Below are 239,486 nucleotides of genomic sequence, written 5' to 3'. Positions count from 1 at the left end.
GACACTGCTTGTAGTTGAATAAGAATCGACACAGGAGTGTGCTTGGGGGGGATGAGTGTGATGTTGTAATGGGAACTTATAAAAAAAACTAAAGACTTTATTGAAGTTGTGTGGTTCCATTGACCCTGCTTAGCGTGTAAGCTCATTTAGAATGGTTTGCGAGTTAGGAACTACCATTTGGGCCAGTTTTTAACTCTTAAATGGTCCTGGTTGAAACTTACCTTCTGCTCCTCTGCTGACAGACTCACTGCCACCATCTTTTTCAGTGCACAAACTCCACCTTGGGAACCTATAGGAACGTATAGGAACGCTCCATCACTGCCAACGCAGAAGTGAGCAGAGATAAGCATGTAGTTTCTGCCAGGGTTTACACACTGTTGAGTAAGCACATGAGTGTAGGCAGCTGGCTTAGTATACGCTATACCAAAGTATAGTTTCAGCAGTTCCTGAACCTCCTAATTTATAAAGGCCTGTTCGTACAGGGGAAAACAAAGTTACGGGGGCAGGGGGGATGTTGCTGGCACATAGTATCGTGAAACTCCAATTTGTAGCCTTGGACAGTCTCTGGAACACATGCATCCTGCAATATTTGTTGTCAATTGGGTACGAAATGTTGAACCCTGCCCCCCAAAACCACTTCTCTTAGAGGCTCACCTGTTCCTGAGGATGCTCCACAATAGCCTCCTAAGGCATCGTACCACCCCCTGCAACCTTGTGGTGGGTATATCCTGTTTGATATCCTTGGAAGGAACCACAGCCATACAATGGACCCCTGAATCTCCCAGCCCTGACAAATTTGCCTAGGTCCTTTACAAATGGCAGACCAAACAGACCTCCAGTAGTTGCCCCAACATCTGAACTTGCTAGTGCGCTTAACTTGGGGTCTATCAAGATTGATCTATGCCTTTCTGTTAAGATCACAGTTGGCGTTCCCCAAGTGGCAAATTGCTGTGTACCCCAGCCTGCTAGGATGTCTGAGTCTATAGGTTTTGAGGTATCTTTGGTCTTATAGGTCATTTCTAGGATCTTTGTGAGTGGCTCTACCAAATCCAGCACCTTATCTTTGCAATTGTACCAAACTCGATCCAGCTCTTCCTTCGGGTCCCGGCATATTTCTTCATAAAGGTGAGGATACTAGGGTCCTCTTCCGGGGTCTAGGTCACCATGCCTAGGAGGTTCGGTCTTGGGCTGCAAATGGATCCGACCCTTCTCAAATTTTCTAGTATGTGTTTGGACATAGTTTGTCACCTCAGGTGTGGAAAACCTAGCAGAAGATCTGATTGACTGTCATGTGCAGCAGAGCTAGGAAACCTTCCAAGTGTTGATGCTCTAAGGGGAATTCTCCTTGGTCTTGTGTTTCTTCATGCTTGGCTCTCGTTTGTCCACCCTGGAGGATGGAATCTGACTATGAAGATTGGTCAGTGTCGGGGTCGTCACCTTTTGGTTATTTAGTGCTGTGTCCGTCTGGTATCCTAGGTAACCTATAGGCAAGAGCACTGGCAAGTTTCGTTAACGCCTCCCTGTGTGGCCATGTTTTAGTTTTATTTTTAGGTCGAGCCTAAACGTGCAAGCAATGCGAAGCATTGCTTGCTGTTTGCTCGACAACTATTGTTGCCGGTTTCTGGGAATTTAGACCCGAGTCGGACACGCGCTTTTCCAGTGTCAGTTTTGTCCGCGGGAGCGCGCTGCTGGCTGCTTGCTGTGTGTGCGGTGTCAGTTTCGCTTTCGCTGTGGAGCCTGAGCTTTCGCTGTCGAGCTTGAGGCATGCTCTTGTAAAGGCGTGCTCTTGCAAAGTTGGTAGGATTGCAAACATAATACAACATAATAAATATGCCATGTGTAATAGGCTTTATACATTCACGTACACCTTAAAAATAAAGTCGGCATTTTATGAAGCTTGAGCGCATTTGTGGCTTTCAATTAACACGGCTGACTATGCTCAGCTACAATCATTATTTCGAGGGCTGCCTTTGAATTAACACGCTCACTTTTAATTATTTTACAAACTACGTTTAAAATAAAAGTCGACAACACACGCAAATGAAGTCGGCATTTTATGAAGCTAGAATGCGTTTGTTGTTTTCAATTACCACGCCCTACTATGCCTAGCTGTCCTTGTACATTTGCCATCTGTAATAGATTTTGGGCATTCACGTACAACTTCATAAAAAATAAAGTCGGCATTTTATGGAGCTTGAGCGCGTTTGTGGCTTTCAATTAACACGACTATGCTCCGCTACAATCATTATTTTGAGGGTTGCCTTTCAATTAACACGCTCACTTATTTGCTGACATGCCCTTACTGCCCGCACGCTTAGTTATCTGTTAACATGCCCCGACTGTGCCTATCAAGAGTAATTATTTTAAGAAGTAAGTTTGCATTAAACATCAACAACAGCCGCAAACAACGTCTTCTCGTTGATTAATAAAAAAGCCGTTCCTTGAACTATACGATCACTAATAATTTCATGCACGATAAATACCATACTAACTTCATTTATAGTGCAAGTAGTTAAGATCCAAATTGAAACGAGTTTCTTTGATGACTGCCTTTCAATTAACACGCTTACGTTTGTTCGAGGGCTGCTTTTCAATTGCCCTGACTGCGTGTATCAAAAACAATCATTTTTAGAAATATGTTTCAATTCTTATTTTTCTAATGTTACTACATTTGTGTTAAGAGTAAGCAACATTACAAAACAAACGTGTTTCTATTTTTTGCTAAAATGCTGCTTTTTCGTACTTTTACTGTTAAATCCATGCGCCAACATTCATGCACAACTTAACTTAAAGCCGCCATTTTAGGTAAGCTTCGTACAATCTGCAAACACAAAACAAACACACATTCAAACATTCGCACTGCTGTTCGCTGCGTTTTCGTGTTTAGAAATTCTTTAAAACGTCAGTATGCGCTTCACACATACAGCATTCCACGCGCTTCACACAAACAGCATGCCACGCGCTTCACACAAACAGCATGCCATGCGCTTCACACATACAGCATGTCACACGCTTCACACATACAGCATAACAAGTGCTTTACACATACAGCATAGCACGCGCTCCATACATACAGCATACCCCACTTAACCAGTCAGAGTAGACTTCTGTAGAAAGCATCTGCAAGTTCTGCTCCTTCACACAGGTTGCAACACGCGAAGCTCCGTCAGCTCACAAGAACTTGGACACTGCCACGCGCTCTATCCCCCGCCCATGTCCCAGGCAAAGTTGACAGCACGCATGCTCAGTGCGCAAGCGTGTGTGCACGAGCAGCTTGCAGTTTCGCTCTCAGCTTGCTTGTTATTTTTTTGCCATACATATATAATCGCAATGTTAACGTTACCAATTAAGCTTAAGTAAAGAATGTAACTTGCTAGAAATCAGAATGCAAAAACGTCCCAAAAAAACGTATAAACAACAGTTTCCTTTATGCTACCAAGCGACATCACGTACGCAGCTTCTTCACAGTTTTTGAGTTTTAGAGCTGCGTTACCTTTTGAAAGCAATTATTTGGTGCATGTTTCTTTTGCTTTGTCATATTTTTAATCTCCTATGAAGAGATTGTTTTAGTGCTCTCTGCCACCTCTTCTTGCCTACGTTTATTATTGTAGCTTGTAGAGCGCTTCGCTACATTCAAGCAGAAGTGTATGCCGCTAGTAGCATAAGTCAGAGTAAAGCAGATCATCTAGCCTTTTGAAAGCAATTATTTGGTGCATGTTTCTTTTGCTTTGTCATATTTTTAATCTCCTATGAAGAGATTGCTTTAGTGCTCTCTGCCACCTCTTCTTGCCTACGTTTATTATTGTAGCTTGTAGAGCGCTTCGCTACTTTCAAGCAGAAGTGTATGCCGCTAGTAGCATAAGTCAGAGTAAGGCAGATTATCTAGCCTTTTGAAAGCAATTATTTGGTGCATGTTTCTTTTGCTTTGTCATATTTTTAATCTCCTATGAAGAGATTGCTTTAGTGCTCTCTGCCACCTCTTCTTGCCTACGTTTATTATTGTAGCTTGTAGAGCGCTTCGCTACTTTCAAGCAGAAGTGTATGCTGCTAGTAGCATAAGTCAGAGTAAGGCAGATTATCTAGTCTTTTGAAAGCAATTATTTGGTGCATGTTTCTTTTGCTTGGTCATATTTTTAATCTCCTATGAAGGGATTGCTTTAGTGCTCTCTGCCACCTCTTACCTACGTTTATTATTGTAGCTTGTAGAGCGCTTCGTTACTTTCAAGCAGAAGTGTATGCCGCTAGTAGCATAAATCAGAGTAAGGCAGATGATCTAGCGCTAGAGAAGGCTGACAAGCTAGATACACTAAAATGTCTGTAAGCAATTCCTTTTTGTATCTGCCACAGCAGAGAAGAGTTTCTTAGGGCCACATTCAAATAGCAAGTGTCACTTTTAAAGCACCCACTAGAGCATTCAACCTTCCACATATTACAATGACACAGCATGTACAAGTGTTTAGCGCTTGCATACAAACTCTTACTCCACATTAATCAGTTGCTTAATTCATATTCAACTATCTATATATTTTATTTCAGAGGTGTACAAGTCACTTTTAGTTACAGTTATTATTTACTATTAGAGATGATTAACATTTTAACTACTTTGCATCTTTCTTGCAAAGGCCCATACCTCTAGCTTCTCTAACTCCCTCTGTTCAGTTTTTAATCTTGGCTGCAGTCTGTGCTTACAGCAATAGAACACCTTTATTGTAAGTGTGTGTGTGTGTACACCGTTAACTATCAATACTTCCTATGTGTAGAACTAATGCGCTCCACTGCCTGCTGAGCTCTGCATGATCCTTTAATAGCTCTCTTGGTGCCAGTAAGCAAAATGATTTTGCACCTTACATTTCAACAATTGTTTTGCATCGAACAGAATGCATGTTTGCAAATAACAAATGAAAACGTGCCTTACTTTACTAGTAAATACGAAGTGTCAGTTTTAAAGCGTTCACACACAGTTTTATACCATTAATAAGTTGCCTATTTCATATTCAGCTGTCCATATATTTTTATTAAAGAGATGCACAAGTCGCTTTTACTTTAAAATACGTTTTTTCTTCAAAAAATATATACAATTTAACTGCTTTATAGCAAAGGCCCATAGTTTGGCTTCTATAACGCTACTCTGCATAATCTTTTAATAGCTGTCTCAGTGCTAGTACGCAAACCCCTCGTAGCACTTTCATGTATTACACTACAATGTTTTTGCACTCGGCACCAACACATTATCACTCACACCACCACAGCACCACTCAATACCGCTACATTATCACACAGCCTTACTACATTATCACTCAGCCCCAACTCAGCACCACAACAGCATTACTAAGCAGCACCACTGAACACCAGTCAGCACCACTACATTACCAATCAGTAACACTACATTATCACTCAGTACCACCACAGCAACACTCTGCACCACAACAGCATCATTCAGTACAACAACAGCACCACACAGCACTACCACAGCAACACTCAGTACCACCACAGCAACACCACAACACCACCACACTATCTGTCAACACCACCACTGCACCAACACACCACCATTCTGCGCCACCACTGCACCAACTCAGCACCATCACAGTACTACCACAATACCAACACAGCACCACCACAACACGACTCAGCATCACTACAACACCACCCAGCACCACCACAGCACCACTCAGCACAACTACATCACTCAGCACCACAAAATCACTAGTTCAAATATATTGCTTCAATGGTACAAAAAGCTACATTACAAATGCTATAAGTGTAACATTTGCCAAAATTATAACTATTGCAGTTGTAAATGACGAAGCTATTAACTTACCTATTTATGAACAACAAAAACATAGATAGAAATATTGTTAATTACAAGACCAATAGCTTAAAACTTCCTAATGCGAGACCTATTGCATTGCAAATGCTGGTTGCCTTTTGAGGGTTAGGAGGTACTTACAAGGGGATCTATAAGTTCTTCATGGACGCAGGGCATTGGGCATATTATTGGAGACGTTTTGTAAAGGATTGTAATGGAATTGCCAGTGCTTTGTTCGCAGACTGCTGAACACTAGTCCTTACCCCGCGTGCCCCAAGGCAGGACCAATGATGGTTAAAGTGTGAAGGGAACTTTCTGACTTGTGCTCCTAAGGCGGCGCTTGAAAGTTTGAATTCCCCTGCTGCCGGTGGGGGGAGGGGGGGGTGAGGGGGGGGGGGGGCGGGCGCATCACTGGGAAGCACAGCCTACCATATAGGTTTTGCCAGAAATGACCACGGCTGTCTGTTAGCCGCTTGAGAGCCTGATATTCATACTGCTGGGGGCTACGTAATTACTCCACGTTTGAGTTTTGCTGCGGAGAACTGGCGCACATGCACAACTCTTATAGTTGACATAAAAATCAAACTGCGTCTGTTGGAACTGACGCAGCTCGGCTCCACACTACTGGGCTACAAGCTCTGTACGCAGAAAACTAAGAGGAGCTCACGGAACATCCGCTGCAACATCTATAAAAAAAAAAAAAGGTGTTATGGATAAGAAAATACACCATTTGATCAAGAGATAAAAATGTGTTCGAAACAATTGCAATGATGGGGACTGCAGGTCCTGATACGGGCAATGCGAATGTAGTAGTCTCTTATATACACAATTAAAAAAAAAGGAAAACCTTTGTCATTTTATAAACTCATGACAATAAACAATGAAGCAGCAACTCAGACTGAAGTACAGAAACATCAGAGCCACACAAGGCCCACATCAATTGCCAAATTACATCATTAAGATAGTGTAGGGGGATACAATGGCGTAGCTGTCCACCATAGTAAACATCACAATTCTAATACAATCCAGATCAAATACCCCAACATAGTTTACCCAAGCGTTACCTTGATTCTCCACTGCCCTCGACATCGTTCCCCCTCCTCGCCTCCCTACAGATCCAAGAACTTTTGGCAAAGCAACCCCCAGGCTTCCAAGTCTAGTAGAAGTTTGGCATGACTTCTATTGAGACGCATTTGTGTTTCCTCTGTCACCGCCTGTTCTGAAATATCTCTAACCCAAAGCTCCTCCAAAGGAGCCCTCATCCCTAACCAAGTAATGGCTATACACCTCCCTGACAGCGCTAGTGGGCGCTGCATGAATCCGTACGTCATTTTACTTTTCTTTGGAGGGATCAACAGCCCCAGCAAACAAAGCTGAGATTCTAGATCACAAACGAGGGCGGTGGCATGATTCAATCTTACCACTGTCTCCCAGAAGGCCCCATGCTAGATGCAGAAATACATTTATATTCATGGGAAGCATAGTTTTTGAATAATGTGTTTTCACTGGCTGCTGCTGTTGCTGTCATTTTGCAGTTAAGATCGCGACGCATAATTTGAGCCTTGAGTCTTGACATGGAATTCAAACCATCTGCCTTAATTAGGTGTGGGGAGGGATTTCAGTTAAGTTATTTAGTTTTCACTTTTAGTTAATACACAGACACTAAAACAACCTTGGAGGGGCCACTGTGGAACTTTTGTCCAAGTAGTAACTTGGAAATGTGTGGGGCGTTGGAGGAGTGTTTAGGCAGTAGTGCTTTACACAACCTGATGCCCCACAGTCACGGCGCTTATCTCTGTGTTGGATCTAACCACTACCACGCTTTACCCATTCTTGTAGCTAATGTAACATGATTCATTCACATTGGAAATCTTTCCATGTTAGACTATCTCCAAATGTATTTTCTGCAGCTACTTTTCAGGTTTTGGGCCTGCTGGGCTGCGCTCTTATCTCCCACGACTTTCAGCTGAGGCTTCTCTGCCGTTTGTGGTCCACTAAGATTCCCATCCACCTATCGGGCCACTCCGCAATCTGTTTTAGATCCGTGGTCCGTGACTTGGCCACATATTGATGCAGCTCCACCGAAAAATACTCTAAAGTTATGTCACAAAAAGAAGATTAAATATCTCAAAGGTGTTAAATTTCTTCCGTTCCACAAACCCACGCAAACATTAATGAATGCCATGCGTAATCGTTTTTTACTTCTTTTTATATAAATATTTAGACCAAGAACTTTGGGTACAAGTTAAATACTTTTCGCAATACAAGAAAAACACAGTAAATGCAATATCTACAGTTGTGCCTTATTGCGCACAATACATTTCCTATGCTACTGCTCGAAAAGCCAGGTCTTGAGTTGCTTTCTGAAGGAGAGATGGTCCTGGGTGAGTCGTAGGTAGGTGGGGAGGGTGTTCCAGGTCTTGGCCGCCAGGTAGGTGAAGGATCTTCCTCCGGTGGTGGTTCTGCGGATCCGTGGGACGGTGGCGAGGGCGAGGCTGGCGGAGCGGAGCTGGCGGGTTGGCGTGTAGAACGTGAGGCGGTTGTTGAGGTGTTCGGGGCCCAAGTCGTGGAGAGCCTTGTGTGCGTGGGTGAGGAGTCTGAACGTGATCCTTTTGCTGACGGGGAGCCAGTGCAGGTTCCTTAGGTGGGCGGAGATGTGGCTGTGTCGGGGGATATCCAAGACGAGTCGTGCTGAGGCGTTCTGGATGCGCTGGAGTCTTTTCTGTAGTTTGGCGGTGGTCCCAGCGTAGAGGGCATTCCCGTAGTCCAGACGGCTGGTGACGAGGGCCTGGGTGACCGCTTTCCTGGTTTCAGTGGGGATCCAGCGGAAGATCTTACGGAGCATGCGGAGTGTGTTGAAGCAGGAGGAGGTAACGGCGTTAACTTGCCTGGCCATCGTGAGGGAGGAGTCAAGGATGAAGCCCAGGTTGCGTCCGTGGGCTTGGGTGGGGGGCCCAGAGCAGGGGGCCACCAGGAGTCGTCCCAGGCGGAGATGGATGGGCAGAGGATGAGGACTTCCATCTTGGCTGAGTTCAGTTTCAGGCGGCTGAGCTTCATCCAGTCTACGATGTCTTTCATTCCGTCCTGGAAGCTGGCTCTGGCGGAGGTGGGGTCGTTGGTGAGGGAGAGGATCAGTTGGGTATCGGCGTAGGAGATGATGTTGAGGTTGTGCTTGCGTGCGATGGCTGCGAGGGGGCTCATGTAGATGTTGCAGAGGGTGGGGCTGAGCGAGGAGCCTTGAGGTACGCCGCAGATGATCTTGGTAGCTTCTGCGAGGAAGGGCGGGAGACGGACTCTTTGGGTTCTGTCAGAGAGGAAGGAGGTGATCCATTCCAGGGCCTTTTCTTGGATCCTGGCGTGGCGTAGGCGGGTTGTCAGGGTGCGGTGGCAGACCGTGTCGAACGCAGCCGAAAGGTCGAGCAGGATGAGGGCGGCGTTTTCTCCGTTGTCCAGCAGGGTCCGGATGTCGTCGGTGGCCGCGATGAGGGCGGTCTCGTGCTGTGGCTCGCACGGAATCCGGACTGCGATGGGTCGAGGGAGCCGTTTGTGTCCAGGAAGGCTGTCAGCTGTTTGTTGATGGTTTTCTCAATGACTTTTGCAGGGAAGGGGAGGAGCGAGATGGGGGGGAAGTTCTTGAGGTCTGAGGGGTCTGCGGTGGGTTTCTTCAGGAGGGCGCTGATCTCTGCGTGCTTCAAGCTCACCGGGAAGGTGGCGGATATGAAGGAGTTGTTGATGATGTCCCGAAGTATGGGTGCGATGATGGAGTCAGCTTTGTTGTAGATGTGGTGTGGGCAGGGATCGGCTGGGGAGCCCGAATGGATGGTGGTCATCGTGTGGGTGGTATCTTCCGTGCTGACCTGAGTCCAGGCGCACATGGTGGTGGTGGGGGGGTGTAGGTTTGGTGGTGGGGTACGTGTTCTGAGCACCGAAGCTGTCGTGTATGTCGACGATCTTACGGTGAAAAAAGGTGGCCAGAGAGTTGCAGAGGTCTTGAGAAGGCGTGATGTCGTTGTCGCTGGTGTTGGGGTTGGAGAGCTCTTTCACGACGTTGAAGAGTTCTTTGCTGTTGTGGGTGTTGTTGTCGTCCAGTCGTTCTCTGAAGGATGACCTTTTGGTGGTACGGATCAGCTGGTGGTGTTTGCGGGTGGCGTTCTTGAGGGCTGTGTCATGTTATCCGTTGACTGGTTGTGGCGCCAGGCTTTCTCGAGGTCACAGCAGGATTTCTTGGAGTCTTTGAGAGCGTTGGTGAACCACGCTGCTTTCTTGCTGTTGAGGTTGCTGGGAGGGTTTTTCAGTGGAGCAAGGGTGTCGGCGCAGTCGGTGATCCACTGTGTGAGGTTGCGGGCTCCTTCGTTGGGGTCCGTGGTGTTGGTGGGAGGGTTTAGGCGCAAGGAGGTGGTGAGTTGGTCGGTGGTGATCTTGCTCCAGCATTTTCGGGTGTTTGTTGAGGGCGGTAGTGGGTCGTTGTTTTCCTGAAGTTGAAGTGTACGCAGCTGTGGTCGGTCCAGTGGAGCTCGTTGGTGTGGCTGAAGGAGATGTGGTTGCTGGAGGAGAAGACTGGGTCGAGCGTGTGGCCGGCGTAATTGGTGGGGGTGTTGACTAGTTGCTTGAATCCGAGGTTGGCGAGGTTGTCTAGTAGGGCGGTGGTGTTGTTGTCCTGGTCGTTCTCCAGGTGGAAGTTGAGGTCTCCTAGGAGGATGTAGTCGGGGGAGGCGAGGGCGAGCGGGCTGATGAGGATGTAGTCGGGGGAGGCGAGGGCGAGCGGGCTGATGAAGTCTGCGATTGCCTCGCTGAAGTGTGAGTGTGGTCCCTGGGGTTTGTAGATGAGGGTTCCTCTGAGGGTGTTTTGGGGTTGGTGTGAATCTGTAAGTGCAGGTGCTCTGCGGTGGCGAGGGTGTCGTCGGTGTTGGTCGTGATGCGGATAGTGTTTCTGTGGGCGATGCCTCCTCCGGTCTGGTTGACGCGGTCCCTCCGGATGATCTTGTAGCCGTCCAGGATGGCAATGGTGATGTTGGGGGGCTGAGGAGGCGTTCATCCAGGTTTCTTTGAAGAAGGCGACGTCTGGTGCCGTTTTGTCCTGGAGGTCCCATAGTTCGACGGCGTGCCTGTGGATGGAGCGGGTGTTGAGCAGGATGCACTTGAGATGGTTGTTGTTGGCGGCTGTTTTGGCTTGCACTGTGCAGGACCGAGTGCAGGTGAAGTAGCAGGCGTGGCAGGTGAAGGCTCCATGGGTGTGTTTCGGGGTGGCTTGGTAGCAGGCTGGATGTCGGCCAGTGTTGAGTGCGTGGAGGGTGGCGGTCTCGTAGCTCAGTCGGGTGAGCTGGCTCTGGCAGGGTCCAGGGGTTCTGGCGCTGAGCGCGGTCCAGGCGTGGACGGGCTTGCCTTTGGCACGCAATCGGCGCGCCCGCTGCGTGTACGCGCGGTTCCTGCCATTTATGGCGAAGTGGGAGGGAGGAGCAGCTGGGAGGCGGGAGCGGGAGCGGGGTGGCGAATGGGGAGCGGAAGACAGGAGAGGGGGGCGGGCCGAAGGAGAGCAGCGGCGGGGAGCAGAGGGGGGGAAATAGCGGGAACGCAGAGCCGGGGAGAGCGAGGGCAAGCCTGGAGATCGGGGCAAGCCTGGAGAGCGAGGGCAAGCCTGGAGAGCAGGGGCCCTAAGGCCGCAGCAAGAGGCCCAAGCAGACAGCGGCAGCAGAATCCGGGCACACTGGGCTGTGCGGTAGTGGAGTGACCGGGTCAAGAGTCACGTCGATGCTGGCTTGCTGTAAAGTTGGAGTCTGCCTGGACTTGGCTTTGTAGGTTTTTGCAGCAAGGACTCTGGTACCACAGGTATTGGTGCCTTTTGCCTCTGGTGGGTTCTAAGGCCTCATGACTTGAAGTAGAGGTTGAACTGACCCTCCAGAGCAGGGATACCTTTTGCTGGTACTCTGCGGCATCGGTCAGACCGTGGAGCTGGACGACGCTGGACTGGGGTTTGCTGTTTTGGGTGCCTGTGGCTGCAGGGAGATACTACCTCTATCTCGAGGGATTTCTTTGTCAATTTGCAGAGTGTTGTTGACCCTCTGGGGTCTGTGGAGGCCACACAGCGGTGAGACGAGCTGGAGGATTGCGATTGTTGAGTTCTTGTAGCAGCAGGCAGGAGTTTGAGCCAAAGGTCCACCATGAGGTCCGCAGTTCTCGGTTCCACAGCATTTCTTCATTTGGCGTCTTGTGTACATGAAATCCAAGTTCAGGGTCTGGGTATGGCACCTAAATACTAAATTTAGGGGGTTTTACATGGGAGTGACAGGTTGTGGCCAATGGGCCCCTTATCAGGGATGCCTACACCTTCTAGTATGCCCGCCTCCAGTGGGAGGGGGCCATAGCCCTAGCCCTAGCCCTGATTGGAGAAGTAAATATGCTTTACCTTGCCTACAGCACCTGAGGGGTGGAATTGGCAGAAGGGGGGGGGGGGCACACCTCCTATTCTTTGTATGTTTTCCCGCCTGTCTTCCCACCAAAAGAGGTGAGGATACGAGGGGGAGGTTAGCTGCTCCTTCTATCTAGTGAGGCTGGGGTTTTGTTTCAAAGGTGGCAAGGCCTTTGAAGCTTCCCATCATGATGGTTCCTCCTGACTGGGGAAAGGTGTGAACACCTCCGCCCAGGACAAGCTATGTTCTCAACCTCTGAGCATGATGGCACTCACCCCATGAGGTCAGAACATTGTCTGGTGGTAGCAGGCTGGCTTAGGCCAGTCGGTGACCACACTAAGGGTTGGTAGGTTTAAGGGGACCCCTCTGAGGGGGCCTCAGTGAGCTATATTTTTTTTATCTGAAACCGCTCAGCTTAATAAACCTGCACTGACGCAGAGATCTAGTGCACCCTGCCTTAGGCCTATATAAAGCCGGCGAGAGGGGTGTCTTACCTATATGCAATGCAATATCTGTGGGCATAGTACACAGGGATGTGTACCATGTCAACTCTTCGGTTTTGTCTGCACCAAGGCACGCAACATGCAATGGCAGTGCGCATGGCCCTGGTGAGGGGCCCCTAGGGTGGCATAATTTGTGCTGCTACCCTTGGGGTCCCTCACTGCCAATGCCGTAGGTACCATTTACTAGAGACGTACAAGGGGTATAGAAGTTGTGCCTATTGGGAAACAAAAGGTACAGTTTAGGAAAAGAGCTTCTGGCACAAGGGACCCTGTGTATTTTCCGTTGAAATTACATTATTTTCCATCTTGGTGGAGATGCTGTAGTGAAGGCAGGGCCCTGCTTGCGCACATTGCTATGTTAGCATAGGCTTATTAGACGTTTAAACGCCATTTTGCTTTGCTAATCCTGACGTGATTCACTTCTGCTGATCTTGGAGGTATGGGGTTCCCCATTCAAGCCTAAGAGTCCTTCTATTATTATAAAACCTACTTCCTAGCAAGGGAGGGTGGTTCACAAGGCACTATAGGACCTGTTTCCACTATCATTATAATATGATTTCTCCCTTTGTATTTTATGGAATTGTAACAATGCTGGTCCTATTATTTTTAATCATATGCCTGCTTATGTTAGCAAAAATACTTCATCTTAGAGCACGTCGTAAAAAATAAACATTTTAAACTTTTCTGTGTCTCTAATTACTCATGTTATGGACTGGTTTGAGAATAAAACAAGAGTGTTCTTGATTCCCACCATTCCTGAGAGTATCCTAAGTTGCATGCTCTGGGTTGTCTAATCATTGGTAACTTTGCTATAGGACGGAGAGCTAATGAGACACTGATGCTAGTCGGTTAGGGGTTCTAGGTACTGAGGTGAGTTTTTTGGTACACCACAATTCACTGAGGTCCTGGGTCTCTGTGCACAGTTCTGTGTATGTTATGTTTTGTTAACTGTTTTTGTACCGCGCACAGCTGCCCCAGCAAAGGGGCGTCCTGGCGCCAAAAGAAGGTATACACAACACCGCAATAAAGACGCTGAATCAGAGAATTTTATTAAAAAGAAAGGTTTTAATGGCACGTCTGAACTGGAGTAAGTCGTCCAGTGCCCGAATTTCAGCAGAAAGAGAGTTCCACAGTTTTGCGGCCACTACTCGAAAGGAGCGGCCGCCAGTCCTACTCAACAAGAAACGTGGGACAACAGACAGGTTCTGACCCATTGATCTCAGGGATCGAGAGGGGACATAAGGGGTCAGTAAGTTCATCAGTATAGGGGGGACCTTGCCTTTTAAAATTTTAAAAGCAGAGCACCTTAAACTCGATCCTCCGAGCAACAGGCAGCCAGTGGAGCGCTTGCAGTGTTCTTGAAACCGAACAACGCCTAGGCAGTCCTACCACCGCTCTGGCTGCGGCGTTCTGCACTCGCTGCAGCCGCGTGAGTTCAGCCTGGTTTGTTCCTGCTAGCAGCGCACTGGCATAGTCTATCCTAGATAGTACTGAGGCTTGGACCACAAGCTGTCTGGTGGGGGCATCGAAGAATTTAAGTACAGGTCTGATGCCCCTGATGATGCCAAAACAAGAGGCTGCCACCCTCTTAGTATGGCAGGTGAAACTAAGGGTAGGATCCAGCCAGACCCCAAGATTTTTTATCTCCATTACAGGAGAAGGGGTCATTCCTAATTCGGGAGGCCGCCAGTTATCATTCCACCATCCTGCCTGCTTTCCGTATGAGCAGAATCCCCGCAACAATACCTCAGGTGGTCTCTGGGGCTAAAGAGGGGAGTGTCCATGGATAGAGCACCCTGATGACCCACAAGGAAAACTGGCTTACTAGCAGTTCACTTGAGCTGAATCCAGCTGTTGGGCCTCTGCCTAGTAGTGGTGCAAAGGGCAACATGGAGATTTTGCAGGAATGACTGCACAATGCAAGGCGCCTTGGGGAGCCTCAGCAAAGGCATCAACACTTTGTTGTGGGCTAGGCTCCTTGGGCAGAGCAAGCCCCCACAGCGAGACTGAAACTGCTGCATCTTCGGGGTTCTGAAATGTGTTTGCACGGGTTCTGAATGCTCCTTCCAACCTCAAGCAATGGCGGTAGCAGGGTTGTTTCAGCTTCATCAAATCCCTCAAATTTGTTTCCACTTTCTCCCCCTTACAGCTAGGAAAACCGTAGTTTTGCCATCTTTACATCTCGATTTTACTACTGCAACAGCCTATATGCGGGCTGTTCCAAGCAGCGAATCCATAGGCTTCAGATGGTCAAACACGCGGTAGCCAAGGTGGCGCTACAGCTTCCTAAGCAGAGCTCTGCATCGGCTGCACTAAAAAGACTCCATTGGCTGCCAGTCCACAAAAGAATCTTATTCAAGACCCTGTTGCTAGTCTTTGAGCATCCGAGGCCACCGGCCCTAAATACCTCACGTCCAGATTCAATCCTTATAAGATCCAGAGAACACTGAGATCCTTAAATGAAAATCTTCTGAAGCCTTTCTCGTTAAACTAAAAACTCGGGAAGGAAAGTCCTTTACGGTGTCGTGCACCGAAGCCTGGAACCAAGTGCCAGCTTACTTCCGCTTCAAGGAAACTGAAGACTCATTCGAAAAAGCCTCAAAGGCCTGGCTTTTCTAACTCCCGGATGCACTCTGCCACGTCCTTATTTAATTCAATCTTTCCTGTCTGTGTTAGGGTTTCACAGTGTTCCATAACGTAGAGCCAGGATGCTCAATCACAAGTGATAGTGCGCTTTAGAAATGTAATATTCATTCATTATTCATTCTTATCTACCAATCCTCTTCCCCTTAGGCCATAGCAGGAGTCATCTTGAGCCTGTTACTAACTCTTACAGGGGGCGGCCAAAGGAAGAGGTACCCTGGTCCAGTCCTGTCTGTGGTTCACAGAGCATTGATGAAGTCAAAAGGTGAACTTTGATAACCGGATGCTAAATTGCAAGAGAGAAGTCAACTGGAATGAGAGAAAGTGGAGCTCCACTGTTCCTGTGAAGTGTCTGCAGTAAAGCTTCAAACAGAGCTCTAGGCACATTAAAATGGGTTTTCCATGGGTGGATACAGAGGGCTTGCGTGTAGGCTGCAGCATGTGGGCGCTTCCTTTTTCTGGTGCTTGGAGGCATTGCTCCAGTGCAGTCACATGGACAGGTGTTGGAGGTGGGAGTACTGGACTGCACTGGTGTGACTGTTGTGTTTTCAGAAGTTCTGTCTGTGCATAGTGAGGGCTTTCATGGCATCTGATGTTTGTGGAGCACCCAGAGTGTGTCTTACTGTGTGCAGACTCAGGTGCGTTCTTCCGTCTCGCACTTGGTCGCATTGCTTTGGCCAGCTGGTGGGACTGGGTGTTTGGTGTGGTGAGGTGCTGGGCTTGCATGGCTGGATGTGTCTGAGGCGGATGCCTTTGGGCTTGTGTATGTTGTTTGGGGAAGATTCGAAGTGAGAGTTTGTCATCTTGTTCCTGAATGATTGTTGCATCTGTTGGACATACTTTCTATATTTATGGACAGGGGGTGGTGCAGTGATGAGGCGTGACTGGGTTATCCTCCTGTAAATAAAGGGGAAGCTGTTGTGATGTGCCTTTAATGCATGGGCTGAGTAGGCATGCTGTAGAATGTATAGTGTGAAGCTGTGAGGATGGATGTGATGATGTGTGCAGTGTCTGTGTGCCAGGTGAAGCCTTGCAGTTTGTGAATTTAAGGATCTAGCATGATAAAAAGAAATGACTTCTGACCTGAGTGGGTCCAGACTCTTGTGTGAACATCCTTCCCTTCAAGTACAACATTTCAGCGTAGTGTAAAGAGCCAGCGTTGAGAGGCAGCCGGACTCTGGTGGCAGGTCTTTTATTCCAAAGAAGAGATGGCCAGCAGGGAGTTGGAGCAAACCTCTCTGACCAGGAAGAAGTTGTCTCTGGTCGTCCACCCTCAAATCCACTGGCGAGTGGTGTTGGCGCTAGCTGCTGGGTGGAGGAACTCCACGAGAAAGGTGAGAAAAACCAAGCCGTCAGCTGGACAGAGAAAAGTCAGAGCTGCAAAGATCTCTGAGAACATTTAGAAGAGGAAGGTAACTACCAGTGAATATGGACCTGTAGGTCTGAGGGACTGTGAGTTGTGTTGATGTCTGGAGGAGTGCGTTTGCTGTATTCTCCATTCGTTGTTGAGTCAGGCTTGGCCACGCATTGTGAGGTTGGGCATTTCTAATGGTTTTCACTGTGCGGATTAATAAACCAGCATGGATGCGGCTATGAACAGTGTGAATTTGATGGATGCAAGCCCTGCAGTGACTGTAGATATAGACACAAACTACGAAAGCTCCATAATTTGTCGTATTGAATTCTGTTTGATCTTTAGTCTCATGATAAGGGATCGATACTGATTGAGCAAACTCACAATCTCGGCTCTCGCGATAAACTCAGCAAAACTTTGCTGAATTTATGAGAGCCAAGATCATCCCTGCGCTCAATCTTTATTGACACTTGTTCGTGAAATTATCACGTTTTCCACAAACAAAGCGTATTATTCTTTTCAATGCCCATATCTTGGGGATGAATATTCTATTGAATTTAACTAGAGAAGATATCTAGATATTTCTACTAACAACATTCTGTACTACTTTAGATGACTGACGTCTTTGTATCATTTGTTGCATGAGTAGGACAATTGATTCATGAGCCCTGAAGAAGTGACTGCTGTGGTGAAATACGTGCTAGCTGTTAGTTTGGCACAAATTGTCTTTATGAAATTAGGAAAAACAAACTTTATGGCTATTCATGAATAAAAGACTTTTATAGAAAAAGATAACAAATTATGATTGTGTTGTTTCCATCTCGATAAGAACAAATGACGGGCTGGTTTATTTATATCTGCTATGTCCACACTCTGCTTGCATTTCTTTATTCCTGTAATTCCCAACCTGTCTCATCATTTCTCCTCATCAGAGGAGGCCCCTCTGGTCCTTTCCACCTTCAGGATGTTAGGAAGACCCCTCAACCCAAACATTGACAGCTGAGGCAGCCAAGTCACAAAGGGGCATATGTACAAGCCCCTATCGCCAAAACACAACCTCACCTTTAGTGATGTTGTGGCGGGCTTTGCCTTATTTACAAAGCAGTGTTAAGCCATTTAATGTGGCTTAAAGCTGCATTGTAAATAAGGCACAATTTCACATGCATTTAGTGTGAAAGGTGTGGGCAGTGGGTGTGGTGTAGGAATTCCACAGCAATACCCATTGATTTAGACGCTGCCCCCTATTTACAAGTGTAGCATAAACAGGAGGCATAGCGTGAACATAAGGCTAAGCCCCTATCGCCACCACAACGTTAGAAAAAGTGACGTGGTGGCGATAGGGGCTTGTACATATGCCCCTCAGTGTCACTCAAAATGTCACACATGAGACTGGAAACTTGGCAGCAGTGTACCTTTGACATGTTTCACCAGAGCAGCTGCAACTCCCGAGTCCCGGCCATGTTAATTACAGCTTATAGCAGTTGCACCCCCTGAGCCCCGGCCATATAATGTCAGCTCGTAGCAGCTGCACCCCCCTGAGCCACGGTTGTGAGAAGTTGGCCTGATATGTGATGCTCACTAATTCTAGTGATCACCTTGTATCATGCCAAGCAACCCTTATGATGATCGGTTGTAAGTCAACCTTATAGACCAGTTATCCTAGTGGTAACGTGGACAAAGCAGTCTTAGGCTAAACTCTGAAAGGCATGTGAAGCCAGCTGTATTACCATACACAACCCCCTTGAATACCAAATGAAAGGACACCACACAGATGTATATTGAAAATATATATATATTTATTAACTACAAATATCCCCAGAACTCTTTATGAGCACAGAAGCACAAGCGTTAAACAAAACACAGTTTAAAATACACAAAAGTTGCACAATATGGATGAGCCCTAGGGGCCACCTAAACCATATACTAAGAAAGTGGTATAAGAGATACCAATCTAAAAGGAAACAGGCCTAGGGCCTTGGGAATCGCTGGAGCTGTTCGGGACTAGCAGTGACTAAGTCGGGAAAGGCCCTCAGGACTCCGGTGCAGTGTTTAAAGTGCACGCACTCACCAATGCAAAGTCTATGGTGCGTGAAAGTTAGAAAGTTAGGAACCTTCCGAGTGACCTAGAAAGCTGAAACTTGAGACACAGGCCCTAGAGGTGTGTACCAGTGTGGGAACACCGGCGTTGCTGAGTTACCTCACCCACAGGTAGCGGGTGTATTGGGTCGAAGTAGTGTTGGGTTTCGTCACGCTGGTCGATGGTGCTTGGAGCTGAAGATGCTGCAGGCGGCTCGATGTGAAGAGTTCCGGTGGATCCAAGGGTGGATCTGAAGTTGTGAAGACCTGAAAGCAGAGGGGACAATGTTCAAAGTCACTAGCCAGTGACTACTGTGGAACCAGATTGGAACCAGGCGATGTCGGGTGCAAACAGGCGTTGAGGTGTAGCTTCTCTCTTCAGCCACGTGGACACCGGGGGTCGAGGACGTCCAGGAGTCGGTCACGAGCTGTCCCACGCAGGCTTCTCGCTGTTGGCCGTGTCGGCAACTTGATTGGAGCGAACAGGCCTTGGCTAATGCAAGCCACGCAGCAGTCGAAAAAGGCTTATCACTCGGACCAGCAAGGTCAGAGCGGGTGCTCCTTTTTACAGGAGCTAGGGCAAGTCTGGAGCAACCAGACCCGCAGTGTAGTTCGTCGGTTTCGTCGCCAAGATGGCCGCTGACCACGTGGCTAGTGGCCAGGATGGCGCGTCGAGTGGCACAATGCAAAAGGGCCCCACGCAGATCGTGGAGATGCTGGGGGGCTGATCTTCGGTGCAAGGGCTGCTCGTTGGTGGGGGTTCTCAGTCCCCAAAGCACAACGTCGAGGGTGCCTCTGATGCTGCGCAGTCAGCTTTTCGAGTGTCTTCCAAGAGGTCCGGTCCCACGTCTCTCGGTGCCTCCACGGGTCCCTTCTTTGCAGGGACTGTGGATCGGGCTGTGAGAAGTCTGGGAGTCTGTGTCTTGTCAGGCTCTGGGCTCAGGCTCCGGCAGGAAGCGGCGGCAAAGCAGACGTCGATTCGCTGGTTTGTACCTGTGTTTACAGGGTGGCCACTCCTAGGCCACAAGGGAGATGCTCTTCAGTCTTCTGTGCAGCAGAATGTCGAAGTCCAGTCGTCTTCTTAGTTTCAAGTTGATTCAGGATGATCTGAGGTGCTCTGGCAATGCTCCCACTCTTATTCCCAATCTGAGGGGTGGATCACCTGCTAGGTCCCTCCTCTGGGTGGGACCAAGAAGGGGGGCGGTTACACCCCCTTTCCTTTGTCCAGCTCCTCGCCAGGCCTGGGTCTGGAAAGTCCCAGGACCGGTTTGGACTGGCTTATGCACGGGGACACCTTGTGTGCCCCGGGCATGTCTCAATCTATTCAGCCCTGTCCTACCCAATACACAAAATCCTGTATGGGGTGGTGCTCGCACCTCCCAAGGCAGGAAACCCTTTGTCCAAGCCTCCCTCACTGGAAGGACTCCCAGCAGCAGGAGGTCAGACTTGTGTCTGTGGTGGCAGTGTCCATTTTATGATGCTGAGGCTCTGGTTAACTTTAACCGGGGTTAAGGCTAGGTACATGTCGTGTCCCTCTAGAAGGGTGGAATGCTATCCCCGTCGACAGAACTGTCGAGGGGATAGTATTCCAAATCGTATGACACCTTACTCGACATATTTTGATAAAGACAAACCAAAGTTAGCATAAAACCGCGAGGATTATAATGCACTTAAGAGTATATGGTATGGCAATATCCCGGAACAGCTAAGGGAGTTGTTCCCGACAGCTGCAGACAGGCTCAGCTCATGCTAGAGCACCAGCTCACATATTTCCAAGCACTCTGCCTCCAGGATTGATGAGGCATTCCATAGGAGTGGCTGATAGGAACATATGTGTCCAGTTAAGGTTAGATATAGGGATGCTATATCTAAGCAAGAGGTGATTACACCAACTTACCCCAGCTGAGTGATCAGCCAGTTGTGTCAAATATGGAGGCCAGGCCAGGGGTGGCACAATTCATGCAGCAGCCCCTGGTAGGCCTTGGAAACACCTATGCCCGGGGTACCTAGGGTACACTGTTACAGGGGCCAATAAGGTGAACCAGTTCCAATTGTGTATGCACCTAAGGTACATGGAGTCCATTTTAAGGAGAGAGCAATCAGCCTGGGGCCCTGAACAGCAGGATCCCAGGCCAACTATGTCAAAAACCAGCTAAACACCAGGCAAAAAGTTTGGGGGTAACCATAGTCAGATATCCACCTTCCTAAAACGGTCATATAATGTCAGCTCATTGCAGCTGCACCCCTGAGCCACGGTCATATAATGTCAGCTCATAGCAGCTGCACCCCCTGAGCCACGGTCATATAATGTCAGCTCATAGCAGCTGCACCCCCTGAGCCACGGTCATATAATGTCAGCTCATAGCAGCTGCACCCCCTGAGCCACGGTCATATAATGTCAGCTCATAGCAGCTGCACCCCCTGAGCCACGGTCATATAATGTCAGCTCATAGCAGCTGCACCCCCTGAGCCACGGTCATATAATGTCAGCTCATAGCAGCTGCACCCCCTGAGCCACTGTCATATAATGTCAGCTCATAGCAGCTGCACCCCCTGAGCCACAGTCATATAATGTCAGCTCATAGCAGCTGCACCCCCTGAGCCACAGTCATATAATGTCAGCTCATAGCAGCTGCACCTCCTGAGCCCTGGCCATATAATGGAGGCTCATAGCAGCTGCACCCCCTGAGCCCCGGCCATATAATGTCAGCTCATAGCAGCTGCACCTCCTGAGCCCTGGCCATATAATGGAGGCTCATAGCAGCTGCACCCCCTGAGCCCCGGCCATATAATGACAGCTCATAGCAGCTCCTCACTGGCTCGCACCTACCCCGAGCAGCAGCTGGAGGCCTGTCCAGTGCCCCCTTCTTTCTTTCCTGCAGCGGGGGGGGGGGGTCAAAGCACTGAGAGGCCTCACATTAAGGCGCTCAAGTTTAAGGCCTCGGAGGGACAGTGAGCGCTGGAAGAACCGCATGGGCTTGGAGGGTACTGTGCTTAATTGGGTTGCTTCCTTCCTCTCTGATAGATCCCACATGATCAAAATAGCGAACAGTCTTTCATCTCCTTTGGCAGTAGGTCAAGGTGTTCCTCAAGGCTCTATACTTGCACCTATACTATTCAATCTCTATTTAGAACCACTGGGAGATCTCTTATGTAAATCTGGGATCCTCTATCATCTCTATGCGGACGACACTCAAATCTACCTCAAGGTTACCTCCACTCACGATCTGTCCATCCTAAGCTCTATCCACGACTCCATTCAAAACTGGATGTCAACTCATCAACTGATTCTGAATCTCTGTCAGAACCAGCTGTTCTCCACTGCCGGCAATCGACACAGGAGCAGAACAACGGAGGCTCCCAATTCCGCCACAGGACCCCCCAGCCACGCACAATGTAAAATGAGTAGCCAGTAGAGCCCCACTGGGGGAAGGGGAATTGGACAGAGAAGAGACTGCACACCTATGTGGACTTCTTCTTTCTTCTTGTTGTAGTTTCTGTATCTTCTTTTCTTCTGGCTAGCGTTGCTGTAAAAAAAATATTACATTAATGCTCAACCTGTCCTCTTCTTCTCTCTCTATATATATATCTCCTATACCCTGGACCTACCCATATGCTGGTGTGCTTTTGCTCCTCTTCTTTCACTACTCTATTCTTCTTTTTTCTTATCTCTTCTTGGCTGTAAAATATTTAATCTTATTATTGTGTCTATTCCGTGTTCAATTCTTTCTTTCGTAACTCTTATTATTTCTTTCTACAGGATCCTCATCTATCGTATCCAAGAACTGCTTCTTGATGTATACTAAGTATTCTTCTGCTTCACCCAAAACTTAAGTCTATATTCTATTGTGCTCCACAGTTAATTCACTGCGAAGTCACTTAACGCTGGAAAACTATCTTTGTCACTTTGCTCGTACAATTTACTTAATGCGTGTCTTGTGGAAGTTCTCTTTCTATTTATTATTATTGTACCAGCCTAGTTTCCTTCTTGACTACTTCTGACCCGTAGTCGCGCTGGAACTCAGCTTCGTTAATTTAACCCAAAAACTATTCACTCATCGTGAACTGCAAACGCCAACGACTAGTGCTGGCTCTAGAAACTCCTCTTCGACTTTTGGATTTCAACTAGAAACTGCCCATGCACTAAAAGGAGACAGAGCTCCTCACGAGCGTGCGCAGTAATAAAACAACAGATTTTCTGACCTGAAAACTTGGAACAGTATTACTTGTGACTCAATCAGCTAATATTCTTCGACAAGGACTCTTCAAAAACGGACTCGCGACGCGTTTAATCCCTAAGCTACTCGCCGCGACAGGAACACGTCCTACTGCTCCAGAAGTTCAGGGGAAGTGCGCAGTTCCAAGCACGTCTCACCTGCATCAGCCCGATTATCCTGCGATGCTAGAGCGCCGACCAAATTCCTTCGAGGGAACAAATGGCCGCCATGTTGCAATCTGCCCTGAGTCCAGTGTAGCTTATGTAACCTTGTTAAAGCTGCAATCATAACTCCATTGTTGTTTACTCTGCGAGTTACTGACTTGGTGAGTCTGTTGCTTGGGGACCTGACAATCCCTCGAAAACTGAATTCCTCCTCCTCACTTTCTCCTCCCCCGGTTCAGTCATGGATGGATCAGATGAATCTACTGAACAATAAACCCATCATTGTCGACAGCGCAAAATCCCTTGGTGTCATACTCGACAAAAAACTCAATCTATTCTCCCACATCAACTCCATTGCAAAGTCTGCTCGATACCAACTGCACCTCCTTTGGGGGATTTGTCGCTTCTTTCCGGAGCAAGACCTTAAAACCCTGGTCCATTCGCTGGTTCTCTCCAGACTGGATTACTGCAACTCTCTTCTCACTGGTCTCCGCAAATCCTACCTGTCCCCCCTTAAATCTGTTCTCCATTCTGCAGCTTGTTTTATATATGAGGCCAAAAGAAGCGACCACATCACACCGATGTTATCCACCCCCCACTGGCTTCCCATCGAGGCAAGATCTATCTACAAGACTGCCTGTATCACCCACAAAGCCTTGCACACTTCCCCCCCCTCGATACCTGGCAAATAAACCGAAGCTCTCTGGAAGCTGTAGACCATCACGCAATGTGGAAAATGTACTACTTGAAGCTCCCACTTTCAAGAAGGAGAGATCGATGGCTCACCCCTTTCCCTTTGTCCAGTTTCGCGCCAGAGCTGGGGCTGGAGTGCCCCAACACCGGTTTGAACCGGACTATGCATGGGACACCTTGTGTGCCCCAGGCAGTGTCTCATTTCATTCAGCCCTCCCTGTCCCAATACACTATAGCCTGTCTGGGGAGGTGCTAGTACCTCCAAGACAGGAAACGTATTGTCCGAGCCTCCCTCGCTGGAAGGACTCCCAGCAGCAGGAGGTCAGACTTGTGTCTGTGGCAGCACCATCCATTTTGTGATGCTGAGGCTCTGGTTAACTTTTACCGGGATTAGTAGGAACAACATGTCTTCTCCCTCTAGAAGGGTGGAATGCTACACCTGTCGCCAGAACTGGTGAGGGGATAGTATTCCAAAGCGTATGACACCTTACACGGCATGTTTTGATAAAGCCAAACCAAAGTTAGCATTCAACCGTGAGGATTATAATGCACTTAAGAGTATATGGTATGGCAATATCATAGAACTGCTATAAGGACATGGTTCCGAAAGCTGCAGACAGGCTCAGCTCATGCTAGAGCACCATCTCACATAAAACCAAGCACTCTGCCTTCAGGATTGTTAATGGTACACTATACAGGGGCTCACAAGAGTGACCCATTTCCCGATTGGAGATGTACCTAAAGTACATGGAGTCCATTTTACAGTGAGAGCAGATAGCCTGGGGCCCTGATTAGCAGGATCCCAGGCCAAATAAGTCGAAAACCAGCTAAACACTTGGCAAAAAATCTGTGGTAACCATAGTCAGGTATCCATTTTCCTACAATGCCCTCTATTCCCTCAAGGAAGACCTCCCATTACTGAAAATGCTATTCTCCATGACTATGGAAGTGCCTTCCCAGTGTGTTCTTGTGGTTGGAGTGTTTGCCATTTATTGCAGTATTATCCTTGTATCTGTGTTTGGTTCTCTTTTGTAACCTGCACACGTCACTTTTCTCTTGTAACACTCTGTTTGCTCCTCTTACATTTTGTTTGCTTTAGACACTTGCACAAGTGCCACCATTGCCTCCGTAACGTCAGTTCTTGTGCCCGAGTGTCCTCCATGTATTGCAGTATTATACCTCTAATTGTACTTTGTATGCTTTTGTAACCTGCACATTCGTCACTTGTTCCTCATGTATTTTTTTGCTCACAATTGTTACTTTTACCTCATGTAACTTATCGTCTGCATTTGTAATTTGTTCATTTGTAATTTTCGGTTCCTTTTCTGAAGTTTCTGACGCCTTCGGGTAAAGTCTGCGCGAGATAAAAACGCATCAAATAAATAAATGCTCCATGGGGACGAGGGGCAGAGATGGGGGGAGAAGCAGCTCCCCCCTCCATGCCGGACCCCAGAGGGCGCTCCTGGAGAGGAAGGAGGGGCGGGGGGAGTCTTTCAGTCCTTCCTCCCCTCCCCTCTCCTTGACGATGTCCCTCCTCCTGGCCCCGCCCTCAGCGGCCCTCCCCGCCGGAAGCGGCCGCCCCCCCTCCCTGCCCCCGGTCCGCAGCTCGCGCCGCCGTCGCAGGAGGAGCCGGGGCAGAGTCAGCCATGGAGCCCGCGGCCGAGGCCGGGCTCAGCTTGTATCCAGCACCGAGGAGAGGGGGCAGCATGGAGGCAGGTCTGCTGGGGATGGAAGTGCACGAGGGCAGGTTCATGAGGGGTGGACGGTGGTGGGGGCACCTTTGCATTAAGATTGCGTGGGTGGGTCTGTGTGGCCTGTGGATAGAGTGCGGAAGTAACACATTGTACCCACGAGGTCTCGGGCATCTGCAATCCATAATTCAGGGCTGACCCATCATGTCATCCTTCAGAAGTCCACCTTGGATGGCGTCGACCATCGATTCCCAGCGCGTGCTCTGTATCGAGTTTGACTGGGGGGGTCACGGGGGCGGAGACAAGTGGTGGGGGCACGGGGGGGGGGGGGCGGAAGAACACCCGAGGTTGGGAGAGGGGTGCATGGTGAGGACCACCTACAACACCACCTGAACCCACAGCCCCGCAGTTCTGCAAACTTATCACCCACACCACTGCAGAGCCGGTGCAGGCCTCAAACCAGCCACCAGGCGCGCCACGCACCTCCAGGCAGCCATTGAAATCTTGGGGTGCCTGGGGCTGTTTAACCAGGGTGGGTGGGTGGAGTCTGCAGCAGGACGCTGAGGGGTGTCAGACCTCACCAGTCTCCGAAGGCCGTACGACTGAAGCCATACTGTAAGGACCTATCCCCCGAGGCTAGGAGGACTCGGGTCCCTTGAGGCTAGGATGGATGCCGTCTACGACACTCAGGCGCCTGAACCAACCAGGCTGTCCCTTGAGGCTAGACGGGCTGCTGTCTGCGACAGTCAGGCGCCTGAACCAACCAGGCTGTCCCTTGGGGCTAGATGGGCTGCTGTCTGCAACAGTCAGGCGCCTGAACCAACCAGGCTATCCCTTGAGGCTAGGATGGATGCTGTCTACGACACTCAGGCGCCTGAACCAACCAGGCTGTCCGCGACAGTCAGGCGCCTGAACCAACCAGGCTGTCCCTTGAGGCTAGGAGGCGGTAGGAGGATGCAGAGTCTGTGCTCTGCTGGGCCGCCCAGTAGCAGAAAACTCTTGGGAATTATTCTGTAGACACGAAGGGGCAGATTTACAACAAAGTGATGCATCTGTAGAGATGCCTTACTTCTGCACTACCCTGAAAAACCCTTGCGCCACCATAGAGGCACCATAGTGATGTTGCAAGCACAACGCAATCCAGCAATGCATGGGAGGCCTATCCTCACTGGGCTGCGTCACTCCTTACACCTGATTGAAGCAGGCGTAAGGTTTTGACTCCGTAGCGTCCTAGAAGTGTAACAGTGAAATCTTGTACATTTCACTGCGTCACTTTTACAAGGCTTTCCTGCATGGGAACACCCACCCTGCATACATTATACCTGACTATAGGTGGCGCAAAAATGACACAAGGGGCTTGTAAATCAGCCCCCAAATACTTAACCAACATGGAGATTGTAACATGGGAGGGGCCTGTACACTGGGTTGGGGGCTGCACTGTGTGTGAGGTGGCTGTGGAGCACAGGGTGTACCCGTGTGGGACTGTATGTGAGTGGGATCAATGCTTTTACTCTTCGGTTGTGCCTCTGAGGTGAGTGTGGCCACCCCCGTCTGCCTTCAGCACTGATGTCGCACGGAGTGGCGGCTGTGTCTCTGGGGGGTGAGTCTTGGCACACCCAGGGCCTGGTGGGACTCCTTGAAAAGCCAGGTCTTCAGCTCCTTGCGGAGTTCAAGAAGTCAGGAGGAGGCTCTTAGGGGGGGGGCATTCCCCACTTGTAATAATAATGTGTATAATATATAGAGGGTTCGCCCCAGACCACGTTTTCAATATATGTGGGATATGTGCAAGTAGGAGTCAAGGCAAGCGAAGGTGTCTGGAAGGTTTGTGCAAGCAGACGCGATTGAGGTATGCCAGGTTAGTGTTATGTAGCGCCTTGAAACAGTGGGTGTGGAGTCTGATTTATGCTCGTTTGTGTATGGGGAGCCAGTGGAGCTCCGTCAGGTGTGGTGTGATGTGCGTACGGCATTGGAGGTTGAAAGTGATTCTGGGTTGAGAGCAGTACTTAATTTGTAAAGCAATAAGGGGCATATTTACGAGGAAGTGGAGGAGCGTGGCGTTGTGGTGGCGATAGGGGCTTGTAAATATTCCCCTAAGTGTCAGCGCCCTAGTCAAGAGACCACAGCATCTTGCGCCACCCATTGTGCTACTAATGACAATTCAGGCTTTTTATACATTAAAATGACTAATAGGAGACAGCCAGGCTATTTTTGTAACATTGGGTGGCAGGTATTAGTCATTTGTAATGTATATAGAACTATTAAACAACTGTTGTATTTATCACAATATAGGACAAACTGCGCCACCATGTGGCTGTCTGTCATAAGTCCCAGTGTTGAAGATTAAGTGCGGGTGCTGAGCACTAGAAACCACTGGTTCAAATTAAGCACTGGCTGAGAGTGATTTGGCCGCTGAGTTCTGAATGGTTTGCAGCCTTCTGCTGAGTTTCGTTTGTTGATCCCAACACAGGGGGTGCTCCGATAGTCCACTTGCCGGTGACAAGGGCGTGTATGATGGTTTTCTGGGTGCTGATTTGAAAACTTTCTTCAGGTCATGGACGCCCAAGGCAGTGGCCGCATTGACTTGGGCGGTCATGTCGAGTTTGCTGTCAATGATGATCCTGGGGTTCTTGACGTGGGTGGCGGTCAGTCCTAGCTCTGATGTCCACCCGTGGAGTCCCATGGTGAAGTGCTCTTCCCGAAGATCGTGTTTTCAGTCTTTTTAAGTGTTCATCTTTAGGCAGTTTTTTTTCATCCAGTGGGTCATTTCAGTCATGCAGGGAATGAACTTGATCCGGGTACTGGCAAGCTTGTCTGTGGGGCAGAGAATGAGTTGCATGTGTCAGCGTAGGAGAGGACGTTGATATCGTGAGAGTGGATGATGCTGGTGAGATCATGTGTGCGTTGAAGGGGGTCCGGCTCAGGGGTGATCCTTGTGGACCTTTGCGGAGGAGGTCGTGGGTGTCCGAGGTGTGCTTTGCCCGGCTGACTGACTGAGTCCTTCCAGTCAGGAAGGAGCAGACCCATTACAGTGTGTGTCTTTAGATTTCAATGTCATGTAGGTGTTAGGTGAGGATGATGTGGGAGACGGTGTCAAAAGCTGCGGAAAGGTCCAGGAGGATGAGGACCGCTATGTCTCTCCCCTCAGCCCCTCCCCCCAACCATTCCAGTCATGCAGATGTTAGTAGCAGCGATAAGGGGAGTTTCTTTGCTGTGGTTGAGTCTGAAACCAGACTGAGAGGTGTCGAGGAGTGGGCAGTCATTGAGGTATATTTGGTGAGGCATTGTATCTCTGAGGTGCGTGTGACCATCCACTGTCGGCATTGAGCCCGATCTGTGAAGCAAGGGGTGTCCCTCCGTGGGGTTGTGCTTGGATGCCTTCGGTTAGTTGTATCAGATCATTGTGTCTCTCTGAGGTGAGTGTGACCAACCGCTGTCTGCACCTAGCACTGGGTCTGTGTGTCTGGAGTGCAGGGGGTACTTCAATGGGGTGGTTGTTCTCGATTGGTACTGGCTGCTTGTACCGTAGCATCTTATCTCTAAGGTGAGTGTGTGTAAACACCATCAGTCCGTATTGGGCGTTTCTATCATGAGTCCTTTGGGCATCTGTTTGAGGTGACTGTTCAGGCCTTTGTCTGTCTTCGGTGAATGCATCTGTTAGGTGACTGTTCAGGCCTCTAAAAATCATAAAAATGTTGCAAGATCTGTAGGTCTAATGACTTTAATAGTCTACTCGACCTATCTGTAATATACTTGTCCAGAAAACTGGTCTCAAATTGTGTGATGTAGGCAAATCTCTTATTTTACAGAGCTGCCTTTTTCTTCGTTGTCACATATGAGAGCACCTTCAAATATGCAAGTTCAGCATTTCTACTGTACAAAAAACTCTTTGTTTGATTTAATAAATTAAACGTTTGCTTTATGAATAATTAGAATCTGGCCCACATGGGGTACACATGACCCCTAACTTGCCTCTTGGTTCACAAATAACATTGTCATCAGGGCAGGTGTTTCTCAGTTCATGTTTAAAAAGTTACTTTTAATAAATATATCACTGAAGCATAATGTGGTAGTGCACTGTCTTTTACAAACAACACATTTTCCGTTGAAATGGCCACAACTAGTTACACTAACATGCTGGTTTACTGATACTATATAGCTTATAAAAAAAAGTGTGGAAATTGGATTTCAGCAAAAATATTTATAATTTGCACATCAGCAAGTAAATGTTTCAATTTGTTTTCATTCCTATTAAAAACTTAGTTTCACTCATTTACAAAAAATGTGCTTTCGTAATTGAAATATATTTTAAAACGTTTGTACAGTATTTTACATGCTGTTTAAATGTTGTGCGTTCAGTTTTCAAAATCCTCTAACTTTGCAGTCATAGAAGAAAAGTAAACGTCAACCTCCAGGATAAAATAAGCAGCAAATTATTAGATCTAAGCTGACATTTGATCGGCCTCTGAACACTGAGTGAATGCAACAAGCTAAAACCAAGATTTAAAGTTATCTTTATTATTCATTCACCTTCTGGGGGAACAGAACACCTGCTCTTTGTCAGCACCCCAGAACAGGCTAGTAGGCCCTAAAATAGCTCGCCCTGATAATATATGACTCGCCATAACTTGTAGATGAGTAGATTTCTCGAGGCCTCCTGTTCCTCAGCCCCGTTTGTTGTCTTGCGGCGTTGGTCTGCATGGTGTCTTGATCTTTTAGAATTGTTCTCGTTTCCGGGGAGGGCGGTGCCTTAGTAGTGGTGCGGTATGTTGGATGCGGGTCGCATGTCTGGTGTGATCTGAGAGTCATGGAGGTGGTGATGTTGAGGCCTGTGCTGGCTGTGGGTGATCCTGTGCCTCTGTATGTGGGTGCTTTGTGGATCCGTGTTATCTTCTGGGTTCGGTGTCTCTATGGCGTTGAGTGTGAGGTCCTGCTTCTCTTATAAACACCCTCTGTGGACACTCGCCCACCCTGTCAGGACCAGTAGAGAACAAGGAGCGCCTTCCAGGCCCCACTGGTGGTTCTTCCCAGGGCATTGACCAAAGGGGTGACCACCAAGGAATGACCCAACCTTCCAACCCCTGAAAGAGGCTTCTGCTCACCCCAGAGACAGCCCAGCTCAGACGTGTCTCCTCCAACATCACATGCCCCCAGGCTTCAAAGAGCAGCCCTGGTGGTCTGTAAAGGCCCTGGGAGGGGAGGCGGGCAGTGCTGAGGGCGGTTTGATTGAGGTGAGGCGTGCTGTATCAGTCCTTGGGGGTGAGCTACGCCTGACTGTAAGGGTGGTATGTGATCATATTTAGGCACATTATTCAGAGTCCCTTGTTAGTGCTCTGCTGTGCCTGGCTGTGGGGTCGGAAGGCGGTCTGTGGTAAGGTTTAAGCCCAGTGCTCCGCGTCCCTTGTTAGTGCTGTGCATGGCTGTGGGGTCAGTGAGGCAGTCTGTGGTAAGGTTTAAGCCCCGTGCTCCGCGTCCCTTGTTAGTGCTGTGCCTGGCTGTGGGGTCGGTAAGGCGGTCTGTGGTAAGGTTTAAGCCCAGTGCTCCGCGTCCCTTGTTTGTGCTCTGCTGTGTCTGGCTGTGGGGTCGGTGAGTCGGTCTGCGGTAAGGTTTAAGCCCAGTGCTCCGCGTCCCTTGTTTGTGCTCTGCTGTGCCTGGCTGTGGGGTCGGTAAGGCGGTCTGTGGTAAGGTTTAAGCCCAGTGCTCCGCGTCCCTTGTTAGTGCTGTGCCTGGGTGTGGGGCCGGTGAGTCGGTCTGTGGTAAGGTTTAAGCCCAGTGCTTGGAGCCCCTTGTTAGTGCTCTGCTGTGCCTGGCTGTGGGGTCGGTAAGGCGGTCTGTGGTAAGGTTTAAGCTCAGTGCTCCGCGTCCCTTGTTAGTGCTCTGCATGGCTGTGGGGTCGGTAAGGCGGTCTGTGGTAAGGGTTAAGCTCAGTGCTCTGCGTCCCTTGTTTGTGCTCTGATGAGCCTGGCTGCATGTATAGGAGCCGAGAAGGACACTTTACTGGGCCGGGGGATCCTAGGTCGACCCTTAGGATGGGAGGTAGTGTGACTCTACGCTAGAGGGTGTAACACCGCCAGTAGTGTGTGTGTGTGGGGGGGTTCTTCGGGGTGTGTGGGGGGGTTCTTCGGGGTGTGTGGGGGGTTCTTCGGGGTGTGTGGGGGGTTCTTCGGGGTGTGTGGGGGGTTCTTCGGGGTGTGTGGGGGGTTCTTCGGGGTGTGTGGGGGGTTCTTCGGGGTGTGTGGGGGGTTCTCCGGGGTGTGTGGGAGAGTCTTCGGGTGTGTGGGAGAGTCTTCGGGTGTGTGGGAGAGTCTTTGGGGTGTGTGGGAGAGTCTTTGGGGTGTGTGGGAGAGTCTTTGGGGTGTGTGGGAGAGTCTTCGGGGTGTGTGGGAGAGTCTTCGGGGTGTGTGGGAGAGTCTTCGGGGTGTGTGGGAGAGTCTTCGGGGTGTGTGGGAGAGTCTTCGGGGTGTGTGGGAGAGTCTTTGGGGTGTGTGGGAGAGTCTTTGGGGTGTGTGGGAGAGTCTTTGGGGTGTGTGGGAGAGTCTTTGGGGTGTGTGGGAGAGTCTTTGGGGTGTGTGGGAGAGTCTTTGGGGTGTGTGGGAGAGTCTTTGGGGTGTGTGGGAGAGTCTTTGGGGTGTGTGGGAGAGTCTTTGGGGTGTGTGGGAGAGTCTTTGGGGTGTGTGGGAGAGTCTTTGGGGTGTGTGGGAGAGTCTTTGGGGTGTGTGGGAGAGTCTTTGGGGTGTGTGGGAGAGTCTTTGGGGTGTGTGGGAGAGTCTTTGGGGTGTGTGGGAGAGTCTTTGGGGTGTGTGGGAGAGTCTTCGGGCTGTGTGGGGGGTTCTTCGGGGTGTGTGGGGGATTCTTCGGGGTGTCTGCTTTGGACCTTGACCCTATGCTCAGCCAGCTGGACGTTCCTTTTCCATCCCACCTGGAGGCGCAGATCGCACACAACAGTCTCGCCCCCGACAGGGAGCCACGGAAAGGTGGCATCAGCAAGACGCTGCTGGTGACCGACAACATCCTACGCGTGTGAGTATTTCCACTCTTTCCAACACTTGAACCTCAGTACTGTGAACCCTCCTTCCCAAATTATTTGTCTTGCATGCAAGGCGCTCACAGGCTGACCCCGCTATCTCATGATCTGAAAATTCTGACAAATAAACAATTTCTGTGATTCTCTGCACAGGTGCTTGGGGCATCTGTGCTCTGTACCCTTGCCCACAGCGCCTAGGGCCTCTATGCGTCAGGCTTTGCCAGGTGCCTTGAGCACATCTCCACTATGCCCTTCCCTCTCTGCCCTGGGCCTCTAGCTGCAGTGTCCATGCCCTCTTCCCACTATGCCCGAGGCCTTGGCATGCTATGGCAGGGTCCTCTCTGTGCTGTCCCTCTACGGGAGGTCTCTGCACACTGCCCGCGCCATCTTCCCACTGTGCCCAGGGCCTTTTTACACCGTCCCTGTGCCCAGGGCCTTGGTGAACTATAGTGTTCCCTCCAGCCTGGGATTCTTACCACAATGTGCAGCCCCACTTCACACAGTGCCCAAGCCCTTTTCCCATTGTTCCTGGAGCCTATGTACCCTATCCCAGTGCCTGGGGCCTTGACGCCCTCTGCCAGGGGCACTGCACACAGTCCCTGTGTCTTGTGCACTTTGACCTTCCCCTCTTCTCACTGCGATTCTTTGCACAGTGACTGTCTCTCCCTCTCACAGTGCCTTAGCTCTCATTAAATGTTGTCTCTGGCCTCCATGCACTGCCCACTGCCTGGGGCCCTTGTTCCTTGGACGCCTCTGCACCATGCCCATCACCTCTCCACTCTAAGATTTTTTGCGGAGTCTGTGCTTCCTTCACACAGTGCCCAAGTCTTCTTGGTGCTGTCTGGGGCCGCTTGACATTGCCCATGCCTGGGACCTTGGCACACTGAGCCAGGGGACTCTGTACACTGTTCATGACGTTGGCACCCGGGCCCTCTGCCTTGGGACTGTTCGCTCAGTGCCCTGCCACCATCACACGTTGCTGGGGCGTTAGTGCGCTTTGCCTGGCGTCGCGTGACATTGGCACCACGTCTCTGCCCCTTTTGCTCTGTCTGTGCTCAGTTTGCTTGTGTCCTCTCTGCATGAATTTGGGGCCTTCTCGTCAAAACAAGATGGTAATGGAAGGAATATTTGAATTAACCTCTGCTAAGAGCTCACTCCACGTTCCAGACCATCATTTGTCCTACTCTAGACAGAGACCCCCCATATGCAAATCAGTCTTGGTCCTGCACCAATAGGAACAGTCCTGCCTGGCCAAGTCTACTCCAGATGGGAACACAAGCCACCCGCACCGGTAAGCCCAGATGTGGGTGCTGTGCTCACTGTTGCTGGGACTGAGATACACATGACTGAGAACCCCAACAGGGGATTAACCGGGCGTGGGTGGCTTGGATTCTGATTCAGAGAGGTCCGGCTTTGGCAGTTTGGGCTGGACGGTTCTTACTGGGGCAGGGTCATGACTGATTTGCATATAGCTGGGTCCAAACGGAAGTGGCATGGCGTGAAATAAACGGTGGACTAGAATGCAGCCCAAGTAGGTACCAGTGGCTGAGATTAATTCAAGCATTCATCCATCACTTTTTTCTATTCTCTTTCAAGCCCTCCATGTAGTCTTCAGAAGTACCCGAAGCCTTTACACAGTCGGCCCTGGGACTTTCACATGCTACCCCTTGCCTGCACTTGTGGCCTGCTCACCATTCCTATATCTGTGCCTCCTTTGCCCTATGTCTGTGCTCTCAGCAGTGAATGTGTGCCCTCTCTGCACTGTGCCCGCAGCCCTGCTGCATTCTCTTCATGCCTGGGCCTTTCACACACTTCCTCTTCCTCGCCTGTACTTGTGGCCTGCCTGCTGTATCTGGTCCTGTCCCAGATGTCTTACTTGCTTTTCCTCATTGATACTTTGCAGGCAGTGGAAAGCTGCTGAGGCCAGGATCCTGCGTGTTTCTATTAACTCCTTCCTGGACAACCTCTCCCTCGTCCTTCAAACCATTGACCGCTTCGGACCCGTGTTGGAGAGACCGTGACACTGACTGGAGCGCTCTGGGGCCAGTGACCGCAGCCACTGCTGGAGGACTAACTACAAGAGGGACTTGTGAAGCTAGCCCGAGGATGGTCCAGCGACAACAACCGAGCACAAGGCGCAGCTGGAACTTTGAACTGTTTGAAGCTCAAAACGCTACTCTGGCTGTCAATGCCTTGGCTGCAAACACGAATGGGTCCCAGAATCTGAGCTTTCGGGCAACATCTGATGGGACTGGGACACAAGGGAGGGGGCAAGCACCTGACTAGGCAGGGGCACAAGGGTGAGGGGGCAAGCATCTGACTGGACAGGGGAACAAGGGAGGGAGCTAGCATCTGACTGGACAGGGGAACAAGGGAGGGAGCTAGCATCTGACTGGGCAGGGGAACAAGGGAGGGAGCTAGCATCTGACTGGACAGGGACACAAGGGAGGGTGCCAGCATCTGATTGGGCAGGAGAACAAGGGAGGGAGCTAGCATCTGACTGGACAGGGGAACAAAGGAAGGGAGCTAGCATCTGACTGGACAGGGGAACAAGGGAGGGAGCTAGCATCTGACTGGACAGGGGAACAAGGGAGGGAGCTAGCATCTGACTGGGCAGGGGCAGAAGGGAGGGAGCTAGCATCTGACTGGGAAGGGGTACAAGGGAGGGAGCTAGCATTTGACTGGACAGGGGAACAAAGGAAGGGAGCTAGCATCTGACTGGACAGGGGAACAAGGGAGGGAGCTAGCATCTGACTGGGCAGGGGCACAAGGGAGGGAGCTAGCATCTGACTGGACAGGGGAACAAAGGAAGGGAGCTAGCATCTGACTGGACAGGGGAACAAGGGAGGGAGCTAGCATCCGACTGGACAGGGGAACACATGAGGGAGCTAGCATCTGACTGGGCAGGGGAACGAGGGAGCTAGCATCTGACGGGACAGGGACACAAGGGAGGGCGCTAGCATGGCTGGGCAGGGGCACAGGGAGACCTAGAAAGTCCTCTGGACACACAATGAGAGGGCTACCCAAAGGGATTCAAGTGGTTCTGGACACACAATGAGAGGGCTACCCAAAGGGATTCAAGTGGTTCTGGACACACAATGAGAGGGCTACCCAAAGGGATTCAAGTGGTCCTTCTCTCATGATGAATGGTGGATTGAGCAATGTCCACTTTGGTGTCGTTATCCCTGCATCTGATTGAGGATGTACAGGGGTCTCACCCAAATTTCCTAGAATATTGTAAAATACCGGCCTGGTAGAGCATATACATTCCCTCACAGTTACAGGCACTGCAGCCCAAGCCCGTTCCCTAGCTCGTCAGTCTGTCGCCTATTCTGAATCCTCCACCCCAAATGTGCCCGCCTAAGGTAACCATTACATCAATTCTGTATTTCAGGTTTCACTTTTCAGCTGCTTCTGTTTCCTGTTTTATTGTTTATTTGAACTGTTCAGATAATTTTGCAGCAACTGCCTGTTTGTGATCCGCAAGGTGTGCTGGTGGGGCAAAGCTGGTTCCAGCTCCCACCGCGAAGTTGGAGAAACCTTGAGCAGCCTCTGTAGGCCACAAAATAAAGAAATCTGCACAAAGAGTGACGTCTGTCGGATGATCATTCGCTTCCTGGTAGGCCGAGTGAAATGTACCATTTGGATGTTCAATATAATGACCCCATTTCAGCCCCATCGACAGATGCTCTGTCTTCGAACGATGCTGGCAAAACGCGCAAAATGTCACTTTCACATCTACAGAAAGGACCTCCTCCTGTTCTTGTATGGATAATGTTTACTTTCATGGCTGGCACAGTTGTGAGGGACAATGTTTTAATAGCAACGTTTAGTTGAATGTTAAATCATCACTGTAGTTGTTAAGGCACGGAAAATATGTCACTTTTAATGTAAAACCACTGAGAGCAAAAGCTGCATATTTTCCAGATTTACATTTATCAACTCAGTTTTTATGAAATAGCGCAAGGTATGGACAGTGGTGACAAAGAATTTCGACATTTCCCTGCAGTGTTGAGGTTTGGGTAAGACCAGTTCCACTCCCCCACCCTCCAAAGGAGTGGACTGATCAGCTTCTGTGGTCTTCTCTGTATTGGTGATTCAATTTGGTCTACAAACATTTTCACAATAGAAAACATTTTAACCACATTTTAATTATTCTGCACAAACCACTGCCCATGTTGGCTGGCCGTTTGCCAAGGCATCAGCGGTTTCCACATGAGTTACATGGGGTGTCTCTAAACCTCAGGATGTCACCAGCACTGGGATTTTGTAAGTGTTCTTCAGAAGGATTATTAAACGTATTACAGTTATAGACAAACGAAAAAACCTTCAGGTTATATCCAACTGTATGTGTGCAGGAATCTCGAAGATGACTATAAATAAACAACAACGCTACAAGGATTAAACTTTCAGGCGTGTCACTACCCTCTACCTCATGACACCACCTGCAAAATCAACTTGAAACGAAGGACTTTATCTGTTCAGTGTGACCATTGATAAATAGTTCTGGTTCACACTGAGCAGTGCGCTTGAAAGCAAATCCTCGGCTTCACCAAACAAGCTCAATGTTTGATTTAGCGATAAAGAGCAGAATTATTTCTACCAGAAATTACAATGAAGAGATCAGTAGACGCATTTAGAAGAGAATGGGTTGTTAGTATCGCAGCAAAAAAGAAAATGGTGTTAATTGACGTGCGCAACATTCCCTTTAAAGAATGTATGAATCAGTCCAGGTCTGTTGAACCAGCTGAATTTGTGATTATATTAGAGTAGGTTCTGTGCCCGGAGGTCTCCCCTTTACTTTTAGGGCAGGTTAGAAAAGAGGCGGAAAGTACTCGAACAAAGCCCATCAGCAAGACCTTTCCAGCGCAAGGGGACCAGAAGGCTCACAATGAGAATCTGGATGTAGTGTGAGGTGGTCTGGGAATGGTTAATAGGTTACGGTGTAAGCAGCAGGACTGCTTACAAATGAGGTATGCCGGGACAGTAATGTTTCAGTGGCTTGGAAACATCATGACCGAGTGGTTTTTATTTTCTGATCTGTCCTGTTTTTCGTCTGATGACCGTGAGAGTCTGTGGAGTAATCTGAAGGTGTACCATGGTTTTACTGTACTGTTCAACAGCAGAGAATAGTTCTGATGATGGGGTGATCCAATGCAAATGACCAGCAGTAATGGCATCTTTTGCCTTCTTATTCTGTTGCGTAAACTAAGATTCTGGCTCAGCTTTACGTGGTTTCTTTTCTCACACACGGGTGACACGAGTCAACTTAGTTCAATGCACCAACAACTGAATGTGAAAGACAGGTTATTGTTGCTCCACAGGGCCCCGCCCAATATATAGTTGAAGTGGCATCTAATACCTTGGGTTACTAACAGTCCCTAAACAGGGATCCAAGGACGCCGTGGGGATTTGAAAAACCAATTTCATTCCTTACAATATCACACAAACACTAAGAAAAAGACACTTTAAATAAAAAGCGTTTATCCCATAGTCTAATCTCTTTGCTTAGCACATCTAAAATAACCACACAGAATGTTAAAACGGCACACATACATGTATATCGAGAATAAAATTAATAGTCCTACTGTAGTTAAAGTGTCATCTAACCCCCTAAAACCTACTTCACTAGGAAAGCATGGAGTAGCAAAACTTGCATCTAGAGTTTTCTAGGCGGAATCAAGCCACTGTATACCTGTTTACAGCAAAGTGTTATAGAGTTACATATATAGTCATGAGATATTGTGGATGCAGTGTCCCTGGCAAAGGAAACACTTGTCGTATCAGCTCCTCTGCTCCAGCACTTGGCTGTATATCGTTTGCCAGCATAAAGCGCAATGCGGCAGCATCTCTGTAAGCTGGCAGTCAAGACTTTCTTTGATAGTATTTTGCAAGATAATCTGGCGCAAAGGACCTCTCCCCCAGTAACCAAGTGGGAGCCCTTTTACACTGTTTCTTATCTGAGATGGAAATTTCTGACAATATGAATGTCTGACATAACTTATGTGCATCAAGATGAAATGAAAAATACATTTTTAGTGAGCTCTACTACCCCTGGGTGTCCAGGCGCTATAGCTCTTTGAAACAGATTCTAGTCTTAGACGCATTCTTAAAAACAAGATAAAACATGTCAATTCAGACTTCCCGGTTTATGTTATCGTTAATGCCTGATGTTGGGATAGAGATAACAAGGCACTTGTACCAGACAGATGTCACATCAGGTGTTCTCATCGATGTCATTGTCTGATGACTTGACACTTTCACAGGTTTTTGTAAAGATCTGCACAGACGACATCTAGATCATAGGCAGACATGTCAATGATTCTGCAAACATTTAGAAAATGGAGTCTCGGGCTGCTTAAGGACTTTATTTCAATTCTAGGTTTCAAATTGTGTTGCCGCTGCGGAGAGTCTGCCCACTTGTTCTACCTGTAAAATATGGATGTCTATTTGTGAGTGCTGTTTCACAAGGTATGAGTGAACGGCGCTGTGTGTTTGGGACAGTCTGTATGCATGCACATACTGGTGGTCTCTGTAGGCTGTCCTTTGTCTGTGGTGGACAAGAAAGTCTGCCTCTCCATGTGTTCTAGACCTCTTCCTAAATCCAGTCTTGACTGTTAGGTAGTAGAGGGTTCCCATAGTGCACAGTTCGCCTGCACTGGCGTCACTAGGAACTGACCCTCTAGTGGGTTGCAGTTTTCCTTACAGGCATGGTGGCAGAGAAGCCTTGCTACATTGACCCGTGGTGAGAGGAGGAGCTGCATTGACTCGTGGTGAGAGGAGGAGATGCATTGACCCATGGCGAGAGGAAGAGCTGCATTGGCCCGTGGCGAGAGTAAGAGCTGCGTTGACCTGTGGCGAGAGGAGGAGCTGCATTGACCTGTGGCGAGAGGAGGAGCGGCATGGACCTGTGGCGAGAGTAAGAGCTGCATTGACCTGTGGCGAGAGGAGGAGCTGCATTGACCTGTGGCGAGAGGAGGAGCTGCATTGACCTGTGGCGAGAGGAGGAGCTGCATTGACCTGTGGTGTAAGGAGAAGCTGCAAGGACCTGTGGTGTAAGGAGAAGCTGCAAGGACCTGTGGTGTAAGGAGAAGCTGCAATGACCTGTGGTGTAAGGAGAAGCTGCAATGACCTGTGGTGTAAGGAGAAGCTGCAATGACCTGTGGTAAGAGGAGAAGCTGCAAGGACCTGTGGTGTAAGGAGAAGCTGCAAGGACCTGTGGTGTAAGGAGAAGCTGCAATGACCTGTGGTGTAAGGAGAAGTTGCATTGACCTGTGGTGTAAGGAGAAGCTGCAATGACCTGTGGTGTAAGGAGAAGCTGCAATGACCTGTGGTGTAAGGAGAAGTTGCAATGACCTGTGGTAAGAGGAGAAGCTGCATTGACCTGTGGTGTAAGGAGAAGCTGCAATGACCTGTGGTGTAAGGAAAAGCTGCATTGACCTGTGGTGTAAGGTGAAGCTGCAATGACCTGTGGTGTAAGGTGAAGCTGCAATGACCTGTGGTGTAAGGTGAAGCTGCAATGACCTGTGGTGTAAGGAGAAGCTGCAATGACCTGTGGTGTAAGGAGAAGCTGCATTGACCTGTGGTGTAAGGTGAAGCTGCAATGACCTGTGGTGTAAGGAGAAGCTGCATTGACCCGTGGTGTAAGGAGAAGCTGCATTGACCCGTGGTGTAAGAAGAAGCTGCATTGAGCCGTGGTGTAAGGTGAAGCTGCAATGACCTGTGGTGTAAGGTGAAGCTGCAATGACCTGTGGTGTAAGGTGAAGCTGCAATGACCTGTGGTGTGAGGTGTAGCTGCATTGACCCGTGGTGAGCGGAGTAGCTGCATGGACCTGTGGCGAGAGGAGGAGCTGCATGGACCTGTGGCGAGAGGAGGAGCTGCATGGACCTGTGGCGAGAGGAGGAGCTGCATTGACCTGTGGCGAGAGGAGGAGCTGCATTGACCTGTGGCGAGAGGAGGAGCTGCATTGACCTGTGGTGTAAGGAGAAGCTGCAATGACCTGTGGTGTAAGGAGAAGCTGCAATGACCTGTGGTGTAAGGAGAAGCTGCATTGACCTGTGGTGTAAGAAGAAGCTGCAATGACCTGTGGTGTAAGAAGAAGCTGCAATGACCTGTGGTGTAAGAAGAGGCTGCAATGACCTGTGGTGTAAGGAGAAGCTGCAATGACCTGTGGTGTAAGGAGAAGCTGCAATGACCTGTGGTGTAAGGAGAAGCTGCAATGACCTGTGGTGTAAGGAGAAGCTGCAATGACCTGTGGTGTAAGGAGAAGCTGCAATGACCTGTGGTGTAAGAAGAAGTTGCAATGACCTGTGGTGTAAGAAGAGGCTGCAATGACCTGTGGTGTAAGGTGAAGCTGCAATGACCTGTGGTGAGAGGAGGAGCTGAATTGACCTGTGGTGTAAGGAGAAGCTGCAATGACCTGTGGTGTAAGGAGAAGCTGCATTGACCTGTGGTGTAAGGTGAAGCTGCAATGACCTGTGGTGTAAGGAGAAGCTGCAATGACCTGTGGTGTAAGGAGAAGCTGCAATGACCTGTGGTGTAAGAAGAAGCTGCAATGACCTGTGGTGTAAGAAGAGGCTGCAATGACCTGTGGTGTAAGGTGAAGCTGCAATGACCTGTGGTGAGAGGAGGAGCTGAATTGACCTGTGGTGTAAGGAGAAGCTGCAATGACCTGTGGTGTAAGGTGAAGCTGCAATGACCTGTGGTGTAAGGAGAAGCTGCAATGACCTGTGGTGTAAGGAGAAGCTGCAATGACCTGTGGTGTAAGGAGAAGCTGCATTGACACGTGGTGTAAGGAGAAGCTGCATTGACCTGTGGTGTAAGGAGAAGCTGCAATGACCTGTGGTGTAAGAAGAGGCTGCAATGACCTGTGGTGTAAGGAGAAGCTGCAATGACCTGTGGTGAGAGGAGGAGCTGCAATGACCTTTGGTGTAAGGAGAAGCTGCAATTACCTGTGGTGTAAGGAGAAGCTGCATTGACCTGTGGTGTAAGGTGAAGCTGCAATGACCTGTGGTGTAAGGAGAAGCTGCAATGACCTGTGGTGTAAGGAGAAGCTGCAATGACCTGTTATGTGTGAGGAGAAGCTGCAATGACCTGTGGTGAGAGGAGGAGCTGCAATGACCTGTGGTGTAAGGAGAAGCTTCAATGACCCGTGGTGTAAGGAGAAGCTGCATTGACCCGTGGTGTAAGGAGAAGCTGCATTGACCCGTGGTGTAAGGAGAAGCTGCATTGACCCGTGGTGTAAGGAGAAGCTGCATTGACCCGTGGAGTAAGGAGAAGCTGCAATGACCCGTGGTGTAAGGTGAAGCTGTAATGACCCGTGGTGAGAGGAGTAGCTGCATTGACCCGTGGTGTAAGGTGAAGCTGTAATGACCCGTGGTGAGAGGAGTAGCTGCATTGACCTGTGGCGAGAGGAGAAGCTGCATTGACCTGTGGCGAGAGGAGCAGCTGCATGGACCTGTGGCGAGAGTAGGAGCTGCATTGACCTGTGGTGTAAGGAGAAGCTGCACTGACCTGTGGTGTAAGGAGATGCTGCAATGACCCGTGATGAGAGGAGCTGCATTGACCCATGGTGAGAGGAGCTGAATTGTCCAATGGCGAGAGGAGGAGCTGCATTGACCCATGGCGAGAGGAGGAGCTGCATTGACCCATGGCGAGAGGAGGAGCTGCAGTGCCTTGTGATAGGAGGAGCTGCACTGACCTGTGGTGTAAGGAGAAGCTGCATTGACCAATTGCGAGAGGAAAAGCTGCATTGACCTGTGGCGAGAGTTGGAGCTGCAGTGACTTGTGAGAGGAGGAGCTGCAATGACCTGTGGTGAGAGTAGAAGCTGCAATGCCCCTAAAGTCTTCCTAGGAGCCACATGACTCCTGCATAGTCTCCCTCCTGTGTGGGATCTTGGCCTGTTGCCTAACACTAGTTTTGACATCAAAACTGGTTTGTCCCACACAGTGTAGAGTGGTCCTTTGTAGGCGCTGTAGATTGCTAACTCTGATGTCCAGCGGCAGCTGGTGAAGTGGTGGGTTTCAAGGAGTGCGTCCATCAACAGAAATATTTTACCTTGACCTATAATTTCAAGATAACAATAGGTTTCCATGGGTGACAACAGTGGATGCGGCCCCTGTTTAACCCCTTGCGTGCGGGGCGTATTCCCCGCCTGTGCTGACTCCGCCTTGCGCGGGCGGAGTCATGAAGGAACGGTTCCGTCATCAGCACAACTCAACCGATGCTGATGACGGAACCGTTCTGTCATCAGCAAGCAAGGGGTTAAAAACTAAAAGCCAATTAGGGTCTTATGTGTTTCTTTTACACTGTGAACTCTGAGCAGTATCAGGCCATCCAGTCACTACTGACTGGCCTGGCTCACTCGTCACAGAGGCGCTCGAGCATCACCTCAACTGCACCATTGATTTCACTGCACAAGGTCCTTGTTAGGATGGCCAGTCTTTAGGTCCAGGAGTTTTGGGAACCCTGCAGTCCAGGTTAAAGTGCACTAAGGTGTCCAGTCTTGAACCCAGAACCATTGAAACAGGGGAACAGATAAATTGTAGTATGGTTGCTACATTGTATCATTGGTGTCAAGCACTTCTGTCCTTTTGACCAGAACTTCAAAGACTGAAAATAATATAATGAAGACCCAACGAGCCCTGAAGTTCCACAGGTACACCACTGTATCGTCCCATAGGATAACATTAGCAAAAGAACCAGTTAGAGAAAATGTAGATCCTGCCACCGAAGAATGTTTTTTTTTATTTTAAATCTGTTTAAAAAAAATTCTGCTGATTTTACCTACCAGTGAGTTGGACTCCTTGCCCTATTCATCAGATGTAGCACTGGTGGGATGTTGAAGTAATTGAGTGCTACTTACTGTCTTGCTTTTCTAAGCTCTACCTCTTTCATGGCGAGGGGTCAACTCCAGTAATGGAATAGCTGCTGTTGCATTGAGAGGCTGTGAGCGAGGATGAAGATGCGTTCTCCATGATCATTATCCAGTAACAGCAAATGGCTTTGTCAGAAGGGTCACTCAATTATTAATCTTTTCATAGATTGGGAATAACAAACAGCAGTGGTCACGAAAGCTGAAAAGCCCATTCACTCATAGACTTTTCTTTTTTTACCAAACCACTAATGTCAGAAGAATACCTGGAATAGTCTTCAAAAGTATGAGAGTCCAAAAAACATTGAAAGGCATATTTACAAGCCTCTATCGCCATAGGAACATCACTTGTTCTGACGTTCATGTGGCGATAGGAGCTTCGTCTTATTTACAAGGCGGCGTTAAGCCACTTAATATGGCTTAACGCTGCCTTGTGGACAATAGGTGTTGTGGTGGGCATTCCACCGCAACACCCACACTGCAAATTGCCATGAATGATTGTTTATATGCAGGAAGATGTCCTTTCCTGCACATAACCAAACATTAAAAAATAAATAAATAACGATTGCAACTTTTGTGTGCTGCACTATGACGACGAGGTTTATGCAGCTGTATTCAAACAAAGCGCTGCACTCCTCTTGTCTAAACAAGAAACTGTAAGTCTGGAACAAATAGGGGTTCCTGAAATGCCCAATCCCTGGGCCTGAACCCCCATCACCCCTCCTCAGCTTCAGTCATGAACAGCACATGAGCCAGTCATTCTCTGGTTGTGCCACAAAAATCTGGAACTCTCTGCCTCCCTCTGCTTAACAGCCTGCCTAGTCACCGCCAAAAAGCAGCTCAAGCTCGCCAGTTGACAGACACCTTGGGTGATCACCCTCAACCAGATTCAAGTATTCCCTCCACCAGGATCCGAAGTATCGGGGTTATGTGACCGCTCCGCCCCCCACCCCTCCCCTTTCATCAGTGCGTTAACTGTGCACGACCTTTGACCAACTTCTGTAACTGGCTCATGAGGTCACTCCTGCACACATCTGGTGACGCAAAAGTCAGAGTATAAATACTGGAACCAGTTGTAACCCAGGTATCCTACTACTGTTGTAACGCACTCGGATGCGTTCAGGCCATGTCTGTGCTATAAGTTGCAAAAATAAAATAACAATAAGGGGCCTTTGCAGCGCCAGGGGCATGCATTGAGATGAAAGCAGGCCTCCATGTGTTACGCTGTTTGGTGAGGGGCCCTCTCCCCACCCAGAAGCACGGGACCGAGACCGGGTCCATGACGCCACCCGAGCCGAGCCGGCGCACACAGGGGCGCACGCACGCGCCGTCGACGGGACGCGGCGCGCGCAGAGACGCATGCGCACTCCGCGGCCAATCACCGCTCCAGAGGTCTGCCTGGTGCGCTACGACTGGCCGAGGTTCTCCCCATGATCCAATCCTAGGACATTTTACACGTTATCAGTACCGCCCACTTCTAGAGCGCGCCTGGAATGTCTCCAGTAATGGGATTGGCTGTGTGACCCGGAAGTGGATGACAACAGTGAAAGGTAAACAAGCGGCCTGTAGCGGGAGCCGCGGCGGTGAGACCGGTGACCGCCCCGTGATCCCTCGTGGACCTTCCTCCCTTCGGGCCGAGCCCCCGGCCCCGCAGCCATGGCGCAGCCGCGGGGGGTGAACAGTCTGCGCTTCAACCAGGACCAGAGTGAGTGTCCCGGCGCGGCCAGCGCCTCGGGCGACACATCGCCCTGGGCGGAGGACCCGCGTCGCCCCCGCTGCTGCTGGGGTATGTGTCGGCTGGGGGTGTGTGCTAGGAGGGTGAATGACTGTGCCTCCTTATAATGCATTGAATGATAAGAAATCAGCACCCATCCAATTGGTATTTTCTTTGTAGTTTCAAATGTCCATAATACATATGAAAGTGCACGATCTTGGTAGATTTTCTCAAAAACAGCAGTTGCTGTCCTACCGTTGATGTGGAACTTCTGCTGGTTACCATACCTTTCTTAGATTATCAAGACTAAGCACGACCAGAACAGTGTTAAAAATACAACCACCTTATAGACAGGGGTTCCTGATTTTGTACGAGTTCTATCTGTTTGAGCACGTCTCGTCAGGATAAAGAGAAATTACAATAACACGCTGTTTTTGAGAAAATCTACCAAGATGTACTGATTTGTGATTATCAATTAACGTTCAAGACCTGAAGAAGTCTCAGTGTCTGAGACGAAACGCGTTAGCTGGCTAAGAAGGGAATCCATTTGTGTTTTTGGATTTTTCCTATGTTGAATTACTACAATAAAGAACTTGAATAAGAAAATCTTGCAAGAATCCGGACTTTTTTTTTTTTTTACAAGATCGTGCACTTTCATATGTATTATGGACATTTGAAACTACAAAGAAAATACCTTTTGGATGGGTGCTGATTTCTTATCGTTCATTGTAATTTTTGGGCTTTGCCCTTGAAGGAACAAACAGGGTTGTGTTCCTTGGAATCACAAGCACCATCACTATTATTTACAAGCTACAGGTGTAAGCAGGTGCATTCTTTCTGCCTCAACCCTTGCTTTTTATGTAACCTCCTTATAATGCATGCCGTCACCCCGCATGCAATTACAACGCGGTTGTTACAATTTTGTAGCAACGCATACCATTACCCCGCAAATCGTAACAATGACTATTTCAACTCCAGTCTGTGCAGACAGTAGGGAAGGTGTTGGATTTTAAATTCAACACCTTCTCCCCCCTCCGCAAGTCGTTGTTACGCCTTGCAGGGTAATGGTATGCTTTGTTATAACGCGGTTGTTGTAACAACCACATTGTAATTGCACGTGGGTGGACGGATTCGTAGTAAGGGCTGTTTACCAGCAGGCACAGTCCCCGCACACTGCTCCTGCGAATCATATGGAGCGCACATGACTCCTCCACATGCAATGGATCTCAACAACCTCTGCTCCTGCGCTTCAGCGCCAACACAAATGACTCCTTCTCCTGCAGCAAATCTCACCAACCTCTACTTTTGTGCATCAGCATCCGTGCACATGACTCTTCCTCATGCACTAGATCTCAACAATCTCTGCTCTGGCGTGTCAGCACCAGCACACATGACGACTGCTCATGCACTAGAGCCCAACAATATCTGCTCCCGAACGTCCGCACCTGCGCACATGACTCGTCATTCCAGGGCACGAGTCGTGGGTACACTAAGGTGCAGGGCGTCCACCCACTTTTTTCACATGGTTGACGCCGTCCACCACCAAGAAGATGGGCTCCACTAAATAATATGCCGAACTCGTCCTGGTGTAATTTCCAAACACCAGGACACTTTCAGCAGTGCCTGCACATTGTTATCTGCTTTCGATCTGCAGCAACGTGCAGGCGGGAACAGGATGGGGCTTTTTTTATTTCTCACTCCTGCTGGGCCCATAACAAAGGCCGAATCTGAGGGGGTCATCAGGCCTCCTTTGTTGTAGTCTCCTGGTTGGCAGTAGTCAGGAGCCGCACACCTAGAAGCAAATGCAGCAGAGGGGAAACAAAGGCTCACATCTTGCTACCACTTCACACATACTTGAGAGGCAGCTTTTCACTTTGTTCATGCTCTGTTGATGAGATATGCATGCACTGTCAAACGTCAATATGTTGATCTTTCCCAGTATTTGCACAAAATAAAAAGCATTTATATAGCGCCTTATAACCCTGAGGAGGCCTTTTTAGTAATTTAGATATCACTATTTTTTCTTTTAAAGAACTGGGTAGAGGAAGCTTTATGTTGACAAAAGGCAGCATTGGTTTATGTGAAGCTTACAAAAGCGTGAATCTTCTACCTAAATCAGGAGGGTTTCCAAGTAAACTCAAAATGTGCTCAAATGTACTCATGATAGACTTGTTAAACATATATGTGAGGGCTTAAGATCTGATGTCACTTCTTGTGATGTCACATGCTGTGATGTGACACACTGTGATGCCACTTGAATACTGACTTATTAGGTTAGCCTCCCCACTTCTTTTTTAGGACTTGTACCCTGCCTCATTCAATAGATCTCAACAACCTCCACTCGTGTGCATCAGCACCAACACAAATGACTCCTCCTCCTGCAGTAAATCTCACCAACCTCTACTTTTGTGCATAAGCATCAATACACATGACTCTTTCTCATGCACTAGTTCTCAACAACCTCGGCTCCTGCGAGTCAGCACCAGCACACAGGACTCCTCCTCATGCGCTAGATCTCCACAATCTCTGCTCCAGCCTGTCAGCACCAGCACACATGACTCCTCATTCAATAGATCTCAACAACCTCTACTCCTGTGCACCAGCACTAACGGCTCCTTCTCATGCAGTAAATCTCAACGACCACCGCTCCTGCGCATCTGCCCCAGCACACATGACTCCTCATTCAATAGATCTCAACAACCTCTGCTCTTGCTCGTCAGCACTAGTACATGACTCCTCCTCACGTACTAGATCTCAACACACGCTCAGCCTCCCTGAGCGCCAGTCCAGCCACAGACTGCTGCTAATCAAACTTCTAGTGCATTAGTACCACTCGCACAACTACCATCCTGTCTTTATCTCTCTGCTGCAGGTTGCTTCTGTTGTGCCATGGAGACTGGAGTCCGGATCTACAATGTGGAGCCTCTGATGGAGAAAGGACACCTTGGTGAGATGGCAACGGAGAACTTTGGGAAGAGTGCAAGAGGAGGGTACCAGTAGAAAATAGTGTGAGAGAGAGAACCATAGGAAGAGAGCAAACAGAGAAGGACCAGAGGAGTGAACAAGCATTTGCAATGCAATAGGTCTCGCATTAGGAAAGTTTGGTCTTGTAAATGACAATTTTTTTATTTATTTGTTGGTTTTGAAAATAGCTAAATTAATAGCTTTGTCATTTACAATGCCAATAGTTATAACTTTCGCAAATGTGACACCTATAGCATTTGTAATGCAACATGTTTTGTATTTACGTGACTTAGATGTATTGATATTACAAATTACAATGGCTTTTAATTTTTTAAAATAATTAATACTTAAATAAAAGTTATTGTAATTTATAATGGCAATAGCTTAAACTTTTGTAAATAACTTTTGTGAAGATTATCTTCAGTGTATTTTATTGTGACGAAAATCCAAGAACAGAAGTGAAATATTAACATATTTTTGTGACATTTGTAATAAAGCTTGAAACATTGAGAGAACATATTTGAACCAGTTGTTGTTGAATGGTTGCACAGATTGATGCTGTGGTGGTGCCGAGTGGTGCTGTGGTGGTGCTGAGTGATGCTGGGTGCTGTGGCGGTGCTGAGTGATGCTGTGGCGGTGCTGAGTGATGCTGTGGCGGTGCTGAGTAATGCTGTGGCGGTGCTGAGTGATGGCGCGGCGGTGCTGAGTGATGGCGCGGCGGTGCTGAGTGATGGCGCGGCGGTGCTGAGTGATGGCGCGGCGGTGCTGAGTGATGCCGCGGCGGTGCTGAGTGGTGCCGCGGCGGTGCTGAGTGGTGCCGTGGCGGTGCTGAGTGGTGCCGTGGCGGTGCTGAGTGGTGCCGTGGCGGTGCTGAGTGGTGCCGTGGCGGTGCTGAGTGGTGCCGTGGCGGTGCTGAGTGGTGCCGTGGCGGCGCTGAGTGGTGCCGTGGCGGCGCTGAGTGGTTATGTGTGATAATGTGGTAGTGTTGAGTGATGCCGTGGTAGTGTTGAGTGATGCTGTGGTGGTGCTGTGGTGGTGCTGAGTGGTGCTGTGGTGGTGCTGAGTGGTGCTGTGGTGGTGCTGTGGTGGTGCTGTGGTGGTGCTGAGTGGTGCTGTAGTGGTGCTGAGTGATAATGTGGTGGTGCTGAGTGATAATGTGGTGGTGCTGAGTGATAATGTGGTGGTGCTGAGTGATAATGTGGTGGTGCTGAGTGATAATGTGGTGGTGCTGAGTGATAATGTGGTGGTGCTGAGTGATGCTGGGGTAGCGCTGAGTGATGATGTGGTGATGCAGAGGGCAGGAAGCCATAAAAAACGAGTCTAACAGAGGGCAGAAATGCACAAAAATCGAGTCTAACAGAGGGCAGAACTGCACAGAGTGCTTAAGACAACAGAAACAATTCAATAAACAGGAGGTATGAAAGCACAACGTTTGGAAGAATATGACACCAAAGATGTCGGGTCTAATAATTAGTAGAGCATTTTAGTTACAAATGTCCATAAAGTGTCAAAGTACAAACCTTAAAAAAGAGCTTAGAAACAAGAACTGCTGCACTTGAATAAAAAAGTGGCCCAATAATTGTGAGTACCTAAATCCTGAATTTGGTATAAAGAATAACATTTAGCAAATAAGATCCACAAGATAGGTACTGTCATAAGCTGTCCGAGAAGCAGCTTTCCCACATTTTGGACAGATTAAGGCATTTACAGGGGAACCGGTACTTGCAGTCTATTCTTGAATGTATTTCTTTGTCAGTCAATATGGAATCCATACACGGAAACGGTAAAAAAAACAAAAGATGCTTATAATAAAACGGCGAACTAGGTATATTTGACTCTCCTTCCGCTAACCCTTCAAATATGTGCTAATCCTTCAAATATGCTTTCAACACGTGGTTCTAATGAATTTATTTTCCTTTTGGTAGCCACAGGGAGATTTTTGATTTTGCCCAGAATCACAGGGGACACTTGGAGAACCGGTACTTGCAGTCTATTCTTGAATGTCAATATGGAATCCATACATGGAAACGGGAAAAACAAGTGATACTCATAACAAGCATTGTTGAAGGCAAACGATCTGACTTTAATAGAGTACTATTCTTGAAGAAGAAAAAAAGAGGAAAGAAATACCACCAGGGATTGAATAGATAGCTATACAATTCCTGCACACTGGGTCATGCAGTGTGATTTGGGAATGCGTGCTTGCTTGAGACACGAAATGGAAAGTGTGTCAACCAAAGTGCAGTTTTAAATACTTTGCCAAGGACGCCCTGCTGCCCCCAAGTCTTGCTGAAAGGCCTTTGGTGGTGGTTATCAGTCCCAAGAAAAGAAACTGTTTATCTGGGGCTTACAGGCACGCCTCTTTCTTAAATTATTTCAGCCAGAGATTCAATCAGGTCCCCTTGTTATCATGCTCAGTAAACATACAGTCTGCGCTTTACACCCCTTGATGCTGAGCACTCTAAGAGCGGCTGACAGAAGACAAAAGTGATATTTGTACATATCAAACCCTTTCACCAAACACCAGGGGGGAGTGATGCTGTCAAACCTCACACACCATTGGAGTATTTTGTAATTTAATTGTTTATTAAGGAGTTTTGACCGGACTGCATTTACCCTGCAAGAGATGTTCATACCGTAACAGAAGCAACAGGGGAAGATGGCGGCTGACTGAAGAGCTCAGTCGTGAGCTCCTTGCCTGAGGGAATGGTATTGCAGACAAACGCTCACCGGGACAGACTATGAACGGAGCACCGGGTAGTGACGGCCATGTTATCGTAATACACCGCTATTTTTGACAAGCATAGTGGTATAACAACAAGACTTAACAAGATTCCACAAACATTCTCAGCCAACCTGGGCTCACTTACCTGTTTTCTCCACTCCTGTGGTCTGGATCTTCGCGGCAAACACTGAGGAACATCCGCATCCACATCCTTATCTGCTGGTGCACTAGTGGGTGCCATCAGTGAGTTGCCGGTGGGTTGCCTTACGTTCTGTACGCTCTGTGCTCCTGTGGTCTGGATCTTCACAGCTAACACTAAGGAACATCCATATCCCTATCGTATCGGTGAGTGCCACTGAAAGAGTGCTTTACGTTTTGCATGCTCAGTGCGAGGCTTCGCTGCGGAGGGTCGTATCGGGTCCGTGCCGTGTTGGGTCTGTGCCCGAAGCAGCTTTCTTCTTTTTGAGCTATCCCTTGCCTGCCGATCAAGAGAGGCGGCAAGTTGCGGCGGGCGGCAGCAGTAAACCGCAGCAGACCGGGGGAGCGGGGGCCAAGTGATCGGCGCTCTCTGCTTTGGGCTCCGCAGTGGTGACTGCGGCAGAACGCCAGTATCTTCACACAGTGACAGTACCGGGACAGGTTTGAAGTTAGTACAGGTAGTCTGAACCGGCAATGCTTGTACCCTGCCTGTACCATACACGAATCCTACCGATCGGATCCAGTGAAGCAAGCTGCGAAGGAGCAGCGCCAGGCAGTGGCAGCAGCAGCTGTGGATCGACCTGGCCCGGGGCGGAAAAAGAGACCCCTGTGCTCTCCCCGACACTACGTGACACAGAACAGGGACGCATCAGCTCAGGCCCTTGCAGGCCCAAGCGGGCTCAGGCGAGCAGACGCATTATGAAACTGTAAAACAGTAAGAAAGAAAACCGTAAGAAAGAAAGTGAAGTGAAGCCGGGCAAGAGGCAACAAGTCGGGTGGGGGGCGCAGGAGTGAGCGAAAACAACATCGCCGAAAGAAAAAATAAAAAGAAGCATACAACCCGAAACATCTTACGAAAATGAAAGAAATACATGGAAGGTCCGATTCTTAAATCATTACGGACTGTACACACTGCAATTACAAACCACCTGCTTTTAATAGACAATTTATAGGAACAGACCAGCAGTTCTGCTGTTTAGTGAACATGTAGCAACAAGTTTAATACATAGGAGGGAGGAGAAGAAATGTGAGACACGGCCTGGCGGCCGTGAAAGTGAAAATACCGCCAGCCGTGGGCAGTGAATAATTAGGGGAGGAGAAATGCCTGAGGCCGAGCGCACGCTAGGGGAAGCAACAGATGGCTGGCTAAGGCTTTGATGTGGTGACGCGAGGCAGGCCGGAAGGCGGATAGAAGCGTGTGCACGGGACACATGCACTTCTAGAAATCCGCATTTTTTGAGAGTCTAGTTTAGCTCTTAGTTTAGCCCCAATAGGTTTCGAGTTATAAATAACTCGACCTAAAAAGGAGTTGGTGACCTATGGGAGTAGAACAATGGGATGAGAAAAAGGCAAGCGGGAAAGAACATTAGGAAGAGAGCAAGGAGGAAGAATCCAGGTAAGCGAGGGCAAGCATGGGAAAAGATAATGAGGGAGAAGACAGAAGCATGAAAAAATGCAAGAATCACAGGAGATTGTGCGTGAAGGAATCAAACAAGGAGATTGAGAAAGAGAGAACCCTGGGAGAAGAGTAGGAAAGGGAACTAAATAATCATTGGAGAGTGAAAGGCAGAGAAATAGAAGATGAAAGAGGTGAAAAACGAAATATTTTTGGAGTTTCCTAAAGCTCTAGACATGCTGTTTTGTGCTGACTACAGAACGATGAACTGACGCAGTCTAATTTTGTCCATGTAGTGGTATGGAGGTAGATTCTAACCAAATTAAAAGTGAGCCCTTTATTCTTACTCAGACACTGCTTCTGTCAAAGAAAAAAAGAAGAGGGATCCTGGGAAATGAATATGGGCAGGGGGTCCGGAAAAACAGTAATCCAAAAAATAACTAAAGGGGAATAAGTCATATGCCCAGAATATAAGGCAGCGGAAATATCTCACTATAAATAGAAAATGAATTTCAAAATGGATCAAGTTTTTTTTAAATCTATGTATCTAAGCAGTACTTGTTTTCATTTTATTAAAATGTATTGATAAGCACACAATCAATCAATTGGGGTTTATAGAGCGCGCTACTCACCAGTGAAGGTCTCAAGGGGGGGGCAGCTCCTACTCAGGTGAAGAGCAGGGTTTTGAGGTCCTTCCTGAAGGCGTGCTGGTTAGGGGGGGCGTCTGGTGCTGATTGGGGGCTCGTTCCAGGTCTTCGCTGCAATGTAGGAGAATGCCTTTTCCCCTGCTCTGCTTCTGCGGATGCAGGGGATCTCTGCTAGGGGGAGGTTGGCGGACCGGAGATTCCTTTTGGTTGCGTGGAAGCAGACTTTTTCATTTAGATATTTGAGTCAGATGTTGTGGAGGGATTTGTAGGTGGGTGTGAGAGGCTTGAAGGCTATTCTCTTCTCGATGGCGAGCCAGTGTAAGTCGCAAAGGTGTTGTGTCATATGTTCGTGCTAAAAAGTCCAGAGTACGAGTTTGGCCGCGGCGTTCTGGATGGTTTGGAGCTTGTGTAGGAGGGTCTTGTTGATGCCGGCGTAGAGGGTGTTTCCGTAGTCCAGTCTGCAGGTAATGAGTACGTTGGTGACCGTTTTTCTGTGCTCGGGGGGATCCACTTGAAGGTGTTTCCGAGGATGCGGAGGCAGTTGTAGCTGGTGGAGGTGACGGCGTTGATCTGGCGGGTCATGAAGAGGGAGGAGTCCAGGATGATGCTGAGGTTCCTCGCGTGGTCCGTCGGGGTGGGGGTGTTCTCGAGGGCGGGCGGCCACCATGTGTTGTCCCAGGCAGAGGTCGAGGGTCCAGGATTAGGAACTCTGTTGCCACAAAATATAATATAAATATAAATACACAACATAGATATATATTTAAACTAGATAAAAACAAACACAGTTATACGCATACATTGAATAACAACATTACAAATCTATAAGTCCCTCTTCTCCAACCCTCATTTCATTCATACAAATCCAGTCACGCCAATGCAAATCTTACCCACTTGCAACAATCATTCACATCCCACTAACACCTTTCAATATCATACAAGTCAAGCTAAGAAATGCAGACCGGAAAACACAACCTAGCAATCGACCTTGTAGTGCTAGATAGGTCTGTCAATGGAAGATTTCTTGTGTCTTGTTTTAACAGAATTCGTCAATGGGTAATAACTTTAATCAGAATTTGCACATAGTCCATTGATTGCACATGGACTTTGTTATCCTGATTCTTAAAAAAAAAAGTTTAGTATTCCTGTCGAGCCTAGAGGCAGTGCGCATGCGCTTCTCGCTCTGTGAGGCATGCTGTAGTAGGGTATGCTGTGGAAAACTTGTCTACTCTCCGCCCATATTTGTCATTTGCTTTGTGTCATTGTCCTTCGAAAATGCTGGCTTTTGGTTGATTATGAGGTTTGTTAGTCCCTCCTTGGTACCGCCTTGCCTCCATTTGTTAAGTCTATAAGGACTGGACCTTTTACTTAACTGTGGGCTTTATGTGGTGGGTGAGCACTATTTTGATATTGGAAACTGATGGGGACAATGGCGGCTGCAGCACTATGCACTCTAAATTATATGCTTTTTTACTTTAAAGAGCATGGTGCCTGCTTTAGGGACACCGCACTCACTTTATTTATTTATATTTAACATTCATGTTGAGTGCGGCGTCCACTACTGGGACATCACACTGTGTTCAATTTTTTACATTTTTTTTTACTTCCATAATAAGCGCGGTGCTTGCGTTCTGTTTGTTTGTTTTTTTTTTTACTAGAAAACTGAGTGCAGCAGGGGCGCCGCTTTAAGGACAACACGCTCGTTTTTTTTGTATTTGTTTTGCTTAGCACAGTCATGTTTCTGGAGCTCAAGGTAGAGTTTGACTGCATGATTTTGCAATTTTTGCGTGTTGTTGGTGAGGTTTTTTTTGAGTGCCCTGAATAAGTGATATTACAGTAGTCACCTAACCCATTACTGGGGCTCTTGTTAGTTCTGCCTCAGTGTTTGCAAGCCGTGGAGCGAAGTGGCAATCACTGAAGTTAAAAGTGGATTGCCTTTATAAGGAGAAGAGCAGGAAATTAATCCCCCAAAAACTGTAGAGGGGTCGAGAACAAGCAAGGGATGTGAACAGCAAAAAGTGAAAGTCAAAATGGGCGACAGGAGGAGAGTCCACATTGGTAATAGCATGGGACTAGAATGACCGTCCAAGTATCAGCAGAAAGAGGAAGACTCACCCACCTTGCTACCCTAGCACTGCTGTCATTGGCTGAAAGTTCACCCATCGGTTTACCTTTTACAAGTGTTCCTCTTTGGCAGAAGGGACTCTAAACCATTATTGATCAATTTAGCAGGGCATTTGTGGCATTCAATAATTTATTATGAAGATCTCGCACTCTGTCTGAAACTAGATCTCGTAGTTGGCCTGGGCACTGGGTGCACTGTATAGGGAGAATCGGCTGACTTGGAATATGAAGTGTCAATTGATCGGCATAGGAGGCTTACAGAGGGCTGACATCATGATTTGAAATTCAGAGAATGTCAACTAGGCTTTGTATTCTGATCTGTCATTTTAGTGTGGTAACACCCTCATGTCCTCAATGCTTTTTGAAGATTTGTAATGCCAGTAAAAACCTGGTGTCAAATTTAGGAGCCATGAACTGAAAACGTTTGATGTTTGATTGCATGGTTTTTGAGCTAACGTGCCGCCTCAGAAGTATTCTGGAACCCCCAGATAGCTGTTTTTCCTCTGTCATATCTTCCTGTACCTTTTGGTCCTCTGTGTTGCACGTCAGCTTAGCTTCTCTGTGCTCTGGGTTATTAGTTCCCTTTGAACAAATAAACCAGTCACATTTAGCCTCTTTGATGGGGAATGAAAAATATACTGTTTAAACTTTCAGAAATGAACTGGTTTTCATATCGGAGGCTTAGAATTATATGACGTGCTCTTCCAGAAATATAAATGAAGTTTACGTTTACGCTTAGCTCTCTGTTCGGTCCAAGGGTTCTTTGCATTCTTAGCATGTCATTTTCCCTGAGGAGCTAACCTTGTCTTTTCATTTACACATAAATGACTTCAGGGTCCTCAGTTTTAACAACAATTGGAAAAAGCCAATGATTTGATGCTCGAGCTCAGACAAAAACAATAAAAAGGCCTTCTGCAGTTAATAAAACTGTAAAAAGGATTGTCTTGCGTAAACGGTGCATGAATGACCTAAAGAAATAAATGTGTGATGCCAGTGTAATTGTCAGATGTAAAATAGTTGTCCAGCATTTCAATGGAGGTGAAACGATAGAACCAACAGAAAGAAGATGAAACTAACACTCCTGTGGGTTGATCCAGGATGTGATTGATAACACTCAAGGAAATGACTGAATGTTCTAGAGGCAAAGAAGCCAGTGGCTTACGAGGGCTGAACCAAAGTCCCGTAACAAGTAAATATATTTGCCAAGAATGGCACAAGCACCGTAGCACTTCAAACCTAAAAATGTGAGCTGGTGGCAGTTCTTTTCGGGACTCACAGAAGATCAAATAAACTCCACCAGAAAGACTCTGCGAGATCAATAACTCTCCCAACAATACCTCTTCAGGGCTTCCAGAGTCAGTGCAGTATCCGGGGATCAAGGACCAGTTGCATCCTACCATTTACACAAGCTGTTGACATTTGTGTCAAAGATTCACTTTTTTGTGTGAAATCTGATCCAAGCTTGGCATTGCTGTGCAAAGTACCAAGTGTAGAGCAGCTGGAATAAAGAAGTTTGAAAGTCTGGTCTGCCCAGTGCCAGGATGCAGGGGACCAGGGGCTGACACTTTTTTCACATCTCTAAGTAGTTGTGCATGGTAGCTCAGTACAGTTCTCGGATTGGGAGACTCATCAAGAGAGCTCTGTAAAAGAACTGCCAAAAGTTTAGGTCATGCTTAAAGGTTTGCTACATCCTTAAACTAGGATTTCTTTCAATAGCGTGGTAAGGGAGTTTTTCATGTGAACGGAGTAAAGGTTAACTTACCAGAGAGAGATTGGTGTTATCCTCAGCACTGCCCTTTGATTACAAGAAGAAAGAATGCATATGGAATGGCTATCAGACGGCCACCTTTCTATGCTTATACCTGTGACTATAACAGCGGAGCAGCGCGAGGGGTAAGACGGTGATCATAGCGTCCTGTTTGTATTGCAAATCAAGCAACACCCCTGACGTTCCTTTATGCTCATGAAGCCAACAAGCAAGCTTCACAAGTCATTGTACTTGTAGCAGACCGCTGTAGGCACACTTAGCCTAAATACTTCACTTTTCTGTAAATACACAACTTTTTAATTAAAAATACGTGAGTAAGGTGGGGAGGTCTTGCCCCCGTCCTGAAGGAGCTTGACTCCGAAACATGTCGACAACGCACACCAGAGGTCCTGTTCTTTAATATAACAGATTCGACCTCACACTGCACTTCTTTTAACAGTACCAGCCAGAGTTCAGAATAAAAAATTTTTCTTTTATACTCATGTGCCAGGTACTTTTTAATTTTTCACCACATCCCACTACTCACTTATAAATACACCCCACACACCTTACACCACACATAGTCATTACTACAAGTGCTCCCGCGTAGTAGTAGGTCGCAGCACCCGGCATCCCGTTAGAGGGGTGCGAAGACCCCGATGATGAAGCATGACACCAAGGGGCCTTTTGGTGTGTGAGGGGTATTTTACAAAACACTGAGTGCTTCAACATTTGTCGATCACTCCTTCCCCCTCCCGTCCTCTGTGTTGGATTCTCTTTGTTTACTTAAATATACCTGTGACTTGCCACCAGAAAGCCACCTTTCTTTGCTTATGCCTGTGACTTGCCACTAGACGGCAACCTTTCCAGCTACGTGACTTACTACCACACTGCCACCTTTCTATTCTTATGTCTGTGATTTGCCACCCGACGGGCCACCTTTCTATGCTTATGCCTGTGACTTCCCACCAGACGGCCACCATTCTATGCTTATGCTTTGATTTGCCACCAGACGGCCACCTTTCTGTGCTTATCCCTGTGACTTGCCACCAGACGGACACCTTTCTATGCTTATGCCTTGCCACCAGAAGACCACTTTTGTATGCTTATGCTGTGATTTGCCACCAGACGGCCTCCTTTCTATGCTTATTCCTGTGACATGCCACCATACGGCCACCTTTCTATGCTCATCCCTGTGACTTGCCACCATGCTGCCACCTTTCTGTTCTTGTCAATGTGACTTGCCACCATGATGCTACCTTTCTATGCTTATGCCTGTGACTTGCCACCAGACGGCCACCTTTCTATGCTTATGCCAGTGAGTTGCTACCAGACGGCCACCTTTCTATGCTTATACCTTTGACTTGCCACCTGACGGCCACCTTTCTATGCTTATGCCTGTGACTTGCCACCAGACGGGCCACCTTTCTATACTTATGCCTTGCCACCAGACGGTCCACCTCTGTATGCTTATGCCTGTGACTCGCCACCAGACGGCCACCTTTCTATGCGTATCCCTGTGACTTGCCACCATGCTGCCACCTTTCTATGCTTATGCCTGTGACTTGCCACCAGACGGCCACCTTTCTATGCTTATACCAGTGAGTTGCATGCAGAACCCACCATTGCTGTGGGATTTCTAGTCTGGACTGCCACAAGGAACTTCTGGTTTTAACGAAGACTAATCCATTTACTATGGTAGATAAGCTTGAAGTCCTGTGGAAAGGAGTCAGTGGGTATGACCAAAGCGGCTGACCCATCAATGACACCCCTTGACCCCAGGTCTCCTACAGGCTAGAAATCAGAACATAAACACTCCTAGGCCACAAGGAGTAATGCAGCACTTGTACTCTGCATATTTATGTTTAGGCAATATCATCTCCAACTCGTACATCCGTTTCAAATCCTATAATTACTGTTCATTATTTATTTATTGTGAACACCTACCTGTGTCTGTCTCCCAGAAAAATCAATACACTAATTTGAGAAAGTGTAGCATCTTAAGATTTGTTAATTTTACATATTAATATATGTGTGACATTCATCTAGTCTTCACCAATTCCTAACGGTACTTACACCAAAATCAATGATAGAATGTCTGTATTGTTGTAGCTGATTGTCACTTGACCTTGGAGCCAGGAGAACATTTAGTTCTATAAACATGTAAAGAATAAAGTTTCATATTTGTTTGTACCATGGTCTTTAGAGCCACTCGACCATGTTTGAGCTGTCTTGCTTAATGTCTCTAAAAGGTCTTATATTTTTAGTGGCTAACGATCATTCACTCATGGTGGCCAGTGGAGAAATCCTCCATAGTTTAGAAGCACTGCTGTTTTTTGAGGCTGAGGCTGAGGGATATATACTTTCTCCAAAATCAACGTTGTGTTGCTATTTTAGCACGTCATTACAAAGTGGGTTTGATCTTTTACAAATTCACTTGGTTTGTGGGTAGCAGGGAGCGTAGCCGGGATGTAACTGTGTCCATTACTGTGAGAAATGTTTACAATCCACATCCTCCAGGGGTGAGGAGATACTTTCCCACCTTCTTATGTCCCCAGTGTTAATTTTCTAATATATGGAGCCCGCAAACGTTTCTAGTTAGTTCACATTGCATAAACGTGGCCCAACCAGATGTCTGTATCACACATGCTCTCATGCACACAGTCTAACCCATACTCTCACACACAGTGCCTGGGTTACATGCTAACTCTAGGTTAAAACTTGAAAATTAGACCAAATCTGGAAATCCAAGTGCTGCTAATGTTGAGTGGAAACCTTGTTCTGTGAAGTAGACATTATCTTCTCTAATCCACCCCTTTATCTTGCAGATCACGAGCAGGTGGGTAGCATCTGGCTGGTGGAAATGCTTCATAGATCAAATCTCCTTGCCATCGTGGGTGGTGGCGGCAGTCCCAAGTTCTCTGAGATCTCAGGTAATTCCAATATCACCTGAACTCCAAGAACCATCTTTCTACTCTGCTGTGCCTCTCTACTCTGTTCTTGCGGCCTCTCCTCTTGCTGCTCACTCATTCTTCACTTCTTCTGTCCTTGCCTCTTTCTGCTCTTTTCTTTCAGCCTCTCCTTTTGCTGCTCTCTGTCTTCTCATGCCTCTGCTTCTCGCTGCTCTCTGCTTGCAGCCTCTTCGCTGCTCTCTTATTCTTAGCTTTTCCTGTCTCTGCTTCTCGCTTCTCTGTGCTTGCAGCTTCTCATTTTGCTGCTCTCTCATTCTTCGGTTCTCCTGTCTCTGCTTCTCCCTGCTCCATGCTTGCAGCCTCTCCTTTTGCTGGTTTCTCATTCTTCGCTTCTCCTCTCTGTTTCTCGCTTCTCTGTGCTTACAGCTCTCTCTTTGCTGGTTTCTCATTCTTTGCTTCTCCTGTCTGTTTCTCGCTTCTCTGTGCTTGCAGCCTCTCCATTTGCTGGTTTCTCATTCTTCGCTTCTCCTGTCTGTGTCTCGCTGCTCTGTACTTGCAGACTCTCCTTTTGCTGCTCTCTGTTTGTTTTTGTTTCTCCTGTTTGTTTGCTTCTCCTGTCTTTGCTTCTCCCTGCTCTGTGCTTGCAGCCTCTACTTTTGCTGCTCTGTTTGTTTTTGTTTCTCCTGTTTGTTTGCTTCTCCTGTCTTTGCTTCTCCCTGCTCTGTGCTTGCAGCCTCTAATTTTGCGGCTCTGTTTGTTTTTGTTTCTTCTGTTTGTTTGCTTCTCCTGTCTTTGCTTCTCCCTGCTCTGCGCTTGCAACCTCTCTGCATTCTGTGCGTCTCTTGTCTCATCTTCTCAGTGCGCTGCCACTCAGCGCTCTACCTCTCCCTGAATCCCCCCTCCCTGCCTTTTCCACCTCTATTTCTTCTTGTACAGCTTGTCTCTGCTCTGCCTCTCACTGACCTTCCTCTCACTGCTTTGCCTCTACTGCCTCTGTTTTCCTTGCTACTCAAAGAATTCTTTCCCTGCTCTTTCCTCTTGGCTTGCCTTCCATTGCTGCGCTCCCTCTCTCTCCACTCTTTATCATTGTACTGCCTCCATTCTTTAATTCTCTTCCCACTGCACTTGTCTCTCAATACTCTTCACACTTGCTACAGTGTGTCCTTTTACACGGTCTGTCTCTTCAGTGCTACTTGCTGCTATTCACTGTCCAGTCCTGGCACTCTAATTGCAGTGCCTGTCTCTGTTCAATGCACTTTCCCCTCACTGCATCGCCTCTCACTGTCAGTCTGAGAGTTTACCACCTTACTTACTGCACTGTTTCACTCTGCTCTGGTTCTCCGCGTGTTGCCTCTGGCCTCACTGCCGGTCACTGCCCCTCTTTCACCGAGCTGCACTCAGTCTGTAGTCTCACTGCCCCTCTTTCACCGAGCTGCACTCTGTCTGCACTCTCACTGCCGGTCACTGCCCCTCTTCCACCGAGCTGCACTCTGTCTGTAGTCTCACTGCCAGTCACTGCCCCTCTTTCGCCGAGCTGCGCTCTGTCTGTAGTCTCGCTGCCCCTCTTTCACCGAGCTGCACTCTGTCTGCAGTCTTGCTGCCGGTCACTGCCCCTCTTTCGCCGAGCTGCGCACTGTCTGTAGTCTCTCTGCCCCTCTTTCGCTGAGCTGCACTCTATCTGTAGTATCCCTGCCCCTCTTTCACCGAGCTGCACTCTGTCTGTAGTCTCTCTGCCCCTCTTTCGCCGAGCTGCACTCTGTCTGTAGTCTCTCTGCCCCTCTTTCGCCGAGCTGCACTCTGTCTGTAGTCTCTCTGCCCCTCTTTCGCCGAGCTGCACTCTGTCTGTAGTCTCTCTGCCCCTCTTTCGCCGAGCTGCACTCTGTCTGTAGTCTCTCTGCCCCTCTTTCGCCGAGCTGCACTCTGTCTGTAGTCTCCCTGCCCCTCTTTCACCGAGCTGCACTCTGTCTGTAGTCTCTCTGCCCCTCTTTCGCTGAGCTGCAATCTGTCGCCGTTGTGACTGAGTAACCCGTCAGCCAAGATCTGAAAAGGCCCTGTCTGTAGTGGAGGGCTGATGTGTGGTTGTTCACCCCTCTGCATGTTAGCAGGCCCACCTGTGTGCATTGGAAGGCCCCTCAGTAGCCAGTGAAGGGGTGTTTGTGCTTAGGGGGTGCTCCGGTGTGTGCACTGGAAGGCCCCTCAGTAGCCAGTGAAGGGTGTTTGCGCTTAGGGAGAGGGAGGGCTCCAGTGTGTGCACTGAAAGACCCTCAGTGGCCAGTGAAGGGTGTTTGTGCTTAGGGTGTGCTCCGGTGTGTGCACTGGAAGGCTACTCAGTGGCTAGTGAAGGGTGTTGGTGCTTAGGGAGAGGGAGGGCTCCAGTGTGTGCACTGAAAGACCCTCAGTGGCCAGTGAAGGGTGTTTGTGCTTAGGGAGTGCTCCGGTGTGTGCACTGGAAGGTCCCTCGGTGGCCAGTGAAGGGGCATTTGTGCTTGTGGAGAGGGAGGGCTCCAGTGTGTGCACAGAAAGCCCCTCCGTGGCCAGTGAAGGGGGCGTGTGCTTAGGGAGAGGGTTCCAGTGAGTGCAGAGGAAGCCCCTCAGTGGCCAGTGAAGGGGGCTTGTGCTTAGGGAGAGGGCTCCAGTGAGTGCAGAGGAAGGCTGACGATGGGTGTTTGCGCTTAGGGAAAGGGCTTGTGTGTACAGTTGCAGAGCTTGCATGTGTGCCATGGCAGAGCCTCTGCTTGTGTCTGGGCTTGGCTGGCCTCTTGCTTGGTTACAGACCTCCTGTGATGTGTGCAGCAGCAGGACCCCACATGTGCAGTGGCAAGAACGTGTAGGTGCTGTGGCAGGTGTCCTGTGATAGGGTATTTCTGTGTGTAGTAGCAAGAGCCACTGTGGGGTGGTAGGTTTGCAGTGGCTGCACGTGTGCAGTGAAGGGCTCCTCTTTGTACAATACCAGGGCCTTCTTGCATTCTGTGACTGGACCCAATGTGTGTATTTCCAGGGCCCTGGTGTATGCGGCTCCAGCGCCCCTGTATATATTAAGCAGCATGTGCAGCGCCTGGCCTCTCACTGTGCAGCGCATGGCCTCTCACTGTGCAGTGCCTGGCCTCTCAGTGTGCAGCGCCTGGCCTCTCAGTGTGCAGCGCCTGGCCTCTCAGTGTGCAGCGCCTGGCCTCTCAGTGTGCAGCGCCTGGCCTCTCAGTGTGCAGCGCCTGGCCTCTCAGTGTGCAGCGCCTGGCCTCTCACTGTGCAGCGCCTGGCCTCTCACTGTGCAGCGCCTGGCCTCTCGGTGTGCAGCGCCTGGCCTCTCGGTGTGCAGCGCCTGGCCTCTCGGTGTGCAGCGCCTGGCCTCTCGGTGTGCAGCGCCTGGCCTTTCGGTGTGCAGCGCCTGGCATTTCGGTGTGCAGCGCCTGGCCTCTGTGTGCTGCGCCTGGCCTCTGTGTGCAGTGCCTGGCCTCTCACTGTGCAGTGTCAGGGCCGTGTTTGTGTAGTGGAAGGACCTCTGTATGCACACTCGCCGGGCTCTTTTTTTGTACAGTCTGAGCCTCGCTGTGGGCTGTGGCAGATCCCTCTGTGTGTGACGTGATGGCCCTTCTGTGATTGCTTACAACACTTCCTTTCTCTACAGTTCTCATCTGGGATGATGCCCGTGAGGGGAAAGAGGGGAAGGATAAACTGGTGTTGGAATTCACCTTCACCAAACCAGTGCTGGCCGTCCGGGTGAGACACGACAAGTGAGTATAACGATGGCAACACATTGGGGAGGAGGGTGCAGAGACACCAGGATTCAACTTGTTTGTGCTTGTGCTTAGATTCTGGATCTATATCACAAACGCACACAGCAGTTTAGCCCCTTCTACTATCGTGGTCACAAGCAGGCACCGCACAGGAGATTATCCCCTTGTACAAATGTGGTGGTGACACACATCATCACTGGACTTTATGCAAACCCTCCACCCCTCCACAATACACATCAGTGCGCATGCAAAGCCGCACCGCCCTTCTACCAATGTACCCATCTATATCTGATGCCCCCATCTCCTGCCTAAAGTCTTCTGTGTAGGGAGGATGCTGTCAACATTCTCCCCCACACTCATACAACCCTCAAATATAAAGAGAAACCACACAACCAAAAAGTATTAGAATACAGATGGACATGTACCTCGGGCAGAGACACGTGTGTGCACAACATGTTTTAGGCAGCTCATTGTTGTGTCTGTCATATCTGGCCCTGATTGTAGTCACTGTCTAGAGGCTGATACGAGAGACTGAATCACTTCACAGGATCTTAATTGAGACCCAAACAAAACGTTATGGTCTTATCTGTCTTGGGAACCAGCACAATAGACTTGCTCATCTGCTGCACTTTGTGATGACTGCAATCTCGTGAACCTCCCTCCATTCAGCCTTTGAGGCTGCTGGGAGTGCCAGGTAACGTTGTGGTAAAGAGTAGTATTTTGCTAGGCTAGAGGCGTGGGAGCCACTGAAAAGCTCAGACCAGAAGCTTGACTCTGCTCTGAGTCCTCTTGTAATCTCAAACTAAAAACGAGCTGAACCTTTGTGGTTCCTGATCCCCATCTGTTCCCTCAATCACCTTTTTGGCTAGGACGTCTTCTTTTAACTTGATTTAACCTATAATACTTGCATGTATTTAACACAGCACATGGCTGTAGTTCCTCAAAGACGTAGCGGCACATCATTACCTTTTGTTTAAAAATTGGATCAAGATGGAGACATCCATCTAGCGGCTGAATTGAACAACCATGAAACCTGGGGCCAGCCTCTGCTTCCCTGCCCGAGCACAGTCTGTGATCCTAGGCAATGACCTTAGGTTCCAACGCCTCCTAACATTTGAAGCGGTCCTAACATTTGAAAGCACCTTGAAATATATCAGTTCAGACTATAGGCGGTATCAGAAACACTCTTGTATATGTTTAAATCGACTTTAATGGTGCTCCATCCATAATAACAGCGTAGGCCGCATACATTGTATAGACGACCTTGTGTCTCTCTAATGACATTGACATCAGTGCGATGGAAAGAGGAAGTGACTTTCTCTAAGTTTATGTTTAGAAACTATCACTTCTAATACATGCCACTCAGTACAGTGATGCAGACCAAGTCTGTAAAGTGAAACCCTTCAGTGTGAAACAATGCACCTTTTGAGCTTTGAAAGGACTTGATCTTATTTTCACATGCAGTTTATTTCTCACTTTACAGGCCAAAGATGATGTTGATCAGTTCAAGTTAGGACTCTTAGAATCAGGACAGATCCTGCTCTGGCTTGTCTCTGGCTCAGCTCTGCCTGTGAAGTTTCTGGCTTGCCCACCTTCATGCGAGGTTGGCTACATAAGGTTTTTTTGAACGCGTGTGGAAAGTTCTCAAATTCGGTACTTCTCACACTTATTCCTACGTCTATCCAAAATCAGTTGTATGAAATTCTGGTTTACGCACCTTAAACAGGTGAAAACGAGCACAATTCTTTGGGTTGTGTTTTGTCCATTCTGAGGTCTCAAACTCTGAAGGATGCACAGATTGTCAAACATGTAAATACTGAATGCACCGCTAATGGTGTTTATAGGGTGTGCAGCGTATGAGCAGACTCAAAGCCAATCAGGACTGTGGGCATCTGTGCACAGTGCTTCTCAGGGAAACCAGAGCCCTTCTTGCAGTTGGCCGAGAAGTGAAAGATGGGATCCCATTTCCTCTCTCTGCTCCTCCTGTGGATATGAATCCTGCTTTCAATTGCAGCTACATAGTTTGTTCCATTGATTGTCCCAACCACCTTGTGACTTCCCATCACTGCAGCATCTTTCAGATTCTACATCCAGGGTCATAGCTACAGAGCAGTATTTGGGGTGTTGCACCCCCCTAATAAATGTATTTTCTGATAAATAGTTGGGTACAGATGCTTTTAGTCAAGTATGTGGTGGTGTCTGGTGGATTTCACCGGAACTTTTTAGATACACACATATAACGCTGTTTTGAAAGTTCTCTGAAATGTTGGTTATTTTACAAAATATTGTCTTTTCTCCCACTTAATACTGCTATCAAACCAGATTTGTTTCCCTTTCTACTGCCGGTTAGGCCCCTCTCATTCACCAAGCTTGTATAATTTGTTTTAACATTATTTGTCAGCGTGACTATTGAAAATTCTGAAGATCTCCCCCTTCCAATCTTACTGACCAAGCTACTCCTCTGTTTGCGTCACTACGATCAGTTGTAGGACCCCCCAGCAATATCTCATAGTATCTGGCCTGGTCTTCGATGTGCCTCTGCTAAGCATCGCTTTGACTCTCTTCTCACAGTGTCTATGTTGGCTTATTGATCCATGTTTTTATTTTCCTCAGGATAATAATTGTTCTACGAAACCGGATCTATGTCTATTCCTATCCAGACAATCCGATCAAGCTTTTTGAGTTTGATACACGGGATAATCCGAAAGGTAAGTACACTTATCTCAGCCGTCTAGCAGCAGATGCTGCTTTCGGGGTCTCAGTCTGACCCATGAGGTCTTGTCACTTTGTCTTTGGGGCCTCCTGATGTGCTTGTTGTTAAGTCTGAGGGGTTTTGTTGGTATGTCTTTGGGTTCCTGATCTGTCTCTGATCTGATCTGATTTTCTCTGTCTCTTCAGTCGCTTCAGGCTTGTCTCTGTGTTCCCATTGTTCTGATGCTGGTGTTTGGGTTATTTTCTGTTCTGATTGGCCTGGCATCCATTTAATTTCTCTTTTTGGTTGTAGGGGGCCGTTCACCTATTTGTCTATGAGCATCTTATTAGTTTTCCCTAATGGTCACACCAGTCGGTCTCTGTGGTGGTGTTTATCTGTTCTGGGTTATTCACCCCTGACTCTGTTACTTACCGAGCCTGTTCCTGTTCTCTGTGTGGTCTGCTCACCCCAGGTACTCTTTTTATCCCATCAGCCAAGCTCTGCAGTCCACCAGTCACATACAGTGGACTCGTGTCTGATCAGTGCAAACCTTCAACCCCCTCATTGAGAGAGAAATTGCATCCTCTAAACAATTGTCTGCTCAGTGTCAGCTAGTCTGCAGACTGGGGGCTTAGTGGGATATATTAAGGCCAAGCTCCCATCAGCGGGGTCACAGGTGCTCACCTCCCATCAGCAGATCCACCTGTGCTCAGCTGCGTATCCTTCTCCCTCCTGCCCGATATAAGAAAGGCCGCACCTGCTTCCCCCTCTGCCCCTATATAAGCTGGGCTGCGCACACTCCCCTCCTCCCCCTTGCCTATATAAGCTGGGCCGTACGTTCTTCCTGCTCCACCCCTATATAAGCTGAGCTGCACCCGCCACCACCTCGACCCCTATATAAGCTGGACTTCACCCTCTTCCCTCTCTGCCCCTATATAAGCAGGGCTTCCCACACTCTCACCCCCTCCCTTATAGAAGACGGGCCATGGGTGCTTACCCCTCTGCCCCTATATAAGCCAGGCCAAGCGCTGTTCCCCCTCGGCCCCTATATAAGCCGGGCTGTGCACCCCCCCACCCCCTTGCCTATATAAGCATGGCCGTACGTTCTTCCCCCTCCACCCCTTTATAAGCTGAGCCGCACCCGCCACCCCTATATAAGCTGGACTTCACCCTCTCTGCCCCTATATAAGATTGGCTGCGCACACTCTCACCTCCTCCCCTCTATCAGCCAGGCCTAACGCAGTTTCCCCTCTGTATCCATATAAGCCGAACCACTAGTACTCACCTGCTCCACAACACCAAGCTCCTGTATGCTTCAAGGTACAGAAATAGAGCGTTTTCTCATGAAAAGGAGGCTGACTGGACATAGAAAGACGGCTGGGTACACACTACCAGAGTTAAGGTTGTTTAGAAAACCCCAAATCGATGCAAAGAGGCTTTTGTAGATCCATGGTCTGCACACTCTCAGACTTGCTTTGCTAGCCATTACACATGCCACACGCATTAAGAGCACCCCATCCAGTCTGTGCCATGATCCCTGGACCAGAAAACCATCAATCGTTCTCAGCACACTCTCAGATATATGTGTGCACCCCCTGCTCATGTATGATTCACAGATAAGAAGCAGAGAATACTCTTATATTGGGGTTTGGCGAAGGACGGAAGATGCTTCCGGATGGGAGGAAACTGGAGACACACTAAAGGTCTTGGAAGAGAGACCGAGAGATGGAAGATTCTTTGAACTGTGCAGGGAGTGTCTGTGGGGAGTTCACTAGGATAAAAAAAAACTTGGCATCTTCTGCTTGGTTGCTATGACCCTTGTCACAGGCAGCAGGCATTAACAGGCACTGAAATGATCTAAAGAGCACTGCAATGATTGAGCCGCAGTTCAAAGCCACAGAAGCTGAGACCTGAGCCCACATTGTCTTCCTTGCCCGCTAATCATAATTGGGAAGTGAACGGAGTCAGTACTGCAGTGACGCAACTTGGGACATGGTCGGTTATTAAAGGGCCCAGAGCTCCAGTAAAATGTGTAATACTTCTACATCGCATCTCGTTCATATTCTCAACTAGTGACTGCCAGACATCTCTGGGAGGCCTGCAAATACTTCTGTCACTCTTAAAAAGGAGCTTTGATTAACTTGGTGCCCCATATGCAATTCTTGGGTATATCCTATATCCCTGTGTTTATGTGCATTCTCTCCATTTTCCTTTTCTGTCATGTGTGGATGAGAATCTGCTTTTTTAAAGTTCACTCACTCCTTATATGTGCCTCCAATTTTTCCAATCCTATTCCTGTTCTTTTTCTTCCCCCATCCTCTTCCTTTAATATTGGGAAAAGGAGTCAAGAGATGAATTCATGCCATCTCCCCTTGTGAGCTGTGCTACCCTCGTACCTTCCATGCAAAGGTCACCCTCCGAAAACCCATGACCACTTGTTTCCAATTCACCCCGCTGTCAAAGTTCAGGGACAGAGCACCCATCTACCTTGAGCTCAGGGCCCCTTGGCGATCAGGCCATCTCCAGCTAATCGATTGCACAGTTGAGCGTCATATCACATCTAGGCATGGAGGTCTAATCTGCAGGATTGGACACTCTCTTGCAGACCCCGTATGTCTGACTTGTTGCACTAAGAGGTTGAGCAAAGCATTAGCTGGGCGTGATTTAAGGGGGGGGGGGTCAGTGTTCGGTTCACTGTGATTTTCACAGGAAAGTAGAACCTGTGGTCAGCCTCTGTTTGACTGTGCTAAAACTCCTCCTCCTCTGTGGTTGATCTGGACTTCTGCCCACTGCAGCGATCTGTTGCGACGGGGCCATCAGGAAACAAGCAGCATATCTAATAGCAAGACAGAGTAATGGAGGTCTAATTCACCCAGTATTTGGTCCCATGTGAAACAGTGGATGCAGGATGAACCACACTCACCAGAGGGCAGGCTTCTGATGAGTCCACTACCAGCAGAAGTCTTGTTAAACGTTTGCTTTGTCCTTGGACATGCTCCAGACCCAGGAGTATGTGGCACAGCAGAATTCCCTGCCAATCCATATCTTTGAGGGGCAGGGTTTGCTCTGGAGTTTGCTGTACAGTCTCAGGATCCCTGTGGATTTCAGCAGCTACCAGAGATCCCACTCTTCTACAGTCCCTCTCTAGAAGATTCCCCCAGGCTGTCCTTAAATTGGTTCCCAAGGCAGACAGATCAGGCACATCCAACAAACTGGATAAAGAAAAAATAGAGCTTGAGCAGCATTAGCCATCCCAGATCTAAGCATTGATCTTCTCTCCAGGTTGTATTTCATTCTTTGCTTGTGGATACTCTGAGGGCAAATTTTATGTATGGGAAACTGCTCCAGTCCTTTCTGTTTGTCCACTGTGCAATTCCTGGTGTCACTGGTACCTCTCCAGCCCTGGAGAGCCAGCCCCAGACACAACCCTCTGCTACTTCTAGCACTGTCCGTTTTACTGCCACTTCACACCCTCTTCCAGATGTTCAGCTGTGCAAAGGCGGTAGGGTGAGGTCCTTCTGTGTCGATATGTCACCATCTTCCTTGAGGCATTCAATCAAACCGTGCTACTTGATGCTTAACAAGGTCTTGTCGGTTCTGTCCATTAAGACTTCGGCTCCTTCTGTGAAACAGTGCCAGCCCCTGTGCTGAGGTGGTGTCTTCAACTCCTGCACTGAAGCGAACTCTAGTTCTTGAGCCCCAGGTCCTTTAATGTGAGACTCACGAGATATGAAAGAAATCAATCACTGAGCCAGCTATCTCGGAGTCCTTGGGCAAGAAATATGTAGCTCCCAAGACAAGCAACTGTTTGCTTCCAGAAGCCCCCAGTTCATGATAGTGACGATTGCTGCTCCCCTTTGCCCTTTTTAGAGTAACACTACCATACCAAAGACCAGTAAATGTCTCCTTGATTAATTTGTTCCACAGAAATGCTAAGCGTCTTAAACACAGTAATGACAATAGTATAAGTTGGGCAGAAAATGCAGAGGGATCATTCTAAGCAGGATCTATCTGTACAGAAGGTTAAACATAAACATAGGCTCTTGTTAAGGAAGTCAGCGGACAAAGAGGGAGTAAAGCTACCATCTTCCGTCTATGAGACCGCTCTCTCTTGCGTCATCATAACACCTTCCACACAAATAAGAGCATTGCAGCTCTACCCACACACTGTTGTCAGCTTGGCATGTCTTAGATCATTGTGCTAGTCAGGGCGCGGCTTCACAGGGAATCAGTTGCTTCAGGGCCTCTGTCCATCTTCCCTCTGTCTTACTACTCTATTTCTTTCACAGTCTCGCTTGTCTATAGTGTGTGTGCACATCTCTCTTTCTACATGTTGTCCGTGCAGCTGTAAGCTGCAAGTGGGATCTGACCCAGTGCCTTTCTCTTATCTTGTTCTCAGGACTCTGTGACCTTTGCCCCAGCATGGAGAAGCAGCTACTCGTGTTTCCTGGTCACAAATGTGGCAGTCTGCAGCTGGTGGTGAGTGTTGCAGTCGGAAATCATTATTCAATAAGAAGGGAATCTGCCATGATGGTATCTTTGTCTGTCTTACTCCCCTCTTTTTCATTATACTCCAGCCAGTATTGTATTGCTTCTAAAAAATATGTTTTCTCATTTCAGCATGACCCGACTAGGAGTCCCTCTTTTCTCTTTATTATACAGCTTGTTTAGGGTAGTTCTGGCTTCTTCTTTCCTGCTTGGTTACTTTAGAATCGGATGTCCTATTCCTTTGCTGTGTATACCACACAGGGTGGCTTGTTCATAAGCCAGTGAATAAGCATACCTGGAGACTCTGATACCGCTGACAGATGGGTTTGGGGGAAGGTGGCGTGAAGCAACATCCAAAACTGGTCCAGCCATCATCTATTGAGCAGTCCCGACGAAAGGCCCAGAGTCATTCCAGTGTCCTTCCTTCTTCACACAATGAAAAATCCAGGAGCTTCTCTCGCTGTCATCTTTTTATTCATTGTTTGAAGTGTTGATGCTTGGGCCTGTGAGATGGAGAACCTCCAACAATCCCCAGCTTGTCTCTTTTTATATTCCTTTTTCCACTGTAACAAGATGACCTCTGTATCCTACTGTCTGCAGTTAGCTAAACGATTCAGTTTTATGTGCCCTCATAAAACAAATCTGTGGGTTTCAGCATATAATCTACTTTTCTTATCCCACAATAACAGTTTTTTGGTAGTGATGTAGAGGTAACTGTTACAATGTCTGCCAGAACCATCAGAAGCAATGAGACAATTCCTTTTTTTTTTTTTTTTTGAAAATGTTTTTATTGCAGAATTAGTGACAAAATATCGGGATAAATTGACCATCATATCCACCTCATTATGAGGCACTATGCATACTCAAATTTGTACACAGCCCTTCAGCCCACATCCCGGAGGCCGGGCGGCGCAACAACAAGTTTCAGCATTAGGTCGCCATGCGTGCTACAGAGGGGTCTCTGGTCAACATCACAATTAAGTATCTGCTTTTATCCCCATCAACTCCCCCCCCCCCCTTCCCCCCTCCCCCCCCCCCCCCCCCCCCCCTCCCCAGTCCCCACCTGGTGGGATCGTTCCCTCCGTTCGGGCAACGCTAGGACCTACGGGATCCATGGAGCAGGTCTCTGCTAGTGCACTCCTATGTCGACCATTTGCTAGCACCTACCAACCTATGCCCCCCAGGAGCCCATGCGTAGTACCCTGCGCCCCCTTCCTGTGGTCACCAGCTATGAGTCCTGTCGCCGGCATCCCTCCTATTCCTACCAGGGTGACCTAATAACTCCCTTTCTCCCCTCCCTCCCCCCAACTGCTGCTGATGTGGGCGTGACTGTGGGTTCCGGACAGAATGGCTCGCTATCAATAGAAATTATGCCTTTAATACCCCTGGCCTCATAGAACCTCATTCTCTGGAAGTCCCTCTTCCTCATCTCCTATCAAATAGTCACACAAAGCCTGCACAATCATCTCCCAAGCCCTAGCCATCTCCAGGCTCTTCTCATTACCCGTTCTGGTGGCCTGCCGCATTCTTATCACACTCTCACACCTAGACCATTTCAACAACTCATTCGTCCATCTTCTGACAGAGGGGCCCTCCTTGGATTTCCAGCGCCACGTAATCTCTCTCTGGGCCAGCATGAGCCCCAGATCGATAAATTTGCTCGTGATTTTCGTTTTCGCTGTGTGGGGGAACCAAAGTAGCAGGCATGCCGCCGTATCAAACTCCACCTCTCTGTCCGTAATCGCGTTCAGAAGCTCGCCCACCTCTGGCCAGTATGTACCTAACCTTGGGCAACCCCACAACATATGATCTAGCTCAGCCTCGAATGCCGAGCACCTCGGGCATACCGCATCCTGTACCTGAAAGTGCCGTCGGAGTTTCCCTGGGGTCAGATAAGCTCTGTGCAGTATGAAAAAATGCACCTGCTGGAATCGGGCGTTCCTACTACCCTTCCACGTCCGTTTCAAAATGTGGCCCGAAACCGTATCTGGAATAGGCTTGCCTATACTTTCCTCCCATTTGCCCTTCAGCGCAGTGAGCGGTTCTAGCCCTTCATTCAACATCCTCAATTGGAGACAAGTGACCGCCTTGACCATGCCCGCAGCCATCACCACATATTGGCATGCCATAGTCGTGTCCGGCTCCGTCAATCCTACCTTCCAATATTTTTGCATTGCTGCAGAGACCGCCGCATGCAGGAGGTAACCCCCGTCTGGGAGACCAAATTGGTCTTGCAGCACCCCAAATGGAGCCAACAACCCTTCCACATACAGATCCCCTACCACTTGTAGACCCAGCTCCTCCCATTCCAACAACGGAGACCAGTCGCCTCCGTGCGGCAGCGCCGTCAGCATCCCGAGAGGGATCTCCAGGGCATAAGGTTGCGTGGCCCGTGCTCTCTTCAGACTCCTGTGCCAGCACAACCGGAGGGTTTTCTCTTCAAGTGTGAGCTCACTCAAGTCCAGTCTCTGTTGCATAACCATGTAGGACAGGACGTGCCTCTGGATACCCTTCCCACGTACCTGGTCTGGGCCTCTAAATTCTCTTGCGACGTTCTGTGTCAAAACCTGGAGCTGGGCCGCCAGGTAATACAATTCAAAATCAGGAACCGCCATCCCTCCCTCGAGTTTGGGTCTGGTCATATTGTGCAACGCCACCCTGCGTCTGCCATGTCCCCAAAGGAAACCAATAATCATTGATCTCAGGTCTTTGAAGATCCCCTGAGGGATCCAGATTGGCAAGGTTCGGAAGTAATATAGCAGTCGTGGTAGAGCTACCATTTTTAACAGTGCTACTCGACCCTGCACCGATAGAGGAAGGGAGGCCCAGAAGGACATGCACCCCCGCAGCCCCCTGATACAGCGACCTATATTACCTTCTAGTAGACTCGCAACGTCATGGTAAATTCGGACTCCTAGATATGTGAAGCACTTGTCTTCCCAGACCACATCTACTGCAAGAGGAGGATATTGCATGTCCGTCCGCAGTGGGAAAACACAAGTTTTAGCCCAATTCACCTTGAGTCCTGATAATCCGCCAAAGGATGATAGCATCTCCATGGCCCCCCTAAGAGCCGCCTCCGTGTCCTCCAAATACAGCAACAGATCATCTGCATACAGCGAGATATAGTGAGTATCCCCACTGCATCCAACTCCATTATACGATTCTCCCGTTCTGGCCCGCGCCGCCAGTGGTTCCATCGCGAGAGCGAACAGAAGGGGAGATAGCGAGCATCCCTGCCTCGTTCCTCTGCGTACCGGGTAGGCGGGTGCTATGACAGACCCCAATCGCACCCTGGCAGTGGCAGAGGAATAGAGAACCCTTGTCCATCGTCCAAAGCCTCCGCCGAGGCCGAACTTCTCTAGCACTTCATCTAGATAAAACCATTCAAGGCTGTCAAAAGCCTTCTCAATATCCACCGATAGTACTGCTGATGTTTGGTCTGAGCTTAAGGCGCCGTGTAGTATGCGGATCAGCCGGCGGTTGTTAATGGACGTGTTCCTGGTAGGAATGAACCCTGCTTGGTCCTCGTGTACCAGTGTGGTCATGTGTGGCAGTAGTCTAGTGGCCAGAATACGGCTCAAGATCTTGTAGTCCATCGTCAGCATAGAGAGAGGTCTATACGACGTCACATCCAATGCTTCCCTACCAGGCTTCAACAGCGGCACCACTAGCGCCTCCCTCATTGAGCTGGAGGGCGCCCCAGGGTCATGGCTTCTGAGTACACCGTTAATAGCTTGGGTGCCAAAACATCAATGTACTTCACATAGAATTCAATTGGCAGGCCATCCACCCCCGGTGTCTTGTTTCTAGCCATCTGCTTAATAGCCACCCGAATCTCCATTAACGTTATGGGGCCGCCCAAAGCCTTCGCCGTTTCCTCATCGAGCACCGGGAGCCGGACCGTGCGTAAATAGTCGCCTATTGCAGAGGGTTCCTCTTCCAACTGAGTCCCATAAAGGCTCGTATAATACGTCTGAAAGCGCGTCAATACCGCAGTTTGTGAGTAGACCACCTCCCCCGATTCAGTTCTGATTCTCATGACCGGACAACCCCTAGGCTCCGGGTTAGCAAGTTTCGCAAGCAGTGTGCCCACCTTGTCTCTTTCCGCATGCACCTTAGTGAGGTACAGCTTGTAAACATAGCATCGCAATCTCTCTGTTTCTTTCGCCACCAATTCTTTCGCCTCCAGTAGCTGACCCTGCAGGTCCGATCTTTCAGGCCTACGCCGCTCAAGCTCTCTCAGCACACTTTCCGCCTTCTCCAAATCAGCCAAGACAGTCGTTCTTGCATTCGAAAAGCTGCCCATACAGATACCTCTCACCACCACCTTCATCGCATCCCATTCAATCGATCTCGTGGCGGCCGAACCCTCGTTCTCATCAAAGTAATGCTCTATACCCTGTTGGACCCTGTCGCTAAACACCAAGTCCTCTAATGTATCAGGCCTAAGCTTCCATGTCGGGACCGCAGATCTCGTCCTTTGCCATTGCACTGCTATCAATAAGGGATTGTGGTCCGAGATGGTCCTGGCAAGGTATTCTGTGTCCGTTACCATGGCAGCTAAGGGGCCGCTACACAGGATGGAATCTATTCTGACATGTAGTGCATGTAGCGCTGAGAAGAAGGAGTGGTCCCTAACATTAGGATGCTGTTCCCTCCACACGTCCATCAGGCTCCACCTCTCTTGCCAATCCTTCCTGTGTGCTGCTAGTCTACGCACCGGGGAGTCGGCCAATGGCGGGTGCGATCTATCCAATGTCACGTCAATAATTGAATTAAAGTCCCCACCCAGTATAATAGGGCCCGCCAGGAAGTGGGCTAGCGAGCCCGTGAGATTATCAAAATATCGGGCCTGGTCAACATTGGGGGCGTAAACGCTACACAGGACCACCTCACGGCCATATAGCCTCCCCTCCACCGCCACAAACCGACCCCCAGGGTCCACCAATTGATTCGTGACTTGGAACGGGACCCCCGCTCTGACCCATATCAGCACCCCCTTGCAAACGCCGAGTAAGAGGTGCCAAACACTTGGCCACGCCATTTCTTCTGCAGTGCAGTACACTCTGGCTTGGTTAAATGAGTTTCCTGCAACAGTGCGATTTGGACGCCTCTTCTCACCAAATAGGCGTGCTCCTTGTATCTCTTTGACATAGTTCTGAGTCCACGGACATTCCATGTGAGGCATTTCAAATCCGGTAACGTCCCCATTGCAGCCATCACCCCCCCCACTTCAACAGTGTCAAACGACCCCCCACATCATTGCAGCAGTTCCCCCCTCCAAAACACCCCAACAAACTATCCTAACCCCACTCCCCAGGACAGGACCTAATAACACAACTTCAGCCCCCATCCAAACCTGTAACCTCACACACAGTCCTCTACTCTGTGGTCGTCACCACAGAGAGCCTTAAGGGCAGTAAGGGGGTGCCTCAGAGTCGACCCGGGGCAGGCCCAGCCCTCACCCCAAGCCCTTGATCCCATATGATAGTTACAACAGAGTACCTGCTAGTTTGCCAAGCATCAGGAATAGTCTGCTCCAACAGAGAGCCACCATCATGTCCCCTATTCCCAATACTATTCGTTAAACAGTCCATCCGCTGTCTGTGGTGTGACCGTCGGCCCCGCCGAGCTACCAGCTTCCGATAGTTCCTCTCCAGATTTTCTCTCCCCGTCCTCCGAGTCTGAATCCTCTGACAACTTCTCCTGCTGTGACCCCGTGATGATCGCCGTTGCAGCCAGCGCTCCCTTCCTGCCCGCCGCCATCAGGTCCGCTCTCATTGCCCTTTTAAGTTTGTTACGTTTGCGGATTCGCTGAGATTTTCGGATCTGGACTGGCCTTTGTTTCTCCTTTCCCCCTTTGTTCTGGCGGTCCGTACCCGCTCGGTATAACTCAAGCCACGACCATGCCTCATCAGGGGTCTGGAAAATTTGGGTTGTGCCATCTAGGACCACTCGTAGTCTAGCTGGAAAGAGTAGTGAGTATTGTATCCCCTCCTCTCTTAGTTCCTTTTTCACTGCCAGGAAAGATGCCCTGTTCCTCTGGACTTCTTGCGTGTAATCCGGGAAGACCGTGACCGAGCTATTGTCCACCTGGAAGGGTCCCGTGGAGCGCGCCCTTTGTATCAATAGGTCACGATCTTTGAAATGCAGGAGTCTGGCCACCATTGGTCTGGAAGGTCGACCCTGCATGGGTGGGCGGGCCGGGACCCTATGTGCCCTCTCTATCGAGAAGAATGGAGATAAGCCCTCCGGAGCAACGACCGTTTTGAACCAGTGTTCCATATAAGCCACTGCATCGTCTCCCTCGACTTTTTCCGGCAGGCCCACTACCCTTACGTTGTTCCTTCGGTTGCGGCTTTCGGAATCTTCTGCGCGTTTCTCCAACGTCGCCAGTCGGGTGAGTATATCGGACAGTTAATGCTCTGCGGTGACCACCGCCGGTTTCAACTCTTGGAGCAGCTGCTCGTTTTCCTTCACCTTATCGGAAAGTTTGGCATGGTCCGCCCTCAAGAGGCCCAGTCCTGTAGCCACCTGTGCTATATCCTGGTGCAGAGACTCCTTGGTCGCAGTGATCGCCTCCAGAATGTTATCTAGTCGTGCATTCAATCTGCGTTCTTGTGCCGATGTATCCGGGCCCTCTTGGGGTTCGCCATCCGTGTCCGGCCTAGTCGTCTGGCCATGCCCCTGCCCTGCGTTCGCTGCGCCACCGATAGCGGCCATCTTGGGCACCACGTGCGTTGTCCGATTAGTGCCTCCAGGTGGACGGCTCGGCTCCAGTCCTCAATCGCCAGACAGGGATACCTCTCGTGCCCCCACACCCCTCACTGCGGGTTACCCGGGCAGTGGCCCTCACCTCCTGGGTACAAGTCGTCTGCCTCGCAGGGGTTCCACTCCAGTGCACAAAATGGCCGACCTCCGTGTGGTCCCTCTGGGGGTTGCCCACCTAGCTCCACACGTTCCCGGGCCCCCCCCCGTAGTCCTGCGCCGGTCATTCCCGGGCCCAATCTCACCGTTTCCCTGTGCCAGACGCAGGGTTTTCACAGATCAGTTGTAGGCCCAGTGTCGGAGAGAGGAGCGTGGGGGGAAAACTGAGCGCGTGGTCCCTCTGCAGGCGGGAGGATCCCAGCCCGGACCGGACCCCCAATCTGTGCAGGGGCCCCTCAGCTGTCAAGCACGGCGGTCGCCGGTGCCACCCGGTCTTGTCCGCTCCCTCAGTCCGTCGCAATATCAGTCCTGCCCTGGCGGTAGCCGTCGATCTCTGTCTGCCCGATGGGCCGACAACTCTCAGCCGGATGCGTTCCACACCGCCGCAGCCATTCCCCTCTAGGCACGGGGCGTCCCCTGGGGCCTCCGCGCCGGTCAGCAGGGCAATCCCGGTTTCGGGCACCGGCTCCTCCAATCCGAAGAACCCCTCCACCAAGAACCTCCGCCTCCTCACCGCCTGCCGGTGTCACGGCACCGCCTTTGTCCGTTCCGCCACCGAAGATCCGCGTAGAGCTGCGGGGCAACACCGCTCCCAGAAAGCCGCCGAGGCCAGCGGTGGGGGGATGGGCATCCCGATCGTGAGAGTCCGGTGTGGCAGATAGCTCACCGTCCCTCGTCCGCTGCCGTCTATCTCCGTGTAGTCAGGCCCCCGCTCCACAGTGTCCGCTGTTTCGCAGCAGCAGATCGCCTTGACCTGCCGATCAGTCTCCGCCGGTCGGGGAAGTCGCCATTTTAAGTCCTCGCTTACGGCTCCTCGAGATCTCAGCGCCGGGTCCCAGCGTATCCGCGGACCACCAGCTGGCCCTCAAGAGTGTTCCTCGGCCAGTCCGATGTCGTAGGTGGAACTCCCGCTTTCTTGCCGGCTCAAAAGCGAGGGATTGCAGGATAAATGCGGGATCTGGCACGGAGCTGCAGGCTCCAAACCACGCCCCCCCAATGAGACAATTCCTTCCAGTTTCTACAGCTTGTCTTTTGGAAGGTGAAAGTATGCACTCTTTATGTGAGAAAGAACTGATGTCTGTATCAATCCTTGAGGCAGGTGACTGCACAGCTAGTAAGGGTTTCAAAGTGAAGAATCCCGGGGGTAGGTAGAAACAGATGGGAGGGCAAAAGCGAAATCTGTAAATCAATGTTCCTTAGAGTAGGACGTGGAAATCAAAGAAGCCCCAAAAATAATCATATTCGGAGGGCACATAATCACATGGTGGAGCTCTGAAATCGGTAAAAATTCATCTGCAAAACACACAATATCCTTGAGAATAGTGCTGCGTTGCAACACGCTTTTGTGACAGGACCGTGTGTTTGGGTGGAGAATACCCACCTGTGTGTTTACCTAAGAATCTGTTTGGTGCACATTGCTTGTCTTTGTTGTTGCTGGCCATCGCACCGGAGTGTCCGAGTTGGTTTTTGGGACTGGAAAGGGCCACCCTTGAGATGATTATGGATTATCTTGGTTATATTGATATATGAAATAATCAAGAAATATCAGGTATATGTGATCATTGGTTACTGGACATCGAACGATTGCTCTCATTTTTACAGTTATATTAAAAAAGAAAATACTATTGCCCTGAAGAAGTCCTAGTAGATCAGGACAAAACGTGTTGGCTGATGGCTTTTGATTGAAGATAAATGAAATTATTAATCATCTGTTGGGAAAATTGACATCTCTTGCACTAATTGGTTTGATTGGACCTATATGGACTATTAAGACTTCTTGCATATATGTCAAGAAAGGTGCTGCAGTTCTGATTTATTGTTGTTTCATCTCCAAAACACCCCAATATCTGAAAGCAAACGTCATACAAACAAACTGTTAACATGGATACAGTCTACCATGATTGGCAAGTACTTGGAGAATATTATGACCGGGCAAGGGGAATGTCGGCACGCTATGCATATAGAGTAGACGCTGAGAATGCTTCGACTGCCTGGTACATTTCATAGACTAGTTTCTTAAGACCTACCTGGCGGTGAATACATTCAGATGGCTGTCACACAACACTCGCATAGCTCTTGGTGGTATCCCTTGCATTCAGATCTATTCAGTTTTATGCTCCCTTGTCTCTTCTTGCTGATCTTGTGCAGCAAATAAGAATGTTTACCAGTGCAGTCACTGCGAAGGCTTTGTTCCAAGGCTTGAAAATAATACCCAGTCTCTCCCAGTGACGGTATCTATCTTAGAGGTCTGCTTGATCAGGCTCATTGCACTGTCAGTCCTCGGTTCCTGTGTCATCGCTTGTATGCCCTGATGAGCACAGCAGAAGCATGGAGAGCAGAGGAGGAAAATCTGCCTCACAAGCTTGTTTACCCCAAGGAGTATAGGTTGGCTGTTGCGATTGTGAAACTGGAGAAAGTCCTGGGGGTAAAGAAGGAGCTTGAGCAGTAAGATGTCTTTGTCCTCTTGAAAAAGGAAACTTCAGCTGTGAATCACTCCGTATAGATCAGATCTGAAAACTGATGTCATGTTGGGCTCTAGAATCAGACATGAGGCTTAATGAACCCTCACAATAGACAGTGCGAGTTGTTAATAAGTGAATTGAGACTTCTAATGTTTCAAAGCAGAGATGTGCCCCCAGCTGTGGAGAGTGTTCACCAAATGAACATGGTGCTTAGTAAAGCCAAAAATGACCTCTGTAACTGGTTAGGACTGCTGTGTCTGAAGTCTGAGCTTCCAGACAATCTTAGCTAACTGAAGTGAGAGCTAAGAAGATAAGAAGAGGTCTCAACACATAAGAATGTAGGAACCTCAAGTGTGTGAAGACTCTCGGATCCAACAACGGCCTCTGCACCTGGTTAGTAATGCTTTGTCTAGGATTAGAGAGAACAAACTACCTTGGCTAACCAAACAGATATGGCAGAAATAGGCTCTTAAAGAACCACCCACAACCCCTCGCCCAATCTCTGTCTTTGCCTACTCTCCAATCTCCGTGCTTGTAGTTGCAGGAGGTCATGTTTTTTATTGCAACAGTGTGAGAATATTACCAATGATGAATGGGGTACAAATTATGCTTAAGCGATCCGACTGCTTACAATTCAGTAAGATGCCATCAAAAGCTACAGTAGAAAAGAGAAACCATTCCTGAAAGTAAGGCAGGGAGATAGTTTATTCCTTGTACATGGATCTCCCTCAAACTGTAGCGGTTTTCCAGGAACTTAATTCCCTTTAGTGGATTGCCCCTCAGATAGCACCTGTTGTCATGTTGAAGCTCCCAAAGACAATACTTATGTTTGAAAAAGTCCACTTCTCACTCGGTCTGGAATTATCATGTTTGGACACTACATCTACAAAGCCATTTTTAGGTCTCGGGCCTAGCCTACACACTGCGTAAGCAGTGTGGGCGGAGCCCAGAGTCCTGTTCCTGGGATTCTGAAAATGGACTTTGCATTCCACAATTGTGGAATTCAAAGTCCAATTTCATTGGCCTTCGGGTGCGGGCTGTTTTGAAACAGAACACGCAATAGGCCATAGGCGGTCGTGTAGCTCCGCCTATGGCCTATTTGGTGTCTGTTACGCGCACCAGGGGCCATACGTTTTGAATTATCGCGGCTTGACAGCCGTGATAATTCAAAACATATGCTCGCAGTGGCGCGCGCACCACTAACGGCCATTTTTTTTTACAAAACGGTCGCTTTCGCGATCGGTTGAAGTGCCGCTTGTTTTGTACTGCGTTCTTTCCTGTGCAATGGTTCCCCAGACACGGATCGCGCCTTCATTGTCTTGAAGTGAGAAGCAGTCCCTACTTATGTTGAGTGCGCTAAATTAATTGAGACCCCTGTTCTGACTGTTTACACCAACAAAGTAAACCGAGTCTCGCTATACATAGGCCCCGTTTTCATTGTCGGCTGATTCTTTACCCATGGTCAGTACTTTGACTTGCTACTGATGGATTTAGTGCTTATGGCAGGAGATATCAGAAGACACTCATTCCAGAATATCGGAAGTGCGTATAACTTCATTTCAAGCACTGTGTGCAGTGAGTACCTGCACGTTTATTTCCTTTACACACTGTGACTACTGTCAGTGCTGTAGCATTGACTGTGTTGCTGATGTCTTTTCTATGCTATAACTAGATTGTACTAAACTCCATCTGCCCCCAATGATGTCACCGTACGCGCTGCACCTTTCCCCTTCGCGTGCCCGGGTGACGTAAACCAGCCGGCTGTGGGTGACGTTGCAGAACCTGTGGCTTCCTAGGTGCAATGCCGCGGCACCGCCAGGGTGTGGCGCCCTCTCCTGCGCGGCGCTGCACCTTTGCTCGACATCTAAGGGCCGGGGCCGGCTGTGAAACGAAACACCCACGGAAAAGTCAGCGGGTGAAAGAAAATGAAAGCTGCGCGTTGCGCCGCTGACAGCAGAGTGCAGGCTCAGATCTCTTGGGCAGGTAAGGAGTCGGCATGGGCAGCTCTTTCTAACCCGGCTCTTTACCATTCTCCCTAGTTTTCCAAGGACAGGTACATCATGGATGGAGGGATCCCGGAGAAGCTGAGGAAGGAGCTGCTCCGCTACCCCCTTCACCCAGGGTGTGCCCTCTCTCCCTGACACTTCTTTCAGTCTGGCATACAACATTATGGAAGCTGGTGTCATTCATAGGCAATATTTGTTTAGCACAAAACCTGCCTCTCCTCTCTGCCCCTGCGTTGTCCTGCCTCTCCTCTCTGCCCCTGCGTTGTGTCCTGCCTCTACTCTCTGCCCCTGCGTTGTGCCCTGCCTCTCCTCTCTGCCCCTGCGTTGTGTCCAACCTCTCCTCTACGCCCCTGCGTTGTCACCTGCCTCTCCTCTCTGCCCCTGTGTTGTCACCTGCCTCTACCCTCTGCCCCTCCGTTGTCACATGCCTCTCCTCTCTGCCCCTGTGTTGTGTCCTGCCTCTCCTCTCTGCCCCTGTGATGTCCTGCCTCTCCCCTCTTCTCTGCCCCTGCTTTGTGTCCTGCCTCGCCTCTCCGCCCCTGCGTTGTGTCCTGCCTCTCCTCTCTGCCCCTGCGGTGTGTCCTGCCTCTCCTCTCTCGCCCTTGCAGTGTGTCCTGCCTCTCCTCTCCGCCCCTGCACTGTGTCCTGCCTCTCCTCTCTGCCCCTGCGTTGTCCTGCCTCTCCTCTCTGCCCCTGCGTTGTGTCCTGCCTCTCCTCTTTGCCCCTGCGTTGTTTACTGCCTCTCCTCTCCGCCCCTGTGTTGTGTCCTGCCTCTCCTCTCTGCCCCAGCGTTGTTCTGCCACTCCCCTCTTCTCTGCCCCTGGCGTGTGTCCTGCCTCTCCTCTCTGCCCCTGCATTGTGTCCTGCCTCTCTTCTCTGCCCCTGCGTTATATTGTCTCTCCTCTCCTGCCTTGTGTCCTGCCTCTCCTCACTCCCCCTTTTTTAGCATTTCCTCAAAAAGATTAATTGCCGGGGGGCAAGATGGCCGCTGATGAGTTGAGCTGAATAGTCGCATCACTTTCCTCTCCTGATTAAGGTGGATTTAGCAGACTAGGATGCTGTGCTTTCCCTGATGGCCTTTGAGTTTTTGGGTCGAGCAGGATTGAAAAAGTACTGCCGGATCGAGAAACAGAAACGGTCTCGAGTGAACAGTGCGACCTGGAACTGGATAAGGTCGAGTATCTGCAGGCTTCTGAGAGCGATTAGAGGCGAAGTGCACCTGGCGATTGAGATGCCTCCTCGACCGCCACCACGACAGGACAAGCCAAGAGAGGGTGCGGACCCTGTGACGAAAGGAGCGGTGAATGGGGAGGCAGCTGCAGGGAAAATGCCCGGAGCAATCCGCAAGGTTCCTGCTCTATCGGCAAAGAGAAAGGTAGAGACTCGCGGTAAAACTCCGTTGCCTCCCAAGAATACGCCGGACAGCCGGGCAACACCAAGGAACGCCAACACGGCGGAACCAACAGCAAGGGGAGATGCAAGCAAGGGCAAGGATAGCGGGTTGCGGCAGCCTACCTTGAAGGAGGTTTTCTCCACGATTGCCCCCGGACAGCCTGTGGAAGCACCGAAGACGCAGGAGCCAGGAAAGAGCGTCCGCGTGTACACTGCAGGAGCAGCCGACGCCGCAGAGAAGCCGGTTGCTAGACAGCCAAGTCAGAACACAGAGGCGGTAGAGATGGCAGACGCAACGCCAGAGGCTACCGCAGCAGCGATGGAAGGAGCAGCTTGCGCACCGCTGCAAGTGAACCAGAGCCCTGAAGCAGCAGAGTCGGCAGAGAATCGAGTAGTGGAGTCAGAAGGTACAGCGCCTATGTCGGTGAAAATGATGATAGAGGGAGATAAGGAGAAGCACTCGTTTGTTTCCCTGGGGAACGCTGATATGCTGGGGGCTCTGATGATGGTGGAGGCGGAAATGAATGAAGGGAAAAATAATCAAAACAATACTTCAAGCCAAATAGTAAATACCTGGGGCAGTATGGAAAGCCTGGCAGACAAGAATATGCAGGAGGGGAGTAACAAGTACAGGCACCTCACAGAAAAGCTAGAGGGGGGCTCAATAGAAGGAGAGTGCTTCTTCTCAGTGAATGAGGACTCAGAGTCAATTATATCATCTGAAGGTAGCCTGGAAGAGGATCTAGATGAGGAGGTGACAGATTCTGGGTCCAGCACTTCCGGCAAAGACTCTACGCAAAGGAAAAACCCTTCAAAACTAAGGAGGCGCACCTCAGGGTCTCTCCCCGACCACAATAGACGATTACTATGGGACTATTCAGCCACATCCCAGGTCTATCAGGATAATGGCAGCAATAGTGGTCCTACTCCTGACGCTCTACCCCAGCAAAACTCTTTTGAAGTACTATTTGGCACCCTGAAGGAGATGCAAGCAGAGGCAAGAACAGAAAGTCGAAGACCAAGGCAGGCCTCAAAAAAGATACAGGGCTCATTGAGGAAAATAAATAAGCTGTATAAGGAAGTGGAGGTGAGAGTCACAGAAGTAGAAGAGCGCACAGGCAAACTCGAGGACGACGTGGGAGATTGGCAGGCATTCAAGACAGAGCAACAGAAACTGGCAGAAGATATGAGCTGGAAGATGGAGGATTTTGAAAATAGGCAGAGACGGAACAATGTCAGGCTTTTGGGTGTGGCAGAAGGGGCTGAAGGGCAAGATGCTAGACAATTTGTCGTTAATTTGTTAAAAGGAGCCTTTCCGGAGTCCCAGTGGCAGTGGGAAAGGGAAGTACAGAGGGCACATAGATTCCACTTTACAGTGAGGAAGACTCGAGGTACGGGAACTGCAGGAAGCGAGGGCCAGGGGAACCTGCCCAGGGCAATCTTGGTTAATATTGGAAACTTCCTACTAAGAGAGGAGATAATTGGTAAGGCAAGGCCCGATAGCAGGAGGACATTCGAAGGTATTACTTTTTTCGCCAGGCCCGATTTCTGTTACGTCACTGTAGAGAGTAGATGGAAGCTTAGACAGATGATTGCTCCCTTTCAGGCTTTAGGCTTGGAAGCATACCTCCTCTTCCCTGCTAGGCTCAAAGTAGTGGTAAGGGGAAAGGCCTGGATGTTTTCTTCAGAGGTCAAAGCCTAGCAATTCTTGGAAGAAATGAGGAAACAGAAAGGAGGGTAAGAGGGAAGGGCCTAGGTGTTTGTACATAATGTATTCCACATAGTTTACGGGTGTAGGTATAAGTGGAAAGGGTAGTACAGCACATCAATTAGAGAAGCAGGAGAGGGATGCGATTCGCTCAATTCAAGGCGGGCACTCATAGGTCAACTGACCTATTTGCCTGTAAAGGGGGGGGGAGGGTGCAGGGGGCAGGGTATGGAGCAGGGGGGGGGAGTCACGGGGAGGAAGGGGGTGAAAAAGGGGCACAAAGTTTTGTTTCTTTTTTGGCAAATCACACTTATGAAAAAATTGTACCAGAGTGCATACAATATGGAAACTGTAATGTATTTGAATTTGACTGAATACAGTATGGGAATGGGACTGCATGGAATCAGCAGACGCAGATTTTTTTTAAACAGTTAGTAGTCTCACTGGTAGGACAAGGGGTATATCTGTATGGCGTGTAGGATTGCATCGTTAAATGTATGTGGGCTTAATGAAGTAAACAAAAGACTTAGAGTAGCTGCGTTTCTTAAAACATTGCGCCTTGATCTGGTATGTCTGCAGGAGACCCACATAGAGAGTGTTAAAGGCTATCTTTTGGAGCAACTGGGTTTCTCACTATTAGCGAACTCCAAGCAAGGGACCAAGACCAGAGGGGTGGCAGTATTAGGGAGGAGCGGAGATGCATTAGTGCAAAGGAAGAAGGAAGATCAGTGGGGGAGGTGGGTACTATTGGAGCTGGTTTTTAGGGGAGATATGTTCACGCTGGTTACAATTTATGGGTCAACAGAGGATGACCCAGATGTTTTTCAATATCTGGATGTGGAGCTAGCTCAGTGGCCCGAACCAATTGTCTGCTGCGGAGACCTCAATTTGCATGATCTTAGTAGCTCATTTGTTCAACCTGGGGGACATTACATAGGCAGAAAAAAGAAGGTGTATAGAGCACTCTCAGACATGGTATTTCATAATTCCCTGGAAGATCCCTGGACGAAGTGGCATCCCAACTTAGACGGTAGTACATTTTATTCAGCCCCCCACAAGGTGTTGGTTCGTTTGGATTACTTTTTAATTTCGAACAACTTGATTGCTGGCTCAAAAATTGAAAGACATCCACGTCTGGTTTCAGACCACAGCCCACTAGTAGTGACACTTAAGTTGGGTCAGATTAAAAAGAGGGAGTCTTCTTGGACGTTTGAACGTGCACTATTACAAGACCAGGTATATCGGGATTATATGATTGGTTGGATAAAGGAATTTTGGGATATAAATAGAGGGACAGCATTGCCGGGGGTTGTATGGGATTCTTTTAAGGCGGGGGTTAGGGGGGAGACATTAAGTTTTGTATTATTTAATCAAAAGAAGGAGAAACTAAGGTCTGAAGAAATTCAACAAAATCTCTTAAAACCAGAGGCAGACTTAGCAGCAGCCATTGCCCAGAATGCCCCGCTCGACCAGCTACTTCTTAGGATAACTATAACTAGAGTAGAAGCCCTAGAAGGGATGGCCAAAAAAATAGTGGAGAAGTATTTGACTCAAAGGGAGAAGACATATGAATTCAGCGAGAGGGTAGGCCATATTTTAGCGGTTCGGAGCAGACAGAGGGCAGCAAATTCTGACATTAAGGAGATTGTGGATGCACAGGGCAACTCTTTTACAGAGGCTGATCAGGTGAGGAAAGTTTTCAGACAGTTCTATGTAGATCTTTATTCATCTGATAATGTAGGGGGTTTGGTAGAGATAGAGGGGTATCTGAGGGATGTCCTCCCTCCTGAAATTGAGTTGGACGATAAGGAGGAGCTAGAAGCCGCATTTCAATTGGAAGAATTTCTTATGGCTCTTAGTAGCCTACCCTCAGGGAAGGCAGCGGGCCCAGATCAGATCCCGATGGAATTTTTTTAAGTGTTTCAAACAGTATTAGCAGCAGATATGTTTAACATTATGTCACTAGCTCAGAAGGGGGAATCAATACCGGATTCATGGGGGGCTGCCGACATTATAGTGATAGCTAAAAAGGGTAAACCACCAACGGCCCCAGGATCGTATCGACCCATCACTTTAATGAACGCCGATGTGAAAGTGTACTCAAAAATGTTGGCTAAAAGACTATCTAGGATAATTGAGAGATTGGTTAGTCCCTCTCAGCATGGGTTTATCCCAGGTAAGGGCACAACGCAACACGTCAGGCAAGTAATTACAATGCTCGATGCTGCAGATACTCTGGGAGACCCTATGGCAGCACTCTTTTTAGATGCAGAAAAAGCATTCGATAGGGTCTCCTGGGGTTATCTTTGGGCTGTCATGAGTTGGTGTGGGATAGGGGAGGGATTTATTAAGGCCACTCAAACATTATATAAGGACCCAAAAGCTAAGATCAGGGTTAACAGGGGGCACTCTGATTGGGTTAAAATCAGTAGAGGGACTAGGCAGGGCTGTCCCTCCTCTCCCCTGTTATTTGCGCTTTACTTAGATCCTTTTCTCCGCCGATTAGAACAAAATCTGAAGATTACAGCAATGCTGATGAATGGCTGCTCGATAAAAACTTTGGCGTACGCGGACGATGTGGCCATTCTGACCCCTAATCCGATAGGAGCTATTAGGGAGGTGGAACTGGAAGCCCAAAAGTTTGGTGTAGTATCGGGATATAGTTTGAATAACTCGAAAACGCAGATCGTAGAGAACAGATATGTAGATTGTAACGATGGTAGGGTGGTTGAATCAGCAGTATATCTGGGAATCGCAATTTCAGCAAACTTAGAGGGCTTAGTAGGAAATAATATGGCTCCTTTAATGACACGAGTAAAAGCAGACCTGGACAGACTGAATAATCTACACTTATCATTAGTGGGCTGCACTAATGTAATTAAGATGTTGATCCTCCCTAAGTTTCTCTTTCTTTTCAGATCTATTCCATTATTATTTGAAACAAAGTGGTTTAATGCATTAGAAGGGATTGTGAATAGATTTATATGGGCGCAGGGAAAGACAAGGAGGGCCTATAGGTTTATCTCCCTCCCCAGAGAGAAAGGTGGGTGGGGAGCACCGGATTTTAGATTGTACTATATGGCCGCTGCTTTACAATATATGCAGGGATTAATCGGTGGGGCAAACCTTGATAGAAGAGTTGACAGCTTCTCTACGGAGGTATATGCAACAGTCCTCGGGGTAGAAGCAGGAAATTGCTTGTTAAATAGTATCGACTTCGCATATTTCAAAAGAACAAGGTTTAAAACAATAGCTGCCGCGGTAAATATTTGGAGTGCTTTCTTGAAAAAATCTAAATTAGGGAGATTCAACAGATACGTTAGGATGTACAAAAATAAGTCATTTCCTCCAGCGATATTTTCAGACACAACAATGGCAGACTGGGTCGCAAGGGGGATCACATAAATAGGCGATATTGTTAATTCTGATGGGATGATGCAGTTCAGTGACATGAGGAATAAGTTCGGTCTGGACAACAGATGTTTCTTTAAGTATCTTCAGATTAGGAGCTTTTTAGGTAATTAGCAGGGTGGGGCTGCCGGATTCAGTAGGAATGACGTTCTTGAGAAAATAAGGCTGGCTGGAGATTGTACAATACGATCCTTTTATGCAAGCCTGCTAAAAGGGAAAAAAGATGACTTGAAAAAACATAGTATTAAGTGGGCTGAAAAGCTGGGCGGTGAGCAGGTTTGGTTCCAAGAATCCCTAGAATTAGGTCGAACAGTTCTGTGTTCATCCCCTTTGCAATCCCAACACTATAAAACTCTTTTCTCACTGTATTTTACGCCAGCCAGGATTGCAAAGTGGGGTGGTAATATGGGTATTTCCTGTCCCAGATGCAATTCCCTAGAAGCAGACAGTATCCACATTTTTGCCACCTGTCCTCAATTGCACACACTATTGAGGGACATTGAGATATTTCTGCACAGGTCACTAGGAATACAAATTGTGCTCACCTCTTCTTGGATTCTCTTAGGGGTCGGTGCAGATGAGGAAGTGTTATCACAGGAGTTCGTGTTTGTAGCCATGGCAGTCTACAGATTAACCATAGTCAGGGCATGGCTTGATAAAAATCCCCCGGGAATGCAATCCTGGTTGGCCAACCTATTATCTGTATACAATTTGGAAAAGAATATCTATGCTCGGAAAGGTAGGAGGAAGAGGAACTTGGGGTTAAGAATTTGGGATCCAGTAATGAAGTGGAAAGAAAAAATTGGGTAATCACTGAACATTTGGTAAAATATCTGCGTGTTATTTATTTGTTATTTCTTAAGACTGATAAAAGTTGAATATATTTTGATTTTTGTACTGTATACAGTTAAAAGATTTGATGTGTTAAAATAATTTGTGAAATATTCGTGTAGGAGTATATAAAAGTAAAAGTGTGTATAAGATAACTTGGAAAATAAAAATATTTTCTAACCAATCTCCTGGTCCGTCTAACCAATGTTAGACGGACCGGGAGGGTCGGCCGAGGACAATGGGAGAGGTCTCCAGGGAGAACCCCTCCAGCGATCGTACAGACAAGTAACTTCCCCCCCACAGACGTACACCACACAGAGATAAGGTTTAACGTTCTTTATAAGTGATCTTTAAGTACGGTAGAATGGTACAAGGAGGTCTGGACTCAGGGGTCCCCTCGATTCTAGTCTCTTGGATGGGAAGGGGGTAGCGGGACAGTCTTATTACCACTCTGGTAGATGCGATGATATGATGAATAGCTCACAATCCTTGAGCTCGGCGTTCTAGATGGACGGGCCGCGGCAGCGCCGGTGGGTCCCGGGAGGATCGTAGGTAGCGACGGTCCGCGGCGGCGCCAGCAGGTCCCGATGAAGGTGGTAGTTACAACGGTCCGCGGCCGTGCCAGCAGGTCCCGACGAAGATGAAGGATGCAGAGGATTGCGGCAGCGCCAGCAGGCAGGACGATAGTTTGCAAGGCAGGACTACGGCAGCGCCAGTAGTCCGTCAAGGATGAGTTCTTCACGGTGTCTCTTGACTCCAGGATACAACTGCCTTCCTGCTCTGGGGCTGCCCCAGTTATAGGTCTGGCGCCCTTTGATGTCCGGACCCTCGCACTTGGAGGTCGGGAGGTCGGGGATGAGGGAGTCCAGACACCCAGCAGGGGGGTGGAGCCAGCGCCCGGGGGAGCTGGGGGGGCGATCGGCACCTGGCGGGGGAGAGCCATCGACACTTTTTTCTCCCATTGACCTGCCAAGTGGTCCGTTCACCTCCTGGGGGGATGGTGGTGCCGGGATGTCGGGGCCTGGCCAGGCCCAGGGTTAGGGTCGACATGAGGCCACGAGGCCTCGTGGTGCAGTGTCCAAGATGGCGGCCGGGCCGGGCGAGGGCCGGTAGTGGTTCGGCCCCATGATACAGAGATGTCCGGGGGCAGGAGTCCCGTATGAGACGGGGTGCGGGGTACTTCTGAGGGTAACACCTGGAGGGCCGGGGCTCGGGCCCTGTCATGCGGGGAGGGAGCAAGCCCTTCCTGTGGCCTGTCCAACATGCGTCCCCCCCCAGCTGAAGGCGGGGAGAGTCACCCATCCTCTTGGGGACTCTCCTCGTCGAGGCGGAAAAAGCGTGACAGGCCATCTGCGTTGGCGTGGTCTTGGCCAGGTCGATGTTCCACAGTGAAGTCCATCCCCTGCAGGGAGATGGACCAACGCAATAGTTTGGGGTTTTCCCCCCGCATCTGCATTAGCCACTGCAGGGGCCGATGATCTGTCTGCACCCGGAAGTGGGTACCGAAGAGATAGGGCCGGAGCTTTTTGAGAGCCCACACCACTGCAAAGGCCTCCCTCTCGATGGTGCTCCAGCGCTGTTCTCAGGCCAGGAGACGTCTGCTGATGAAGGCCACTGGTTGGTCAAGTCCTTCGGGGTTCAACTGGGAGAGGACCGCCCCAATGCCATGGTCGGAGGCATCCGTTTGTACGATGAATTCCCGACTGTAGTCGGGGGCCTGGAGCACAGGGGCAGTGCACATGGCGGCCTTCAGCTTCTCAAAGGCTGCTTGACAGTCTGGGGTCCAGTTGACCTCCTTCGGGTGGTTCTTGGATGTGAGTTCCGTGAGGGGCCCCACAATGCTGCCATAATCCTTCACGAATCGCCGGTAGTAGCCGGTGAGCCCCAAGAAGGCTCGGACCTCGGTCTTGAGCATCTTTGACACCTCCTCTTGGAGGCAGGCCCGTACCCGATCTGGTACGCGGTACGCCCGATGTCTGACAGGGGGACTGTCCCCAGTGTCCACGTCATGCAAGCACCAGGGAGTGACCCCTGGGGTGAGGGAAAACAGGGTCGCGAATTGCAGCAGGAGGTCTCGGCAGCCTTGGCGCTGTTCCGGGGTAAGGGCATCTGAGAGTCGGACCCCGTCCACGGAACCATCTTTTTCCCCGGTCCTTAGGAGATCGGGGAGAGGCTCGGAGTCTTCTTCCGCTCCGCTGTCTGTAGCCATCAGGAGACTGAGCTCTGAGCGCACAAAGTGGGGTTTGAGTCTATTGGCGTGGAGGACCCGGAGGGGGTTCCGTGGAGATTCCATATCGATGAGATAGGTGACGGGGCTCTTGCGCTTCGACCACTTTGAAGGGCCCCGTCCACTTGTCCTGCAAGGCACATGGTTCGGTGGGGGACATCACCCACACTTGTTGGCCAGGTTCGAATTCGATGGAGGAGGCATTTTGATCGTACCATTTTTTCATGTCCTCCTGACTGGCCTCCAGGTTCGCTTTCGCCATTTCTCTGAATCGCCTGGTTTGAATGCGTAGGGTCAGGAGGTACTTGAAGACATCTGGGGTGGTCTTTAGGGGGGCCATCTCCCAACCTTCTTTGACTAGGCTGAGGGGCCCTCGCACCGGGTGTCCATACAAGAGTTCGAACGGGCTGAAGCCGAGGGACTTCTGGGGGACTTCTCGATATGCGAAGAGGAGGCACGGCAGTAGCACATCCCACTGGCGACGGAGGGGCTCTTCCAACCCCCCAATCATTCCTTTGAGTGTGCGGTTGAACCGCTCGACGAGTCCGTTTCCTTGCGGGTGATAGGGGGTCGTGAATCGGTAGGTGACACCGCACTGTTGCCAGAGGGACTTCATATATTTTGAAATAAAGTTTGTGCCTCTGTCGCTGACGACTTCTCGGGGAAAGCCCACCCGGGAGAAGATCCCCATTAAGGCCCGGCCGACCACCGGGGCTGTTACAGTTCGCAGGGGAACAGCCTCGGGGTAGCGGGTGGCGTGGTCCACCAGTACCAGGATGAACCGATGTCCTTGTGCTGTACGGGGGTCCAGGGGCCCCACAATGTCTATGCCCACCCTCTCGAACGGGGTGGTGACAACTGGGAAGGGTTGCAGAGGTGCTTTAAGTTTGCGGCCGCTTTTCCCGCTGGCCTGGCACGTGGGGCAGGACCGGCAGTGGTTGAGGACGTCGTTTCTCATCTTGGGCCAGAAGAAGTGGGTCACCAGGCGACTGTAGGTTTTGTCTTGACCCAGGTGTCCAGCCAGGGGGACATCGTGGGCCAACTTTAACAAGAAGTCTCTAAAACGGAGGGGCACCACCAGCACTCGACTGGCCCCTAACTCCGCGATTCTCTGTTCACTGTATAACAAGTCGTTGTCCCAATAGATCCAATGGGCTCCGGTGGTGTCCCCTGCGCTCTGGGCGAGGGCTTGCTGGCGGAGTCCCTCTAGGGTGGGACAGGTCTTCTGTTCTTGACGGAACTGTTCTTGGGTGGGCCCCCCCCTCTTGACACCACTGAGCCAGGCTAGGAAGGTCCTGTGGTTGAGCGAGCCCTTCGGGAGTTTGTTCCGGGGGGTCGGTGTCCTCTACTGGAGCGATCAGAGGAGGGGGTGCTGGCCATTCGGGTTCTTATGGTCGGGGGATGGTACGGGCGGCCATGGACCGGCTGGTTACACCCGCCCAGTCCGGGAGGCCCAACATCCCCAGGTGTTCTCTTCTTTCTACGGCGGCCCATGGGGAACTCTCAAGATCATTTCCCAGGAGACAGACCACGGGGGCGTCATCTCGGACCGTCACCTTCAACATGCCGGATACTCCTTCCCATTCGAAGGGGACGCAGGCCATCCGACATAGACTCTCCGAATTGTCGGCTGAACGGACGGGGCAGAGAATGTTCGGCAGGATCTGCTCTGGGGTCACCAGGTGACAGCGGACGGCCGTCACACTGGCCCCTGTGTCACGTAGGGCTTCGGCCCTACGCCCATTAATGTTCACCCACTGACCATATTTTCTGGTGTTGGCGGGTAGGGGAGCCCGCGGGACCATGTCTCTTCCCCCTAGGCACGCTAGAACCATGGCGGCCGGTTCCCACTCTTGTTGTTCTTGTTCGCACTCCTCCTGTTCCGCGGAGATTTGCTCTCCCCCCAGGGCGGCGGCAGCTACCTGGCGGGGTCTCGGAGTCTGGTTCTGTGGACAGTTCGGGTCATTGGCGTAGTGGCCGACTCGCTGGCATCGGTGACATGTGACATTGGCTCGGAACCCCGGGCGCACCGGGGGGTTGCCCCGGTTGGCCGGGGGCGGGGTGCTTGCAGCGGGAGCGGCCGGGACGGTGTCTCTTCCTCGTCCCTGGCCTCCTCCTCCTCGGGGACGGTGCTGACCTTGGTTGTTCCGGTTCTGTTCGTGTGGCCCACTCCGGCCTACTCGAGTGCTCTCCCACCGGTCAGCCTCGGCGGCGAGCTGCCGTGGGTCAGTCAATTTACTGTCGAGGAGGTGCTGCCTGAGCTCGACGAAGCAGTTGTTAGAGAGGTGCTCCCACACCATGAGATTAAAAAGTTGCTCGTAGGTTGTTACATGGCTTCCCTTGATCCAACCCTCGAAGGCTCGGCTGAAATAGTTTACATATTCCACCCAAGTTGTACCCGGGATCCGGGTGCAGTCTCGGAACCTCTGGCGGTACATTTCGGGTGTGAGCCCATATCGGGTGAGGAGGGCCGCCTTCATGTGGTCATAGGAGGTCATCAGATGGTCTGGGAGCTGTAGCAGGGCATCGCGGCCTTCATTGACGAACCTCCCCCATAGACCGGCTCCCCAGTCACTTCGATCAATCCGGTGGGAGGTCATGGCGATCTCGTAGGCCTTGAACCACTGTTGTATGTCGTCATCTCGGAAATATTCTCGAACGACATCCTTGGGAATGTGTACTTTCTTTTCTGTCGTTCCTGGGGTGCGCAGTTGCTCGGGCACCCCCAGTTCTTTGTTCTGTTTCCGTAGGTTTATTTCTGCTAGATTGCGCTCGTGTTCGTACGCTAATCTTTTTTCTTCAAGCTCTCTCTGCCTCTGTTTTTCTTCCCGTTCTTCTCGGAGCCGCAAATGTTCTAGGTTCAGTTTCTGTTCGGCTAATTTGAGCTCACTGTCCATTTTGAGTCGGGCCATTTCTAACTCATGCAGTCTGCTTTTTTCTCTCTCTTGGATCTCTTCCTGCGAGAGACCCGTTCTTCGCTCCTCGGGAGCCGTGGTGTTCCTCTCTGATGCTGCAACGTTTTGGTCTGGGGGTCTGACGGCCCCGGTTTCTGCCCATGACTCAATGGCGTGCTTGAAATCGTCTTTAGTACTCAGACCGGTGGTAGCAATGCCTAGTTCAATGCAGAATTGTTTTAATTCACGATGGCTGTATTCTTCCAATTTCTCCATCTGGAATTTCTCGGTGGATCCGCTCTCTTTGGTTGTCATTGTGTTTTCGTCGTGGGGTGAGCTACTCTCTGTACGATTACACGTTGATTCGGATCCCACCGCTGCCACCAATGTTAGACGGACCGGGAGGGTCGGCCGAGGACAATGGGAGAGGTCTCCAGGGAGAACCCCTCCAGCGATCGTACAGACAAGTAACTCCCCCCCCACAGACGTACACCACACAGAGATAAGGTTTAACGTTCTTTATAAGTGATCTTTAAGTACGGTAGAATGGTACAAGGAGGTCTGGACTCAGGGGTCCCCTCGATTCTAGTCTCTTGGATGGGAAGGGGGTGGCGGGACAGTCTTTTTTAATTTTTTTTAATTTTTGAAAACCTTTATTGTGCATCAAAGAAGAACAAATACGGGCCCACAACCATCTGGCCGGCCACAAAACATATGGAGCACCAGTGCAAGCAATACGGCGACACAGTAATACCCCATCATCCTAGACAAGCATTGAAGAGTTACACAATAATTGCTGTAATCCCGTGTCCCAGAATCAGTGAAGGTTAATTTTAAGGTTTTTTATGCGACTATTAGATTCAAATCGTACTTGTTCTGAATCATAAAAGAAGAAGAAACAAAGAAGAAGAATCCAGGAGGAGCATGACGTCAGCTGCAATTCACCACGCAGGAAATCAACCCAACCATCAAGTCCCACCCAGGCAGCATGGCAGCAAGTTGTATACCAGCAAAATAACAATCCTAACTTCCCACCCATTTTCCGCCGCCACCTATCCCCTAGTAACCTAGACATGGACCCAGACAAAAAGGAGAAAATCAACAATAAGAATAAAATAAGGCACCATAGAAACTATAGCTAATAACTAACTTCTAACCCCCCACCCTACACGCATGCAGAGGCTACGGCCTGCCCCCCCCCCCCAGCAGTGTGTCTGTCGCCCAATAAACCCGAAATATAGCGAGAAAGAAAAGAAAGGAAGAAGAAAAAGAAAAAGGTATAACATCCAGATATAGAGAGGGAGAAAAGGACACCCTAATCATCGACTCTCAAAAACAAACAAGACAGGAGGAGGATCAATTCTAGGCAATCCCGGTCCCTTCCAGCCACAAATACATCTTCCACCCCAACCTCAAATTAACCAGCAAGCAATGATGCAGATACAGGAGTGAAATGTCCATTTGCAGCGTTTGAGTAAACTGGACGCAAAAAACAGTCCCAAACCCGGCTCAACCAGCCAAGAAGCCGATAGTAAAGGAAGCAGCCTAGCCCTGGCCCGATCGTGGATACATCCCCAAATACGCTCCCCGAGAGAGGCCCGCCCACCGCAAAACAAAGAGACAATATGGCCACAGAGAAAATGAGAGTGACTGGAGGGGGTGTGGCGGCCATTATTAATAAAAAACATAACTTCATTAGTCGCCCGTCCCTGCTGCTACCTGGTACTGAAAATCTAGTCATAAAAACTGATACTGAGAAAGGCGCCATAGTCCTGGTTTTACTTTATCGTCCCCCACAATCTATGACCGCCTTTCCCTCAGGACTCGCCGAACAATTAGCATCCATCACCATGAAATACCCTCATACCATCCTTATTGGAGACTTTAATCTGTGGTTTGACAACTTGGACACTGACACCCAAGCTAGAGAATTGTTTGATTTACTCACCGACATCAATATGACCCAATTCACACAGTCTTCCACTCATGAGAAAGGCCATCATCTTGACCAACTATGGTCGCATAATCTCCCACTAACGTCTATCTTGATTCAGCCCTGTATCTGGTCTGATCACCATTTTGTTTACTTTTCCCTTCAAGTAACGAGACAACATCAGACTTCTCCACAGCCTGGAGGGGAAACTCGCAAATGGGGGGCGATAGATCTTCCTGCTTTTCTGGACACTTTGGCCTCTACTTTGCCACCACTCGACAACATGGGAGACGTAGATGAAATCTATGAAGCGCTCTTCCTGTGGATCCAAAGTGCTGCCAATATTCATGCCCCTAGTGTAAAATCTTCCCGCTCACGCGACAAAGAGGCTCATAAATGGTTCTCTGCGGACCTCAAACAACTTAAATTAGAGGTCAGGCAAAAAGAGAGAATTTGGCGCAGAAATTATCTTCCACAAGATAAAGAGGCCTATTGCCTAAGCCGACGTCTGTACCAAAAAACCATTCTTAAGAGGAAGACCGACTGTTTTTCAGGCATAATTTTGAAATCTCAGAATCAAACTAAAGACATCTTTAGAATAGTGAACGACCTCTGTAACGATGAGCGTACGTCACTACCTATCGCACATTCTCAAGCTTTATGTGATGATTTGAATAACTATTTCATTAATAAAATCATTACAATCAAACAAAGTATACCACTACACCCTGCCAGCAACACCACTGAGGACGCATACATGAATCCAGAGATCTTAGACCACATCCCCCCGATTGACCCCAAACAATTGTCGGAACTCCTTCAACGGATCAAATCAGGGTCACCTAATGATATTTGCCCCCCTTCCGACTTTAGAGAATTAGGCCTATCTCTCCCACATGCACTCCTGCCTATTCTCAATGAATCCCTCAGACAAGGCAGAGTCCCCACAGATTTTAAAAAAGCCCTCCTTATACCTTTGGTAAAAAAACAAGGGAAGGATCCCTCGGATCTTACAAATTATCGACCTATCTCCCTGCTGCCCTACCTCTCAAAGGTGTTGGAGGCTCATGTCTCTAAGAGTGTCTCTAATTTCATCGAGACCACCAACTACTTGGAGCCTAATCAAGCGGGGTTCCGCCCAGGTCACTCAACAGAGGCGGTGATCCTGGCGCTTCAAGACAACCTTAGAGCCAATGCGGATGTCGATACACACCAAGCCCTGGTGCTGCTTGACCTCTCGGCTGCGTTCGACACGGTTGACTATGACATCTTGCTCAACCGTGTCGAACAGGCTGGCCTGAGAGGACCAGCGTTGAGCTGGATCACTTCCTTTATCGAGGGCCGGACTCAGTCAATTCAACTAGGCAGCTTTATAGGCACTAGGCATACATCCACCTGTGGAGTCCCGCAGGGGTCGTCATTATCCCCCTGTTGGAACTGGGGTCACCAGTCCCCTAGGGTAGCATGGCACGAGCGGGTAGGCATCAGAAAGCATATGTGTTAAGCAACCATGCAGCACACGCAACCACTGAATCAGAAATATGAGCACGCAATTAGTGACACCACTCCAGTGAGCTTGTGTAAAAACTCAAGTTAACTTTATTAAGATAGATAATCAAGTAGATGGAGCAGGATCAGGGTATTAGGAATTCATCATAAAATTAGCTTATCCGCTTTCCACTAAAATACATGTGTGAGAACACTTGGCAATAAATACTGGATGAATAAATAATAAATATTAGATGTTCCATAAATATTAAATATTGATTAAATACATTTTTAGAATAACACAGGCCTGACCTACGCCTTGCTCCTGGTCAGCACCTGCATCAAATACATTAAGGAGTTATAACAGAAAGCATTTCAATAAATAACAGTAGGTTTCCACTGTCCTTAAATATGAAACATCACATCAGTGGAAACCTTAGCTGTGCATAACTCTTCTCCCATATTAGGAGTAAAACATCTCATAAATAAATAAATGAGGTATCATAACTGACTATTGGTCAAAGGTATCATTCTCCTTACGCAGGGGAAAGACTTCCTGAAGAAGTCAATGTAAAACATTTCATTTAACCAGCATTACCCATTTCATCAGGGAAGACTAAACCTTTCTTTTAACTAGGTTAAACTATTACAACACCTGAGGCTGGAATAGCATTCAGATAACACTGCCCTAGGCAGTAATATACATATCCTACGTTTGGGGACAGAACATCTTAGTACCTAGCTGTAGGAGTTTCAGGAAACCTGGCACTAGGCTAGATTCAACATGTCATCTAATAGGCATAAACTGGTCATTTACTTGAATAGACATTTCCACTCTAATCAGGGTAGCCTTTCTCTGAGCAGAAATAAACATTTAATAATAGGTCAACCATTTCATGACTCAGACCTGCACATTTAGTTGGGCCTATGCAGAGCATTCCCCTAAATAAGGCAGTAATAACTAGGCCTATTGTAATATGTGCATTTCATTAGTAGTACAACACTGCATTTCTCAGCAATAACATTTCCTAAAACATAGGAATAAACAGTGCCTCAAATGAGGGTAAACCATTTAATTGGTAGGAGCGACCCCTTCCTTAACCAGGAATGACATTTCAGCGGATAAGGGTAACATTTCCTTACTCAGTGCCCAACAGTTCAATAATCCCAAAATAAGTCAGGCTTCAAGCATTAGTGAACATTACCTGGGATAAAATAACCAGTACCTCAATTAGGAATCAATTTCTCATTAGAGGATTACTCCCATTCCAGTACTCAGCAGGCAAGGAGACCCATACATTGGCAGAAAACTCTGCATTACATTAAATGTATGCACTTGGCCTGTGCACTTCACACCTCTCCGGGGGCTACTGAGTATATGATCTCTCCCCCCATGGCCTTTCTAATATAAGGGTCTCAATAGGCAATACAGCAGGGCTAAAAATACACTCCTGGCACAGTTTAAAGGCCCAGCAGGCCTGTAGGCACTTAAATTCCCCTCTCTTCCACCAAAGGGGGGTTGTACACATTAAATGGGGCCCACGGCCCATGTAACAGAGTTTTCCCGGGGAGGGGCGATCTTAGGACCCTCTGCCCTCCTCCCCGGGGTTTACCTGTCTCTTCGGGCCTTCTCCGGGCCCCTTTCGGTGGTCTCAGGGGAAGGGGAGAGCTCCTCCTACAATCTGGAGCTCTCCGGTTGTAGTTCCTCTTGTCCCCGGGCCTTGCTCTGCCTCCGGGGCCCGGGATTCATTCAGGGTCAGCCTCGAGGGATCTGTAGCACATCGGAGGGGGCTCTCGCTCCTCCGGCCCCCTCCGTGAGGATTCCCGGCTTGCCCGAGCCTCCTTGCAGCCGGGGGACAATCGCAGGCTTCACTGGGGAAGTGTGGTGCCGGCCGCCAATCACAGTGCGGCCGGCAAGGGGATGCGGCCGGGTAAGCCAATAACGCGAGGCGGGGGCGCGGCCGAAGATGCGGGCGCCCCCGTCACGTGAGCTGGTAGGGGTAGGCTTCTTGGGCCTAACGCGGCCCTCCTGGAGATCACGCTGACAGGAATTTACGAGGCCTACTGCGGCCCAGCTGACATCCGCGGCAGATCGTCGGGGCCCAGCACGGCCCTCCTCAGATTCCGGCGGCCCTCTCTTCACGCCGGGGGCCGCCGCGGGGGTTTCTACAGTGCTTCGGGCGCTCCAGTGGACTGGGCTGCGGCGGTGACCAGGCCGGCTCAGAGGTAGGTCGAGCGGCGCTTTCCGGGCACAGCGCTCGGCAGATGTAGCGCTTCTGGAATCTCACATAGCGCATCAGTAGGCAGTGCTCTCAGATGCCCACACGGCACTGGGAAGATGTAGCGCTTGGGCATTCAGCAGGTTCAAGCTGGTCAGTGGGCTAACGCTTCCCAGAACCCCACAGATGGGCAGAGCAGCTCCACAGAGCACAGCGTCTCAAGTAGAGATAGCGCCCATAAACTTTGCGGCACTTCAGGGCAAGGCAGCAGTTCTGTTAACAGCGCTGACAACACAGCACCACAGAGGCACATCGATCTACAGAGCCCCAGCAGGACAGCCTTAGCAGAGTTAGCGCTTGGAGCCACATGTACAGTTCTCCTACAGTAACAGTCTTCAGGCAGTCCAGCGCCTGGGGGACCTGTATAGCGCTTCTCAAGAGCAACAGTTCACAGCGCTTTACAAGCAGCTTGACAGGACAGGCAGTCTCTGATTCAGCGCTTCATCCATTGTGGATTTAAAGTAAAGGCAGCTCACAGGACAAGCCACACAGCAGTGGCAGGTTAGCGCAGGAACCCCAGGTGGCGTCAGGAGGGGCACAGGGAGTGACACAGCGCCAATACCTGGGAAGTTCCTCAACAGTCCTGTGGGGATTTAGTTCTCTTCTTGGCGTGATGTTTCTTGCGCCCTTAGTTCAGTTACTTGGTTTCTGGTTCCTTGATTTCTTCTTGGCGCAGCTGTTTCTGGCGCCCTTGTAAATAGCAGTTGGGTTCTTGTTTCCTTGAAGGGGGTTAAGTTGGTGGCTGGTGTTGGATCTCCTCAGCCAATCCCCTCAAGTGGTTCCTGGGGGTTCCCTTCCGCCGGGCTAGGTCAGGGGGGATTTACAGGTGTGCTCAATACTTGAAAGGCAGCACTCAAAGTACTGTCACTTCCAGTATCATAGTCCCTGACTAGGCCCCTCTGCCTAAACTCCTGCGTAGGTTCCTCCCCCAGGTCCTCCCCTCAGCTTCTCTCCTTCTTCTCCTCAGGAAAGTTCCCTCCCTTTCCTTTTATAGAGCCAGTTGACAGTTGATAGTGTCAGTTGGTGTCAGTTGGTGTCACCTCACCTCTTCCAGAAGGTTCCAGAGGCTTCCGGAGGTTCCACCATTCTACCTGTGGACAGGCTGGCAGGCTAAGATGGATACATTGCCTGAGGGTTCCAGCCTGCCCCTGGCTACTAGAATGCGCCCTCTAAACCACGCTGCTGCAGCAGAGGTCTGTGGCGGCCATGTTAGGTGTAGAAGGTACCTGCATTTTAACACTAGTTTTAAACTAAACAGGGCATTCTCCACCACCCAAAGCCTATACAGTGTTGTTTCAATAGGGGCATTCTAAATTAACAGGGGATAAAAAGCGAAAAATTTCTGGGGAAAGGGCCAAGTCTCACACATCTCCCCCCCAGCCAAAAGCCAGGGTAGACTGGTCATTCCCTTGACGGGCTTCCCTGCTTGGGGCGGAAAAAGGTGGACGCAGGCCCAATACCACCATGACATCCTCGCTAATCCAACCACCCCACTGGTGTTCCTAGTGGGATGCGGCCAGGACAGACCTCCAATCCAGATGTCTCTGGCCCTTACTCTCTCTCAGAGTGGGGGCAGTCGCCCCAGGCCCGTGGTACCTTTTTCCACTCTCCTCCTCAACCTAGGGTCTAAACCCCTAAGTTGACCTGGTGACAGGGGCGAGACCTCCCTCTCCCTGCACCCCCCTCCCAGGGTTCCGCACCCTCCCACCTGGAGTAGTACCCCTGAGAGTCACAACCGGAGGAACTCTGAATACAGAGATTCCTCCCGCCAGGTCAGGCAACCCCTGAACCTAGCCACCCAACCCAGGATCTTACCCCCGTGGCTGGACCGGTGCCAGAGGAGAGTCCTTCCTCCCTCTGCACCCCCTCCCAGGGTTCCGCACCCTCCTCCCCGGATAGGTACCCCTGGAAGTTACAACCGGAGGAACTCTGAATACAGAGATTCCTCCCGCCAGGTCAGGCAACCCCTGAACCTGGCCACCCAACCCAGGATCTTAACCCCGTGGCTGGACCGGTGCCAGAGGTGAGTCCTTCCTCCCTCTGCACCCCCTTCCAGGGTTCCGCACCCTCCTCCCCGGATAGGTACCCCTGGAAGTCACACTGGTAGGGTCCTTAGTTACTGGTACCCCACCCTCCAGGTCAGGCAGTCCCTGCACCTGAAACCCCAGTCCAGGTTCTACACCCTGTGACTGGTCCAAACCCCGAACCTCGGGTACGCTGCCACCATGGAAGTACCTGGCACACATGATTTCAAGGTCTTCAGCTCTGTCTCTGTTAGCTGAAGCCTGTGCACCAGCTTCCCTTCCTTCATTGCAAGGCTCTCACTCTCCCTCTCATGCTCTAACCTCTCTGACGACACACACCCCCTTCCAAGGTTCCCTGGTGTGCCCGCCTTCCTGGGTGTGACCTGCCCCTCCTGTCCCAATCCCCTCTCCCCTCTGGGTGGGCTCCTACCCGTGCCCCAAAAGTGGTACGGAGTTCCTTCTTCCCTCCGCCCAACAGGCACCCCCATCCCCTGACAACACTCCAGTACGCCAGGTGGGGACTCAGATAATTCAGGAAAAAGGTTCTAGGATGTGGCGACAGAATGAGGTCCAACAGGCCCTGATACACTCACAGGCTAGACAGTGGAGGGGTCAATTACTTTGGCTTACACACAATAATTGTGCAGCCCAATTGCTGTGCACCCTGTCCCAATGGAGGGTGCTGCATGGTCACAAGTCCTGGATCCCACCGCTCGACACCAATATGTTGGAACTGGGGTCACCAGTCCCCTAGGGTAGCATGGCACGAGCGGGTAGGCATCAGAAAGCATATGTGTTAAGCAACCATGCAGCACACGCAACCACTGAATCAGAAATATGAGCACGCAATTAGTGACACCACTCCAGTGAGCTTGTGTAAAAACTCAAGTTAACTTTATTAAGATAGATAATCAAGTAGATGGAGCAGGATCAGGGTATTAGGAATTCATCATAAAATTAGCTTATCCGCTTTCCACTAAAATACATGTGTGAGAACACTTGGCAATAAATACTGGATGAATAAATAATAAATATTAGATGTTCCATAAATATTAAATATTGATTAAATACATTTTTAGAATAACACAGGCCTGACCTACGCCTTGCTCCTGGTCAGCACCTGCATCAAATACATTAAGGAGTTATAACAGAAAGCATTTCAATAAATAACAGTAGGTTTCCACTGTCCTTAAATATGAAACATCACATCAGTGGAAACCTTAGCTGTGCATAACTCTTCTCCCATATTAGGAGTAAAACATCTCATAAATAAATAAATGAGGTATCATAACTGACTATTGGTCAAAGGTATCATTCTCCTTACGCAGGGGAAAGACTTCCTGAAGAAGTCAATGTAAAACATTTCATTTAACCAGCATTACCCATTTCATCAGGGAAGAATAAACCTTTCTTTTAACTAGGTTAAACTATTACAACACCTGAGGCTGGAATAGCATTCAGATAACACTGCCCTAGGCAGTAATATACATATCCTACGTTTGGGGACAGAACATCTTAGTACCTAGCTGTAGGAGTTTCAGGAAACCTGGCACTAGGCTAGATTCAACATGTCATCTAATAGGCATAAACTGGTCATTTACTTGAATAGACATTTCCACTCTAATCAGGGTAGCCTTTCTCTGAGCAGAAATAAACATTTAATAATAGGTCAACCATTTCATGACTCAGACCTGCACATTTAGTTGGGCCTATGCAGAGCATTCCCCTAAATAAGGCAGTAATAACTAGGCCTATTGTAATATGTGCATTTCATTAGTAGTACAACACTGCATTTCTCAGCAATAACATTTCCTAAAACGTAGGAATAAACAGTGCCTCAAATGAGGGTAAACCATTTAATTGGCAGGAGCGACCCCTTCCTTAACCAGGAATGACATTTCAGCGGATAAGGGTAACATTTCCTTACTCAGTGCCCAACAGTTCAATAATCCCAAAATAAGTCAGGCTTCAAGCATTAGTGAACATTACCTGGGATAAAATAACCAGTACCTCAATTAGGAATCAATTTCTCATTAGAGGATTACTCCCATTCCAGTACTCAGCAGGCAAGGAGACCCATACATTGGCAGAAAACTCTGCATTACATTAAATGTATGCACTTGGCCTGTGCACTTCACACCTCTCCGGGGGCTACTGAGTATATGATCTCTCCCCCCATGGCCTTTCTAATATAAGGGTCTCAATAGGCAATACAGCAGGGCTAAAAATACACTCCTGGCACAGTTTAAAGGCCCAGCAGGCCTGTAGGCACTTAAATTCCCCTCTCTTCCACCAAAGGGGGGTTGTACACATTAAATGGGGCCCACGGCCCATGTAACAGAGTTTTCCCGGGGAGGGGCGATCTTAGGACCCTCTGCCCTCCTCCCCGGGGTTTACCTGTCTCTTCGGGCCTTCTCCGGGCCCCTTTCGGTGGTCTCAGGGGAAGGGGAGAGCTCCTCCTACAATCTGGAGCTCTCCGGTTGTAGTTCCTCTTGTCCCCGGGCCTTGCTCTGCCTCCGGGGCCCGGGATTCATTCAGGGTCAGCCTCGAGGGATCTGTAGCACATCGGAGGGGGCTCTCGCTCCTCCGGCCCCCTCCGTGAGGATTCCCGGCTTGCCCGAGCCTCCTTGCAGCCGGGGGACAATCGCAGGCTTCACTGGGGAAGTGTGGTGCCGGCCGCCAATCACAGTGCGGCCGGCAAGGGGATGCGGCCGGGTAAGCCAATAACGCGAGGCGGGGGCGCGGCCGAAGATGCGGGCGCCCCCGTCACGTGAGCTGGTAGGGGTAGGCTTCTTGGGCCTAACGCGGCCCTCCTGGAGATCACGCTGACAGGAATTTACGAGGCCTACTGCGGCCCAGCTGACATCCGCGGCAGATCGTCGGGGCCCGGCACGGCCCTCCTCAGATTCCGGCGGCCCTCTCTTCACGCCGGGGGCCGCCGCGGGGGTTTCTACAGTGCTTCGGGCGCTCCAGTGGACTGGGCTGCGGCGGTGACCAGGCCGGCTCAGAGGTAGGTCGAGCGGCGCTTTCCGGGCACAGCGCTCGGCAGATGTAGCGCTTCTGGAATCTCACATAGCGCATCAGTAGGCAGTGCTCTCAGATGCCCACACGGCACTGGGAAGATGTAGCGCTTGGGCATTCAGCAGGTTCAAGCTGGTCAGTGGGCTAACGCTTCCCAGAACCCCACAGATGGGCAGAGCAGCTCCACAGAGCACAGCGTCTCAAGTAGAGATAGCGCCCATAAACTTTGCGGCACTTCAGGGCAAGGCAGCAGTTCTGTTAACAGCGCTGACAACACAGCACCACAGAGGCACATCGATCTACAGAGCCCCAGCAGGACAGCCTTAGCAGAGTTAGCGCTTGGAGCCACATGTACAGTTCTCCTACAGTAACAGTCTTCAGGCAGTCCAGCGCCTGGGGGACCTGTATAGCGCTTCTCAAGAGCAACAGTTCACAGCGCTTTACAAGCAGCTTGACCGGACAGGCAGTCTCTGATTCAGCGCTTCATCCATTGTGGATTTAAAGTAAAGGCAGCTCACAGGACAAGCCACACAGCAGTGGCAGGTTAGCGCAGGAACCCCAGGTGGCGTCAGGAGGGGCACAGGGAGTGACACAGCGCCAATACCTGGGAAGTTCCTCAACAGTCCTGTGGGGATTTAGTTCTCTTCTTGGCGTGATGTTTCTTGCGCCCTTAGTTCAGTTACTTGGTTTCTGGTTCCTTGATTTCTTCTTGGCGCAGCTGTTTCTGGCGCCCTTGTAAATAGCAGTTGGGTTCTTGTTTCCTTGAAGGGGGTTAAGTTGGTGGCTGGTGTTGGATCTCCTCAGCCAATCCCCTCAAGTGGTTCCTGGGGGTTCCCTTCCGCCGGGCTAGGTCAGGGGGGATTTACAGGTGTGCTCAATACTTGAAAGGCAGCACTCAAAGTACTGTCACTTCCAGTATCATAGTCCCTGACTAGGCCCCTCTGCCTAAACTCCTGCGTAGGTTCCTCCCCCAGGTCCTCCCCTCAGCTTCTCTCCTTCTTCTCCTCAGGAAAGTTCCCTCCCTTTCCTTTTATAGAGCCAGTTGACAGTTGATAGTGTCAGTTGGTGTCAGTTGGTGTCACCTCACCTCTTCCAGAAGGTTCCAGAGGCTTCCGGAGGTTCCACCATTCTACCTGTGGACAGGCTGGCAGGCTAAGATGGATACATTGCCTGAGGGTTCCAGCCTGCCCCTGGCTACTAGAATGCGCCCTCTAAACCACGCTGCTGCAGCAGAGGTCTGTGGCGGCCATGTTAGGTGTAGAAGGTACCTGCATTTTAACACTAGTTTTAAACTAAACAGGGCATTCTCCACCACCCAAAGCCTATACAGTGTTGTTTCAATAGGGGCATTCTAAATTAACAGGGGATAAAAAGCGAAAAATTTCTGGGGAAAGGGCCAAGTCTCACACCCCCTTATTATTTAATCTTTATCTCCGCCCTCTTCTTCATTCCCTTAAGAAATTTAAAGTCACAGTGTTCAATTATGCGGACGATTTACAGCTATTATTCCAACTGAACATCCCTGATGCTGTGTCCGAATTTCAGAACACCATGAGACACATCCAATGCTGGATGAACGAAAACCATCTAAAACTTAACCCGGGCAAAACAGAACTACTATTGCCCGGGAACAGTTTATCCAGCTGGAGTGTCAACTACTGGCCAGCAGACCTGGGCATTCCCCCTGTAAGGTCCACTGCTGTAAAGAGCCTAGGTATCATGCTCCATACGGACCTGTCCTTAAAAACCCAGGTGGGTGCCGTGGTCTCCGCAAGCTTTTTCCAAATGAGGAAAATAAAAAAAATTGCTCACTTACTCACCCAGTCTGCCTTAATCCAGGTCACTATTGCCTTGGTCATGTCCCGCCTGGACTATTCCAACAGCGTCTACCTGGGACTTCCAGTGGGCCTGTCTAAGAGACTTCAACTAGTCCAGAATCAGGCGGCTAGACTCATTTTACAACAGCCAAAATGGTCTTCTATTAAACCAGGACTAGAAAAGCTACACTGGCTTCCGATTTCCCAGCGCATAGCCTTTAAAGCTGGCTGTATCACCTTCAAGGCCACACAAGATAAAGGCCCTGCCTTTATTCGCAGTCTGGTTTCTAAATATACCCCCTCTAGAAGCCTGCGCTCTGCTCAAAAATCCCTATTGGAGGTGCCTCGCTTTAAAAGGAAGCGACAGGGTGGCTGCTGCTTTCGCCATCTAGCAGCCTCACGTTGGAACTCCATCCCCTTACCGATTAGGCAGAGTAAGGATTTGCTCACCTTTCGTAAGGGATTAAAAACCTGGTTGTTCTCTCAAGCCTACCATTAGCCATTGTTAGCTTAGTGTTAAGTTGTACGGATTCTTCACACTTCCTATAGCGCCATGAAGCCCACGGGCGTACGAGCGCTTTATAAATTGATTTTAACATAACATAACATAACATAACTTAGGAACACAAAATGGCCGTCGAGAGTCACCATAAAAACCATCGACCGTAGTAGGGAGTTCCTCAGGGACACTCGGGGAGTACGAGTTCTTCGATGACAAAGTCTGAGGACACAACACAGGAGCCGTCAGCAGGGCCAGTAATGTCATGGACAGGTCCCAAGGCACTCGCGATGATAATTCCAACAATGTAGCACTCTCCGGTGAAAGGGGAAACAAAGTATCCCAGGCGGGGTTGTCAGGCGGCCGGTCTCGGGCGCCAATAGAATTGGAAGCGGGCACATCTGTCCAGCGGGCAGAAGGAAGCACTGTATCCCCATGAAACGCAGGTGGAGGCGAATGAGGGCTTTGTTGGGTCAAAACGTTGCATCCCTGCCGCAGCGCAGACGCCATGTCGTCCAGTTTTCCTCCCAGTACGTGGTAGCCATGGTGCATATCAGCTCGGAAGTCGCACAGGGCAATCAGGATAGTTCCGAGAGAAAGTGGTGGCTGTAGCCCCTGCCTCTCACTTCCCAGGGAAGGTGCTTGAGAATCGGACCCCAACACAGGCGGGGCAGCACAAACCACTGGCAGGGACGGGCGCTCTCCCCCACAACACGAAGCACCAAACAAAGCCATAACGGCGAAATTCCGGGGCAATCACCAGGACGAGTGTGGCACAAGCGAGCGTCCAGCCAAGGCTTCAATAGCACCAAATACAGTGCCAAAAAGGCACACGTCGCGGAGAGTTGCCCTGCAGCAGACCAGTGTAGTGAGACATGGAGTCAGGCAGCCTTCGCCGAGCAAACATGGCCGAGCGACCCTCTTCGCATATCGTCAGCCCCAAACAAAGGATCCGTTCCGGAAGGGCGCCGCAGCGCAGCAAGCGTTCACATCTCACCGCCTGCTAGGAGTCTTTATAGGCAGCGCAGCACGGATAGTGCCTCACGAGATCTGTACCGGTGCTCGGGTCTTCAGCGCCGAACGAGTAGTCTGGCCGCCAGTAGTCCTCCGGGGCACGGCAGAGAGCGACTGTGCAGGCGGGGTCCGGGGCTGCAAACAGTTCCGCAGCTATCTCCGGCCGCCGGGCAGGTCGAGAGTCCGGGAAAGCACCGCTGAAATCAGCGCCGCGCCACACACAATCCGCTGCCAAAGTTTAACAGGAGATAAGCCAGGATGTCGGTGCGGCGGAGAAAGGCTGGTGGAGCCGGGAGCCTACAGGTCTGCTCCGGTCGCCATCTTGGCTCCTCCCCCCATTAAAGAGAGGGACAGTCTTATTACCACTCTGGTAGATGTGATGATATGATGAATAGCTCACAATCCTTGAGCTCGGCGTTCTAGATGGACGGGCCGCGGCAGCGCCGGTGGGTCCCGGGAGGATCGTAGGTAGCGACGGTCCGCAGCGGCGCCAGCAGGTCCCGATGAAGGTGGTAGTTACAACGGTCCGCGGCCGTGCCAGCAGGTCCCGACGAAGATGAAGGATGCAGAGGATTGCGGCAGCGCCAGCAGGCAGGACGATAGTTCGCAAGGCAGGACTACGGCAGCGCCAGTAGTCCGTCAAGGATGAGTTCTTCACGGTGTCTCTTGACTCCAGGATACAACTGCCTTCCTGCTCTGGGGCTGCCCCAGTTATAGGTCTGGCGCCCTTTGATGTCCGGACCCTCGCACTTGGAGGTCGGGAGGTCCGGGATGAGGGAGTCCAGACACCCAGCAGGGGGGTGGAGCCAGCGCCCGGGGGAGCTGGGGGGCGATCGGCACCTGGCGGGGGAGAGCCATCGACACTTCTTTCTCCCATTGACCTGCCAAGTGGTCCGTTCACCTCCTGGGGGATGGTGGTGCCGGGATGTCGGGGCCTGGCCAGGCCCAGGGTTAGGGTCGACCTGAGGCCACGCGGCCTCGTGGTGCAGTGTCCAAGATGGCGGCCGGGCCGGGCGAGGGCCGGTAGTGGTTCGGCCCCATGATACAGAGATGTCCGGGGGCAGGAGTCCCGTATGAGACGGGGTGCGGGGTACTTCTGAGGGTAACACCTGGAGGGCCGGGGCTCGGGCCCTGTCATGCGGGGAGGGAGCAAGCCCTTCCTGTGGCCTGTCCAACAGAGTATATAAAAGTAAAAGTGTGTATAAGATAACTTGGAAAATAAAAATATATTTAAAATGAGCACAAAACCTGCCTCTCCTCTCTGCCCCTGCGTTGTCCTGCCTCTCCTCTCTGCCCCTGCGTTGTGTCCTGCCTCTACTCTCTGCCCCTGCAATGTGTCCTGTCTCTCCTCTCTGCCCCTGCGTTGTGTCCTACCTCTCCTCTACGCCCCTGCGTTGTCACCTGCCTCTCCTCTCTGCCCCTGTGTTGTCACCTGCCTCTACCCTCTGCCCCTCCGTTGTCACATGCCTCTCCTCTCTGCCCCTGTGGTGTGTCCTGCCTCTCCTCTCTGCCCCTGTGTTGTCCTGCCTCTCCCCTCTTCTCTGCCCCTGCTTTGTGTCCTGCCTCGCCTCTCCGCCCCTGCTTTGTGTCCTGCCTCTCCTCTCTGCCCCTGCGGTGTGTCCTGCCTCTCCTCTCTGCCCTTGCAGTGTGTCCTGCCTCTCCTCTCCGCCCCTGCACTGTGTCCTGCCTCTCCTCTCTGCCCCTGCGTTGTCCTGCCTCCCCTCTCTGCCCCTGCGTTGTGTCCTGCCTCTCCTCTTTGCCCCTGCGTTGTTTCCTGCCTCTCCTCTCCGCCCCTGTGTTGTGTCCTGCCTCTCCTCTCTGCCCCTGCGTTGTTCTGCCACTCCCCTCTTCTCTGCCCCTGGCTTGTGTCCTGCCTCTCCTCTCTGCCCCTGCATTGTGTCCTGCCTCTCCTCTCTGCCCCTGCGTTATATTGTCTCTCCTCTCCGCCCCTGCCTTGTGTCCGGCCTCTCCTCTCTCCCCCTGCATTGTCACCTGCCTCTCCTCTCTGCCCCTGCTTTGTGTCCTGCCTCTCCTCTCTGCCCCTGCTTTGTGTCCTGCCTCTCCTCTCTGCCCCTGCGTTGTCCTGCCTCTTCTCTCTGCCCCTGCGTTGTCTTGCCTCCCCTCTCTGCCCCTGCGTTGTGTCCTGCCTCTCTTCTCTGCCCCTGCGTTGTCCTGCCTCTCCTCTCTTCTCTGCCCCTGCGTTGCCCTGCCTCTCCTCTCCACCCCTGCGTTGTGTCCTGCCTCTCCTCTCTTCTCTGCCCCTGCGTTGTCCTGCCTCTCCCCTCTTCTCTGCCCCTGCGTTGTCCTGCCTCTTCTCTCTGCCCCTGCGTTGTCCTCCTCTCCTCTCTGCCCCAGCGTTGTCACCTGCCTCTACTCTCTGCACCTGCGTGGTCTCCTATTTTGAACTGCATCTCTTGGTGGAATTCACAGGGTTTCAAGTCCATGCTTGCAGTTTATTTCAAAGACTGGGAATTTCTCTGCTCTCCTTTGCTAGGAGTAGTGTGTAGGGTGAGCAGTGTGTGAGTGTGCAGGGTGAGCAGTGTGCAGGGTGAGCAGTGTGTGAGTGTGTAGGGTGATCAGTGTGTGAGTATGCAGGGTGAGCAGTATGTGAGTGTCCAGGGCCAGCAGTGTGTGAGTGTGTAGGTTGAGCAGTGTGTGAGTGTGCAGGGTGAGCACAAATGACGTGCTTTGGTGCCAATGAAGTCCAGTGCTTTCACTGGGACGTTGTTCTAGGCACCTAGAAGACCTGGCACATGTTATTTGAGGCACACTGGTGTGGTGGTTTTAAAGACAGGGGCACTGCTTTCAGAGTCTTTGGCTCCTAAGGGGGACCCCAATCACCTGCAAGCTCTTTCGCAGGAGCGCAACATTTCCATGCTCCCCCATCTGACTAAAGCTTCCATTCCAGATGACAGACCCAGGTATCTCACAGAGGATCACACAACACCACACACACACACACACACACACACCACACACACAACACCACACACACCACACACACACACACCACACACACACACACCACACACCACACACACCACACACACACACACCACACACATAACACCACACACACAACACCACACACCACACACACACACACATCACACACCACACACATAACACCACACACACAACACCACACACCACATACACACCACACACACACACACACCACACACACACACACCACACACACACACACACCACACACACACACATACACACCACCACACACACCACCACACACACCACACACACACCACACACACCACACACACACACCACACACCACACACACCACACACACACACACACACCACACACCACACACATAACACCACACACACAACACCACACACCACACACACACCACACACACACCACACACACACCACACACAACACCACACACAACACCACACACAACACCTCACACACACACCACACACATAACACTACATACATAAGAACACACACATAAGACCACACACACACCACCACACACACACACAACCACACACACACCACACACACACACACCACACACACACACACTCACCACCACCACACACTTACCACCACACACTCACCAGGCACACACACACACACCACCAGCCGTCGGTGCACACTTTCAACAGGCACACACAACACCAGCCGTCACTGCACACTTTCACCAGGAACACACACACACCACCAGCCGTCAGTGCACGCTTTCACCTGGCACATACAACACCAGCAGTCATTGCACGCTTCCACCAGGCACACACACCTCCAGCCGGTAGTGCACGCTTCCACCAGGCACACACACCACCAGCCATCAGTGCACAATTTTTACAGGCACACACACAACCAGCCATCAGTACACACATCAATTGTTAATGCATCCACAATTAACTATTGTAGCAATCGCAGTATGGCCCACTTTACTTTTAAACATATTCATCTCAAGCGCAGCATGCCACCATTGCTACAATTCAAATCCAACCCTCATAATTCCACTACACACCACATGCATACACTCCATAATACATGGCGAAAAGACATTGCGATTTACAATGCCATTATCTCAAACTCAAATAAATCCGAGACCTATTGCATTTCCAATGCTTGTTTAAACATCTTGTCATGTCACTGAAAGGATGAACTGGCCTCACCACAGTAAGAAAATCCTCTTCATTGCCAGGCTGGTATCTCAACCTAATGTCTAGAGGTGATGGGAGGCTGCTTACAAAAACTCTAACCACTGCCAGTAGCTGGGGGTAGCATCCCAACCAATTGTTTTTTGCCCACTGTGCCACTCTAAGCAGAGGCATGCCTTATGCAATCAGTACTGACCCTGCTCCTTATGGGAACCTTCCATCCTCAGCTGCCAGGCAAATATCTCCAGAAAGGAATGCAAGCAACCGTAGGCCAGTTTTGACCGAGTTGGACCTCATCAGTGAGGTATAGCTTAGATCTTGTGGCACAATGAGCAAGAGACCCACGTCTGGGCATACCCTTGGACACTTTAAACGTTACGTCAATCTCGCTGTCTTGGGTTGCTTGAGTTCCATTTCAAAGAGGACCTGACCTGGCAGTTTGAGCTGAACTTTTTATTGTTGGAGCAGGATCAAGAGAGATTTGTATTTTGCTGGGTATGATCTGAAGGGGCGAGTGGACAAAGGAATTGATGGGTTTTCCAGCGGTTAAACTTATTGCAAGTAATTCTCCCATTAATTCAATTCGATTCAAGTAATCCTAAAAGAGCATGTCATTTTGTGTGTTTGATGTAGAGCCCTAAGTGACCAAGGGCATTCCGATAAGTGGGTCCCTTTCTCGCTATGCTTCTCAAACCAAGCTGCACTCAACTGAAGAGGTCCAGTCCGGTTGGAACCGGTCATGGGTTGCTTGTGTTACAGTTCAGAGATGACCTGCCTTGGACGTTTAGACTGGACTGCTCCCTTTGGAGCAGGACTAAGATGGATTTGCATATGGCTGGGTTTAATCTGAGGTGGCATGGTGGTCAAAAGAACAATGGGTTGGAATGCTACCCCAGGCAATCTCCAGTGGCTAGACTTACTGCAAGCAGCCTCCCATCACTGGTTGTGGTTTTTGTCTTTACATAATGTTCAAATCCCCCTTTTATGGCTCTCATTACACGTGGACAAGTGCACTAATTTCACCCCAGGGAAGTACAGATACTGCACCTTGTAGGGTTTCTCTGAGCCAAAATTACTGTGAGATTCAGAGTTTCTTGTGTGGAATGCAAGATAACCCAAGAAATTTGAGCTATCGCATCCAGTGTTTTGCGTATTTCTTTTATTTCTGTTTCTGACCCGTTTCTTCCATGTGAATTTCATCAGTTTTTTCCTTGGGAAATCTGCACATGCAAAATTCTCAGTTGTGCAGTAATTATGCGTAACTCTGAATTGCAGGATTGTCAGGACCACCATTTAGAGGGCCACGAGGCAAGCAGAAGCTTCTAGGCCCAAACGTGGGGGTTGTTGCCTTTTACTTCTAAATTTCCAGGGTCCAACCTTCTTTAGATTCTGAGCAACTGACCAAGTACCACTTCAGCACTTGACTCTCAGTGGTGTCACGGGTCAAGCAGACCAAGGCTTCTTGGACGAAGGTAGATACAGGAGAGAGAACACAGATTCACAGCTCAAAGGATGTTCAGTAGAAGTAAAAAATGATTGTCTAGTCAAATACTGTAATTTATACCAAAGTAGTATTTAAATACATGCATAAAGTGTACTATGACATACACAAGCAATACACACAGCCCCTGAGGTCAGGGGTTTATAGGCAGGTCCATGAGTTCCACTCTCCTCTCACTAGTGATGTTTTTTTCCCCATTCACTAAAGGCGACATTCATGTCAGGCCCACTAGCAGTCTGAGTCTCGGTAGTCCCTCCCTGACTCTTAGAAAAGTCAAAAGTGTTCCAGCGCCAAAGCATTATTTGGCAGCCAAGATCCCCACCAGGGCCTTCTAGCCCTTCAATTAGACTTACCTGCACCAGCAGGGGTTGTCCGACCGGAGTCTCCGAGAGCATCCCTCTTGTGTGCCTGGCAGCTGCAGCTGCTGCCTCCCATGAGTATCGCATACGTGGCTCTGCAGGCACCGTGGCTGGGTGTCCTTGGCGCTACTGTGATGCAACTGTACTTTTCCTTTGGTCTTCCCCCACAGGTATGGATTGGGGGCTTCAACAGCTTCTGGTTCTAATTCTTTTTTTGGCTCTGGCCAGCAAGGATCACCAGGTCGGCCTCTCCTTGAGACGATGGCATCCACCAAGCTACGATCCATGTCTTTTTCAAGTGTCACCCTTTGGCATACAGGCTCACCACACCTTCTCCACACTGGGGCAATGGCCCGTTGGGGACAGTAGCAAGGTCCTCTTCACGGCAGCCTCCTCTGGCATATGGGATACCGCACACAGGTGATGACGTAATCAGTGCACCAACCGTCTCCTCACACCTCTTTGCAGGGATTCACCCTCCAGGATCCTTCCAGTGCTCTCTTCTTCCCCACAGGACTCACTGGTCTTGGCAAGCTGACCGGCACTGGTCCTCCAGGGCCAGGTGGTCTGTGATGTCCCCATACCCAGATGGGAAACTGTCAGGCCTTAGCCTCCAGCCGTGGTTACAGGCAGAAGTCTCACAGACCTCCCCCTCCTCGCAGAGCCTGATTGGCTGCATGACAGTTGACTCCTTTGGGGGCCTCGAGATCCCTTTCTTAAAGTCCATTTCCAGGCACCAAATGCAATTTTGGGTCTGAGTCTTTAAAGTTTATGATGGAAGTCTGCTTCCTTTTGAGGTGCCCACTCCATGCCCCGCTCTACTCTTACTCCAGAAGGTAAACGTCATAGCAGGCTCTTCTTCCTTCAGTGCGTGTGTCCCACCCAGCTCACAGGAATGCAGCAATTCAAAAATCTGGTGGATGCCTCTACCGCCTCATGCTCCTCCAGTCCGCCCTGGGTCTTCTAAAATGGAACTCAGTCTTACATGTCCGCACCAGTCACAGGCACAGATACACACAGCCCTCATGCAACCACATGCATGCCGCACAGCGCTAAGGGGCCAAGGGTGAGTTAGGCACACAGCAGTGGAACTTTACTTGTAGGCCTCACTCCAGTGACACTTGTAAAGAGGGCTGTTCACTTCTACTGATCACTGCACGGTATGTTGCCACCATGCTCATTTTACTTAACTCCTGGTAAAGGCAGTAGCCTTTTGCCAACAAGAGAGTGGCCCTTTGGACTCCCCTCCCAGGCCAACAAGGCTGTAATCCATGAGACAAGCCTATGTTGTGGCACACATGCATGATCCGTATTTGCCCAAAACTGCAAATTTAAGCACCAGAGATTTAGGAATTGTTGCAGCCTGGGGACTCGGGCAGGGGTGTACATGCGTCACCATGCAAGGGACTTTTCCGTTCCAATAAAGATCGGACACAAACACTGTTCTCCTTATCCTGACAAACTTGTAATGCAGGAGTCTTTATTTACATATGTGTAGATCTCCTTATGTCAGGAGGAGACCAATCATTGCCATGGATTATAGTCGAGTAGAATGAGTGCATGCTTCCCTGCAGTTTGCTAAAAACCTGTTTAACAATTTACTAAATTCGTTAATTAGGAAATGATGGCCTCGCTGAGCGAGCACCCTCTTTCCTGTGGGTTCTCACCACATGGAGTTTTCTGTTTTCCCACAGGATTTATCCAACACCAAGCCAGGCACTTCATCAGCGCCGTTCACCATTAACGCCCACCAGACAGAGATTGCCTGCATTGCCCTCAATCAGCAGGGCACCGTCGTAGCATCCGCGTCGAGGAAAGGCACCCTCATACGGCTCTTTGATACCCAGACCAAGGACAAGCTGGTGGAGCTGAGGCGAGGCACGGACCCTGCCACACTCTACTGGTAAGACGCGGGTAGAGGGGCTGGATGTGTGGGAGGGGTCCTGGTAGCTGTGGTTTGTACATATGATGAGACCGAAGAGGGTGCACACACATCCGTGCAGTAACGCTGTTAGAAGATGTTAAAAGAAGTCACAGGGGGGTATGAAGACCGACAAAACATAACAGAACGGAGTAAGCAACACAAGGCTGAAACACCATTGGGGAGACCAGAATCCATTTAACACAGAGCAATGATCTTAAAAGGTACCAGTAAGAGTTCGGGGTGAGCTCAATTAAGGTCATACCTATGGAATTGTGATAGGTTCACAACTTTAGTGTTGTGAAGATGGAAAGTTTGCCTGTAGGCGGAATTTTGTACAAAAAAGTTTTGAGTGACTATTGTGCAAAAAATAGTTTTTGAACAATTTTCTCCAGCATTTTTACTCCTAATTATTGTCAGAATTCGTGGACATCAAACTGCAGAGTTTTTAAAAAGTGCATAATATTTTTTGAAGCAAAGTTCTACAAGTTCGATCTTCCCTCTTCAGAATTCGCACATGAGACTCTGAAATCTCAGCTTTACCTGTATGTTTGCCATGACTGGTCGATAAAACAGGTGGGAATAGGAAACAGACAGCCCTTCAATTTTACACGGGAACAGCCCATCTTAAGGTAACGAACACAAAAACCTAGAAGGATGACAAGCATGAACAGAAATTAAAAGTCCCTGTCAACAGTAGCCTTGCACTTTTCCACAAGCAACTCCAATGGCTATATGAAGAAGATCATATCATAGCTTGTTATTCGTCATTGCCAGGAAAAACAGTTTTTAGTCACAAATGTTTCATCTCCTTGGAACCTGTTTTGTTTATAATCCTTTGCTGCTGCAGGTTCTACTTTATAAAATTTAGATTTACTGTGAAATCGGTATTGTATTCTAATATCTATAAAATTGTATAAGCATTTAAATAATGTTCTTTGTCGATTAATGAATACCCTTGTCTCCTTTTGCATATTCGGTGTTCTTGATTGTTCCCATGTGTTCATAGACTTCGAGAACTGGCTATGAAGGGGCACATTTCTTTGATAATGGGCTATATTGAATTTAATACTGCTGTTATAAAGCTATAAATTCTGTGTTTCGGTGAACTTTGATAAAATTACATTGGAATCTAATTTGTTTGATATTTTATTCTGTTTACGATGGCAATGAACTGAATTTGTATTTTAATTTGTACTTATAAAATAATTGTGCGTAATTTTAAGTGGGCCTCATTGGCGATCCAAATTCTTAATAACATTTAATTGAATTGAATTGCTATATGAAGAATTGACCCGAATGGAAGATGTGCCTTTTGTGCCAGACATGTGTCACACAAAAGACTGTCCCATGGTGTTGCGTGGTGCAGGGACATTGAATCAGGACCACTTTAGATGTTATTCCTGACTGTGAGGGAGGGTACTTCAGTAATGCTTCACTCACAATTTCCGTCTTGTTTTGCAGCATCAATTTCAGCCACGACTCGTCGTTCCTCTGCGCCTCCAGTGACAAGGGGACCATTCACATCTTCGCACTGAAAGACACAAAGCTGAACCGCAGATCTGCGTAAGCTGAGAACATCTATTTGGTTAATAGGAAGTTAAGATCTAACCATGGCTTAATTTCCTGCACAGATTCTTGACACCCAGAAACATCGCTCCAAACCCCCCATTGCGCCCAAGCCTCCTTCCCAGGTTACTTAGGAATTCTTTTATATGATGTACGTGAATATACCATCGAGAGATAGATGAGCACCGTAATACACAGAGAGTCTATGTGGGTACCTAGTGGTATACCCTAAATACCAATCGCTGCACCTGCGTGACACCGATGTGTACCATAGACATGCAGAGGTGTTCCTGGTGAGCCGGGGAGCACTATAGATGCCCATCATCGACCCTTGGTTCACACAGATATATCATAGAGCAGTCGAGGGCACCATAATGCTGCACGGATCTCCACAGCAATCCCGTGCACAAGCAAAGGGCCACCGTAACACCAAGCAGTCTCCACACATAACCCTGAGGCAAAATAGAAACCCCGAGGTAGGCCATAGAGAACTCCAGTTGCACTAAGGGGCACCCAATAGACCATAGAGACCCAGAGGTTCACCATAGAGACCTAGAGTGGCACCATAGAGAGCTAGAGTGACACCATTGAGACCCAGAGGTGCACCATAGACGGCTAGAGTGACACCATGGAGACCCAGAGGTGCACCATAGAGAGCTAGAGTGGCACCATAGAGACCCAGAGGTGCACCATAGACAGCTAGAGTGACACCATGGAGACCCAGAGGTGCACCATAGACAGCTAGAGTGACACCATGGAGACCCAGGGGTGACCATAGAGAGCTACATTGGCACCATGGATAACCAAAGAGGTCCTAATAATAGCCAGAAGAGACACATGTAGGGAAAGCATGAATAACTAGTATTGCACCATAGAGCTCCAGTGTTGCATCATGGGCACACCACGGTTCAGCATAGATACCCATCGAAGCACCATTACTGGGGCCTCACAAATTCGAAATTGGCCTCACACATACGCAGAAGTACACCATAGCTGCCTTGAGTTGTGCCCTAAAGACCTGAAGTGGCACCATAGATTCCTAGAAAGGAATCATAGATACCCAGAGAGCCCCCAGAGACACTCCTGAGTGCCCAGATGAAACTCTGGATTCCCAGGGGGAATCCTAGAGACATAGAGCTGTGTCATAATTACCCTGAGGTGCACCTTAGAAATACCAGTTGTGAAGAAATGGTTTGCATGTCATTTTACACACAGGGATTTTGATGTTCTACGTTTTCGACAAGTTTTACTAATATTCAAACACGTTGTCTGGTTTTTTTGCACTTGTATTTCTAGCCATCGCTCAACTGAAAGCCTGGTCTTTAGGCAGTGCTGGTCTTACCGTCGCAGTCCGTCAGCTTATTTGGAAGGGAGGACAGGAAGCATTCGGTTTCCTTCATCTGATGTAGGGTCCAGCCAAAATGCATAAATGGGCTGCCATTGAAATAGAATGCTGTGCCATGGTGTGTGCCCTCCTCCGGGCAAGCCTTGCTTGTCTGGCACTAGATGTGTGGTCCATGTGGACCACAAACTACCCAAGCATTTGGCTATGAAGTGTGAAAACACTAAGCCGCCCCAGTGATTTGTATATTTGCAAGGATTGGACTTCATGGTGTAGTACAGTGCAAGGCTAAAGCACGAGAATTCAGAGGGACTTCCTACTAGTTTTCCCAATTCGATGAGTGGGCTTCTTTAACAGTTTAGTAATCTCTGGGGCATGTGAATCCTCACGGGGTGGGCAGGGGTGTCTGTGGGACAGAGAAAGGTCCCTTGCTTGACTCTGGAGCGCTTAAGCTCCTGCCTTGAACTCAATACTGCCAGCTGGAGCCTTCGACCTTTACCTCAGCCCACAGAACAATTGCACACTTGCACCATGTGCAGTGGAGGGGCCATTTGCAATATGTATGAGACCCAAAGACAGGCTCTGGTCAGACTGGCACGCCATGTGCACCCTTCTTTGGATGAGTGCGACTACTGTCAGCTTTCTGGGCTGTAGAGAACTGACCGTGATGGTGCTGGGCAGGCTTTTCCCCTGTTGCTTGCTAGGGAGGGTTGCCTTTCAGCCTCTTCCATGTTTTTAATTTAGTCTGCCAGACCACTTCTACCAGGATATTTCTCCATCCGTGTGGGACATGGATGTCATGAGTGTCTACATTACCTGTGCATTTAAAGTATGCATGTGGAGCACATGAGACTTATGTCGCTGTAGCCACACCCGGTCCCCTTTAGCCTCGGCTACATTTCAGTGGTACCTAAGTCTGAGGATTAAAGGAAGAGCCTAAACAGCAGATGTAAAATGCAGCACTTCCCCCACGAACATTCCACGTATCTTTAGTTGTGGATGAGACTGAGGAGTTTTAAGGGAAGTAGACAGAAGTCCCTTTGAAGCGAGGACGTTTCCCATTAGAGTTGGGAGATGGCTTCCGGTATTGTCCCGTCTGAAAGAGATCTTCCATTCTGGTGTTTTTCCAACCGACTGCCTGTTTCACCTTTTCATGTTGTGCCCATTATAGGAATTTCCAACTTGCCCCATGTTTTTAACTATTTGTATATCGAGTAGGTGTGGACCGTACTTGGTTAGATGCTATCGGTGGTTGAAGGGAGGGTAACACCTAAGTAATCTTTTCCTATAGGGACCCAATCAAAGCCATGCTTCTTTAACTTTGTTACCTTCCTGTTATGGTGGACTTATGATGATTATGTTTTAATTTAGGGACTTCTTGAAATTGCCGAACTCAACTGGGTAAAGGCAGCAAATAAATTCTCAGTAGGAGCCAATTAACATCCGGTATCATCAGCGAACAATGCCACCTTGGTGTTGTCTCAAAGTAATATTCGCACCTTTAATCTTGGTGATTGTAAATGTTGCACCAGTGGTTCGATGGAGCAAAACCAGTCGTGACATTGGGTATCCCTGTTTTGTCTCTCTTGACCAACCATGTGTTCTGAAAAACGTTATTTTTGGGCTGAGGCCAATTTTTGCCACGGTTTTATGAAGGAAAGTCATATCTATTCTATCAAATGCTTTCTCTACATCTAGCGGGAGAAAGACTGTTCTGCTGTTTTTAAGAGTGGCTCTGAAATGTTGAGGGCAAGTCTCGCGTCCTTGTCAGGTTGGCGTTCTTTTATAAAATTGGCTTGATATGGGGAGATGAGATTTGGCAACATATCTTCAAGGGCAGTAGTGAGAATCTTGGTGAAAACCCCTATGTTGGTGCACAGCTAGGCACTCTGCCAATTGGAACTGCCCACCATGAGGTATTAGTTTGGTTTTAATCACCGAATGAGAGAGGATTCCATCATACAAGGCATAACTGGCACCATGTTGTGGATAAAATTAAAAACCTTAGTTAAAGGAGGATTCAAGATAGCAATGACTACTTTATAAAAAAGAAGTTGTGGAACCATTGTGTCACAGAGCCTTCTTACCTGGTACCTCTGAGGTGGCATGCTTGACTTCCTCTCCTGCTACTGATATTACAGTGCAGTCAAAATGTGTGCTCGGCTGGATGGAAACCTGGCTTTGGCTAATGCTCCTCTAGTTTCATAGGATCACATGGTTCTGCCTCCTACAAGTGAGATTATAACATCAAAAGTCTATTTGTGTGCGTTACACCGAATCCATCAGAGAGAATGAGACCAGATGAAAGTCATGCAGACCAGCCAGTAAAGACACCAGAGCTGTAGGTTGGTGTCTAGGAAGTGAAGATTTCTCTGAACTTTGGTCTTACATCCCAATTATGATATTCCCCCTCAGTGGAGTAGGCGATTGCAGGGACTAGGGTTGAGATGAAGGCATCTTTGTCATCGTAAAGGCCGTAAACAGTGAAAAGTGTGCACAAAACATTCAGAAGCCGGCACCCACAACCAAGCAGCCTCCCATGTTTGACTGTATGTGACCTTTCAGAAGGGAATGGGGTCCTTGTTCACATCAAGAGTGTCGCCTCAGTGTATTTACACAGTGGCGTGGAGTGGGACTGTGATGAGTATAGTTTGGAGTTTGGATCCCCGTTTTGGGACATCGCGAGCTGGTACACATGTCTTGAGAAGCATCACGGTGCTTGCTCCCAAGGTATGGAATCACTTCAGGAAAGCTGTGCTCTCACCAGGCCGGAGGGGTCACAAAGTTCATGGTCCTTATGATGGGTATCCGGGTGAGTGGGCAAGAACTCTGGTTCAGTTATATCATCTCAACCTGACCACGCGGTGGCCCATGTGAGGTGTACCCCATGCTTCATCCACAGGAAGAGATGCTTTGATTACTACCACTAGTAAAAGTGACGTGATTCTAGGTAGCAGTGCACTGGCCGGGTTTGAAAAACCATAAAAACAAAAAAAGTCACCATAAATTCTGAACTCTAAAATGTCTTTCTGGCTCACAGATAAAAGTGCTTTCTAGTGAATGAACCAAGAATGGTAGGCGAGAGGATAGCCGCCCACCCCTGTAAGGTTGGGGACAAGCGACTGTGGTGCTCTCTCTTCCCCAACAATGTGGAGCTAAATAACGCTGTTAAGGCAGGAGAACATTATACAATTCTTAGGAAACTGAGTAGAGATTTAAACATCAGCGTGACAATAGTTCTTTAAAGTTTTAGTGTGAATAGCAACAGGCAAGATATTGTGTAACGTGACCGGATCCATGTACCTTGGTTCAAAGAACAGCAGCCGCCTGGAGCTGGACCACAGCTAAGGAAGCACTTGGATAGCTTCATGTCTGTTTGTAAGCCAGCCAGCGTCACTCTTCCAGCACATACAGTCTTGATTATTGGTGCATGGATGTCATTTATGCTTTATCAGCCTCGCATTACTTATTCCTCTTCCACCATCTCGGGCTTAAAGACTCTTAGAATGACAATGTGAGGCAAACATCAATTGTTGAATCCTTATCTCCTTGTGGCGGATCAAATCCCAGCAGCTTCTTTGCCTCCTCGCAAGTGGTGATTGACAGGGTTTTATTCAGCTAAAAGAGCAGGCGAAAGTGGTATCCCCACCTACACAGGATTTGTGTGGATCGTAAATATTCAAGTGCAACTTTTAATGATGTCATCTTGGCTCGGTGAAGGCGGACACTTCTTTGAATTGATTGATTCATGGGGTCTCAGTAGTTAAGTGGTTTGTATTTACATGCTGTTGAATCAGAGCATCTGGGATTAATGTAATGTAAAGGCACATTTTTATAGCGCAGCTATCACTCCAAGGAGCATCTTGGCCCTGAGTACCGTAGCCAGATGGACCGGGCCGGCTGACTGCTGGAGTTCAGAGGACCTGCGCACTTACACTAAAGTTTTACAAGCGGTATCCGTAAGGTTGTAGATCCAGCTTTTCAGGGCTTTCCTAAACTGGCTCTCTGCGGGGATTTGCCGGAGCTGTGGTGGAAGCTTGTTCCACGCCCTAGATCCCAACACAAGGGATTTTCCCCCTTGGTGACAAGCTTGAATCTTGGGATCACCAGTAAATTCAGGTTTGAGGACCTAAGGCTCCGTGATGGCAAACAGCGTCTAAACCCTTTTGAGAGGTATTTAGGCCCTTGCAAATGGAGGGCCCTAAATGTGATAATCAGTATTTTAAACAGGAAGAGCTTGTGTATTGGCAGCCAATGAAGGGCGTTACGCGCGGCCGAGGCGGATGACTTCCTTGGCCAGCCAAGGACCAGGCGGGCGGCTGCGTGCTGGACCATCTGCAGCCTGTGGAGCACAGATTTATTCGCTCCCGCATACAGGCTATTGCAGTAATCAAGCCTTGATGTTATAAGCGCAACCGCCACCGTTTGCCTTGCTGCCAGTGAAAGAAAGTCAAAAAAATTTCCAAGACCTTTAATGATGTTAAAACACGTGCCGGCCACGGTCACCGCCTGTTGTATAAATGACAGGAAGTCATAAAACGTAATGCCCAGATTGCGGGCAGTGGAAATGGTGTTGGGGGGAGCTTCTGCATGTTCCGGCCACCACTGTTTGGGTGAGAACAGGTTTTGATGCCCAAACGGCAAAATTTCGGTTTTGCCCGAATTACACTTAAGGTGATTGTTCCTCATCCAATCAAATGTGGCGGCAAGGCAGTTTTTAAGATTTTCTTCGGCTCCAGGCAGCTCCCTGTCCAGCACTAGGATGACCCGAGTATCATCAGCATATGATACTGTGCTGATCCGAAAAGATGAAATAAGTTCGATCAGGGGGACCATATACAGGTTGAAAAGTACAGAGCTCAAACTAGAGCCCTGCGGCACCCCTGTCTTCAAGACTTTCTCTTTGGAGCAAAACTCTCCTGGTACGGTGACTTGCCGCCTTTGATTGAGAACATTTTTCAGCCATGCCAACACCTCTCCTGCTATCCCTGATTTTACTAGACGGCTTTCTTCCCCTGGTTAATGGCGACCCGCGGGGTTTTCACCGTGAACAGGAGGGCGGATTCCGTCGAGTGCTTGGCCCTGAACCCTGAGTGATTTGTATGCAAAATGTCATTGTCACGCATTAATATCTGGATATAGTAACTCCAGGACTTTGGAATTCGGACTCTGCAATTTATTGTTTGTGCTTTATGATTAGGAAAAAAATGCAAGCCATTTCAATCCCAGGAATTGCCTGATGGCTTGTAGAATGTACCAAATTATTCTGCAAAAAGGCTGATTTGCATATTCATGGCAGGAGTTCAGTGCATTCAGTGACCGCTACAGCAAGAACCTATGGCCTCCGTGTAATGCTTGGTTGCAGTAGATGTGCAAGGCAGCGAGATGGAGGGATGCCCATTAATTCACCGAACATTACAATCGGAGAACAGACACATGCATTTGTGCCAGAAGAGCAAACCTTGCCTTACCTCCTGCCTTCCCACATACCCACGGATATAAAAAGGAGCGCACACCTCTATGAAGGATCTGTTGCTGGAAAAAGGAGCTACTGGTTTGTTTCTAGTACTCCAGTGGTGGCATCTTTTCATGAATTCAGATACAGTCTGCGTGCTGCCCGGGCAGGCCAGTTATTTCGGGTTACTCTGCCAGGAGCTATGGGCCCCAACATGGCTTTCGGCCGGATCAGAAGCAGTTATCTTTGACATAAACCTAGGTTGGAGAACTAAAACTAGCGCCAAGAAATCATTTGGTGGATGTGTGCTTTATAAATACTTTTTTACATAACAATTACTTGTAAGTAACTAATGTTTTTCTGATCATATACACCCAAAATTATGGAACTGAGGCTGGAGTGCTGGCGGTCATGCTCCGAATAAGACCTTCCCTGGTTTGTACCAAGGCAGAGTCGGGCGTGGGCAGTGACTGACACAGATGATCTGAATGTCTCTATTTAACCCCTTCCCTACGGGGCTAATTCTCTCACGGTGCGGGGTTGAGCCCGGCGCCGCAGTGCTCGTGACGAGACCAAGCCGTCATGAGTCACGTGGAGCTGTGCTCATGACGACCTGATCTTGTCACAACCCCACCCACTCATTAATTCACCCGCACAGGCGGGAATTAACCGCGCGTGCGTTATGACCAGGCCAGACCGACATGAGAACAGCTCAACTGTGACTCATGATGGCCTGGTCTCGTTATGATTTAGAAAAGGGGGTGGTGATGAACAGAGTGTCTGAGTTAAACAGACCACTCTTACCCAGTCCAAAGATCAGGGCTTGATCCATCACCGTTATTTATCTCACTGCCCCATCCCAGCTCAGAACCTGGCTATATGCAAATCAGTCTGTCCCTGGCCCAGTGCATCATGGGAACAGGGCAGACCAAACTACCAAGCCAATTCTTCACCAGAAAGGAGACAAGCTACCGGGGACCGGTTTCTGGCATTTCAGCCTTCTTCGGCCCGGCTTGCTTGAATCCTGATGGAGCAGTGAGAAAGGGACTCATGTCTGAGTATACCCTGCCACACCTATAGTGGCCAAAAACGATTTAGAAAAGGGGGTGGTGATGAACAGAGTGTCTGAGTTAAACAGACCACTCTTACCCAGTCCAAAGATCAGGGCTTGATCCATCACCGTTATTTATCTCACTGCCCCATCCCAGCTCAGAACCTGGCTATATGCAAATCAGTCTGTCCCTGGCCCAGTGCATCATGGGAACAGGGCAGACCAAACTACCAAGCCAATTCTTCACCAGAAAGGAGACAAGCTACCGGGGACCGGTTTCTGGCATTTCAGCCTTCTTCGGCCCGGCTTGCTTGAATCCTGATGGAGCAGTGAGAAAGGGACTCATGTCTGAGTATACCCTGCCACACCTATAGTGGCCAAAAACGATTTAGAAAAGGGGATGGTGATGAACAGAGTGTCTGAGTTAAACAGACCACTCTTACCCAGTCCAAAGATCAGGGCTTGATCCATCACCGTTATTTATCTCACTGCCCCATCCCAGCTCAGAACCTGGCTATATGCAAATCAGTCTGTCCCTTGTTGTAAATATTTTTGTCCACCCTAAGCGTGGAAGGGTATTCTCAGATGTGAGACCCTTGCTCATTGCACCATCAGGATTCAAGCAAACCGGGCCGAAGACGGCTGTAATGCCAGAAACCGGTCCCCGGGAGCTTGTTTCCTTCCCAGTGTAAGAATTGGCTTTTGTAGTTTGGTTTGCCCTGTTCCCATCATGCACTGGGACAGGAACAGACTAATTTGCATACAGCCAGGTTCTGAAACTGGGATGGTGCAGTGAGCTAAAAAACAGTGTTGGATCTAGCCCTGATCTCTTGACTGGGTGAGAGATTTCTGCTTAATTCAGAGACTCTGTCCCTCACCACCCCTTGTTGTAAATATTTTTGTCCACCCTAAGCGTGGAAGGGTATTCTCAGATGTGAGACCCTTGCTCATTGCACCATCAGGATTCAAGCAAACCGGGCCGAAGACGGCTGTAATGCCAGAAACCGGTCCCCGGGAGCTTGTTTCCTTCCCAGTGTAAGAATTGGCTTTTGTAGTTTGGTTTGCCCTGTTCCCATCATGCACTGGGACAGGAACAGACTAATTTGCATACAGCCAGGTTCTGAAACTGGGATGGTGCAGTGAGCTAAAAAACGGGGTTGGATCTAGCCCTGATCTCTTGACTGGGTGAGAGATTTCTGCTTAATTCAGAGACTCTGTCCCTCACCACCCCTTGTTGTAAATATTTTTGTCCACCCTAAGCGTGGAAGGGTATTCTCAGATGTGAGACCCTTGCTCATTGCACCATCAGGATTCAAGCAAACCGGGCCGAAGACGGCTGTAATGCCAGAAACCGGTCCCCGGGAGCTTGTTTCCTTCCCAGTGTAAGAATTGGCTTTTGTAGTTTGGTTTGCCCTGTTCCCATCATGCACTGGGACAGGAACAGACTAATTTGCATACAGCCAGGTTCTGAAACTGGGATGGCGCAGTGAGCTAAAAAACGGTGTTGGATCTAGCCCTGATCTCTTGACTGGGTGAGAGATTTCTGCTTAATTCAGAGACTCTGTCCCTCACCACCCCTTGTTGTAAATATCTGGTCTCGTTATGAGCACACAAGGGGTTAATTCATTGTATAAGATGAAAACAATGCTCTGCATGCACAAAGCTTTCCTTTTCCTCTGCCAGGGGGTTTGACTTGCCAGTGCATGCCATCAAGGTGATGCCTATCACTATTTATTTAACACTATTTATTTCTGGTAAGAACTGTGTGCCTGACATTGATCACACATGTAGGATGCTGAGATCTGTGTCTAGTTTGCAGAGCAGTGATCGCTCTCCGGGCCATATTTGCTGGTACAAGTGGGATTCTACGCACTAGCAGTGGAGGGGTGCTGTAGAGTGTACAACAGTTAATTCAACACTGCCTGGCCTCCCTGCCAAAGCTTTTTCAAGCTCTGCTTTGCACATTTTGTAAATACACTGGTAAAGAATAATAATGTAAACCTTTTGGGTTGTCTTATATCTTTTGACGCCCTCCTCTCCTCTCTTTCTGCAGCTTGGCTCGTGTGGGGAAGGTGGGCCCCATGATCGGTCAGTACGTGGATTCCCAGTGGAGCTTGGCCAGTTTCACCGTACCAGCAGAGTCAGCCTGCATCTGTGCATTTGGGAAGAGCGCCTCTAAGAATGTCAACTCTGTTATCGGTGAGTGACAATGAGTGTCCTGATGTGGTGTGTAGAGTGTCATTGGGGGCATGAAGAGAATGCCTGTGGAAAGTGACAGCATGAGTCATTGGTGCTTATGGAGGGTTCAGTCATAGCTATCAGGAGTTTACAGGCAGTGTGTAAAGATTCACATTCCAGACAGTGAAATTTATAATCCATATTTATTGCCAACAGCCCAAAGGCTTGAGCTCGTTTACTAACCGAACCCACTGAAACAAAGTTATTTACAAATCATTATTTACAGAACAACATGCTCGAGAAAATGGAAAGGAGGAATGGAATGCACTTCAAGGGTGGGAAATATACATTGGAAATACTTAAGATTTCAGTGCTTAATTTGAGCTGGTGGCTTCTGGTGCTCGGCACTGGCACTGACTTATTTGTCAGCACTGGCACTTATGACAGCTGTCACATGATGGTGCTCTTTGTATTATTTATGGAGGAGCAGAACAGCTCTTTATTCATTCAATAGACATTTAAAACAACTAATACCGATCGTCCGAGCCAGTATTATAGATTTGGTGGCCTCGAACAGCATAAATTGTCACAAATATAGCAGTGTGATGGTTAGTAGTTGTGTAGATACTGTCGTTGGCATCGCTAGCATTTCCAGTTGGTGGTGCAAGCTATGGTGGCCTCCTGAAGAGGACTCTGGCACATATTATTTTTACAAATTAAACATTGCTTAAGATAGACACAACAAGTCACCTTTCCTATAAAAAAAATGACTTAAAAAAATTGCTCACATACATAATCCTTAAATTTGCAGGAGACCAAGCCCCCTCTTCTTCCTGGGTAACCGTGTTATGTTATGTGTTTTTCTGTGAAGAGCATTATCATCCGCAAGGGTATCCTGGCGCTGAGCAGTGGTTCTGCATAGCCCTGCCAAGGGTAGGTTGTCTCATTGGAAAACGAGTGAAGTATGCTTCCTCAGCCTCTTCAGGGTCTGGGAACGGTGCAGTGATGGTGTTGACTTGAGCGTCATGTCCAGTTTGCTGAAGACAATGATTCTGGTGTCCCTTGCATGGTGCTGGGTGTGCATCCTAATTCCGCTGGCCACCAGTTGGAGTCCGACGGTGAGTTGTTTTTGTTGTTTTTTGCTAAAGAGCACTATTTCTGTCCTGTCGGTGTTGAGCTTGAGACAGTTGGCTTTCATTCAGTCGGGGACTTCGGTAATGCAGGAATGGAGCTTGTTTCTAGTGTTGGGGTTCTTGTTCGAGAGGGAGAGTATGAGTTGCATGTCGAAGGCATAGGATAGGATGTTCAGTCAATCAGTGGGACTTATAAAGCGCTGCATGTCACCCCAGGGGTCTCCAGGCGCTGGATTGATATGCAAGCCTGGATCGGAGGGCAAATGGTGGTTGAACAACTATGTCTTGAGCTGCTTCCGGAAGTCCTTCAGAGATCGGGAGGTACGCAGGTAGAGGGGGAGCTTGTTCCAGGACTTGGCGGCAAGGTAGAAGGAGCGACCCGCTCAGCGGCTACAACGGATGCGGGGGATGTGGGCCAGAGCGAGGGTGGAGGATCGGAGCTCTCTGGTTGGCTGGTGGAATGTCAGGCAGTTGTTGATGTAGGCGGATCCAGATTTGTGGAGGGCTTTGTAGACATGCGTGAGGAGTTTGAAGAGGCATCTTTCCTGGATGGGGAGCCAGTTACGAGCTCTGAAGTGGAGGGTGATGCTTGTTCTTCTGGGTAGGTCGAGGATGAGTTTTGCTGCCGAGTTCTGGACGGTCTGGAGTCGGTTCAGGAGCTGTTTGGTGGTTCCGGCATAGAGTGCATTGCCATCGTCGAGTCGACTGGAGATGGGGGTTGGGTCACGGACTTCCTGGTTGAGAACGGATCCAATGGAAGATCTTGAGGAGCATGAGAAGGTTGGGGAAGCAGGCAGAGGAGACCGCGTTGATCTGTTGCTTCATGGTCAGGTGGGTGTCCAGGATGATTCTGAGTTTACGTTTGTGGTTGTTGGGGGTGAGTGAGGTGCGAGACCGGGGGGTCAGGTCTACACTGTGAGTACTAGTGGGAGATTTCATGGAGTGCCTTCAAGAGCATAGGGAAATTCTCTTGTCATTCACATCAAGGTTTATGTATTGTGCCATTGGAGTGTTTGATCGTATATCTTTGGGGGTTATTTTTGGGAATCTGCAGGGAGAGCTATTTCAGTAACAAGGTACACTATCTGGGGCTACAGGCAGTGCCAATTGAAGGTTGTTGGGTATGTCATCAGCGTTACCGGGAACACCTTCAGGAGGTTACAGGAAAAGATTAAGATGTCACAGAAAGTACAAAAGTAAAGATTAGGAAGTTCATAGTCCATAAATCCATGCAGCTAAACTTTCATATAGCTGCATCATTTCTAAAATAAATCTTAATTTGTATCGTAAGTCAATTATTCCATTTTGTAAGCAATTCATCCTTTTCAAATAATTCATAATTAAAAGAAGAGTCCCATTGCATTTCAAGGTCTCAACCCGGTCTTTAGGGGCAATATCACTTTTTAAAGAACAAATCACAAATCAACCAATTTGTAAGTAGCAAAGAAAAACAATGGCCCAAATCATTTATCAAACCTGTAATCAGTTTAGTCTTGCTCGTGGTATTTTGACAGTGCACCAGTGTTCCTCCTCATGTTAAGGATTTCAGCATTCGTTTGGTACATTTCACAGAGATTGCAAGAGATTTTCAGACTGCGTCCCACTGCCAGACAAGTCACCGGCCCCATTGGGTAACATTTGTATGTGTGTGTTGTCACCCCACAGCATACTCCCCAATAGAAGGGCCTAACGTAATCTCTGTAGTCTTTCTTCAATTCCTTTTTAGGTTTCGCCTGGGGCCGGAGCACTAGCTCCGCCCAGGAGAAATCTTATGTTCCTACAGTTTGGGCTTAGTCCCGCCTCTGTCTTCCATTGGCTAGCTCCATAAATGGAGGCTAGCCATTGGAAGACAGAGGCATCCATCATTCACCGAGGCGACTCGTGGGCGTTCCTGGGATGTTTTTCTCATCCGGCCCCTTTTAGGACGTCAGTGCGACGGAGGGCGGGGTTTATTTTTCTGTTCGTCGAGGTTTCTTTTCGTCATTCCGCGGCCGACCACCGCCGGAGGAAGTCCAGGTCCAGGTGAGTGCTTTCCGTGTGTTCCCGCACCCCCCTCCCGCTGTCCGTCTTCCCGTTCCTGACCCCCCCCGCTGTTCGTGTCCCCGTCCCCCTCCCGCTGTCCGTGTGCCTGTAGTACAGAATGCGGTAGATTTATCTGCGGGGCATCCAAAAGTGATGAAAGATACTGCTACTGAGTGCTCGTTCAAGGAGCAACTTCTCCCACGTGACTTTGTCTGCTCCAACCTGTCTCCCGCAGTTGTCAGTTTTCACGGGTGGAGTGAAAATGTAATACAACTTTCTCACCTCTTTAATCCTGAAATACAGCAATCGGCATGCGATATAACCAGCCAATATTTTCAAAATGCTGCAATCTGTGTCGTAGTCAATAACCAGCATTTGTAGTATCGTTTGATCGATTTGAGCGAGGAACATTTATTTTTTGTTGAAAACTGTTGAATATGTGATAAATCCATTATCAGACTGAAAAATGGATTGGCGCAGAATTGTTTATTTCCAGTAGCCTATACAAAAGGATTACCCGTGTTAAGTATACACTTCCCTTTCTGGACAGGCATGTCTAAGCCCACTAAGGAATGTATATACAAGATGGCCAAGTTGTGCTTGCCAGTTTGGCACTCTCGCTGGAATGGAGCAACAAAAAATAAAGTAAGCAAGCACCAACAAGAAGCAAGAATGAGGCAGAGAAACAAATTTCTATTGCAAAAACAGTGTGTACGTGTGTGACTGCTTCAGTGTGTGTGTGTATGTGACTGCTCCAGAGTGTGTGTGTGTGTGTATGTGACTGCTCCAGAGTGTGTGTGTGTGTGTGTGTATGTGACTGCTCCAGAGAGTGTGTGTGTGTATGTGACTGCTCCAGAGTGTGTAAAGCTTATGGTCAATAAAGCAGGACTGATGTGATTATGGTAACACGCTGATGATTAAGGTCATAGTCCTTACCTGTTTATTATGAACTAGCAGCACGCCCCAGCGTTGCCTGGGGCAGAAAGGGGCTGGGGCAGCATTTGAGGCTTGCGTGCACTTCTGCCCCCGGCCCCCTCCCGCCCCGGCCCCCTCCCGCCCGTGTCCCGGAGATCCTTACCTCAGCCGCCGGTCCCGCTCCAGGCGCCCCGCCCGCACAGGCCGCCACTCTCCAGGCGCCCCGCCCGCACAAGCCGCCACTTCGCACAGCAGCAAGCAGGGCCGCGGCAGTCCTCCCAGCAGGTCACGATCTTCGGCGCCATTTCCGGAAGTGTTGCCAGGGAGCGCAAACGCAAATGATGTCATCACGCAGACGTCGCGGCCGGCGCTACTTGCAAGGGACTACTTTCTTTTTATTTCGAATTTTTTTTAAACAATGTATATTTTTTATTTTTAATAGCCTATGTCCTTCTGCTTTCCCTGAGGTTTTCAACGATGTCTTGGGTGTTGTGATTGGTGGTGTACTTTTCGAGTTTACCTGGCTCAAAGGTTTGTGTTCTCTCTTTATAATAGTAGTATAGAAGTGTATGACCAGTCTAGTAGGCCGGATATGCTTACTGTGAAAAGCATGTTAAAGCCTGCAGGTATTTATGCGTGGATTGGTATTATGATGTGTTGAAGATTGTAGACAGTTATTGTATTTGATGGAACCTCACACATTACTGTAGTAGGCAAGAGTTTTGGTGTCGGAAACCTCTAACAAACCATGGGGATTGACGTAGAATCCTTCTTAACCCCTTTTATGTGAGGCTGCATATTGTTTTTCAAGCTCTTTTTGCATATCATTTACATTTTATGACTCTATGCCCAATGGTTGCCTTATTGGAATGCACATGTGCAAATCACTGGGCTTGATTTAGTTATTGTGATAAGCAAATGATGAAGGCCATAGGCCTTATTGCTTCACTGGGAAACATTACATCGTATGCCATGTCTTACCTGTTTATTATAAAAGGTTATGACAAAAGCAGTATGCCTGATATATTTATTTTGAAAGGCAGGTGTTCAAGTTGGGGTATACCCAAGCCACCCTTAGTCACCGGGAGATATGTGCGCTTCCTAGCCATGCTGGGTCTCCTACCGCCCCAGATAAAAGATTCTAAGGAAGACTGAAGTTTCTTCATCATGGAAGGGGGTGGTTGTAGTGGCACTGCCTGCATGAGGTATAGGATCTTGGAAAGGAAGGACATGTTTACGGCTGCTATTCGTCCCGACCAAGAGATGAGACCCCCCATGCCAGGACTGAATAAGAGTGCACAGTGGCCAGAAGTGTGAAAAAGGTATGTGATCGGGTTTTGTCAATAGTAGAAAATAGTTGTACGCCCAGGGAAGATATCCTCTGTGTGGCCCATGTGAAGGGGAATGTTTTTTCTAGGTGTGATTGCTCGTCCCGTGGAATGGTGAGATTAAGGGCTTGGGATTTGGTGTCGTTCACTTTGAACCCTGATGCTTCCCCGAATAATGTGAGTTCCTCCAGCCGAGGGGTCAGCGACTGGCGAGGTTTGGTGATAGCTAGCAGCACATCGTCCTCGTATAATGCAATCTTGTCGGATTGACCACCCTTCCAAACCCCTTCAATGAGAGGATGCCCCCAAATGCGTTGTGCCAGTGGCCCCATATATAACGCGAAAAGGAGTGGAGAAAGGGGGCACCCCTGTCGCGTACCCCTTAAAATAGGGAATGCGGGAGATAGTGAGTTATTAACTTGCACTAGGCCACCGGTTCTGCGTAACTGGCCCAGATTCATTGACGAAAGCGCAGGGGGCCATAGCCAATAGTCTCCAGCACCAACTGCAGGAAGGGCCAGTGCACCTTGTCGAACGCTTTTTTGGCGTCTATTGATAAGAACAGTGTGGGTGTCTATGAGCAGTTAATTTTCTCTATTAGGTGAAAGAGACGTTTTGTGCTATCCCCACATGTGGGTCCTGGAATGAAGCCCCACTAGTCAGGCTCTACTAATCCGGGCATGTACCATCCCAATCTGCTGGCGAGAATCCCCGTAAAAATCTTTACATCCACATTGAGCAATGATAAGGGGCGGTAGGAAGCGTATTGCTTAGAATCCTTTGCTGGTTTTGGTAGGACTGTTATGATGGCCGTCTTCATGGTCACGCCAGAGGAACTAAAGGAATTATATAGCTGGGCCTGCACGTGGGACAACTGCTCCACAAATATTTGATCAAAAGCGGCTATGAACCCATCCTGTCTAGCGTCCTTTTCCACTTGAAGCCTCCCTATTGCCTCAAGGACCTCTTGCATGGTTATGTCGGCCTCAAGGGGCGCTGCTGTGGGCTCCGGTAGTTTCATTAGGGGGGGGTTTCTCCTTATAGGTGGTGCAGTGTGTGGAAAGCAGGAGTTCCGCACTGTATATTTCAGCGTAGAACCGTCCGAATTACGCCGCAATTTCCTTGTGTCAAGAGATGCTGGTCTTGGTCTACTAAAGCATGTATGCAGTGCTCATGCGTCTGTGCGCGTAGTCTATGGGCTTAGAGCCTTCCAGCTTTATTGTCCCCGGCATTGTATTTCTGCTTCGTACGGAGAAGGGCTTGGTCCATGTCAAGGCCCCTGAACTGTTTTCTAGCAATGATCAGATGTTGTTGTGCCTTGTGTGAGTCTGTCCATCTATGCGCCTCCTCCATGTCCCTCACTTGCGCCTCTAGCACCTTGCGTTCAACCCTGCGTTCCCCATTGAGGTGTGCCACTATAGCTATGCAGGTTTCCGTCACTAAATCTTTAAGGGCGTCCTACAATGTCGGTATGGATGTATGTGGTCTGACTTTGTTTGCGAGATAGTCCATGATTACTCTCTTAACTTCTTTAATGGCAGGATTATAGGATAGCAGTTTAGGATTAAGGCGCCACATCCTGGAACCCTGACTGCTATTGGGAAGGCACAGTGTAAGCTGGATAGGAAAATGGTCCGAGATGGAAGCAACCTCGATATCCGCATGTGTCACCGCTGTGAGTAGGGAGGCAGAGACTAGAAAATAGTCAATTCTGGCATAGGACAGGTGCGCAGCTGAGAAAAAGGTGTATGACTTTGTGGAAGGCTGTAGTGACCTCCAAGCCTCAACCAACCCCACGTCTGCAAACCACCGGAGTCCCTGCTGGGTGAGGGCTCCGATTGGGCCGGCCTTCTGAAGGGGTCCAATCTAGGGAGGTATCGGGTACCAGGTTAAAATCCCCCCCCCTATCAAGACCTTAATATATGGTGTGGTGAGAATCATCTCAACAGACTGGCGGATAAAGGGTTCCTGGTGGTCATTGGGCGCATAAAGGCATACAACAGTGAAAGTGTATTGATAAAGACAGATCCGCACAAATAGCATGCGGCCCGTGATTTCAGAGTGTATTTGAAGGACCTGGCCCTGGAAGTGTGTGGATACTAGGATTGCTACCCCCGCTTTCTTGCGTGGCCCAGCACACCAGAACCGACGGTCAAACCACTTCGACCGCATGCGGTTCAAGCCTTTTTCAACAGGTGAGCGTCCTGCTCTATGTGTGCGGTCAAGTGGAAGCTCTCTTCCTTCCAGCTCTGGGACAGTGTGGTGAAAGAGTCATAGAACAAAGTCCTCCAAGCGACCTGCATCCGCCTCATGCGGAACGACCTTTATTCTAATATTAAATCTCCGGGACCTGTTCTCCAAATCCTCCAGATAGTTGAGATCAGTGTTGCGCTCCTTAAGTTCCCGAATTTCGCTGCAGCACACCTCCTAACCTTAATATTTAAAATTAGAAAATTCTTTTCTATGTGTTTCTTAAAGATTAACAAACTTTTACTCTTTTTTTCTGTACTTTAATATGCGGAGCGCTCTGTCCCGGTGGTGGATACCTCTGCCTACATGTGAAAAGTTACTAGTAGTAACTTCAAACTTATTTTTTACATAATTGTTACATTTATTTAAATATATTAAATAAAAAATACTTTTTAACAATTTATTAAAACAAATCTTCCCTAACCTAAAATGTTTGTATTTACATATGTATTAAAAAATTTAAAACATGTATTTATCAATTTGAAATTCATTAAAAAAAATATATATATATATATATATATATATATGTGTATATATATATATATATATATACATGTTTATTTTAAAATCAAAAAGGGTTATTAAAATAAACATTTTAAAATATTTATTTTTAATATATATTTTTTTACATTCAGTTTAATTTATATATTTTTAAAAAGTCTGGATAAATAAATTACATTTAGCATTAGTCTTTACAAGGTTCTATTACAAGTCCCTGCCTCCATTATTTTCTACGGGAGGATGTTGCAGTATCAGTGGTTGGCAATGTGTGTTGCTGGACTTACCACTGCTCCTTTTTGGCTGTAGTAACTTTGCATTCTACAACATCGGCCTACCACCTGTTACAGGGACTTGAGACATGTAAGTTTACACTGCTGGTTAACTTTACATGCATCTCAAAGTAGTAAAGCTACTCGAAAGTGTTAAGAGTGAACAGGCATGTTTAGGTTTATTTGCATGTAAGTTTACCTTTGTGAATCAGCCCCACAGATTTGACAAGATAGAATGGGCTACTTACCCAACTTTGGGTGAGGTGAAAAAAGGCTCATATGTGGTGACTGTAGCCACCAATGTTAACAGACGTTTCACTCTGGATGGATTCCTACAGGTCAGTAGGGTCTAGAAGGCTGCTCTGGAGCCACCCAGAAATCATGCTGCTCATCTCCAGTTGGACATGTGACTGGTCACCTGAGCAGCAACATGTATTGGTCTGTGAGAATGACAAAGGAAGGAGCAGGGCGCACATGGTTGCTGTGCTAAGGACTTTCAATCCTACACAGAGTTTAGAAGGAGAGTTGTTTAGAAATTACACGGCTAGTCACATGGAAAACCCGGTAGCGAACTGGGTCATGCACAGGGAGTGAGTGTTCCAGGAGTACCAGCTGGGTGGCAGGGGGGGGGGGGAGGGGGATGATTAATATTTGGGAGACATAGCGAGTGGTGGTTGATTGAACTCTAGATTGGTGTTGGGGGTTGGTTGGAGGGTCATGCATTGTTGGTGGTTCAAAACTTAAAGACCGGAAACCTGCACAGGGTGTCCCTGTTTCTGTGTCAACTTTAACCCTTCCCCTGCGGGGCTAATTCCCCCGCTGTGCTGGGTGGCGCGTGCAGCGCCCCGGTGCTCCTGATGAGTTCGGCTCGTCATGCAGCACGGTGGCGCTGTGCTCACGACGAGCTGAGCTTGTCATGACCACGCCCGTTCCAATGGAACGCCCAGCACAGCAGGGAAATTATCCCCGCGTGGGCGCGGCGCAACGGTCATGACGAGCTCAGCTAGTCATAAACACGGCTCAACCGTGCCTCATGACGAGCTGAGCTCGTCATGAGCATGCAACGGGTTAAGCTGGTTCCAAGTTTGAGTTGAGCATGTGTCCCGGGCAGGTTCAGGTGTTTGTGCCCCGCTGCAGTATTTCTTTTAGCTTTATACAGCATCCTCCCAATCTTCCCTATCCCTCTACCTCCCCATCCCAATATCTGCCATTAGAAGCTGGTAGATGTAAGATTTATATGCTACTTTAAGTTGTCCTCCTCTCTTTCCCTTACAGCTATCTGCGTGGACGGCACCTTTCACAAGTACGTCTTCACTCCTGATGGCAACTGCAACCGGGAAGCGTTTGACGTGTACCTGGACATCTGTGATGATGATGACTTTTGAAGGCTGTGTGGGCGGACACTGTACCTTGTCTGCATGTGGCCGACTGTGTAGTATGTGGCTCTGGGCAGGCAAAAGAGGACATTGCACCCTGTCTTAAAGGGGCCCTCCCTGAACTGTGGGAATCTGGGCACAAAAAGCTGGATATTTTGCCGTGTTGGGACAGAACCCGCCCTGGAATGTGTGGCTTTTGGCATGGAAAGTGGACAATGTGCCCTTTTGGGGAATGTGTGACCCTAGGCCGAACTCAGATTTCAAATTGCCACCAGAGTGCAGGAGCTTGCAGACTCCTGGCCTAGCACTGCACCATGTGTTGTGTATAATAAACTTGTAGTCCGTATTGCCTCTGCATGTGCTGCGTGAGACGATAGACCTGGACCACAACATCTTCCTTCCATAATAGACACTTCTGCAGCATGGATTCTCTTCTGCTGCTTTTTCGCTGGACCCTGGTTATTAAATAATACTATCCTGTGAGCATCATCAGCTGCGTTATCTGTGACAAGAGGCTAATAAATGAAGATAAAAAATAGCATCATCTTGGGCTTGATGAGGCTGCACTTTTTTTTTGTTCGTCATCACTGGGTTGTCGCGCAACTGACTTCTCAAGCGATGAATGAAACGAAGAAGTCCTTTCACCTTTGTTGTATTCTGTCTTTATTTGGTTGATGGTGGTGTTGTTTTTTAAGTGTCTTCAGCAACAGAATGACGTATCATAAAATAATGAAAAAATTCAATATTTTATGTTTCCATCCCAGGTCTCCACTTCGACATCTTTCGCAGTTTGACTATCTAGACATGGTTGTAAATTCCACAAAGGCCACTGATGCCAGTGTGTGTAAACTCTTGCACTGAGGTTGGATTAGATTTTGTGTACAAGTGATCAACGTCATGATAACATGTCATTCTAACATTATGCATTGCTGATGACGGAGCGCTGGTCCACCTTCACCTCACTCCCACTTTCCATCCCTTTACTCTTTCTTCACTGTGTGCGGCTTCAGTATGGTTCACCATGGAGAAGCGGGACAGGATGCGTTCAATGGCTAAAGTACCATGACCCATGCAAGGAGCAGCGCAGGCCGGGGGAGGGAGGGGTGCAGCCAGTATGCAATTATAGATCCCATCAGAGCATCATTTGGAACATATTACACATAGTTTTCGTTCAAGGGTAGAATGGCCAAATTCTCTTCACTTGTATTCATTTGTAGTACAGGAGCATGATACAGGTGCACTGTATTCGTAATTCTCAAAATGCTGACACGTTCTCTTCTTTGTGCCTGTTATGTGTGGAAGGTGGTTTGAGAGCAGGCATCTGTAGTAACTTTTATTGCCTTTAACCCCTTCGATGCGTGTGACAAGGTCAGCTCGTCATGGGCGTTACCTGCGCTGTGCGTGTGACGAGTTGACCTTGTCCAGTAACGCGGGATTTTCAAAACCGCAGCGCTCAGCGGGAAAACCGCTAGCCCGCATGCGGTTAATGCAATGTCTGTTTTTGACTCTCTCAAACCATAATTCTTTGAACATAGTGATAGATAAGTGTTACATCGAGCACTATGTTTGGTTACTAGACCAATATCTCTCAATTAATTAATATTCAAATGTTCTGTAATCAAGAATCCTTTTTTCACTAGTTTAATTTACATTATTGTCCTAGTTGCTTTCTTATATGAATTCTTTGATGTTGGGTAAGACTTGAGCTGCAACCAAAGCATTTCCCACACTCACTGCATGCATACGGTTTCTCTCCTGTGTGTATCCTTTTATGTGTGATTAAATTGGAGATACTGCTAAAGAATTTTCCACATTCGGTGCATCTGTACGGCTTCTCTCCAGTGTGTATTCTTTTATGTTTGGTAAGACTTGAATTATGACTAAAACTTGTGCCACATTCATTACAAGCGAACGGTTTCTCTCCAGTGTGCACTCTCTGATGGGTGATGTAGCTTGAGCGGTGTGTGAAGCCTTTTCCAAATTCAGTGCAGGTGTACGCTTTCACTTCCATATGAATTCTCTGATGGTGGCGAAGGTTTGAGATTTGGCTGAATGTTTTCCTACAGTCTTTGCATACAAATGGTTTCTCTCCAGTATGTGATCGAAGGTAGTTGATAAGTTTATACTGATAATTAAAACTTTTATCGCATTCTGTTCACATGAAAGGCTTCTTTTTCTTGAGGTTTGTGCCTGCACACTGAAGTACTTTGTCCCCAGTGCGTATCCACTGTTGTCTACATTGGGCACCGGCCAGCATGAAATGTCTGCTACTGCCAGATTCTCTTCACTTGTATTCATTTGTAGTACAGGAGCATGATACAGTTGCACTGTATTTGTAATTCTCAAAATGCTGACACGTTCTCTTCTTTGTGCCTGTTATGTCTGGAAGGTGGTTTGAGAGCAGGCATCTGTAGTAACTTTTATTGCCTTTAACCGCTTCGATGCGTGTGACAAGGTCAGCTCGTCATGGGCGTTACCTGTGCTGTGCGTGTGACGAGTTGACCTTGTCCAGTAACGTGGGATTTTCAAAATCACAGCGCTCAGCGGGAAAACCGCTAGCGCGCATGCGGTTAATGCAATGTCTGTTTTTGACTCTCTCAAACCATAATTCTTTGAACATAGTGATAGATAAGTGTTACATCGAGCACTATGTTTGGTTACTAGACCAATATCTCTCAATTAATTAATATTCAAATGTTCTGTAATCAAGAATCCTTTTTTCACTAGTTTAATTTACATTATTGTCCTAGTTGCTTTCTTATATGTATTCTTTGATGTTGGGTAAGACTTGAGCTGCAACCAAAGCATTTCCCACACTCACTGCATGCATACGGTTTCTCTCCTGTGTGTATCCTTTTATGTGTGATTAAATTGGAGATACGGCTAAAGAATTTTCCACATTCGGTGCATCTGTACGGCTTCTCTCCAGTGTGTATTCTTTTATGTTTGGTAAGACTTGAATTATGACTAAAACTTGTGCCACATTCATTACATGCGAACGGTTTCTCCCCAGTGTGCACTCTCTGATGGGTGATGTAGCTTGAGCGGTGTGTGAAGCCTTTGCCACATTCAGTGCAGGTGTACGGTTTCACTTCCATATGAATTCTCTGATGGTGGCGAAGGTTTGAGATTTGGCTGAATGTTTTCCTACAGTCTTTGCATACAAATGGTTTCTCTCCAGTATGTGATCGAAGGTGGTTGATAAGTTTATACTGATAATTAAAACTTTTATCGCATTCTGTGCACATGAAAGGCTTCTTTTTCTTGAGGTTTGTGCCTGCACACTGAAGTACTTTGTCCCCAGTGCGTATCCACTGTTGTCTACATTGGGCACCGGCCTGCATGAAATGTCTGCTACTTTCAGGACGGGCACCTCTTGGTCGCTTTCCACGCTGAATCCAATAGTTGCCTTCAAGCGCAGGGCTGTTTCTGAATTGTTTACCATGTTCACCACTCGTGGTAGCTCTTGTCTCTATGTATTTCTGGAGGTGTTTATTGCTGTCTGTAATGCTTCTTTCATATTTAGGGATTTCGTTGAGTTTCTTTGGTTCAGGGAATGTCTTCTTCCTTTTAGATTCTTTATATTTCTTGTCGGTTTTGTTCTCCTTCAAACTTTGAAGAGCCTCATTTTTCATTTTTTCTGAAACCACCCGCGGATCCAGATTTTCAGAATATTCTTTGTGATTCTTCTCACATAGGTTTACAAAATCATCATCTGGTAAAAAAAAGAAAAAACACTGTTAATAAAGTATATTTTCAGCGAACACTTTGGAGTTTTTGTAGCACAACCTGTGATCTCTTACATTTTCCAGAAATGTTGTGTTTGCATTGCCAAAGCTCAACCTGCTGGAGATGTTCTGGCAATCTACACCCACGTCATGAACGCCGGTGGCCTCCACCAATGAGCAGAGCTCAAAGCGCTATCAAGGACGTCACACAGGATTAGTATGGGAAACCTGGCAGAATCCGAAGTCCTTTTAGGCGTGCTGTATGGAAGCTGCCAGTTGAGTTCTGGAGCCTTGCTTTTATTTGAAATTTACAGCAACAAGAACTGGCAAAGCCAATAGGGTTCGAGTTTAGCATTTATCGGCTTTGCCAATTGTTTATATCCAAACTGCAGAGCATTCCCGGTGCTGTGTAGCATGGCTAAAAAATACAAAAAAGCCTTTAACACAACCAGCTGCGTTATTTTATAGGTACGCGCACCATGTGCCCCTTTTTTTTCTTCTTTTCAGTCACCAATCCAAGTTTGATCAGTAGCTACAAATGAAAACAAAACACAGGAAAGCAGGTGGGGGGAAGCAAAAGGACCAGTTGGAAGCAACAAGGGGGCGAGGATGGGGGGCAAAAGCAACACAAGAGTGCATGGATAAGGGAAGCAACACAGAAGGCAGGGCGGAGGCAACAAGGTGCGAGCAGGGGAAGAAACACAGAAGGCGGGGCGGAGGCAACACTGGGGTGCAGCATGGGGGTGGAAGCAACAAGGTGGGAGCAGGGGGAAGAAACACAGAAGGCGGGGCAGAGGCAACACGGGTGCAGCATGGGGGTGGAAGCAACAAGGTTGGAGCAGGGGGAAGAAACACAGAAGGCGGGGCAGAGGCAACACTGGGGTGCAGCATGGGGGTGGAAGCATCAAGGTGGGAGCAGGGGGAAGAAACACAGAAGGCGGGGCAGAGGCAACACTGGGGTGCGGCATGGGGGTGGAAGCAGCAAGGTGGGAGCAGGGGGAAGAAACACACAAGGCGGGGCAGAGGCAACACTGGGGTGCGGCATGGGGGTGGAAGCAACAAGGTGGGAGCAGGGGAAGAAACACGGAAGGCGGGGAGGAGGCAACACGGGTGCAGCATGGGGGTGGAGCAACAAGGTGGGAGCAGGGGAAGAAACACAGAAGGCGGGCGGAGGCAACACGGGTGCAGCATGGGGGTGGAGCAACAAGGTAGGAGCAGGGGAAGAAACACAGAAGGCGGGGCAGAGGCAACACTGGGGTGCAGAATGGGGGTGGGAGCAGGGGGAAGAAATAGAAGGCTGGGCGGAGGCAACACTGGGGTGCAGCATGGGGGTGGGAGCAGGGGGAAGAAACAGAAGGCGGGCGGAGGCAACACTGGGGTGCAGCATGGGGGTGGGATCAGGGGGAAGAAACAGAAGGCGGGCGGAGGCAACACTGGGGTGCAGCATGGCGTGGAAGCAACAAGGTGGGAGCAGGTGGGAGAAAAGCAAAAGGGTGAGAGAGCGCAATATGGAGCTGGCAGTGAAAAACACCTAAGCGAGAAAGGAAAGCGGTGGAGGAGAGAGAACGACACAAGAAAGCTGCTGGAGAGACATGCACGCTTGGAAAGTGCTTAAACAAGAAATAACACTTGGAAAGCAAGCAGTGGAAGGACACAAGTAATGTGTTCATGTTCCAGGGCAGGGACAAACACAAGAAGAACGAAAGCTCACACAAGGTGACAAAAAGAAGCAAGCATGAGTGACACAGCGAAACACTGGTGAGCAATACACGTGATCTACGCCCTCTCGAGACCTAAAAGTTTTTATACTGGCTTCTAGCACATTTGTGGAAATGCTTTTCTTGTTCTGCTCTTTACTCAAGAGATGTGTGCAGACCATAGATTTAAATCTAATAAAACAATTCAGTTGGTTATGTTAGTGTGACATATTGGTTACCATCATAAAATAATAGAGCAGTAGGTTAATGCACTTACTGCAGAGATATGTGCGTAACCTATTTATCATAGGTGCCTATTCTACTAACCTAGCTCCCTCCTAGCAATGCACGGACAGCGAGGCACCGTCTCTGGCTTCATTAAAACTGCAAGATTATCACATTTTGAGAAATTATGTCAATTTTAACAATCTATGCTTAGGAAATCAAATCAAATATGTGAAAGATACGGTAATTCAGAATCTGGAGCAGATGATGCATGTTTGTTATCTGTAGGTGAAAGGTTTACAAAGTAGTTGTACAATATTTTGTTCTTCAGCCACTACACCTTTGACCTCGACCCCCCATGGCACTCAGAATTCTTATTGGTGCTATTTAGAGATTACGTACGTCAAACAGAGGGGGTGGCTTATAATAATAATAAGATAGAGATGTGTCCAGTGTAAAGTATTTTGAGGTAAATATATTTAGTGATTAAAATATGTATGGAGGAAGCCGAACAGCCGCTCTCATTTTGAGTCTGGCTTTCCCCCTGTTTCTTGGCCTCCAGTCGCCTTTGTTTACTCCCCAGTTGAGCACTGATCAATACTAGTTTAGAGGTTATACCCGAAATGTGCTCACCCCCCTTTCAAGGGTTGCACTTCATCCTTGCCAGGATATGAGAGACGGATGGTTGGTGGGAGTCGTTCAGTCGAGAAGCGCGCGCGCACGCGTTCTCCAGGAAATAGCCTGAGCGCTTACATCCGCAGAAACTCTCCAGGAAATAGCCTGAGCGCTTACATCCGCAGAGACTCTCCAGGAAATAGCCTGAGCGCTTACATCCGCAGAGACCATTCATGTATGCTTAAATTTGGAGGGAATAATCTAAGTCTTTGTTACTTTCAATTAATTTTTTAAATAGCTAAAGGCTGTTAATTCCCAAATTCTAAAGATAGCCTCGAAAGTACCAATTAATTCATAAATTCATTATGGGGGCAGACACCCCTCCCTTACCTTAAACTTACTCATTATATTTTTTTCCTTTTTGCCCCCCTTCCAAGTATTTACGTTTTTATGATTATTTACAGAATGCGCACACCCACAACACCACTTTACTTAACCTAACTTCATTTTCTCTCACCCTCGAATACTTCCATACTTCTAGGTTTGTATACTTATCTTCCTTTGTTGCCGTATTCGGTAGCCCGTAGTACTTACCAGTATCCTACCAGAATGCTTTCATCCAATGTTTTTCAGGTTGGACTTAAAAACCCTGAGAATTTTGCACCATGAGGAATTAAAATAGAGTTAATGGCTCTTGGCTCTCTTTACCCACACCGCCCAAGAGGAGTTATAGACACTCTTATAATATTTAATGGGTGCCCTATAACCAAAGCCTTTGATTTTGTTGTCATGTCTTTTGTATGGTGTGGGATTTATGTTACCTGTGTGTTGTTGAAAAGTGTCCTTTATAAGGACCAAGTGACAGCAGTAGGAATGGTGCTGCCCCACCCATGGGCTTGTTGGTGGAGAAGTGAGAGTCAGAATGTGGGTGACATTGTCTCTTACTCGATGATACCAGGGTATTGTCCACTGTCATGAAGATGGGCTGACAGACATATCTGCGGTTTCAAGCGAACAATGTAAACTGTATGGATCACATTCAAATGCTCCAAAGATTTCTAAAGAGTATTCTAATCAAATGGTCAGACATGTAATAGAAAAAATGCATAACAAATACTGTGGAATACTGTGGTGTGGGTGATTGCACTGCGCCCTGCCTCTGCGCCACGCTCCATGCTGCCTTGTTGATTATTTGCACCTCTGGGCTGTGCACAACGATCACAGCTCACAGTAGTTTGGAAGATCCAACCCACATGTTTGCTAAGTCATGCGACACCATCTGAAAAAGGTCAAAGCTGCTTACCCCATTCACAACTATTTCAATATCTCATGAGAAGTCTGAGTACCTGATCCTGCGGACGCACTGCCGTATCGCTCACAAGGAGGCATGGTTTGATGCTGCCCTTCGGGTTCAAGCTTCTGACAATTCCCAGTGTAGGTCTCCTCCTGGGAGATAGGAATGATTTCATTCTTCACAACCACAAAATACTGTTTTTCCATTCGCGGTCTCTGCGGTCGCGTGGAGGCTGCTGCAGGGAACGAATGTCCCCCAAGGACGTTGGTTGGTGGATTTCTGATTGGTTCAACCGCACTCGTTGTATTAGCAGTGGCTTTTCTTTGGTACTTTAAAATTCCAACTCCTGGTGACGAGTGTTCTCTCCTCTCTCTGCCATCAGCGGGCGGATAATTCACAGTCCGGTTTCTCTGGGAGTCTCCAAACTGTGGTATAATCTCAGGTGTTGAACCCAGGAAGCTTGGTTTGGAGGTTTCAGGGAACTCCTCTCTCTTTGAGTCACAATCAGCCATAAAACCAAAAGGTGCAGGGTGTGTTACCTCAGGGTTTCTAGCTGCCACCCATTGTTCAGCTTTGGGTAAAACCTCAGAGTTCACCTCAACAACTTGTGATGCACAACTGTCCACTCTCTGGCTCACTTCCACGTTTATGAGGATTTGAGCAGAAGGCTCCGCCCATTCCTCAAATCCTGCAGTGTCTGGTGTCGGGATCTCAAATCCTGAAACACAAAAGTGAAAAGCTTAGAGGTCACATTCAGTTGCTTCTGTGATCTTCAACAGTATGAATGACACACAACTGACCCCCTATAAGGTGTGCAACAAAGGTATGTGTTCATTGTGGTGCACGCCTCTTAGCGGCCTAATACGTCAACAGGGACAACTCCTTCTTGATGTATTCCTGATATCTTTCTCCAGGTTTTTAAAGGGGCTTCCCTTGCTTCAGAGCAAGAACACTGAGGGCAGATTTACTAGCTTTTCATGCACCGCAGTAGCAGCAAATACTGCGATGCGTGCGAAGGAGAAAACAGGAGAGCCTCATATTTACAGAAATGTCACTCCTCCCCTCTCCCTAGCGCCGGCGCTGAACTCAGCTACCTTGCGCCACAGATACACCTATGCACCATACTACTAGGGTGTCTACATGAGTCTAGCATAGGTTTTGTCCTGAAGGGAACCCTTCCAGTACCACGCTTAGATTAGACCACCTTGAAACCTTTTCCCACTTTATATGTTTGCTATACAGTGCAGCACACATGCAAAGTCGGAAAAGGAAGAAGAAATGAAAGCATTTCTCCTTCATAGCACCGATTTGAAATGGGCGCTATTTTCTCATGCAAAACCCTGTCTGCCTTTTTAAGTGAATATGGTTTGGCATCAGACACCTCGGGTAATTGCCTGGGAATGCTCATGCACCACCCATGGTACGCCCCCTTGGCACTTTCATGTGCTAAACAACTTAAGCGCTGGAACATAGGGGCCACATTTACAAGAAAAGGCGCAGTGGTGCATTCAATTTAGCTGCGTCGAGCTGCGGCTCTTTCAAAATGCAAGGATGTGCCACATTTGCAAGAATACGGGGCATACCTGTACTCACTCCTGTGCCGCCGCTAAAACAGCAGACTAGCGCCAACGCAGGCACCCTTGCACCATGGCGCAAGGCGGCTACGTTCCTAGGATGTCTGTGTTTGTGCAGGAAGGGAACCTTCCTGCACAAAAACAATAATTAATGGCGTGTTGATTCTTCTGTGTGCTGCAGAACGCAGCACACGTAGAAAGAGCAAACAACCTGAAGAAATACAAGTATTTCTCCTGGGTGTGTCACTTTAACGCCTCCCCTTGAAAGGCGTTAGTTTCTGGCGCTGCCTCAGATTTATAGATCCTTGTAAGCCTGGAGCAGCGTCAAAAGGCCATGGGTGATGCCGGGAACGCGCACAGCAACACCCACTGCACGCCCCTTTGCCCTAGAAAACTACGTTGAAGAGAACCATATTTACAAGGCTGTGTAAAGCTATGCAAAGTGGCTTAATGCGGCCTTGTAAGTATGAGCTAGTGAAGATTGCCACCGGAGTGGAAAAAAAGTGACATTTCGGTGACGCTAGGGGCTTGTAAATATGTCCCTAAATGTGCTTATTCTTTTAATAAAATCATCCCCTGGCGCAAATTACAATTGCAAACTGATTCTCCTGGGTTCAATTGTTGGACTAATGAGTATTTCTGACAACTGAACTTACAAAGAGATAATTACAATTGACCTCAATTTCTTCTTGGAAACGATTATCAAAAATTCATATCTGCTGCTGTTTTATTTAGAATTTTCAGTTGATCGGTTACCTTCCCCATTTTCCTGTTGAATATACATATTTTGCAATGTAATAAAACAAACTCCCAAGCTGATCACATTGACACCATTTTAAATGATCATTTTAATTCCCACTAGGAGTCCCATTTTTAGAAAAAGGTTCTAATGCTTTAACATTTCTGAATTAAGTTCATACAAAACAATGAGCTCCTGCGTTTTCTTCTTTGCTACACGTGAAATTTGGGGTATATTTACAAGGAGATAGCGCCACCAGGACGTCACCTTTAGCGACGTTCTGGTGGCCCCATATTTACAAAGCGGAGAATAGCCACTTTGAGTGGCTTAACCTGCCTTGTAAATATGGACCCACTAAGTGCATCACTTTTTTTTTTTTTTTTTTGAAAATCTGTTTATTAGCATAGTATGTGAAGCAGTTACATACATTTTCAAGTTCAGTATATCAAAGTAAAAACATGCATATGTCTGCTCAAAACAAATATATTGCATTGTCATTTTGATTTTACATTTTGTGGCGATCGGAACTGTCGCAATCAAACAAACCCCGGTCATTTCAATCCCTCCCACCACCCTCGAACAACCCGCCCGACACTCTCTTTGCAGTCATCTAATTGAGTGAATTGAATGAACATTTATCTGGGTCACCCTTAGTATTATAACATGTAGCCTCTTCTATCAGTACACTTAGACGGTATAAGGCAACAAGCCAGTGATTGGGCGCTCCCCAACCTATAATCACGCATCCCAGCCGGCATCAGTGTATGAGATTCTGGCTCAGGACATTTTCATTCCACATTCGGTGCGTCACTGTTATCCCCTTCCTCCCCATCGTCTCCCGTTTCAAACTCCCCCAAAGTGACAAACCAGTCCAGTGAGATCGGCTTTTTCCGTAGGCCTCTGTATTCTTCGCGCTGCAGTGCTTCTCCCTCAGCCCTACCCCAGCGCACTACCTCTGCCTTCCATAATTCAGGGTAGGGTGGCTTAGGTGACTTCCACCTCATCGTGATGGCTCGCTTTGCTAATAATAGGGCCAGGTCTGCAAAGCGCGACACCACTGTCCTGCTGCGCTGGGAGGGCCCCAGCCCCAACAACGTGCCTTCTAGTGTAAGAGATCGGGATAGAGCCATTGCGCTTTCAAGCGATGCATGGACCGTGGTCCAGTAGTATCCTAACTTGGGGCATTGCCACATCATGTGTATCAGTGATGCGTCTTCAGCGTCGCAGCGGGGGCAATTGCTTTTCGCATCAGGAAACATCATATGTATGCGGTGCGGGGTCGGGTAGGCTCTATGTAGCAGCATTAGTTGAATGAATTTGAACTTGGGGTTCCTGGCTACCTTTCTGGGAAATTGCAGTATTCGGTCCCATTCTTTGTCTCTCAGGGGTCTACCAATATCCTCCTCCCATGTCTCCCTGAGAAGCGAGAGAGTGAATGCTCTCCCTTCTCTGATGCCAGCAGTAAGCCATCTCGTCAGGTGTGCACCCGATCCCATGAGATAATGCATCCTAGTGAGGGGGTTTGTGTCGGGTTCCTGGCCCTCAGGTGACCATTTATGTGTGATATAATTGCGAAGACCGGCGTGCAGGAGGAATGAGCCCCCAGGTATGCCTTGTGTGGTTCTGAAGTCTTCAAAGGACAACAAGTGGCCGTCTGCAAACAGGTCGCCCACTTGCGATACTCCTGCGTCATGCCATGCGGTTAGTGAGGTCGTCGTGAGAGCTCCTGCGCCCAACGGAATGCCCAGGAGCGGGATAGTGGGGGCATAAGTTGACTTAGGTGAAGTGTATTTCAGAGCCTTCCTCCAATAAAGGATCGCCAGTCTAAGAAGTGGTGGGGCATCTCTCGGCATATCCGAGTTGGGCAGGAGTAGTGTGTGCAGTCTCCCCCTGCCGTGATCCTCTTCCGACATACCGATCTCCTGGAGATTGCGACCAGCCACCCAGAAAGCCAGCCATTGAAGCTGACACGCATAGTTGTAAGCTCTAAAGTCCGGCAGGCCCATACCACCGGCGTCAGAGGGGAGTTGTAACTTAGACAAACTTATACGTCTGCGGCCATGCCCCCATACGAGCTCCGTAAGGAGAGTGTCAAGGGTTTTAAATGTCGCCGCTGGGATCAGGTACGGTAAGTTGGTGAAATGGTAGAGAAGACGGGGAAGCATCACCATCTTCGATATCGCTACTCTGCCGGGTATGGAAAGTGGAAGTGTCAACCAGAATTGTATTTGTGACTTCAACGCTCTGATGGCCCTCCCAAGGTTTCCGTCAATCATCATGTCAGACTCTCTATAGATTTGCATCCCCAGGTATCTAAAGGTGGTTTCCGCCATCTGGAATGCGTGAGGGGCGAAGGGTAAGGGAGTAGTCAGACCTGTGGCCGCAAATGTGAAGCCATAGGACTTGGATTCGCTTATGGTCAGACCCGAGATCGACCTAAAGTCCTCAAAGACCTGGGAAACAGAGCTCAGGTCTCCCCTCAAGTCTCGGAGATACAATATAATATCGTCTGCGTAAGCAGACACAATATGTGCCGTCCCGTGTCTACGTATGCCATAGCGGGGAGCCATCGACCGAAGCCGACAGAGTATAGGCTCAAGGGCAAGGACAAAAAGGAGGGGGGATAGTGGGCAGCCCTGCCTGGTGCCCCTCGCTATGGCTATAGGAGCCGATATAAGTCCAGAGGTGCGCACTCTAGCCGTGGGGACGGTATACAGCAATCTGACCCAGTTAAGAAATTCAGATGGTATCCCAAATTTGGACAGGGTGGCGAACATAAAGTCCCACCTAAGGGAGTCAAACGCTTGTTTCAAGTCCAGAGATATGCAGCCCTCGGAGTGCACGTCCCTTCCGTCTCCGAGCATTAGTTGTGCTAAGCGCCTAAGGTTCATGGCCGTGTTACGACCCGGGATAAAACCACATTGATCTGGGTGGATCAGTTGCGGTACGTATTGCACGAGCCTCGCTGCCAGTACCTTGCTCAATATCTTGGAGTCAGTATTGAGAAGGGAGAGTGGCCTATAATCTGCCATTTGTAGCCCCTCCTTGGCAGGCTTTAATAGTGATGTGATCAATGCCTGCATTGATGACTGTGGAAGGGACGACGTCCGTAGGGCCTCACTATAAATAGTGTGCAACCGCGGTGCCAGTAGGTCTATGAATGTCGCATAAAAGTCGGCCGGTAGGCCATCCGTACCAGGGGTTTTGCCCTTTGGGAGAGCTCTGATCGCCTGCCTAATTTCAGCTATCGTAATGGTGCGCTTTAGATCTTTGGTACTAAGTGCATCACTTTACGTGAACATAGCGTGCAATGGGTGCTGCTGTGGCCGTTTCACCGCAACACCCATTGCATTTTGGCGCTGCGCCCAATTTACAAGGATGAGTGAATCTGAGGCAGCGCCAACAATGAAGGCGCCCCTTCCGGCACATGAACAATCATTAAATGATGACGATTTCCTACTTCTACGTGCGCTAGAACGCAGCACACAGCGAAGTTACAAATCGCCATCATTGTTTGTTTATGTGCAGGAAGGTCTCCTGCGACCCAGGCAACGCAAGCACCCTTGCAGTACGGTGCAAGGGTGCCTCCGTTGGTGCTAGGCAGCTATTTTAGCAGCAGTGCAGGGGTAACCTCAGAGGTGCGCTATATTATTGTAAACGTGGCACATCCCTGTGATTTGGAAATGGCAGAGAATGGCGCTGCCAAATTTGGCGCAGTTCTGTGCTACGCCATTTCTTTGTAATTGTGCCCCTGTGTTTCTTTGTTAATAAATATGTCTGACCACTTTGTTTCCTCAATAAACTATAACATCAAATTCTCCTACTTGTAGACCCAGTCCTTTATTGTGGAAAAATAAAGAAATGTGCCTCTGTCTTCTCTTTTAAATAAATATATTGGTTAGTCTAACAAATGTCAGGAATGAGAACCGTCGGACATCATGAGCCCATCTCGCTTGTCGAGTCGCTGAATAACAAACATATCATACAGAAATAGGGTGGATAATCTTTGCAAAGATTTTGAGTTTAGGTAACTTGGAGGAAAAACTTCACGAAAAAGGGAAAAAGTTACGAGCAATGCCAAGCATTTGTTTTGTGCCTACTTTTTTCTTAGGGCGTCCAGCTTACTTTTATTGCAATATTTCACAGATCTGTTTTGGGGTTAAAAAAAAACCGGCATTGGACGTCCGACTGGTTTGTGTGCCTCCAAAACAATGGGGCATATTTACAATGAAATGGCGCAGCACGGAGCTGCAAGCCATTTTGCTGCGCCGAGCTGCGTTATTTCAAAAACACAGGGATGAGCCCTATTAACAGGAACACGATGCACCACTGTGCTCTCCCCTGTGCCGGCACTAAAACAGAAGCTTTGTGCCACAGCAGGCAGCCTTGCACCATGGTGCAAGGGCCCTGTGTTGCAGAGATGATTGTGTTTGTGCAGGAAGGGGTACCCCTTCGATGCTCATGATGGAACTGTTCCGTCATGAGTCCATTAGCCCAATAGAACATTCAGAACAGCGCACGAATTTGCGCCGCCCTGATGAGGTTAATGGTGTCTTGATCCTTCTATGTGCGCTGCTCTTTAACGCCTCCCCCCCTGGAAAGGTGTTCGTTTTTGGAGCTGCCTCAGATTTACCAAACCTTGTAAATCCGCGGCCATGTGTGTTGCTTTGGTTGGCCTTGTAACACCGGAACGTAAAAAAAGTGACACTCCAGTGGCGCTAGGCGCTTGTAAATATGCCCCTGAACTCGTTTACAAACATTTGGCGTAAAATTTCTATGGTTTTATTTATGTAAAATCTGAACCTAACTATTACGTCCCAGTAACCTTTGGTTTTATCAATGAATTTTATGGTATTTTAATTCTATTACCTAACTATAGCGCCTAGATGCTCCATTGGAGTGATTGCTGCGCGATATAAATACAAATTTACATTACATAACGTCCTTGTAACTTTTTTTCTGTTCATTTCTAGGTGTTTTTTAACGTAAAGTAATATTTAATTACCATACATTAATACAACCACCGCAGGGTTAGTCGCAGAGCATGATCTGGCCTGTGGCCAACCCCTGCATGCTACCAACCTCACACTGCGCACGGTCTTTGGCTGTGTGCAGTGTGGGGTCGGCAATAAAGCCTGGCCTGTGGCCAACAACCCGCATGCAACCAACCCCATGCTGCACACAGCCTTTGGCAGTGCGCAGTTGGGAGTTGGTCACAAGGCCTGGTCTGTGGCCAGGCCCTGTGCCCAACCCCCCCAAAGGCAGTCAACCTGCGGGCCCCTGGGTCTGTAAATGGCTGTGATTGGGTGTGTCACTAGCTATATGAGTGTGTACATGTGTGTGTGTGAGAGTGCCGGTGTTGGTCTGTGAGTAGATGTATGAGTGGTACACTGGGTTTGTAAGTGTGTGAGTGAGTGGCTATATGAGGGTGTAAATAAATGTGGGAGTGTTTTCTGGATCACTGGGTGTGTGAGTAGTTGTATGGATTTTTGAGTGGGTATGTGAGGGAGTGTGATTTTCTGTGTGGGTGTGTGATTAGTTCTCAGAGCAGATGTATAAGTGACTGTGTGGGTGTGTGAGTAGGAATGTGAGTGGCTGTACAGATGTGTGACTGGGTGCATGAATGTCTGTATGGGTGTGTGAGTAGTTTTCTGGGTCTCTGAATAGGAGAGTGAGTGGCTGTATGGGTATGTGAGTGAGTGTGTAAGCAGTCATGAGAGTGTGATGGGTTCATGGGTGGTTGTAAGTGGCTCTGTCGGTCTGAGTGGTGTGTGAGTGGCTATATGTGTGGGTGTGTGAGAGGTTTTGCTGTATGGGTGTGTGAGTGGCTGTGTGGGTCTATGAGTGGGTGTGTAAGTGGCTGTATGAGTGTGTAAAAGTGGTTCTCTGGGTCTGAGTGGATATGTAAGTGACTGTATGGGTGCGTGAGAGGGTGTGTGAGTGGCTGCATGTCTGTGAGTGGGTGTGTAAGCAGTCATGAGTGTATGGTGGGTGTATGAGTGGGTGTGAGCCGTTCTGTTGGTCTTTGATTGGTGTGTGAGTGGCTGTATGGGTTTTTAGGAGCGGTTATGTGAGTGGTTTTGCTGTACAGGTTTGTGATTGGCTCTGTAAGTGGCTGTGTGGGTCTGTGAGTGGGTGTTTAAGTGGCTGTAAGGGTGTGTAATTGGGTGTGTGAGTACCTGTGTGGGCGTGTGAGCGGTTCTCTGGGTGGATGTGCAAGTGACTGTATGGTTGAGGGAGTGGGTATGTCAGTGGATATATGGATGTGTGAGTGGTTGTGTGGATGTGTGAGAGAGTGTGGTTGGTTCTGTGAGTTGGTGTATGTGGTTTTTTAATTGGGGTCTGGATCCACTGCAGATTCACACAGGGGGCACACTTAGCGCCACAGTGGATCAGCAGATCCTTGCACACGCAAAAACAATGTTTTCACAATTTCTTCCCATGAGTGGTCCCTCACAGACCTCTCTATTAGTCCCATGGGGGTCAGGGTACCTCTATCTGTCCCCTTATATCCGATTTGTAGGAAGCTGAACTTCTTTGAAGATGTCCTCCCACTTTTCCCCCTCATTTGAACTGCTAGATGCTGGTTTTTCAACTCTGACAGTGCACTGAAGCCTGCTAACCACGCTCCAATGCTAGTGTTCTTTCCCTAAAACAAACACCTGTTCAATGGAAGCCCGAATGGCAAAAACTTCAGCACCCTGGTAAATGATACCTGGGCATGGGTACTAAACAAGGTGCCTATGTGCTGCAGCATACATTATGCCACCCAAAGATACCCCCACAAAACCGACATGCAGACTGCCACTGCACAATGTGTGAAAAGGTGCAAGCCCTTCTGAAAACATGAGATTGCACACACCCTGTGTGCAATGCCCACACACTGCATATATTATATTGTATTGTAATTGCATTTATATAGCGCTTACTACCCCTGACGAGGTGTCAAAGCTCTTTTACAACAAGTAGCACGCTACTCTGAAGCCCATGAAGGATTAGTGGTGAATTAGTATAGTTTTCAATTCAATTCAATTCAATTAATTTATATAGCGCGCTACATACCCAGAGGGTCTCAAGGCGCTTGGGGAAGGGTGGGGAATTACTTGTCGAATATCCAGGTTTTAAGTTGCTTTCTGAATGCTAGGTGGTTTTGAGTGAGGCGAATGGGAAGTGAGTTCCAGGTTTTAGCCGCCAGGTAGGAGAAGGATCTTCCTCCCATGGTGGTTTTGTTGATGCGAGGTACAGCAGCCAGGGCTTGGTTGGAGGAGCGTAGCTGGCGGGAGGGGGTGTAGAAGGAAAGTCGTGTGTTGAGGCATTCGGGTCCAAGTTCGTAAAGTGCTTTGTGTGCGTGGGTTAGGAGGCAGAATGTTATCCTCTTATTGACGGGGAGCCAGTGGAGGTTTTTCAGGTGACCAGAAATGTGGTCATTACGTGGGATGTCTAGTATGAGTCTGGCTGAAGCGTTCTGGATGCGTTGGAGTTTTTTCTGAAGTTTTGCGGTGGTACCGGCGTATAGGGTGTTTCCGTAGTCTAGTCGGCTTGCAACCAGTGCGTGGGTGACCGTTTTTCTGGTTTCGGTGGGGATCCAGCGAAATGTTTTTTTGAGCATGCGAAGAATGTTGAAGCAAGAAGATGAAACGGCGTTGACTTGTCTGGTCATCGAGAGTGAGGAGTCCAGAATGACGCCCAGGTTCCGTGCGTGGTCCGTCGGGATGGGTGCTTTTCCAAGGGACTCTGGCCACCAAGAGTCGTCCCAGGCAGAGGGGGAGGTGCCTAAGATAAGGACTTCTGTTTTGTCGGAATTCAGTTTCAGACGGCTGTGCTTCATCCACTCGGCTACTTCTTTCATTCCTTCATGCAGGTTGGTTTTGGCGGTGTTAGGGTCTTTGGTGAGTGAGAGGATCAGTTGAGTGTCATCAGCGTAGGAGATGATGTTGAGGTTGTGTTGGCGTGCGATGGCCGCGAGGGGGCTCATGTATACATTGAAGAGGGTGGGACTGAGTGAGGATCCTTGTGGCACGCCGCAAATGACTTCAGTGGCCTCTGACTTGAATGGTGGGAGGCGGACTCTCTGGGTTCTTCCGGCAAGGAACGAGGTGATCCATTCCAGTGCTTTTCCTTGGATTCCGATGTTTCTGAGGCGTTGTAACAGGGTGCTATGACAGACTGTGTCGAAGGCTGCGGAGAGGTCGAGGAGGATGAGGGCGACTGTGTCTCCATTGTCCAGTAGAGTTTGAATGTCGTCTGTTGCTGCGATGAGTGCGGTCTCAGTGCTGTGTTTGGCTCGGAAGCCGGACTGTGAGAAGTCGAGGGATTTGTTGGTTTCGAGGAAGGCAGCGAGCTGGTTGTTGACAGCTTTCTCGATGACTTTGGCCGGGAATGGAAGGAGCGAGATGGGGCGGTAGTTTTTTAGTTCGGTGGGGTCCGCTGTGGGTTTTTTCAGAAGGGCGCTGAGTTCGGCGTGTTTCCAGCTTTCCGGGAAGGTGGCGGAGTTGAGGGAGCAGTTGATGACGTCTCGGAGGTGTGGTGCTATGATGGAATCTGCTTTGTTGAAGATGTGGTGAGGGCATGGGTCTGTGGGGGATCCTGAGTGGATGGAGTTCATCAGGCGGATGGTGTCCTCAGTGGAGATTGGGTTCCAGCCATTAAGGCTGTTCAAGGGGGGTGAAGGTACGGCGGAAGCTTGGGTGGGTTGGTCTCCGGGTTGGTTGTCGAAGCTGTTGTGGATGTCTGCGATTTTGTCGTGGAAGAACAAAGCTAGGGAGTCGCAAAGGGCTTGAGAGGGAGTGATGTCGTTGGAGTTGGCAGTGGGGTTGGTAAACTCTTTGACAATGTTGAATAATTCCTTGCTGTTGTGTGCGTTGTTGTCAAGTCGGTCTTTAAAAGCGGCTTTCTTGGCAGTCCGGATCAGGTGGTGGTGTATGCGGGTGGCGTTTTTGAAGGCGTCCCTGGTGCTGGTGTTTGGGTCTTTTTTCCAGGCCTTCTCAAGGGAGTGACAGAGTTTCTTGGATTTCTTAAGATCATCGTTGAACCAGGGGGCGTTTTTGTTGCCTAGTTTGATTTGACGTTTTTTCAGGGGTGCTAGGTTGTCGGCGCTGTTGGTTAGCCATTGAGTGAGGTTAATGGCTGCTTGGTTGGGGTTCGAAGAGTGGGCAGGGGGGTTTTGAAGAAGCGATGAGAAGATCTGGTCGATGGTGATTTTGTTCCAGTTTCTTCGCAGAGTAGGTTGAGGGTGGTTGTGAGTTGTGGTCTTTTTGTAGATAAAGTGAACGCAGCTGTGGTCCGTCCAATGGAGAACTGTGGTGTGACTGAAGGAGATATGTTTGCTGAAGGTGAAGATAGGGTCGAGTGTGTGACCTGCATTGTGGGTGGGGGTATTAACAAGTTGTTTGAGTCCGAGGTTGGCGAGATTGTCCAGAAGGGTGGTGGTGTTGCTGTCGATGCTCTTTTCCAGGTGAAAATTGAGGTCTCCCAATAGAATGTAGTCCTCGGAGGGGAGGGCGTGTGGGGTGATAAAGTCAGTGATGTCTTCACAGAATTGTGCACGGGGTCCTGGTGGTCTGTAGAGGAGGGTGCCTCTGAGTGTGGTCTTGGGGTCGGTGTGGATCTGGAAGTGAAGGTGTTCGGCGCTTGCAAGGTTGACGTCTGAGCTGGTTGAGATGCGGATGGAATTCTTATGGACGATAGCGATGCCTCCTGCTGTTTGCTTGTTGCGGTCTTTTTGGATGATCTTGTAGCCTTCCGGGATGGCAATGGTGATGTCTGGGGCTGAGGAGGCGTTCATCCATGTTTCTGTTAGGAAGGCGACGTCCGGAGAGATGGTGTCTAGTAGATTCCAGAGGTCGATGGCGTGTCTGTGGACCGAGCGGGTGTTGAGCAGGATGCATTTTAGGTGGTTGGTGTCAGATCTCTGTTTGGTGTTCGTGGATGGGGAGTTGGTTTTGGTGCCGTCAAACTTGCAGGAGTTGCATGTGAAGGGTCCATGGGTGTGTCCAGGTGCGGCTTGGGCGCAGTTGGGGAGTCGGCTGGGGTTAAGGGCTAAGAGGGTGGAAGCGGCGTATGTAATGCGGGTGGAGTGGATGGTACGGGGGGCTGGGGGTCTGGCGCTGGGCGCGGGCTTGGCACGGACGGGCGTAGACGGGCTTACCTTTGGCGCACCTTCGGCGCGGCCGTAGCGCGTGGACGCTGCGCGTTGGTGCATCTGCCTTAAATGGAGAGTGGAGGGGGTGGAGCGTGGGAGGGGCAGCTGGGAGGCGGGAGCTGGGAGGAGACACGGGCTCACAGAAGGTAAACAAACACTCCACAAAATGGCAGCCCGGTACCAGAAACGAAACTGGGGCACAGCCGGAGTGCGAGATAAGGTACACAAATAATTAAAAGACTGTGCAGGCGCTTTTTACCTTCCCCGCAATGCAAGGCCAATGTACATAAATTATGTAGGCAATCAAACTATATCAGGCGCGAAAAACGCTCTTATAGGGCAAGCAGGCAGCAGGCATAAAATTAATGACAACGATACCAAGCGCTGCGTGCACTTCGAGGCGCTCAATCAGGGTAATCAGGCAGCAGGGAGCAAAGCGTCTGTTAGGAGGCACAGCGCGATGGGAGCGACCACTGTGGAGAGGGGTAATTTGAGTGGTGTATATTTTTTTTAATTCACCCCTACAGCAGACTTTAAGAGACCTCAGGCAGGGTGCTTTATAATACATGTGAGGACATGTCTGGACGAAAAAGATTTGCCACTGTGATGGCTAGATCCAGTTCTAGAGCATTGCAAGTGATCAGGCAGCCATGTTAAAGGTGTGGACTGGGCTGTGGTCAATAAGAGGTACCCAGCTACATAATGACTGCACTGAAAATAACGGTGTTGGGTATCAAACACCTCATCTTAATAACTCTATACTGATGCCAGTATCAGATTTATTGTGACAAGGCACCTTAGAGGAGCCTCCTGAAGCCTGCTAGTCCTCTAGTGTGCTGGTTGACTGGTATCATTCACCTTGCCACCACAGACGAGTTTCTGACCCCTGTAGGCGAGAGCCCGCGCTCTCAGGGGTCAGACACAATGCTTGCTCCGGAGGAAGCTGTTCAACCCTCCTCCAGCAGGATGCCTTGTGAAATTGGCATTTCAAGGGCAGAGGCTTCAAAGCCTCTGTCACCTTGCATATTTGACCAGGACTTCCCCCCGGGCCTGGAGAATGCCCCCTTCTGCCTTGAGGCCCATTTGGCAGCAGAGCAAGCGGGAAATTAGACTGTGTATTTTGAACAACCTGCAGTTTAGAGAAGAGCGATTCACTGGCCGCTAACAGCAAGGCGATCCCATAATCAAGACAACTCAGTAAAAGGGCTTGAATAAGAGTTCTCCTTGACCCAAGTGGGAGCCACTGAAAAGCTTTTTTTAAACAAGCGAATAGTGCAGAAGCAGGCACCACAGATTGACATAACCTGTTCTCTCATAGAAAGGTTCTCCTCAACCAAAGCACCAAGATTTGTAACCGCCCTCCAGTGGCAAGGGTCTGAACCTAGCTCAGAAGGCCACCAATTATCCGAGCAGTAGGCCTGCGCTTTATCAAACAACAGAATATCGGTCTCGTCTCCATTTAGCTGTAAACAGTTCAGAGTCATCAAAGCGGAGCTTTTTCTCATGCAGCTAATAAACCGGTTTTAAACATCTTCCGCACCCAAAAGAGATGGTTAATTGGCTGTCATCTGCATAGGGAATTATTTCAAAGCAAAAGGACTTGATTATCTGGGCAAGGGGTGCCACACAGATGTTAAAAAGAGTGGGGCTCAAAGAAGAGCCTTGGGGGACCCCCTTGTCCAGGAGCATGGTCCGAGATCTGAAAGTGTTGTGTGAGACCATCTGGGTCCTGTTTTCCAAAAAGACTCTGAGCCGATCTAGGGCCTTCCCATGGATGTCTGTCTCAGAGTCGATGAACCAGGATGGAATTAAAGATGGGGCCAAAAGGGGCCGACAGGTCGAGTAAGAGCAGCATAGCGGGCACACCGGATCTGGTGATGGTCTGATGGTATCAACTGCCAGCACCAATGCAGTTCCGTGCTGTGAAAAGCTCTAAAGAGTGGCATAGTGTGGCGCACAGTAAAGTGTTGTAGAGTGGTGCAAAGTAGAGTATAGTGCTGTAGCGTGCAATGGCGTAGAGTGAAGTGCTGCAGAGTGCAGTGGCATAGAATGCAGTAGTGCAGAGTAGACTGGCATAGAGTTCAGTGTTGTAGAGTGCAGTGTTGCAGCGTAGTCTTTTGTAGAGTGCAGTGGCATACAGTAGAGTGGTACTGAGTAGAGTAGCGTGGAGTACAGTAACAGAGTGCAGTGGCACGAGTAGGGTGCAGTGGCATAGAGTGGCATGGTGTAGAGTAGAGTGGACTGGTGTAAAGGGCATTGGCGTACAGAGTGGTATAGAGTGCAATGACGTAGAATTCAGAAAGGTACAAAGGAGCGTCATAGAATGCAGTTACGTAGATTAGAGTAGTGATTGCATAGTAGAGTTCAGTGGCGTAGTGTGCAGAGTGGAGTGGTGCAGAGTACAGTGGCATAGAGTGCAGTGGCATAGTGTGCAGTGGTGCAGAGTAGAGTGCCAGAGAGTGTCGTTGCATAGAGTGCAGAGGCATAGAGTAGAATACTGCGCAGTGCAGTGGCAGAGAGTGTAGTGATGCAGAATAGAGTGGCGTAGAGTGCAGTGTTGTAGAGTGCATTAGTATAGAATGCAGTTGTGTAGAGTGCAGTGTTGAAGAGTAGAGTGTCGTAGAGTGGCTTAGAGTGCATTGATAGAGTGCATTGGTGTAGAGTGACATAGAGAGCAGTAGCGTAGAGTGCAGTGGCATTAAGTGCAGTGGCATAAAGTGCAGTGACGAGTGCAGTGGTTTAGAGTACAGTGGCATAGAGCGGCATGGCACAGAGTGGAGTAGAGTGACAGAATGCAGTGGCGACGAGTGCAGTGGCATAGAGTAGATTGTTTCATATTAGAGTGGAGTGGTACAAAGTAGAGTGCAGTGGAGTGGTTTAGAGTAAAGTGGTGTACAATGTAGTGGCATAGAGTGCAGTGGTGCAGAGTAGATTAGAGTGGAGTACAGTTGGTTGGCGTAGAGTTGAGTGGTACAGGGTAGAGTGCATTGGCGCATAGTGTACTGGCATAGAGTGCAGTGGCATAGAGTGGAGTGTAGTAGAGTGCAGCGGCGCAGAGTGCAGTGGCGTGGAGTGGTGTAAAGTGGAGTGGTGCAGAGTACAGTGCAGTAGCATGGAGTGGTGCAGAGTAGTGTGGCGTGGCATAGTGTGGACAATGCATGGTGTGGTAGCACACTGACATTACAAACAACACATTTCAATTGAAATAATCATTACATTTGCACAGACATAGTTTTACTAATAAACATTTACAGTTTATAAATACTTGCACAGTGCTAGAAAAAAAAAACACCCATTTCCTAACCTCAGTATCCAGCAAGATTGTAACATAAATACTCTCACTTCGTGTCTCGAAAGAGCCTGATATTTGACCTCTGTCTTTGAATTCACCGCAAATGTGACGAGATAAGAACATGATTTACAGAAAGGAGCACTCGTGGAAGAATACAAAGAGAGTTAGTGTGAAATGGCTTTACTCCTTGGGAGGGACAAACTGAAGCTGAACAGCCTAAAACAAATAAAGCCAGCAAACAGAAAGCCAGAATATTTTAGTTACAAACCACAAAGCCAACGGTAAGCAATGGATGGAATACATTCCCAGGGAAGATTTCTGAATGTCCCCAAGATGTCTTTATCAAACCAGTCTGCTGCGGTGTCTGGTAGGCTTCAACCTGATAATCACTGGGTTGTTCAGAACAGGCACATGACCAGCATCAGAGACAGACAGATTATGAAAGATACAGACAAGAAATTAAACTATCAAAACATAGAGTAGAAAGTAAACAACATGCAGATTAGAAGAGCTTTTTCACAACTGTTTCTCCTTGCTCGTGTACTGCATTTTACACTCCATATAAATTTGTACTATCTCTGATGAAGCCGAAAGGCTATTGGACGGAAACGTATGGATGACGCGTAAAGACTCCACAACCCTTACCTCCTCCTCTTGCTAATAAAATGATGGCTGTCAATATTATCCTGAAGTGTTCAAAAGTTCACACATACTGCATAGTTTCTGGGTATCTATTAGCTCTTATTATCCAGCCAAAAGGTATGCATATTACAGAACTTTGATAAATGAAAAGCGGTGTTAGTCCGACCAACATATACATTTGTGACTTTGTGGTCTTGGGTTGGGTGGTCAGCGTACAGACATTTTATTGACTATAAACAAGTTATGCCTTCCGTTCATCCTCCTAAAGCCACCACCTACCTTTGGACGTGCTCGCTGGCTCCTGGGCAGTCATCTCAGTGCTAGAATCCACATCTTCTGCTCTGAAGCCTCCTTCTGTGAAGTATTCTTCAAGCAGCCTCACAACCATGTCAAGTGACGACACAGGGTAATGGCTCAACCACTCCCTAGCCTTCTCCGGCAGGGTCTGGATGAGCTGCTCAATGACGATCAGCTCCACAATCTGCTCAGGATTCCGCACCTCTGGCTTCAGCCACTTCCTGCCCAAGCCTTGCAGCTGAGTGGCCACTGCCCGCGGTCGTGCTCCAGATGTCAAAGTCATACTGCGGAACCTCCTGCGGCAACTTTCCTCAGCACACACGAAGGCCTCTGGGTCTTCCTCTGGGTCCATCTTGACTAGCCCAATGTCTCGTCTTTGGGCCAGTAACCTCTCTGCAGATGGTGCATGGCCTGTCTGAATGGTTAACCTCTCTGCAGACGGTGCATGGCATGTCTGCATGGTTAGCTGTGCGTGTCCTGAATTCCGCTTCGTGTGCATGTACAGCACTCTTGACTGTTTGTACTCCACATGCACCAATGCAGCTCCTCATCCCCCTCTTCCCAGTGGAGTCACACATCAGCTACTCACGCCTCTGTGGCCAGGTGATAACATACTTTACCAGTTCCACACAATGTACATTCCCTGTCACGCCAGTGACATAAACACTCATTATATTTTTACAAAGCTTCGGCTCGATGGCTCATGACATGGAGCACCTAAAAGAACAAAAGACGAGCGTTAAAATTCACACAAGTGATTCAAATATCACACATTCTCACAGCTTGTTATTGACTGTGATATTAGCACCGACGTGCTACAGTGCAAAATTATGTCACATTTATTTCCCGCATATATTAAGGTCCAGCTTGATTTTGTCCCTTCCGAGACCCATCTACGGTATCCTTCCACCCTGCTCCTTTCTGTAAACAGACCTTTAAATCCTGTTCTTATCTTGTTCCATTTGCTGTGCATTCAAGGACAGAGGTCAACTGTCAAGCTCTGTCTTCAGAGGGAGCTAGGTGTTCACCTTTCCTTCTCTGTCTTCAAAGTGAGAGGATTTATGTGACAATCTTGCTGGCTACTGGGTATGTGCTGGATGGGAGGCTGTACTATGTTATTTTTTCTAGCACACAACAAAATGTAAATGTCTGTAAATTAACTGTGCCGATATTTAATAATTTGTTGTTAGTCCGGGGTAATAAAGTAGCACCAGTTAAAACCGTTGTTACCGATATTGTCCCATGTGCCATAGAATAAAATGGAAGGGTGAAAATTCCGATAAGTTGTTGGTTAAAATTGTGGCGGCCTGCTTGCCTGATCTGTGCTCTTGCTTGGACGAAAGCACAGATTTATGCAACATATTAACTAGTTTTATCAGGATTAATAACATAGTTGATAATACCCTGACCTCTACCAAGCTTACTAATGGTAAACTAAGGATAGGTTGGTTTGATTCTTTGTGCACCGAGTCTTTGCAGAAGCTCAAGAAGGCTCTATCTAGTAGGCCCAGAGATAGGTCAAGTATTATAACTCTTAGGGCTGCTTGTAAGGACCAACTAAAACGCCGGAAGTTGGAATTGCAGGAGGAAGCATGGGCCAATTTGTCTAAGGCCGTTGAATTATCGGACAGCAATCTATTCTGGGATACGGTCAATTGCCCTTTTCTTAAAGGTGACGAAACACCTATCCTCACTGCTCTTGTCAGTGAGGATTGTTGGGTCGCTCCCTTTGCTAGTATCTTTAACTCACAGAGGGCGGTAGACCCATCCCGGGTAGAGGCTGATTCATGGCCAATTCTCCCCGTAAGCATTACAGTTTCGGAGGTGGAACCTGCCATTAGAACTAGCAAAGGAGCGAAGGCCCCTGGCCCTGACGGGGTCCCCATAGACCTATATAAGGCAGATTCATCTTTGTGGGGTCCAGTCCTGACCAGGGTCTTTAAATGCAGCAGTCCTGGAGGGCACACCACCCACTTGGGGTGAATCTGTAATTATTCCGATATATAAAAAGGGGGATAGGTCGGATGCCAAAAATTACCGCCCTATCTCCCTTTTAGATTCTTCACTTAAAACTATGAACCGGGTACTGCTGGCCAGATTAGAAGAGTGGGTCGAGGGTAGTGGTATCCTTGCACGGTGCCAATTCGGATTTCGTAAGGGCCTGGGTACCGTGGAACAATGTATTAATTTAGACCTCCTCATTGGAAAGTATACCCGCGCTAAGAAGGGCTTGCTTTTTCTCTGCTTCGCTGACCTGAGCAGCGCGTTTGATCTCGTCGATCACGCGCTGCTGTGATCAACCTTATTAGATCAAGGTGCCCCAGTAGAGATTGTTTATTTCCTGGCTAGAGTGTACTCTAAACTTTCTGCACGCATTAGATATGGTCCCGGGGGGGAATGTACAGATTCTATCAGTGTTAAGTTAGGTATACCACAAGGCTGTGTCCTCGCGCCCCTCCTTTTCTCTCTTTTTATTAATTCAATAGACTCGGAGCTCAAGCAAGTTAATTCTGATGCCCCATTAGTTGATGGCCAGGCTGTTCCCATCTTACTTTATGCTGATGACTCCGTTCTACTATCCAGAACTCCTAGAGGCTTACAGAAATTGATTGATACATTTGCGGGTTTTATCAAGGAAAAAAAACTAAAAATCAATAACTCCAAAACTTTCATTATGCCATGTGGAAAGAAAATAAGGAAGCTCAAATCTTTCCATATAGAGGGACAAAAAATAGAAGTTGTAAATAAATTCTGTTATTTGGGCATAACCTTTAGTAGCAAAGGTCTGTGGTCTGAGGAGATATCTAATGTAAAAGCCAAGATGTCCAAAAGTGCCCATGGCGTATTTAAATTTGCAAACAAACTTGGCGACCGGCGCATATATGATATGCTTCACATTTATCGTTGTAGATGTGTCGCTATCGCGCTTTACGAATCTGGTATCTGGGGGCATTGCCGCCATAAAGATTTGAAAATAGAAGAAAACAGTTTCCTAAAAAGATTGTTATGCCTGCCTAAGTCTGCTTCCACAATAATAACTCACCAGGAAGTAGGTCTAGAGTTTTTATCAGATCTAATCTGTTTAAGACCACTGTTGGTATGGAGAGCAATATGGTATAAAACGGAAACTAGCTTCACGAGGAGTATCATTACTGAATGTCTCCACCTAGATAAATGCACACTGATCCCATGGATTGATTATGTTGTGACAACTGCAAGGGATTTTTTCAATCTCAATCTCCTGGGGGATCAAGAGAGTCTCTCTGATATTCCCATGAAAGAACCCAAGTGCTCTTATCTACATAAGAAAGCCCAAGTGCGTAGAGATACCACAATGTTGTTAACTATCCCTCAGTATTATTACTCCAATCGAGACTCATCTGGCATTTCAAAATACCTAAAGGTTATCACCAGACCATCCCATCGTTTTGTCCTTACAAGATTAAGACTTGGAATTGTCCACTACTTGGTGGCATTCCCTGTAATGCAAAATTATCCCTCTATACCATGTCCTTGTGATGGGGTCACCAAACAGAGTACTGTACATTTCTTATTGTTGTAAGACCTTTATAAACATCTTCGTGTTGTTTATTTAAAACTCTTATTCATAAAACGGACAGTTACTGCGGTTAACTTGGCTACGAGATTGTTATTCTCCTAAAATGACCCTGATATTTGTTTTTATACAGCTATGTTTATCTTGAAATCCATGGCCGCAAGGAAAAGCATGATATTTTAATTACTTGTTTTATTGTATTTTCGAGCTGCACCCAATTTGTAAATTGTACATTTTTTAGCTTTTAATCTTCTGTGTATGTTTATGTATACGCTTTTATGATTGTTTTTTTAATAATCGAATAAAGCTTTTGAAATGAAAAAATGAATAATTTATTAGAATTAGAGAAGCACAACTAGAGCACATTTTTTGGTAATTCTGAAGTGTGGTGAAAGAAATATTTTAATATGATAAAAAAAAAGAAAAACAATATGTGACGTAATGACATTTCCACTATTGTTTGTGTGCTGTAAACGTTTATCAGTGCACTGTATGTCTGTGCAGATGTAATAATGATCTGTTGTCTGTAATGTCAGTGCACTACCACACCATGAATACTCCACTCTACACCACTCCACTCTGCATCACTCCACACTACGCCACTCCACTCTACGCCTCTTTACTCTACTGAGCATCACTCTAGTTTATGCCAATGCACTCTACCCCACTCTGGTCTAGGCCGCTCCACTCTACTCTGCACCACTGCAGTCAATACCACTCCACTCCACTCTACGCCACAGCACTCTACTGAGTTCAATAAATGTGTTGCTTATTAAAAATATGACTTATTGATGTGCCACACTCTGCTTTCAGCATTAAGTTCTCTTTACCAGGGGTTTGTTTGTGGCTAAAGTACTGCATTGGAACAATCTATTTTTCATTACATTCTATCATTGCCTTTAGCCTGCAACAAAGAATTATAGGCCTAATGTACAAAGCCAGTTAGCAGTTGCAAACCCTGGGGATTGCAAAGTGAGGGTTTAAAATCACAAAATATTTTTGGTATGTATGAATTCCATTTTGCAAATCAGGAATCATTTCCAATTCACAAAATGGATTTACCAACCCCTACTGAATCTCAATTCATAGACGGAGTCAGAGGGGCGGCGTTCCTTCCCAATTGTGATTCCGTATTGTATGCAACAATAGTTTGGGGCTTCAGTTGTCGTTCAGCCATTGATGGGTTGCTACTACCTCAAAAGAGGTGGCGACTGATCCGCAATAGGGAAGGTCCTTCCGCTGCTGGGTGAACCCGTTTCTCGCTGCGGACCAGACATCTGCTGACACTAGTAGAAAAATAGAGGCCGTGTCTGACCGCTGGCACAGAACTAAAGCGTCTTCACAACTTGCAACCCTGTGTTGCTTGAGCAGTGGTATCTCACACTAGGGGGCCTTATAGGAGTACCACTCCATACAATCAACGGTACCAGTCCATACAATCGATCTCACATATAAGTACACAGATGGTATACTCAGAAGAACACAACAAAAGGGGGGGGGGGGAGGAAGCAGCACTAATGTGTTAAGACGAGCACCCCCTCTCACCTGAGGGTGACATGCTTCATCATTGGCCCCCTCTTCACACGGGGACCGCAAGATACCCAGTGCGGGCTTCAACTCCCCCGTAGGAGAAGAGCGGGAGGTGTTTTATGTCATCCAAACCAGGGTTTTGCGAGGGGCAGAGTGCAAAACCAAATTAATATATGTGTGAGTTAAAACTATCTCTTGGTGGGTGAGAATAATCTTCATTAATGCCTCCACTGGATAGATTAAAACCAAGCTAAGTGAAATAGGGATATGGATGTTCCCCTATATTAAGATCTGGTCAACATGTTTCTGCCTCTAAAGACCTAAAGGTTCGTGGCATTCATCAGGAACACGTTATATGTCACTCTGCTCGACAGGTGTTGATAATCATAAGTACCATACTTTCACAGGTGTGGGGTTTGCAAGTGGTACCGCCTTCTAATTAGGTCCACATGATGCATTTCGAGACCTCTATTCATGCATCACCTTCGTCAGTCCATACGTGGCAGGTAACAGGACTCTCTATCGTCTCCACCGCCGCAATACCGAAGAACAGAGTGACATATAGCACGTTGAAATGCAGAGTGTGCTCACCCTCTTCCTTGTGTTGAAATGCAGAGTGTGCTCACTCTCTTCCTTGTGTTGAAATGCGGAGATGCCTCTCCTTCCTCCTTGTGTTGAAATGCAGTGTACTCACCCTCTTCTTTGGGTTGAAATGCGGAGATGTGCTCACCCTCTTCTTTGGGTTGAAATGCGGAGATGTGCTCACCCTCTTCTTTGCGTTGAAATGCGGAGATGTACTCACCCTCTTCTTCCTTGTGTTGAAATGCAGAGTGTGCTCATCCTCTTCCTTGTGTTGAAATGCGGAGATGCCTCTCCCTCTTCTTTGGTTGGAAATGCAGTGATGTGCTCACCCTCTTCTTCCTTGTGTTGAAATGCAGTGTGCTCACCCTCTTCCTTGGGTTGAAATGCAGAGTGTGCTCACCCTCTTCCTTGTGTTGAAATGCGGAGATGCCTCTCCCTCCTCCTTGTGTTGAAATGCAGTTTGCTCACCCTCTTCTTTGGGTTGAAATGCGGAGATGTGCTCACCCACTTCTTTGGGTTGAAATGCAGAGTGTGCTCACCCTCTTCTTTGGGTTGAAATGCGGAGATGTGCTCACCCTCTTCTTCCTTGTGTTGAAATGCGGAGATGTGCTCACCCTCTTCCTTGTGTTAAAATGCAGAGTGTGCCCACCCTCTTCCTTGTGTTGACATGCGGAGATGCCTCTCCCTCTTCTTTGGGTTGAAATGCAGTGATGTACTCACCCTCTTCTTCCTTGTGTTGAAATGCAGAGTGTGCTCACCCTCTTCCTTGGGTTGAAATGCAGAGTGTGCTCACCCTCTTCCTTGTGTTTAAATGCAGAGTGTGCTCACCCTCTTCCTTGTGTTGAAATGCGGAGATGCCTCGCCCTCTTCTTTGGGTTGAAATGCAGTGATGTGCTCACCCTCTTCTTCCTTGTGTTGAAATGCAGAGTGTGCTCACCCTCTTCCTTGGGTTGAAATGCAGAGTGTGCTCACCCTCTTCCTTGTGTTGAAATGCGGAGATGCCTCTCCCTCTTCTTTGGGTTGAAATGCAGTGATGTGCTCACCCTCTTCCTTGGGTTGAAATGCAGAGTGTGCTCACCCTCTTCCTTGTGTTGAAATGCAGAGTGTGCTCACCCTCTTCCTTGTGTGAAATGCAGAGTGTGCTCACCCTCTTCCCTGTGTTGAAATGCAGTGTGCTCACCCTCTTCCTTGTGTTGAAATGCAGAGTGTGCTCACCCTCTTCCTTGTGTTGAAATGCAGAGTGTGCTCACCCTCTTCCTTGTGTTGAAATCCAGAGTGTGCTCACCCTCTTCCTTGTGTTGAAATGCAGTGTGTGCTCACCCTCTTTCTTGTGTTGAAATGCAGTGTGCTCACCCTCTTCCTTGTGTTGAAATGCGGAGATGTGCTCACCCTCTTCCTTGTGTTAAAATGCAGAGTGTGCCCACCCTCTTCCTTGTGTTGACATGCGGAGATGCCTCTCCCTCTTTTTTGGGTTGAAATGCAGTGATGTACTCACCCTCTTCTTCCTTGTGTTGAAATGCAGAGTGTGCTCACCCTCTTCCTTGTGTTGAAATCCAGAGTGTGCTCACCCTCTTCCCTGTGTTGAAATCCAGTGTGTGCTCACCCTCTTCCTTGTGTTGAAATGCAGTGTGCTCACCCTCTTCCTTGTGTTGAAATCCAGAGTGTGCTGAAATGCAGAGTGTGCTCACCCATTTCCTTGTGTTGAAATCCAGAGTGTGTTGAAATGCGGAGATGCCTCTCCCTCTTGCTGGGCGTCTCTCCTCCTCCTTTGCACTTACAGTAGTTTCCTCTCATGCAGTATGAACAGCTGAGCCTGTGGCACTTTGCGAGGTAAGTGGCAACCAATCATCGCGTGCAGCCGCCCACAGCAACCAATCACTGCTCGAGGTGCCGCCCACAGCAACAAATCATTGCTCGAGCTGCCGCCCATAGCAACCAATCACTGCTCGGAGAGGGGACATAAACAGCAGAAGAGGAGATCCGTTCCGGGTTAAAGGTGAGGTGAAGAGCAGCGGTGGAGGCCTCAGGCACAGGGCCCCGAGCATCACCCAGGGGGAGGGGCCGAGGCCGGAGCTGCCTCGGGGCACAGGGGCGGAGGCGGCCTAACGGCCAGAGCTGCCTCGGGGCGGAGGTGGCCTAACGGCCAGAGCTGCTTCTCGATCCACAGCACAGGGGCGGAGGTGGCCTAACGGCCAGAGCTGCCTCTCGGGGCACAGGGGCGGGGCGGCCAAACGGCCAGAGCTGCCACTTTGGGGCTGGAGCGCACGGGTCGAGTCTCGGCGCGGGTCACCCTCCTGTGATCCTGGGCAAATCATCCAATCTCGCAGTGCTGAAGAGAAGTGACTGTGTCCCAGGGTGATGCACCTGCTGCTCATGGAAAGCCCAGTGCACTCGGCTCGAGTTCTATCCAAAAGACATCTCTGTAGAGCCAACAACTGAGATGCGGACGCAGCGCTAGGAGGAAGCAGCTGTGTGCAGAGCGAGGCGCTACGAGCCCTAAAGAGACGCCGTGTGCGCAGAGTCATCGGGAAGAGAGCGAGGCCTCCTGGCATGCCCCTACAGGGCACTCTTGGGGGCAGATTTACAAGGACTGGCGCATCGCTGCATATTAGCAGGAATGCACCAGTAAAGATGCGTCATGCAGGAATATCCTTGCGCCATCACGGATGCGTCACATTTACAATGGGCGCACCGTGGCGCAAGGATAGTCAGATGCGTGTCGCAGCTTGTATCGTAAGGGCAGCGCATTGCTGGAGTGGTGTCGCAAGCGCGTAATCATGTGGATACATCGGGTTTAATTTAGCAAAGAACCTACAATTAATAATCATTATACTTAAGCCAATTGATCAATGAATAAAATCCCTTGTAGCCGCCCCTCACTCTTATTTACAAAGCAGTGTTAAGCCACATTAAGTGGCTTAACGCTGCCTTGTAAATAAGGTGAATCCCCTATCTCCACCACAACGTCAGAAAAAGTGATGTTCTTGTGGCGGTAGGGGCTTGTAAATATGCCCCCAGGTGTGGTAATGAAGTTCAGGTAGCTGAAGTGTAGTTTAAGATGATTTATTTAGTCTTAGATTAAGGTTGGTAAATCCATGTACGTCAGGATAAATCGCAGCTTCAATGCTTAAATTGTGTGATCTTAGGAATAGATATTATTTCACCAAAATGTATTTTTCTTCATTATATTAAAGCACCTCAAATATGTGAGTTCAGAATACCAGTTGTACAAACACCAAATGTGTTTGATTTAGTAGACTATATATATATGTAGCTCAATAACCCCTTCGATGCTGATGACGAGCTCAGCTCGTCATCAGCCACGGTGGTCGTGTGCTGATGACGAGCTGAGCTCGTCATGAATATATGGAAACAAGAGTTTTCCAGCACAGGGGAAAAATGACCACAGCAGCCAAGGTGTTAATATTCCGGGCCAGGTATAGGGTGAACAAATGTTTTGTAAACGGATTGTATTGGCATTTGCTTTTAAAAAAATCTCAGTTCTTCATTAAAGTTTTACACAATTTTCAGATATAAACGTTGTGCACCAGTGATACAGATAAGATAGATCAGGTAGGTACAAGACATCATACGAGTGAAAACATCTGAAAAGACAGTGACAACTTAAGAACTAACTCACAACCTATAACACAATCAAGTCCCCTACAGAGAGGCTAAGGAGCCTGAGGTGGCCTAGATTTGAGATGTCAATGCTAGTGTGATTACCTTTCTGAGGAAATACGCAAAGGGCCCTACGAAGGGTAACGACCACGCATGGCGTGGGTACAAAGATAAGTTGCTAGATATCGCAGGTCCCCCTGCCAAACGCCTGGAGCCAGCATTGAACGCTAAAGAGTCTGGGGGAGTATCGACCCACGTGTGCTAGCTGGGTGGCCACGGCGAGCAGTCTGTCATCTCGGATAAAAAAATCCCAAAATTGTAGACTTGGCCACGGTGGATGCTGGTCCCATGGCAGAAGGGCTCCTGTTGGGGGAAAAGTTGTGATCACCTTTACTGTGCTGGACAAAGTGCAGATGGCCTTGACAAAGTTTTTCACTGTGGCCCAGCAAAGTATGGCTCATTTGCCAGGTCGTCAATACTACCAAGGCCCCCAAAGAGGCTGCAGCCTGCACGGCGGAGGATCACGGCTTGGGGGATGTAGAGGTCCAACCTCCTCCTCCACTAGATCACGCTTCAATAGAGGCCTCTACTCCAGCAGCAACCTCAACCACAAGATGACCATTGTTTCTGCTGTGCAAGTGATCTTGGGTGGAAGAGTGAGTTTGTTTCCACGCAACTGGGGGGCTCTGACAAAGGACACTTGAGGCTTAGGCACTGTGCAGGGCATTCATTTAAAGTTTTATCAAAGCCTGTTTCATCCCAGTGTTCCAAACCAGCGGTGTTTTTCCTAACACAAAGCCGCTTTTACAGATAAAGAAATTCAGGAGCTCTTGTCCAAGCGGGCAATTTAACCGGCATTTCCACTCCCCAGAGGCTTCAGCAGCACCATTTTCTTAGAACCATAGAGGGTTGGTGGTCACAGACTGGTGTTGAATCTAGAAGAATTGAACATTCGGCTGCAATCCATACGTTTCAAGATGGCGAGCATCCATCTTTTGAGGGATGGGGCCTCATTTATGAGGCTGTGCGTCACTTTTTGTGATGCGCCAGTGGCGTAAAAAATGCACCTTGTTGCGCCATATTTACAAAGTGACGCATCTAGGTAGATGCGTCACTTTGTAAACCCCTGCGCCACATTATTGCTGCGCCAGGTATATTGTATGCAAGGGGGGGCGTATTGACGCAAGGAAGGGTCGTAGAAGTGACGCAGTGAAATCTATGAGATTTCACTGTGTCACTTTTAGGACGCCGTTGCGTCAAAATCTTGCGTCTGCCTCATAGCATAGGTGGTGGAGTGGTTGAGAGTGAAAGGCGTGCAATTCATCGATTTATCTTCATTATGGCACAATCTCTGACGCAGCTGATTCAGAATCTAACCTGGGTGATTCAGCTGTTGCAGGAGCAGGGATTTGTCATTGACGAGAAGAAGCCAATTCTAATTCCTGCGCAGTCAATGGAGTTTTGGGACTTTCAGGTGGACTTAATCAATGCACAGCAGATGTTGCCCAATCGAAAGGTAAAAAACATCAAGTTGCTGAGATCTTCCCTCAGCAAGCAGACACTGTCCTTGAGAGTCATGGCAAGTAGGCCTCCTGGTGTCCTCCATCCAACCTGCCTTCCTTGGTCTGTTGCACTACAGGGCATTGCAGCGTCTGAGGATCCGACACCTGAGGAAGGCCTTGGCTTACTCCGATCACACACCGATCTTGCAGGAAGACAGATAGGAGTTGCTCTGGTGGATCGAGCACATGGGAGCATGGAATAGCAGAGTTGATGCCAACAGACAGGGCAGGGCAGCGAGACGCGTAGATATCTCCACAGGTGGTAGGTAGTCTCACCCAGTCTACCTAACTTCATGGAGAAACATGGCTCACCCATGACTCAGTGGCAGAAACCTCGTTAGCCCTCCCACAAGGCTACGTGTTGAAAAGTATTATCAGAGAGGGAGGGAGAGGAGGCGGCATCGCAGTGGTTATCAAGGAAGTTTACTCTATCAGTCTGGAAAAATTGCGGCAACTCTGGGTTGTTTTTTCACTTATTATGGCACTATCCCAAATTACAGAGGCATTGTACAGAAATCCTGGATGACACAGATCGCAAGTATGGGATCCGTCTGTTGAGATTTTGTGCATATGTTATTCTGGGGATGGCCGATCTTTCAAATTCCTTGAAATCGAAACAAGGCCTCCAGATAACTTTTTGGCGGCTGCTAAAAAAGCAATCCCGAGTCTCTGAGTGTAGGGAGGCCCCATCTATAGAACCTAGCTGCACCTGGGACCTTCTTGGGATGAAAAATATTTAATTAGGGTTAATGGATAGGGGTGACCGATTTAAGTCTCTCTAGAAGGCCTGCCTAAGTATAATATCTACAGAATTTCTCTAGGTCACATGCCCGAAATATTTCAGTGCCCTTCAGATCACCTCAATGGACGACAAAGTTCCATAGTTCGGGTTCGGCAGTGATCGACCTGATAGGTTTCTGATGCCATCTGATGCAGCATTACAGGTGTCCTGGGGTAGGTGGTGGAAGTTCCAAGATGAAGGGTGAGAGGCGAGGGTGTTCAGGGAGTTGGCCATCATTGTTTTGTTGTTCATTCTTCCAGTTCAATGTTATATTGGTTAGGATTTGCACATCAATTTCGTGCTCACTGACACACAAGGGCATTTTGACATTGTTTTTTCAGCCTTCCCCTCAACCTCCCACCACACACACCAACACACCCACCCACAGACACACACACACAGCACCTCAAAGAACTTCACTGACTCCCCATCTACAGAGATCTTCAAACTCCTGAAACACAAACAGACAGCCTTAGACAACACTGGCCCAGCATACTTCGAAAGCACCTGAGGATTCAGAAACCTTCCAGACACCTTTGCTCAGCTGGATTTGTACTCGCACATATGACATGTATATGCAGCATTCGAGTAGGAAGAAGTGGCTTCTCCTACCTTGCTCTAAAGGGCTGAAATGACCGGCCCCCTACACATCTGTGCCACCTCAAAAATGATTACATTCTGCACAAAGCTGAAGACTTGGCTTGACATCCAGGTAAGGCTATTGATCAACCTTTGCTGCTCCTGCGTTGGTGACAGGATATGCTCCTGGGCGATACTCATTGCATTACAAAGAACTCTGCACGCAACGCTACACGCTTGGGTCATTTATTTGTCCTGCATGCCATGTTCAGCCTCCGCCAGAACACAGTAGATGCTCTGTTTGCCGTATGACAAGTGCATTACAGTCATGTCACTAAAACAACAGTGAACAGGACATATTCTCACAGACTACCCAGTGTGTCAAAAACGAACCTTCTTTTCAGATCAGAAATGCTCTTTTGGAGACTTAGGACGGTCTATACCAGCATGCTTATCTGAGTTTCCATGGTAGATATGTTCAATCAGTTTGAGGAATGTGGGCCTTGAAAGAAGATCGTGGACACCCCCAACCTGCATCCACAAACTGGAAGGAATCGGACTTAGCACAGTGAGTGTTCCACAGCAGCATGAAAGACACATCTTCCTGAGCATCATGTGGCTGTCATGGGAGCCGTTAGTAAATGTTTGAAAGGTAATAAAGCTCACCTGAACGGTAGGACTTTGAGTCAGCAAAAGCTGGAAGTATCAATAATATATGCTCAATATCCACTCAAGTTACAGTGCTCTTCATGTTGCAAATTGCAAACGGTCCAATAAACTAAAAGCCACCTACACCACCAATTTCAATTGTTCATAAGTCTTCATTAATAAATACAACATTACTTCTTCTTGACAACATTGAACGTAGTGCCCAGAGATTTTCAAAATAATGTTTTAAAATACATTTCATACTATCATATAACAATGTGCTATTACATTTTATTTCAATTCACGTAAATAAATCATCAAAACACATACAGGTAGGCCTTCACTCTCCCCAACCACATAACCATACATATAACTCCTAAACAAAAACATACTTTGTCGGGGGGCGTGGCTAGCAGCTAACGATGGCGGCCGCAGCTTAGGGAGGCTCCCGGGTAAAGGCGGCTTTCCGCAGCAATCCGTACAATTATCCTGAACTACTCCGGCTACAAAGGGTAGACCGGACCCGGAGTCCGTGCAGCGAGCATTTTCAGAACTTTTCGGAGCGGCGACAGACCGAACAAGCGCATTCCCGTTGGCCGGAGACGGAGGAGGAGCCGGGCCTACACTCGACAGCGAAGCCGCGGAGCCACAGTTTGGTCGGACCCGGCCGGAAACGACCTGAAGCCGGGGCCGAGGGACAGGAAGTGTCGGCTCATCGATTGCATCACTCCGAAACCCCGCGAAAACTCCCCACAGCGGCCCAGGCTCAGGAGCACACTCTGCAATCGCCTGTTGACCCTCCCTGGGCGCGCACGTTGGACTCAGCGCCGCCATTACCAGGCGAAGACGACCGGGACGGCCACCTAGCCGCATCAGCAGTGCCTGCGCCATGTCGCACAGGGGCCCCAAAAACACAACAACCCAGGCCAAGTTGGACAAATTTGCGTATGAGAGACGCTCACCCCCCCAAGACCAGCGCAAAACCGTTCGGAAAATGGCGGACGCAGAGGTGGTGAGAAAGGCCACACTAGACGATGTCCTGGCGGCGCTGGCGCAGGTACAAGAGACTGTGGGGGCCACGGCGACTGAAGTCACCTTAATCAGGGCGGATCTTCAAAAAATGAACGAACGAGTCAAACAGGTCGAAGTGGTCACTAAATCGCTGGTCGAAGATGTATCCGAGCTGCAGATAGCTATGGAACGCCTGCAAACCGACAACAAAGTACTCAGGGACAAACTGGACGACCAGGAAGGTCACTCACGACGCAATAATGTCCGTATTCTAGGTGTACCGGAATCGGAAGACACTGGGGCCCTGGACTTATATGTGGAAGATTTGGTGAAAACTCGACTCCAGCCGAAGGGCCTGTCCAATTTCTTCTCGGTCGAGAGGGCCCACCGTGTTACGGGAGGGAAACCCAGGACAGGAGGCACGCCACGACCAATACTGGCGAGATTGTTCAATTTCCGAGATCGAGACGCCATTTTACAGGCCGCGAGAGTGGCGCCGGCCATTCAGATTCAGAACTCCAAAATTGCCTTCTTCCCGGACTATACAGCGGAGGTGTCTAGAAAGCGGAGAACATTCCTGGAAGTCAAGAAAACCCTGCGAGAGAAAGAACTGCCATACTCGATGGTGTTCCCGGCCAAACTACGTGTGGTAGCAGACAAAAAAGTATGGTTTTTCGATTCTCCCGACATGGCCCGGGACTGGCTGGAGGGCTGGCACACCGTTGGACGACAGCGCAGGATGACAAGACCGGATCAAGATCGCAGAGGAGGCAGCAGAAATGGCTCGCAAGCGTCTGGTCGTGTGGAGGGTGCAGAACACTCGCCTTCCCATGGGTTTGAAGGGGGAGGCGGAGATGAATGACTCCGGCTACAGACTGTGAACTAAAAGAGATCGCCGATCGCTGACTTCACTTGGTGTGTCATAGCTGCACGTTGACTCTGGCACGGCAACCCCGAGAGCCTACAGGGGGGCCGCCAACCCGGGGAGACGCTCTCCCCCCTACACGCAAGTACTCTGGTTTTGGGATGGGTAAAGCACTCTGCTCAGTTGGGGTGGCGGGCAGTTGGAGGTCCGTTAAGCAGGGGGGCAGGGAGGGGGGTTTTTCTGAACTGTTTATGTTGGGAATGCACACAAAGGGTCAAGGACAATGTTTCAGCACTTATGGGAATCAGGGCACATTGCTGGGAACGGACAGTGACACTATGCCCCCATGATGCCTCTGAACGCCTTGCTGCACGGCGACGCGGCCGGAAGACCGGTTGCATCGCTGGGGCAATACAGCATGTACCTTATACTCCCCGATGGCTAACAATTCCGTACCGACAAGGGGAATGAATCCATCTGACACACAATGCCCACCTATGACCTTGATGTCCTGGAATGTGAGAGGTTTGGGGGACAAGGTTAAGCGGGGATTGGTATTGACTGCTATTAAGCGTCTGCGGCCTACTGTGGCCCTGTTGCAAGAGACACACCTGGTGGGGGGGGGGGGGGCTACGAAGGCCTTGGATAGACGTGGTTACAAAATGTGGGCCCACTCCGCTTTCACGTCCGGCTCCCGGGGGTCCGGCATTTTAATACAGAAGAACTCACGATTCATGCCCCTATCAATTAAAACTGATGACCAGGGCTGCTTTGCGGCCGTGCAGGGACAATGGGAGGGGAAACTCTTTAATTTAGTGTCTGTATATATCCCGCCAGCTTTGCACTCAGTACACCTCCCAAGACTAGGGGACTTCCTTTTAACTCTCCCCGAGGGTGAGACCATTTTAGGGGGGGACTTCAACGCTGTCATAGACCCACAACTGGATAAGCACCCCGCACCACACCAAACAGGGGGGGAAACATATTTTCAACGATTTACCACGGCCATGGGCCTGACAGACATCTGGAGGCACTTACACCCGGGCATGAAACAGTACACATTTCACTCCGCGGTGCACGGCAGCCTGTCTCGCATCGATTATTTTCTGCCCCTGGGGGATGGCCTTTGTCATGTAGACACCCTGGTGATTCACCCTCGAGGTATCTCAGACCATTCGCCACTCACACTAACGCTTTCCCTACAAACGAAGGCACGTAAACGCATTTACCCCATGCATGCATCATATTTTAAAGTACCACAGGTCCGCAAAGCACTCAAACACGCCACGAAACGATACTTCCTTGAAAACACGCATTCAGTGCGTTCCCCAGCAACGCTTTGGGAGGCCTATAAAACGGTTCTGCGGGGCCAAGCCATTAACACCATAACCGGGCATAAGAGACAGCAGTCACAGGAACTGGCCGACCTAGAGGTTACGTTGCAGGAACGGACCGCGGCCCATGAGTCTCACCCTTCCCCCTCAGCCCTGCACGCACTTACTCTCCAACAGCAGCTGTACAATGATCACCTACGTTTGGTAGTTAAGGGTCACATGACCGACACGCAGAATAGGATTTATGAAGTGGGAGACAAGGCAGGGAAAATGCTGGCATGGCTCGATAAACGTGAAGGCAGCTCCAGGGGGATCCAGCGTCTAAAAGATGAACAGGGGGTGCCACACACTGATCCGAGGCGCATAACAGAACTGCTTGCGACCCATTTTGAGCAAGTGTACACCCCAGCACGTAAGATTACACCTGAGAGTGCTAGGGCACTTTTAGCACCGATTGAGGTCCAGACTCTATCGCCTGAGGCGTCGAGCGAGCTGGAGGCGGACATTACGGCCGACGAAATTCAGCTGGCCATTAAGGCTCTGAACCCGGGCAAGGCATTGGGATCGAACGGGATACCCATAGAATGGTATCAGGTGATGCCGGACACCCTCAGCACGCATTTGCTAGGGATGTTCAAGGATTGTTTGGAGAAGGGCTCCCTTCCATTGGATCAGCGTATGGCCACTATCGTAACAATCCCCAAGCCGGGTAAACCACCAGAGGATTGTTCCTCTTATCGGCCCATCTCCTTATTGAACGCGGAAGCGAAAATCTTGGCCAAACTCCTGGCACAAAGGATCCTGCCCCATCTGTCCTCGATTATACACCCGGATCAGTCCGGGTTTATGCCGCACAGGAACACAGCGCTGAATTTACGGCGACTGCATGGAATCTTGGCCAGAGCAGACACCATTTCCACGCCAGCAGTAATCCTAGCACTTGACGCCAAAATGGCATTTGACTTGGTGGAGTGGGAGTACCTTTTCGAAACGCTGACGCGTATGGGGTTTGGGCCTCGCTTTCTAGCGTGGGTTAAATTGCTGTACACAGGTCCAGTGGCTCACGTGGTGGCCAACGGCCACATTTCACGCACTTTCCCGCTGGGAAGGGGCACGCGACAGGGATGCCCTCTGTCACCCCTGCTGTTTGCCATCTCGCTGGAGCCCCTTGCGACTCTCATACGAGCCTCTCCCCTCCTCAGAGGTATACCAGGGACCGGGGGTTGGGAAGACCGTCTGTCCCTATACGCAGACGACATTCTGCTGTATCTAACAGACCCCGAGGAGAGTATACCGGCCTTGTTACGCATTTGCGACACATACGGCAGGATCTCCGGCTACACACTAAACTGGTCCAAGTCAGAATTATATGTCTTGCAGGGCCCGGCTCCGGATCTCGACAGTGGTTGCCCGCTGTGTTTGGCAGGATCATCCTTTAAATACCTAGGCATACACGTCACTAAGGACCCAACAGAATTCATAGATAAGAATCTGAAGCCGCCCTTGGAAAGGCTCAAACGGGATGTTGAGTTCTGGTCCGGCCTGCCGTTGACACTCTTAGGCAGGGCGGCGCTTTACAAGATGATGGCGTTACCACGCTTCCTGTATGTCCTTGATAATTCGCCTTATCCTGTGCCGCCCAAGTTTTTCCAGAAGGTAGCAGCTTTGGTCTCCAATCTCCTATGGGGCAACCTCCCGGCGCGAGTGGCGCAATCCAAGTTACACAGAGACTGGTATAGTGGGGGCATCGCGCTCCCGAATCTAAAACTGTACTATTGGGCTGCACACCTCAAACCCATTAATCAATGGATCCACGCACCACACACCGAGCCAGCATTTCATTCGGACAGGGTACAGTTGGGCGCTGATAGCCTGTTGGGTCCACTGTATGATCACCGACGGATTCGGACTCTAGTCGGCCCCACCAAATTAACTGTGCAGATATGGCACGCAGCTACGGCAGCTCTGGGCTGGAAAGGGAGGATCACTAGGATGACTCCGCTGTGGGACTCTCGTGCACTGGGCAACCTGAGAAACACCAAGGGGTTCGCGCAATGGGACACAATAGGTATCTCCACGGTGGGTGACCTGTGGGAGAGGAATGAGGTGATCCCCTTTGTCCGACTAAAAGAACTCTATGAGCTCAATGACAGGGAACTCTACAGATACATCCAAGTCCGACATGCGCTGCTTGCGGCCATCCCAGCCGCCACTCCACTGCCGGAGTCCTCACCCTTAGAAGATCGCCTACTCACTGATTACATGCTAGAACGGGCAACATCCCTCACGTATCGCAAGTTACTCAATAACACCCCTGAGCCTACATCACACCTGAAAGAGAAATGGGAAGGGGAGATTGACGACATGGATGAACATGAGTGAAACGAGGCACTTGGGTCCCCCAAGGAAGTAGGCATCTCGGCGCGCATGCGACTGGTGCAATTTAAGATCCTGCACAGGGTTTACTATACAAGGACAATGCTACATCGTATACACAGGGTGCCCCATCCTTACTGTCTGCGTGGGTGCGGGGAGGAGGGCACGTTCTTCCACACCATATGGGACTGCCCCAAGATCCAAGAATACTGGAAACAGATACTCCGCACACTTTCACAAGCATTAGACCACTCCATACTGCCTAACCCGAGGCGGTGCTTGCTAAATATATGGGAACCTACCGACTTGACCCGCTACGAGCAACTTTGGGTTACGGCAGGGCTAATGGTAGCGAAACGGGACATAGCACAGCGCTGGGGGGCGGCAGAACCTACCGACTATTCCAGAGAATATTAAGCGTTCTTGGCTCAAGGTACTTCGTATTCATAGGGTAAGCCAAGCCCCTGTTTAGACTTCCCCTCAAAACCTGAAAATCTTAAGCATGCATGTCATCTTATGGCCCATGTAAAGGACAAAAGTGCCCAAAGTATTAAAACTATTCTTGATGGACCTACCTTGCAGCATCCAACCCATCCTATAAAAGACAATTACAATGAAAGAAACCTGCATCTACACTGGTGTATTAAAAATGTCAGGGATGGCCCTTTCCCATACAGTACCTTCCTAAGAGGCATGCGCTATTACAGCTATAGGTGCTAATATTAGAGGCACTTATGTCGGAGTGCTTCAGTTACGTGCACAGAAGAGCTATAATGAAAGGGTTTTCTCTGAAGAAGATAAACACTAGAAACTAAAATAGGATTAGGTGACAGAAACAAAAGGGCTGATTGCAGTGATCTATGCTTTCTCAATGTGTGTTTAGACACCTTTGGAGTGGACTGGGTCATTCATTAGGCAGGTGTTCTGAATACCACACGTTTGCCACAATAAAAGGGGGAATACATTACATGTCTGTTTGAGGGGCAGCATTTATGTGAATATGTAAGCTTTAGATTAGACAGTATGGAGGAGAGTGGCTAACCTTTACATCTCTTTTACAATGTGTAGTATTCTTGCATCTTGTTTATATGGTAGTAGTAGTATAGCTTTATTTCGATACGGTACATATCATAAAAGCAGTACAAAAAGTAAAATCATTACCAAGATGCATAATATAAAATACCGTAGGGAATCATAATAGACAATAATACATAAAATACACATTTAAGCTATCCTTACACATGATTGCACTAGTATCTAAAAACAGGTTACAAAAAAAGAGGACATTACTGGATCAATAGCTTTTTTGCAGATCTTATACGCCATGCCCAGCCAAGAAATTTTGCCATGCAGCATGCAAAGAATGGGCGGGCATCAGAGCGCAATATACGTAGGGCTTCTAAGTGTGATCTTGTTCCCAGACTTCTGCACAAGGGCTTTAACCATTTCAATCTAGGAGCTGCATAGACACTGCACTCAAACAGAAGGTGGGCGTCAGACTCAACCCTTGAGTCGCAAAATGGACAAAATGGGACCGTTTGAAAAGGAGGATTCCAAGAGGAAGTAAACAATCCTAAGGGGAGAACACCCACCCTAAATTTGAAGTAGAGTGATCTGTCTCCAGAGCTGTGGATTAGGATATGCTATACATGCTTTCTCCACTACCAGTCCAGCTTGTAGAATGTTGCAGCTATGATGCACAAGAGAATGTTGGGATTCTGTGGGCTGAGGTCTACAGTTGACATTGGGCCGAGCATCATGCTGGATGCTCCTGGTGGGGTTTTACCATCTTATCTGCATATCCTCAAATAAACATCTTTAAATCATCTTTGCGTGGGACCTGATTACTACATTATTTATGGCGACGAGGATGCTTGTAGAATGTTGCAGCTATGATGCACAAGAGAATGTTGGGATTCTGTGGGCTGAGGTCTACAGTTGACATTGGGCTGAGCATCATGCTGGATGCTCCTGGTGGGGTTTTACCATCTTATCTGCATATCTTCAAATAAACATCTTTACATCATCTTTGCGTGGGACCTGATTACTACACAATGACCACAGTAAAATTAACTTGCTATGCTGAAGATGGGCTTTCTAGTGTATTGTACTATATTTAAGAACGGTTCAGAGGATAATAGCATTTTGAAGGTCCAAGTACCGGTCATAACTGGAATACTCAAGAGGCAAAGAACTGTCCATCTCACTGTAATCATTTATCCTTGTTCTGATCCTTTTTTAAGGGCATCAAAGAGGGAAAACAGTCAAAAATATAGTGAAAGTTCCAGGAGTGATTTTGTGTTTCAAGATCTGGGATATAATAGGCATGTAATAATCAGTCACTTTTCTTAATAGCTTAAGCAACAACTACATAAAAAAATATATATATATAATAATAATTATAACAAATATAAGCCTCCCTGCTCTGATCAAGGGACTTTTGTTGCTGAAGATGTTGTGCCTGAATCCTGACTCGGCGCGTCCCGCATCGCGTCTTATAATGGATGTTAAGTCCATAACGGACTGTTTTCTTTGGTCCAGACCCAGTCAGAATCAGGGTCCAAACACTGGTGTCCCCCACATTAAACCATTCTGAAGATGCTGCTGACATTACACCCCCCCCTAAGGAGCGCCTGAAGATACAAGGCCTGGGTGCTATGACGTGAGCCAGTGTGCTCAGTGTGGAAAGCTTAGATTTGCTCATCGGAAGCCCCAGAGGAGGGAAACATAACTGTATAGGTTTGATTTCCTATAATATTAGTATAGATTTAGAACACACATTTCCAGCATGTATGGACCGGCTCCTGTGTTTTTTCTTTCTTTTTGGAAAGGTGATCAATTGTTGTGGTTCATAAAGTGCCACTGAGGCCTTCAACATGACATGAAACAAACTTACCCCAGTCGGGTATAAATACAGATTGCTTATTAGAACCGCGCGCACGTGGACATTTTCTAATGCTTGTATGGTTGCTCTCTATTTTCTACTTCAATGAAGCTTCAATGTAACACATCACAACCAGTATCTTCAAGAAAGTATTGATCAAATATCAATGCTCTCCCCTCTTTTGTTGTCCAATTCCATCCTTTCAAAAAAGTGCACATATTTAAAAAGGGAATACAATATCACTTAAGATTCAAAACCCAACAGTTGATTACATTTTCAGTTTCCTTTTCCGTTGAATTGTCTTACTTGAACAATCCATGTAAATAATGTTCCTGAAGAGGGCCAGGAATCAGCCATTCGGTGTTTGATGCTGTGCAGCGCATGTGTGTACCTCATTGTGAGATTGACTCCAATCTGCGTTCTACCCCGCTCATCGCATGATGTTGATGTATTTCGCTCTACCCAAATCTTCCATCCAACTGTCTTTGATCACAAGAAGGAAATAGGTTGAATTAATTTTTGTTTCAGAGCTGTCAACATCTGTAAAGAACGGCGTTTCCAGGAAAATTATTCAACACATTATTTTCCTGAGTCCTCTATATACCTACAAACCTTAATGCGGTGGCTGGCCCTCTACTGAGGCTCCATGAATGAAGAGGCTAGGCAGACTGACAGCCACTTTGGGCCATATGTATGAAGCCTTTTGTGATTCGCAAAGGCCGAAATTCGCAGAATTTCGTCCTTTGCGAATCGCAAATGGCCTTTTTGCATGTTTTGGGATGTATGAAACATTCCCAAAATAAGGAATTGCAAACTTGTGCGATTCCTTATTTTGCCATAGCATTTAGGGAATCGCAATTTTGCTGTTCCTTAAATGCTATGTATGTAGCATTTTTGGCTAGCGAATTTTGGTTAAGGAATCGCAAATTACCACCAACTTATAGTTGGTGGTAATTTGCGATTTCTTGTAAATATGCACAATTGTGCATTTGTGAGGGTGGCATATGACGCACATACATGCCCATTGGGCATGTATGTGCGCCATATGCACACACATGTAATTTACAGGGGTGCAGCAGGGTGTCCTTGCGACACCCCTGCACCCTTGAAAAAATTCTCAAATTACGATTAGCAATTTGCGAATTCGCAATTTGAGAATTATTTGGAAATCATTCCAATGGGCCTCCTGGCCCATAGGAATGCATTGGAAAACATTCCTTAATTGCGAATTCGCAAAATGCGAATTCGCAATTAAGGAAGCTCAAGGAATCGCAAAATAAATGCTATTTTGTTCATACATACCATTTTGTATTTCCTAAATAGCGATTCCTTAAAATTCGCTATTTAGGAAATGCAAAATAGTTTGATTATACATATGGCCCTAAATCACAAGCTGGCTGTGTCGTGTTGATCAGTAGAAAGAAATAATCAGACTCTGAGCCTCAGGACAAGGGCACTCGGATGCTGAAAACCAGTACACGGTTGTCACTTGCAGGCTCCTGGGTCATCTAATGTGAAACCCAGAACATTGCATGGAGACGTAGTGTAAGCCCAACCGCTGCAATGAGGTTCGCAGGGATTTAAGGCAGATCTGAAACAAAATTAAACCAGCTACATCTTGTAACCAAAGACAGTCCAGAGGAGGCCCTCCATAACATAACCCCCTCCAGGGGAGGAATAAACGCTTCCACATGATGTCCTCCACCAGGACTGCAACAAGAAGCCCAAAGGAAGAATAGCTATCATCTACAAGGAGACCATCCTATGCATCACCACTACAGACGACTTCACCCCAGCCATGGAAGACCTTAACTTCAGGCTTTAAACAGACAGACCATCAGGGGTACCCTCGCCTACTTCCTACCAGCCTCCAGTCCTGTGACCTCGCCTCAGTTTCTTCAATACAATCGCCAACTTAATCGTCCCCATTGTCATAGACTGTAATAACTACATATTTCTCGGAGATCTCAATGACACCTCCAACCTCCTCGACATCATGAACAACATCTGACTCACCTTACTCGTCCAAAACCCCAAGCACACCGTTGGAAACACACTGGACCCAATCTTCTCCTCCAGTGACCACGTCATATACAGCCTCATCACTAAACTCACATAGATGACCACTCCATCATCACCTGCCAACGGCCCCCAACACGCAGCCCAGCTCACCCACCACAGCTGGGACTAAGTCTCTAAGACCCAATGCATTAAAGTCTAACCCCACCCACCTAGACTCCTCCAGCAACCTGGAACAGAACATCAGGAATTTCAACATCTGGCTCATAAACTGCACTTAAAGCATTGCTCCCTTCAGCAACAAAAAACAAAGAAGGTCCACCATGCAGACTAGATGGTACACCAAGGACTTCAGGACACAAAAAGCCACTGGAAAGAAGATGATGCACTAGGAAAGACACCACCAACAGGAGCTCTTTCAAGACTGACCTCAACCTCTACCACCGGCAGCTATGGGAAATGAAGAGGCATGCCTTTGCTGCGCTCCTCGAATCTAGCTCTAACAGCAAACAACTCTTCCACTTATCAGGGAATTCTCCAGCCCGGTAGCGAACAGCATCACCCCTTCACAGGAACTCTGCGACAACCTCACCAACTTCTTCCCCAACAAGATCACCACAATCTACAAGAACTTCGTTGGGGGGCCACCGCTCTAAATGCAGTAGAGAAGCCATCATTGCAGATTGTGCAGTCGCCTCTGAAATTGGAATGAAATCCAACAAGTTTCCTTGTTGCTGGGAGCACTGAAACTGGACTATTGCAGGTCTACCCAACATGGTCGACAAGCAGGACGCAGGAGGCTAAAAGGCCAAGAAGCCTCAGAGTTGCTCTCAACGAGATCCAGGACTGAGGCTGAAACAGATCATAGCCCAATAGTCTGGACCCGTTGAAATGGAGGGAAGGCTTGAACTGTACCATATCCAGACCAGTGCAAAGAAAGGAAGTCTCTGCGAAGGAGTCCACAGCGACATCAGTTCATGGACTGTGGATCCCAAAGATGGTACACAGACAAAATATCGAGTTTTAAATATCGACATACCAAAATATCGAAGTTTAAATATCGATATACAAAAATATCGAAGGTAAGTAATATCGACAGTCTAAATATCGATATTGGTATGATATCAGTAATATCGAAGTTGTAAATATCGATGTTAACAATATCGTAATTAATAACTTTGATGTTACTAATATCAATTTTTAAATAAATTTAGTGTATATTATATTGTATTTATTATGTTTTATTATTTATTTTTAATGTAATTTAATTAAATATTGTCTTTTACTACTGTAGCGGGTTGTGGGTTTATAGGGGAATAGGGTGGGAAGTAATTTAATTATGTTAAATTAATTATTAATTAGTAGGAATTATTAATTAATTAATTGAGAATTAATATTTAATTATTTTTAATTAATTGATTAATTGATAAATATGTTCTGTAGCGGGTTATGGGTTTATAGGGGAATAGGGTGGGAAGTAATTTAATAATAATTAATTAATTGATATATGTTTGTACATATTTTAATTAATAATTAATTGGTAATTAATTTCTATTAATTAGTTAATTAATTATTATAATTTTTAACATATTTATAATTATTAATTAGTTGGTAATTAATTATTATTAATTATTTTATTACATTAATTATAGTAATTTTTTTATATATAATTTATTGATATTCTTAATTAATTAATTGGGCAAAATAATATTAATTATTAAATTAAATTAATTACAGCAAATGTGCTAATATATTTACTTTATTGTTATTGTTAATTAATAATTAATTGGTAATTAAATAATATTAATTAATTTTGGGTACAGGGGTATTTTTAGGGTTCAGGGTCAGTTTTCAGTTCATGGGTAGAGGGGTATTTTTAGGGTTCAGGGTCAGTTTTCAATTCATGGGTAAAGGGGTATTTTTAGGGTTCAGGGTCAGTTTTCAGTTTTTGGGTAAAGGGGTATTTTTAGGGTTCAGGGTCAGTTTTCAGTTCATGGGTAAAGGGGTATTTTTAGGGTTCAGGGTCAGTTTTCAGTTTTTGGGTAAAGGGGTATTTTTAGGGTTTAGGGTCAGTTTTCAGTTTTTGGGTAAAGGGGTATTTTTAGGGTTCAGGGTCAGTTTTCAGTTTTTGGGTAAAGGGGTATTTTTAGGGTTTAGGGTCAGTTTTGGGTTTTTGGGGTACAGGGATATTTTTAGGGTTCAGGGTCAGTTTTGGGTTTTTGGGTAAAGGGGTATTTTTAGGGTTCAGGGTCAGTTTTGGGTTTTTGGGGTACAGTCGTACAGGGTAAAAATAAAATAAATTTAAATTAAATCAATTAAATGAAATTAAAAAATATAAAAGTACATTAAATTATTAAGTTTTTAATTTATTTTAAATGTATATGTATTAGTTTTAATTTTTTAATTATGTTTTAATATTTTTATTTAATATTTGTAACATTATATGTATTTTATAATTATTTTGACATTATTATTAATACATTTAAAAAATGATATTTTTAATTTCGATATTTTTGTACTACGATATTATTTTTTCGATATTTTTGTACTTACCTTGTTAGGGATAGGATTCCTATATTTTTGACTTCGATATTTTTGTTCCGATATTTTTGTATTTCGATATTTTTGATTTCGATATTTTGTCAGACATTCCCCAAAGATGGAAGGAGGTTCTCCGTGATATGGAGGCCTTGTATGAACGACGGTGGCGATTTTACCTTCTGCAGCCAATCATTGAGATAGTAGAAAATTGGGATCATGACCATCGAAGATGGGTGGCAACCACAGCCATGACTTTTGTGAACACCCGAATGGCACTGGTGAGAAAAATAAGCAAGCTCAACGAACAGAAATCTGTCAAGGCCTGCCTTGAACCACAGACTGAGTCTGTAAGTCTGCTGGATGGGTATATGAAAATACTTGTCCTGCAGGTTCAAGGGTACTATACAGCCAGATGGGTCCAGAGCAGACAGTCTGGCCCAGAGTTGCCATTTTAAATGTGTCCTTCCACAGGAAGGCATTCAGAGGACGAAGATGTAGGATGGGGCAAAGAGCCATATCCTCCTTCAGTACAAGGAAATAGCGAGAGTAGCAACCCTCCTATATCTCAGTCGGAAACCTCTAGATGGCTCCTTTGCAGAGAAAAACTTGCACGTCTTGCAACAGACTGGAAAGATGTTTCCCTTTGATTTGCTCTGAGGAGAGGGGAAGATTTGGCAGAGTGGAAAGAATGGGTAGGGCATAGTCATGCGAAAGGTTTTGAAGGACCCATCTGTAAAATGTGATGAAATGCCACCCCTGGAGAAAGTGCTAGATCATAAAGGGCGGTTGTACACCACTAATGGCAAGCTAAAGTGGCTTGCTGGATGTTGCTGCATGAGAAGGGGCTGAGAGGACTCCACATTACCTGCTTGTTACATGTTCCTGCCCTCCAAATGATTGGGGCGAATGCAGAAAAATCTGGGGAGACTGACATTCCCCATATGACAGCTCCCTAGAGTACCCTCAGAATTTCTGAAATTGGTGCAGAAACAGATTTGCAGGGGTCAAAAACGCCAGAAACCAAACCACAGCCCTACTCGCTACCCTACTCTACTTAACGGCAGAAATGCCTTTTTCGCTTGACAGGAGTGAGCCATCAAAAGGAATATCCGTGAGAGAAACCTGAAATGTCTCCAGAGAATCCTGTGAAGAACATTCATGCCACCAAGATCCCACTGGCGATACACCAGAGGGCGAGCATATAGCTGCCCAAAGCAAATTGCCCTTTCTGGCTCAATTCTAGGCTAGCAAAGAGAATATATGTTTTCAGAACTCCTCAATCCTCCTATACTCCCTATCTACGGAAGTCATTGATAGGAGTTGGACATCATTTTGCTGGTTGATGCCTGAGCAAACAGTCTCAACACTCTTAGGATTATTGGGGCGATCTGGGCTGCCAGGTACGAGGCTTTGACGTCTGACCACCTGTCTATTCCCCTGTGGGCAGGACACAGCTTTGAACAGGTGCCCATGAAGGTGTCAATGAGGGCCTCATTAAATGGGGGAAAGGACTCGGGTGTTGTTTATTTATTTATTTTATTTATAAAGTTTTATATAGCGCAAACTTGATCCTGAAGGATATCAGAGCGCTTTACAGTTCGAATGAGAGGAGGGAAAAAGATCATAACCAGACTACAATGGAGAAGCTAATGAGCATAAAATCATATTGTGCAAACATAAAAGATCGTATATAATTCAGGGGTAACGTAGGGTGGGCTAGTCAAAGGTAAAATTACATCAAGGGAGTGATGAAACAGAATGATATAAGGGGGCACATACAATTGTAACACACAGAAATATTAACCAATGCTGTAGTATTTACAGAGCGATTAGGGCTTACAGTAGTCCATCGTGTTAAGATAAGAACTTATTCACAAGGAATCTTTTTCCTTCCAATTTGAGGCAACCTTGGAGGAGATTCGACGGATTTCCGGTGCAAGAGAGTTCCACATTTTTGGTGCAGCGCCAGAGAAGGTTCGTTGGCATGTTCTCTTTTTGCGGAAGATCTGAGGTTTCAGGAGGAGGGAGTTAGCACTCCTAGACGGTCTACAACCTCCAAACTAGTTTTTGCACAAGGTAGTTGGGGATTTTGAAGTGGAGGCCTTTCTGGGTTAGGCAGGAAATCTTCAATTGAATTCTAGCTTCAAAGGGCAGCCAGTTTAGAGCTCTTAAGACCGGGGAGATGTGAGCATTTCTCTTGGTGTTTGTGATCAGTCTGGCCACCGCGTTCAGTAAGGCCTTTAGGGGGGCCAGCGTGTATTTGGGGAGGCCACATAACGTAGCACTGTCATTGTCCAGCTTTGGTAGTACAAGCGCTTGGACCACTTGCTTGAAGTCAGAATGGGTTGGAAGGGTTTGAGATTCCTGAGTTTTCTCAACACATGGTTAGCCCCCTTGCACACGGTGCTAATATGGGTATTCATATTCAGATGCTTGTCCAGGGTGATACCAAGAGATTTAGCTGAATCAATAATGCGGGGGGAGCAGTTGAAAGGATCCAGAGGTCTATTTTAGGAGTATGTTTCGGGGGAGAGATGAGGAGGAATTTTGTTTTGGGTGTGTTAAATAGGAGGTGGTTCTCAGTTAACTAGTTTTGGGCAGTCAGTAGGGTGGAGTTGAGTGAGGTGATGTCATCAGGGGAGGAGATTTTCAGATAGAGTTGGGTGTCGTCTGCATACACGTGGAAGCGAATGTCCAAGGATTTTAGAACAACAGCTAAGGGTTCAAGGAACAAGTTGAAAAGAATGAGAGATAAGGATGAACCTTGGGGAACGACCATGATGACTGGGGATGGCAGGGAGAGGGAGTGGTTAGCTTTAACTCTTTGTGACCTGTGCTACAGTAAGGATGAGAACCAAAGTAGCACCTGACCAGAGAGGCCCATCCTATGTTGAAGAATGAACAGGAGGTTGTCATGATTGACAGTGTCCAAGACGGAGGAGAGGTCGAGTAGGATAAGGAGGCAGGATTTGTTTCGATGAAGCATCATTAAGATGTCATCCATCACATGAGTGAGAGCCGATTCAGTGCTGTGCCCACTCCTAAAACCAGATTGCTGTTGGTCCAGAAGATTGAAATTTTCGATATGCACACAAAGTTGAGACTGGATGTATTTTTCAAGGAGTTTGGCTAGGGTGGGGATACTGGAGATAGGTCAAAAGTTGTTAAGATCTGTACTGTCAGCTGTCTTTTTTTTTAAAAATAGGCGTTACCTGCACCTCTTTTAGACATTCAGGGATTGTGCCTTGTGATAGAGATGCACTGACGATCTTTGTCCAGAAGGGGGAGATTTCTTCCATAATTACTTTGAAGATCTTGGGTGGTAACGGGTCGTTGTAGTGATTAGATGGGTTAATACTCTGAAGAACCTTTTTGATCTCTGTTCCAGTTAGAGGAGTACATGAATCCCAGGAAGCGTTCTTGATACCCCAGTTCTTCCTTGTCTAACAAGGCCATGCGGGGTGCAGGTTCACTGGGTAGCAATGGAGCCTTCCTGGTCGCCAGATCAATGTTAATAAGTCTAGATTTCTCAGTAAAGAAGGCACCCAGATCACCACATGAGGGAGGAATGACTACTGAAACTGACCGGTTAGGGGCTTCCACCGATTGTTTTTTGACCAGTTCATACAATTTTTTGGGTCGATTAGCCGCTTGGGTAAGTTGAGATCTGAAATATTCCGCTTTAGCGGTCTTTATTTGTTTGTTATAAGAGCTTCTTGCTGATCTCATGGTTTTTAGCTGGTCTGCATACGGTGTAGATCTCCAGGAACGTTTGATGGCCCTTAGATTGGAACGTTCTGAATTTAGGTTGGCATTGAACCAAGGTTTAGATCTTTTAGTAGGTGCATTCTTTTGTTGGAGTGGAGCCTGTGAGAAGTTGGCCTGATATATGATGCTCACTAATTCTAGTGATCACCTTGTATCAGTCCAAACAACCCTTATGGTGATTGGTTGTAAGTCAAGGCTAAACTCTTTTGGCATGTGAAGCCAGCTGTTTTACCACATATAACCCCTTGAATACCAAATGAAAGGACACCACACAGGTAGTTATGAAAATAAACAAGATATTTATTAGCTAACAAACACCTCTGAACTCTTTATGAGATCAGAGGACTAAGCACATGACAAGACTCTTAAGAAAAATACGATAAGTTGCACAAATTACAATGGTGCCCTAGGTGCCCGACAAACCATATACTAAGGAAATGGTATAAGGAAATCAATGGAAGGAATGGAGCTGTCCAGAGGCTGTAGGATCGCAGGGACTTCACTATCCTGACCTGAGGTAAGTAATAGGAGGCACTTAAATTTTTGTTGGTAGGTGCACAGCCTTGAAGTTAATTGGGTCATTGAAGACGTTAATATTAAATTGAATAGGTGCTCCTAAGGTGTCGCCTTTTACCCCGAGGCGAGTAGAGTTCAATGTGTATAAAGCACCATCAATTGGGAACTGATGGTGTCCCTTGGGGCACACTAGTATTTGGTGTAATCCTCTATTTAATAAAACAAAGTTGATTTTTGTATTTCATATGAAATGATCAAATTTTTATTCTCATTATTTCACTTCAGTTCATTTTTGTTGCTACCGCCCTTCATCAGGGAGAATCTATAAACAACATATCATACATCACATATCATGTCATATTTAAATCATCAGATAGTCAAATCATCAAACAATCAAATAAACATATTGCCTTGATAATTGTGATTAAATCATGCTGGGTAATTTATAGTAGAAAGTGCTCGTCGGCTTATTTTTTGTGAAAGACTGTGAAGTATGTGGTAAACAAAGTGGGTGAAAGGAAAGTCGGATAGTGAGGATTGATCAATTAAACTGTTTTAGCTACTAATGTGTTTGACCGCTTATTTAATGTTCTATAAAGTTGAAGAAGTTTCAACGAAGTTAGATGAAAGAGAGATGGTTAGCGGCGCTTAACGTTGTATCACGCGTTATAAAAACGCTTAGTAAGGTCAAATGAGAGGATTAAATGATGGAGTTTCAGCGGTCGTATGTTACTTACTGAAATTCGCTACGGCGTGTTCTGTCGTTCTCGCTGTGATTGTAGCGTTAACAATTGCTTACATCACAGCAAGAACGACAGCAGAACACGCAGTAACCTACTAACAAATTTCAGTAAGTAACATACGACCGCTGAAACGCAATCATTTAATCCTCTCATTTGACCTTACTAAGCGTTTTTATAATGCGTGATACAACGTTAAGCGAAGCTAACCATCTCCCTTTCATCTAACTTCGTTGAAACTTCTTCAACCTTATAGAACATTAAATAAGCGGTCAAACACACATTAGTAGCTAAAACAGTTTAATTGATCAATCCTCACTATCCGACTTTCCTTTCACCCACTTTGTTTACCACATCCTTCACAGTCTTTCACGAAAAATTAGCCGACGAGCACTTTCTACTATAAATCACCCAGCATGATTTAATCACAATTATCAAGGCAATATGTTTATTTGATTGTTTGATGATTTGACTATCTGATGATTTAAATATGACATGATATGTGATGTATGATATGTTGTTTGTTTATAGATGCTCCCCGATGAAGGGTGGTAGCCGGAAATGCATTGGAGCTGGAATAAATAATGTTTGTCAAGCAAAACTTTATTGACAATGATAGAAACAAAAATGAACTGAAGTGAAATAAGGAGAATACAAAATTTGATCATTTCATATGAAATACAAAAATCAACTTTGTTTTATTCAATAGAGGAGGATTACACCAAATACTAGTGTGCCCCAATGGACACCATCCTTTCCCAATTGATGGTGCTTTATACACGTAAGTAATAGGAGGCCCACGGGACGCGGGTGCAGAGTGTGAACTCACACGCGAGATGCGTAACAAAGTCAATGGACAGTACAAATTACGAAAAGGTAAGTATTAGACAGTTCCGACTAGCTAGGACTAAAACGACTGAAAATCTGGACACTAGGAGAGTCAATCTACCCTTGAGCACCGAAATGCCCTTGTTACCTCACCCATGGGCTGCGGGTGCACAGGTGTCAAAGTGTGTCGGGTTTTCGCGTTGAAGTCTATGGAGCCTGGAAGAAAAGATGCTGCAGGCGGCCAGATGGAAGATGTCCGGAGTGATCCCAGGGTGGATCGAGGAAGATGAAGACCTGAAAGCAGAGGGGACAATGTTCACAGTCACTAGCCAGTGACTGGAGTGGAACCAGGAAGGAACCAGATGTTGTTGTCGCGATCAGGTGAAGAGTGGACGCTTGACTCTGCAGCCACGTGGGCCAGGTGGTGTCTTCGACGACCAGGACGGAGGCACGAGCTGACCCACGCAGGCTCTCACTGTCGGCGGTGTTGGATCCGGAATCGGCGTCAACAGGCCTTGGCAAAGGCAACCCACGTGGTGAGTGGAAAAGGCGTCTGGTGCGTACCAGGAGGGTCCGGGGTGCTTCTCCCTTGCAGGGAAGCAGGGGCCAGTCTGGAGCAACCAGACCAGCAGTGTGGATTTCAAGGATCGTCGTCTAGGAGGCCACTAGCCAGCCGGCAAGTGACCAGACAATGCGTCTAGCAGCAATCAAGCAAAAGGGCCCCACGCATTTCTCGTGGATGCTGGAGGGCTGATCTTCTGTGCAGGAGCTGCTCGGGACTGGGGCTTCTCAATCCCCAAAGCACTTTGTCGAGGATGCCTCTGAAGTCGTGCTGGAAGCGAAGTGCAGTTTCTCCAAGATGGCCGGTCCCACGTGTCTCGTTGCACCCACGGATCTTAGCTGTGCTGCAGATGTAGGTAGAGGTCAGAGAGGTCTGGGAATCCGGGTCTCGTCGGGCTCTGAAGTCTGGATCCACTCAGGAAGATGACAAAGTGAACCGCTGGAACGCTTGATGGTGCCTGCTTGTGCAGGGTGGACACTCCTAGCCCACAAGGGAGATTTCTTCAGTCTTCTGGGGAGCAGAACGTCGAAGTCCAGAGTTTCTTCTTGTAGAATTTCAAATCAGGATAATCTAATTTGGAATGGGACCAGCTCCTAACTTTATTCTCCTAAAGGGGGCTGTACTATGACTAGGTCCCTCCTATGGGTGGGACCAGGAAGGGGGGTGGTTACACCCCCTATCCTTTGTCCGGTTTCGCGCCAGAGCTGGGGCTGGAGTGCCCCAGCAACTGGTTTGAACCGGTGTATGCACAGGGCACCTTGTGTGCCCCAGGCATGTCTCATTCCTTTCAGGCCTGTCCTACCTAATACACACAATCCTGTCCAAGGCAGGAAACCCCTTTGTCCAGGCCTCCCTCGCTGGAAGGACTCCCAGCAGCAGGAGGTGAAACTTGTGTCTGTGGTGGCAGCATCGATTTTGTGATGCTGAGGCTCGAGTTAACTTTAACCGGGGTTCACAGTTATATACATGTCGTGTCCCTCTAAAAGGTTGGAACACCTTTCTTACCGGAGTTTGCTGCTTCCTTCATTGCCCACATCTCGCGGCCCCCGCTCCGCAGGAGCCGCTCGTGCCTAAGCCTGTGGGGAGAGTTGCTTCTAAAAGGCACACGGAGAGGCGCTGGAACTCGAACCTTGACTCCATCTGTTTGCAGGCTGAGGCGGGACTACGAGGACCAGCCTGCTGAGCGGCGCCGATCGGCCGCAGCTGGTCCTCTTCCCGCCCCCTTTGACATCGGAGACTATTTCTTCAAGTGGCGTCCACGCACTCGCGGGACGCGGGCGAAGCCCGGGCAAAGGGCGGGCCGTCTGAGGCCGTCCGAGGCTGGGCTGGGCCATTCCCCTTAGTCTATTAATTTACTAATTAACTGTCGTATCACCACTGTGACTCTTAAGGGTTTTATACTAAGGTATTCATTGTGTTTAATATATAACACTGTCCTCCGGTGTAATGGCGGCTCAGCCGGCAAAGGGGGGTAAGGAAGGCGAGAAATCTATCACCGGAAGCATTTTGGGTACTCTGGATAATTACTTTACGTGGGTCTCTGTTGCATTGGATCATCAGATAAGTGCTGTTGAGAAAAGATTATCATCTGAAATTTTCTCGAAACGGTCTTCCCTGGGGGCGATTCAGCACTGTACCATGCCTGAGAATCGCATCAGCCAACGGTTAAGTGATTTGGGCCTGCCCGAATCTAGTATTGAACTGGACTCTCTTGCGAATATCCTTGAGGAAAATAATTCATACTTACAGCCAGATAGTGTTGATCTAGTTGAAATTCCCACTTGTATATCATCGCCCCATAGCACTCCTGTTTGTTTGGTAGTTGATTCACCGCCCTCATGTAATAGAGTGACAGGTAAAAGGAAAAGAAGAGGGGGCGGACCGAAATGTAAAAGAGCTAAGATCTCAAAGCCAGCCAAAAAGGGGAATAAGCCAATGGTGTGGGTATTCCTACATAGTCTGACAATCCAGTCCATTCCAATCCCACTCCACAAATTACTTCTGATGTGCATGGTGACGGGTTTCTCGTGGGGCAGGCAGAACACTTGCTTCGATCTCTCCTATTCCCCATCATTGAGAGACTGAGACTAGTCACTGTTAGTTTAGATAAACTGGAAAGTGTAGTTAAGGATAATTCTCAAATGTTACACTTTTTAGCTGGCGATAAGAGGAAGGGTCAAGATCTTTCTGTTACTCATGTACAGGTGGTCGCTAGAAGTGACCAATTACCCACTATTTGCAAATCTCCCCTGTTGAATGGAAATAAATTAGTGGTACATAATGATGCAAGTCTAATAAAGTTAGGTGATAAAAACACATTCCCCGAGTCTACCAAGGGCCACATTAGGGCATCACAACTACATCAGGAGGCTCGATCAGAACCACTAAGACAGGCATCTGGGTAACTGCCCCCTAATGAATCGGATTTAGTTACAGGAAACCAGTTTATATTAGACTTACCCCCCCAAAGTACACCCCTAGTGGTGGTCATGACTAATGTTCCCCCTCTTCGAGCTGGTCTAACAGAGGGGTTCTACCAATTAAAGTCTAAGGTCCCCCACTGGCTTTCAAAGTATCTAGAAGAGGGCCATGAAGTAGGACGCGACATCCTTATGGTTCGTAGAGTAGGATGGGTGGGTCGCTCAAGTAAGACTAAAGAGGGTGACTGCATAGTCATAAATTTTTATAACTCGAATGTAGTTGCCAGGATACTATGGGAGACAGAACAGAACTCATTAGCGAGGGGGCAGGGTATTGAAATTTTGCCCCTCGGGTTCTTCTATAGACCTGGCACTCAGGGAATACCCACATATAGTATTCAGATAGAGGAATTTTAACAACCAAACTCGTCCTATAGGAGGACAGGGGTTGCGGCATAAAATTAATTTGACACCATCTGGTCCTTGGCATGGGGGAAGATTTAAGGTACAGAGGCGGAGCAGAAATCACAAATAGATTTCATGCCCTGTCGGGGCTCAATGATTGCGACTGACTTGGTTCAAAACAAGTTGGCCGCAATTCGGTACATGACTCCAATCCCCCCATGATTGCCCTCCTAATGGGGTGTCTGCAACGAAGGGGAATACTAATCCAGTAGATTTTATTGGTAATGCTATTGATCCAGATGTACCCCTGGTAGGCACTCCTGGGGGACCAGTTAAAAATTATGTGGAGGGTGTGGGAAGCGTGGTTTCTTGGAACGTAGCTGGTATGCGCCATAAACTGGAGTCACCAGAATGGGTAGATTTTGTAAATCGTTTTGACATGTGTAGGTTCCAAGAGACATGGATGTGCGAGCCTTCCTTTCTCCAAGGGTATCTGAACTATTTGGTTCCGGCAACGAAAGGCCGAAAGGGTACTCCAAAGGGAGGCCTGACTATATGGGTACGCCAATTTTTGCCTTTCTCCGTTAAAGTGGTTGAAACTGGTAGCAAGGATATCCAACTTATAAAAGTGGACATGGGCTTATCAGGTCGTCTTGATATATACAACGTATATGCCAGGGGCAATAATGGGGGAAATCAGAAGTTCTTGCGGCTCTGGTCACCCTACTTGAAACATATTCCCTGGATAACAATATCATTATTGCTGGTGATTTTAACCGCACGTTTGAACCCCTGGATATTTGTGACGATCTTCTTGGGGCGGAAGAGGACAGGCAATGGGGAGTTCCCAAAACAAATCTAGACCCTATTAAACGTTGGTCTGAGGACATTATTTGTATAAATGCCATCTGTGTTTAAAGGGGCCTTCGGGCTCTAAATGGGCGAACCAAGAGTGACAAGGGGGGGCTTGTACCTTCGATAATGGACGAAATAGGAGCAGGATAGACTACGTTTTGTGTAGCCTCAAACTATGGAAGCGAGCCTGTGATATGGAAGTAACTCATAGGCTTGAAAGTGACCATGACCCTCTGTGCGTAGTGCACAAATGGTGGCAATTCTCAAAAGGGAATCCTGTTATAGAGTGGGATGGTGTCCCCTTGCCTGTTCCCACTAATGTAATGACATGCGTCGGCTAAAATGGCCTAGTGTTTTGGCTAACCAACAGTCTATGGCTAGTATAGTTATAGAGGTGGACAGGGCGATAATTGCCCTAGAGAAGGCTAATATAGTCGAACCAGGGTCAAATGAAATAACAGCTATACACGATAATCTCTTTTGTTCCATTAACTCCCATTTTCAGAAACCGGGTAGGAAAACCAACAAGGCACCTATTAGACCTGTGAAGTGGTACAACGCGCAGTGTAGGAAAGCCAGGTTAGCTCTGGGAACAGCTATTAAGAGTAGGGAACAGGCGGCTATACGTAGTGCCAGAACGATCTACAAAGATAGTGTAGCCAAAGCAAAAAAAATATGGGACGAGCGGTATTGGAATGAACTAAGGGAGGCAAGTAGGATTAAAGATTCCAGGCTTGTCTGGAGCATTGGTAAATGGGGTAGTGGCGGTTTACCCGATTGCCCCGATAATAATGTCCCGGAGGAGGATTGGGTCAATTATTTTAAGCCACAATATGCTGATAACCACCCTGGTTCTGAGATGGATGGTTTTAAGGCTGTGTATCCCAAAGATAATTTCTTTAGTTACGGAGAGGTGTTGTTGGCCCTAAGTGTAGTGGCTAGAGGAAGAGCTCCTGGTTTGGATGGCGTCCCAGCGGATCTTTTTATTAACGTTAGGGAACGATGGGGTAAATATATTTTTCTTTTGGTTAACGCTGTTGCCCACGGAGCAATGGTTCCGTCATCCTGGAAGGGTGCAATTATTATTCCCGTATATAAGAAAGGCGTTCGGGGTTTGCCTGGGAATTACAGACCCATAAGCTTGATAGCTACCATTCAAAAGGTGGTGGGGAGAATGGTGGTGAACAGGCTTATGGACTGGGTTGATGATAACAATGCATTATCCCCTTATTAGGCTGGGTTCCGGAAGGCCACTAGCACGGTGGATCAGGTGTTCCGCTTTACCTTGCTACTGTGGTGCTAGGTGAGGGCAGCCTGTATGCCGCTTTTGTGGATTTGCGGGCTGCCTTCGACCTGGTTCCCAGGACTAAACTGTGGTTAGTGCTGTGGAACCTGGGACTACCAGAGAAACTATTGACCTTGGTTATGAGGTTGCACGAGGCGAATTTCACCAAGATACAGTGGGGCAGACAGGGTGAGGTCACAGCGGACTTTCCGGTCGAGAGGGGTTGTCGGCAGGGATGTGCGATGGCCCCCTTGCTCTTTTCCTTGTTTATTAACGGGGTAGTAGCAAGAATGTTGTCTGTTAATGTTGATGCTCCCTCGTTGGCGGACATTAAGGTGCCAATTTTAATGTTCGCAGATGACACCCTTATTTTATCAAAGACCCCGAGTGGCCTGCAGCGTGCCCTCCACATTTTTGATGAATTTTGTGTGGAACATGGTCTAGAAGTTAATGTGGCCAAAACTAAGTTAATGACTTTTAACCCCCATCGTAGCTTCCGATCCAGGGTGTCTATGAACCAGCGTCCCTTAGAGGTAGTCAAAGCTTTTACCTATCTTGGTATTTATGTAACCAACGATCTTAAATGGTCCCAGCACATTGATCTTGCGGCACTAAGGCACAGACAATTAGCTGGAGCCCTTCGGGCAGAACATAGAAAATCAAAATCCAAACCAATTATGCCAGCCCTACAGGTCTACGAAGCGACACGGAAGACATATTCCTGGGGGGACTTCAGTATCCACTGGAACAACCCATTATTCACTACAACCCAGAACCTCTCTAACCTGCTTGAAATTACCAACCTCAAACAACTTTGCAATGAACTAACACACATCAAAGGAGCAACTCTGGATACAATCATCACCATCAGTGATGTCATTTGAGATCGATTTCTCCCACTGACTGGTCCGATCACCACTTCATGTCTAATATTGACACACGTCAGAAACCATCCTATAAGACCGGACAACCCGAATCACTGGACCAGGAACATCAAAGGAGTCCCCATAACTGAACTGAAATACAGGATTCAGGCCCATCTACTACCTCAGCCCTCCAATATGACAGCTGATGACCTCACAACACACTTTAATGCCACAATGACAGAGGTATTAGATTAAGTAGCACCACTCAAACTCAAACATTTGAGATCTACCAAATCTTGGTTCAACTTGGATCTTAATAACAAAAGAAGACAACTCTCACAATCAAAAAGGGCTTGGAGAGTTAACCCTTCGAGTCTTAACCTAGCACAACTTAGATCAACCCGGTTAGCATATAAAAAAAAAATTTTTTTTAGAGGAACGGCCACTTTCTTACGCAGCCAACTAGACCAGGCGAAGAACAGACCTAGAGAACTCTTCAACATTGTCAAAAGTCAAACAAACGGCACACTCCCACAAGAATTAAGACACCATAGATTGATGTGAAGAAATCGCCGGCTTCTTCACAGAAAGTCTCAAAAATTGAGCAATCCTCCATCCAAACCTCAAACCCTCCCTCCCTCACAACTTGCCCCAATTTAGCCACCCTTGACCAAGCAGAGCGTAACTATACCACAGGCAACCAGGCACGCTTCCAACTGAAAAACAAGCACTGGCATAGCCAATAGGTCTCGCGTTTGGGACGTTATGTGTTTAGCCAGAACTTTTGGCTTTGTTGTAGAGCATTGTGGCTGCTGTGCCTTATGTTGAACAGTTATAATAAACAGTGCCAAGCATTGTAGTTACTTTATACAAACGAAGACGACATTATGTACAACTGAACAACCCGATTAAAAAAAAGATTAACATAAAAAAATGTCTTCTACTTTTTTTGTACTTGCACTGCTGGCAACTTCTTCCCGTCTGTTCTCATGCTAGTTTGTTATAATTTATTTTGTTATGAGGGAGCGAGACATAAATACAGGGGAGTGGAGGTTGGAAAACAGAAATATAATTATAACACAAGCAGCGAACGGACACAGAAACAGATACCAGATTCCAAGGGCAGACTGACGTGATGCTTACTTAGGTGGTGCACTGATACAAAATGGTGGTGGTGAATGATGGTTGGTGATCAGGTGGTGACACTATACGGTGTGGATTGGAGGTACGTTGTGGATTGTGGAGTTGAAATATGTTTGGTGTGTCATTATGGGGTGTGTTTTGGAAATGTGTGGAGTTGATTTGTGTGGCCTGGAACTGTGGTGTTGAGTGAAATTATGCTTAGTGAAATGGATATGTGGCACTGAGTGGTATTATGTGGAGTGTGTTTGTTGCATTGAGTAGAGTGTAATGCACTCCTGAGCACAGGGCACATCTGGAGTCTAGCGCCGCATCTAACACTTACGTGGGTGATTAAAATCCAGGCGCTGCAACACTCATCTTGATACAGCGGATCCTGAACACTTTCGTGGGAGCTTATAACTCAAGGCTGCTACAACCTTGACTTCCTGCCACAGCGGGTCTGGCCGTCTTTTGACCCTAAGCCCACCAGCTTCAATCGACACTCACCCTGGTGGGACTTCCAGTCCCAGGGTGCAACACAAAGTTATCCCGCCCTTTGCATTGCGTCACCGCTGCCACAGGTGAGAGGGAGGTGGTACCAGCGCACTACAAAGCGCAGCCTCACCCTGCGTGCCCACCAGAGGCCAGGGCACCCCCTTCTAAACCCCACGGGCGAAGGTAACTCTTATCTTTATAGTCATCAGGATCTGCTTGAGTCGTGAGGGGAGCGGCGTCCAGGTCGGGATCATAAGACCTAGCAGCAGTTACTGCACGCTGCCTTTGATTGGTTCAGATGCTCCGTCCATCACCACACCCTTTTATACCACTCTGGATCAAACACTCACACCCAGTCAACAGATCTGGGTTTAATCCATCACCGTTCTTTAGCCCACTCTGCCACCCCAGTTCACACATGGCCATATGCAAATCAGTCTGACCCTGTGCCTCATGGGAACAGTCCAGCCCGAACTGCCAAGCCATGCCTTACCTGGACCGGAAACAAGCTTCCGAGGACCGGTTTCTGGCATTTCAGTCGTCTTCAGCCCGACTTGCTTGAATCCAGTGGCAAAGTGAGCAAGGGACTCACGTCTGAGCATACCCTGCCAACTTATGGCGAACAAAGTGGTACAAAAGGGGGTGGTGATGGACAGAGCATCTGAACCAATCAAACACTCACACCCAGTCAACAGATCTGGGTTTAATCTATCACATCCCCCCTTTTGTACGCTTTGTTCGCCATAGGTTGGCAGGGTATGCTCAGACGTGAGTCCCTTGCTCACTTTGCCACTGGATTCAAGCAAGCCTGGCTGAAGACTGCTGTAATGCCAGAAACCGGTCCTAGGAAGCTTGTTTCCGGTCTAGGGAAGGCATGGCTTGGCAGTTCGGGCTAGACTGTTCCCATGAGGCACAGGGTCAGAGTGATTTGCATATGGCCATGTCTGAACTGGGGTGGCAGAGTGGGCTAAAGAACAGTGATGGATTAAACCCAGATCTGTTGACTGGGTGTGAGTGTTTGATTGGTTCAGATGCTCTGTCCATCACCACCCCCTTTTGTACAGCTTTGATCCAGAGCAGCATGACAGAAGGCGGTACTCTAGGAACCTTGTCACCCGAACGGATCTCATTGCAGGTCCTGTCAGTCCTGGAATCCACTTGACATTATTTTTGAGTCAACGATAGGACCTAGTTGTTATTCCTGGACTTGCTGGCCATATCGATTTAACAAACTCAAACGTGAGGACGATATCGTTGGTGTAACTAGAACCTACTTTTTTTAGCATATGAGTACCTTAGTGCTCTTGATGGGTTTGATTGCCCTGATGAACTGTTAGTTGAAATACCAATCATTTACAGTACAAGTTTGTAATATGTCCTGAGGAATATTTTATCATTGCGGCTTGTACTGATTCATGCAACTCCCTTTTATGCTTTACTGTATATAATTTTATATTGCACTAGTCACCCTATTCGCTCTAGTGATTTTGCACAGTACAAGGGAACTGATCAAATAATTATTGGAAGTTGGATATTCTGTTAAAAATGAGTAGGCGGAAATTAATTCCATGGAAAAGCGTGGTATGAACTTTAGACACCTTTTTAACGAGGGCTGAACCTGTTCTTGATAATGACATTTTACTAACAGAATGCAGGCTATCATTGGAGCGCCTTACTTCGCATGGCAGGCTCTCTTACTCCCGCTTTTCCCGAAGCTCTGCCAACCCTAAACCAGGGTATGCCGCTAATCCGGTTGAGTCAATCTTTAGTTGGTGATCCTGTATTTCAGTTTCCTCTATGTCCATAGAGCAGGAACTCAGCCCTTTAAACCTAAACTGAGAACTAGAGGGCAGAAAGCAAAAATGAAAACTAACCGCCCGAATACCTCACATGCTGTAGTGAGGAAGACTCGACGAGCCTTGAAGCTAAATAAAACGGTGACGAGCACAACTAGGAGAACTGAGGATGCTGTCCCCTCTGCTGGTGTTAGTAGTGAGGCCAATGCTTCTATTCTGAATCAGAACAGGGCAGGGTCACCACCCGACAGCAGACTGGAGGGAGATTTTTGGGGTAGGCTAGAAACTGATTACTACCCTAATAGACCCCATAATCCAGAAAATAAGTTCTGTTGAAGATAGACTGTCTAAGTGAGAGAAGCTGATGGTACATGCCCCGAGAGAAATGAACAGCAACTTCTAATAAGCCTAAAGTCCCTGCAACTACAGAAGGTGGAAGAGCTGGGCGAGACAGAGAAGGGGGAGCCTCCAGTGTTAGGCAATCTTACATCAGTAGGGCGCCCGATAAGAACTGTCCCACTAGTCCAAGGACGGCAAGTATAGATCCTGCAGTTCCCAGACAGCAGTCCTCTATAGCAACAGGGCTCCCTACCCTGCAGAGAGATAAGAGACAAGAAGATAAGACTCCTCAGGTGATAACCCTTCCTACCATTGATCTTCCGATGGAATCCACCCCGTATGTAGTGATCTTGGAGAGTTCCTGCTCTCCTATTAGGGAAGAGCGAAGAATATGATCAGCTCCTCAATAAAATAAACCACTGGTTCATACAACACTACTGTTCGCCCGCATATACTTAATATACTTATGGCTCATAGGGTTAACTGGATCGGGGGCTCACGTTAACAAGGGACTGGTGACTAATTCCTAGAGAGTATGTGACCAGCAGTGTAGGGGTTATCAGAATTAGTCTTACCCACCCTAAAGAGCTCTGCCATTAAGATACTACCCTTGGGCTACTTTTACAGGCCGTTTAACAGTAGGGACAGGACAGCAGATGGCAAGGGGGAACCATCAGTCGAAGGTGGCCAATTAAGATCATATCCTAGCCATCACTATTCCCCCGGTTCAACCGTTGTGAATTGGGGATAGGCTGTTTGGCCATGACCATAGATTGGTGCTAAATAACAGATTTGATAGCCTTTTTGTCAGAAAGGACCATGGAAAGGGAAGCCAAGGAGGTACAGACACCTAGCGTGCGGACACACATTATGCTTAAAACAACCCCTAGGGCAGAGCCATACCTCATGGGGTCTTTGTCCTCACATAAAATGTTTTTATTAACTAGGTTTCAGCTGAACCTTTCACCTTCAGCTTGCCAGACCCAAATGTTTTTACTAGAGGCAAAGAGGCAGCTCCCTGCGGCTGCGAGGGACAGTCTCCGCAGGATATGCTGCATTTTATGTTCTTATGTAAATTTTATGATTTCCCTCGTAAACGCTATTTGGTTCCTATTTTAAAAGAATGAATTTTAGACAGGTTCAATCTGCATTGGTGTATTTGCAATTATTGAAAAAGGATGGTTTATTTTTTATAGTGGGTTTTTTAAAAGCTATTGTTAACTCCAGGAACTACATGGATCAGTAATGAGTTTTTTCCTCAGGTTTTTAATCATGAATTTTCTATTGCCGTTTTGGTTGTCATCATAATATAAGTACTGTCATTTAAACTGTTTATGTTGTGCTACTTTTATGGTTTGAACAAACCGAATAACATTTTTTTAACTGAACTGAGTGCAGTGCAATTCTGTAGCATATAATTATGTGGCACTGAGTGTTATTGTGTGGAGTGTATGTTTGAGTCAAGTGTAATTAAGCAGCGTGTAATTCTGTGGCACTAAGTGCTATTAAAACTCTCCCCTGGCTGGTCCTTCGTCTGGAGGCCGTCATCTTTTGGAGCCCTGCCAACTCCCGCCCCAAAGGTTAGGAACCAGGGAGTTGTTTTCGATGAAAACCTCAATTTTGCCGCACATGCCAATCAAATAGCTTCAACTGCATTCCATAAGCTAAAATTCATACGAAAAATAATACCGTTGCTTCCCGATAGTGCCGGAAAAACATTGGTTAGTGCACTGGTACTATCCTCTTAAGATTATTGCAACGGCCTTTTTGCCAATGCACAAACTCGGGTTGTAAACAAAATGCAATCTATACTAAATGCCGCAGCAAGACTGCTCTCCGGGACCCCCAAATTTAAAACAATTGCCCAAACAATTCGGAATTACCAATTGTTGACGATTAAAAATCCTATTAAATTTAACTCTCTGCCTGACATTCAAAGCGTTACATAAACAAGGTCCACAGTTTCTCAGAGATCAGCTTATGGTCTATTGTCCTACCAGACAATTGAGATCCACGACACTGCATCAACTGGTGGTACCACGTACAAAGACAGTCTCCTAGGGGGACAGACGGTTCATGGTCACTGCAGCCAGACTTTGGAATACTGTTCCAATGTCGATCAGGTCAACTCAATCTCTTCTACTATTCCGTAAAAAGTTAAAGACCTGGCTGTTTGACCAGTAATCCAGAGCATGAACTAACAATGGACTGGCTCGGTCATCTTCCCTAGAGTCACGCACTAAGTCTATAGCTCCGAGACGCCCACAGGCATTTGTTCGCGCTCTACAAATATCCAAAATAAAATAATAAATAATAATAAATGTATTTATCTGTTTTCAAAAGCAACACATAAATAATAATTTTGTCATTTACAATGCCAATAGCTCTAACTTTTGCAAAGGCGAGACCGTTGCATTGTAAATGCTTGTTTTCTTAGCTGTCAGGAGCGCGGAGAAAGAGCTATGACAGGCAGGGAGTGCTTGACACACATGTTGTGCACCGGCCCTTAGCACATATGTTGTGAATCGGCCCTTGACACACATGTTGTGCACCGGACCTTGACACACATGCAGTGCACTGGCTAGTGACACACATGTTGTGCACCAGTCATTGACACACATGTTGTGGACAACTCTTGACACACATGTGCATTGGCTCGTGACACACATGTTGTGCACCGGCCCTTGACACACGTTGTGCACCGGCCTATGGCACACATGTGAATCGGCCCTAAACACACATGTTGTGCACTGGCTTGTGACACACATGTTATGCAATGACCCTTGACACACATGTTGTGCAGAGCCCTTGACATACATGTTGTGCACTGGCTCGTGGCACACATGTTGTGCACCAGTCATTGACACATATGTTGTGTACTGGCCCATTACACACATGCAGGGTTGGCTTTAGCAATTGTGGCGTCCTGTGTGACAATGTTTGTTGGCACACCCCAATAACCACATCTACCACCATGTAACAGTGCTCAAGTCTTTGTAACCACTCTCTATGACTGATTTCGTTTTATAGCGCCACTCATACCGGTGTAGGGTGTCAGAGCACTTTAAATCACACACAGATTGGCACAGAGACAATCATACGTGTGCAAGTCAGTTTATGTAAGTAAGTAAAAAGTAAGAGGACTACAAGGTGTAGGAGTCACATGTCATCCATACTGGTAGGCCGTATACTTTGGTCTGGAAAAGCACAAATTCAGAATTTAAAACGTAACATTGTTAGGGGTTTCCTTTAATATAAATTGATTTATTTTACCCAACTGAACCCTTTTTTTTTAAAGTTTAGGATAATGAAAGACTGGAGAAAAAGACATAGCGCCAATACATATCTTGTAGTCTGTATGGAGCTCTTTGATGGCAGTTAATAGCTCACTGTGCTATATTAGGATTTTAACTTATAAACTGGAAGTAACAAAGGATCCCTGGGAAACCAGCAGTAACCCACTGACCTGTTTACATGATATGTACTTTGTGATCTGCATGGTATATATTCTTTGCAATGGGCACATTAACCCACTGCACTACCTTAGGATGAGTTCAAACGTCCACCAGACAAACCTCCATCTCTCTCCAGCGGGACACTCATCACTGGAGTGATCTTGGCGTTTTTATTGACGCCTGAAAATTGCTGGAAGCAAGGAACGCGGCAGCATGGGCTTTTAAAAGGAAAATATACTTGCAAGCAGGCGCCCCCACCCCAAGTCAGCCCCGGTGCGGTGGCACCGCTCGCACCGCCCTGGAGCCGGCCCTGCACCCATTGGGCTCAAAGGGCTCCAGCCCCCCATGTGTGTGTCAGCCCGGGATATGAGAGCGTCCCCCGAGCCCTTCACAGGTATTTTAAAGACCACTTGGAGCCCCCCCAAATGTTTCTTAACTCCCCTCCTCGCCCAAATTTGACTCTCGGTGCGCCTCTGCTCCGAGTCAAACAAGCCCGGTCCTGTCGGGGTTCTGCAAGCGGAGGGGCCTTGAACCCAGGAGCCCCCCCCCCCGGCCCCCGCAATGAGAGGCCTGCCCCACCCTGCACCGAGAGGCCTCCCCCCCCCTGCACCGAGAGGCCTTCCCCCCCCCCCCGCCTGCACGGTGGTCATGTATATGCTCGTCGCCTTCACAATCCTGGCGCCTTCCTAATGTTAATGGTGAGATGGCTTCAGATGGAGGGTCCCCGCGCGCTCCACAAATATTCAAATAGAATCACGTGACCCCAGCCCCTCCCCCACAGTCCGGCACCTCGATGTCTCTCCTCACCCGCGCGCCTCGGTGCATCATCGCGCGGAGTCGCTCCCGCCTCCCATTGGCTGGAAACGCCGCGGGCGGGACCGCGGCATTCTTCGAGCGCAGCGGCGACCACGGGCTCCGATTGGCTGTCTCTCCGCAGGACTCGGATTTCTAAAATGCGCCTGGTGCTGATTGGTGGAGGCGCCCGCCTTGCCTCCCTGCAGGTCACAGGATTGGTTGCAGAGGATGCCCGTCCCCTGGGGTGCGGAGTGTGAGGGGCACGTGCAAGAGTTGAGGAGGGGGCGCGGCGAGCACAGAAGAGCCCCCCAAAGAGTGAGCACCCCAGAGCCCCCGACTCGTCGACGCGAGAGGCACCCCGAGACACCCTGGACATGTGAGAGCACCCCTAAGGCACCCCAGAAATGTGAGAGCCCCCCCTGAGGCACCCTCGACATGTGAGAGGACACAAGAGGCACCCCAGAAATGAGAGGACCGAAGAGACACCCCAGAAATGTGAGAGCCCCCCGAGAGGCACCCCAGAAATGTGAGAGCCCCCCTGAGGCACCCCCGAGGTGTGAACAGTCCAAGGCACCCTAGGGGACCCAAAAATGTGAGAGAACCTAAGGGGCACCCCTGAGGTGTTCACACCCCAAGCTCAGCCGTCGTCTTCTGAGCACCCGAGAGGCCCCCCAGAGACACCCTAAAGACGCCTTAGGAACCAAGAGGCCCCCAGAAGTGCAAGCCGTCTAGGCCCAGCCGCCTGCCTGTGAGAGCGCCAGCAGGACACCCCTCGACGGGGACAGTCGGGGGCCCGAGACGTGAACGCTCCTGGCCCAGGGTGGGGCTCAGAGACACCCTCGGGCCCAGGGTGCAGAGACACATCCCCCCCCCCCCCCCCGCGCGACGTGAGAGCGCCATCGAGCCCCCCTCGGCTGCTGAGCCCGCAGGTCGGGGAGCACCAGACCTGGTGAGTGATTTATTGAAAAGTGATGTGTGAAGAGCGTGGAGGGGCATGTGAGGAGGGTGGGGGGCATGTGAAGATGGCCGGGGCATGTGAAAAGGGTGGAGGGGCATGTGAAGAGGAAGGGGACATTTGAGGAGGGTGGGGGCATGTGAAGATGGTCGGGGCATGTGAAAAGGGTGGAGGGGCATGTGAAGAGGAAGGGGACATTTGAGGAGGGTGGGGGCATGTGAAGATGGTCGGGGCATGTGAAAAGGGTGGAGGGGCATGTGAAGAGGAAGGGGACATGTGAAGAGGGTGGGGGGCATGTGAAGAGGGTGGGGGGCATGTGAAGAGGGTGGGGGGCATGTGAAGAGGGGGGAGCATGTGAAGAGGGGGGGGGCATGTGAAGAGGGTGGGGGGCATGTGAAGAGGGAGGGGACATGTGAAGAGGGTGGGGGGCATGTGAAGAGGGTGGGGGGCATGTGAAGAGAGTGGGGGGCATGTGAAGAGGGTGGAGGGGTATGTGAAGAGGAAGGGGACATGTGAAGAGGGTGGGGGGCATGTGAAGAGGGGGGCATGTGAAGAGGGTGGGGACATGTGAAGAGGGTGGGGTGCATGTGTAGGAAGCAGGTCACTTGCAATTGGAGGGGCCCCAGTGGACAGGCGCATTAGCGGGGGGCGGGGTGCCAAATGTACTCAGAGGTCGGAGGGCAGGGGGTCACTAACCCCGTAGACGGTCCGAGGGGGCGTTTGATGGCAGCACGGCAGGGTGTGTATAATGCAACAAGTGTATTTCTTTCTGCTCGGGTTGGGAGCACTTTTATTGTATTGGCCATGTTAACCTATAGAAATGGAAATAACTTCTACCCCACTGCGCCCCTGTATCAAGCCTTGCCCCACACGCCACCCTTGGCCCCAACTTACACCCACACCACCCTTACCCCCACACACCACCCTTCCCCCACACCACCATTACCCCACACCACCATTACCCCACACCACCCTACCTACCCCACACATGCCTCACACAGAATCCTTACCTCAGACACCACCCTTACCCCACACCACTCTTCCCCACACGTGCCTCACACACCACCCTTACCTAAGACACCACCCATACCTGCCTCTCACACCACCCTTACCTCAAGACACCACCCATACATGCCTCTCACACCATCCTTACCTCAGACACCACCCTTCCCCCACACCACCCTTCCCCCACACCACCCTACCCCACACATGCCTCACACACCATCTTTAACTCAGACCAGTGGCGGCTGGTGACATTTGAAAGTGGTGAGCGCAAAGTTTGTGGAGAGTGCGCGGTGGCGAGTGAGCGAGCTCTAATGTCATAGGGAGGAGGGTTCGGGGGGTTCTCCCCCCGAGAAACTTATGAGAAAAGAGTGGGCTTGTGGTGCATTTTAAAGCATATTTGCAAAAGCAAGAAGGTTAATAAAGCAATGGTCATAGTGTCTTTTCAGACTCAGAAGCCTGTCAATAAATCTGCTGGCACTGCTCCAGCTCAGCTGTCCTTTCAGACTCCTATACACCCATTAGCACTCCCTGGCCTGCCAGTAAGTCTAACGTCACTGCCCCAGCTCCACTATCCTTTCATACTTCCAGGCCTGCCTGCAAGTCTACAGACACTGCCCCAGCTTCAGTGTCCTATCAGACTCCCAGGACCTTCAGCAAATCTACTGGCACCACCCCCAGTTCCACTGTCCTACCTCTGCCCTCTCGCTGGCAGGAGAGGGCCCACTAGGCACTAGCAGTACACACACACACTCGATCTTAGCCAAAGGCCGAGAAGCACTAGCAGATATTTCTCATTCCCTTTCTGACAGGAGAGGACCCTGGCAGTGGTTGCCGGGAGGATAAATGTCTAATGAGTCTGACTTTTTGTGGCTCAAGACCCGTTTCCCAGATCCAAGTGCATTAGCTGGGAACTTTTAAGGGATTTGAAATCACTCCTATTAAATGGGATCCTCATGCACCTGGCTGTGCCACGGGTTGCCAATAATGGGTATCAGGGGTGGGCCACCCCCACCAACAGAGTGTGGGCATTGGGGACATTAGCGGAGACTGCCTTCCCTATCACAGGCACTAGGAGGGACAGAAGGCAAGAGGCAAGTGAAAGAGAGAGGGAGAAAGGAAGCGCAAAGGAAGAAAAGTGGAGAAAGGAGGGAAGAGAAAAGGAGAAAGCGAGTCAGTGGGGACAGACAGACGAGAGAGGACAATAGAGAGAGAGAGAGCGAGAGAGAGAGATGGGGAGACTGAAGAAAATAGACATAAAGAAGGAGTAGTGTGGCAGAGAAAGGGAAGACCAGAAAGGAATAGGAGAGTGCAAATAAAGTGATAGAGAGACAGTCAGTGAGAGGGAGCCAGGGGCAACAAGAGAACAAATGCATGTGGGACAAAGGTAGGGAGATGAAAAAAGGAAAACGCAAAAACATGTGCAACTGTCTCTGGAGCACGAAACAGTGTTTCAAGGACCTCACCTTGAGAAAATGACACACCTGGGTGAGATGACAGTTCAGAGTCGAATACAAGGACACAGGGCAAGGTTGGCCCTACAACAACATCATCCATCAGCAACAGGCCAGCCCAGACAAGAAACTGAAGTGAGGCGCAGACACCACAGCTGATCTATGAGACCGACAGAGAGCAGTCCTAAGGGTTTTACTGCCCTTGACAAAAGTGCTCTCGAGAGCCACATCTAGCAGCCACCTCTCTAATGTGCGCACATGAAGGAACAAGTTATTTTACTTATATGTGGTGACCTGATGCATTTCAAGGTGCATCCAGCACCATACTTGCAAACCTATCTCAGAAGACAGAACCACCACCCTGTGCCCCTAATCACCCGCCGCACAGCTTCAGAAATGAAGCAATTCCTTTAAGAAAATAGACTTTATTGTTGTCATTTGAAATTCAAACTCACCAAATCGATGGCAGGGATACATTGCAGTCCAACATGGCATATAAAAGGCTTGATGCTATCTACTAAGACCCTGAATACTATGTAAATGAATGAATGAATGAATACCTTCTTCTATAGCGCATGGCTACTCTTGAGCATCCCAGCGCTGTAAGACAAAGGGAAATGAAAGACACTATTAGAAAAGGTGTGTCTTTAAGCGCTTCCTGAAAGCAAGGTGGTTCGACTCGTGCCTGATGACATCTGGGAGTGCGTTCCATTCTTTAGCTGCGTGCACAGAGAGCCACCAGCAAGTTCCGCTGGTTGGATCTCAGAGATCTCACTGATTGGTGGCGACGAAAGAGGGGATCCAGAATAGGCGGGCCAGCACCATGGATGGACTTATGCGCCAGGCACAGGGTTTTAAATGTAATCCTTCCCTTGATGGATAGCCATGCAGGGATTGAAGTGCGGCTTTGGCTGAGCATCTTTTGGGGACTTTCATGAGCAGCCGAGCAGCACAATTCTGTACAGATTGCAGAATTTTTATGGTGCCGACTGGGGCCCCCATATAGACGGCGTTTGCATAATCCAGCCGTGACATAATGACGTTCAGATACCCAGCGACCAGACCACCACTACCGCACACCGAACCTTGGGCCTGTCGAGGCGCTCGCGGGGGGGGGGGTGAGGGGGGGTTCTCGCGGGGGTGGCAGCAGGGATTGGAATTCAATTAAATATAAAAAAGAAGGAAAACTTACCTCAGCCCGTCGGTCCGCGCCACCTCTGCGGCTTGGCACCTTGTTCACGGACGGACCTGGAGTGGCCCCTCTAAGTCTGCCAGCAGCGTTAGGCATGGCAAAGGGCACAGCTAATTTTCGCCCGAGGCATGCCCATTAGGAGCCCGAAGGGCTCCCAATGGGCATGCGCAAACAAGGTAAAACACAAGTGTGCATGAGTGGACAAGGTGCCCTCCGTCCCCACTCATGCGCACTTGTGTTTTGCTGCTACACAGTCATGTCAGTCAACATGACGCCAGACCACCCCCCCCCCCCTTCGTGGGCAGTCCGACGTCATGCTGACTAGTTTAGTTCTCCCTCTGCGTCTTTAGTTTGAACTATGCCGAGGGAGCTGCGGGCGGGGGGGCTACGCCCCCACGCCCCAATGGACGCACTGCGGCTGCCTCAGATACCACCCTTAACCCCACACCACCCTTTCCCACACGTGCCTCACACACCACCCTTACCTAAGACACCACCCTTCCCAACACATGCCTCACACACCACCCTTACCGCAAGACACCACCCATACCCACACATGACTCTCGCACCATCCTTACCTCAGACACCACCCTTCCCCCCACACCACCCTACCCCACACATGCCTCACACACCACCCTTCCCAACACATGCTTCACACACCATCCTTACCTCAGACACCACCCTTCCCCACACATGCATCAGACACCACCCTTACCTAAGACACCACCATTCCCCACACATGCCTCACACACCATCCTTTCCTAAGACACCACCCTTCCCCCACACCACCCTTCCCCACACATGCCTCACACCATGCTTACCTCAGACACCGCCCTTACCCCGCACCACCCTTCCCCCACACCACCCTTCCCAACACATGCCTCAAACTCCATCCTTACCTAAGACACCACCCTTCCCCTACACCACCCTTCCCCACACATGCTTCACACACCACCCTTACATCAGACACCACCCTTACCCACACCACCCTTTCCCACACATGCCTCACACCATCCTTACCTCAGACACCACCCTTACCTCACCCCACACCACCCTTACCCCACACCACACTTCCCCACACCACACTTCCCCCACACATGCCTCACACCACCCTTACCTCAGACACCACTCTTACCCCACACCACCCTTCCCCACACATGACTCCCACACCATCCTTACCCTCAGACACCACCCTTCCACCACACCACCCTTCACCACACACGCCTCACACACCACCCTTACCTCAGACACCACTGTTACCCCACACCACCCTTCCCCACACATGCCTCACACACCACCCTTACCCCACACCACCATTACCCCACACTACCCTACCCCACACATGCCTCACACAGAATCCTTACCTCAGACACCACCCTTACCCCACACCACTCTTCCCCACACGTGCCTCACACACCACCCTTACCCAAGACACCTCCCTTCCCCCATACCACCCTTCCCAACACATTTCACACACCACCCTTACCTCAAGATACCCATACATTTATTTATTTCGTTTATTTTATTTAGCTGTTTTATAACGCGCTCTGTTACTACCAGAGTATCCTGGCGCGAAAGAAGAAAGCAAGCAGGTGGCCAAAGAAAAACAGAAGAAATTTAAAATAGTCTAATAAGCAAATCTAAAAAGCTGAGTTTTCAGTGCCTTCTTAAAAGGTACAAAATTCTGGATTGATCTTAGAAACAAAGGCAGTGTTCCAGGCAGAAGCCACAAGGACGACAATTGACTGGCCTCGAAGGCGCACTCGCCGAAAGCGGGGTATGCTCACCAAATTACGATCAGCTGAGCGTAGAGATCGAGTCGGGGTGTAGCGGCTAGATTTTTCTTCAGATAAGAAGGCCCAAGGTCATTGACTGCTTTAAATGCTAGTGTCAGGATTTTAAAAGTAATCCTTTGTGTTACTGGTAGCCAATGTAGTTCTTTCAGATGGATTCGTACACTCTCTCTACTGGGCACATTGCAGAGAAGTCTCGCCGTCGCATTTTGGATGATCTGTAATCTGGCGACTAGAAAGGATGGGGTTCCACTAAGAAGAGAGTTGGCATAGTCGAGCCATGATAGTATTAAAGCCCTCGCGACCGATTCTCTTGCCGAAGAAGGGAGATATGGAAAGAACTTTCTCATAGCCTTGAGAGATCCGAAGCCCACCCTTATATGCCTCTCACACCAGCCTTACCTCAGACACCACCCGTCCCCCACACCACCCTACCCCACACATGCCTCACACACCATCCTTACCTCAGAAACCACCCTTACCCCACACCACCCTTCCCCACATGTGCCTCACACACCACCCTTACCTAAGACACCACCCTTCCCCCACACCACCCTTCCCCACACATGCTTCACACACCACCCATACCTCAGACACCACCCTTCCCTACACATTCCTCGCACATCACCCTTACCTCAGACACCACCCTTCCCCCACACCACCCTTCCCCACACATGCTTCACACACCACCCTTACCTCAGACACCACCCTTCCCGCACATGCCTCGCACACCACCCTTACCTCAGACACCACCCTTCCCCACACTACTCTTCCCCACACATGCCTAACACACCACCTTTACCTCAGACACCACCCTTCCCCACACATGCCTCACACACCATCCTTACCTAAGACACCACCCTTCCCCCACACCACCCTTCCCCACACATGCCTCACACACCATCCTTACCTCAGACACATCCCTTCCACACACATACCTCACACACCACCCTTACCTCAAGACACCACCCATACCTGCCTCTCACACCATCCTTACCTCAGACACCACCCTTCCCCCACACCACCTTACCCCACACATGCCTCACACACCATCCTTACCTCAGACACCACCCTTATCCCACACCACCCTTCCCACACGTGCGTCACACACCACCCTTACCTAAGACACCACCCTTCCCCCACACCACCCTTCCTCACACATGCTTCACACACCACCCTTACCTCAAGACACCACCCATACCCACACATGCCTCTCACACCATCCTTACCTCAGAGACCACCCTTCCTCCACACCACCCTACCCCACACATGCCTCACACTTCATCCTTACCTCAGACACCACCCTTACCACACAACACCCTTCCCCACACGTGCCTCACTCACCACCCTTCCCCCACACCACCCTTCCCCACACATACTTCACACACCACCCTTACCTCAGACACCACCCTTCCCCACACCACCCTTCCCCACACATGCCTCACACACCACCTTTACCTCAGACACCAACCTTCCCCAAACATGCCTCACACCATCCTTACCTAACACACCACCCTTCCCCCACACCACCCTTCCCCACACATGCCTCACACACCATCCTTACCTCAGACACCACCCTTCCACACACATGCCTCAAACACCACCCTTACCTCAAGACACCACCCATACCCACACATGCCTCACACACTATCCTCGATCAGTAGCCCCCCCATGCCTTGAGATCCTCGCAGGTATGTAGTGCACTTCACAAATGATTGATTGATTTTGTCGCGATAATGACAGCTTTTTTGATCTTCGGGACCTGTAGATAGCCAGGGTAAATGGGGTAAATATGCCTCCGTGTCTTGTGGTGATATGTGTGTTAATAGCACCGGAGAATGGTCGGAGATACCTCTAGGTCTAATCTCTATACTGTCAATATTTCTGAGACTATCTGCTGAGGCTAGGAAGTAGTCTATTCTGGAGAGGCTATTGTGTGCCTCAGAGTGGAAGGTAAATTGCCGTGCCGTGGGGTGGTGCAGTCTCCATATGTCAGTAAGCCCAAGTGCCTCCTTAAAACTCTTACGTCGTCGTTACATGCTAGGTACGCGCGTTGTCACAGGGTATCGGTCTAAAGTTCCATTTATAGTCGCATCAAAGTCCCCTCAAATCAGTAGCTCTCCTTCCGGAAGGTCAAGTAAGTACTCACTAAGAGCTGGGAGTGCTACCGTGTGTAGTGCAGGAGGAATGTACACGGATACTATATTGACAGACCGCCCCTCCCACTGACCCACTATTGCCGCGAAGCGGCCGTGACCGTCTGTTTTTGTTTTATGCACTATTATAATGAAGATTGTTTTCTTTCAGGGTCAGTTGGGGTTTTTACTGCCATTTCTGGTAAAATGTATAAGAGTAGTTACAAAGTCATCTGCGCATTGTATCTGTCGAGCAATGTGTAGGAATACTTTAAACCTGAACGCTGCACTAAAAAATAAAGCGGTACAAAAGGGGGTGGTGAAGGACGGAGCATCTGAACCAATCAAACACTCACACCCAGTCAACAGATCTGGGTTTAATCCATCACCGTTCTTTAGCGCACTGCCACCCCAGTTCAGACATGGCTATATGCAAATCAGTCTGACATTGTGCCTCATGGGAACAGTCCAGCCCGAACTGCCAAGCCATGTCTTCCCTGGACCGGAAACAAGCATCCGAGGACCGGTTTCTGGCATTCCAGCCGTCATGAATGAATGAATGAATGAATGAATGAATGAGGTCTTGTACAGCGTGAACTTAGCCCAAGGGCATCAAGGCGCTAAAGCGGTACATCCAACACAAAAACAATAGGGACAAGCTTACACATATGCCTCAGAGAAAAGCCAGATTTTTAAGGTCTTGCGAAACATAAGGAGGGAGTGTTTCCCTGAGAGCTCTGGAGGGAGAGCATTCCACAGTCTGGGCGCCACCGTGGAGAATGCTCTACCACCCTATGTGGCCTTGAAAAACCTAGGAACAGCGAGAACATTCTTGTTGGATGATCAAAGAGATCTGCTAGTGGTGTAATGATGAACAAGTGACTTGACGCCCTCAGGACCGGCGCCATAATAGGCTTCATGAGTCAAACACAAGATCTTAAAGGTGATGCTACGGTCCATCGGAAGTCAGTGTAAGTTCTTGGGTGCAGCCGAGGCTGAGCCGTATCTGGGAATGATTCAACACCATCCTCGCCGCAGCATTCTGGACCATTTGAAGACGGTGGATGAGATTCTTGTTAATTCCCATATAGAGGGCATTACTATAGTCCAATCTGGAAGAAACTAAGGCCAGAGGTGCCTGCTTGCGAGAGTCCGGGAAAGATAGTGGGAGATCTTTCTGAGGATCCTGATGATCCCAAAACAGGTGGAGACAGTCCTGTTTACCTGATGATCGAAAGAAAGGGCAGTATCCATAATCACCCCCAGGTTCTTACCGTGGCGGACTGGACAGGGGCATTCCCCAAGCGAGGGCGGCCACCAGTCACTAGACCAGATTTCCTGGTTGCTCCCAAAAATCAATACCTTATTATCAGCCAAGCTTGCTTGAATCCAGTGGCAAAAGTGAGCAAGGGACTCGCGTCTGAGCATACCCTGCCAACTTATGGCGAACAAAGCGGTACAAAAGGGGGTGGTGATGGACGGAGCATCTGAACCAATCAAACACTCACACCCAGTCAACCGATCTGGGTTTAATCCATCACCGTTCTTTAGCCCACTCTGCCACCCCAGTTCAGACATGGCCATATGCAAATCAGTCTGACCCTGTGCCTCATGGGAACAGTCCAGCCCCAACTGCCAAGCCATGTCTTCGCTGGACCGGAAAAAAGCATCCGAGGACCGGTTTCTGGCATTTCAGCCGTCATCAGCCAGGCTTGCTTGAATCCAGTGGCAAAGTAAGCAAGGGACTCCCGTCTGAGCATACCCTGCCAACTTATGGCAAACAAAAGGGGGTGGTGATGGACGGAGCATCTAAACCAATCAAACACTCACACCCAGTCAACAGATCTGGGTTTAACAGACCACACTTCCCACTGACCCACTATGGCCGCGAAGCGGCCGTGATCGTATGTTTTTGTTTTATTCACTATTAGTGGAGATTGTTTTATCACTAAGACCAACCCCCCTGGAACCAGACAAGAATTCTGAATGTACTATAATTTTAAACCCCCATCTGTCCATCGCCTTATATGTGGTACCAGTAAGGGGCGTCTCTCGCAGAAGGGCCTCCGCCGAAGCGCACCGCTTTAAAAACTGCAGAACCATGCCCCTTTTTATTTTGTCTCCCAAGCCGTGTACGTTCCACGTAAACAAGGACAGGGCCGCAACTTGGGTCATGGGGTACGTCCCTGGATCGGGGTCAGTTGGTGTTTGTACTGCTATTTCTGTTAAAATGTATAAGAGTAGTTATGGAGTCATCTGCGCATTGTATCTATCGGGCAGTGTGTAGGAATATTTGAAACCTGAATGCCGCACTAAAAAATAAAACTAAGAACTTACAAAACCATAAGAACATTCCCATCCCCTCCACCCCCCACCCTGCCTACCTCCCAGACGAAGTCAAAACTATCCGCCATCCCAAATTTGCAGAGTGCTTAGTCCCAAACCCCATAAACAATACTTGCGTGTAGGAGGTGAGGAGTCTGAAGAAGGTCGCAGTCCTTTCCCACCCCAAAGACAATCTTTACATAAAGTTTGAAAGCCGTCTCATAGTGCTAGTAAGTTCGCCTGAGTGTCCTCGCTTATCGTCCGTTCGTGGTGTTCAACCGCCTCACTCAATCTCACTCCTCGCTCTCACTCCGGTATGGGTGTTCCTCTTCCTTTTCCTAACCACGGTCTGAAGGGTCCTCTTCCACCCTGTGATGTCGCTGGCGTCTCTCTGATCGTCTGGATCCTTCCGCCCTTTTATGAAACTTTTGATTAAAAGTCAACTTCAGGAAGTTGCTAATCTGTTGCCCAAGTTTAACTGCGACTATTGGTAGATTCGGACCACACTTCAGACTTCTATCCTAACGGGGAGAGGTGTGAACAACTCCCAGGAAAGGAACGAAATGAGCCTGCTGTTTGAACAGGTGTTACCTCTCCCTGGTAGGAAGATCTATTTTTATAAATTGTTGCCAGATTTCTTTTGTGTCACGATCCTTTATCATTCAGTTGCTTTGATACTTCTAACTGCTTTGCAATTGTTAAAGTGTAGCTACTTGAAGCCACAGCTACCCAGGTTTGAGCTAAGGTTTCAAAATCGAGCCAGACTGTACCCAAGGCAGGTTTCTAAGTTCATTACTTCGTGAGGTGGCACAACCTCACCATATAATTAACCACATTTCCTCACAGGGTATGACTGGTTTAATTGAAAGGAGATATCTCCCTGAGACCTATACGAAGAGGGGGAAAACTAGTGGCTGAAGGTCAGATTATTTTCAATGCCATTAGCTGCTGTGCCCTCAGTGCTGCCGTTGCAGCCTCCCTTATGATGAACCCCAGAATCCTGCCACACCACCTGCTATGGCTACGCATCTTGGGGTATAAGCCAAAGGTACAAAAACACTTCAGCAGCATCCTATGTCATGTGGAACACTTCTTTGGGCCCCAAGTGTACGAGCCATAAGAAACGAAAGTGAAAGTGTTCCTTGCTAAGTCCATTGGCATTGTAGCCTGCCACTTCCCTGGTCTTTTTTCCTTGGCAGTATCCCATTGGGGGGCCTAGCTTACACACTCTCTCGCCAGACACAAATATACCAGTTTCAACAGCAGGACCTTCACGACTCTTAGCAGGATGAGGTCATACCATGTGTGGCTACCAGAGTATCAATGGCATTGATAGAGGTGGCTCTGACAGAGGAGAACCCGCCCCCAAACACTGCCTCACCAACACGATCCCACAACACCTATCAGCGACTAACGGATTTTACACCCTTGCATTTAGAAGCAGGGATAAAACTCATTCTCTTCAACTGTCTGTTAGCACATGAGATCCATCTCTGTGCAATCTACAACCAGTTACAGCTCTTATATATTTATTTTAAAGTTTTATATAGCACTATGTTAATGTTATGTTAAAAGATTTTATACCGCGCACGGTCACCAATTGGTTTCATGGCGCTCAGGGACAAAGCAGAGAAGAGTGCAAGGGGTTTAGTTGTAGGCCAGCTGGAAGAGATGGGTTTTAAGGAGTTTACGGAAGCATATATAGTCAGAACAAAGTCGGATAGTGACGGGGAGGGAATTCTAGGTAGAGGGAGCAAGGAAAGAAAAACAGGAGCCACCATGTTTTTTCCGTTTGAACCTGGGAGTAGTTAGAAGGTTATGATCAGAAGATCGCAAATTCCTAGAGGGAATGTAACGGTTGAGACTGCGTGAAGTGAAAGCAGAGACGAGACCAGTGAGTGACTTAAAGACAATGCATCCCAGTTTGAAAATACATCGAGAGGCTACCGGGAGCCAGTGCAGTCTCCTCAACAGGGGCGAGACATGTTGATGTTTTGGCTGTTGGAAAACCAGTCTAGCCGCCTGATTTTGCACCAGCTGGAGCCGATGGAGATGGTAAGCAGGGATCCCGACATAAAGGGAATTGGCATAGTCGATACGGGAGATGACAAGAGCCATGATCACAAGTACAAGAGCCTCTGTGGTGAGGAACCTTCGGATTTTGCCAATTCTGCGCAGGTGGTAAAAGCATGCAGAAGTGACGGCGTTGATTTGAGGTCTCAATGATAGATCGCTAGAGATGATCACGCCGAGGCTCCTCATGGTATCGACGGGACAGGGTGGGGGGCCAAGAGATTGGGGCCAGAAACTGGAGTCCCAAGGGTTGGAGGACCCTCCTGTCAAGACAAGCTCTGTCTTACTGGGATTGAGCTTCAGCTGGCTGAAGTGCACCCACTCAGAGATGGTAAGCATAGTGGACTGAAAGTTGGTACGAGAGGCAGGAGAGGTGTCGATGGGGAAAATTAGCTGTAAGTCATCAGCATAGCTGAAGATGGTTACTGGGGTGTGACGAAGAGAAGTTAAAAGAGGATGCATATAGAGATTAAATAGAAGGGGCGAGAGGGCAGAACCTTGAGGGACACCACAGGAAAGTGAAGAGGAGGGAGCAGAGAAGGTGGATAAATGAACCGATTGAGAACGTTGGTATAAAAAGGAACTAATCCAAGTTAAAGCCAGGCCCTGGATGCCCGCATTTCTGACACGGTCGATCAAAATATCATGATCGACCGTGTCAAAAGCCGCAGACAGATCTAGTAGGACCAGGGCCTGGGTGAGGTTTCTGTCAGCACCTAGTCTCAATGCATCCATCACAGCCGCGATGACCCCTTCGGTTGAGTGGGCTGGTCTAAACCCAGCCTGCTGGTCATCGAGAAAGGAGGACGTCTCAATGAATGCGCTGATGCATCGGGTGACATAAGTTTCCAAAACCTTCCCCAGATAGGGGAGAAGGGAAATAGCCGGTAATTGCTCAAGACAGATGGATCAGTGCCAGGTTTTTTAAGAATAGGTACAATGACAGCTTGTTTGAAAGCATTAGGGACAGAGCCTGTAGCAAGTGAATCATTAAGGAGAGCCGGGGGGACCTGGGCAAGCCAGAAAAGCAGCTTTTAGAATTTGAGGGGGACAGCAATCGTTAGGGGAGCCTGAACTGACTGCGTGTAGCAGGGAAATGAATTCAGTCTGGGAAATAGGGGGGAATTCGGACAGACAGCAGGGATTCAATGGGGTAGAGGGTAAACACTAGAAGGAGAAGGGGAAGGGATATTGTTTTTGATGATGGAGATTTTCTCAATAAAAAATGAATTGAGTGAATCACAAAAGACTTGTGAGGGTTGGGGTTGCGCAGTGATACGGTCGGGCAACTAGCTAGACCTTAAGGTATCGGAGCGCCTTAGCACTAGCTAGACCTTAAGGTATCGGAGCGCCTTACGTGTTACTTGTATATGTTTCCCTGAGCTACATGCGAGGATTTGTGTGGGTCAAATTAGTCAAGAGAGTAGAACAATTCAGCTTTAAGCTTGTTAAAAAAATAGCCTCAAAAGTACATACCAATACAACATTAAGGTAACTGCATTGGTGGCAGATAAGAGATTGAGCAAGCTGGCCACCACATAGAGGGTCCTGTCAGTGAGGGTGTGATCTTTGGGAACCTAGCTCCGTTTATGAGCTTGTTAAAGTAGTTGTTGAGCAGCATTGATTTGAGGTCTCGTTTGAAGCAGGAAAAGGAGGGGTTGCAGCAGAGATCCGTAGAGAGTGAGTTCAAATTCCTCTGCTTTTCCTGAGAGCGCGCTCCTGGAATAATCAGCTTTGGAGGTATGAGAAGAAGTGATTTGGAGCATCTTGATGCCCAGTCTCTTCCTGCTCTCGATAGTTTGGCTTCTAGGTATTTGGCTTCTTTGTATGAAGGGCTTTGTGGATGATACAGGCTGTCTTGAAGGTGCATCTTCCTTCAATGGGAAGCCAAATGAGACTCTTGAGGGCAAGTGAGGTGTGGTGATCGGCCGTTTGATTCCGGTGAGGAGTCTAGCAGCGGTATTGAGAGTTGCTCTTAAGGGTGGAAGGTATATTCAAGGGTAAAGAGGACTAGAGATTGCGCTGCTGTCTTAAGATTGTCAGGGGGAATAAACGGTTTGATTTTCTTGAGGTGTTTTAATTTGTGGAGCTCTCTTTTGGCTGAGTTGATGTGAAACCCAGGGATTTTACAGAGTTAGAAACTGAGGGAGAACAGCTTAGTGTGTCCAGATTCATTAGCCATTCTTGGACTGCTAAAGGTTTATTTTTAGGGGAGATGAGTAGTATTTCAGTCTTGTTGGGTTTTATCTTTAGTTGATTGGTGTTTAAGCAGGTTTGATACTTATTTAGTGTAGAATTCAGATGACTGATATTGCGGGGTGATGTTATTTTGTATTAGAGTTGTGTCGTCATAATATAGGAGATATTTGGTTCAGAATACCTATGAGGGGTTCCATGAAGAGATTAAATAGTGCTGGCAAAAGGACCAAGCCTTGAAGTACACCTTTCGGGACTGGAGCACGCTTTGAGATTCAGCTGTATTTTTATTTGTTGCGAGCTATGTTGCAGGTAGTATGTGAACCATCTCAGGACTGAGCCATAGATACCAGTGTGGTTTTTGAGTGTCTCAAGTAAGGCCTGATGACTTACTGTATCAAATGCAGCCGATACATTGAGTAGGATTAGGAGGAAGTAGTTACCTTTATTTAGGGATCTGTGAATGTCATCTGATATATTGAGCATAGCAGTTTCGGTGGTACAGCCTTTTCTGAATCTTGATTGGAATGTGTGGAGGTTGAATTCATCTGTGTGTTGGTTGAATTGTCGTAGGACACATGTCCCAATTGTTTTAGCTAAGAAAGGAAAGTTGGTAATTGGTCTGAGGTTAGTGAGGTCATTTGACTATAACCTTGTTTTTTTGAGAATTGGTGTGACTTGGCCTAGTTGGATGGAGTCAGGTACTGCCTGATTAGAGAGAGGCATTGATGATTTTGGTCCAAAGCAAAGAGATGATGTAGTGGAGGCGAGGGGATCCGCAGTGTGGGATGTGGTCTTCAGCTTTGCGATTATTTCGAAGACTTCTTCTGTCATAGGTTTGAAATCACATTGTTTTTCAGTTGTGGGAGATCATTACTGTCTTGAATCTCTTGTTGGAACACCTGCCAGAGTGGACAATAAGGTTGCAGAGCTGTTATAAAGGACACATCAACAAGTCTGATTTTGGAAACTCCATCCGCTGGTCCTATGCAGGTACTTCTAACAGCGGGAAACCCCAACCATCAGCTTCTTCACCATTCCAGGATACTTAAAATGCCTAATTATAACCTCTTGGTGCCCCCACGTACATTTTATGAGCAATGCACTGTGGATGAATTGGTCAGGCATCCATGCTTCTTTTTTTCTGCTTTCATTTCTCTCTGCTTTCATTTCTCTGTGTTGGGGGTGAAGATGAGACAAGTGTCCATTATACTCATCCTACTGATCTCAACTTGGGCCAGGCAGCTCTGGTACACCGTACTAATGGAGATATTGATCAGTGTCCAGAAGAAGTTACCAATCAGGCTGGGCCTTCTCACACAACAGCTCGGCCAGTGAGGATTGCGGATAGCCAAGCACTGCAACCTAGCACTCGATATATTCGAGTTTGGCACCTTCTCCTCCCTGATAAATGTATAACCATATTACATGAGGCTCATAGACACACCATACACATGTCCACACATACCACACCCCTTCAAGTCATGCGCCAAACCTTTAACACCTTCGTAAGGCATCTACACGTAGCCACTGACACACATGCAGACAGCACTCATCGTTTTGCAAAATCCCTGTGATTAACATTAACACGTTCATGGAGGGACTTAAAATGGTACTACAGCCAAAAAACTGCTCCGCCTCAGTGCAGAACCTTAACACAGTTCTCACAAGGCTGACTGGTCGATCTTTTGAACTGCTCCACTCTTGCCACCTAAAGGTTATGTCGTTGAATGGGTGTTTCTCATAGCCATAACCTCACTCAGGCACACAAGTATGTTAAAAGCACTCCCCATTCACAAGGGCACTATCTGTCCTTCGGGGGGCGGGGGGCATTACCTTTCACCATCCTGAGATCAAATTTAGAGATGACCACCGACCCAGCAGTCCTCTATCTACATTGAAAGGAGTCCCATTGTGGCGGTTCCTTTCAAATGTACCACTAGTTTAGTGGACGGCCGCCGTCATTTTTAATGGGCATTCACCAAATGTTTCACGTTTTTCGTTTTTCATAAAGAAACTCCCAAAATGGGAGTTTGCTTCACGCACAATAAACAACGAATGATCCCCACACCACGTTTCCTTGCAGGGAGTGGGGAGGTCTTTATTTGTTTTCTGAACCTCACTGCCAGATTTTTCCTAATAGTCCATCTTAAATAGGTTGAGGGTGTGATGTCCTTCATCTGATGCTCCCTATCCTGATGGGCCATCGGTTGATGTTTTCTGTCAACAGAAAGTTGAAGGTCCACTTGTGTAAATTGTCAAAACTAAATACTTTGACACCAGTGTGTGTTCAGTCAGGATTGTGCTTCTAAAATCTGTACTTTCTATGTGCCACTTTAAAGCCGATATTTATCTTGGTAAGTTATCACTAGTTATTTGTTCTAAGACACAAATATAAAACTTTAAAGATATAAAGTAACCTGTGTTCTCCCTCCAGTAATTTACAACTTGTGAATTTTTTGAAGGATCACCGCAGTGACAATAGAGATGCCATGAAGTGGCCATAGTTGAGGGTAAGGGCGGCTTCAGAGATTTATTCTAAAATGATTCTTGTTGGTAAGAACAGGAGTATCAACGATATTTTTACACAGTGGACATGTGGATCCATCTTGTACCTCCAGCAGTCTGTGCAAAAAAATGGCATATTAATCGGAAAATCACCATCAGCCTTTTGTCTGAACTTATTTATCAGCGTTTGTGGATGTACAAGAAGTAACCTCTCTCGTGTTATCCCCTTTTCAGGCCAGTGAGCAGTGGACATCTTCCTTGTAAACCTGCAGCTGTTGTGCGGACAACAAAGGTAGGACATTGGTTTTGGCCTGGATGTTGTCAGTTGCAAGCTTCACAGCTGCAAAAACCTTTTGTAAACGACGCCATAGCTAACAGGCATATAAAAAAGCTAAGCTCACATGTGACGTGTGACAACGCTTGTGTTTGTTACGTTACTTATTTCATATTGTAAGGATGTGGACTTTGTCAAATTTGTGAGGCATCTGGTGGACTGATTGGGAGCAGACATTGCTAAATTTGTAAGTCAATAGTGGTATTGAAATCCTACAACACAAACAGACTTTTTTAATTGAATAACAGTATTTAATAAATATTTATAACATTTTATTTCCTGAGATGCAAATGTGCTTGAATGGAGTGCTAAGGTCCCATGTGAAAAGAGCACTGACATTTATTATGGCAGGTAATGTCAGGTGTGAAGCTGAAATTCGTTTTGGGATCTTTGTTAACCCCACTGGACCTTGGTAGCCCCATCTTGTCTGGTGAGACACTTAATGTGGCTGAACTCTGGGGCCTTCAGATTATTAGGAATGCTTCTGGCACAGGATTCTTTTTTTAAGGATGATGTGTTAAATTATACAATGAACTCCAGTGAATCTTCTTAGGATTTTGCAAGGGTCAACAGTGGGATTCTAGAGGCAGCTCATAAGTATGCTCTTTCCTAAGCGATCTATGGGTCAATGCGTCTTCTAAAGAATAACAAAACTCTGTAGACCTATTGAGCTTGGATTATGTGTTACCATTACCATGGGAATCTCATAAGAACATTTTACCATGTATGGGTCTTAACAAAGAATGGGCAAATCCAACTAACTGCAGTAAATCAAACTTGGCATTAATTAAGGGTGAACCTTAGGAGCAGCTACTTCTTCTTTTTGTTGGTGTTGTTGTTGTTGTTGCTGCAATTGTTTATTTATTTGAATCGTTGCGGAAGAACAATGCCAGTAATACCATAGAGTAATACAAAAAGTGGTTGGCAGCGATAACATATTTGCTTCATGGGGTAGTTACAGTTACACAAACCTATAACAGCAAATGTATGCTTGGGCCAGGATCAGAAGGCATAAAAAAGAACCTCAAAGAAGATAAAGTAGAGATTGGGGATTTGTTTTCAAGTTGAAAGGAGGGGGCTGGGAGTTGGTGAGAGGAAGGGGAGGGTGTAGCAAAAGAATGGGGAGGGGAACATTGAATCAAAGGCAAGGAAGGGACCACAGGAGGGGTAGGGGTTGGGGGACAGAGCTTGCCGCTGAGGAGCATGGCTGCATTCTTGTGAAGCTCCCGGTGAGCGCTGCCCTTGACGATGGTTCCAGCCCGGCCTGCAGGTACACTTACTGGGCATCCACTGGCTGACCTCACCTACATGTCCTGCTGCCCCCTGGAATCGGATGGTGGATGATGCAATAAATAGAAGTAGAGAGATGAATGTTTAAAAAAATAAGTGAAAGATAGCACCTAGAATCAAAATAGTACTTTGGGGTTACTTTAGGTCACGCTGGACAGGAACAAAGTCAAGAGTTCAGGCCGCCGGTAACCAAGTGCATGCCGGCTACAGGACCCACACAGGGCCCCCTAAGAAAAGCACCTTAATCCTTGTAGAACGAAATGCAGTAATAGCGAGACGTCAGTTCCGTGAAGAAGGGTCGAGTCCAGTCGCAAGGACAAAGCGCCACGTTAATCCACCCTGGAGACGATGTGTTGATCTTTTCCACACTCTGGCGGAGATACGTTGATCACTGAAGCGGTGATTGCATTGATGCTGCAGCGGTGCTGAGTGCGATATTGATGGTGCAGACATTGCAGCTTTAGTGATGCGTTGATCACAGTGTCGCAGCAGGTAATACGTTGGTGTCCAATGTACACAGACATGTCAAAGTTCAGGTTCTGGCAGATGCAGCACTTTAAACACACTTTCATGGTGTCCAGGGCTGGATTGGCACCAATTGGCAGAGCAGGGCCTACGGCAAATACATTCCAGGTGCTGGGATAAAGATGAAGCCTTTGATATCCCTGAGACTTCAGCAACAGGAGGCAAGCCAACAAGCCCTTGGAGAAACTTCAGTCCTTGAGATGTACAGAGCAGGTCTAGGCCTTCTCACTTTCAGGCAAGAAGCAGCAGGCCAACAGAGCTGAGCAGGTAGCAAAGTGGCAGTCGCTCCCACAGCACAGCAATCAGCAGGCAGCAGGGGTTGTATGATATTACCATTCGTACTTTTACCACACACATCTTTTCAACACATATTTAACCACGCACACCATTACCACCCATGTACATCCATTACCATTAAAAGTACACTTACCATGCAAACTACAAGCACACACACTTTCACCATGCATACCATTTCTGTAGTAGGGGATCTCTGTGTATAGTCATAATCTAGTGAATAATCCCACCCATGTGCGGGGACCCCGGAGCAATCAAAAACAGTCTCTTAAGTTGTCTTCTTCTGCAGTCCTGCATAGACACTTAAGAGAAAATCAAGGGCAAATAATGCAGCCTAAACTACAAGGCTACATTGGGCAGCACTTCATCATGAAGTGAAAAGGATAGCCAAATTAAAATCAAATTTTATACATTCTGCCAAGTTTCACACATAGAGAAACTCCCCTCCACACAAATCCTTTGAAATGATAGAGAGGAAGGGTTGGACAGACAAGCCCCATAGGCTGCCATTATGTGTCTGCAAAAGGGATACCGTGCCTTTAGGGAACCTTCCAGAGACCCTCGGTATCCCAGAATGCACAGCCAAGCCCTTTTACTTTCAGTTCTTTTTTCTGGCTTATGCTAGCAGGACCCTGGAGCATTAGCTCTTCATTTTTAAGCTTTTTTTATTCACTTTTAGTGATTTGTTTCTGGATTTTTGCAGCTTCACTCGACGTCTTTGGCCTTTATCTACATTCTGCTGTGTTTTTTTGGCAGAATTTCTGCATTCTCTTGTCTTTATGCTTTGTCTATCTGACAAGTGTTTTGTATGCAGTTGAAATAAAGACCAAAGCTGAAGCTCATAGAGTTTGTATTCTGTGCTTGTCTGTGTCTTATATCTTTGACACCTGTCTTCTCTGTAACTTCTTTTCCAGGAGGCTTCGGCTCCCAGGTTTGGAGCAGGGGAGTTCGAAGGCATCTTCTTCAGCCTCTGGGTAAGAAGAGAGTAGGTCCTCTACCGAGTCCCATGCTGTGACCTCTGGGGTTCTCCCCAGTAGGAATGCGTCTGAACTATGACGCGGTTCCGGTCAGCGTCATGGACAGCGACGTTGAGAGCAGGTATACTCTCCGTCAACCCAGGACTCCGGTCGACGTGACATTAAAGGTCGACGTCTAGGAGTAGACCTAAAGGACCTTGACGTTGTGGTGAGGTTCAATGTCGAGGTGAAGCGTGCTCAACGTCATAGTGTGCTCGACCTCAAAGAGCAGTGTTTCTCGACGTCAAAGAGCAGTGTTGCTCGACGTCGAAGTGCAGTCGACATCGAGGAGCAGTGATGCTCGACGTCGAGGAGCGGTTATACTCGGCGTTGAGGAGCGGTAATGCTCGGCGTCGAGGAGCGGTGATGCTCAACGTCGAGTAGAGGTAATGCTCGACGTCAAGGAGAGGTAATGCTCTATGTTGAGGAGCGGTGATGCTCTGCTTTGAAGAGCAGTGATGCTCGGCGTCTCAGTACAGTGCTGCTCGACGTCGAAGTGAAGAGTGTTCGACACCGTAGCGACGTTTTGACGTCGTGGTGTTGGTCAATGTCTTAGTGATGGTGACGTCGTAGTGAGGTCGACGTCATGGGTTACTGCCGTGGAGTCATTACCGGCGCTTGACGCCTGGGTCCTGTTCCAGGCCTCGCTCCGTGGTGAGTCTCTTATCGTCGGCGGGGACTTTTTGTTCCCGGCAACGTCGACACTCGACGCCGAGCAGTGGATCAGCGTCGAGGAACCATTCTGATGGGGATTCTGAGGCTACTTATCACTCGTAAGCGAGGGACGTTGGTCCTTTTGCTTAGTTTTGAGTATTCGCATACCTATTCATCGTGTAGGTCGCCTCCTGCTCTGCCACCACTGGTGATACCACCGGGGATGCCTCGGAATTCTCTCTGGCCCCTCTCCCACCCACCACCTCAGGGGCCTTTGGCCCCTCAGTCTGCAACCCCCGTGGAACCTTGATGACCTAGAACGAGGTCTCATTTTGGGGCGTTGGTCGCATGGGCTCCGTTGTCTTCCGTTAGGTCCAGACGTCACCGTTATGGAAAGTCACGGTTCAGGCATGCCAGGGATGCATCTTCCATGAGTATGGGGAGGTGCTCTCCTACTTATACAAATTTCCCTCCTAGCGGGTTGTTCACTGGTTGGCGGTACTTAACTTTCGTCCACTACTACCTGCCAGGAGATTCTGGCTTTGAACGTACTCCTGACTTTGTCACAGGGGTGACTGCATGCAAACAGCATGCGGATCCCTGTGTGTGTGTGTTCCTTCACCAATTTGTGGATCTCCTGCCGAGAGACAGGAGGGAAGCCTTACAAGAGATCGTCTAAAGGGCCTGATGGTTTCAGATCTAATCATCGGCGCTGGAGCGCATATTTCTCTCCTGCCGACACCCAGGTATTGCCATGGTTTTGTTCTACGTTGACATACTTGTATTCGTCTGACATCTCTGCAGCCTGCGGCACAGCAGTGTGCTTCTACTCTCCCGTTCTTTGTGCAACCCTTTGGCTTCCATGCGGGTAGTGAGTAGTCCGCATGAAGTCTGAATCTGAGACTTTTGAAGGCTGTAGGTTTGGGGAAGCGTGGAGAAGGCTTAAGGTGTTTTTCCTCCCAGAATTTGTCTGTGGTCCCTGTAGGAGAGTAGGGTCTGCAATCCTATGATCACCCAGATTTTTTGCTTTTGTTTCACTGGTTTACGACTTTCTCTGGCTGTGGGCCTGCCAATCAGACCCACAGCCTGGCTGTTCTCTTTCTAAATTACGAGATGTACCCTAGGTGCATTTACCAATTGGTACTGGGCCACCTTATCAGACCCCGTAACGCAGGGCATAGGTGTACCCAGGGCCGCCAGGGACTGCAGCATATATTATGCCACCCCTGGCTGGCCTCCTAAATTGGACACAACTGGCTGCATGACAGCTGGGGCGAAGTCGTGTAATCACCCTTTGCTTTAGATATAGTAGTCCTATATCTAACCACAATGGACACCCGAGTTCCTATCAGTCACTCCTATGGCAGGCCTTGACAATCCTGAAGGCAGAGTGCGTGGGCTCGTGTGAACTGTGCTCTGGCCCGAGCCGAGCCCGGCTGCAGCTTGCGGACAAAGAACCCAATGGCTGTTCCATGATAACGCGTGCCACATCGGTAACTTCGGTGTCGCGTTATCAAGACATGTCGAGTAAGGTGTCATACGAATCGGGATGCTGCCCTCTCACCAACCCTGGCGACGAGGTTAGCATTCCGCCCTCCTAGAGGGACACGACATGTACGTAACTGTGAACCCCGGTTAAAGTTAACGAAAGCCTCAGCTCCACAAAATGGATGCTGCCACCACAGACACGAGTCTGACCTCCTGCTGCTGGGAGTCCTTCCAGCGAGGAGCGCTTGGACAAAGGGTTTCCTGTCGAGGGCGGTGTTCGCACCGTCCCAGACAGGGTTTGTGTATTCTGGGTAGGTAGGGCTTTTGCGAGAAGGTGACTGCGGAGTGGCACCCCGGCGCTCACTACGCATCTGCCGGTTAGAACCAGTTCCAGGGGCGACAGCCCGGGCCTGGGGAAAGTCCGACAGGGGAGAGGGGTGTAACTACCCCCCTTCCTGGTCCCACCCTTAGGGCAGGACCTAGTCATGTTCCCACCCCTTTCTTTAGAATAAAGGCCGGGGCGGGGACCCTTCCAAATTAGATCATCTTTGAATCAAGAATACTTTCTACGAAAGGACTTCAAGACTCTTCTCAAGATTTCTCCCTTGTGACTAAGGAGTAGTCACCCTGCATCAGCGGGCACCATCTAAGAACTCTGCGGTTTGCTGTAAGTCCTTCCTCAAGGAATCCGACGGCCCAGCTCGACGAGAACCGGCTTCCCTGGCACCTCTGACCTCTACCCACGTCATCAGCTCAGCTGTGATCTGTGGGTGCGACGAGACCTCGAGGGACCGGCCATCATCAGAACCTGCACGCTCTTAACCAGCACAACCATCGAGATAACTCTCTGGTGAGTGCTCTGGGGTCCGAGAAGCCCCGACCCTGAGCCGCTCCAGCACCGAAGTGCAGTCTCCCAGCATCTCCACGATCTGCGTGGGGCCCTTCTGCTCGCTGCTCAGCACGTTGTCTGGTCACTAGCCGCTGGCTTGTGCCCTTCTTTGACGACATCCGAGAATCATCACTGCTGGTCTGGTTGCTCCAGACTGGCCCTTGCTTCCATCTTTGCAAGAAGCATCCCGGACCCTCCTGGTCCACTCAAGACGCCATCTTAGGCCCACCACGTGGCCCTGAGACCTGCCAAGGCTTGTTGCCCCATCCTGGGCCCAGCGACGCCGACAGCATCATCCTTCGTGGGACAGCTCGCACCTCCACCGTGGTCGCCGACAACGCCTCCTGGTCCGTGAGACTGCAGAGCCTAGCGTCGCCCACTCACCTGGTCGAGGTGACGGCCAACCGGTGCCTTCCTGGTACCCTCTGACTACTGGCTAGTAGTACGAACTTGGTCCCCTCTGCTTTCAGGTATCATCAATCTCTGATCCAGGCTTGGATCTCTACGAACTATTCATCACTGGTCGCCGGCCAGCAACTCCTTTTCTTCCGGCTCCTGGCTCGTCAGCGAAGACCCCGACGCCTGTAAGACTTGTGCAGCCGCAGCCTTCGTGGCTAGGTAACTCGGCATTTCGGTGCCTGCATAGCCTCTTTACTCTAGGGTCCCGAGTCCCTCGCTTCCGACTTGCCTTAACCTTTCCGTGTCCCCGGACACTTGTTTTAAACTGTGCACTTGAAGTATTTGCTAAAGAGATTTGGTTTGTGCTTAGTACCCTGTCCTCATAAAGAGTACAGGGCTGTTGTGATTCTTAATAAATATACTGTTTATTTTCATAACACTTGTGTGGTGTCCTTTCACTGGGTGTTCAAGGGGTACATGTGTGGTAAACAGCTGGCTTAACGCGCCCTCTCGAGTCTTTAGCCTTAGACTGCTCGTATCCACGCTACTAGGATAGCTGGTCTATAGGTTGACTTACAACCAAACACCATAAGGGTCGTTGGAACGATACATAGCGGTCGCTAGAATAGCGAACGTTGCATATCGGGCCAACTTCTCACAGTCCCGGGTCGCCATTGAATGATTCACAAGTATATTGTGCGCAGTGGATACGTAGGAGAGCTTGATGCTCCTCGACGAACAAATGTCGGCCGGGTCTAAGCCCTTACTTCCACTTTGTCCGTTACCCGCTCCGGTGGGGGGAAGCATACAACATTACCTGGTAGAGTGGAGAAAGAAAAAAAAAATCTGGACAAGTGGGTGCTGAATATTGTTTGCGATGGATACAGTCTTCGTTTGTCAGCCCTCCTCCAGCAATTCCACCGGTTCGCTCGCAGTTCCAGATGCGTAAGCTCAGAGCGGAGGCCGTTACCCTGTTAAGAAAAAGGGCGATAAAAGACGTCCCTCGGTCTCAAAGAGATGGTCTTTACTCACGGTTCTTTCGGGTGCGAAAGAAGGACAAGAGCGAGCTCAGGCCCATTCTGGGTTTGCAATAAGCAAACAGATGGATGCTGTCTTTGCGCCAGATTTATCCTAAGCTGCAAAGAGGAGACTGGCTTTACGCTATAGATCTGCAGGATGCGTACTTCCATGTGCCCATTGCACTGAAACACCAGAAGTTCCTGCGCTTTCTAGTCTGCACCAATCACTATCAGTACTCCGTTTGGACTGAAGTCTGCACCCAGGATTTTTTCAAAATGATTGGTGTAGGAGGGTGGATACCTGACTATGGTTGCCCCCAACTTTTTGCCTGGTGTTTTGCTGGTTTTCCGACTTAGTTGACCTGGGACCCTGCTATTCAGGGCCCCAGGCCTACTGCTCTCTCTGTAAAATGGATTCCATGTACCTTAGGTGCATTTACCAATTGGTACTGGGCCACCTTATCAGTCCCTGTACCCAGGGCATAGGTGTACCCAGGGCCTACCAGGGGCTGCAGCATGTATTATGCCACCCCTGGCTGGCCATCTAAATCTGACACAACTGGCTGCACGACAGCTGGGGCAAGGTGGTGTAATCACCCTTTGCTTTAGATATAGTATACCTATATCTAACCCTAAAATGGACACATGTGATCCTATCAGTCACTCCTATGGCAGGCCTTAACAATCCTGAAGGCAGAGTGCTTGGAATTATGTGAGATGGTGCTCTGGCATGAGCTGAGCCCGTTTGCAGCTTGCGGAACCAAGTCCTAATAGCTGTTCCATGATAACGCGTACCATATACTCTTAAGTGCATTATAATCCTCGCGGTTATATGCTATCTCTGGTATCGCTTTATCAAAACATGTCGAGTAAGGTGTCGTACGACTTGGAATACTAACCCCTCGCCAATTCTGGCGACGGGGTTAGCATTCAACCCTTCTAGAGGGACACGACATGTATGTAACTGTGAACCCCGGTTAAAGTTAACTCAAGCCTCAGCATCACAAAATGGATGCTGCCACCACAGACACAAGTCTGACCTCCTGCTGCTGGGAGTCCTTCCAGCGAGGAGAGCTTGAACAAAATTTTTCCTGTCAGGGGCGGTGCTAGCACCATCCCAGACAGGGTTTTGTGTATCCCAGGTAGGCAGGGCTTTAGAGGAAGGTGACTGCAAGTGGCACCCCGGTGCTCACTGTGCATATGCCGGCTTGAACCAGTTCCAGGGGCACACCAGCCCCTGAGCTGGGGAAAGTCCGGACAGGGGAGAGGGGTGTAACCACCCCCTTCCTGGTCCCACCCATGGGCAGGACCTAGTTGCGTACCAGCCCCTTTCTTTAGAATAAAGGTAGGAGCGGGGACCCTTCCAAATTAGATCATCTTTGAATCCTGAAACTACTTTCTACGAAAGGAACTCTCGACTCTTCTCAAGATTTCTCTCTTGTGGCTAAGGAGTAGTCACCCTGCAGCAGCAGGCACCAACTAAGTATCTTGCGGTTTGCTGAAACGTCCTTCATCCGGAACCAGACTGACCAGCACGACGAGACCCGGACTCCCTGCCCTCTCTGACCTCAACCTGCCTCTACAGCACAGCTGAGAACCGTAGGTGCGACGAGACCAGCGGACCCGGCGACCATCATAACCAGCACGACACTGAACCAGCACGACCACCGAGGGTCCCTCGAGTGGGTGCACTGGGGTAAGAGAAGCCCCAACCCCAAGCAGCACGAGCTCCAAAGCCCAGCCCCCCAGCATCCTCCAGATCTGCAAGGGGCCCTTTTGCTTCTGTGTCGCTTGCCACGTTGTCCGGTCACTTGCCCGTTGGCTAGTGACCCTCCAGACGACGTCCTACGTTTATTTCACTGCTGGTCTAGCTCCTCTAGACTGGCCCTTGTCTCCTCCTGAAGGGGACTCTCCTCGGACCCTCCTGGTCCCCTCAAGACGCCATTTTGTGTCGCCACATGGGCTTGCCGTAGCCAACGCTTGTTGCCTCCTTCACCGGATCCAGCATCGCCAGCAGCAGACATCCAACGTGGGACAGCTCGCAGACCTCCAGCCTGGTCGACATCCGCGCCCTGGTCCGTGCAGCAGCAGAATCCAGTGTCACCTCTTCGCCTGGCTGAGTGACCTCGTCCGGTGCCATCCTGGTGCCCACCTAATCACTGGCTAGTGATTCAGAACTTGGTCCCCTCTGCTTACAGGTACTTTTCTTCAACTGATCCAGTCCTTGGATCAGCCCGGAACATCTTTACTGGTCGCCTGCCAGCAACTTCCACTTCAGGCTCCTGGTTCGTCAACAAGGATTCCAGACGACACTTGAACCCTATGCAGCCGCAGCCCCTGGGCTAGGTAAACCGAGTACCACGGTGCTCCAGCGTAGATCCACTCTCTAAGTGTCTAGATCCACTTTCGTTTTTGACCTACCTAGTCGGGTTCGCCCGAGAACACTAACTTTGCATTTACTAGCATCCATAGACTTTGTCCCGCATTACGCGTGAGAGTTCCCACTCTGCACACAACGTCCCTAGGCCTCCTGCTTCTAATCTAAGGGTTCAGCATTGTAAAGCCTCTGAGAGTAGTACTTACCTGCTAGTAAGTTCGCATTCCACTTTTGTAATATATGGTTTTCCGTGCCCCTCGGGCATTTGTGTAAATTGTGCGACTTTCAGTATTTCTTTAAGAGTTTTGTATTGTGCTTAGCGCCCTGTCCTCATAAAGAGTCCAGGGTTGTTGTGTTATAAATAAATATCCTTTTATTTTCATAACAACTTGTGTGGTGTCCTTTCACTTGGTGTTCAAGGGGTATATGTGATGGTGTAACAGCTGGCTTAACACGCCCTCTAGAGTTTAGCCTAAAGACTGCTCTTGTCCATGCTACTAGGATAGCTGGTCTATAAGGTTGACTTACAACCAATCATCAATAAGGGTCGTTCGGTATGATACATAGTGATCCCTAGAATAGTGAGCACTGTATATCAGGCCAACTTCTCACATTGGTGGCAGCGGTGGGATTTGAGCTTGCTGTTGTTTTACCACACGTATCCTAAGAATATCAATTGAAAGATCACATAAGTACCCAGGTACATATAACTTAGCTTAGAATACTCTGAGTTCTACTGAACCAGCTGTTGTAGTTCAACAGGGCCTAGCACACCCTGACTACAACTCTTAGCAAGGGATCAGTAGGCAAACAAATAGTGTAGGTAAGTGCACCACTTACACCTCACTAGAAAGCATGTCAGACAAAGGAGGGAACTCAGAGGCCCCCCTTGTGTCAGTTGACCCTCCACAGGTCATATCAAGATATGCAGCTCTTAGCTTCCAGGAGATGAGACAAGTGTGTACCTCCAGGAAGCTAAAACAGGGTTCGAACCCTACAATCCCATTCCTGATTGGTCTCTTAGAGACTTATGATGCCAGGAGGGCTTCTAACACAGGCCCTCCTAATCCAGATGGGACCATGCCCCCCTTAGAGGGAACCCTTGGGGACCTTGACCTCAACCTCAATGGAACAGTTAGTGAAGGAGAGGAAGAGGATCAGGAGTTGTCAGGGGATGAGGCAGACAAAGGTCAGGTAGAAGTCAGTAGACTCACCAGGACCAACTTAAGTAGGCATGAGAATGGACTGAGGGGACCCCCAGGCCCACTCTCAGGCAGGCTTAACATTGGTAATGGACGAGTTAGGTCTCTATCCAGAGGCTCTAACAGATCCATTATAACCAATGGCTCTCAGACCTCTTCTCACAGAGGGATGACATCCCCTCAGAGGAGAGAGCATGAGGCCAAGATGAGGGAAGTCAATCTGAAGATTCAAAGGGAAGAACTTGCCCTGGCCAAAGAGAGACTTGCCTTTGCAAGAGAGCAGAAATTGAGTGGGGCAGACCCCACTGGTGGCAGCATTTTACCTAGAGAAAAGGACAGGAGTTTAGACACTAGACACTTGAGTAATATAGTGCCCCCCTTTAAACAAGGGGATTGTGAGAAGTTGGCCCGATATGCAGTGCTCACTATTCTAGTGATCACTATGCATCAGTCCAAACGACCCTTATGGTGATTGGTTGTAAGTCAACCTTAGACCAGCTATCCTAGTAGCGTGGATACGAGCAGTCTTCGGGCTAAACTCTAGAGGGCGTGTTAAGCCAGCTGTTATACCATCACATACCCCTTGAACAATAAGTGAAAGGACACCACACAAGTGTTATGAAAATAAACAGTGTATTTATTTAAAGTCACAACAGCCCTGTACTCTTTATGAGACCAGGGTACTAAGCACACAACAAAACTCTTAGGAAAATACTTCAAGTGCACAATCTATACAAATGCCCGAGGGCACGGAAAGGTTAGTGTTCTCGGGCGAACCCGATAAGGTAAGTCGGAAGCAACAGTGACTCTGGACCCTTAGATAATGAGGCTATGCGGGCACCGAAATGCCGAAGTTACCTAGCCCAGGGGCTGCGGCTGCATAAGTCTTTTACAGACGTCGGGAGTCCTCGCTGACGAACCAGGAGCCGGAAGGAAGGAGTTGCTGGCCGGCGACCAGTGAAGATAGTTCGTAGAGATCCAAGCCTGGATCAGAGATGGATGACACCTGAAAGCAGAGGGGACCAAGTTCGTAACTACTAGCCAGTAGTCAGAGGGTACCAGGAGGGCACCGGTTGATCGTCACCTCGACTAGGTGAGTGGGCGACGCTAGGCTCTGCAGTCTCACGGACCAGGAGGCGTTGTCGGCGACCAGGATGGAGGTGCGAGCTGTCCCACGAAGGTTGATGCTGTCGGCGTCGCTGGGCCCAGGATTGGGGCAACAAGCCTTGGCAAATTCAGGGCCACGTGGTGGACCTAAAATGGCGTCTTGAGTGGACCAGGAGGGTCCGGGGTGTTCCTCTTTCAGAAGGGAGCAAAGGCCAGTCTGGAGCAACCAGACCAGCAGCGTTGTTGTCGTGCGTCGTCGAGAAGGCCACAAGCCAGCGGGCTAGTAGCCAGACAACGTGATGAGCAGCAAAAAGCAGAAGGGCCCAACGCAGATCGTGGAGATGCTGGGAGGCTGAACTTCGGTGCTGGAGCTGCTCAGGGTCGGGGCTTCTCGGACCCCAAAGCACTCACCAGAGGATCCCTCGGTGGTCGTGCTGGTTTTTAGAAATCGTGCAGGTTTTGATGATGGCCGGTCCCTCGAGGTCTCGTCGCACCCACGGATCTCAGCTGAGCTGACGATGTGGGTAGAGGTCAGAGGTGCCAGGGAAGCTGGTTCTCGTCGAGCTGGGCAGTCGGATTCCTGAGGAAGGACGTGCAACAAACCGCAGAGTTCTTAGATGGTGCCTGCGGATGCATGGTGACTACTCCTTAGCCACAAGGGAGAAATCTTGAGAAGAGTCGAGAGTTCCTTTCGTAGAAAGTAGTTTCTTGATTCAAAGATGATCTAATCTGGAAGGGTCCCCGCTCCTGCCTTTATCCTAAAGAAAGGGGTGGGTACGCGACTAGGTCCTGCCCTAGGGGTGGGACCAGGAAGGGGGGTGGTTACACCCCTCTCCCA

The 239,486-nt window shown here is 48.5% G+C and overlaps 3 protein-coding genes across 6 annotated transcripts; 2 read left to right on the top strand and 1 right to left on the bottom strand.

Moving 5' to 3' along the window:
- Positions 1-25,434: 25,434 nt before the first annotated feature.
- Positions 25,435-36,165, top strand: LAGE3 (L antigen family member 3). The gene is made up of 3 exons (XM_086940126.1): positions 25,435-25,544; positions 32,446-32,574; positions 34,482-36,165. The coding sequence occupies exons 1-3, from the start codon at positions 25,513-25,515 to the stop codon at positions 34,597-34,599; spliced, it is 279 nt and encodes a 92-aa protein (XP_086796252.1). The 5' UTR covers positions 25,435-25,512; the 3' UTR covers positions 34,600-36,165.
- Positions 36,166-44,970: 8,805 nt separating this feature from the next.
- On the top strand, positions 44,971-138,579 carry WDR45 (WD repeat domain 45). 2 transcript variants are annotated; one of them, XM_086940124.1, is made up of 10 exons: positions 44,975-45,158; positions 48,040-48,114; positions 59,794-59,898; positions 63,503-63,608; positions 66,225-66,319; positions 70,703-70,782; positions 116,426-116,634; positions 118,117-118,218; positions 128,123-128,268; positions 137,941-138,579. In XM_086940124.1, exons 1-10 carry the CDS (start codon positions 45,110-45,112, stop codon positions 138,048-138,050), a joined length of 1,077 nt encoding a protein of 358 aa, XP_086796250.1. In that variant the 5' UTR covers positions 44,975-45,109; the 3' UTR covers positions 138,051-138,579. The 2 variants fall into 2 exon arrangements, with proteins under 2 accessions (XP_086796251.1, XP_086796250.1); XM_086940125.1 differs by lacking the exon at positions 48,040-48,114 and having other exon boundaries at positions 44,971-45,158.
- A 952-nt stretch (positions 138,580-139,531) lies between these two features.
- On the bottom strand, positions 139,532-169,773 carry LOC147684266 (uncharacterized). Of its 3 annotated transcripts, XM_086940123.1 has the most exons (5): positions 169,642-169,767; positions 162,736-163,002; positions 162,268-162,696; positions 145,653-146,318; positions 139,532-141,756 (listed from the first exon to the last, which is right to left on the bottom strand). In XM_086940123.1, the coding sequence occupies exons 2-5, from the start codon at positions 162,782-162,784 to the stop codon at positions 140,780-140,782; spliced, it is 2,121 nt and encodes a 706-aa protein (XP_086796249.1). In that variant the 5' UTR covers positions 162,785-163,002; positions 169,642-169,767; the 3' UTR covers positions 139,532-140,779. The 3 variants fall into 3 exon arrangements, with proteins under 3 accessions (XP_086796249.1, XP_086796247.1, XP_086796248.1); XM_086940121.1 differs by having other exon boundaries at positions 139,682-141,756; positions 162,268-163,002; positions 169,642-169,773; XM_086940122.1 differs by lacking the exon at positions 169,642-169,767 and having other exon boundaries at positions 139,682-141,756; positions 162,268-162,674; positions 162,714-162,924.
- Between the last annotated feature and the right edge of the window lie 69,713 nt (positions 169,774-239,486).

The sequence above is a fragment of the Lissotriton vulgaris genome, chromosome 10 (genome assembly GCF_964263255.1).
Source record: "Lissotriton vulgaris chromosome 10, aLisVul1.2, whole genome shotgun sequence".
Lineage (NCBI taxonomy): Eukaryota > Metazoa > Chordata > Amphibia > Caudata > Salamandridae > Lissotriton > Lissotriton vulgaris.
The sequence above is the reverse complement of the archived record's forward strand: the minus strand, read 5'-3'. Positions and strand labels throughout refer to the sequence as shown.

Bases quoted from the DNA above. Each gene is read 5' to 3' on its own strand.
- WDR45 (XM_086940124.1), top strand. From the start codon at position 45,110: ATGGCGCAGCCGCGGGGGGTGAACAGTCTGCGCTTCAACCAGGACCAG. The intron at 63,609-66,224 runs GTGAGTATAACG...TATTTTCCTCAG, and splicing joins GTCCGGGTGAGACACGACAA to GATAATAATTGTTCTACGAA. The intron at 116,635-118,116 runs GTAAGACGCGGG...CTTGTTTTGCAG, and splicing joins GACCCTGCCACACTCTACTG to CATCAATTTCAGCCACGACT.
- LOC147684266 (XM_086940121.1), bottom strand. From the start codon at position 162,784: ATGCACACGAAGCGGAATTCAGGACACGCACAGCTAACCATGCAGACA. The intron at 146,319-162,267 runs GTAGGTGGTGGC...TTTGTGTTTCAG, and splicing joins GCCAGCGAGCACGTCCAAAG to GATTTGAGATCCCGACACCA. The intron at 141,757-145,652 runs GTACTCAGACTT...TTTTTTTACCAG, and splicing joins CAGTGCGTCCGCAGGATCAG to ATGATGATTTTGTAAACCTA.
- LAGE3 (XM_086940126.1), top strand. From the start codon at position 25,513: ATGGAGCCCGCGGCCGAGGCCGGGCTCAGCTT. The intron at 25,545-32,445 runs GTATCCAGCACC...CCCTATGCTCAG, and splicing joins GCCGAGGCCGGGCTCAGCTT to CCAGCTGGACGTTCCTTTTC. The intron at 32,575-34,481 runs GTGAGTATTTCC...GATACTTTGCAG, and splicing joins ACCGACAACATCCTACGCGT to GCAGTGGAAAGCTGCTGAGG.